Raw genomic sequence first — 273947 nt, forward strand, 5'->3', positions numbered from 1 at the left:
TCCATTTATCATTTGTCAATGTCCTCTGTAATGGTCCGGTCAATGCTTCCGAAGACTTTCAAAAGCGAAGTAAAGTCGTTGCACGTATTTTCACACGAGGACAGAACAGTCACGCAGAGGAGAAGACAATGTAGTATCGCTACTGTTTAAATGCATACTTGGGCGACAAAAAAATCAGTACTGCACTGTTTTCTGCTCTACCTCACTATTCTGTCATTGTGTAGAGTGTTTATTTAACGTTTATGCTTCGGAACTTAAAATTGATTTTGATGAGGTTTAAAGTGTACTTTTTGAGGTATTGTTTCAATCGTATCAAAAGAGCTTTAAAAAACGCTTAGCAAATCCGACAACAGAACCAAGTTGGTTAAAAAAAAATGTGTCTTTTGATATTTCGAAAATTATTCTAAAAATGTATTAAAATGCAGGACCCTAAAATGAAAAGATGCACTGTGTATAATTAGAAAGCCTTACATACTAAAAAGGTCTTTGTCATATTTTACTCGTAGTATAAGTGAAGTAAATTAATAAGCTAATACAAAAATTAGATTTGTACATTAACGGAGCAGGGGACTAATGTACTCAGAAACGTAAAATTTTTGTGAATGTCAAAATTAACGGTGGGCTTCCACTGTCGATACACTTGTATAAAACCAGGGCCGGCGTTAGGGCGCGGTTTTGCAACCACTTAGAGCGCTGCACAGAAAGGGATACCACAGGTCTGCGAATTACTTAGTCTCGCGTAACCCTGCTAACCCCCGAAAGGCATGGTAAAAATAAGAGGGCAGAGTAATCCCTCCTAGAGCGCTAAAAAATGATAACAATAATGTTTTAAACAGGTATTTTGACAGGTTTTCGAAGGTGGATATTATTTTATGTAGAAGTTAGGTATATTGATATTACAACCAGACGTTATGTAAAATACATCTATATAAAGAATTTAGTTAATATATATAAAGATTCAACATAATATAACTTCAAATATTACGTACGTTAGTTCTTGGAGTATAAATAATTTTAATGATATTACATACTTAAGGTCTTAGCTGGTTTTTTATGCTCTATGTACTCTTCCAATAGTTCTTGGAGCTTTAAAAGTTTTTATTATAATCCGGATGCACAAGAATAGTGCGTAGTTATTTTTACCCGACTGACTTGGTAGTAAGGAATTATGTTGGTAAGTATGTGCGTTTCATTATGACCTCTTGTAGTTTTAACGGCTTGAACTTAATTTGAAAATATTCCAATCTTTTTTGAAGTACCGTGCGGTTTTCCCGAACTTCCAGCCACGTACTGCCGGGTCCTTTGGTCTTTCCTAGAGTCCTTTAAGAAGCGAGTGTACCGTTGTTTAGGTTGTTTTGTTGCGTAGTTTTAATGGCAGACAATTCATCTGAGACTCTTCAGGTGTTGCGGATGGCCATTTACCCCCTTCTCTTATAAAAAATGTCTTCCACAGAGTCTCATTCTAATAGTAGGTTTCCACAAATAAAATATATTGTCATGCCTCTTAATCTCAATAATATCTCTCTTGCTCAATAGCATGTTTTTAATACAAGTGTTTTGTTTTTATGTGAATTTTACCGCATCTTATATAATTGAATTAACAAACTTTTCTTTTTAATTTTGCAACGAAAATATAAAAAATATAGTAACTGCCTATAGAACATCTATCACAGTTTTTTTAAAAAACACAATGTCGATACCTTGACATGATTAAGAACTAAGATGGATAGAATCTATAGCTTTCAGTAAATGAGAATTCGCACCATTTGTCACGGTGACCAATATTAAATTCAGTATTTAATCACACAGAAGAACGTCGTATATTATTTCATTTAACAACTAGCTAATAATAAACTTTACAAAAGTAAACCGCGAAGACTTCATAAAAGCTTTATTATTTATACAGAAAAAAAAACTTTTAAAAGTCTATCCTCGTAACTTTTTAGTCTCCCGTGTCACTTTGGCCTTTGAGATAATTAAAAACATCTTAATTAATGTTTTGTTAATCAAGGATCTTTTGATAATAGAAATTAAAAATACATATAACAAAAATATGATTAAATATTTTACGATTATATTTTGCTTCGTTGAATGATGGTAAAGTTGTAAGGATTCGAGTGTAATCACGTCTGAATAATCCATTTTTCTAATGTTGAAATACATGTTTAATCGAAATATTATTAAAACGTTAGTTCAAAAATATACTAAGTATGTAATATTGTTCTAAGTGAACAATACAACAGTAGTAGAGCTCGTTATAACACCTTTGTAGTGAATGGGCCGGCCGGCCGAATATTTATATACCTTATTATTTTTAAAATATTTTTTTTATAAATTTTTTGATACCTAAAAGAAACGGAGGGTACTTCTCTTCTATTCATGGTGGATGGCGGGAAAAACTTGAAATTGAAAACAGTAGAACTGTGGAAAACCTATATTTAGTAGGGAAATAATATGATTAACCTTGACAAAAATTATTTTGTTACCAGTATGACATTCTTCAGAAATCATTTGCAAATGGATTTAAAAAAAACTAAATAAAACCTTACCTCCCATTAATAAAAGATCCGGTTGTGCCAAAGCTTAATCGAATAAATCACTGGAATAATTTAAATTATAATTGAATATACATAAAATAAAAGTTCGTAGTAGCGTTAAAGTTTTGCAGTGCGCTGCGCACGGGGCAAGCTTTCTCTACGGCGCGCGGCAAGATACTGAAAGCTCGTGGTTGTGTGGAGCTTCAGGAGCTATGGTTGCGACACGCATCCTTGAATAACACCCCTTAACATTGCAATTATGCACAACTATTGGACGGTTTGAATTAAAAAAAGAACATTTGCTTAGTTTTCAAAACTTTACAATTAGTTTGAGTTTGTTTGTTTTTACATTTTATGATATGTTTTATTTATTATATAAAATGTGTATTTTTATTTTAAACTAGTGGTCACCCGCGACTTTGTCAAATTTCCCGCATGCATTAGCTACCTTTCCGTCAAAATCCCGCTCAAATCGGCTCAGTCGTTTTAGACAGACAAAAATTAAAAAATCAGATTTTTATATTATATACAGACACTTCAATTTTATTAATTGTTAGATATGTGCTTATAATTTACAAACTATTGAAATTAAACAAAAATTACAAAATTCTACTTTTTTTTAGTAAAACGCGCTACTCATTCTATGTCTACGAGCTACGAAGCTACGAGCTTCGTTACCACAAGCTACGCTCTTATGCTACGTAGCTAGGACTCTACGAACTCTAAAGCTACGAAATGAGAGTAACGAAGCTACGAGCTACAAAAATTTGGTATTGTAGGAATACTTTCAAAGGGGAAAATTCGCTACCGCAAGATTAACCGACTTCCTGAAATAAATCTTACACTAATTGCGTCATGATTCCCGAATCTAAGTACTGAACATAAAGCTTTGACAAAAAATAATACAGTTTTACACCATAATTCACAAACATCATTTTCATCGACTTAAAGTCTTTCCAAGTCTAGTAATAAATGTAGCCTACTACCTGTCGCCCGCGATTCCATCCACGCGGAATCAAAGAAAAACTTAATTAGTAGCCTCTGTGTTCTTCTATGCTATGTTCTACATATATGCCAAACTTCATCGAGATCCCTTGAGCCGTTCTGAAGATACCTTCTAATGAACATTCATCCAAACTTTCGCATCTATCTATATATATATAAATATATATAAAATATATATATATAAAAGAAAGTCGTGTTAGTTACACTATTTATAACTCAAGAACGGCTGAATCGATTTGACAGAAAATTGGTGGGCAGGTAGCTTAGAACCAGGAAACGGACATAGGATAATTTTTACCCCGTTTTCTATTTTTTATTCCGCGCGGACGGAGTCGCGGGTAAAAGCTAGTTTATAATATTAGTAAGATGAGAACCAGGCTAGCGTAGTTTCACAACCATGAAATAATTTTTCAAATCGGTTGAGTAGTTTCGGAGCCTATTTATATTCAATTTGCATAGAATAGGCAAACAAACAAACAATAAAATCTTTTCTCTTTATAATATAAGGATAGATGAACAGTAAGTGCTAGTAATTCAACGCTAGATGTCGTTCGTTAAAAGCATACGACAAAGTGGTAGCTGACTGATGCAAGCGCCTTTTCTTTTGATAGATCGTATAGAGTAGCAAACATTTTAAGAGAAATATGATGTGCAATACTGCAAATATAAAATGTATATAATTATATTAATTTGTTTATATTAATTTCATAGATGTGATGTGTGATTACGATGAGATAGTTAATGAAGTATTTTTTCCGACGCAATGTTTTCTTCTGAACTCCAAATTATTGGAACGAAGTTCCTTATCGCGCGTTGTGAAAGGGGGCTAGACGGAAAAAATTCTTACGAAAAGTTGTCACGACACTTTTTGCTTTTTGCAAAACTTAAGTGAACACTTAAGTTTTGATGTGAAACATATATAAGATCACTTGTAAACCGAATTGTTGGCGTGGCGACGCTTGCCGAGGCGACGAGTCGCCAAGCTATACTGAGGTATACATATATATATATATATATATATATATATATATATATATATATATATATATATATATATTATATATGTATATATTCATATTATCATTATTATTATTATTTATTTATTTAATTATAATATTCAATATTTTATGCATATTACTTGTACACACACGATGTTTCACATCTGCCAGGCGTCCCATGACGGCTCACTAGTTTTTTTTTATTCATAGAATAAACATTGGTTCCTTCACTAATTAATCGTACCTACCAGCTATTGAACAAGCTATCTTGTGTTGGAATCCAAAAAAAGGTTTGCAAAATAATTGTGGGATTAGAATCCCATAATTATTTTTCAAATGATAATATTGACACTGACATCTATAAATGGATAGACGTTTGCTTGGAAATGACGGCCTTTGCATCGTTTCGATTTAAACGTGATCATGTTACGTGACAATTTATTCTATATATATATATATTAGTCCAAATCCACACGAGCGCAACAAACCTCTACCAACAGCGCCAAAATGTCGAAAATCAATTGCGTACAGAATAATACGTCAAATAGCCATTTTGTTTATAGAAGCTCTTATTTTTAATTTTCGTTAATTTTTCAATAACAGTTTTTCAAAAAAAATCCTCACATATCTAGACTTCGATGGTATCAATAGGTTATGTTGCAAAATACCTTTAATGAAACCTTTTATCTATGTTTTGTTATCGTATATTGTTTAGAAAATTTAATACAAACCTTCTGAACGGATTCACTGAGCTTTTTTATGTTCATAATTTAGGAAAGGAAAAATGATTAAACATCAATCTCATATCTGTTATACTTTGATCCCTTCTATGAAAATTAAGATTCGGTCAGCAATTTTGTATACAATAAACTTTTACTTTTCCTTTTTGCCCGCCTGAGAGAAGGGTAATGATTTTCGTGGACTACGATGACCTGAAACCTAAATTCGCTTGTGAGTTTAAATTATTATGACGAAAGATGGCACCACTAGTTTAACAACAAAGTACTTAATATTTAAATATAGTACTAGTTGTCGTCCGCGACTCCGTCCGCGCGTAATTAAAGAAAAAACGCAATAAGTAACCTATGTGTTTTTCCAGACTATGTTCTACGTCTGTGCCAAATTTCATCAAGATCCGTAAAGCCATTCCGGAGATACCTTCAAACAAACATCCGTCCATCCATCCATCCAAAAATTCACATTTATAATATAGTATGAGTAAGATTGCATTTTTACAGATACATAGTTGGGCAGGAAAACTAACCCTCCAACTTGGTTTAAATAATTTTAAAGCAGATTATAAGATAAAGAATGTCAGACAATTCCGTCTCGTAAACGAGGTGATTACAGAAATGTGGAAATCTTTTAGTAGCGACAAAATAATAGAAAGATTAATTCAGGCAATTAATTGTCGTAGCAAAGTTATTTTCAAATAATTCTCATTTGAGAATTTATTATCATGAAATTTAATCATCTCTTAATGATTAAAATTGCTAAATGTTATTCCGTTGAGTTCTTTCATCAAGTCAATCAATGTTAGCAAAAAAAAACAGTAAGAAATCTCAATAAAAATGCCTCTGAAAGTTATTTGTCCAAATTGATTGATTGAAGAAAGATTATGTGTGACTCGTCAAAATAATTTGACAATTTGTTACGTTCAAAATACTGACATGACATTTACTTTAAGACCAATACAATAACATTTATATTACTATACTATCTGTCGCCAGCGACTCTGTCCGCACGGGGTTAAATAAAACTTACTTAGTAACCTATATGTTCTTCCAGACTATGTTCTACATCTGTGCCAAATTTCAGCGGGATCCGTTCAGCCGTTCTGGAGTTATCTTTGTGCAACATCCGTCCATCTATTCATCTAAACATTCGCATTTATAACATTAGTAAGATTTAATACTAGTGGTCGCCCAGCGGTCGAAATTCGAGTATTATTCGTAAACCAAAAGTTTTTTTCAGATTTTTGACTAAAAATAGTTTTATGCAATTCTTTCCAAATTAACTTTATCTTATTTTACGTTCATTTTACGCAAATTTCTACAAAGAATGCAAAGTTATTGCTTCACGTATTAATATTATGATTTTTATTTCCAATAATAAACATAGGTTGGAGTAAAATGAAGAAAAAGAATCTATTTCAAGTAATTGAAAATGTTAATCGCGAGAAAAGTAAATCAATCTGGATCGGATTGCACCTGCAGATCTTAAAACGTTTTTAAAAAGCGTCCTTATTAAACAGCCCGTCCATTGTCATCTTACCATCCCCTAACCGTTAGTTTACACTAACGAAACAGCTGTACAAAAATATATTATATGTCTTTTTTTATAGAAAACTAGCTTTTACCCGCGACTCCGTCCGCGCGGAATAAAAAAATGCACACAGGATAAAAAAAGTTCCTATGTCCGTGTCCTAGTTCTAAGCTATCTCCCCACCAATTTTCAGCTAAATAAGTTCGACCGATCTTGAGTTAATAAATAGTGTAACTAAAACGACTTTCTTTTATATATATGTAGATTAATGACAATACTTTTGTTGGATAAATACATCCATACTTTATTATTTCCATTTTTTAGGTTTCGACATTATGGATTGTTTTAATATGTCATCTCCTTCACCTGTACTCCCGTTCGAGCTTAGCCGTGACACGGCAACGTATGCCCGGAACTTCATCCTCCCCTGGTGAAGTGGAAGGGGGTGCGGGGAGGTTATTTGCGGCTATTTCAATTATACTCCTTATGAAATACTTGTCTTGCGGGGTGTCGATTTCGCGGATACCGCAATATCGGTGAGGATGCGATGTGCGATTGGAATTTTTGTTGTGGAGCAACCATAGACATGAGCAGAGCGATTTCTGTTACTGTACTTTTTTAAGTACCTACGTACATATATGTAAGTGTGTTGGAGTACAAAGTTTGTCAGTAGATACACTTTACTTACAGTGTATCAGTTTCAACTTCTGAATTAGTCTTCAACGTCTATCTAAAATAATTAATTAGTTTTGCAGAATTCAAAGTGGAATGAAACGATTCAATTCTTTTTAATACACAACGTTACTTAATTTTTCGTAACACGTTCAATGAAAATACCATTCTCAATTACTAATGTAAACTCGAAGAGAGTTTTAACCTCTTCTTCCGATAGTCATAACTTTTTGCATTGCACTGCATTCCGCTCCGCTTATGAGGCAGGTCGCAGCTCAAAGCTTCTCACGCGTCTCTTAGCGCCGCGAGGAATGACGGCCGAAGCGGGAGCTCAAGGCTTTTAAATTCAGTTCAGGGATCTTCATTGGAAGGACATTTCATTTATTACACTTTTATTATTAAGATAAACAATTATAAATTGTAAAATCTCAAATTCGCAAATCTTACAACTTGTTCAACTTCAACGTTTAATTAAACTTGTTCTTTTTCTATATTAATAAAAAAAAACAATGTTTGTAATGTACCTTTTAGATTTTGAAGAAATTTTGGTTTCGATATTCTTCCCACATCAGAGGACTAAATCTGAAAATAACTAAAAATTCTTTATTTCTTAAATGTGATAAACTGCTACCCTTAAAATACCAATAAACCTAACGTAACTACATGTATTGTGAATGGCATGAAACATTACGTAAACTAAGGTTATTTACTAGTAGTGGGTGGTCCGTAATTAGTGTAATCCAACCGCAATCTAACGTTAATCTAACGACCATCTCGACTTAACGACGTTACAAGACCATTAAAATTACTGTCTACACCTGTTGATTGCTGTTCACAAAATGCGGACACAAAATAAGTATTTAAGGTTTTACACAAAATTCATCCTGCTCTTTTCTCTACGGAGGGTCGGCACAATATGTACTACTCTTCCTTATATATCTATGCCATCATATCTTAATTCACTCTCTTCTTTTCTATCTTAGTGTACTAAAGATATTTAAAAATAGAGTATTATGGTATTCGAGTAAAATTGTGCGCATTTAAGGCCTCGTTTTGCCGAAAACTGTTAGTAAAATAAATATTATTTTAAAAATCTCAACTTAGGTTTCACCTGTAAAATAAATTCCGAACGTTATTTCTGTGGTCAGTAATAAACTTTTGACGCAGTCATCTACGAAGTAGTTACATACTCTTTGGCAGTCATTTTGATATTTAATTGAAAACTACACAAGTTTTTCACATTTTCAAACAATTTTCATTGAATTTAACTACTATAGGATGGAAAATATAAAATTATATTAATTTAAAGTAAACTAAGCTTATAATTTAGCTTTCTATGTATAACTTAAATCTAAGTGGAGGTAATAATTGATTTTTTATTTTCATTCTTGCCAGGTCACGCTTAATGTAGATTTATAATTTTTAGTATTAAATTAAGATGGCTTTTAGAGGAAAATGCACGTTCGGCACTCGAACTCCTATGAATAATAATTTAATAAGTGAAATCATATACAGGGAGGTCAAAAATTATCAGAATAAGACATATCAACCTAATTTTAGAGGTTAGTCAATATTTTTTAAAATTTAAACTATAATTAATATTAATAATTATATATATAAAAGAGCTACAAATATTTTTGAAGTATCTAAATGGAAAAAACCCACTATCAACTAACCCTTTCCATTGCAACTGCGAGCATTACTTTTTGCAGTTTGAGCATGGTTCCCACTGTTATTAAATATAGCTAACAAACAAGTACTAATCGGCTTGTAAGTACTTATGTAATTTCTCTCCCAAAATTTATGATCCACCAATTTCTTTACCAACCGTCAGCGACATCAAAAAAATTCTAAAACACAACGTAATAATGATAAAGTTTAAAATAATTTATTAGTCGTAAATTCTACGCAGCGCAGGATTTAGTCAAAGTAAAAGAAAGTGACATAGAAAGACGGAAGATTGAAGAGTACGCAGACAGAATAGCCGGCTTGAAGACTAGAGGACCTCGTAATAAATACCCTGCACCGGTCACCTCAAACCATGAGTATGTCATTAGTTACATGGATTTTTATAGACGTTGAAACGTAACCATTTTTCTACAATTTTTTTAACGTTTTAAATAATCGTTCGTCGGGTTAAAACCTTGACTGTTAAAGCTTTCGTTTTATAAAGGAAATAATAAAATCTGCTTTATAAATATGGTATAACTAGCTGTTGCCCACGCCTCCGTCCGCGCGGAATAAAAGAAACCTAATAAATGTATAGCCTATGCAACTATGTATTCTTCCAGACTATGTTCTACATTTGTGTCAAATTTCATCAAGATCCGTTGAGCCGTTCCGGAGATACTTTCAAACAAACATCCATCCATTCATACATTCGTATTTATAATATAATATTAGTATGATTATTTATCACAAAAATAATTATTATTAATAATCAAGTTAACACTTCCTTACAGATACGGATGGTATCTCAAAATACCTACAGATATAAACAAAACGTACCGAAAAACTAGCGATAGTATATACCGTAATATTAAGATGTACCGATAATATTGTTACCCGTGAGTTTCCACTGCCAAAACACTTATCTTGTATAAAACATGTTGTTATCTCTATTAAGTGAAGATTTAACAAAGATTTTTTTTTCTGGTTTTATTAATTTTAGGTGAAATCCTATAAATAAGCTTTAGCTTAAGCAAAATAATTAAGTGATAATTGAATTATCTATATTTGTATTATTTTTTTCTAGAATATAAAAAATAAAGGCAAACTAAGAATTACGGTTAATTTTATTTTTGATATATGTCTTTCGCTATACGAAAATTTCGAAATGTCCGCACTAAATTACTTACACCCCTTTTTAACTAAACGACTGCATCCACACGACTGGTTTCACGCGGTACTGGTAATGGTACATACATAAGTAGAGCGATGAAATAACTCTTTACGTTTCAACAAAGATAATTAAAAGATTGTAATATACTTAAAAAGTTTATTTATATAATACTAATATAAGGTCTAATATATATAATCTAAAAAAAAATAACACTGTGAACAGGTTTCCGTATTTCAGTTTTTTTCCACCGCTCCACTGCTGCTGGCTTCAAGCTTTCCTTTGTCTTGGATTTGACATAAGTATGACCACTTCTATTTTTGTGTGTGGACTTTCTCTCTTCGGTAAATAGAAACGGCGATCGTTGCGATCTATTGGATAGAGTGGCTTGGTATACCAACCGTACCTGTTAAAAATGTACACCTTAATTTTATAATAACTACGAGTATAAGGTTATAAATGCGATTTGTTGAATATTTGTCACAAAGTAACTACAAAACGGTTAATTATATCTGAATAAAATTTGGTACAGATATAAGATTACAGATTAGAATAGCACATAATTAAAAAAATATGCATTTTTTTTAATTTTATGCGAATAAAATCGTAGGTCAGCTCATTTAAAATATTTATAATCACATTGGTGGTTTTGGTTCTTATAATTTAAAATTAATTAACTTCTTACTCATGACTTGTTGTAACAGGCAAAGGGTATTTACTGATCGGCCCAAGGTTTCTAGCTAGCCCAACATTCTGACAGTATCCCTCTATTTTCAAATTCTCTTCACCACTTGATTCCAACTGGTCATGTGCCGCGTAGAACTTAGAACTTAAAGGTACACCTGAAAACCAAAACTTTACAATCGATGTTGTAATGTAACTGCTGCTAAGAAATAAATATAAAAGATGACTATCAGACCAGTCTTAAAGTTAAACTTAACGCCTATACTCTGCTCGGCAACAATACGTTGTCTGTCGCAGAGGCATGGCGCTTTGACGCGTTGACGCGCTCGTCGCAATTTAACGAATTAAAGATTATTGCTCCACCATAATCAAATAACCGCTGCTCATAATGCATCTGCATTGCTAAATGCATTATTATGACCATTACACACCTTCAGTTTCAGCTGCACTGATTTAACTTTACAGTCAAACTGTACAGGTACAACTTAAGGTGTGTAGCGGGCTTAAGATAGATGGGTGTTGAAACATACAAAAAAGGTCTAGTTTAAATATACCTTTGAAATTAGGTCTATATGTCTTGTAATTGCGAAAATGTTTCACCTCCCTGTATATAATTTCATTTAGCATGTGGATATCAACTGGCGGTCGAGTACCAAATGTACATTTTCCTGTTCCAGTTGCCATTGTAAAATAAAGCTGATAAAAAGTACGTTAATTCATATTAAATTAATCTACCAAAACGTAACATAACCTAAACTTTTTTCATAAAGGTTTTTATTGAATTTTAGATGAACGAAAGCATTAAATTAAAATTTAGTAACAGTAGAATTTGTAAATACTTGTAAGAAAAAATGTTTATCAATTACATCATATCTTATTATCTAGTTACTATCCTTATATCCTAAACCTAAATCTTTTCAACTAATTTTAATTAAGAAAATATTTATAGTTATTACAGAAATAAAGATCTCTACAAAATATTAACTTACCTAGTTGTAAATTTAATCGAAACACTTAATAAAAAAGATAGTGAAACTTAAATAAATTGTGCCAAAAATTAATATAATTAAGAAATAAAATTAAATTGGTACTAAATTATTGTTAAAACATTTAATCGTACATCGACATCAAAAAAATATATTTTTACAAAGAGTGAAAGGTTTTTGACATATGACATAACTTAGACTAAAAAATAGAGCTATATTCCCTGTGCGTCAAAAATATCAAATTCACTGACCTCTATAAATATTTATTATGGTATTTAGGTAGGCCTTTCTTCACTCTTTAAGAACGAAAAATCATTTTCTTTTTAAAGTTTCCTTCTCCTCTTTGACAATGTCATTTTATAATTTTTGAAAAAATTGTTTTTAACCAGATTTTGAATCGTTTTGTTATTTTATAAAATAATTGTTTTGATATTGATACATTTATAAACATATATTTTTTATATTGCAATATATTTTATAAGTAATTTTTATATTATATAGTAAATAGGTTACAGCCAGAACAGGTAAGCAAGCAATTTACTCGTAGTTACGTAATTTTAATCAGATTAACTTCAGAGTAAACAATGAATTGTTAATTATTTTTGTCTCTAGCTTAACTGATTAGGAATATTGTCCATTTTTCCCTTTTTAGCTTTAAAGAAATCTATAACATCCTTAAAATGGTTGGTGCATCCGATAAATGCACATTCGGTATCCGAATGCCCATCGACATTCACATGCTCAATGCAATCATATCCAGAGAGGTTAAACATTTCCGCAACTATAAAATATATAGACCTAATTTCGGAGGTAAATATATTTTAATATAAATATTTAATTACCCGGTTAAACTTAAACTTATAAGGTCCAACGTTTATATTGATTTTATAAATAAAACTAGCTGTCGCACGCGACTCCGTCCGCGCGCAGTTAAAAAAAAACTAAATGTGGGGGTTATGAAAAATAGATGTTGGCCGATTCTCAGACCTACTGAATATGCTCACAAAATTTCATGAGAATCGGTCAAGCCGTTTCGGAGGAGTTCAAGTTCGAACCCCGTGACACGAGAATTTTATATATAACATTTTACAAGATAACACAAAAACTATCAATTTGGTTACTTATTATTGAGTTTCACGAATTTCCGATCAGTATTTTTAAGTGAGACAAGTCTAAAGTACATTTCATACCATATAATGGTTAAATGTAGGCACATTATTACAATATAATCGTAGTGTAATGATTTCCAGCTTTACCAGTATCTGGAAAATTCCATGCTGCTCACGACTTGCAAATAGAAACAAAGGAGCAAAAGTTAAAAATTGACGATTATTGCAACAAGGTAAAGAAGGCCAGAGCAATGGGACCTCGCACTAAATATTCGGCTCCAGTTACTTCGAATCATGAGTTAGTTGTTATACCTCACTTTACTTTGGATAAAATTAGTCGATGGTGAAAATAGCAAGGTGTTTCCCGTTGGGCCGATCGTTTTACTGATGAATCGGTCCAATGGTAACTTTTAAAAAGTCCAATTATTATCTTTCATTTCTTTTACTATTACCATACAACTCGCTATCAAATTGGTAGATAGTAGTAATTGTTAAGTTAATGAAATAAAATTGTGCAACTTGAGGGTTACGATTGTTTACGTAGGAATCTTGTAAAATGAACAGTTAATTTCAGGTATGGTTGGTACTACAAACCCTTAGTAAATGTAGATCGCAACGACCGTCGCTTTTACCAACCAATCACTGAAAGCATTGAAACAAAGGTAGAAATAATTATCCTCACGTCCAATCCGAAGAACAAATTGAAAACGTAACAAAAAGCAATCTACCGTTGACTCATATTACAATGACACGTATTGATACATATAAAAAAAATACAGTCGAATTTATAACCTCCTTCTTTTTGAAGTCGGCTAAAAATACAATGAAAGCGATGGCAATATATTTATTTCAACATTAGAAACCTGCTTAATTATTAAGTTTTATACTACTTTTATGTTTTCTTTTAAGTTTTGTAGTACTTGTTTATTTATTACTTTTTATGTTTTATTTTAATAAAGTTATATTTGTTCGTTTTTCGATTGTTTTACTGTTCTGATGTTTGTTTTTTTAACGAATGTGGAGTGGAGGACATGTTTTACAATAATGTAGGAGTGTTACAAAGTTACTTCCAATCAATTATTGTTTGGAATCGAATACGTATAATGCAATGGCTCTTTTAAAAATATCATATTCATCACGACTAAGACCTCTTTGAATTTACATGTTTAGAAATACAATATTTTATCTAAATTTTGACGTACGTCATAATGTAATTTTATATACCATTTTATACGATTTTTTATATCCATTTTATAATTTAAGCAACCCTAAAAAAAACCGAGGTAGTAAACTTATAATAATCAAATTATATTTTTAGTTAGTTTCAGTTACCTATAGTACCCGGAATTTGAATTGGCACGTCGGGATAAAGTATAATTTTTGTACCACGTGCCAACTGAAGCACTGCATACAATACTCTGAATCGTTTGTTAATTTTCAGAAGTAAGCAATCATTACTTAGATAAAAAAATCCTCAACCTAATAAACAATAAGTATGGATCCTGGGAGATGCACTTTCGGTATCCGAATGCCAATCAACATAGACATGTTGAACCAGATCATCTATAGAGAGATAAAACATTTTCGAAATTACAAGATTTATAGACCTAACTTTAAAGGTAAATTTAAATCCAATAACTAGAATTTTCAGTATTATTACACTGTGTTTTCAATATTAAATTACTTGAATACGTTTTTTTCAATACTCTCATTTTTTTTAAATAGTATTTTTGTATAGATTTGGTGTCTTTTTCGCAAAGTTCTTAGTCTGTATCTAACGGCCTCACTCAGGAGTCTTTTGATGCTTACTGAGTGTCACCCTTAGTGTAAAATTTATATGAGAAATGTGTACTCATGGTGTTAGCTTTGTTTTAATTCTGTGCTGACGAAGTTGCAGGCGAACGCGAGTCCCTTTTAATAAATATCTATAAACATAGTATATCTCATGCAACTTTCTTATCGCACAAATCTATATCCAGCAACTCCTTTAACATCCAAGTTCTACGCCGCACACGATCAGATAGGCGAAGTGTCACAGGAGCTGGCTGAGAAGGAGAACAATTACTGCATCAACGTGGGCAAGTACAGGGCTAAAGGACCGCGCAGTAACTACCCTTCCCCAGTTACTGACAATCAAACGTAAATGCTTTTTTGTTTTTTAGTTAGAACCAGTGGAAATATTCCTTAATTGACAGATTAATTAGCAGAGGATGATTAACGAGCAAGCGGCCACCTGATTTCGCTAATATAGCGAAGTGACCGTTGCCCAAAGACATCTACATCAAGTTAAAAGGTTGCAAATTGTTCCAACCTTTGATAGACAGAGAAGAATATACAGATAAAGGATGTTTCCTTTTCCTATATATCCCCTTCTCCGCCAATTCCTCTTCCCATCCTTTGTTAAAAAAGGTTCGAGAACGCAGAGTATTAGTATTTGGTGTCCTTCATCACACTAACCAAACAAATAATTATCAGGTACGGATGGTTCAGCGAACCTCTTCTAAAGATAGATCGCAATGATCGTCGCCTTTATTTCCCACTCAGAGAGAGTTTCCACACCAAGACTGAAATACAGATACAGATGGCAAATCCTAGGAAACAGATAAAATGATCAAGCACTTTGTATCAAGTATCGAGCGCTTTAGTTGTTCACGACGTGAACTCAAGCGCTGCTGGATAAACAGATATTAGTTTTTGAAAATGTCCGTTGATTTTATTAATTGCATATATTTTTTGAACTGTTTATTTTATAGTTTTATATTATACATTTTTTGATAACTATTACTTTATTAAAAGACATATTACATATGTTGTTTTTTAATAATTTTTAATTAATTAAAGATGATCATGTCTACCAATATTCTGAATTTATAATTTTAACACAGTGTTTTTTTAATCTATATTTGCTTTATCCTTGGCTGCGTATTGGTTCCAAGAGCGGGAGAATTTGTTTTTATAATCATCTTTCTCCAAAGGGCGTAAATGTGCAGCTGCAACTCGATCACTGAAACAATATTTAACATCAAATCGAGACCAAACGATCATTTTTTAATAAGTTTTAACTGAACTTGGAATTTGAAAACAAACATCTCTACCCCTTTTCAAATAACTCTGACCGCGAGACTGCGAATACTGTGACAAGCTTATCGGAAAAACGGTAATTGAATACTTCAAGCGTTGGAATATTTTAGTTGGTGGCGCAGAATTAAATTAATTAGACCTGAATTAGACCTGCATTTTGGAGTCAACTTGGTTGAATAAGGCCAAGTCCCCCCTAAAATAGAGTAACCATAGAGTTCCTTGGCGGGTTCGTGTATAAACAAGCGACTTAACGTAACTTACGCAAATTCTTCATATGTTTTAGCTGTGTGTATAGCGTCACATTTGACGTTGTTAACACGGGTGTACCTTCTGTCCTCCTCCAAACATTCTCTCAGCTGCCCTTCCATAGCAGTAAAATCATCTGCACTTAGTGGGGTTACCATTGTTTTGAAAATAACTTAGAAAACTTGATTAACCACTATTTTAATAGACCTTTGCGTAAAATAAACTTACTACAACGTAGAATGCGGTTTAATAATTTATCAATACTTGAAAATGTCACTATCAATGTAACAGTAGCGTTACCATGGTAACACTATGTTAAAACGTTTTTTTTTTCTGGTAGTTACTTCAAAATGCAAATGTGGCATACGCGTCCATTACTCAAATAGGTAGACATGGGTTATGTTTTAACCATTAACCGCGATCTAAGTCTAAGAAATTTACTATTAGAAAAGATATTTAATATTCAAATATGTTAAAGACACTGGTTGAAGATTTTTAACTACATCATAGAGTTTTTATTTACTAGATATGTCATATGTCACTATATTTTATTAGTTATGTCAAGTGTCATTGTTTTTCTAACTTTTCTTATAATATTAATTTTGATTAAAATAAATCCTTAAATACGGACTTTAATATGGTAGCAGAGCGTTAGCGTTACCATGAACAAATTTGAAATTAATATTGGAAAGTTGGAATGTGCTGCAAACTGGCCAACCTGGAAACATAAGGTAACTCTACTGCTTCGAGGTTCGGCAAATGATTTGGAACGAGCAATAAATGGTACCTTAAAGAAGCCAGTGCTATCTGACAATGATGTTGCGTCAGAGGAAGCAAGGGCTGCTTATGAAAAAGCTCTTAAGAAGTATCATGAAATTGACTGCGCAGCACAGCTGGTACTCACAGCAAATATGTCTGATGAAAATGTACAGAAAATTATGAGATTTCGTACTGCTCAAGAAGTATGGGACGAGCTTCACCGTCTCTATGATGGAACTTCCGAAGACCGATCGTATGATTTATGTATGCAATTCTTCAGTTACAAAAAGAATCCTGAACACGACATGACTACCCATCTGTCTAAGATCAAGAACCTCTGGTTTGAATTGAAGACTGAACTAGCGAAAGATGAGAAGTCTGATCTCCCGGATATATTGTTAATATGCAAAATACTTGACACATTACCGGAAGCCTATTTCTCATTCAAGTCGAGTTGGATTTTACTGTCGAAGAAGAATCGTACTGTAGAAAGTCTTACGTCTCAACTGTGTGCTCATGAAAAAGCATTACTTTGCAAAAATGAAGACACTGCTGCTGAAGCTTTAGTGACTTCAAGCAATAGAGATGAAGTCAAACGGAAAGGGAAGAAGCTGAAATGCCCATATTGTAAGCAAATTGGACATAAAATAAAGAACTGCTCAAAATGGATTTCTGCGGGAAGACCTCCCAAGCCAACAGTCTCCCAAAATACCAACCAAACTAACCTTTTGGCAATGCAAATCACTACAAGCCAAGCTATGAATACTGTAGTTGAAGATCCAAATAACTGGTATGTCGACAATGGTGCCACTCATCACGTCACCTTTCGCAACGACATTTTTGCCACTTTTGAATACTTCAAACAAGATAACACAGTGACAACAGCAAGTGGTACGATTAAAGCTATTGGAAAAGGAGCGGTTGATATAATTTCCACTGTAAACGGCAAAAGGCTAAATATTAGACTTCATGATGTCTGGTATGTTCCTGAAATTAAAAGAAATCTCTTCTCAGTTCTTGCTGCACAAGACATGTTAGATAAAAGCAAATTCATATCAAAGAGAGAAGTTTGTTATCTGAAAGTGAACGACAAAGTTAAATTAGTTGGAAAACGAGTGAAGAACGGAGGGCTGTACAAGTTAAATATTCAATGTTTAACAAACATCACTCCTAACATAAACACTGTTGAAGCAACTGATAACGTCCTGCAACTTTATCATGAAAGGTTTGCCCACCAAAGTAAAAGGCATGTTAAGAAGGTTATTGAACACGAGCTTGGACTCAAAGTTAATCTGGACTCTGAATTATGCACTGGCTGTATTTATGGAAAAATGCACAGACGAAAATTTGGGACTAGAGAACGAGCCAAGACACCAGGAGAGGTCATTCATACTGACGTTTGTGGACCTTTTCCAGAATCCTTCAACAAAAATAAGTACTTCGTACTATTCAAAGATGATTTTACCAAATATCGTCACGTATTCTGTATCAAACATAAGTCTGAAGTACATTTAAAACTACAGCAAGTACTACAAGAATACAAAGTGGCCGGATATTTAGTTAAAGAGATCATCTCGGACAATGGAGGAGAATTTGACAATGAGAAAGTGAGAAAAATACTTCGACAGGAAGGTACATCTCAAAGACTTACAATGCCATATACGCCGCAACAAAATGGAAGCAGCGAGCGTGAAAACCGGACATTAGTCGAGGCCGCCAGAAGTATGATGCACGCTCAACAATTACCCGTTGCCGCCTGGGCTGAATTAATATCAACTGCGACGTACATCCTCAACAGGACTGGACCTACTCCAGTACCAAATAAATCTCCATATGAACTCTGGTTTAATAAGAAGCCATCAATCAAACATCTGAGAATAATTGGCTCAGAATGCTATGCACATGTTCCTAAGCAGAAGCGGAAAAAGATGTCTAAGAACGCTGAAAGATGTATATTGATTGGCTATGATGGAGATGATGGTTACCGTCTTCTAAAACGTGAACAAAATGGAAAATTCACTTTGATCAGATCTAGAGATGTTTTGTTCAATGAAAATGTCATTAAATCTATTGGTCTCGAGGAACCTGAAGTTTTTGAAGAATCTTCTGTTGAAATTGAGCTATCTTCAAACAACGACAATCATAAAATGCATGAAGCAAGGGAGGAAGAACGTGAGAAACAATGCGAGCCAGAATTTAATCTGCCAATATCTGAAGTTGAATCTCAATCCGAAGTTCACATTGAACCCACTTGTGATGTGCCTCAACCATTTAATGATTTACCTGACCAAACTGAAAATGAACATGAAGAATCAAATGACGAACAAATCTTTGAGCATGATATACATGAAGATGAGATACCTGTTGAATCGAGAATACAATTGAGAGATAGATCTCAACTACGACCACCAGTTCGATATGATGATTATGTTTTGATGTCTGCAGCAAATGTTTTATCAAATGGTGAAGATCCAAAGACATATCAAGAAGCCCTTGCAAGTCCAGAAAAGAATCAATGGATTCAAGCTATGAATAGTGAAATGAAATCACTTAAAGAGATGAAAACTTGGATTTTAGTGCCACTACCTAAAGGCAGAAAGCCAGTTTCATGCAAATGGGTATACAAAACTAAAACAAACGCTGATGGATCTCTTGATAAATTTAAAGCAAGGCTAGTAGCTCGTGGCTATACACAAAGAAAAGGCATTGATTACGAAGAGACATTTAGCCCAGTTGCCAAAATGGCTACAATACGTTCTGTATTGAGCATAGCTGCAAATGAAGGACTAACGCTAACACAATTCGACGTGTCAACAGCTTTTCTGAATGGATCGTTATCTGAGGAAATCTTCATGAAACAACCTGAGGGTTATAATGATGGTTCAAATAACGTATGCAAGCTGATGAGAAGCCTTTATGGTTTAAAACAAGCGCCACGGTGCTGGAACAAATGCATCGTTGATTATCTAACATCTATTAACTTCAAGCAATGTGATAATGATAACTGTTTATTTATAAGAAACACAAGGAACTCAAAAATCATATTGGTTTTATACGTAGATGATGGTTTGATTGCTTCAAGCAACCTACTTGAATCAAAAAGAGTTATGAAGGAGCTGACACGACGTTTCAAAATAACTGTCAAAGCAGCAACTTACTTCCTTGGTCTAGAAATAAAAAAAACAGAGTCTAGTATTAAACTCTCTCAAAAGAATTATACAGAAAAGCTCTTAATACGTTTTGGAATGAGTGATTGTAAAGCGGTTACAACGCCTATCATCAAAGAAGACTTGGAGAAAGAGTCAATAGATGAAATTACATTTCCTTATAGAGAAGCTGTAGGAGCGTTGGCCTATCTTATGGTTGGAAGTAGACCAGACCTAGCTTATGCTATAAGTGTGGTATCTAGAGCATTAGATAAGCCCACTCCTGCAGATGTTTCAAGGGTCAAGAGAATCTTAAGATACATTAAGGGAACCCTGGACTACGGTATTGTCTACAAAAAGGAATATAAGACAGGAATCCTAGAATGCTATAGTGATTCAGATCATGCGGGTGATGCCACCACAGGACGTTCAACGTCTGGAATTTTATGTTTATATTCAGGAGCAGCAATTTCATGGTGCAGTCGTAGACAGACTTGTGTTGCCATATCCAGCACGGAAGCTGAACTAGTTGCTGCTAGCGAAGCAGCTCGAGAGATAATCTGGCTGAAAAGATTATTTAACGAAATATCAACTCTCAAAGAAGTACCTAAACTCAAAGTTGATAATGATGCAGCTGTAAAGATTGCTAAAAATCCTGAAATGCATAGAAGAATTAAACATATTGCTATACGACATTTCTACATAAGAGAACTCGTAGAAAATGGTGATATTACTGTAGAGTATGTACCGACAGAATTTCAATTGGCGGACATTCTGACAAAAGCGGTCCACAGACCAAAGCTTCTTCAGGTATCCAAAGAAATTGGACTCACAATGATGTAGTCAAAAAGGGAGGATGTTAAAGACACTGGTTGAAGATTTTTAACTACATCATAGAGTTTTTATTTACTAGATATGTCATATGTCACTATATTTTATTAGTTATGTCAAGTGTCATTGTTTTTCTAACTTTTCTTATAATATTAATTTTGATTAAAATAAATCCTTAAATACGGACTTTAATAAAATAAACATTGAGAAATACATAAATGGGGTAACAACCGGTAACACTTATCAAGCCCTGCTAGATGTTGACTAAACAATTCATTTGAAACAAAGCTTGTATGACGAGACCGATATAAAACGACCGCTTGATTTCTTTTGATTTACTGAGACATCTAAATACTTTCATATATTATTAGAATTTTTATATTGTGCTTTTGCGTCTTTGCACCACACATTTAATTGTGTATTAACACAAAACTACAAACAATATTTTGGATACATTATTTCATGGGATCATTTATAATAACTAATCTACATTTAAGTATTAAAAAAACTGAATTTTCGAACATACGAACTGAATACGCCATCGTAATCGTGGATTTACGAAGACCTCTACTAAGTAAATTTGTAAAACTGCTAGTGATCTATTTAAAGTAGCCAAGTTATACAACATCACGTGCTCACGGAAACAAGCAAGGGCTTTACACAACAGTTACTGCACTTATTGTTCTTTACAAAGTAACTTTGTCGAGTGTTCCTTACTCCCGTACACGTGCATTACCTTTGCTATGTACGCATGTGAGTTTTTTGTTCCTTCTTACTTGACTACGTGTTTTGCAAAACGATCCCCTTTAAGAATATTTTTCTTAGTATTAACCGGGAAACGTTATTTTCTATGCTGTTTTGATTTACCTTGATTTATAAAAGGTTATGTATTTTTTTATTTATATGAAACCTGAACAGAAATAAACGACTGATCCGATTTGAAACAAATAATTTAATTGGGTTCAAATTATTTTCCCGCATAAGGGTAGTCAGTCAAGGTTTTTACTTTTTAGTTAACGTTTTCTAGTTAGGTAACTTTGTTTTATAGGAAAAGGGGTCCTATAAAAAAAAGTTACTTTTATTGTTTACTAATGTATCCTAAAATGATATATTGCAATCATCTTCATACAGATCTATTTATTATCTTCACGAAATTGGTGTGTTGTTACTGCTACGCTGGCTACGATCTATTCCAGGGTTTCAATGTTGAAGATATCGGCAGACGCGTATCCTCTATTATAACAACAACATCTTCAACAACCACAAATTCAACAAACGTAAGAGTTTCCTTAAAATAAATTTCGTTGTAATAGACATTGAGAAAAAGTAGTCATCATTCTTTCCCCATATTTATTCTACTCAACGTAGGGTAAGAATAAATAGGGTAATATTTTTTTTTTTATAAGAGAAGGGGGCAAACGAGCAGCGGGAACACCAAGGTGTTCATCGACGCCCATGGACATCTGCAATACCAGAGGAATCGCAAATGCGTTGCCGGCCTTTGAGAAGATGATACGCTCGCTTCTTGAAGGACCCTAAGTCGTAGCGGTTTGGAAATACCGCCGAGGACAGACCATTCCACAACGCGGCGGTACGCGGTAGAAAGCTACGCGAAAACCGCACGGTTGTGGATTGCCAGCCATCGAGGTGGTGTGGATGGAACTTGGCGGTCTGTCGGGTCGTCCGATGACGGAACTCGGCGGCAGGAATTGTTCCAAACAACTCTTCTGAGCACTCCCCGTGGTAAATACGGTAGAAAATGCAGAGGGAACTAACGTCCCTCCGCAACGCCAGAGTGTCGAGCCGATCAGTAAGAACTCGGTCGTTGACGATTCGAACCGCTCTCCGTTGTATGCGGTCAAATGGAAGAAGCTGGTACTGGGGTGCTCCCGCCCAGAGATGCGAGCAGTATTCCATGTGGGGCCGAACTTGCGCCTTATAGAGCTGAAGGCGATGGCCCGGTAGGAAATACTGCTTCGCTCTACCGAGCACACCCAGTTTTTTGGAGACCAGCTTGGCCTCGTCTTCCAAATGACCGCGAAACTGAACGTCGTTCGATATGTCAACGCCGAGAATACTGATACTGGCTGAGGCAACCAGGGGAGTGCCCTCGAAACGAAGATCCACGACAAAGGGTTGTTTTTTAGCGGTAATGGCGCATACTTGTGTCTTTTTGGGATTGAAATCAACGAGATTTCGTCGACCCCAATCCGAAACTTCACCCAGTAGGGTCTCCAGTTCAGACACAAGTTTGGTCCGGTTCTCATCGGCAGTAGCCCGAGAAACGTTAGCGCGGGCCGTGTACAATGCATCACCCGTGCTATCGTCTGCATAACAATGGATGTTGCTAATCTGCAGCATGTCATTGATATGCAGAAGAAACAGGGTGGGCGACAGTACACAGCCCTGTGGAACACCAGCATTAATTGGTTTGGGGTCCGAGCATGCACCGTCGATAACGACCTTGATGCTTCGACCCTCCAAAAAGCTGGCAATCCAGGCGCGTAGTTTCTCGGGCAGCCCGTAGGAAGGCAGCTTCGAGAGAAGTGCTCTGTGCCATACCCGATCAAAGGCCTTGGCCACGTCCAAACTAACCGCCAGGGCCTCCCCCTTGCCCTCGATCGCCTCCGACCATCGATGCGTGAGGTACGCAAGAAGATCACCAGCTGAGCGACGCTGTCGGAAACATCCTTTCGTCCTCCCGATCAAGCTATCATTAGTCGTTTCAGTCGTCACTCCCTTTTTAATTATACAAGCAATCCAATCATCTCTTCTTAGGCTTATATCTATATACATAAAAGAAAGTCGTGTCAGTTACACTATTTATGACTCAAGATCGATCGATTTAGCTGAAAATTGATGGGGAGGTAGCTTAGAACTAGGAGACGGACATAGGAACTTTTTTATCTTGTATTCATATAGAAATAAAAACATTACATTAAGTAAAAATACTATTTAGATAAAACAGTTTTTATATAATTCTTTTATAGGTAAACAGAACGTCGATACCAGATAACACAATAAATAAAATAAACCAAACCGAATGTATGGAAGAGGAACGGCCTGAGAATATAGGTACTTTCGAAGTGCCAACACATAGAGATATAGTGTCAATGATGAAAACCATGTTACTCAAATCATTTACTGCACACCATCAAAAAGTGCTTACTTTAGTTAAAAATATGAAACAGGTAACTTATTTCCTAAAATTTAAGGTATCCTCAAATATAAAAATCTAAAGTCATTAATATCTTTTTAAGGCAACAAAAGCAGCAAAACTTCTAGAAAACACATGCGAAATAAATAATGTGCCTTTATACAAAAAATGTATAGATCAAGTCAAAGCGCAAAGTGATATTGCTATAAAGAATCTTCTGGTTGAAGTCGATCATCAAAAGATGGCTGTTAATTCTATTACTGAGGTACGTTTTATATAAATACAACAAAATCTAAAATAAGTAAAATTTCACTTTAAAGACGGTTGCAGAGACAAAATAAATTAATATTTTGCTTATTTCAGGAAAAAATCTGTAGTCTATCGCTAATGAAATCGGATCCATTAGAACTTATCATTACGCTGGCACAAGAAAATGTTTCATTGGAATTTGCGTTACCGGGATTCCTACGATCACTTAGTGCTTGCTCTTATTACTGCTCACAATAAATGCAATTCAGTCATTATTGGTTTAATTTAATCTAAAATTTCTTTATAACTTTTGACTTAAAAAAAATGTATGGGATTTTTTTATTGCACCGTCAAAAAAAATGGTAAAGAATAATGTTTACGAAATTTCTGTTCGTATCAAATCTTAAAATTATTATAAAAAGTTCATTTTACAATCTCTTACATTAAAAAAGAATGCTGGCTCAACGGCGTATATGTCTTTGTCTAGCAGTTTAAAAGTATATAAATGGAGCTTTTAAAAGATTCACATACCGGCCACAAGATGTCACTACGTGGTGTGAACTTTTGACATGAACTTTATACAAAGTTTTTAGTATAACTTAACCAAAATACTTTACATTTTTGTGTAATGAGTGTATAAATACTATGTGAATATTGTTCAAAGTGAAATCAATTTGTATTATAGCCATGTGATGTTGATATATTGTTTAATTTTCAAAGCATTCATCGTGTTTCGTCAGAATAATGCTTCTATTATAAAAACGAAGAAATTCCCAGGATTATGGTAAGTAGAAACTGCAGATTTATTGGTATACTTATATATTTTTTATTTTGATCTCAAGATATTAAATGTTTCTCAAATAAAATTAATTTTCCGATTCCTAGGAGAAAGCTTATGTAGTGCCTACTTTCTACTTCTCTAGTTTTAGTTTGTAATTTTTTATCAACACAACTTGTTTTATCTGAAGATTTTCTGTGAAAATATAAGTTCATTAGTTTTAACAAAAGTAGAAGGATACTGTAAAATTTTATTTCTTAATAAAATTACTACATTTTTAAATACCAGTATAACTTTGTGAAAATTACAGAATATAGTGTTTAAACATTAATAGACAACATATAGAAAACCTTAATTATTGTTCTGCTTTAAACAAATAACAAACATGTTCTATTCATATAAATAATTTTAGTTAGCTAATAATTTGAAATGACATAATTAGTTATTTCTCAAGAAATATTCTTCAAGGCACTTGGATCAATATTCAATAATGTTACCTTTTATAGATAAAAGAATTTTAATAATTTAATGTGCAATGACAAGTTTTTTTTTTCATTATAACTTCTTAGATGTAATCACTAGTACATTTGAAATATGTGATATGTTGTGCTATGTTATAAAATAAATTTTGTTAGTAATAACAACACATAAGAAATAGAAAAAAATTCAGTAAAGCCGAATACTAGATATTTTATGGCATCTACTAAGAAGCGCAGGTGGCTAATCACTAACTTGCCTGAAACCAAACCAAGATTATGAAAGAAAAAAAAAGAGACTATGTTTCAGATAACTACAAAAAGTTGTCTTAAACACTCAGAGATCCAAAATAAACATGTAGAAACAAGAAATAAAATATGCATCAACAAAACACCTTCAAATAGCAGTTTAACATGATACTGAGAACTAGTACTAAAGCGAGGCATTCAGCATACAAAATACTTATTAATTATTCATGAATGTCTTAGTGAACAATTGGTATGCGATTATTCACTGTGCAATGACTATAAATGAGCTTCTAACTTTAAAATTTAAGATATTTAAAAACAAACTGTTCTGGTTTTCTGTGAAGTACATTCTGTCAGTCTGGTGTCTATAAAAAGAGAAGAATAGAAAAAAAACACCCGAGCACTTCACATATGTTGTGTAGTTACTAACCAGTCATTATCACTTGATAGAGACCAGTCTGAATTAAGCTAATTTTCCATATTTAGTGAGGTTGTGTGAGATTTAACTATCAGCCTTTGATCATTTACTTAATTGTACATACTTCATGAACCATTTGACTAAAGATTTTATAACTTTAGACTAATAGTTAACTAAGGTTCTTAATTTGGAGTAGGATTTTAGTGATATTTGACAAGGTATCGCAATAAAAATGTAGTAAAACATCTTGTAAAAAATTAAATATTTTAGTGTATTGTAAGCGGTTGTCGCCCGCGACTCCGTCCGCGGATTAAAGAAAATAATAAGTAGCTTATGTGTTCTTCTAGACTGTGTTCTATATCTATAACAAATTTCATCAAGATCCATTGAGCCGTTCCGGAGATATATTCAAACATCCATCCATCCATCTAAACATTCGCATTTATAATATTAGTAAGACAAGGATAGCTATACATATTAGTAAAACTGGAGTATCTGTATACAATATTGAAAAAAAAACATACTTTATACACATTATCTGCAGGACTGCTAATGAAAAGCCAATTTTTACAATTGTTTGTACACAATGCCGCATTTGTTCCGGGTTATCTCCCGAGCAGCTAGAAAAATTTTGTTGTGACTTCCATGGGAAGATAGTTGATGCATGTGGGAATATTATAGGCTTCTTTTTTAATTCTGCGCTGACAATGTCACAAGTGACTGCTTGTATATAAATGAAAAACATAATGCAGTTCATCACATACTTTATTTATTTATGATTAATGTCAGTCTTAACAAATAAAACAAATTACATCTAATCTGAGATTACTAAAAGTAATACTATTTCTTATTCTTTTTGTGCTTCTTTGACTTCTTTGATTTCTTTTTCTTTTCTTTACTTTTCTTTTTCTCTTTGCTCTTCTTCTTCTTGCTGTGTCTCTCGGAATCACTTGAGTCAGTACTGGATGTGTCAGTAGATGATGAGCTTGTTGAACTGAAATAATTAATTTAAATTTTAAACTAATAATTAATTGGTTCTACCATATCCACCATACATGAGAGCTGGCCTCCCACAAGATAAACCAATGATTTCATCAATCTTGTAGAAGTATAATGGACGAGGCTGGCCAAACACCAATCATTGAAACAATCTTTGGGGGGAAGCCTATGCTCATCATCATCCCTCACTAAATGTCCCCACTGTGGGGCTCGGAGCCTACCCTAAGTTAGGGGGTGACTGGGCCATAGTCAACCACGCTGGCCCAATGCGGGTTGGTTGACTTCACATATCATTGAATTTATTCGCAGATATGTGCAGGTTGCATCACAATGTTTTCCTACATTGTAAGGTCTGTTAAATGTACATATGTTAATCGAAAATCAAAAAACACATTGGTACATAGGATCCATCCCAGGGCCAGCAAATTACAAGTCAAGAGCTTAACCCCTAAGCCACCGACGCTCTAGTTATCCAGCCTATGCTCAGCATTGGGCAATATGTGGTTGATATGATGATTATGAAACTAAAATTAAATTGTGTGTAAGCTAAGGTTATATGGACTCTATCAATACTTTACAAGTTGGTCTACTTGCCGTGGCGAATTGAGCAAACTAAACTGTTAAGTAAGCAAGTGGTTGGTGTGTAGTTGAACTTTAACTACCATACTGTTACACTTTTTTAATCTTGATACAAATCTAGAAACATTATAGTGGTAATTTAACTTGATATGTTCCATCACGAAAAACGAGAGCATGTATTATTATCATATTAGCAACAAATTACCTTGATCTTTTTCTTTTTTTAGTCTTCTTTTTAATATTTTTAAGCTGTTCTAATTTTTTCTTTAATTCTGCTTCCCGCAATGTTTGAAGTGGAGTGGCATAATCCTCTTCACTGTCAGTGCTTGTACTACTAACGTCTAAAACTATTTCCTTGTTTGGATCAACCTATAAACGAAAAAGTTTGTAAAGAATCATAAAGGTTATCTTCTAAAAAAAAACAAATCTTACGTTACCAAAAATGTTGAATAATAAATCAATATGATATGTTATTTGGGTATTAAACTGAAGATATTCAATTAACTTAACAAATTAATGAAAAAATTTACTTTTATAAAGTTTCGACACTGGAACGTTAAATGGCCCGCGTAACCGCATTTCTTGCACGCAGCTCTTGTGCTATCCTTTCCGAACTTATTAACTAAATCATTATAATTGGACATTGCTTGCAGTCAAATATTATTTAAAGTTTGGCTTAAGAAACAAGTTTTTGAAACATTTCAAAGCAATGAACGAAACTAAGATTGTTTGACGTTTAAAACTTTTTGACGTTGTCGCTGTCACAGATTCCACAACAGGTTTTTTAACGTTCCATTTTCTGATGATAAAACTTTGAAATAAAAAGACTTTTTTAGTTTAGTAAATTTATAGTATAAAATATATAATATTATAATATGTTTATCCAGATGCTCGAAAAACACAACTTTCGAAAGACGCAGATGTAAAACATAAAGTTATATTCCCACTTGTAGGTAGCAGAAAAAGGAAGAAGGAAATTTTAAATAGGAGAAATGGTATACGATGGCGGAGTTCCTGCCCCTTTGCGACGTGCTGTTCAACGTGATCTCTCTAGCGGGTTACTTCTGCGACGTAGTTTTCGACGTAGTCATGGGATACGCTCTTCTTGAGCGCGGCTATAAATGTACTTTCGCGGCTACCATATCTATAGTCGTGACGTCATTATTAATATCACAGGTATGCAAACCTACGTTTTAAATTACATTTTTAAAGTAAAAGTCCAGAAAATTAGTGAATTAAAGGATGAGAAACGACCTTGAAGAATACAGGATTTGACTAACGATTTGTTTTTGACGACCGTAGGTGTTATCCCTCCGTTGGTACTTACATATGTGGTGGGCGAGCGAGGGGCGCAAAGGCCGTCCGCCCTGGCTGCCCATCCTGCTGCACTGCCTGCAGGTCGGTGTGCTGTGGCGATATGCTCGACTGCTAGTGCCAGTCGAACTGAGACGTGTTAAGCATCAAGTACGAGATCTTTGTAAGTAGAGATTACTAGATTATGTCATAAGTACATAATTACATTTGGTTAATTTTCTTTGTATTTTGTATTCGTGCAGGTATGCTTCGATTGGTGCACGCATTCTGCGAGGCGGCCCCCATGCTGCTGTTACAGCTGCACATCCTATTCAAGGACACCAGTTATGAGCCGCTTAGCGAAGTCGGCGTCACGCCCGAACCTAGCATAGACGAGCCTTCAGGTAAGAATAGTAGCACAGGTTTATATACACCAGATCTTTCATAGAGTTACTTGATGTTATCATGGCTCTACTACGGCTATTATTGCTTTTGAACCTGGTTCAGAAATCCTGAAGAAAAAAAATAAAGCTTGTGATGTTCAATAGTACTGTGAATGGGAACTTCTAAACTAACTCGTACTATTTTTCGAAATCACCAAAAGTAACAACTTAAAAAGTTAAGCTTAGACTTTAATGTATCTATTGCAGCAAACAGAGCGTTCGCTGAACTGAACGTGATATCGGCGTCTCTCTCGCTGTTCTCTGTGTGTTGGGCTCTCGCCAGCTTCAGTAAGAATGTGCGCCTTCAGAATGTACACAGGCTCGTCCTCACCTGGCTCGGTGTTATCTTCCAGGTATATATTATACTCTACATTTTCATCGTATCGTAGGTACTAGTTCCTTTTGCGTCTTCAATTAATATCCATATAATATTTTGAATACTATCTAAATACATAGGTGTAAAGTAATGTCTCTGTTTGCAGTTCCTATGGAGGTTGGGTACGATCTCTGCGAGAATTTGCGCTCTCACTGTGTACGCTCTAGTCTATGAATATTGGGTGTTTCTAGTTATAGGTGAGTTATATTTTATTTTAACTGATAATTCTAAATGTATTCTATTACAAGCAATCGTCCGGAATTTAAAAAACTTAATTAGTAGCCCTTAGTGTTCTTCCAGACTATGTTCTACATCTGTACTGTACCAAATTTTATCAAGTTCTGTTGAGCCGTTTCGGAGATACCTTCAAACAAACATCTATCCATGAAAACATTTGCATTTATAATATTAGTAAGATTGTGTCTTGTATTAAGATTGTTCAAAAGTCATTTTAAGATAACTTTCTATATGTATAATTAATTATTTTCGATCTTTTTTGTATGTGTTAAGGTTTACATTGGGTGTCGATGTTCCTATGGCTGATATCACCTCGCAACGTGTTCCACGGAGAGCGCATCAGTCGGCCGCGCAAGGCTTACCTCTCCGCTCTCATCGCATTTGTATACGTCTTCGCCTACGTCAACCTGCAGGAGCTCAACCATCGACAGAAGATGGTGAGTGATACCACTTCACATAATTAAGATAATCGTCCCATTAGATGACTTCGATTAAATAAGTTAATTCTGTAATTACAGTAGCCTAAGTAACCTGAGGGCGCTTCAGTTACCTTCTTTGTTACACTACTTTCTACTGTGCGAAAAATAAATTAGTGCCGTATTTTTTTGGATTCAAATTTCTTGTTATGTTGTTAACTGTCTGAAATAATATTCGATCTTGAACTATTTTTAATTTTGCCCAGGATTTTTTAATAATATTTTTAATTGAATCGGTTCGAATTTTATCGATTTAATAATGTCAATCGAAAAACATAATCGATTTAAAAGGCGGTCAAATGTTTTTTGGAGTCTGTTTTATAAAATAAAAAAAAAACGGGATTGCAATAATTTTCGATTCTTTAATTATAGACTTTAATAAAAGCGACAAAGGGTAAATCGGTTGTTAACTTCTTTTGGTAAGGTAAACGTCCCAGTAATTGCCATGTATCAACAAATGTTCCCAGGTGATATTCTACTGTGTGATGTGCGTTGAGAACTGGGTGTTGGTGTGCGCCTGGTGGTGGTCAGGGCGCGCTGCACGACCTGCAGCCACCGCCGCTGCAGCAGCTGCAGCATTCTGCGCCGGCCTCGCCTTCATGCTCATATACTACAGGTATTGTATTTATCACACGTTGCTGCTCGAAACACGATTTCAGGTGTAACAAGACATCAAGGCATTCAAGGGAAGTCACTACGCAGCAGCTAAGTAATTTTAGTGGCCAATAACTGATTTATTACCCGGCATTTGAGTTGGCACGTCGGAGACAAGAGTACTCTAATGATCGATGTGCCAACTGAAACGTGGAGCTATACATTGGCAGTTGTTCTTTTACTTGATGGAATGATTTAACAGCTGCAGTAATGTTTATTGAAAATAGGATAAAAGGGATGGAACTATTAGATATACTATATTTATTTTGTATACAAATATTTCGAAAGTACAAATCCAGGGACAGATCTACAAGTCAATCGTTAGACCTGTCGTATTTTACGGATCTGAATGTTGGGCCACCAAGGTTTCGGATGTAAGAAGATTGCATGTAGCTGAGATTCGTATGCTAAGATGGATGTGTGGTGTGACAAGAAAAAATAGAGTTAAGAATGTGTATATCAGAGGAAGTTTGAAAGTAGCGCCAGTTATCGAGGAATTGAGAAGCAGAAGGTTAGCGTGGTTTGGACATGTTATGCGGAGGGATGATAGTCATATAAACAAAAAAGTAATGAGATTGAATGTGGATGGCTATAAAGGTAGAGGAAGACCAAAGAAAGTATGGATAGATTGTGTGAAAGAGGATATACGTAAGAAGGGAGTAAATTCAGATATGACGGCTGATAAAGATGTATGGAGGAGTAGTACATACTGTGCCGAGAATGAATGTATGGATGTTTGTTAGAAGGTATCTGCATAACGGCTGCATGAGTCTCCTTAAAAATTTGGCATAGATATAGAACAATTTGGGAAAACACATAGGCTACTTATTAAGTTTTTTTTTAATTCCACGCGGAAAATATCGCGGGCAATAACTAGTTTTAAATAAACTTACTTATATAAATTGATGTAGATATTTCCACGTGCGGAGGTTGGGCTACATGCTGGGGGAGAACCGGCAAGGTACCAACAGCACCAACGCTTCCTCACAGAACAAGAACGGTATGGGGTAGACAATTTTTTTATATGTAATGTGTCAAATAAATGCTCATATGTTCACAAAATTTATTACTATCTCTATTTTTTCAAAGAGGATGAAAGAAATGGTAATATTTACGTAATAACTACGTCGGCGTAAACTTGTCAGTGATACATATAGACATTTATCCCAACAGAGAACGCGGCCATACCTGGAGTCTTCAATTGCCGCTTCTCTAATCCAGTTAATAATAGGTAAGTTCATCCATACAATTAAAACAAAACATTTTTCGCGAACATAATAAATTTGCGTTGCTTTATAATTTATTTTTTTTAATTTTTGTCTGTCTTTTCGCAAATACGCGTTTGTTTCGGGTAATCTTTGAAATGGTTAGACCAATTTTGACAGGACTGTGAACTAGAAGATAGTCAATGTATGAGGGAATATTGCAAGCTACTTTTTTCAATTCTATGCTGACAAAGTCTCGGCCGATCGCTGTTAAATAATATTTCCTTTAATTGTTATTGAAGTGATATATAAAAAAAAACTTTGAACTAGATACAAAATTATAAGAATGCGTCACGTTTGTAATAGTTAAAAAACCAAGAAAAAAGATATAACGAACAGTGTGGTGGAAAGAGATGAAGGTTTATATAAGTTTTGTGAATAAAAGTTCAAGTGTTATTTCTCTTTAACTTGTAGCGCTGCCAACGGTCGTAAGAAGAAGAAGCCGACGACGTTCGTGCCGCCCCCCGCCGCACCCCCCGCTGCACCCCCTGCCGCACCCCCCGCCGCCTTCTGGAGGCGCCCCCTGCCCGCCGCCCACAACCACCATGTAAAATATATCTTTTATTTAATACCATAAACAACAATAAAATTGTATTCCAACTAAAATCTAATTTTATTCAACAGGGCGGGTCTTCTGAAAATGAGGGCTCAAGCGTCGGCTCCAGAGTCAATATACAGCAAAAATTACAGGAAAAGAAACAGAAACAGCTCGCAGAACTTCGCGTTATAGAGGAAGAGATAAAACAGGGAAAGTTGGCCAAAACCACACCAGTCGCCGCTGAGGAGATATACAGCAGTCTGCAGCGTCAGCCCATACCCCGCGCCAAGACACACGCCGACCCTCCCGCCTGGCCCAGCATTGAGATGACCCACTCCTACCAGAACTACCCCGTCCTACCTCACACCTGCAACCTCTACCCCACCTACACGGAGATAAAACCTGAGTACTCCGGATCTAACTTCCAAAACGACGACGCCACGGTACAAAACGATATCAAGATGCGAATGCCCAACATTTACACTCAAGAAGCCAGAGGATTCTACGAAAATCCGGCCAACATTAGAGGAGAACGAGTCCCGGGACGATCTCCCAACTACCTCGCGCTCAGCGAAACTAGAAACTACGATTCAAACGTCTGCAGAAGTCCAAGGAACGTCATCAACAGCAGTCCGAGGACCGCTTACATATCAGATGTTAACAACTCCAACTACGATACCAGCGCAATAGACAAGACCAGGTTACAGAATCCTAATTCCAATAGCATTTACTCGGAGGATCATAGACAAAGTCTGGGCGAGTTCTCCGGCTACTGCGAGAACGGAGTACAAAATATATACAGTAAATATGGCGAGACCAAAGAGGAATATATATCTGCGCTCCACAACGCGCTGGCCAACGTACAGAGCATAGACAATATAAGGAGTATATACAACGAGGTGGGTTGCGGTCAATACGGACAGAACTGCGACAGGATGTTCCCGTATCCTGGGGGCGGAGTGGGGGGTGCAGTGGGGGGTGCGGCGGGGGGCGTGGTCGCGGGGAAGAAGGCGGAGCAGCGCAAGATGCTGCGCTGCCGCACACCGGAGATTCTGCTCGCGCCGCACTACCTTGAAACATGCACGAGACCCGTCTGCTGCCACTGGAGTGCGCCATACACGTGAGTATATTTCTTCTTAACAGCATAAGAGAAATTTATGAGGGTCATGAGATAAGTTGGTAGACGAGGGGTGGTATAGTATATAGCAATTAATTTTTCATTGTTTTTAATTTGTATTGATGAAATATTGGTTAGCAACAGGAAGAAGGAGGAGGTGGTAGGCGCGGGGGCGGGGCTGGCCAGCAGCGGGGAGGAGTCGGGCGCAGACGCCGCGCGCGACACGCCACGCCCCCCTAGTGATATAGACAGCCAGGTAAAGTATCAAAAAGGTTTGATCCAATTATGATAATGTTCACTATTATTTCAGATTTACCCATTTTTTGACCTATATTTGACCAAGTGCTTTCTATACTAAATTGTCAATTTCTGTAGATTTCATTACCACGGTCGTATACTCTGCCGCGCGAATTCCGTTACTGGAGGAGACGGCCACGGCTTCGAGACGCACATCTACCCAGCAACAATAGCAGTGACGGTCAGTATTTTTCAGACGAAATGAAACATGTTTTGTAGGAATGTTTCTTCAGTGTAAACTCAACGTAATGTTTCCAGGTGACGTGGACAGCGGCGACAACGACAGCTCGCGTCAGTCAGAGTGCTCGGGCGGGTCTCAGCCGGCGTCGGGAGTGCGGACAGAGCGCGCGCCCGAACGCCGGCGACGTCCACACACACGACACAAGCCAGAGACCGAACTATGAAGGATTATTATAAAAAAATCATCCATAATTGTCCCTAAATGATATGTCGTTTTTATTTTTTTGATTAAATGGTCATGATCATGTCTCCGTCCATTTATGAATGTATCATGACTTCATATTAATGGATCTATTTTTACTTAAACATTGAGAAGGTAATTTTTTGTATCCGTGTTTTATTAAAGCAACGGCATATCAAAAAACCGGAATTCACAATATTTAAATTATGTAGATATATAGTTGTTGTAAAGGTGAAAGAAAATAACATCTAGACTTTTAAATATTAACGGCTCAATTAATTACTAATTTAGATATATAAGAATCTCTATATATATTCAAAAGTTTGTACCTTTAAAATATTTCTGTAATTAATCTAAATAAATGTATTCAATATTAATAATTAACGTTTTGTACTTAAATTAATTGTAATTTTGTATTTTTGTACATTGTATATTTATACATAGATTGTATAGAAAAAAAAATGAGGGTAGAAATAAAATGAACGTTTTTTTCAAACTTTTATTTATTTTAATATCTATAGTCCAATTGTAAAAGGGGGGGAACCGGTCACTCTATCACTCCGTGCACTACACCTCTACTGATCTCGGCCATTTACACCAATGTAAAGAAACATCAACCAAAAAATAAGGTTACAATTCACAAATACACATTTTATGTTGAATTAAATCTAACTTAAACTAAAGGTCGGCGCACACTGAAAACTTGGACATGGTCGATGCGTATGCAAGTCAATACGAGATGCGTCCAGGATTGGAGATAAATATAGACACAAATAACAGAACATCTCCGCTCCAGAACGCATCAAAGATCTCAGTGAACTCCGATCTCACTTAAAAACTAAATTATTAGCTCAACCACGGACTTAGCGACATTTTCGGCCACAAGTTTACATTGTGTTTAAACGGAATAATACGATTTTAGACGCGACAAGATTCAAAAACAGTTTTATCTAAAGTTCAAATTGTCATCTTTACCGCGTCCGAATTCGCAAGCACCTAACATTACAAATAAAGCGACTAAACAACAAAAAGAAAAATATATTGCAAGTGTATATAAACTTAAATATCCCACAAAAACAAGCTATTTCATATAAAGTGAACAACAAGACTTTGAGGCTACAATATATTATGCTAATTGAAAATTAGTATAATCTATGTGACAGACTTTAAAAACAATATTTTGTCTAATAAAAAAAAACTATAAAATAGATTATATGAGTTGTGAATCTACAATATTTACTATGTGACATTTTATGTAATTTATATGAATTTAATATGAAAATTATTATATACATTTTGTATATAAAAATTTTCAAACAAAATTCGTAAATACAAGTGAATTTTGTTACAACAAATTTTCAAAACAGCCGACAGTCCTGTGTATTTATTTACACATCTTATCATTTACTTAGAATAGAAACCTTAGCTGATAGTTTTGCGATAGAACCACACCTGCGAGATACAAACCTATTTAAAAAATATAATCTTAACATTTTATTTCTTCCAAACGGTTTAAAAAACAACTAACAATAAAACAGGCGTTGACGAAACGACGCAATATAAAATGCAATTAAAACATCAGAAAAATTATTAATTTTTTTTTTAAGATGTCGTGTCGTTCAGTCGCACGCCTGTACAATTAATACAAATTACTGAACTTTGTACAAATATATTTTCGATACGAGATGTGTAAGAAACTATGTACTTAACAATCCTAAGCAAAGTTTGTGTGAGCCATTTGGTCATTACAATAACATGGGGGTGTCAAAATGGCCGATAGAAATCAATTTCACACTTTTATATACAACCATAGATAATATCTATATGAATTTAAATTGTTTTAAAAAATTCAATATTTTAAAAGTATAAAAATATACCATTATTTTTAATAACTTATATCGTCAAAGTTATACTAAATTGTAGTAATTATTTTATAATGTTTTAAAATTGCCTAAAAGAACGAAAGTAGTACAGACTATCAACTTTATTTATAATCTGCACTTAACCGCATGGCTCACACACTTCCACCAAGGAGGCCACAATTAAAATCTCCTTACAGGCGCGATAAAAAGAAAGAAAAACTCAGTAATTCTAAAGCGATTACTCTTTATACTTAAACTAGTGGGAATTATACCTATAACATAGAATTACACAGGCGTGCGCCGCGCACCGCATCTAAACACAATAAAATATCTCTTCTCTATTCTAGAAAAATAAACAGGAACGACAACTGACGTCTGTCACTTTGACGTTTATGTGACAGTTGTTTTTTTAATATCAAATAGGCAATGGTGATGTGGCTCAACAGCCAATAGATGATTTAGTAGATTAAATAACAAAGTAATGATAATGCAGTTATTAAATAGCAATATGAAAAATCTATTTTAGCATCCATTTAATGATTGCATTGATCAATATTTTTACCAGTAAAATATATGACAAAATCAAATACCTAAATTTATTTTTTTCTTTTAATTTAAGAAATAATTATTTAAACCTGGACACAAATATTTTTTTTAAATTCTCAGTCACATTATCGTCATTTCTGTGTATCTTTAGAGAATGAAAGTAAACAAAATAATGATTAAAATAAGTGTATGTTGCGGTGCGGCGGGCGATAGTTTTAATATTAAAGTGTGGCTTACTTCACTATGTTTGCGGCCGAACTGGTCGCTGCTCACGAGGATATGAGCTGCAATAAAAAAAAATATTTATGACAATCCAAATATTTCTATCGGTCAATTTTTTAACAACTAACAGATTTAATAACAAATTTTCCATATCTGACGATTAAAAAAAATAGCAAATGAAATGATTATTTTGTGTGAACGATAAAACAAAAATGAAAAATACAAGAAATAATAAAAAAACAAAAAAATGTCTACCTTGTAAAGAAAAGCGGGTGATCATCAATTCCACTTCATTTTAGATATTTTATTCTTTCATAATATATTATTATTGTAATAATATATAACTATGTCCTTTTATAAACTATAGGTATCCTATGTAGACATCTACACTCCGCCCTTAACTCCTAACATCTTAAATACACTGCAACAAACAAATACAACAACATAATAACAAATAAAAAGGCAACATGCAATCTAACAATAAACAAAACAATTCAGGAAGCAAAAATAAAAAAAAATGAGAATATTGGTGGGTGCATGCAACATTTATTTAATCTTACAATTTTTGTATGGATGGATGGTAGTTTTCAATCTAACCGGGATTTGATTCAGGTTATTGGTAACACTTATTATCTTTCTTTTTTGGATAAATGGATGTTCGTTATAACTTATCTCCAAAATGTTTTAACAGATCTCCATGAAATTTGGCACAGATGTAGAATATAGTATACACAAACGCATAAGCTACTTACTTACTATATATTTTTTAATTTTTCAAAACTGGTACGTAATGAATGTTTGTCTGCGTGTTTGCATACGTACCGACTTGACTGTTGCCTTGATGAAGTCCTTCTTGTGCGCGAGGTCAAAGTCAGGGTAGTGACTGTACACCTGCTTGCACACGGTCTTCATCGTGATCTGCTCCAGATTCGCGCCGTCCAGGATCTGCTTCACGTACTTCTTTATCTCCTCGTCCTTACACAACACAATACATTACAATAAATACAAAGAACAATAAATATAATACAACAAAATGGTCTGAAAAGCCCGGTGGGTAAAAATGGAAAGCAATTACGGTAGCTCATATGCGTGTAGAACCCAAAAAAATTATACAAGTAACCTGTCAATGATAAAAAGGGACAAGGTTCTTATGTTCAGGTCTCACCAGGTTAGAAAGTTTTTGTGACCTACTTACTACTACTATATTTTTATCAAGTATATAAACAAACAGAATATAATTTTCATAAAAACTGAATAAGAACCCGAGCTTTAAGAACCTTAAATTTGTATACATTTTAAAGCACGCATTTGTAAATAACTGATAATATATATACAGCAAAGCAGACTGATAATTTCAAGCTATGTAGTAGTGACAATGTGTTGTATACTCACCGTGGGCGGCCGCTTAGCCTTCTTGTCTGCGGGCGTGTCTGACTCCTCCCCGCTCTCCTCCTCTTCCTCCTCCACCTCGCTACCCGCCTCCTCCTCCTCTTCGCTGCCCTCGCCCGACTCCTCCTCAGAGGACGCCTTCTTGCCCTTCTTTGCCGGCCGACCTACAGGTTTACCGGCTGCCTTCTTTTTAGCTACATAAATAAACAATTATATTTTTTTCAGAATACACTAGAATCTCTAAAAGGTATTAAATACATACTTAGGTAAAAAATAGGTAATTTACCTGGCGGTGTGGGTGCTTTTCTCTTGGCGGGTGTTGATTTAGTGGTGCCGATCTTAGCTGCAGGTCCCTTGCGGCCCTTCACCACCGCCGGCCGACCACGCTTGCCCTTAGGCTCTTGCTAACGTGCAAAATAACAAACATTATTAAAAACCTTTGAGTAAAGATACTAGTTTTCACAAGAAATCATTTTAAAATTAAATAAACAAAAAAAATGAGTATTAATGACAACATAAAGAACCCAACTGACAATGTTCTAATATGTATTGTTATCGGTGAGAGCTAGCAATACATTTTTCAGGTTTAATAGTTCGGCTGTCAAATTAGTGATATTATTCTAGTTCCATTATGTCTTAACATTCACAAATGACATTTGTCACTTATTTATATAAGAGTAAGGTATAAAATGATGTAACTTACGTCAGACTCATCGACCTCGCTGCCAGACTCGGCTTCGCTCTCGCTCTCCGACTTGTCGCTCTCATCCTCGCTCTCGGACTTGGCTTTTCTACCGCGACCAGATTTATTTGCCCCCTACACATACACAATAGGGTGGGTCAAAAAAATCAACTATTTTTTTTTTTACAATTAATACGGAAAAATGGGTTACTAGGCACCTTAAAAAAATTCTCACCAAATATGAACTCTTAATTTTAATAGGAAGATCCTCCGCGTCGCAGTTTTTCATTTTTTTCTCAGTCCAATAGAAAAAAATTCATTCCTCATCATTAATTGGTCGTACAGAAAAAATTTTTTCAAGAATTTTGTAGGAAATTTAATGCTCTACAAAAAAGGTATCTTATGTTTTTTCCGTAAACCTCACCATTTCACTAATATTGAAGATTTAAGATTGATTATTTTAAGTCAAATGTCACTTTTGTTTATGAATTTTATAACTCGACAAGAAATGGCTATTATTGAATGCGCAATAGAAATTTTTGTAGCAAATTAACTGCTCTATAAAAATGGTATCATATGTTTTGGCGATTAAATTAAGCGTTCAAAAGATATTCATCATCAAACTTTCATATATACCGATTTTAAGAGTTTTTGATCAAATAATCGAAAAATTTCAATTTAATCTATCAGTTTTGAGAAAATTTCATTTTTTGTCTTTAATGTAAGTATTATTTGAATTTTGTTTTCAAAATTTTTATTCAATAATTCCAAACTTTTTATTTTTCATCATTAGAAATCACGATCATGTTGTTTTTTTATAACGTCTTCAAAACGTCTTAAAAATTTTTCCACTACAGCTGTATATTGTCCTTGGGAAAATTTCTTCTGTAGAGAATTTTTGTTTTGTATTCTATTTACTCTGTTTCCCTTGTGAACTAGCGCCACCTACATTTTTCTTTATAGTTATATTGTTTTTATTTGTTTACATTTTCTACAGCATTTCTAGTTATGATCTCTTAAACTCTTAAAATCGGTATACATGAAAGTTTGATGATGAATATCTTTTGAACGCTTAATTTAATCGCCAAAACATATGATACCATTTTTATAGAGCAGTTAATTTGCTACAAAAATTTCTATTGCGCATTCAATAATAGCCATTTCTTGTCGAGTTATAAAATTCATAAACAAAAGTGACATTTGACTTAAAATAATCAATCTTAAATCTTCAATATTAGTGAAATGGTGAGGTTTACGGAAAAAACATAAGATACCTTTTTTGTAGAGCATTAAATTTCCTACAAAATTCTTAAAAAAAATTTTCTGTACGACCAATTAATGATGAGGAATGAATTTTTTTCTATTGGACTGAGAAAAAAATGAAAAACTGCGATGCGGAGGATCTTCCTATTAAAATTAAGAGTTCATATTTGGTGAGAATTTTTTTAAGGTGTCTAGTAACCCATTTTTCCGTATTAATTGTAAAAAAAAATAGTTGATTTTTTTGACCCACCCTAATACACAACGTACATATTTTAATAATAATTTAAAAAATATTACAGGGCGTCTTAATCAACGGCATAGAGCTTACATTGTATGTAGTTCAAGTCCATTAACATTTAATGTTTTATCTCAATGAGTGCGTAAATAAGTCCTCATTTTGTTTGATAAAATAGAGGCTAGCTCACCCGCAGCCTGGATCAATATAACCACGCAAAGTTAAAGATAAATTCAGCGGTATTTGTTGCACATTTTACTTAATATTGATTGTAACAGATAATTACAACTTACCCGTCCCCTCTTAGCTTTAGGCTTACGACCACGTTTGCCAGGTCTGCCTGCGGAGGAGCGGCGGCCGCCCGACTTACGCTTGCGGCCAGCTCCACCGCCAACGTCGCCCGCCTCCGGGTCGAAGTCAGAGTCCGCCTCAGAGCCACTCGGGTTAAACGAACCCTATCATATAATAATTTCTTAATAAAATAAATAATCCACACTCTAAGAGTTAATACGTCTACTACGAGTGCTGCAGTAAAGCTTGAGTCAGTCAAATAACTTACATCTGAATCTTCAGAACCGTCTGTTTTAGGTTTAGGGCCTTTGATTTTCGTCTCTGGATCAGTCTCGTATTCCTCATCTGAATAACCTGTTGAACAACATAATTACATGACATCAAACTCATTAAAAAAAATCCTTTAAACCTTCCCGCAAATATCACGCGATGCAATGAGATGACTTGCATTAAGTTCACATATTGTTGTCTTTATTTTATTTTTTCAAATAAAAGAGATGACAATCTCTTTATATACAAGTATTACGACTATGGAAAGCCACTGTTCTTTTTTTTTGCCTCTATCTCTAATATGGTGGTCAGAGCAATTTTTCTTCTCGAACTTTCATTCTGAATACTTTTTCTTTCCAACATTCGTCTTCTTTTATTCTTATTCGGGTGGGATTCCCAATCTATCTTATCTTGTAACTACTCTTTATTTATATTTTTCTATTTAAGTCACTGTTATGTTGGTCCATATACCTCTGTTATGCAGTTTGACGGCTGCAGAGCGCCGAGGTCGTCCACCGGGTGCGGTCTGCGCGGGCGCAGGTCGGGCCACACCGCGCGCATGCGGACTGTTCGCACCTGGCTGCTGCAAGAACCCCACCAACCGCGCCGCAAGCTCCGATGATGAACCTAATTTTAATAAATTACAGTGAAACTTGGTTAAGTGGGACCTGGATAAGTGAGAAACCTCCATAATTGGAACTCATGCTGAGGTCCCAACACTTTGGCACTGAATTACCTCTGTTAGTGGGACGAGGTAAACCTCTATATCTGGGGTTTGTTCTTTCGATTTTTCATCATAGTTACCTCTATAACTGAGACAGCGAGTAAATTTTATATGCATAAACCTCTGTAACTGAGATAACATTGTTTGTTTACTCATTCTTATTCTACCCACAAATTCCACACGTAATTTCAAGTACGTAAGTACAAATTTTGAACGTTATTTTATTTAATGATCGCACCTGTATAACTGAAATAACCTGTATTCTCACCTCTATTAATGGAACCCTCTGTAAATGAGACATATATTTATTTATACCTGTATATCTGAGACACTGGGTAAGTGGAATACCTCTATAAGTGAAACAACATTGCAGGTCCCTTGATGTCTCACTTAACCAGGTTTCACTGTATATTAAAACCACTGTCTACTTAATTTGGCTTAAATTTTATCACAATATTGTATGTGACAAACCTTTCTTATCCAAGTCCAGCATCTCGCACATGGTACGTAACTGTTTTGGCTCCATCTTAGATGTCTCTTCCAACTTGGCCTTGTAGTCTGCGGAACCTATTGCCCACTCGTATCCTTTGAACTTCTTTATGTTGCGCTTCACGTTACGGTCGAGGCACAGTTGCTGTAAACATTATTTTTATATATCTAATTCTAAAAAAAAAAAGCCTAAACAAGCTTGACATTTAACCACAGAATTTCACTACCATGACACTTACTTTAGTACTGAGACTACAAAATGTATTTATGTGTCACGGAAGTGGAATTCTACGGTTACCTTTATACTCGTGAATTCTTAACTATTTCAGATTTTTTTTTTCGAACATAATTATAAAATTGCAGTCCATTTATACAATTTTGCTTCACTTAGATCTACAAAACAACAATATTTTCGATAAAACATGAAATAGTGTCATGATCGCTATGCACAATGACCATCTTGTACAAATTCAAGAATTAATTTGGAAAGACATATAGTTCCCAGGTCATTTTATAGGTTGCTGGCTATTTGCTTTATAAAAACTTACTCCATATAGATATTGATGCAGCAGCTTTTGGTCCTGGGTCTTGAAGCGCGAGAGAGAGACCTCGACGTTGCTGATATGCCCCAACGGAGTGCCCTTGCCAGCTGGCAGTGGAACTGGCGGTTCCGTAGGCTGGTACACAAAAAACAAACATTAAGTAAAGATTTTTAATGTATTTCCGTTATTACCAACTAATTATTATTAAGAGTGTACTCAATATGTATATAAAATTGTGTCAAATTTTACCTCCTTTTTGGGTTTAGGTTTAGGCGCCTCTACCTCCTCTTCTTCTTCCTCCTCCTCCTCCTCTTCGCCCTCTTCCTCGTCACCTTCCTCTTCCTCTCCATCGTCTTCTGCGTCTTTAGCTTTCTTAACCGGTTTCTTTACTCTATCGACACAAATTATGTATCAAAATTTGCAGCTAATGCATAAAATAATGAAAATACGCTGTAAATTTTATTAAATCTTTTTTAATAAACCCGTGACTCTAAAATTAATGCAACATTACATGTATCAACAAAAGAACTACAAAACTATTTTTTTTTACAAAAGGCGACAAACAAGCAAGCGGCCACCTGAATTCTATCTGTTATCCTACTATAGACATCCGCAATCGCAGATACGTTGACTAATTTTAACTAACGGACGCACAGAAAGAGAATATTTCTCCTTCCTAAAAGAACCCTCCTCCGTTAAATCCACATCCCCATTCCTTCCTTATAAGAAAAGGGTGAGGGAACTAAAATTAGGCATCCGGCGCTAATGTTTTTCCAACAAGATATCTTAGTAAACATAAAATTAGTGGTCGTAATACAAGTTTTAGAAATAACGAACTGCCTTTCCTGGGTCTTTGCAAACCTCTAGCATACATCTGCAACTTACATATTACTCATAATACTAAAACACCTTACTTGTCTTTAGCTTGTTTCTTATCATCATCTACTTCATCTTGTTCATCACCCTCTTCCTCTTCTTCTTCCTCCTCTTCCTCATCTTCTTCGTCTTCTTCTTCAGTATCCTTTTTCATAGAAATAAGAAATTTAGAAACCAGAAAGTATTCAATAAAGCTGAATATATAAGCCTTATTGAAACAAAAAATATATAAATCGAATGATGCCTTAGTCCCTTTGCGCAAAAGGCGATTTAATTTGTCGAAACAAATATTGTAAGGTTACGTTTCGTAAATCACGTTGCGGCCGCTTCGTACACACAACGTTGAATTGTCGACGGGAGTTGTTTATTCGGTTGGTACAGGTATAGCGACTATACGTAAACTCTATAGATTTGCTCCGCCATCTTCAAAATGGCAGTGACTGTCACGACGATCTTGACAAACAGGTTGCGAGCGACATTTCGCGATGACAGATAGAAATGTCGGCAACGCGCGCTGTTACGAACCTTTATGACTGTGCACTGCGTAAGTCTTAGCTACTAAAATCGCCAAGTTTCAAAGACTTACGTTGCCTTGTGTACGAAAGACCTTACACTTGGAAGTCAATCAAAACTTATAAATTAATGAAATATTAAGGTTATTATTTTACAATTTTTCATAATAATATAAAAACAAAACTGACCTCTTTCTTGGGTTTCTTTTTGGGTGCTAATTTCTTAGACGACTTATCATTTTCCTTGACATCTTCTTTGTCATTCTCGTCATGGGTTTCACCGTTCTCCTCCTAAATGTCAAACATTTTAGCATTATTTTTTGAATAATGAAAAAAATATTTATTTCTACGGCGTCAGTAGTCTTCGTTAACCCTTTGACCGCCGCTGACTGATATTATTGACTCCAACGTGGTGATATGTTTCACCATACTGCTTTCGGTACAAGTACTGCATCGTTTATTGGTAAAGATCGCATTTCGCAAGCCTACGCATAATCATTTCAATAGCCATGATTTGTCCAAAAACCGCGCCAGGCTCAAGAGTCACAGTATAAAAGGTTTGACGTATGTTTAAGCTAAAATGTATTTGAAACACTGTTGTAAGTTTTTTTATTGTAAGAAAGTACTTGCTTAAGTAAAATGTGTATCTTTAAATAACTAATGTTGTGTACAAATAATTAAAACACATCAAGATAAAATCATCGAAAGTAATCGAATTGTAATCACATCCAATCGTATACATAGGTGTCACCCTCCTATTAAAAGGAGTAAGCCCCTCGTCTTTAATAACAATTATTAAGTATTAAATGCCCTTTATGTTTCGTAGAGATTAGATACAGCTCGTTTAACGAATGGAATCCCGTCGCCATGGCAACGCCTACATACAACATATCCAGAACGCTTTAGTGTCTTTTGTGAATTATTTTTTACTAATGTCGAGAACATATACAGATTTCTGTAGATTGATGACAGTACCTTGAATGCTACACTAACTTAGCAAAATTTAAACAGGAATGCAAGAAAAACCTAACGCCTTTCTTAAAAGTTGGACCTAGTAAAGAAATATTTTTGTAATCGTAGACTTAATCGTGGGTTTCCGCTGCCTAAAACATATTATTCTCTCATTTCTTCAAAGTTCACTTCAGACTGTACGTTTTTGTACGTTTTGTCAATAAAAACCTACCGGATTTTTTTTTATTAACTTCTATGAAATATAAATTATTTTTCCGCCAAGGATAAAATTCAATTCAGCCAGATCAATCAAAGGTTTTCTTTTATTTGTTTTATCTTTTAATTAGTCACTTACCTTTAAGTCATCGCTCTTCACATCCCTCTTGTCGTCTTTTGAGTCTTCGCCGCCTACATCGTCGTCATCCTTCCCGTTGGCCGTCGTCGACTTTGCGTCTCCTGAACAAAATCGAACATTTAATATGACATAATTAGCCGAAACTAGATCAAGATCACATGAATTTAGCCGTTATTTAATTAGTATACAAATATTTATTTTTAATACAAGTTGTCGCCGGGATTCCGTTCATGTGGAATTAAATAAAAACATTAGTAGCCTATGCATTCTTCCAGACAACAATCTATGTGCGGAATTTCATCAGGAACAGTTTTGCCGTATTGGAGTAACCTGCTAACGATCCATCCATCTAAACTTTCGCATTTACTTGCTGTCACCCGCGACTTCGTCAGTGTGGTATTAAAAAAAGTAGCCTTCTCGAAAGTCCCGTCAAAATCGGTCCAGGCATTCCGTAAATTACCCGGAACAAACGAGGCCTTACAGACGGAAAATTGTTTTTGTTTGTAACCCAAACATCATGTTCGCAATTTTTTTTTCGATAACAAACAGACTCTCCAATCTTATTAATATATATGACATTACACAAAAGAGATACAATATGCCCTGTACGTGTACTTCGACATTTTTAACTCACAGTTTATCACAGAAGTAGTTTACATTTAATGTCAATAATAAGTAGTACATCAACGCGTAATCTAGTAAAAACCTTTCTCCTCTGTATTTTTCCGTGTACAAACGTAAATAAATTAAAAAGATTATGTATTTTTTAAAACAATTATCATGTTTATTTTTTGATGAAATCTTACTCCTTCTTCTTTGATTTTATTAATACAAAAGTTTGGATGGATGGATATTTGTTAGTATTTACTCTCTGGATGAACACATGGGCTACTTAATAAGTTTATTTTTAATTCCGATCTAATGAAGTCTCAGTCAAAAGCTCTTTTAATATTTAAATGTTAAAGTAAAAATATATTACGTATATACTCTTTTATCAGCCTCATAAATCAAAACATTTTTTTTCTTTCACTTTACTTATGCCAACAGACGATCTTAATAATCGGCACTGACACAATTTTTATAAATAGAACTTAAATATTTACATAACCTTTTTGTGTTAAGATCATAAATCGATTTACCTTAAAACTCTTATAAAAAAATGTCATCTCAATTTTATCAGAGAATTACAGAGACGACAATATATATCGGTGTTAAAATAAATAAAATAATTTTGTAATATGTAAAAAAAACGTAAAAAATATGTACAGAGCTGGAATGATTACTAGAAAAACGGACACCTAACCTTGTAATTATTGAAGTCTCGTTCATTCGCAGTCAAAAAAATGAGATAGCAATGTATTGTTGACAGTAAATTCTCGATATAATTTATCGCACATATTTTTGCGAAATAATGATTGTTTACAAACTTTAGTCCTTCATCTTACTAATATTATAAATGCGAATGCTTGGATATATGGATGGATGGATGTTTGTTACAAAATATCTCCAGAACAACTAAACGGATCTCGCTGAAATTTTGTATAAATATAAATCATATAGTCTGGATGTAAAACGCTTACAAATTAAATTTAATGTTTTTTTTAAATCGGAGTCGCGGACAACAGCTTGTACTAAATAAACTTTAGAAGACATTCACTTTTATGTTTGTGTGAATGAAAGAAAAATACTTACCTTGTATAATGACATGCGAGACACAAGTAAAAAGTTAGTAACGTAAAGCGCGATAAACTTTAAAACCATCAGGGGAAAGCGGTGTAGGCAAACACAGACATTTGTTATTCACTTTATACCAAGAAATTCATCAACACAACTCCAAAAGATGTTAAATACATTTTTTAAAGCAGTCTATAATTTTGTCAGTAATTTTTTTTTCAGAATCAAATAAAAAAAAATATTTTTGTATTGAGAAGTTCCTAATTTTTTTAGGTATTGGAAAAGTAAACAGTATTTAAAAAATTGTGAAAAAAACATTTAAAAGAAGAGTTAAACATTACGTTAGAAAATAATTTTTTATTTAAACATGAATGAGCTTCCTATGGCCTTGAAAATTAAATACGTATAAATTAACTTTGTTGATCTAAAGCAATAACTAAGTTACGAATTATCAGTGACTTTTTTGAGTCATTATTTTTGTAGCATTATTAGTTTTTTTATTATGTTTTTTACTGTCATGGATATTTTTTTTTAAATTCCTGTTCTATAACTGCAAAACCAATTATAGTTTAAAGTAAGAATAAAATTAAGTCAAGAATTAGACTATCGTTACTTTTTCGACTATCATGTTTTTTTTTACATTTTTTTTGTCTATCATGACTGGAATTTTTTAAATTTTATTTACACACCCGATTATGAATTTAATGGACAGACAAAACAAGCCTTGGTTAGTTGTGATGTAGATGAACACAAATCAGCAGACTATATTAAAAAAAAATCCTGACCTTCTTCGGTTTGTTTCTCATCCGTGTGATTTTGTTCTACATCCGCTTTACCTTGTGCGTCGCCTTGAGCCACAGACTCACCCTTAGAGTCCTGCGAGGATTCATCTTCTGTTGTTTGACCGTCACCACCAACTGATTTCTTGTCTTCATCCTGTATTGAAATTTAATATATATAAGACTTCATTCTTTATTGCATAGATAATTTTAGTGTTTTACAAATTATTTAATATGAAATGTCACATTTCATTATACATTGAATTAACACATTCAACGCCACCAACTTGTTTGCGGACTTAATTTTCTTATTAAAAATATTAGTGGTACTGAATGTGTTACATATCTTTTTATTGTTTATTACATTATAATGTAAACTAACACAGTGGTTAAAAACATTTTTTTTATCTGGTTTTATGTCTTGAAAATTCTAGTTTACATAAGCCAGTAGGGTTGTCAAAATTGACATTTCAAAATGTTCATGTATTTCATAGCTAACTTTTGTAATCCCTACACAAGCACATACTTGTTAGATTAATTTTTATAGATGGGTTTTACTCATACAAAAATGTAATTATCAACCTTTAATTTTCTCAATTTTATTAAAGTTTTCTTAACACTGTCCATGACATTTTACATATACCAAAGTGGGGGGTAAGTGTGAAAATACATTTAACATTACATTCTATGAAACAATTAAACTTATTTTTAATTAACTTTTTTTTAATTTTTTATAAGTGTAATAACATTTTTTTTAACATTTATGTTCACATAATCTTATTTTACAAGAGATTAATATATTATTTATGCCAAGTCATTCTGATGTAATTGAAGATTACATTCGTTTATCATTAAATGGGATTTAATTTAATGATTTTAGTTTCATTGAAGGGAATATAAACAGTCATTATATATATTTTTTTAATTATTGTAATAATAACTAATTACATTACCATCAGGTTAATGGCTGATATAATACAAGTGATAAACTATAGATAGGTATAATCTACGCTTACAATTTTTGTCATAATATCATTTTCATAATTTCTTTTTAATTTCTAAAATACATAAATAAATTCCATCATATAAAAATTATAGTTTTATACCAGAATTCACATCAAACACTACGTCTTGATACCTTTGGCGTCGAAGTTTTACGTCCTTTAATCGAAAATAGACCTTATTCCTTCAGCATAAAACATATATTTCAATGTTTCTACATCTATCGCTATACACTACCGTATTGTCTATGTGCAGTATTTATACATACGTATATACTTAACATCTATGTAAGAACATAATCGAAAATGGAGATTTTCTCAAATGCTAATTTTACATTTCAGCAACTTGATTGTCAAAAAACATTGCGTTGATAATTAAAGTAACGAAAATACGTGAATACGCAAAAAAAATCCAAGTAGATACCAAAAGAGGTCATGAATAAAGGCCCCTAAACCGGAGACTTGAGTTTTATTTACATCGCTTGCCGCGTTTCGAGCGTGTATAAGAAGGCGCGAGGTCGACGTTCAGTGGAATAACAACATATCTCGGGCCTCTGAATAGAAAATTCGCAAGAAATAAAATATCAAGGTCATGCGGATTTCCTATCAATGTCATATAATATCGTGCACATTAACAAAGGCCCTGCAACGAAATGCAAAGGGGCGGGGGTGTCCAAAATATGCGAATTCTTGAAAAATATCCCATCAGAATCAGTTTCTTTGACTGATCAGAACAGCATTCACCGTTTTTAATGCATTTTATTGACTTATATTACAACCCTCCGTGGCGCAGTTCCCGCGTTTAGCGGGAAGCGAATGTTCTGTCAGCCATGTTGAGACGCAGGCAAACATTTGTGATATAACACGGAAATAACATCACTTCACAACTAGAAATGTTCTTAAAAGACGCGCACCAATACTAAGAAATGAAATTAAAATATATATTTCACAACTATACCTGATTATCACTGATTTTTGCTTTATCGGTATCACCCGACATTTTTCCTACGAAGAAATTGAAAGCGAATTCCAAGCGTCTTCAAACACCGGACAACACAAATGCACGCACCCACAACATAGAAAAAAAAAGTTTGCGTTTCGTTACACGGTTTTAATAACTTTGAAATTTTGTATAATTTTTTGTAAAATAATTTAATATATTCCACGTAAAAATGTTCTTCGATTTTCAAGTAAAGAATATCTTAATAAAATTATTATGTTACTGTAAATTTTTTCTTTGATATTATTTTTTTCAGATCCCGATAGCCATTTTGAATCTTAAAAATGGAGTATTTTTTATAATATTATATTTAATATACTAGCTGTTGCTCGTAAATTCATCTCTGTAATGTATGCAATGAGTCTCTTATTTTTCCTTGGTTTCTTTTCTGTTCTTTCACAGATATTTTCCGTTAAAATATTCAAAAGCACTGATACCCGAAGAATAAGTAAGGGTAGATGCATATAAAAATAACTATGCATACATTTAGTCATGAGTAACTCAACTAAAATTGATGACCTATAGGTCAGCCATTGGTTCACATGTGTGAAGAAGATCAGTAAACTGGCTTAGACTTCAGCTCAAGTTGTACCTGTACTTGCATAGAGTTATAATTTGCAGCTTGCGCCTTGTCGGTTCTCATACATGTAGTACATCACGATAAGCTGTGAGCTCCCAATTTAGTTGAGTTTGGTCACAGCAGATTTACACACGTCTATATACATCTTCCAAATGTTTGGATGAAGAAGTAAGAAACGTATGCCCATTTCGCATCATTTTTTTTAACTCCGTAATCCGAATTTCTACTCATTCCTTTCGGTTATTGGTTGTGAAAGTTTTTTTACTAAAACTTTAGTGGTTGAAATACTATAATCTATGGTTAAAACGTGTTGCGTGGCTGAATGACTGTTGACTGTTGCCTTTATATGAGTAAAACATTATACAAACTTTCTTTCTGATTATGGTTCGCGTCGTTCTCGCAAGTTGCGAGGCAAGTGTCTAGCGATTTTGGATAGATATCCTTTATTAATGGCTGCCGTATTCCGCAATTGAATGTGCACTTTAATCAAACATGAGTGATTATTCTTCTATGGCTACGCTTCCGAATAATAGCCAAACGGCGGGATTTGCGGCTGCTGTACAACGTGCTAGCTTGGTGAGTAGACCGACATCTGCATAATTTTTGACACCGTCGCATTTGTATTTTCAACAGATAAAAATTTGTTTCATTCGTTTTCAGTTCGTAGTATATTGAATTATCAATCACAATCGACCCTCTTTTTGATTTCAAATAATTGTCTACTGACATTTCTTTAACTAATACGTTGTATAACCTATTTTTTAATTTGGCATTCCATTGTTAACAATTATGATGCATTAGAACGAGTTAAAGTTTTGTGAGCGTCGCAAATTATTTACTTTATCAATTATCGTAGATTGCGGCTAAAATTAGCGGAGGAAGTAGCAAGAGGCCTCTTGAAGACGGACCGGAACCTATTGCAAAAAAATTGGCGCCAGTGGATACAGTATTTCCTCAACCACCACAACAACAACAACCACCAATGAGGTTTGTATTGGTCTTTTCAAATATCTTGGGGGCACAAGGTCATCGTCGTGCTGCGTAAAGCCCTCCCCTCGTATCACGCTACGTTGCGCTACATCTAAGTGCGCAGCGACTCGCCAGAAGTTACGAGCCACAAAGATATTTTAGAAGACTTTACCTGAAGTAGAATTCTATTTACAAACAATTACAATTATTTACCCTACAGTTTAAAATTAAAGAAAAGTTCAATTATGATTATAGTTCTAACATAACAAAAATTGTCTGAAATAATTTCTTAATTAACAACCCCATAAAGAAGAAGATAAAACATTTTACTATTATATGTTTTGTCAGCTTTAGTCAATGTTAATGCACATCTTGGTATGAGATTTGATAATGTGCAAAGCTTTACTGTTATGTTTGCAATAGCAGTGCAACAGCAGCAGTAGCGGCAGTGGCAGCGGCGCGCATGGCGGCCAACCCCGCGCCCCCCGCACCGCCCTCCGGGCCCCCTAACATGATGCCTGACCAGCAGATCAATGAGTACATTAGAGTGCCCGACAAGATGGTTGGATTAAGTAAGCCATTATTATTCTCTATCTACCTAATATAATACTAAAATGTGAGAGATTTTAGAGCATGAAGTGCTGTTATTGATATCAACGGATAATAATGTAACTGGAGATGTTGTTGCTTTACATATTGCCTCTTCTCCTTTTTCATAAAAAAATTAAACACCTGAGTGACAATTGGTATCATAAGACACCCTCTTGTTCATACATACTCCAAAATTTGTATCTACCTACGTACATTGAGTTAATTTCAAACTATCCTGCTATTTTGCTTGGTCAAATGTTTTGTGAAACAAAAAGTTTTGACACTCCATGATAACTCAAACTACTAATAAACATGTAGAAGTATGGGCCCAAGTAGTTTAGAAGAAATTCAATGTGATAAAAAAATATAGTTTTTTCTAGTTATTGTATGCAACACATTTTGTGACATGTTTATGGGCACCTTTCACTAAAAAAAAAGGTTGTCGTTATGTTATAGGTACTGGTAAGATATCTTAAAAACATTGACATAAAACATACAATGTTTCTCATACATTATTTATTTTATTGTGACTATGGTTACTAATAAAAACTGCTTTGATATTCTGCTTATTGAAATTCAAATGATATACTCAAGTAGACTGCATAACTTTAGGAGGGATCTTTATGTTAGATGACTGACCCAAGATATATAAGCATAAAAAACATAGGTTTCTTTGCTGAAAACATATTGTTTTCTCTTCTATTCACCCTGAAAATACATATAAATAACAATATTTTTTTTTCATGAATGTTTCCGCAATGGAAACACATACAATGTTAATAAATACAGGAAGAACACCTCAAAAGAAATGACGTCATATTTTTTGTTGGGACAAAACTGCAATGAAATATAATTCTGTCTTTATCTTGACAGGGATAGGGCTGGCAATGCTTTATCTTAAAATAATAGGGTTGTCAACAATTTGTTTATATGCCATAGGTATATTCTAAATGCATTGAATACATTAGTCATAGGTCGTGGTGGTGAGCAGATCACACGTCTGCAAGCAGAGTCAGGCTGCAAGATACAGATGGCACCAGACTCAGGCGGACAACCTGATAGGCTTTGTACCCTTACCGGATCTAGGGAAGCTATTGCTAGGGCCAAGTAAGTATTTTTTTTATATTACAAGTGAAAAAATAAAAAATACAATTTACCGTAACAAAATAAATAGACTATTTAATTCAACGACTTTGTTAAAGTGTAAAGTTACATTCTATAACATTGTAACTTCTTGACAAAAACTACTATAGATGAACTATCTGACTTATCATAGGTTACTGAAACCAAAATGTCTATATAGAACATATTACCTTAAACAAAAAAAATATAAAAATATGTTTTGTACAGGAATTTTGATCTCAGAAACGAACAATTATTTAAGTAGATTAAGTAATTGTTTTAGTTACATGTAAGGTATCTTTGCACGAACTTATTGTACTTACTCTTGAATTAAATATATCAGAAGTTGGTGTCAGCTAGGATATGTGTGATTGTGGATTACAACTATTTCTTCAAACAGGGAGCTGGTGAATCAGATAGTGAATCACAGGGGGCGGGAGAATGCCCCTCAGCACCAGGATATCCAGGGTGGAGGCCCGCCCATGCCGCGATCCGTCGGCGGCGGCGGTGGCGGACTCGCTATAACTGTATGTCATTCGTAACTTTTATACATCTTACTAATGAAACGCGAAAGTTTAGATCAGGTGGGCCAAAGGGGTTAAAGCATTGCTAATTCTCACTCTGTCTTCTATTGACCTAAGTCAGAATGAATAATAATAATAATTGATCTTAAAAGTAGGTAATTTGGCCATGGCGGTGTGAGGTAACAGTTCATTTTGGAAAAGGGGTTACTTGTCCAAAATAGTTTGGGGATCCCTGGTTTAAATGGATGGATGTTTGTTTGAAGTTATCTCCGGAAGGGCTTAACAGATATTGATGAAATTTGGCACAAATGTAGAACATAGTCTAAAGGAACATATATTCTACTTATTACGTTTTTATTTGATTCCGCGCGGACGAAGTCGCGGGCGACAGCGAGTCTTTTTATAATTGTGTTTTTAAACTTAAATTTTTGTACTTTTCATTCAGTAATGCCACAAATAGAAACTCTAACAATTTTATAAGATATTACTTAAGGTTAAAGTTTGAAATTAACTGAAATCACATGACATTAAACTATTTTACATTTATTTTATGTTGTTTCCAACATATAAATTTTTGGTTGGTATCTTTTCTTATAATATCTTGTTTGTGAATTTAGGAAGAAATAACGCTTCCGGGGCCCAAAGTGGGTCTTATTATTGGCAAAAATGGCAAGACCATAAAACAACTTCAAGAGCAGTCCGGGGCTAAAATGGTTGTTATACAGGATGGACCTAATACTGAATATGTAAGTAACAGTGTTAAAGAAACAATTAAGATAGAAAAAAAGAAAAACATGTAAAAAAATATTTGAAAGTGGCACATGGCAACTTTATTACTATAACTTAATATTATGATCAAAAGAAATAACAATTTGTGGCCTGCATAAATCATAAATGTAAGAACTCAGAGGTCTAATTATATTTCTCTTTCCCTTCCCACCCATCTCTTACAAGGAAACGATGGGAAGCGGAAGTATGTTTGACTGAGAAGGGGAAACCAGTAAGGAAATATCTTTCTGTGCGTCCCCTCCTGACTCTGTCCTTAGGCAGCATTCGTTTAGCTTTTTCGACGAATTAAGGTGGCCGCTTATTCGCATGCCACTTTTTAATAAAAAAAATTTATAGTTGTAAAAAAAGTATGTTTGGAATATTTTGAGTCTATTCCTAAGATTTTTCACTCTACAAAAATATATTAGTATATTTTTAATATATTTTCAATGTTATAGGAGAAACCACTTCGTATATCTGGTGATCCGACCAAAGTGGAGATTGCAAAGCAACTGGTGTACGAACTGTTAGCTGACAAAGACATGCAGCAAGGAGGCCAGCGGCCACCGTACGATGATGGGTACTCACAGGATCAAGGCAATGGACTTGGCACTAACGCTACTGAGGTATTTTTTTTATTATTACTTATAAGAAATTACAGATTGTAGTGTTTTGTCAATTTTTGACTAATTCATTTTAATTAGATATTAATCAAATATTTGAAATATAGGACAAAAGCATCAAGCAAATCCTTATGTCATCAAATTGTATAAAAAAATTAACACATAAAATTTGACAAAAAAGTTAACAAGTACTTTAGTAACACTTCTTATCTATATATATATATAAAAGAAAGTCGTGTTAGTTACACTATTTATAACTCAAGAACGGCTGAATCGATTTGAATGAAAATTGGTGGGCAGGTAGCTTAGAACCAGGAAACAGACATAGGATAATTTTTACCCCGTTTTCTATTTTTTATTCCGCGCGGACGGAGTCGCGGGTAAAAGCTAGTATTCTATATTCTCTCGTTGGCTGTAACATGTATATAATAATGTTACCATATTACCTTTAGGTGTTAGTACCAAAGATAGCAGTGGGTGTAGTAATAGGACGCGGTGGTGACATGATTAAGAAGATACAAGCGGAGACAGGCTGCAGGGTGCAATTCCATCAGGAGAGGGACGACGGACCTGGAGACAAAAGGTATAGATTTGTATTTAAATAATTAAATTTAAATTGAAATGGACAGGAAATAAACTTTCTCAGCTATTTTGAAATCAAGATTGATTTTTACTTGTTTCCTAAATGCTGAAAAAGCCAATAGTTTGCATTTTATTGATATTTCAGATGTTACCTACAAGGCAAACCTCACCAAGTGGATCAGGCCAGGCAAATGATTGAAGACCTCATCGCCAGCGTCACTGTGAGTTTACGTACATTGGAAATGTTTCGAAGACATTTCAAATCTTACTAATATTATAAATGCAAAAGTTTAGATGGATGGATGTTTGTTTGAAGGTATCTCCGGAAAGCAGAACGTAGTCTGGACTAATACATAGACAACTTATTACGTTTATGACGGAGTCCAGGGCGACAGACTTGTTTTGATATAATTATCTGATGTTTGCAAAGTTTTGGTCTTCATTTGAGATACATAACAGATTAATTATACCACATTGAAATTTGTTTTGCCTAGTCATTTTGATTACTGGCATTATTTTTTCTTTTTTTATTGAATTTAAAACCGTCACAAGTGGAAGTTGATTTCTAAACAGCGTCGCGAGCAGGATGTGCGTGCGATGCGGGGTGCTGGCGGCGGCGGCGGCGGTAGCGGCGGCGGAGCGGGGGGCGGCGGCGGTGGGCGGGGCGCGCGGAATGGTGACCGCGACTATCAGTGGCAGGACACACCCGAGATGCGCGTCACATTCACCATATCCAATGTCAAGTGCGGACTCATCATTGGCAGGGGTAAGTCAACTTAGTTGTTACAGAAATTTTAACTTTGGGTTAACTGACTAGGCTTAGAATGAATTGCAAGACGATTGCAAATTTATAGTATCCCTCGACAGTTTATAAATTGGCGATTTTAAAGTGTTAGATTGATTTTTACAAGACTAAATTAAATATTAATTAATTATTATTATCTTTATTTGTAACAGAATATGTTGTTGATGTAACATATTATACAATCAGGTGGTGAGGTGATAAAGCAAATAAACGCGCAGTCGGGCGCGCACTGCGAGCTGGACCGGCGCGCGCAAGGCGGCGACCGCAACAACCGCACCTTCTACATCCGCGGACACCCCGATGCCGTTGAGCACTGCAAGCGCATCATCATGGAGAAAGTCGGCATGGTGAGATAATTATAATTCTTAAAGTTAATACAGTTCAACCAGGTTAAGCGAATATTGGATATGCGAGAAACTTCTTTAAGCAAGGGTCATTGTCCGGAGTAACCTCTATATGCAGGAAAATGTCGCGGTTCTTTGGACTCTCTTTTATCGAGGTTTGACTGTACATCTAAATAGGATATGTCAAGTATAGTTGACTTCATTAATGGTGGATAGCAAAATGATGATATATAATGAGTGTACTTGTGATGCGAGTACATTTGTAAAAAAAAAATATATTTAGTAATGGCCAGGTTCTATTTCCTTGCGGCAGTATGTGTAATGTTATGTTCTTTGCAGCCAGTAACTTTCATCCCTGAGGGTAATGGCAACGGAGGCAATGGCGGCGGGTCGGGTGGCGGTGGTCCCGGTGGCAACGGTGATATGTACGGTGGGCCCGCATCAGGCCCGCCCGCCTGGGGGTACAACCCGCATTGGCACCAGCCCGCGCAGCAGCAACAAACTCAGGTACACTCTTACACAGAGTATGGTCAAAACATTGTCAAAAAATTTATTAAATCATTTTAGTGCACGACTGTACTTTTAGTAACAGAAGTAGCAGCAACACTGATATCCATGTTGATGCATGAAGTCACTTTTGTGCACGACTGTACCATATTAACATCAGCAGCTTCAGGTATATAAGCCCCAGAGAATGTAATAGTTTAGTGTGCGACAGTACCTAAAATATAATAGCACCCACAGGTACAATGCCATACATACACATATAAAGTGACTTTAGTATGCGACAGTACCTCAAATAGCAATTACAACAGGTACATTCCCACACAAAACATTATAAATTAAGTGAGTAAAATAGTTATATCCATGTAGAAAAAATTATCCTTTAGTAATTATCAAATAATTCCTTGGTACCCAGCAACAAGTAAACATCAATCCGGTGACTGGTCAGCCAGACTACTCGCAGCAGTGGATCGACTACTACCGGTCGCTAGGACTGATGCGCGAGGCAGAGGCCATAGAGCAGCAGGCAAAGCAGCAGCAACAGCAGCAGCACCAGCCGCAGCAGCCAGGTAATAACTCACTGGCAAATTTTTTATTTACCAATTTACAACTAGACTCTGGCTAGAGTTATTATAAATTGAACCGAATCATAACAGTTCTTATCGATGAGCAGATAAATTCATTTATTATTTGTGACTAAATATGTTTCTTTCTTAACGACAACCACTTAAAATAAGCGCCACATCAATGTGGCAGTTAGTGATCTTAGATAATTATTATATAAAACATTATCAGGGCCATCATCGAGTCCTCCTAGCGGCGTGTCAAGCGGCGGCGGCGGGAGTACACCGGGTGGTGCGGGCGGCGCAGGGGGTGCGGGGGGCGGGGGCGCGGACTACAGCGCTCAGTGGGCGGAGTACTACCGCGGTATAGGCAAGCTCAAGGAGGCTGAGGCTATCGAGGCGCAGATGAAACTTAAGGTAAGCAGATCTGTTATAAAGGGTGGCTGAAATTATATTTTACATTGTATTGTCGACCTTGAATCAAGGTCATTTAACTCATTTCGTGTAAAGGATATACAAATAGGAAATGTCATTACGTCAAATACAACAAATTTTGTTTTAAAGACTAACTTCAGAAACTAACAATGAATTGTATGTGTATTCGTATTTAAATTTAAGTTACACTTTCTTCTATTGTTATCCAGGAACAATATCAGCAGCAGCCGACTCCTACTTCGACGGCGGCTCCGACGCCCTCCCCTGCGGCGCACTCGCCCGCCCCCGCGCCCTCCGTGCAGTACAACGCGCACTACCCCATGTACCCGCCCGGCGCGCCCGTCTACCCCGGCTACGCGCCCTACCCCTACCCCGGTGCGCCCGAACATCAGCAGTAGTGAGTTGCAACTACCTCATATACATAGCCACAAATAATTAAGATACACATGCATATAAGATACAGGATGTGTTTTATACCCAAACTAATTTTGCCTTTTTTGTATTATCTCTGACGAATAAAGTAACATCTTTGATGGATATCCCATATAAAATGTAACTTTATTCGCAAGAAGGATCGAAATATGTAACTGGTACGTTTAGAGTCGTTAAGTGGTCACTAAGGGTTCCCCTTAGTGTTGATTTAGTATGAGAAATCTTCAGTAAGCATTTCTTACTTGACACTTAAACGTCTCTAAATATAGTATTAATTCTAAAATGAATTTCTTGTGGTTTCTGAAGTCGCAATATAATAAGACCTTTTTTGCTGCAACTGCAATAATTTTATTTCTAAACTTATCAAGCTGTAAATAAAAGGAATTAATTGAAATGTAACTTTTACTTTTAGAACTGACTGTAAAAAAATGCCTTGTCTGAGTTTTTTAACACATTTTATGCCACAACGATTTTCTTCGTTTCGTCGAGATCCGTGTCACTGAATGTGTTAAACGGTTACTTTTGTTGATTATTTTGTTCATTAAGCAAAATAGCTCCATTATATTGTGGCTTGTTCAATCGTGTTCGTGACGTGTGGTTATAAGCTTTTAAAATAATTTTTACATCAGAGTAATAAAGAATTAATTTTCTACGTTAATTGGATAGTAGAGAAGCAAGAAGTGAGTTGACGAAAGAATGGAGATCTGTGAAACATGTTTGATGAATAAATTATACATAACTATATTACATAGGTGTCAAATTAAAAAAAATATATCGAATATTCTTAAGTAGAAAAATATTAAAATAATTAATTAGTTATTTACATACATATAGATATAGTCGAGACAACCCTAGAATGTTTTTTTGCGTTATAAATTCAAAATTCGAATTTCTTTTTCTTTTTTGTATTTGTGTTAACGTTGCCACACTTAATATTTGTGATTACTGGCTATTAACATTTGATTTTTTTTTACAAAATGATCATCATAAAAATGTGATTTATTTTCTTTTGTTCGCAACTAACTTTGGACGGCAGTTATCACCTGTCATCACCAGGTGAACTGTGTTGTGATGTTGCATAATAAATGTTGTCAGCTTTTGTCAACCCTGTGTTCATGTAAAACCATTTTAAAATGGCCTTTGAACTTGTCATAATCTTTCAATGTTAGATCTATTAATATTTGTCTTAAGTTTCATTGTCATTAACGATTACATCTGATGAATAGAGTTACATCTCTTTTAAGATCAATTAAAAGATGTAACTCTTTTCATCCAGGTCCAGGATTTTATAGTAACTTTATTAAATTAATAGTAACTTCGAATTCAAGTAATACTTGACATTTCACTAAAAAAAAGTTTCTCCATCCAGTATTATCTATGTTTTAGACTGTTGCGTTTTAAAATGTTTTATAGAGTACGTGTGTTTGTCAATGCATGGATGTGTTTTGATGTTTTTATTATTATAATTTAAAATCTACAATTTAAAAAAAAAAATTGCCATTTTATTTACAACAAAAACTATTTTATTTGTTATTGGGCATGTCTTTTAAAATCGATTTTTTTTTTCAGTATTGCATGTGTAAAAAAGTTATAAAATATAAGGTGTATAAAAATGACAATTCAAGTATTACGTAGTATTTGGCATAGTATATGTGAACTTTGTGTCAGTGTGTAGTGTTGCAGATGTAGGCCAGTGCCCGGGGTTGCCTGAACGAGAAACGCTATTTATTACCGTAATAAATATTACCGAGTTGTGTTGCCATGTTGTTCTGTTTGATTTCAGAGCGCAGAAGGAGCGAGCCCGTAAGCGCACCCGAAGAGAACTCTCCGTACTAGATTGTAACTTTATGTCGCATACTATCGCGGAAGCGAAGCGGAATACATGCGAAATTTGATGTAATTTTTCTAGATTTGGGACTTTTCTGTGTTCCGTTTTAGTGTCTCGGTGTTTTACAGGCAGTAAGCTTAATATTGGTTTCGTTTCGCTTTCGTGTATGTGTGCACATGTCTTAATATAAGCGAATCCGTTTCCACTGTCGACCGTCAACCCGCAATAAATAGTTTTTTTTAACACATAAAATTTTGGACATATTTTATTTCTTGTGGGGTTTAGACAGTTGTGTACTACGACTTGTTATTTTTGAGATTATAACCGATTTTTTTTTAAATAACATACTTGTGTTTATGAATTTGTCATCGGCTGTGTGGTGTATTTGTATTATTAATTACGGAATATATTTATTGTCACCTGATTGGTACTGTGTTGTGTGGATACTGATGTGTGTCATGCCAGTCTGTACAGGTTTAAAGTAATGCCACACTGCCTTTAAAGATGTAATACGACGGAGCTATAAAGTGAGAGAGAGACGGAAACGGAAAAAATAGTGATACTTCGCCGCTGAGGAATGGAGGTAAATGCACTATTGAGTGAATTAGATACACACACTATTACATTATAATTGTGGACTTTCACGGATATTTTCATATGTAATCTTCGCTTCCCAATTGTGAAGGACGACGATTCTAGATTTGGTAGGATTTTTTTATAAAATTAAGGGTTCGTTCCACTAAAACGGAACAGGTACTTAGCATATTAAATTCTTACCTTTAAAAACTTTAGTAATAAGATTTAAAATAAAATATTAAATAATAAAAATTATAAATTAAAAGGTAATTTATGTCACATATATGTAAAAAAACAATAACATTTTATATTAAAAATCACTAGCTGAAATAAAATCATGTAACTTTTTAATTGAGTTTTAACAACACACGCGTTTGAGTATAAACAATTAACTTTATATAGCTCGGTTCGTTACCGTTTTGTGGAAATGCACCTTAAATGAACGAATCAAATCTAGATTCCGAATTCTCCGCATAAAGATGACTTAATTTCAATAATGTCTAGTTGTAAGTATAGGGTTTAGAGTTGATGTCGGTATTTGAACTATCTTCCCAGCTCATTAGGTTAACGAAGTCGAACACAACATTTAGAATTACATAAACTTAGTATATATGTATTTAATTGATACAATTTAGCTTTGGATAATAACTTCATTTAGTTATCGGTATAAAGAAGGCAATGTAAGTCCAAATACATTCCTTCTCGAAATTATTTCAAAGTCGTGAGAATTTTTTTTTTGGTAAACGCGTAAGTTACGGGTTATCCCCGAGTCATATTGTATTAATTTTAAGATATAAAGTGTATGTTGATTGAAATTGTGTCCATTTTATTTATAATCATGACTTCTCTTCACAGAATATTGAGGTAAGTGGGACCCTATTATAATGGTATACGAAAAATTATTAATTTCTGAATTTAATATTTGAATTATGCTTTTACATACACATGTTAGGAATTCTTTCGAGGGTATAAATGTTCTGTTTTCGTATTACAATGCCAATACATTTTTCACTTTAGGGTTTTTTTTCTCTTGGCACTTGTGTGAACATTTGACGTTTTTCATATAATTTTGATTTCATCCATTTACTATATTATGTATATCATTTCTATATCCTATGTCTTTTTTGAACATGTTTTTTTTTTAATTTGTGCATTTTTTGTACAAAATTTAACATCCTGTATATGTGAACTTGTATGAAATTATAAAATGTGCAATGTTTCAGATAAATTTGCATCAATAATTTTAAGTGCATATTATTCTTTTGATGTGTGCATATTTAGAATAATTTATCGATTTAAATATTCTTAATCTATGGTTAGGTTTTTTTTTTACTCTGTGACATCTTTTTCACATTTTACATGTTGATATAATTTTTAATGTCATGTGTGAATTGCATTTTCCTATTTATTTATCATTGACATAAACGCCTTTTTTGTTGTCGATCTATGTTAAAGGCCGAGGGGTGTACTCCTAACCAAAACAAAAGTAGTAAAACGTAAAAAAATACAATGGATATTGGAATATGGCGACGACGGAGGGAATGAGACGGAGTTAGACAGACTTGGTTTGTATAAACAGAAATCGGTAAGTCTATGGTCTATGAAATATAAAAATGAAATTACTTATAAACTCTTTGGTCTTTAAAACTACTTCGTTTAAGAATTACGGACTATGCTAAATGGGGAGAAAAACTGAAAGCTCTATGTAGATGACGTCAGCACCAATAGTCCGTTGTCATCTGTTAAATTTTTTAAATGTAATTCTCGTGATTTTTAATAAAAAATCTATGTTGGATTTAAAAAAGAACTCCGAAACCGGAATGCATCCACAGCTGTGCAGTCATATTTTGCTGGAAATAATTTGTTATGAACTATATTTAAAAAATTACGTGTTTTTGTTTTTTTTTAATGAAATTTGACGGATATCGTTGCTATGCTACAAGTCCACGAACTACTTTGTATAACAGGCTAAAGGACACCGATATCCAATGCCTTATAAATTTAAAAAAAACTATAAAAATTAAAGTATATTTTGTATATCTGTGGTATATTTAGTGCTAGAGTCACTCTTGATCATGCTGACATCTATTGTGAGCGAAGGGTAATTTTTCTCCCCATTGCCGAATGTTTCTTCAACAATTTTTACCCTTGAACTGATTCTCAAATTTTTGAAAAAAAAACCTGTTTAACCATATAAGCGTGAAAATTACGTAACGATAAAATATTTTTTAATCGTGATAATTCGCATTTTTTGCAATATTTTAGTTGATATTTTAACATAGTTTAGAAAATATTTTTTATAAATAACTAACACAAATTATCGGGAATTTTATATTATTTTTTTTTTAAATCATGTGACAACTTAGTGGAGGGAATGTATATTTTTGGTTTACAAGTCTGCTGCTTTTGAGAACTCGATAGGTTGATTAGTTTCTACAAATAACATACTTTGAAAATACAAAATTATAATAAAGCATCATAATATAAAAAAATAAATGTTAATAATAGCTGAAAAAAAAAACCTTAGTTATTTGGCTTGTTTGTTTTGTATTGTTACCGCGGATGTTCACTGAGGAAAGTTCATACAAAAACATTTTGCTTTGACTGTAGTCCTCTATAGAAAGACTGAGAAACAATATGTTTTTATATGAATAATAACGTAGTGGAAACCCACGATACTCTTATAAAGTTTATAAACTTTTCACTAAATCCATGAATAGCAAAATTTAAAAAATCTGTGCTGTTTAGACCTTAGGAAAGAAGTATAAATTTGAAATAAATTCTACACTTTTTTTTATGAAATTTTACTATTATTATTATTCCGAAGAAAATATCGTTTGACGGTAAAATGCATTTATCCTTTAAATAGCTGTCATATTTGCCTGTTTACACAAAAGTGTTAACTTTTTCTAAAATAAAATGGTAACTTATATAATTGCTAAATTGTTTGTCTCCAGATATTTAGGGATTGACATGTTCTATGTTAAAATTAAAAAAAAAAACAAATAACATAGAAATAGATTTATTTAAATAAAAAATGAACAATATTCCATTACACTAACCATGAAATTCCATTGCCGTAACAATTGTATTGAAACATATAGTTAATTGATATGTTTTAAATACAAGTGCTTCGGTCTTTTGCTAACTTATATTTTATTCTATTTATCGCGATTATTCTTTGTTGACATCTTGCATATCTTTTCCTCCACAGATGCCATACAGAGTAGTGGGCATTTACAATAAAACGTATGAATCAATTCTTTGTTTTATTTGTACATGAATAAATGTCCTACCAATGTTTATTTGATACATTTACATGGAAATAACTAACTAACTAATCTAATAACTCTAGTAATTACGCGTTTATAAACTTTTATATATACTTAATACTTCTAGTTTTCTATTAGGATAATTATGTTTATATGTATTAGATCAAAATAGTACATAAGTTATATCTAGTATTTTACGAAAATAAAATTATAAACTATAGCTATTGCTCGTGCAGATTGAAAACCAAACGTCCTAGTTTATCTTAACTTTTCACTGCAGAAAACTGAGATTTTTTGGTCCTTTGTTTCGGCACCGGATACCTACTGTATAGAATCAGGACTAACTTCATGTTCGCGAACGACCGCAGTTGTGGTAATTAATATTGTTGACCTCTTCTTATAAGATGAAATCAATTTCTTTGTACGTTTTTATTGAATTATAAGGCACTGTTTTAGTTTTTTTTAATCACCACTAACACATCTAGGACAGTACAGTAAAACATGTAATTTTAGACATGGCAATACTAAAGTTGGCATTGTTATAAATATTCTGCTACGTCATCACTCATCTCGAAAGTCATACTGACCTCTTATCTTCTTCCATCGTGTATTCATGTTAGCTTATAACATGAGACAATGACGTCAATATTTGGTAGAGCTATCATTGGAGGTGTGCGATGTAAGAGAGGTGAAGGAGCCGCCGGAATGAATGAAGCGAGAGAGTTTGTTGAGCGGCGCCGTTGCCCAGTGCTGCAGTGGACTGCTCGCTTCGGGCACCGGCGAAACTCTGTACACAATGCAATAACAAGTAACAAAAATAAAAATATATTCATATAAATAGTTATAGAGCGAAAAATTTACTATGAATTCTTTCATAATCGATAGAAGCGAATACGTTTCCTGCAGACTAATGCCACAAAATATGTTGAATTTACGACTTGTTATCAAGTGTTTTCAAATATCTTGATTGGTCTTAGCTTCTCACGAGTTGCTGCGCAAAACACAATTTTTGGTGTAGGGGGAGCGCTCTGCGCAGCGCGTCGATGATCTTGTGACGTCAAGATATTTAAAAAGACTAATACCACTAAGTGATATGTTGACTAACTGCTCCAAAGGCGAGCAACAAAATACGGTGTTCTAATCTCTCATTTTAGTTTCTTGAATAGAATATGTTAGTCCTTTATACCTATTACGTCGTGGACGAGCTGTCTTAGGACGCGTCCTTTTCTCGTTCTTTTGAGCTGTGGATGGTGGAGCAGCACTTTCCACCTCAGCACCACTACCAGCACCTATTTAGAAATTACCATGAAATAAAAAGACGACAGTCATTTGCTAGACGTTTAAATTAAAAATAAATTATACCTGTAACAAATAAGGAATGTTCTACTTGCGCTTGACCTGTGGCGTGCTGTATACAGAGTGGACGAGCGGCTCTCATACGAGCAGATTCTTCGCGACTAGCGCCCATCGCCCTGTTTTTAATAAATTGATATAAGTCGTACAAGATACTTTGTGAAATCATGTATTTGGAAAACTCACGAAGTATTTCCTGAACTCGGCTGATCTTCCCATGGTGCTTCGTCTTCCACAGCACTGCTCTCAGACGCCACCAAGTACATAGATCTGGTTGAAAAATTTTAAAGTAGAAAAATAAAGGTAGCTATGCTGAAATACTCGTATACTTGTATATCTACGCAAAACTACCTGGCCGGTACGTAGAGGTGTGGTGGGGGCGGAGCAGCGCGACGTGACGCTGAGCGAGCGCGTCTAGCGCGAGACGCACGACCCAACAGGACGGACTCTATAATTGGTAAACAGTCCTCATTCAAAACAATGACAAAGAAACACACTAGTTTTCCAGAATTCTAGTGTAATTCAAAGATCATATACATTTTACCTTTATAACATCGGTAATAAGCTGTCGGAACTTTTTAGTCAAAGTGTTTACCTGATATGGGGTCACTATCGCTCTGTTCCTGTCGTTCCCTTCGCCAACCGGCGTCGGGCGCAGGCGCGTCTGCCGCCACTCCGAACAGTCCTGACACCGCGCCCGCCACCATCTTGCGTGTTGATTTTGCTGCCGTCTGGGAGCATAATTTTGATCAAACCAGTTTAAAAGGTGACATATATATAACATGGGGAAAGCAAAATAGGGACAGCACGAAACAACAGATTGGACGGTGGCTGTCTTAAGAGTTATTTTGTATTTTCTCTTTTTAATACTTTACTCACACTGGTATTGATGTCTATAACAGGTACATTCTCCAAGTCTGCAGCCTGTTCTGCCAAACTCTTTAGTTGACGATCGCTTGGATCAGTTTTTTCCGCCAACAAAACCAGCTCCAATAGGTAATCTCTGAATACTTCCTCCGTGACGGCTTTTCAATATGAAAAATAGCGACATCTTATTACTACTCAATATGTAATAACGATGGTGGATATGAAATAAATTTCATAACTAAAACGTACTTTAAACTTGTCTTCTATTATCTATAGTGAAGTTTGATAGAACTAAGGTTATTGGAAGAAAAATTCTGTTTATAGAAATTTAAATATCTTCGAAACGAACCCCAAATTGTTTTTCCAAGTAGATTGAAGAGATAGATTCCAAGAATATCATTTATTATTTAGGATACTTACGTTGTATTACTGGTATAGATTGTATTTGAGAACTAAGGCCTTGTGCAGATAGACCAGGTAGCATATCAGTAGGTACATGTACATTTACTCCCATAGCGCCTGTAGTATTTGTCTTCATTTCCAAGTCACTTTTAGTAGCGGGTAACGTCAAGCTGACATTTGGGTCAATATTAGAAGGGACCGTTAACTGATTTGGCGTTGACTGTACTTGTGATGGAATCACATTTGATGTTTTACCATTCACTAATAGATCTGGTGTTGCTTGCGTCTGACTTTGATCTTGACCTGAAAGAAGTTGCAAGGAATTCACCAAGGACATATATTTGGACCGCTTTTATTCCATTGTGTAATTTATTACAGTTGTGTATTATAATTTATTTAGTACTGCTACCATTAGTGTACATTTAATGAGAAACCTTCACTAAGGGATTCTCTTAGCGCTGAATTAACGATTCTGAACAGTTACTCACCATTTGCATTAAGGTCAAGTTCGTGAGTGAATGCCATAACATTCAAAGCAGACGACAGAGCAGATCCGACTCCATTGCCAACTTCTCCGTTCAGCACCTCTTCTGCTGCCGCCACGCAGTCAGGTGGCGGTGGTACCCTTCTACTAAACAAATAAATACGACAATTTGTTTTAAACCGAAACAAATATAACTTACATTAATATATTGGATTACGTCCGGAGAAACAATTTGGAAGGAATTACAAAGGGGTATGCGGAGCTGAATATTGGCCAGACCGCGCCCTTTTCTGTGATTCGCCCCTGACCCGGGAGGCGAAACATGATAGGTGGTGTCGGGGCAAAGTAACCTATTTTTTTACTAAAAAAAAAAAAGTGTTTTAATTGAATAGCTTACGCTAACGGTGCTTTGGTCGGTGTAGAGATAGAGGCACGACCCCACATCAATCTCCGCAACTCTTCGCCGCTGATGCCTCGTTTTCTCAACTCTGCGATCGTAACTTTGCCAACGCGCTAAAAAAAAGAATACATTGTAACCAAAATTCAATTCAGTTACATCAAAACAAACAAAAAACACCGGTACAAAAAGGATGACACTATGTTTTAGATATGGTACCCACCTTCCAATTAGCAAGAGCTCCCTTTCTCTGCTTAGCACGGGTCTTGGCTTTACTCTTGATGACCATTACTGCGCGCTGCTCGTATCGCGGGTCGTCTGACGGGCCCAGACCTATAGAGTACTCTTGCAAGTAACGGTGAGCATCTTCTTGCGCCACGGATTGTTCCAGCGCCACAACTATCTTTGCCCACTTGGAATATATAAATGGTAATTAGTGAAATAGCACTCTTGACTTTAAAGAAAGGGGTGTTGCTAGATAAAAATAATCGATCTATGATCTACATTAAGCGTAATCTTAATACACCTTTTAAATCTATTTAGTTGGGCACAAGATCAAGAGCAATCTTTTGCTCGTAGCAGTTTGCCTATAATTAAGGGCTTGGATTAGAATCCGGTAATTGCCACTCACTCTCACTTTCGTAGATGTGTTTTGTCTTTTTCTCTTTATTTATACTTCCAACATATCCTTTGTTATCTAAAAACCGTTTTCACCTGCTTAACCCACTCCTTCTCGGACTGTTCGATGACGTGTGCGTAAGTGTTACCCATCATGGCGATGAGCATATTCAGCAACAGGATAGGTACGAACACCATGAACAGCGCGAAAACCGCCTTTGCCAAATTCGGGTATATTGTCATGCCCAGGTCTGTGTACTGTAAATTAATGTTATTAATATTGAGTTTTATATTTACAACGAGTATGTATATCAACACTAAGAGATTGATTAATTCACTACAAAACTCATTTAACTCACACTATAATCGCCAAGAGTTATTTGGAACAGCGCCATCCATGTGCTTGGGAAACTGGAGAATAAAGTTGACTGGACATTCGGGAAACCTGCATAATTAAAGTAATTTGCTAACAATAGGTAATTAATCGGACCAAAAGGCAATTTTACATTAGCTAGTCTGTAGGGCAAAATTAAAGTATAATGTATACCTTTGTAGAGAAAGTAGAAGGACTGCGAGAAGCCGAAGAGCACGATGCTGTAGATGATGCCAAATGTAAACATGTCGCCTGTTATCATGCTGTAGATCATCGTCACGAACGGACCTGTCAGCTTCACCGCACTACGAGAGACAGATTGAAAAATTTCTTCAATGTAGGAAGTAAAGTGCAAATGTCAAACTTTTCTAGATCAATTCAACTGATTCACCACTGTATAAGTGGAGTGGAAACAGTAGTTGTAATTTCTAACCCGGCAAAGAACATAAGTAGAAACCAGGATCCGGGCAGGACGAAGATGAGTATAGCCTCTTCCACCATCATCTGACGAGATAGTCGCGCAGGTATGCACGCTAGGAGCAGCAAATTGGACGCCAGAAATATAAACTTGGCAGGCTCGTGGATCTAGTATTTAAAATATGTGTAAAATTGTATTAGTATGCGTCATAAGATATTTACTTTGAAACGTTTAGTTAAAGAAACATAAAGAAGTCTAGGGTTGCCAGGTCGCCAAACCTACTAGCCGGACAGACCAGCCAGTTTGGCCGAATATTTGGATAGAAAGGTCGGACACTCTATAATATTTAGAATTATGTCTCAGTATTAATAGGTTAACACTCTCGTTTGAAATATAAAAAGCCTAACAAAAGCCGGAAAACCGTTTATTTTGGCCGGACACGTAATCAAAAAGCCTATCTATGTCCGGCTTTATCCGGACGCCTGGCAAAGCTAAAGAAGTCTGTAATTAGTTTCCAAGGACACATAACTGCGACGAGACAAAAATTAAACCATTTTATGATGCACAATAGCTACAGAAAGCTAGCTTTAATTTTTTGATAGGTTGTATATCTTATATACAACATAGTCTTATTGGAAAGTGGATTTCTTTCTACTTTTAAAACATAAACTTACCAATTGTTTGAAATATGCAACCAAACCTTGGTTCTTGATTTCATCGCCTTGCTGCAGTATTATATAGCACAATGTACTGAGTATGGTGCCCAGTTCGCTGGCCAGTCGTATACCGCCTCTAGCGTCCGTCACCTCCAACCCCCAATTTGGGTTAGCATCTGCCTCAATACTGCTGTGTCTCAAGTATACAGATACAGAAAGAAGTAGAAGATGCAACATGAAGATCATCAGACGCTTCAGAAACTTTTGCTGAAAATAATTTTAAATAATTAAGCATCTTGAAATGTTTATAATTTACTACAACTTTTTAATTTTGAATAATTACTCTAGCAAACGTCTTCCATTTCTCTTCGAGTAGCCTTTGAATTATGCCACCATCCAACATGTTCAAATGCTCTTGTTTGGTGCCGTTTAAAATTATAAATAATGCCGAGTTCCAATCTAGAAATAAAGTACGACTTTGATTTATAGGTATTTAAATCGGCCTAAATAGAGAACTGAAAACATATAAGTTCATATATACTTGTCTTTCCATCAGGCAGTAAAGTGTCTAATGCGTTAAGGGGGTAAGCAGAGCAAGTAATGTTGGAATATCTCCAGAACTCTCTGGCTGATAGCTCCAACATCTCTCGGAAGACAGAGGCGCGGCCCAACTGACATGCCAAGGTTAACGGTGTGAAACCCGCGTGGTTGACGCGGCCGTTACTAGCCGGGACTTTTGGATGACGTAGCGCGTACCCGAACATGTCCTGTAAGAGGAAAACATTTTTTTATACACCGATACTGTATGATTTATTTCTCTTACTGTTTAAAATTAATTTTATGACATGCCATATTCGTACATCTCACGTCCTACGTGTATTTCTTTCACCACATACCAGTTTATCACAAACGACCACCATATGTAATATCATATTTCCAAAAGAGTCCTGTGAGTCGGGATCAGCTCCGGAGTCCAGGAGTAGATTGTACACGGCCTCGTTGGCGCAGCAAGCGGCCCACGCGAGCGGATACTCGCCGAGGTAAGCCAAGCCTTCGTAATTCGAGTGGCGAGACGGGGGGACGCGCTGTTGGTCACGTGGCAAAAAGAAGCTACCTATGAAGCAAAAGTTTTTATAGTGTTAACTTTTTACTATAGTGAACTTGCCGAGTGAAAGATGTCAAGTGACCAACGCTTCTCACTTGCATATGTAATATCTCCCTTTCCCCCATAGCGTCTTCTTCTTGATCCTTTAATTGTTAAAATGAATATTCTATATGTATGAAAAAACTAAACTCACCAATAGCTCGTTGGCTGACATCAGCGCCTGCCTCCACTAAGTCTTGTACGAGTTCGTTGTTGCTGTACGCTATTGCTAAATGCAGAGCGCTGGCGCCTGCAGAATACACTCAAAAACATATTTAGATTACATTTTGAGTAAACAGAATAATAAGATTAATTTTAATTTTAAAGTCATATTAAGATGTTAATTTACCCAAATACTCTTCGCCCTCTACGACATCTAATGACAGTTTCGGAAAACATTTGACTAGAGTCCTCGCTAGTCGCGTGTGGATCTGAAATCATAGTTTACTACAATAACTGCAACACTTTGTTAAGGAGACCTATAGTGTTGATTAATTAAGTAAATTATACACTAAACGAACAGAATTACGACTGACCTTTGTATCACAGATAATTAATAAATGCAGCAGTGATTCGCCGAGGGCGCCGCGGTAGCTCATCTGCCAGCAAGCCATGTGGTCCTCCCACTTGGCGAGTGGGTCATACGGAGACAAAGACGCTTCTATCGGTAATACTACCTACAAAAAATATAAATAGTTACAAATGAATCAGCTATTGGAATAAAACAGAAACCACACAAAGATGTCTCCTGCTGCTTAGATCTGATCTCAACTAAGTAGTTCAATTACCAATTAAGGAATAGTTTAGTGTACTGTGAGACTGAATATACGTAACTCACCTGTTCTTGATCCCTGAACTTCCAGCGTAAGTATTCAGCTCTATTTATTACCCGGCCTCGACCGCCTGCGTACATGTAGGCTGAGAATTCTTCACGTATCAGTCTCTCTGCAGCTATCATACCACCTTTCGTGTACGTTTCTAGCAGTAGACCACCTAAAAACATGAATGATGAAAATGAAGAAAAACTTTTCTGTTTTTACATAATTGTCTGAACATTCTTACTAATTACGCTCAACACGAATTATTGTATATTAATTGCAAGTATAAATTGATCGGACTATACTGGACAAATAACTGAGTGATGTTACACCTATCACTGACGAATATATTATCCATAAAATAAATTATATTTACCTTTCTTATAATCAGCAAGTTTATAAAGTACAGTGTGTTCTTCTGTGCTAGGTTGAGATATAACTCGATCGAGCACCGAGCTCATTGCTTGGACATCTCCCGGTGAAAATAGCTTGATTAATGCAGTACCCATTTTGCTATTTTGTAAGTAACACCGCTATGGATATATGTGCTAATTAAAGTATTGGTTTAAGCTGAAATCTTTTGCGTAATAGATTGCCATACAATAATCTAGGAATCTTTCAACAAAAATGTTTGCAAAAACACATAAAAATTTATTTGTCCTAATAACATTATTACTTACATGTTGTTTATGCCTTAATTGTTCATTTTAACAAGATCTTGAATCAAAATTGTGACAATTTGAATACCTTTTATACAGAAGTCCTTGATAAAGGGCATTAGGCAGAAAAATATAAGTGAAATCTTTCTCATTTCTAATACGTTAACTTTTACTTGATTTAAATAAAACAAAAGATGTATGCAATAGATTTTAATTGTAAATCACCAGGTTGCTTAAGTAATAAACAAGTGGGTAACCATGGTAACGATTTAAGTTGTTATTTAGGGGGAGATTTTAAAAATGCTAATATATTAAAATATTTATTGGCGCCTAAGCCTTCGTAGCAAATATTCATAATAGATTCTGTACATCACGAGCCAAACAACGTTATAATTATAAGCCTGAAAGTACCTGAGTCACTTCTATTGGAACCAAAATAGACTGCTTTATTTTACATTAATAATATTAAATATCAAGTTCAAGTTACCTAAAGAAGTGAAATATGCTTTTACAATATAAAACGATGGAGGTGTCAGTCGTCTTATCTCGAGGTAAGGTGTGAAAAGGAAACGTGTAATTAATAACTATTTTTATAAATGAACACTAATTAAAAAAATAGTGTATATCCTAGAAACGCTTGCGTTTTAGTTGCACCTATGGTAATGTTTTCCTCGCGAGTGTTAAAAATGGACATAAATTCTATGATCGTATTTCTTTCATCATTGAATTGAATCTTAAAGCAATTTCTTTAAAGTACACAAAATGTACTGTTTAGCTTTTTCAACAATTTAACAGGTATAACAGGCGCTAACCGCTAACCTCTAACTGATTGTTTGAATGAAATAGCTATACAAAATGAAGGAGATAGGCTATAAACTGTCAATCGGCTTCGATTGTGCGTTTATCCCTCTCCTTCTCTTTACAGCTGACACTAACAACGTCAAAATGAAAGACACCATTTTGTGTAGTCGTTTGTTATTGTTGCGTTGATTGTGAGACGCTGTTGTTTCGATTAGGATTTGAATCAATTTTCGTCGCTTAATGCTAGTTTGTGTATGATTTCGCTTCAAGAAAGATGGCAATTCGGTGATTATAAAAGGTAAATCCATGTGAATAATAACATTTATTACAAATTCCATCCTATATGATGCGCTGTGTCGCGCATTCGTGCTTGTCAATGTCAATAGCTAATGACATTATAAAGGTGCGTTCGAAAGACAAAAATGACATCCCGGCCGTTTTAAACGAAAAACGATTGTACTATTATTTTGTGTTTTAAGGAAAGTGTTAAGATTTCAATTAAGGATTTATAAAAAAGTTATTTTTAAATGTTAACTTGTAAATATATTTTTGTTATGGGAGAAAATATCGTTGTATTGTTTCATTTCATTTTTATTTCAATTATTTTTAGCTGCTCAAACTATGTTGTTCCTCTAAAATTTACTTGAAATGGAGCTTAAAAAATCAAATGTAAAGAGTGATATAAAATTTTTGCTCTATTATGGATTGGCATAATATTATATGTACAGGATAGAAAATTAGATCAAAGATGGCGGTTCTGGAGGAATTTAAAATGCAGCTGGTGAAGGATCTTGCTAGATACATGATTGAGAAAAATGAACCTAGAGATCAGATGTGGAAACGATTAAAAATTGAGTATGGCTGGGATTGTAAATTGATGTGGTAAGTTTGTGCAGAGATTGATGTGGTTAATGGTAACTTACGGCTTGTACGAGATTAGTTCATCGTGTATTTTATGCCTACCTTCATTTTCGGATTAATATTGAAGTATAATACGAGTAATGTATACAGATACGTGTGTTAGGTTAGATATATATTGAAATATATCGCTAATGTCGTTGAGCTAATCTAAATAAGTTCGAATCTGAGAGCTGTCTTGTAACAATATTAAAATGTATTTGTAAATCATGATTGTAACCGCTTGTATAAATATAAAAGTGATTTTAGGGAACGTATCAGGTCGTTGACTATGAAGAAACTGTCCAAGATGTTGGCCGCCGAGGATCGAACAGATTCCATTCCGAGTATAGCTCGAATGACGCCCAACGATTGGCTTGTTTTTGACAAAATACTCGTTCACGAAAATATCGACGTTATCGGAGAGGTATTATTGAAAATATTTACCTTACTAGCTTGATACGCTTAAAAATTGTGACAAAGTTACAACTATTGCAAATAACTGTATGGTATGCCTTACTGCAGGACTTAATACTAAGTGGACAGCCTGAATCAAAGGTTCTTTGGGAATTATTTATTCTTGTAAGTAGTTATCACATAGAAACGCTGCCACCAGGAGACGTCGCGAAAGGGTGGTATAATTTAACAAAGATATACAATACCAGGTTAGTGCATGTCTTATGAAAATTGAAGTTTAAGGCGATGCTGAATTTGATTTAAAATGATGCTTTATAGCGATGATGAGAGGTCCCTAGCTTACATCGGTCAATTTTCATCCTTTATTGCAACTTTATTTCTCTGTCATGTGTATCGTAAATATTTTTGAGAATTACGGCCTTAAATTATTGTGCAAAATAATTAATTTGCTAAAACTAATTACAACTGTTGTTTTCTTTCCGGTATACAGATATACCGTATAATATTCTGTTTAAACCCTTTGTTAATTAAGCCCCCCTTCATATTATTTACGACAAATTAGTTTAGATTACTTCGCTAATAAATAAATACGTTTCAGTGGTCGCTATTGCTCCGCCATGTTACTACAACTTCGTTGGTACCAATTAAAAGTGCTGGTTAGAACAAATTTTCACAGTTTTTGGTCAATATATCAAGGACACGGCAATTATATGAAACAAGTACCCAGAGCATCGAAATTACAAAAACTGATAGCCAGCAGGTATGTGAGCTTTACATCAGGGATCCCCAAACTATTTTGGACAAGTGACCCCTTTTCGAAAATGAACCTCAAACCCCCGTGGCCAAATTACCTACTTTTAAGATTAGTTATTATTATTTTTTTTCATTTTGAGTTAGGTCAATAGAAGAATATATAGTGAAAATTAGCAATGCTTTAAGTTAGATATCGACCCCTGTGTAAAGCAGGGACTACTAACTTTAGCACCATATCTACCTGCACCTCCAATAATACTATTTCTGTAAACTTAACTGTGTGTTTTGAAATTAGGGTCTCATAGCTCATGCCTCTTACTAGTATTTAAAAATTACCTGATACCGTGTATTTTGTTCATATTTTAAATAAACTATGTTGTTTTAGATACGGTAAAATCCTAACCGAACCATTTCTACCTTGGAAAGTTTTAATAATAAAAAAAGTGGTTGTTCAAGTCAGTGATTTTGTAAGTTTTTGACATAGAATATGTTCATGTTTTATACGTAGTAAATATACGTTTTAATGGAATGATTAAATAAGTTTACTAACATTTACAGGAAAACTTCAGCTTATTGGATCAATCCAAAACTTCTAGTAAGTACAAATAAGTTTGTCGCTAAAATAGTTTTCTTTCAGCTGTATGTATTTAATTTTATATTGCAGATGATGATGAAGATATAATTGAAATAAAACCGTCAATTGAAACCATAGATCTGAATACAGATTCTGAAAGTGATGATGAATCAAATATAAAAAAATCCCAAGTAACAAACACTCAAGAAAAACAATATATAAGTGGAATTAATGATATCAGCCAGCTAGCAGTAGAAAAATCTTCTGTCAATGATCTGAATTATCAAGAAGATAAAGATACGCTTAAGTCGACATCAAGTACAGTTCTTCCTAAAATTATAAACGTAGAAGGAAACTTTAACGCTAAAAAATCTCAATTCTCAGTCGATTTAACTGAACAGCATCATGATGTAATCCGAAAAGATGTTATAAAATACGTTGATGAACGAAAAACAGTAGAAAAAATTAAATTCACTGATGACAAATTGCTACAATGTAAAAATATAGAATCTGGTAATCAAGTAACAGAGAATGGTAAGCCGTAGTTTTTTCTCTCGTGTGATATAGTTTCATTTCCTGTATTCGTATGATTTTGGTTTTAATATTTCTTGTCTATTGGGTTACAAAAGAGGCTAAATAGTATTTTTTTTTCAGGTGTACAAATCACTATTGTGGAACACGTTAACAATTGCGTAGAAGAAAATGATTCCGCACAATCTATAGATCCTAAACTTTTAATGATTCCCTTATCTTATACAAAGAAGTTAGATCATATGAGTGTTTTTAAAAATATTAATTATTTAAAAATTAAAGGCAAGCACATTATAAAATGTGTTGAGAATGAAAGTAAACCAATAATAATGATAAAATCTATAAAAAAAGGAAGGATAAAAGAAGCAGTCACTTCTAACTATCCAAAAAAATGTCCTATTCCTCAAATTAATAACACTAGAAATATGCGTCAAAATTTAAAAAAGCGTACGTATAGTTTGAAACAGTTACAAAAAAATCCTGACTTCAATGCACAATTAAAAAATTTACATATAAACTTTTTTTTAAATGAACGGAATAGGCGATTACTTTTTAATTGTAAACCTGTCACTATAGATCTAGATAGATTAAATGAACCTAAACTCCATATCAATAATTCTAATTTTGAAAATACAAGCTCCATAATTAAACAAGAGAACGAAAGATACGAGTGTGAAAATACAATATCGCATGTATCATCTACAGACAATGTTCTTTACAAAAGTCTTGAGGACGTTAAAGAATTTCTACCCATTCAAAATAAAATAGACAAATCTGAAACTTCCTTGAATAGTACTGGAATTGATGGAAGCGGTAAAAACTTTCTAGCGATAGAAGTAAGCCCTCTTTTTTCCAATAATTCCACTACTACTCCTCCGGTAAAATTAGTCAGATTTGATACAGATAGTCCCAATCAAGTAAACACTAAGACATCGCCTACGAAGCAAATCGACGTTGTACAAACACGTCATCAGATAATACATTTAGTAAAGACTGTCACGTCGAAGAGAATATTGTAAACGTTAAAGAATTAGTACCGCAATAAAATGAACCTGAAACATTGAGACTAATATTATTAACAATAGTTACAAAGATCTTTATCAAAATACTCTTTCAATACAAACTAGCCAGCTTAATTTTAACTTCGGCTTTTTAAATCCAATCCACTGGTAAAGATAATGCAATGTCCTATTCAATATAGTCCTAACATTTGAATATAATATTTAAACAAAGCAAATTAGGGAGTGACGTAAAAATAAAAAATTTACTGGACTCAAAGAAATTCAATAGATTGCCAAAAAGAAATTCATGACTTGCTCAAAAGACAGGAGACTTCTTTATTAAGTAAAAAAAATCAAATAGTGCAATTACTGAAAGATTGACAAGAAAACTCAAACAAGAAGACCCGACTATTTTTAATTATCTAAAAACACCCTGAAGGAAGTTATAAATTTAATAAAGCTAGTAAAAGAATCTGAAAGACGAATACAACTCAAATACCTAAATCTAACATAGTGCTGCAAAACAAATTGGCTCTATTTTTGGCAGATGATGAGAAAAAGGAAGTTGGAAAAATGAAACTCGGGTCATTTTGATAAATTGAAACACACCGAACACAAAATATCAGGATAAATCAATTTCGGGCGAAAGTAAAAATTACTTACCAATAATACAACACAATGATGTCGAAAAAAATGAAATAAAAGAAAAAACCTTGTACATATTAGATGAAAAGCGATTATTTTTGTATAATAAAAAAATGTCAGTCGTTTGAAAGCTTCTGACTACTTCTGACTGAATACCAAAGAAATGTAAGCTACTAAGCGGCAAAAAATAGCAACAAACATGGCAAATGTTATTGTGGTTTTAGGTTCCTGTAAGACTTGTACATTTTGTCTATTTTGTCTAAGAATGTAGAAGATGACAATATGTATTAGTATCGCAGGTGTCTGTGCCTTCCATCGTATATACAACTTCGTTTAAATTATAAATAAAAAAATGTTCCAAATAGTTAAATTATCTTTTTAGCTGACGTTGTTTTTATACATTGTGTTTTATTAAGTATGTAATAATAGTCTTATGGTTTCTCATAGTTCAGTTTCTTGTATTATGAAGGAAATTTAGTTTTATCGGTCAACTGTGATATTTTTAAGTAAGACCTGTTATGTAGCAGGTACTATAATTCACCTAGCAACTAAGTTAATAATTCTACTTTATAAATACATGTTAAGATTCGTGGCAAATTTCCTTAATTTTTCTTCTCTTCTTATTCATAACATTTAATTTAAGAGCTTCATATTGTGAATTGTTAACAATAAATCCGACACTATCCTGGCCGGTGTTGGCGAATCTGAGCCACCCTCTTTTGCCATCACTGAACATAGAAAATATCTGTATTTTAATATTTTTTTTAATGTCTATGGCAATAAAACATTTATTATTGTTGTTATTAAATTACCCAGTGGCAAAAATGGTTTTTAAACAATTTTTACAATACTAGACTGCTTGTGGGAATTTAAACCGGTAGTTTTTTATAATTTATGGTAGGCTTTTACGAAATATGCTATGACGTAATAAGTATCCATAACTCTAGCTCGCCGAATCAGCGATTGCGCACTATATTCAGCACTAATCGCAATATGCTTAACATCATTTAAATATTATTTAAACCTTTATGAAAATCATAAATACAACAATTTAAGGCCCAGCATTAATTTGATTTTTTTTATCATGCATCCCTAGTTGCTCCTACATTTTGACAGTCGCTGTCAAACTTACCAACTGTCAACGACGTCCAACGTGAACACATTTTAATATTTCATCAGTCTTTTATTCTATTAATAATAAAGACTTGTTAAAAGAAACAACTCAAGGTGCCATTCGTCTCTATAAAGAAAAAATTGCAGTTGGAATATTAATTGAACTTTCACTTGATCATAGGTTATAATTGTTTCACAGATGCCGTTGTCGTGTCGGTTTTATCAGGAGAAATATCCTGAGGTTGAAGATGTGGTTATGGTAACTGTAAGGTCTATAGCGGAGATGGGCGCGTACGTCCATTTGCTCGAATACAACAATATTGAGGGCATGATTCTGTTGTCTGAATTATCGAGAAGACGTATTCGGTCCATCAACAAACTCATTAGGGTCGGAAAGACTGAACCAGTTGTAGTTATTAGAGTAGATAAAGAAAAAGGTGAATAAAACAATATAAATAATAATATAGATAAGTGAAGTGTGTTAAATTCATTGTGTGTCTACAATTTGTTTAAATATTGTTTTTTGAATTTCTCCAATAAGAGACGTAATGCATTTCCTAGTTTAACAAAGCACTAATACATCTATTAAAAGAAAAAATTAACTAAATTAAAATAAGAATATTTTTAGATCTTTTGGAACTTTCTAATAAACATTGTATATGTCATGTGATAATATTAAACTCATTTTAATTCTGCTTCCAGGTTATATAGATTTGTCAAAACGTCGTGTTTCTGCAGAAGATATAGAGAAGTGTACAGAGAGATTTGCCAAGGCAAAAGCAGTCAACTCAATACTCCGGCATGTTGCGGAACTCTTGCACTATGAAAGCTCAGATCAGTTGGAGGAGTTGTATCAAAGAACTGCTTGGCATTTTGAAGAAAAGTATAAGAAAAAGGCGTCAGCTTTTGATTTCTTCAAACAGGCCGCTGTGTAAGTTATAATGCACTAACATCTTTTTCTTCATGTAATTCAACTGTTATTTTATATTTGTAATTGTTTTTACAACTGTATCAAACACCATTGCCTTTTTTTATGGAAATAAGAGGAATATGTAGTTATTTTGTCCTAATTTAGAGGTAAAGAATGTAGATATTCACTGTCAAAAACTCATATTGTTTGTGTTTTAACTTTCACAACACAATGCATGAAAGATTTTTCAAATCTTACTTTTATATTACAAATGAGAAAGTTTGGATGGATGTTTGTTTAAATCTCCGGAGCGGCTCAATGGATCTTGATTAAATTTGACATAGATGTAGGTCATAGTCTGGAATAACACATAGGCTACTTATGTTTTTTTTTTTATCCCGTGCGACTTGAGTCGCTGGTGACAGCTATTTTGCCATAATCTGGGTTGTGTTGTGTTCATACCATTGACAAATATTAGTTTATTATTATTAGCAAGCAGAAAGTTGAAGTGGAAATAAAAAATAATTCTTCTTATCTAAGTAGCTATTGTCCTGTGATGAAATCTGACAATCATTCAAATTTTGTTACAATAATGTATATCTATATATATAAAAGAAAGTTGTGTTAGTTACACTATTTATAACTCAAGATTGGTCGAACTGATTTAGCTGAAAATTGATGGGGAGCTTAGAAGTAGGAGACGGACATAAGAACTTTTCGGACGGAGTCACGGGTTAAAGTTAGTTCATTAATAATATGAAAATATATGTTATAGAGATCCATCAGTGCTCAATGAATGTGGACTTGATGAGAATACAAAACAAGTATTATTGGAGAACATCAAACGTAAACTTACATCACAAGCAGTGAAGATCCGCGCAGATATTGAATGTGCTTGCTACGGCTATGAAGGCATTGATGCAGTGAAGGCAGCACTTAAAGCAGGCCTCTCACTCTCCACACAGGAAATGCCCATCAAGATCAATTTGATTGCACCTCCTTTATATGGTAAGTTAATTTTTACAATCAGTATATTACAATTTAACAGTGATAAGAGTCCTCTGCAGAATTAGTTGCTGCATGAATGGCCTCCTCAACTTGTGCAATATGACACACACTGAAATATGTTTTTTTATGTCATAAATGGCATGGCATGGCAAAAGAGTAAGCGAAGAGAAGCCACCTGATAAGCTGAAATAGTGAAGCGACCACTGCCTATAGACATAGATAGTAATTCTTTGTTTCTTCTGATGAGTTATTCTAAGAGATTATTTCTTGTCCTTTAAAGGATGTCTAACTTACTGCAGATGTCTATGGTCATCAGTCTATTTTAGCAATTTTCAGGGGCTGCTTACTTCTTTACCACCTCATACTAAATAAAAAACATTGGTTTATGAATTGATGAATACATTAAGGAGCTAAATATTTAACATTATTTACCAGTGATGACGACATCAACACCGGAAAAGACGGACGGCCTTAAAGCGCTGCAGGATGCGATAGACAAGATCAAGGAAACTATCACACAGTCTGGTGGAGTTTTCAACATTCAGATGGCGGTGAGTGACATATAACATAGGCTCATGACAAGGTTGCAAGGTTATATGAAGTGCATTCATGAACTCAAAGTGAAAAGAAAGTGTGACTGTTTGCTTATGACCTGTTGTTCAAATTCTGGATCAGTTGAGTTGTTTTTATTTCAGCCTAAAGTGGTGACGGCGACGGACGAAGCGGAGTTGGCGCGGCAGATGGAGCGCGCGGAGGCTGAGAACGCAGAAGTCGCTGGAGATTCCGCAGACGAGGATGAGGACCAAGGTAAGTTACATTCGACTGTACTCATAGGTTAATGCATGTAGCTTGTGGCACATATGCCGTTGAGTTAGTTTCTTATCTCACATGTTTTGTTGTCTTAACATCATTTATTTTATGTGTCGAATTTCATTTGTGTATGTGTAGGGATAGAAGTCAATATGTGATATGTGAACCGAATATCATCTTCTTCTATATATATAAAAGAAAGTCGTGTTAGTTACACTATTTATAACTCAAGATCGATCGAACTGATTTAGCTGAAATTTGATGGGGAGGTAGCTTAGAACTAGGAGATGGACATAGGAACTTTTTTTATCTCGTGTGCATTTTTTTTATTCCGCGCGGACGGAGTCGCGGTTAAAACTAGTATAATGTTAAGTTTGTATTTTCAGATTCAGTTATATGTCTATGGAATCAAGATCTAAAGAGTGTGTGTCATATGTAACCTTAGCATTATAGAGCTTTAATAGTACTGCTTCTATCAATCTTAATCTGAACGGATGCAGAGTGGTGTGGGGAGAAATTGAATGACACCGATTTTTTTTTTTATTCCATTTTTCCAAGCATTTCGTGTGGTTAATAAATAATAAGTTTTAATTTGTTATTAATCTTAAGGTATGGGAGATGCCGGGGATGAGGAGCCTCAGCAGAATGGTGCTTCCGATGAGGAAGAGGAGAACTGACCATAGATATACAGATTATATCAGTGTACATCCGCTATACATATTGTATCGCCATCAAACAACTAAATAAAATATACTTCCCTTTTATACATAATATATTGAAGTTGTTTTATTTCTACTCTTCTTATAAGAAAATGTAATATTATTCATCAGCAGCTCACTATACTTCCCCACCGAGGGGCTCGGAGCCTACCTCAAGTTAAGGGTGACTAGGCCATAGTCAACGCTGGCCAAGTGCGGGTTGACTTCACACATATCATTTCTTATCAGATATGTGCAGGTCTCATCACAATGTTTTCCTTCACAGTAAGAACTTCAGATAAATGTACATATGTAAATCATCAATCAAAAACACATTGGTACATGGCGGGATTCGAACCCAGGACCTGCAGATTGCAAGTTAAGTGTTTAACACCTGAGCCACCGACGCTCCGCCGTAATATTGAAACAGTTATTTTATTGTTTTGTTAACACAATGAAACAGTCAAAAAAAAATTCAACATGTCAACTTTTTATTAAAATTGCTATTTACAAATTTCGTTTTAAATTTTATTTACAATCAATTTAACTAGGATTTATATAAATAACATCATTACATAAATTGTACTAAATGATTACGCTTTACGACCATTGATTCTACTTAGTTTACTTCTGTGGATTTTGTCAAAGAATAACAGTCCGGCAGCTTTCTCTATAGTTTCTGGCGGCACCTATAGACAATAAAAAAAATAAAAAAACCAATTGGGGTTAGAAATATTCATGATAATTCCTTATCTTGATACTTTCACAAAATTTAATTGATCACAAAATTGTGTTGAAAGCTCAGTACATAGTAATTAAAAATGCCTTACCATAAAAGAAGATACAGGTGTTTCATCTGGTATCTTCTGGTTGGGCATGACATAAGCCTCCATGTCAAGGCTACCGTCTGGCGCTTCACCAACCACCACCTTGTAGAAGTGTGTCGGCACCGCAACTGTATTTGCTCCTATCACTTGATATTTAATGTACCATTTACCATCTACTTCTTTTCTGAAACATGATTTTTGTTTAAAAAAAAAATGACAAAAATCCAACACACTATACCATGGCACTCACGGAAACAAGTCTTCTGTTTTAGTCTGTGTTAGTAGGGTAAAAAAGAAGCAAGATATTATGTTGTTTCATTATCCTGTTGGTTTGTCAGAGAATGAGACAGATCAATAAAATAATCCTCCAAATATCAATTCATTTTTTAAAATACTTTTTAACAGTTTAAAAAAGTAGCACAAATGTTTAATAATAATTTAAAAAAAAACCACAAAGCTCAAGTGCAGCAGCTAGTTAGAGAAGAATGTACCTGGGCAGATACAGAGGTCCGGTGCAGCAATAAACATTATCATAGACTTTTGTCAACTTCCTCACATGTTTCTCCAGTCTATTCCATGAATGTCTGTTAAATCCTTCACCTACCTACAATACATATAATAAAAATAATAGATCGTTAATTAATATACATATCCTAATATATATATAAATAAAAATGAATCCCTATATTCCTTGGTCAAGCCATTGCTGAACGGCTGGACCGATTTCACTTTTTTTTTTGGGTTTGTTATTGTCAGGAGAAGTTTCTTATGACAGAAAAAATTTAAAAAATTTAGATGGCTGGATGGATAATGATGTTTGTTTGAAGGTATCTCCAGAGAGGCTTAATGGATCTTAATGAAATTTGGTTTAGACATAAAACATAGTCTGGAAGAACATAAAGGTTAGTTTTTTTTAATTCCGCGCAGACGAAGTCGCGGGCGACAGCTAGTAGTAAAAAAATTAAAGATTTGTAATTTTGTATTTTGTGAATAAAGTCAAAAACTAACGGACTGATCTAAACATAAATTCATTTCCCATTAAAATGCTACATTATCACTGAGTTACATAAGCTATTTTTTTTATCTAGTTACAACCAAAGTTGCGAAAAAATTCAAACAATTGATGTAATTAAGTTACTAAAGTAGCACTTAACATAATCATGATTTCTTTTTAAAGGGAATAAAACTATGTCATAGTTAAGTAACAGCAATGAATACAGAGCTGCAAAACTACTTTTCTTTAAGACGAGATGTGTATTTTGTGCTTTTGAGTGTGGAAAAGATCTGGAAACAGTGATGACTTGTTTCACAGATAAAATTGTTTCAGAGTTAAAATTATGGTATTTAAAGTTCACCTGAGGGGCCATGTTGGTAAGATAGAAGGTTTGTTCAACATGTTTCTGTGCTAAACGGTGGTTACCTGCTGCTGCCATGTGCCCCCGATCGAAGCCTGAACCTTTGTAGTCACTATTCTGTGACCTACAAACAATCAAGAGAATTGCTACTGTTATTCAGTGTTTAATAGAAAAAATACAAAAGAAATCCAAGAGTTCATACTCTCTATGGTGATGGAACACTATGTTTTTGCCTTCCAGGTAAATCTCTTTAGTAATTAAAGTTAACAATCTCCTCTAAATCAAGTCACCTTTCACACAATCCATCAAACTCCTTCACCTGAATGTACTTCTTGGCATTCATATTTAACTTTTTTTTCAACCCCTTAGTTTAAATTGATTACCGGTGTTAAGGTAGGTTGTGGTTGGAACACCGCCTAAGGCACTCAATAGAGAAGAGGGCAACATATCTGTGAATTACAGTCTCACACAACCTTGTTAACCCTTAATGACATGGAAAAAATGGAAGCCATAGAAATCTTATCTAGTGTGCTGTAGTATTGAGATCGGCACTGCCTAAATTATAAATTTCTTTTTCAAATATCATACCTGAAGAATGGATGTATGCTCTCATCTGGTGTAAAGTCACATTTACTCCTGTCAACTTGATCATTTTTTTCTATATGTTTTTTGGTCAAATGTTCGAATACCCAATGTGGTACTCTATTCCTTCTGTCATATGATAAAACGAAATCATCATAAGATCTTATGTTATCCATGCCGGGGAAACCATACTTCATTATTTGTGAAACCTGAAGGAATATGTTAAGTTATTAGAAAGATGATACCTGACTGGTGTAGTCAATATCAGTGAAGATATAAACTAACATATGAAAAGTATATGGTTAATAAAGTTAGATCTCTAAGCGATTACTTTGATTTAAAATTCAAATAATTTATATATTTTATACCCTTGTAGATCCACTCTCTGTATAAGGTGTTGCTGCAGATACAGTACCAAATATAGGAAGACCAGGCATATGTCGAATTATTTTACCGTCAATGACTACTGAATTATCTACTAAATTGTTTTTATTCTTAATAAGCCCGACGTAATAGCCGGTAAGTCCAACTGCTCCAAATTGAGCTACTTGAATTAATCTTCTTGGTATCATATTGCTTATTAATAACTAGCACATGAATTAACTTAACGATGTGGACTCTATAATATTATTTTTATTCACAGTTTTATTTATTTTATTAAAATATTCTACAATTTCTTTGAGGTTATGTCACCATCTGTCAATTTATTAAAAAGTTCAGAAATTATGATTTCATTGTCACATTTAAACTTCGCAAATATTTTAAGAGATTTTATTCACTGACCTCTACAAATGGCTATTAGACGTAGTATTTTGTGCATATTTGATTTTCGCCAATTTGTAGCTGATGTAAGCGGTTTGTAACGGGTGTGTAATCTCTATAAATGGTTAAACGATTTAAATTAACCATTTGTAGAGATCAGTTGATCTACCTGAAATATTTCTATTCAAAACTTTCAGATTAGCATAAAGTTAGGTATATCCATTTAATAAAATTTTATTTCTTGTGTAAAACACCGGATATTTTAATAATAGACAGAAATTGTCAATCAAGCCGATACACACTGATGATTTTACCTTCGGAGAGTAAATGTGTTTTTTGATTACCCTTAACTGACAGCTATCAATGTCAAAATGTCTAATATGTCAGTGGTGTAGTGTTTTTGGAAATTTCATATAAAATAAAAGATTTATAAACAAATTTATAGAATATAATTATAGAATTCTAATTATTCAGCAAATAATTTATAGCAATACATACAAATACATGACTACGCGCAAACATGACAAAATTATTTATTAGAAATATCCGTGTGTCGTCTATTAATTTATATAAAAATTACACAACTATAACCAAACCGGCAACATCACTAAAAATAAATGATAAAGAATTTGTTACCGACGATTACACGAACATTACACCAAAGATTTTGTCATATTTAAATAGAGATTTGCACTTGAAAAAGGACAATCCAATATCTATAGTCCGGCAACGGATTGTGAATTATTTTTATTCATCTTTTACGCATGGAGGGAACCCAATATTTAGCGTTTACGACAATCTATCTCCTGTGGTGACTACAAAGCAAAACTTTGATGATTTGTTAATACCTGAGGACCATCCAAGCAGGACCAAATCTGACTGTTACTATGTGAATAGGAAGACACTACTAAGGGCACATATGACCGCACACCAGAGTGAACTACTCCGCTCAGGTCTGGACAACTTCCTTATGATTGGTGATGTATACAGGAGAGATGAAATTGATTCAACACACTTTCCAGTCTTTCATCAAGTAATTTTATTTTATTTTTATATTTCTCACACATAATTTTCATGTGCCTAAAATATAGTTTAATAATGGGGTCATTTACTCAAATTGAATAAGGATATAATATATTTTAATATAAGCCCACGGAGATAGGCTTATAGAATACAGGATTATGATATTAGTTCTTTAACTTTGTATAATTAGTTTTTATTTTCATCAGGTTGATGCAGTAAGATCACAAAGAAAGGAACAATTATTTCAAGAACATTCTGGATTGGAGCTTTTCGAGCCCATGTTTGACTCAAAAAACCCACACATGTTTGAGAATTCAATAAATGATCCTAATAAACAAAGTTGTCACAGTTTAGAGGCAACAAAATTAATGGAAACACAGCTTAAGACCCATTTAATTGGTTTAGTTCATGCACTATTTGGTGATAATGTTAAACATAGATGGGTTGATGCATACTTCCCATTTACGCATCCATCATGGGAATTGGAAATATTTTATGAGAACAATTGGTTAGAAGTTCTCGGTTGTGGTATTGTACGGAATGAGATATTAGCAAATGCAGGACCTAACAACACAATAGCTTATGCATTCGGACTTGGTTTAGAAAGAATTGCTATGGCATTATATAAGATACCTGATATTCGATTGATGTGGAGCGAGGATTCAGGATTTGTATCACAATTTCAGAATAAGAAATTGAATGAAAAGATTACTTATAAAGCCGTATCATCCTATCCTCAGTGTACAAATGATATTTCATTTTGGCTGCCATCCGATGTTACGATTGACACATTTACGAATAATGACTTTTATGATCTAGTGAGAGATGTTGGGGGAGATATAATTGAACAGGTAATCTGTTTTGACTTAGATCTAGGCTAGACAATAACATACCTAGTTACAATGGAGTTTTATGTATAGATCTATGAATAATGTAGAGGCTACAGGTGTGCCAGGACCATACAAATTAGAAGTCTGTAATCTATACCTACTTCTTTGGGTTAGGGATATTTAAGTATAAATCATGATATACTTTTAGTACCAGGATTTATTTTGTACATATTCTATAGCTGTGAAATATAAGTTATAAGATTTCATACTGCACAATGTGTAAAATTTATTTCAATATTTTTTACAGGTAAAATTAAAAGATAAATTTGTTCATCCAAAGACAAAGAAGCATAGTCTATGTTATAGTATAATATATAGACATTTGGAACGGACTCTAACGCAGGCTGAAGTTAACAAAGTACATAAGGAAATTGAAAAAGCAATTGTTAAAGCATTTAATGTTGTTATAAGATAAAGTGTTAACTAGTTGTAATTTTTTCTGATTAAATAATAGTAATTTGATATATTTTTTTTACTAAATAATTTCCACATTACATATGGTGTGAAATGTAAGATTTTAGTGCCGTGATACAAATTGCCACCCTTAGACAAAACAGGAACAAGAATATTTATAAATATTAGTGTCACAGTAATGTAATTATAAGTACTATAGTAAAGTATATTAAAATTTTTAAAGAAGACAGATTTCAAGTAAAAAAAAACTTGAGAGGTGTCAAGGGACACCCGGATGGGACGAAGTTCCTTTCGATTAATTAGTGAAGGAACCAATGTTTATTCTATGAATAAAAAACATACATTTTATTTCTATGAATTTTCGTTATATATTGTCACGTCGTTGCCATGGTGAAGTAGCGCTCATTCGTCGTTAACATACTATAGCAAAAAGTGTGACAACTTTTCGTAAGAATTTTTTCCGTCTAGCCCCCTTTCACAACGCGCGATAAGGAACTTCGTTCCAATAAATATTTACTCACCAATATAAGTGCTACATAATGAACGAATTTGTATGAGGGTATCTTTTGGGCACAAACATTCAAATCTTTTATTCATATATTATTTAAGATAATATTATAAATGGTAATTTTATATTTATTAGAAAAAAAAACACATTTTTTCTGACTTCTATATTTTACACAATATACAAAAATAAAATAAGCAATTTCGCAGACAACACAGTTCATGCGTTTTTTTCTCGAGTTCAAGTCTCTAGCATCTTAACATTTTATTAGGTTTTAACACAAAAACAAATATTTTCTATCCTAAAATTGTAAATTTAAGCTAGATTTAATATCACAGTTTTTATTTAATTATATCTTATAATTCAACATGTCTAGGTGACCATGATTACGTTTAATTCAATTTTTTTTAGTTTCACACTTTTATTTTACATATACAGCTAACTTTTAAGTTTTGCAACATGTTTAACATGATGAGTTTTCACTGTTGTAACATCTGTTTAATAACAATAAAAATAACAATATGCTTTTATACAAACAATACGGCTAAATTCATGGTCATATATCAGAAAAAGAAATATATATAGCAAGAATTTTAATATTCTTGTCACTGGTAAAGAATGCAGTGCAAAGACCCTTTGTTATTTTTTTATTCTATCTAGGAATAAATTAAATATCTAAAAATCACATAATCTAGTAACATCTTACACGACTTCAAAAGAGATCGAATTAAAATCATTAGATAGGAATAAAACACAAAACAAGCCAGCCGACGATCAAGGCGGGATGGGTTTGAGTTAATTTTTTTTATATTCCAAAGAAAACGCCTTCAGAAATAGTTTTAAGAATACAAACTCAAATACCTAAAATAGAGTCTTCAACGTTCGTATCGGAGTCTTGGTTATCCGCGTTTGTATTGGAGTTATGGCCATCGGCTGCGGGGAAAAACGCGACTGGTTCATTTGTATTGAATTCAACGGGCAAATTATATTGCTCAATAGGTACCAAGCTCGAGTTGCTATCGGTATTTTCTGTTCTCATTCGCCTAGATTTCTTCGCTAATGGCTCATCATCAGAAGAGTCCGATTCGGTGCATGTGTTTGGTGTTGCTGGCATAGCTTTAGAATTTTTAATATTCTTTAATATATCTAAAATTGTTGGTTTTCTATTCAATTGCCTGTAATGTCTCGCGAGATGTATTTTCATTTGTTTTTCAATGTCGCTGGGCGAAAAAGTTGTGTTGTTTTGAACGGGAACTGAATTGTCCTTTCTCAATAAAGACTGCGCCGCTCGGTAGATCTTCGGCGGGACGGCGGCTGCGGGCACTCGAATCAATTTCGCCCTCTTGAGATTCAATATTTTCTGACAATTGTTTCCTTCTTTTTGCATATTAACCATTTGAGGATCATTTTGTTTGCTAGGGTCGTCTGGTTTATCATTATCTTCGGTAAGATCGATAACGGAACTATCTAATGTAGGCTTTTTTTTTAATCTCTTTTTAATAAATACCATTACTTTTTTAACCTTTTTCGGAGGTGGGACTATTTGAATGTTTCCTCCTATATTGTGGGTGTTAGTAAGGAAGTACGGATTGTCTGGTAAGTTGTAATTTATTACATTGGTGGGAATTACATTGTTAATTATATTATGAGTATTTTGTCCTGTAGTTACATTATTAATTACCGGACATTCAGTAGACATGTTGGTATCTTCGGTCGATATCCCAGACATTGTCATCAAATCGGATAATATAGATTTTCTGCTGGTCTCCGGAGCGACTTTGACAATATAATCTGTGTATGTTAATATATCTTCATCACCTTTTCTAACATTTTCTTCAGTATTTGCAACTTTAGATTCCAAATCCGTTCTTGCGACATGGAGGATGGGGTTTGTTTCTGCAGTATTGAGGTCGACGTTGGTATTGGAGTACTGTAAGTTAAGACCTGTATTTTCTTGAGTGGCTTTAAGTTCAGCATCCACGACGTTAACTTCAACGTTTGCTTGAGTTGCCATTAGTTCGCCATTCATAATATTAAGCTGAGCGTCCCCTGCGTTTTGTTCAGTACTAATGACATTCAAATCAGCACTTTTTTCGCTAATATTTACTTCGACAGCGTCAAGATGTTCAGAATTTTCTTCGGTGAAGTGGACTTCAGGGCTTATAAGATTAAGTTCGACAGTTTCTTCGGAATCGTCGACTTCAGGGCTCACAAGTTTAGGTTCAGTATTTTCTTGGGCAACAGGTTCCTTAGGGTTCATGACAATAAGTTCAGCGTTTTCTTCGATTGAGAGGACTTCAGAGCACGCAAGATTAAGTTCAACATTTTTTTTCTCAACATCTGTTTCAGGGGACAAAATATGAAGTTGAGCCCTTTCATCGGTAACCTGTTCTTCTGGGCCCATAGCAATAAGTTCAGCATTTTCGTCGGTAATATTTACTTCAGGCGTCAATATATGAAGTTGAGCATTTTCTTCAGTAACTTCAACTTCTGGACCCATAACAATAAGTTCGGCATTATCGTCATTAACATTTACTTCTGTGTTGAGTATATTAAGCTCAGCATTTTCTTGGACAACATTTACTCCAGGGTTTACGGCATTCATTTCTACATATTCATTGTCTTCAGTTATTTGAGGATCCAATTGTTTGATTGTTGGGTCATTTACCACCGTATTTCTACTAGTGAAATTTGTTCCCATCTCTTTTCTAATTGCATGTTTCCATTTTCTGGTTGGAAGTTTTCGTTTTTTATTAAGTATGCCGGATTCCAAAAGTTTCTTTTGAACCACGGAAAGAATTTCTGGCAATTTGGATAAACTAGCTGGATCTATTTGTACCCCGGGTTCTATAGAAACACTTAACGTGTTGTCAGGCAAAAGCAATATATTGACGCCTTGTGGTAAAAGTCCTTTCTGGGGAGAATTAGACGTTTGATTTGGAGGTGAATCTACTTCCTCCTCAATCAAAGATATTGTTTCAATTACTGCATTCTGAACAATGTTTTTATTAATTACAATATTAGATGTTGCAGACTGCCAGCCCGCCGAAGACGTCACTGAGAACACCTCGGCCTTATTACCCCGATGTGGCCTTGCAGGAATAATGTTTGTTTTTATGGGCGGCCCTGTTTTCGCGTGCGACGTTTGACTATCTGTGTCACATGTGTTAGAAGAAGCGTGCGTAGATTGTGTTGCGATGACGTAATTATATTCAAATTGTGTAGATACCGATGAATGCGTTACAGCGTATGTTATAAGAGGATTAGATGTATAATCATTGGAGTCACTTGTTACTACATCGAGGGTAATCGTACCTTGGGCATTTTTAGGAACATTTTTATTTTGCGGATGATACAATTCTATGGCACTTTTTATTTCCATCTGGCCATTTTCATTTTGTATAGATATCGCTTGAATTGCTATATCACGAGTTACTTTCACCGTTGTTTCAGGTTCCTTGTGCTCCGGAATTTCACCGTCGCGGCTATAAGTGTGATCGTCCACTAGTTTGTGTGATTTCATCATATCCAATAGATCTTGTTGACAGCAACAATTACAATCAACCAATGGACATAAATGTCTATATTTCTTACTTCTAATAGAAGTTATGTTTTGATTTTCCGGTCTCAGAATTTCTATCCGATGTCGACACCAACAACAAAAACCACTGTTTACTGCAATAGTTTGAGGTTTCTTATTTCTTTTCCTTTTCGGGACATGTACTTTCGAGTTTTCTAAAATCATATTTTGCTTGCTATTTAATTCGTTCTCGTTCGTTAAATTTATTGTTTTATTGCTCGTTGCTTTTATGGGAGGTGGAGGTGGGTTAGGTTCCTTTGTTGTAAGCTTTTTTGTTGCTTCGACAGACACGCTCTTTTTGGGTAGTTGGAACGTGCCAGTGTCGAGGAAGCAGATCACTTTAGCGAGAGTATCCTTTGTAATTAAACTTTCTTCGTATTGTCCAAGACTCGAACCGTAATTAGACCACTTCGGTACAGGTGGAAGCGGTTTTGTCTTTGCTTTCTTGTTCTTTTTGTCATATATAGGATTGTGCCACGTGTTTAATGTAGCTGATTGAGCAGGTTTATTCTCTGAAACTGGATTACTCAACTGGGCAACAGAACTCATGTCAGCTTTTAACAGATTCTCATCAGCACGGACTGTCGGTGACATTAACGGCTCATTTATAACATGGCCTCTTTCGATTATCTGGACAACTTTATGTTCATGGCTTGGTGATGGTTTTGGTTCATCCATTTGTAGCTTTTCAGGCATGAAATCTTTTTGTTCTACTCTAGTTATATCGAGTAGGCTTTGAACCGCCACAGCGGAAGGGATCACCGACGCAGTATTTTCACACACTTCTGTGACTTTTTCTTGCTTAAAGTTCGGTATTGTCGTATTTTCTAGATATAAAACGTTGTTGACTAGTTTAGTTTCAAACGCTTTATGCATATCGATAGTGAGAGGTTTACAAGCATTAAAAAGTCGCCTGTTACGTTCACTTAAAAAGAAACCCGCGCTTAGCCTTTTGAGTCTCGTATTAAAATCTGGATTTTTACACAACAGTATAGGGTTGTAGTTTCTATGTTTTGGTTTTTGGAGTAACCAGCTTGTATATTTAACTCGAGGTACTTCACGCTTTCCTGCGTCGTCTTCGCTTCTCATTTTGTCTATATCTTGTTTTTCTGATTTTATTATAATTCCTTCTTGCTTGCTATCTGATTTTACTATCGTTGTTTCGTCATTCACTTGATTATAATCTTGGCTTCTTGCTTCGTCAATTTCTCCATTATTTTTTGTCACTTCTCTATCACCTTCGATGGCCGTTTCGTCTATCTGTTCATATTCTGTTTCCACTTCAGTCTTAATATTTTCAGAGTTAAGTTTTATAGTTCTACTCTCAGCTTCTACAAGCTCAATTAAGTCTTTGCCTTTCAACATAGAGTAACCAATGTTTTTTAATATATCCATATCATCTAATTTTTTTGTGTAAGTAATGGGAATCATAATGAGTTTTCTATCTATACCGTATGAAGGGTCGACGTCATCCAGATTTACCATTTCATCATCTAAAAAACAAAGTAAAATATTTAATCGCCTTTGAATTTGTTGGATAATATTATTAAATTTTGTTTTTATTATGTATTTTTGTACCTACATTACGCATTTACCCGCAAAATGACGTATTTATATTTACTATGACTGTAAACGAAACATATTTAAACCCAATATTGGTCAGACAAGATTTAAATCGAACGCCTATTTATCTCAACGGTTAGGTCGAAGATGATTTGCGTTGTTTTGAATATATAAAGAAATTTTATTCTTACCATCATTAGCATCTGGTTTTTCTTCTAGATTATCTTCGTCGTCATCTACAAACTCGATGCCATCGTCAACAAATTGCAAAGTTGACGGTAATTTGTGTAAGTCAATAACATCGTCTGAACTAAAAGGAAGTTTTTTGTCTACATTTTCTTCAAAACTTTTATTAGAATCCTCAGAGTTTATACTTGGTGCAATATCAGATTCGATTGGTGGATCTTCAGAATCAGATAGAATTTCATTGGTTACTGAGTCGTGATTTATAGGATAACATTTCTCATTAGATTCAATCATATCCACATTTCCCATTATATTTGTAATTTTGGGAAGTACTGTGTTATATTCTGGATATGTAGGATCATTTTTTACGTGCTCTGGTACAGACGCCTCTTCTGTATCTTCCATATTATCAGTTTCCACTGGTTCATTATCACTTAGAGTATCATTTATTTCCAACACTTCCGTTGGTTCATTCTTTACTGACACTTTTAAGTTACTTATACTATCAGACGCATCAAAATGTTCAGTGGGTTTTGGACTATTTTCAGCAGTTTTAGATGTATATTCATTATCTTCCATTGGTGTAATGCTGTCTTCTGTGTTTTCATCTATTTCTATATCTTTGTTTCCGTTTTCTTGTTCGACCTCATCTTCAGAATCCGCAGCGACCTCTATAGTCTCTATATGTGGTTCAATTACAACAAGATCGGGATCATCTACGGATAAGGAAAGATTACTTGAAATTAATTTCCAACGGACGCTAAGTTGAAATAAATAAGACATTTATTACAAAGTACATCAATAAACATTAAATTATTGAAGAACATAAAATTTAGTTTAGTTGAATTTAATGCGGAAGAGGGCGTTAGGGTACGATACGGGTGGGCGACCGCTCAGAGCACTGGGAAGAAAGGAGAGCCACAGGTCTGCGAATAACACAGTCTCACGTAACCCTATTATCTCCCCCAAGGTATGAGAAAAAGGCGTCCCATAGATATCTCGCCCAGGGCGCTTGTATAGGAGACCAATAGTATCTTCAGAGAAAGAAAAAAACTATATCAACTTATTTTTATATGTTGCTAGATAGTTAGTAGTAGTAACGAGACAAAGTTGAAACATTTACAATATACGTATCTCTCTTCATTATTATTTAACACTAGCTGTCGCCCGCGACTCCGTCCGCGCGCAGTTAAAAAAAATGGGGGGGGGGGGTTTATGAAAAATAGATGTTGGCCGATTCTCAGACCTACAGAATATGCTCACAAAATTTCATGAGAATCGGTCAAGCCGTTTCGGAGGAGTACGGTGACGAAAACTGTGACACGAGAATTTTATATATTAGATGTCCGTTGAACCGTTCCGGAGATACCTTCAAACATCTAAACATCCGTATTTATAATATTAGTAAGATTTATAATTGTAACGCTCACCAGTTTTAGCATTTGATTCCATTTTACGTCGCCTGCTTTCCTGAAAATAAACAATACTTCATTTCAATCCAGCCACGTAATTACAGAGTAAGGTAACAGAGGCGCGGGAAAAAATCTTTTTTTCCAATTATTTGATGATATTGTAAAATACGGTTACCTAATGTGTGTGTGTTACCTGTCACACAACCATTGTGTTTTAATTTATTTTTTCGGATTTTTTTTAATTTACGTGTTTTTATATTAATCTTTTGAGGCTTTTCATCATGTTCGGAACATGTTATTGAAATTAATTCATAGTGTTTTTTTTGTACATAAAAATATACAATAGTATATAAGATTTTACATAGTGGTATGAATCTATTATGTGTGATTTAAATAAATATATTAAAATCAGTTCACGTTCAGTTTTATCTGTACAGTGACAACTGAACAGTCGTAATGTTCGCTTAAAGCAACTTACAAATTGAACGGCCTGAACAATTTTCCCCGATTCTAGTAAATCCTTCCATTGGACAAACTTTTTGGTGATTAGATTTGGAAGCCTGAAAAGAAAGAATACATATCTTTATCAATTTAAATTATCTTAGTATTTATGATTTTATCTGTTTCATGTAATTCAGTTTTAATCAGATTTTGTTTTTTTTGCCTATAAAAAAATGTGGCCGATGTCCATAGACATTCGCAAGACCAAAGAAACCGTTAATTTCTAGGTTTTTAGGAAGATGTTAAACGACTTTTCAAATATCTTGAACCGCAGACATTTGACAACCTTAATAACAGAAGTATGAAAATTTCTTTCAATAATGCCAACCTTTCAGAGATTCGAATCTGGAGTTTTGTCGGTCTGATGGCTTTCGCTAGATTTCTTGGGTTACCACGATAAAGCATCCAGAATTCGTAGAGTCTTCGTCTCGACAGATCTTTCAATTGATACCATCGCCGCTGCAGTAACATGGCAGAGCATTCCCGCCCTCTGGAAGTGGAAAATTAGTGGAAAAGGAGTTTAAAAGTCCTGTTAATATAAGCATAGTTCACACACGATTGACTCACTTACCTGGTATTGTACTTTTTTGTCAAAGCGGCCCACTTCGCAACTAAACGGTCACCCGACGAATTCTCTATGTTGTGCGACATCACCAGATCAAACAATATCTCAAGGACTGGTGATTCCGGTTTACCGTTCTGTATCAGCTCCTGGAAATGTTTTACTTCAATAAACTAGTAAAAAAAAAACAAATTAACAAGTCGAACTACACCTCGCGCAAACTTGATTCGAAACGGACGACTAGTGGTAAACATTCTTTTTTTAATCCCAACATGTGGTTCAATTTTTGAAAACCGTCAGCTGGTTTTTGAGTTATCTATGTAGATCAATGAAAATTATAGGCATCTTAATTTTATGAAATCATTTATATAGGGGAGGGGATATCGGCACCCTTGGCGACACTAAAATTATTGTTTTTTTTTCAGGCATTAAAAGACTGCCATCACAGTAGTTATTTATTTATTCAATTAACCACGCTTTTTACAGCTGAAGCGTCAATTTTATAATACCTCTCCAATAACATCGACATCTTGGTGCACTAGCACCAGGTCGAAGGTGAGCCAGTCGGTTGAAGTCATCCGAGCCACTCGCGTGATGCACTCCATTCGATCTTCGGCAGCGAGCATCCTCTTTAGTTTCTTAGAAGTTAACACCTTCATGTGTTGCCTGGAAAACGAAATATAAAATTGCAACGTATTACAAGTATTTAACTTAGTAAATGCATTCTTCGTTTCGATCCAAAGTCAAAAAATTCCATCCATGGCGGCCATTACGATATTTATTTCTTTTTATCTTAATTCAAAAAGAAGGAGGTTTGTCTGTATTTTTATGTATGTTATTAATATTGTTAAATAAAGATAGCTAATATAACATACTAGCTTTTACCCGCGACTCCGTCCGCGCGGAAAAAAAATAGAAAACGGGGTAAAAATTATCCTATGTCCATTTCCTTGTTCTAAGCTACCTGCCCATCAATTTTCAATCAAATCGATTCAGCCGTTCTTGAGTTATAAATAGTGTAACTAACACGACTTTCTTTTATATATATAGATGACAAAGTGTTTCGCCAGAAATAATTTGGAATTTCTGTGTTTTAAAGTAACAAGCGGTTTGTCTATGGTCTACGCATTTCAGATTACAAACCACGCCTATTCACTTGTTTCACTGAATACGAACACCATTAAACTGAGAAACTTACCATAACAAAAAGCAATCACAACCGTACTCTATCTTCAGCTGATCCCACATCTCGTCTTCAGGCTGACCTTCGACATATTGACGACGTGCGATGTCGCGCACTAATCGCCTCTTGAACTTCTCCAGGGCCGACATCTTGATTGCTGTTTACCCTATAAACGTAAAATTACGAAACCTCAAAAATGGCCAAGTTTAATCCATTTATCTCGCAGTAGACAATGTAGGTAAAAATTATTATAACTCATTCTGTTGAGAAGAGAAGTAACTACTAGCAAAGCCCAAAGAAATTCAAAGATTTGGGTCAATTGGTTCAAACATCTAAGGGCCAGAATGGTTGAGTAAAGTCTAATGACACCTATATTAGGGTAGCCTCAAGCCCTTTGATGTGGACTTAAACGAGTTGACGAGAAAGTTATATAGCTAATAGCTGTCTAAAACTACATAGTAGCCGATTCTCAGACCTACTGAATACGCATATAAAATTTGGTAAAAATCGGTAAAGCCGTTTCGGAGGAGTACGGTAACTAATATTGTGACATGGACATTTTATATATTAGATAACAATACATTTTTTTTTAAATATTGAAATCAAAAATTATTTGTGTTATTTACAAAATTTCTTTTGCAAAAACTTCATGGTTACTTTATGGTCTTCTCTTTGGTTTTATCGATAAACTTCACACTTCAATTGATTGTTAATGCTCAACGGGGAAAAAAACTGAAAGCTAAGTAGGTGGTGCTAGCATCAAGAGTGGGCTGTCATCTGCCAAAATTTTCATACGTCATTCTAGACTAGACTTAAACATTGTACTCCTTTTTTCATTTAGTTTATGAACTAACTGAAAAAAAAATAACATCTGTATTTTTTTTATTTTTTAACGGAAGTCATTGTTATGACTACAGTTTACAGGGTACTTAGAATATAAAACAAAGTATTTTTTGTTTATCTGTGGTATACTTAATGCTACTGTCACTCTTGATCGTGCTGACATCTATAGTGAGGAAAGGCAGTTTTTTCCCCCTATTCATCGTCGACTTTCAAACGCGTTTTCGGTGTTTTATTTTTGTTAATTATTTTTTAGGTAATTTTGTTCTTAATTACGACTTTTAATTTTTAACAAACAAATCAGACGTGTCTTAGTAAAGTAACAAAAAATACAAATTACTTTTGTTATTGATTAAATTAGTTCAAAGAAGTACAAACATGGCAATACCGATAGTCAAGGACAGTTTATTCGACATTATCAAATGGCAACTCTGTATTACAACTATAAAAGTAGTCGTATTACCTTAATTTACTTACATAATACAGCTGTGGGATTATGAAAGTAACGAGAATTAACCTATCAGATGCCCTTTATTGAAACTTTATATAAAAACGTTCTGTAAATATGACAACCATATTAAATAAAAATACCCATTTCATACATGTCGAATGGTATTAAAGAATATTAAATGTATCACTGTTAATACGTATACGAATAACTCACTTGTTGACACACATTTAAAATTATTTTTCTTCAAAACTACTTCTGCGACACTCACTCGACGGCAGTCGGACACAAAATGGCGTAATTGCTATGCTTACGTGACTAGAACGAGAAGGGCGTTCACCCGTCATTGTCATTTATGTATATAATAACGTTTAAAATAACTTCTAGTAGGGTACGGATTTGATGTTTTATTGATTAGGGATTCATATCATTTTAGACCTTGAGATGTTTACTATTTTCTTACATACAAATATCATAATAACCCGAAATATAATATATGTTTTAATTTTTAATTTTACAAAAAAAATACTAGTATATACACGGGTGAGGGGTGCCCTATTGTTGTAAGATGTGCTAATTCCTACGTACAGGTACAGGTATAAGTTTAGTCGTGCAAAATATTGCTACTCAAAACAGTCACATAAAAGATTATGAATTGAATCAATTATGTCAATAAGGATCATTGTATAATTTCTTGTACCAAAAACTAGACTAGAACATTTGTACAAAAATACTTATTGAATCATAAAACAAATATAAACAACATTTTCTTATTAATGTAATTATTTATCAAGGTTTCAGTAAAAGTGTTCCACCATTTTTTTTGATACAAAATGGTCGCGCTACCCGTGTCGACTCGACTGATAGCAGACGAAGACGCGCGCCTTGTGAAGCCGCCAAAGCCGCGTGACGTCACCCAACAACGGTTAAAAAACTAGTCCTGCGCCGCGGCGATGTTCGCGCCATTTGTTGGAAATTCTATAAAATGTTATAGTAACACTTTCAGATGTCGTTTTTACAACTTTATATTCGATTGATTTCTTTTTAACTTAGATAAAAAAATAAAAATGAAAATATTTTCATTGTGGCATATTGATGTATATGATGAATTTTTTTTTCCCGACATATCCGTAAAAGGTAGAAAACGTTAAACTTTAGATGCAGTGTTCCATGCGTTAGAGTCAGAGAATTAAATTATACGATTTATAGATCATATTATCACCATCGTTTATGATTATTATATTATATATAAATTACAAAAATGATGATTTATATCAAAAGAAACTTTTTAATCTGTGCCGCAGGATTTTAGTAAATTGGTGACTTTTATGTGGTACTTTTTTGTTCGAATTAAGTATATTTGGATATCATAATTTGAATTATCTCTCAATATCAATAGATTGTATGTTTTTATTTATTCAATTGACATATTCTATAAAAAAAAATAATTAGGTCATATTAACCGTAAATAATTTTTGTTAATATTTACGATTGTTTAAATAATATTTTTTATTAGCATAATGGCAACACTGTAGATTCTATCTTTTTAAAGTTGTTTTTATAAAACCAATTAACCACATTTTATTTCCATGTGTCGAAAAGTGATACGTATCAAAATAGCGAATAAAATTATTAAAGAAGGAAATCTAGAACAAAAAGGTATAACGACCACCGCGTTTCAATTCAATACGTCCGTCTGGCGTCGTATCCGTGAGAAGAATGGCGTCCGGACACGTTACGTTATAGCGATGTTTGGTTATAAATTACTTTACATAGGTTATCTAAACATATCTTTACCTTTAATTATTGAAGAGAGATCACATATTTATATTCCTTCGGGTGTTATAACCTGTTTGGTTATACACTTTGATTTTTTTCACTAAAATCCACGATACACGTACTCACAACGAAGTCTGAACACGAATTGGATGATAACAAGCGTTTCAATGCGAGTGAAAGGGACGGTCGTTGCACAGGGTATGCCAGAGGCCGCGCTGGGTGGGAGTACGGCCATTTTGCGTCAACTATCTGTCATTTCTACATCGCGCTTCGCTCGTTGTGGTTGTGTCCTATGCTTTGATGACGTAATATTTTATTTTACCTGAGCATTGTCGTACGTATAATTAGGAATTGGTTATGACAGATTGCTTTTAATTGAATATCTAAAAATTTTGGAATATGAAAAAGCATTGTTACGCAGGTGTGTAACATCTCATGTTGTGTTTATATTATACTGTATTATTATCTACTTAAATTTATTTAGTACAGCTTTTGGGTGGTTATCTTTTTTAATGATTTTTAATAAATCGAGAATTTAATTCGTGCAGTAACAATTTACACACAATTTTTAATACTGTTGCGCATTGTTTTTCTTTGTCTTTGGAATTGAACTAAGTCCACGGTACGTTGCTACTCTTGAGTATCACTAGACTAATTATTTTTAAAGTGGAAGAACAGGCGGAATTAAAAGTAAAACTGTTACTAATATGATAGGAAACGATTTTGAAACTTCGTATTATTAAAATTACATGTACGGAAAATATGTTAAAATTTACTGTCACCACAACCGCATCTGATATTGAATATGTATTATGTATGATGGCAGAATTGGTGCTATAAATGTTTTATGTTCTGTTTTGACTTGTTCGCATATATATATATGCGAACAAGTTATATATATATATATATATATATATATATATATATATATATATATATATATATATTTTACTCTACCTCCGACATATTTGGGTCAGAGCCTATTTTATCTAATTCACATTCATTCCAGTTCTCGCAATTTTTCTTCTCGTACTTTCATGCAGCATACTATTTCTTTCTATCATCCTTCATCTTTTATTCTGCTTCGGGTAAATTAAAAATTAATTTAAAAAAAATATCCTATTGTCCGTTTGTTCCCAATAGTTGCCAATGTGAATAAAGTATTCTGTTAGCTGTTTAGGAATTATTTTTGTACGGCAAATTTGATACATTATTTTTAAATAGTTTAGAAGTAAAGAACGAATGGGCCCTGGCATATAAGAGACAGGACTGATTGAGGTAAAATCATTTGTTATTCTGCTCCCATTGAGACCGGAATTTATTTTGGTTCCAAAACAGTTTTTTTTGGATATTCCTGCGACAAAAATAGTTTAGAATCCACCGGTTTAGAATATTATTAGAACGTTCGTCGATAGAAATAAATAAAGAAATATTAATAAATTCCTTCATTGATGATAATCAAAATGAACCAATTAGTATAGTCAAGGGTAAAACAGGCGCACTAATGGCATCGGTCTAAGCTTCTTAGAAGTGACATCTTATTCATTTCCATATGCATTGCTCTGCATGAGCGTTGTTCAATAAATTTCATAGAATCAGTTATCATAAAATACCACAATGTTTATTCATTTATCGTCATTCTTTACCATCTTATTCTAATGAGGGTAACGGATGGCGGTTACATCTTGACATTTGCATGTGTGAAATATTTACGCAGAGGGATATTTTAATTCAGGCTAATATTATAAATACGAATGTTTAGATGGATGGATGTTTGTTTGAATCTATCTCCAGAACGGCTCAACGGATCTTTATGAAATTTGGCACAGATGTAGAACATTGTCTGGAATATCACATAGGCTACACTTACTACGTTTTTTACGTGCGGACAGAGTCGCAGGTGATAGCTAGTATATAATAATTGTAAGTCGTGTTGTTGGTTTAATAATCACACTCAGAGTCAGTTTATGGTTATGTCAGTCCCTTAGAGTAGATTTATCATACTAATATTACATTAGAGATGGCCCTGAATGATCCTTTTAAATGTGACAGTCCTTAATGTGACAGTACGTCTTTTTTAATTACTTAATTGCAGTAATGTTACTGACGCATATCACTATACCGCAATATAATGACTACAGGAGTTTTACATTCGGCTATAACGAGGCTGTCATGCAACGAATTAATTGATATATATTGTCCTGGGCTGGACCAGACAAATCTCAGGTCCGTTAGTTAGCCAGTCGGGCTGCTCCTCGGTCAGTGCTGCCAGTGCGTTCGTATTGTGTTGCACGATTTAAAAATATGTACGGTATTCATTTAAATATTTCGCTAATATGACGTGGTAAGTTTTACTTTTTTTGATAGTTTCTTGTTTCTTATAAAAGAGTTATTTACTGTAAAATTTATAGTTGACGAATCTGAATTGAACGTAAAATTTGAAGTCTAAGATCTTTTTTCATGGTTATATCTTGAATAGGATTACATAAAAAATAAGTTGTTATTTGATTTAATTTACGATTTTATAAAATATCGGCAATCATTATTACAAGGAAAATAGTACAATAAATAAATGCCTTTATTATTTGATAATAATAGTATAAAATATTTTTTGCTTAGTTCTAAATTTTAAATAATCACAATTAAAAGTTTTATGAAACTAAATATTGAGGTTAAGAAAGAAAAGTTTCTTTTCGTAATGATCTGTTGCAGTAGAACCTATGTTCAGGCATAAGTCGAAATTATTGCTTGATGACGGAACGACAGGATAATTTTTTCAAAACAACAAACACTTTTACGAGCGCTATAGTTATTGAACCAAATTAATATTTGTAAAGGCGAACCAATTAGACCACGAAATGACGACTATTGGTGTCTTTGACAATTAACTTTACTATTGCTAACGTGAATGACATGTTAAATTGTTTATACAAATATTCTATTTAATGTAGTTTGTATTTGCATACCATCTTTGCTAATCTGAAGTCATATTTCAAGATATTTAATATATTTTACATTAAATGGGCAAGATAAATTACAACGTCTTCGAATGAATTTATACTTCGTTTGTTGTATTCGCTAGGAATATTTTACTACATCTATATATATAAAAGAAAGTCGTGTTAGTTACACTATTTATAACTCAAGAACGGCTGAATCGATTTGACTGAAAATTGGTGGGCAGGTAGCTTAGAACCAGGAAACGGACATAGGATAATTTTTACCCCGTTTTCTATTTTTTATTCCGCGCGGACGGAGTCGCGGGTAAAAGCTATTATTATGATAAATGCGTAAGTTTAGATGGATGGAAGGATGTCTGTTTGAAGGTATCTCAGGAGCGCCTCAACGGATCTCGCTGAAATTTGGCACAGATGTAGAACATTGTTTAGAAGAACACATAGGCTACTTATTAATTCTTTTTTATTCCGCGTGAACGGTGTCGCGGGCAAAAGTTAGTTATAAATATCAGCGAAAATGTTCATTCATTCGCTATAAATCGATAGTATATAATGTAACGGATCTAAACCATTTACAGAAAAACGAATTTAATAATTTGCCTGGTAAAATATTTGTGAAAATACTTCCCAATTCGATGCATTATTATCTGAATACGTTACTTCAATACATTGTGGTAATAATAAACACATTGTAACATTTAAAATAAATTGATTCCTTAACGCGGCTGATTGAGGTTTGAAGGCCTTTTAGTGGTACGCATGTAACACTGTCCGAGGTCAATTATTTGTTGACCCATTATTATGTATCGAGATTTGATCGAACACAAAATTGGGACAATGTTGGACGATATATCTCGGCCAATGTTAATTATCTATGACATATTTTACTTATATTTTCAGGTTCCAGTTAACATTTCTTTTATTACTATATCCATACATTAATAGTAAAGCTACAGGTAATACTTATATACTTTTCATTCTATTTTTATATGCCAAATAATGTTAGAATAATTTATGCTCAGCGCCTTTTAAAGTTAAATAGCAAATAGTTTAATTTAAATTTTATCTTCTGTTTTACTTCCCTCATATATATTTGATCTATGTTTTATAATACACAGATATATTTCAATTAATTATCCCTTACAGATAATATAACAACAATATCCACACTGGATGTGTCACCATACGCGCCGTGCTCCCCTCTTCGACCTGGTGACGTTGACTTCCAGACAGTAGACTTGATAGCGGTGTACAGATTAGACCAGCCTGATACAACTGGAGTCACATTGGTACAAGGCTCACAGGATCTGCAGCGAGCGTACAGAATTGGCGATGGAGCTAATCTTACGTTACCTTTGAAGTAAGTTATTGATGTGATTAAAATAATTGCTAGTTATGGAATTAAATAAGCTTGAAAATAACCGTTAAAAAAATTTCAACCTTTCAGATGATACAGTACTAATTCTTATATAGTGGAATAAAATTGCCTACAAACAAACAACAATGTTATATAGAACCACTGTACTAACGAATTTGTTGTATATTAGCGCGAAATACTTTCGAGAACATTCTCTGAAGCCATATTTAATTACGTAAGTACTTTCTTAATGTGTTCCAGAGAAGTTTTCCCGAACGGATGGCCGGAACATTTCAGTGTGGTGGCGACGTTCAACGCGCAAGGTCTTCAAAGACCATGGAGCCTCATTAGAGCACGAGCACGCAACCTCCTGTTCTCATTAACTTTGTTACCGAATTTAAAGAAGTTAAGCGTTTACGTACAAACTTCTAGAGTCGTATTTGATTGTCCTGAGGTAAGAAACAAGGGTTTAACGAATGATGGGTAGAGTTAACAGTGGAGTCCGCGTTAGCTACAGGAGTGGCTCGCTCTACCAGTGCAACACCACGCCCATACAGAAGACATGCGTGAAGTAAACACATTTTGTTTGACGAATAAGTGAAGGAGTCCACTTAATAATAATTTTCCTTGTAAGTAAATGGTGAGACGGAGAAATTGATTTGGGGGTGGAGATGTCGAGGAAGGGAAAATATCGTTTTCAGTACATTCCCTCATGCGTTCGGTATGCAACGCATATGCGGCCGCTTAGTATATTGCAGAAGTTAATCATGCGGTCACTTCGCTAATTTAACAACATCAAGAGTCCTCATTTTTCTAATAAAAAACTAACGAGAGAATAAAAGAAACAAAAAAAATATCTGATTTATTTCTATTTGCAGCTCTTCACATCTGGATGGCATAAAATACATGCAGCGGTTACAGATGATGCCGTTCATGTTGCCATTGATTGTAATGAAGTAAGGTTCTTTATATCAAAATCGTTCAAGATTAAGTTTCCTTAATAATACCACAGATAATACAATACTAACCGTCGGTTTCTGAGACCAAAATCCCTGTTTAAAACATATTGTTATCTCTGTCTCTGTCAATGATAATGAGAGGGACGATATGTTTTATAATCATTTATTTTAAATTCGTGTTTCTCATTGCTTACGGATTTTCAGTAATAAAAAAAATTATTTAGCAACAAATTTACTAAGCTCGAGTTTTAGGTCAGATGAAAGAATCGATAATTTTGTGCTTTATTTTTATCTTTTGTTTTGTTCTTTTACCAGTTGTTACCTGAAAAGATAAAGAAACACGACTTCCGAAATGCTACATCGGTTTCCATTGTAACCAATGATGATGGTACTCCAGCACCGGTATGTATAAATGTACTTAGGTCTATAATCTAGGGCAAAATACATTTTATACACTAACTAGCTTTTGTACAAGACTCCGTCAGCGCGGAATTTTAAAAAAAGCTTAATAAGTCTATGTGTTCTTCCACACTATATTCTACATCTATGCCAAATTCCATGGTGATAACTTTTTACAAACATCCATCGATCCATCTAAACATTCGCATTTATAATATTAGTAAGATTAATCTGGAGTCTAGATTCAATCAATAAAAGTCTTTATTTCTTAGGTGATAATGGTTATTTTTGAGCCGACTTCAAGAAGAAGGAGGTTATCAATTCGACTGTATTTTTGTTATGTGTGTTACCGCGATGTTCCGCCCCTGGTGCTTCGAATTTGATAAAAAATATTTTAATCTAAAGGAAGTGCTTGCAGATTGGTCCCATTTTTTTTAAATAACTAGAAGACTAGTAAATATTGAATTTAGCTTCAAAATTCGTTGTGAAAAATAGGGATATTTTTGTTTTCAGCGCTTACGTAGGCTAAACTAGGACCTACATAAGAATGATGTATGGCGAATAGTAGCTCTTTGAATGTGCTAAATAAAAGTCCGCGATAGCATATATCTATATTTTATAGTTTTCTCACAATAACCATTTTTTATTTTATATTTCACAGATAGATCTTCAATGGTTGTCATTGAGTTGCAACCGGTATAATTTAACAGAGGATAGTTGTGAGGAAATTGTAAGTAGTATTCTAACTGTTTTCTAATATTTGTAACTAGCTTTTAGCCGCGACTCCGTCCGCGCGGAATAAAAAATAGTAAACGGGGTAAAAATTAGGTATCCTATGTCCTATTCCTGGTTCTAAGCTACCTGCCCACCAATTTTCAGTCAAATCGATTCAGCCGTTCTTGAGTTATAAATAGTGTAACTAACACGACTTTCTTTTATATATATAGATATATACATAGATTAAGAAGTTTACTTTTTAAGCGTACTAAATTTTTACAGGAATTATCTGAACCTTTGACAGTCACTGTTCCTTCGCCGGTAAGTATTTAAGCATTTCAAAATTCAATAGTATACTAGGGTTATACTAATAAGAAGAAATCTACCTAACAAATGAGTATGTTGTATATTTGTAACATTAATACCTACACAATGGTTATTTTGATTCACAATTTTAATTCATTCACAATTGTTATTTTGATACACATTTTCATTTCAGCTTATATCACCCGAGTCGTCTCCCAACTTGCAATCTTTATTGCCGGTCACTTGTAACGAAACATGTCCTCCAGTAAGTTTGCATTGATTAAATATACAGAGATGTCAACAACGCCTGCAACTTCGTCGGAGTAGAATTAAAAAAGTAGTATAATATGCTCGCATATATCAGATTCTTTTCCGTCGTCAAACGGACAAACAGCCAGACGAGAAATTTAAATGTTGGTTTTTTGTTATGATGTATACGAAATATTTTTTTTTCGATATTACATACAGACACACGTATTTTTTGTATGTGTAGTTGCTGTAAACATTGTTTATGTTGATTTTCAATTGACAATGTTAAAACTTATTGTTTCCACTGAAATTTCGTGATTTGAACACTGACTACGGTTATCCTTGATATTTCTATTGTGATTGTATGTTACGATTTCAGGGTCCCGAAGGTCAGAAAGGCGATAAAGGGGAACAGGGTCCTAGAGGTTACACAGGGCTACCGGTAACTTACAAATATTTTACATTAAAAACAAATAAAATAGTTTTTTTAGTCTGAACTATTCATTTAAATATATATTTACATAAAAATAATAATAATGTCCTTCTAAAAATGTTATTTTTATTAAGGGTGTACGAGGAATAGAAGGGCCACCGGGGCGTGATGGATTAACTGGTCCTAAGGGTGACAGAGGTGAACCAGGTCCACCCGGCAGCATTATCAATGTAAGTATAGTGTCGGAAATGGAACGTTTAAATGATTGAGAAGCAGTAATAAATATGAAAGGGATAGATAGATAATTTGATGAGAGAAAATAGCTAAGCTTACTTTTATTTTCCTGCTATAAAAAAACTAAGAAATAACATGTCATTATATATATCGGCGTGACCATCTTATAAAAATATCTCGCTGTTGAAATTAATTAAATAACTCTTGTAAATACGTTCTTACAATCGATTAATTGATTAAAACTTCATTTATTGTAATTTTTAGATTAATTTACAAACGATTACTAAATTCAAACACTTTATTGTAAGTCTCATGAGGGTATAAATAAGAATGTTCCGGCGGCACTGGAGCCCCCAATCCGGTTACAATAACGAAGTAACAGCCCGAGCCGAGGCTCCTGAGGGAGCCCTCGAGCCTAGTTACTCTTAAACGAGGTTTAGGCTAAGCGCCTCTGCGCCCGGCCACCTCAAGCCCGGTGAAACTGTAAATGCCTCCTCAAGGCAAACAGTGACTACTCAGTCACAAAAAAAAAAAAAAAAAAAAAGGCACTGGAGCAGTCTCAGTACGACCGCCGGAGTGTTCAGAGCTCTTTAAGGAGGCAAAAACTCTGCTGAGAAATATAAGGTTATTCATCAAAGGCTGCGTTTCATTTAAGGATGAGCAATGCTAAAAATGATGTTAGTGGTGCTACCACCACTGACGTTGTGTGTTTCTCAAACACTTGGGGCGGTGCTCATCCGACATATATATCCGTCGATTTTTTTAGCTGTATTTATTTTTCTATATATTTCATATTTTGATGTTTATCTACAGGGAACAATTGGTCCTGGACCTCCGGGCGAAAGGGGGAAACCAGGACCTAAAGGTGACAAAGGCGATACAGGACAAAAAGGTAAAGTATTCCGTCATCGAAAACGAAGAATATTGCGCGCTTGCTAGTTTTATTATTGAGTTTCATTATACCTAAGATAATTCATTAATCCGAAACATAAAGTAATTTTTTAAATAGTTATGATTATCAGGGTATGAAATATTATTTTCAGGTGACCCAGGAGAGGCTGGTCTTGTTGGATTAGCGGGGTTGCCCGGTGATGATGGTAAAGATGTAAGTTATGCAACTTGAAACAAGAACTTTATTACTATTAACATCTTTATTTTAATTCTAACTAGCTTTTACTCGCGACTCCATCCGCGCGGAATAAAAAAATAGAAAACGGAAAAATTATCCTATGTCCGTTTCCTGGTTCTAAGCTACCTGCCCATCAATTTTCAGTTAAATCGATTCAGCCGTTCTTGAGTTATAAATAGTGTAACTAACACGACTTTCTTTTACATATATAAAGACTAGCTGTCGCCCGCGACTCCGTCCGCGCGCAGTTAATAAGCTTATATGACACGTTCGTAGATTTATCATAGCAGCGCCATCTATTGATTACTCAACCCAGTCGAAATCGACATCTGTTAGAATCATTTGGAGTTAACAGATAATTGTGACTGTCAAATAATAACAGACAAATAATTAGCAATAAATTAAAATTGCGACTATAATTTGAGATTTAAACTATCCTATCTCTCAAGTTGGATCGAACTGCACATGGTGTGCGAATTTTATTATAATCGGTTAAGTGGTTTAGGAGTCCATTGAGGACAAACATTGTGACATGAGATTTATATATATTGAGATAGATAGAACAATTAAAAAATCTTTAAAAGCGTTACATTGCATTTACTATATTCTCATAACCAGTATCCGTATGCACTGGCACGACTTGCGTTGATATATTTTTTTCAATGTATTTTTCGTAGGGTTATCCTGGTCCACCGGGCCCCGTGGGACCCCCTGGTGTACCGGGGATACAAGGCCCACCTGGACCTCCTGCTAATATTAATGCTTCATTAATACACGGTAAGTCCATACAAGATAATAATTCTTTTTAGAGTTCCGTACCTAGAAAGAAAAAAACGGAACCCTTAAAGAATTACTTTGTTGTCCGTCCGTCTGCCTGTAATGCATGTATCAAGCTGGAATTTATAAAAAATACTCAGGTCTACTGTCCCTTGGATCTGTGAATAAATCAAACTTCTAAGCCAACGCAATCAGCTATTTAATAAAGATAAAGCTATTTATGTAGCAAATTTTCGACACTCGCAAGGGAATCAAAACCTACAGGGTACTTCTCGTGAACTTAAAATTTTGAAATTTGGTACGAAGCAACGTCTTACAGCTTACTGTACAATTAAAGGAAAAATCGTGAAAACCGTAAATTTTACTTATATACCTACAGGTTTATACGGAACTCTTGTTGCGCAAGTCGCGCTCGCACTTGGCTTGTTTTTTTCGTTTTATCGTTTGATTGCAATTATTTAACGTTGTATTGTGACCGCTTGTAGTTTGAAAATGCTTTAAGGATCATTAAGTGATAAGTATTGTTCGATTCGTATTATTCCCCGGAATGTTATATAGGTGCAGTATTTCTGATTTTTATTTTATTTTCTTGTGTTGATGTGTAAAATAATTGTTAGTGAATTTCAGGTGCAAAAGGTGAAAGGGGTTATCCCGGTCGACCAGGTCGTGATGGCGACCCAGGTGCTAGGGGTCCTCCAGGAGTGGATGGAGTCCCGGTAAATATTTATGATCTTTTAAAACTACCTTATATAAACAAGAATGTTACAAAGAAAAGGTATTTAAATTTTTAAAAGTATCCAAAATCATAACGAAAGTTCATCCAAAAGTGTGCATTATTATTGACTTTTTTAATTTTAGGGTCTACCAGGTCCTCAAGGCCCACCGGGGGTACCAGGTCAAACTGGTGAACGAGGTCTACCGGGACTGAGAGGTGATACTGGAGAAAAGGGATCCGAAGGACCACCAGTGAGTCCTCAATTTTCTTCTTACGATGTTCCAAAATGTGATTAAATTGTTAAAAGATGGCCCTGTTTTTGACAAAAAAGTGACTCCATTATGTATCAATACACGTTTCGGGGCATTTGGAATCCAAAGTCATATACAGAAACGGTTTTAGGTCAACTAGCCCTGGGCGAGATTTCTACGGCACCCATTTTTATACCATGCGTTTGTGGGGAATTAAGAGGGTTATGTGAGACTGTGTAATTGGTAGACCTGTGGCGGTCCTTTTAGTTCTGCGCTTTGGGCAATCGTCTAACCGTGTCCTATACTAACCGTGTCCTATACTAACACCGACTCTGGTCATGTATGTGTAAGTGATTGCAGGGTCCCGAAGGTCCGCGGGGTCCACCAGGTCTTCCTGGAGCTGCTGCCGCGATAGCAGAGCAGGTCGCCATACCGGGACCCCCCGGACCACAAGGCGAAAGAGGACTTGTAAGATTTATTTTACTAAAGGATGTTCAAAAATTATAAGATAATTTCTGATATTTTAAAAACAATGGCTTACTTTATATTTTTTTAATATGTTCAGATTCTATTATTTTTCTTTAAATAATAACTAATATTTAATTTCAGTTGTGTTAAACAATCCTCGGTAGTATAGTGGTAAGTATCCCCGCCTGTCACGCGGGAGACCGGGGTTCGATTCCCCGCCGGGGAGATTCTTTTGTGTTTATTTTTGACATAGTAAACGAAAGATTAGATTAATGTTCCATTTTAAAATTGTAGTAACAAATAGACAAGGTATAAAGGACATAATTGTTTGATTTACTTGTTTCAATTTAAAAATTACAAACAGAAAGGTGATCAAGGATTTCCCGGTGTACCTGGCAGAGATGGCGTAGACGGAATTCCGGGAACTCCAGGACAGAGAGGTCCGCCCGGATTACCTGCATCTAGTAATATTGTTGCTCAGGTAATTTGAATTATTTCAAAACTATGCAAGTAAAGTTAATCACTTATTTTAATTGTAAAATCGGTTGCTGGGGATTAAAATGTTATTTATACTAATATTATCGTGGGTTTCCACTGCGGGAAAAACATTAATTGTTGTGTTAAGTAGTATTGAACAAGTTGTTTTTTGTTCTTATGTTTCGTCAGTGATTCGTTTTTAATTGTTTAGGAATATTTTAATTTCAGCCAGACTCGCTTACTGAAATGGCAGTTAGAAATATATGTGAAGATTTAATTAGAGGTACGTTTTACAAACTGCATTATATTTAGTCCTCATGATTTTAATGGGTTTTTGCTTTTTAATTAACTTTATACAGCCAGAATGTTATTAAATTAAAAATAGTGAAAACTTTTTGTGCGTGCTAATAATGAGTTTTTTTTTATTTTCATAGTGCGTATAGCAGAGTTGATGGAAAGGTTGACAACTCAAACTACACCGACAATAATTTCTAAAAGAGGCCCGCCTGGTAGAGCGGGCGCACCTGGCTTACCAGGTAAAATGTTTTGTTGTGATTAGTACCTTTTTTATTCATATATTTCAGTTTTTATTTTTTCAATTTAATTTAAATAAAAAATTGTATCGCCAATGTGTGACTCGCAAAATACAATACAAAGTCCTCAGTATCATAAAGTCTCGAATCATTATCTAGTTCAGTGATTGTCAAACTTATTTCTTTCACCGCCCCCTTTGAAAATCAATTATATTTCAGAGCCCCCTAATTTTTATTCAGACCTAAAACTTAAAAACCACAATTTCATTACTTTAATTAATTTCAATGCCCCCCATAGGTTACAAAAGGAGGCGTTATCGCCCCCAAGGGGGCGTTATCGTCCACTTTGGGAAACACTGATCTAGTTTAACCCAATAAATGAAAACAGCTTTTGCTGTTTCGTTAAAATTATAAATATTGACTAAATAACTTAAAAAAAATTGTAGTATATTTGCGGTGTAATTATCAGTAAAAATTATTTTTTTTTAATCAAGGATTACCTGGAGAACCCGGAATGCAAGGGCCCCGAGGTTATCCAGGAGAAACTGGTGAACCCGGTCGACCCGGCAGTTCAGGACCTAGTGGCGAGAAAGGAGTTAAAGGGGAGAGGGGTCAGGAGGGGATTGGAATTCCAGGACCTGAGGGACCTAGAGGTGTTCAAGGTATAATAAATATACCATCACTCAATCTTATAACCAATGATTATTTATGTTACCATCCGATTGTGAAGCTTATAATCGGTTTTTAAACTATATGGCGCTAAATTGTTTATTTTATAACTGTACACCAGATGGCACTGCTTACTCGTAGTTTTTTATGAATGTTGTGTTTAAGGGCGTTGCCACTCAAGGTGGCGGGGTGCGGGGATAATAGTAAAAATTCTTTTTTTTATTCCAAAGAGAATGTTATTGTGTTAAACAAGTAGTTTTTGAATTATCTATGTGGTTCAATAGTATTGTAGGCATCTTGGTAATAAGTAGTTTGTTCGACGAGACTCTTATGGCAGTATTTACATATGAACAGCGGCGCCTGCAAATTTTAAAGGTTATCAGTGAACAAAACTGTTCCAACTTCCTTTTTGTCGACCTATATTTTATATATTTTCGATTCTCTATAGAAAGGGGAGCAGTTCCCATTGCCCTTTCTTGACGAAACACCCATGGTTGTGTTTAAAACAATTTATAATGATGACGTTTTATTTTAATCAAATTTAAGTAGCTAAAATTATTTCGGTTAAAAGGATTACTGCATTAATTAAAATATTTAATTTCTTCTCCTTCCTTAGGTCCTATAGGACCCCCTGGACCTGACGGGAGGATCGGACAACGCGGTGATCCTGGACACCCGGGTAAAAAATTTCTTTTTATTTTTCTTTTTTTTTATAAATTCACAACCAAATTAATTTTTCAAATCTAACGCCCAGTTGATATTCTCTGCCAAAATTCTGAACTGCACTGTGGCATGTTCCGCTTCCTAGATGGCGCAATATACGATAGTTAACAAAAAATCGTAGTAATTGGTCTATTTCAACATTTATAACTACACCTGGGTCATAAATTTTATTTTAAGTCCAAACATTTTTTTTTCGTCTTCAGGTCCAATAGGTCCTCGCGGTGTGCCAGGACCTCGAGGGAATTATGATTGTCCAGTAGCGGCATACTACGCGTACTCACCCATTGGAAACTTTAAAGGCCCATAGATGACAATTCTAGTCTTCTAGTAATTTGTTATGATTCTTAATTGATGGCGGTATTAATGAATTAGTCAAAAACTGTTTGAATTATTTGTTTTAGTTTTGGTAATTTCCTAAAATACATAAAGAATTTGATTAAAAACTTAAAAATGAAATAAATATTCGTACATGTTGTGTTATACGAGTAGTTGAAAAAATATGAGTACTTAAATAAACAAAAAAAAAATGCAACAATTTATTAGTTTTATTTTTTCATTTGACAATTTCAATTTTTAAACTCTAATAAATAAGTCTTAGATTTAAAATCCACAAAAGGATCTGGCTGAATGAACTGGTGTTATGGACTTTTATAAAAAAAAAACTTTGCAAAAGCGGTAGAATCAAGAATTAGTCCCTCTCACACATTGATAAAGTGCTGCGTGCAAACAAGAGTACTTCACTTGGGATAATCCATAAAAAGCTGCTTTACAACTTGTAGAGGCGACATCGTGGAAGCGGGAAATTTTTATCGTTTATAAAGCTTCCAGGTTTTATTTCAAGTTTTATTTTATTATTTTGTATTTAGATTTTAAATTATAATCTACGTTCTTTTGTCGTTCATTGTACGGACGTAAAAGGATTGTAATAAGCCAGTGGAAATCCCCAGTCAGTGTCTCAGTTTACAACACGACTTACTGTGCATTTCCACTAGCATTACAAGTATTTCAGTTCGGAAAACACGGTTCGATGCATATGAAACATGTTGCAACAACAGTGTTGATGCAAATCGTGCAATTGCATTGAGTTTACAAAACCGTTACTGTCGTAAAGGAAACAATATTTGTACTAAACTCGTAGTCTTGTTTGTAATGCTAATGCTTAGTGTTGGTAAACACCATTAGGTCGCTTGCAGTTGTTTTGATATTATTGGTTATTTTTAAAACGGTTACGTTATATCTATATTTAGTTGAGTTATCATTGTATTTTTACTACAAAATCTACCTTAATGTTTTTAAAATAGTGTAATACAGCGAATAATTCTTTGTCAATAGATAATTTATTATTTTTTAAGATCATAGACGTAATAAAAGATATTTTTTATTTAGAATGAAGATTTTTTTTTTTTTAATTAATATTTTTACATCTACAGACGCTTGGTCCGTACTCTTTCCTGCACAGGTTTTAGTTATCTTTTTTTTTTTTTTTTTATTAATATCCCTGTGCTACATTGTTTGTTCCTGCTTACTTATAAATACATATAATTTAACTTAATTATAATTTTTTTTTTTTTTTAACCATTTACTATACTAAACTTACTTGCTAAATTACTTATACTTATTACTATTACTTGTTTTTTTTTATATTTAAACTAGAATGAAGATTAGAAATTATAAAAAAATAATAACATTTAATTGTCATTTTGACAACGCGTTATTTTGCTTTTGGATACCTGATTTCTTGTGATAATTTTAAATGTAATATATGGTTGTTGTAGATTAACCATTACATTTTAACCATTTAAATTATTTTTTTAAAACCCTTGCATAAGAATGTCGAATACTTATATTTTGATTTAGTTTCAATTGTTATCGTGTAAATTATGTAAGCATAATTTTACTGCTTGTTTTTATGTTTTAGTGAAAATGCAAAACACTTTAAAGAAAATGATTGATATATTTGTCCTAAAGAAATTAAGATAAATTAGTTCATTCGGAACCTTTTTTTATTTATAAATATTTCCAGCAATCAAATGCTACTTGCAAGCTTTTCAAATTAGACTTGTTATATAGTGAATCACGGGTTGGTTGGTTATCGTCTCGTCTGTTTGATAATATCCAAGATTTGTCCTTATAGAAACGTACAAAGATGAACGTCTTACGTACCATGTTCGGCGTGTGCAGCGGTTCCGCGGAGAAAGGAGAGGTTCACGACATCGTCAGACGGATATTTGGCAACGAGCTCGTCATGAAAGATAATTCCGACCGACAAAATCAGTAATATTTGCATTACCATGGGTTTCCACTGCTGAAACATTTGTACACACATTGTGACTGTCACTGTTACAAAAAACTGACTATGTTTTTGTACAGATTTTTCGGTTATTAGTGAAACGGAAAACGGTTATATACTTATAAGAGAATAAAACACAATTAAATTTAACTAATTACAAGCACAAAACTCAGTTTGTTAGTGAAGTTTATAAGTCGGTAATCCATGTCGAAGTACCATTAATTATTTTATAAAACTACCTACAAGATTTCTATTTATCTTTTAAATATCTTGCTTTATGTTAAACATAAATACTTATTTTAGGAAAAGCAAATATTTGTGCCATATACGAGAGAATCTGATCAAGGTATTAGATGCGAAGATAATGACTCACAAGTCTAAATTTGCGAAGAAACATGCACAAGCTTACGCTGACGTAAGTTTTACAAATAATCTTACTAATATTATAAATGCGAAAGTTTAGATGGATGATTGGATTGATGTTTGTTAGCTCAACGGATCTTGATGAAATTTAGCACAGATGTAGAACATAGTGTGGAAGAAAACATAGGCTACCTTTTATTTTTTTTATTCCGCGCGTACGTAGTCGCGGGCGACAGCTACTTTACGCCGTAAATACGGTACAAGAACAGTTGTAGATGCGTTACCTTATAAATAAAATTTTAGCTGCATCGTAATTTTTACGTTGTGTTCTATGTTCAAAATGCAGAAACACGACGCCGTTGACGATAGAGCGGGTCGCATCGGTCCTAAGATAGTTGTCTTCGATGCATCCACCGGTAAATATATTCAATAATTATTTGAGTTTAGAACACACTAAATCAAATTGATTTAACGTCAGGTGGGGTAAAGGCCATTTATTCATTACAAAAAATATTATAAAGGTACTGGCCGTTTAGTGCTGGTTGGCGATGAAAGAGTTAGCGTGCAAGGTCTGTCCAGTTTCGCCACTATCAGAGCTACCGCCTGCGTTTATTCTGGTAAATGGATGTATGAAGCTCAGCTTGGCACTAAGGGAATTATGCAGGTAATTTTTTTTTATATGTCAATGCTTTCATGATACAAGGTAGTGGTACCAGACATGTTAAATGGAGGAATATACCAGTAATATTAAATAAACTTACTAATATTATAAATGCGAATGTTTAGGTGGATGGATGGATGGTTGCTTGTATGAAGGTATCTCTGAAACGGCTCAACGGATCTTGATGAAATTTTACACAGATGTAGAAGATAGCCTGGAAGAACATATAGGCTACTTAACATTTTTTAATTCTTCGCGGACGGAGTCGCGGGCAACAACTAATAGTTAATATTGGAGAAATGTAACTGTCACAATGTTAATTACAATAACGCCTAATGTGTTATTTCAGTACTTATCTTTTTCATAGATTGGTTGGTGTACTGCTGGTTGTACGTTTTCAATGGATACCGGTGTGGGTGATACGGTCAATTCGTATGCGTACGACGGTGGTAGAGTGCGTCGTTGGAATGTGGCTACTTCGCCATATGGACAGGCATGGCTGCCTGGTGACGTCATCGGCTCCTGTCTCGACCTAGACAAAGGAACTCTTGAGTTTTATAGGTATTTGTGTATTTACAGATATTTCGCATATGTTCAAATAATAATTTATAGAGCGGACAAAAGAAACACGACAAGAACCTTAAACACAAACAAATACTCCACATGCGAAAGTGTCAAAGTAGACTCGTTACCTAGTAGTAACAGGTTGTAAATTACGGTTTGGTAAATCAATCGTTATTTCATATCTGAATTCGGCAGTTGGTCTTTTGCAAGCTTGAAGTCTGTTGAAGCTTTTGTTTCAGGAATGGCGTGTCTATGGGCGTTGCATTTGACAATGTGGCTCACGGCACCGGGGTAGCTTACTTCCCGGCTGTGTCGCTGGCAATGCAGGAACACCTTTATGCCAACTTTGGTCATGTGCCCTTTGTGTAAGTAAATATTATCAAAACACATCAGAACACAAGTTTATCGAGCCAACAAATTATAGTCAAACATATGAACTAGATACTGTAAACTTAAACAATGCACCCAAAATGCTTCAGCAGTCACCTAAGAACTGCACAGTTTTAACTAAACTTGCTACTTACATTGTGTCACTGTACAGTCTATTTGCGTACCAATATTTTATCCGTTGTGAAAAGAGCGTGGATACTACAGTAGATTTTCATCAGTCTACGTATTTAGGCTTTTCATTTTAATGTAAAATAAATTATTTAACTATTAACTATTTCCCTAATGTTTCGTACAGTTTTCCAGTAGAAGGCTTCTCTCCATTACAAGCTCCGCCGACTAAAGAATGTGCGCGCGCAACTCTTCTTTTCAAATCACTCGATGCTATCATAGATGAACTGATTCACCTCTCATCTTTCAAGACTGTTGATAAAAAGTCTAGTAAGGTATGTGTATTCATAAATATTATAGCTATATCATATCTCTATCATTTTTAGGTTAGAGCTTACTACATCACGTTGCAAAGATCGTGCTGCTTCCACGCGTTGACGAATCGTTAATGGCAACTGTCGGCTTGTATCTAATTCTCAATAGACTCAATAGAGAAGAGATTCATCTTTTCTTAATTTTTTTATTCCTAAGTATTTATTAAAAAAGCCCTTACAATACACTAGCTGCGCTCTTGAGTTACTCTGCGATTCCTCTGGTGTTCCTCTGGTGTTCCCGCTGCTCGTTTGCCTCCTTCTCTTATAAAAAAATCATTTTCTTTGGAATATTTATTGTATTCTATAAAAATCTTGTGGAATATTTCTCTTAGGCGAAGTCGGAAACATCGAAGGCTGCAGAAGAAGAGATAGCGGTGCGCATAGACAGCTCTAACTCGGTGTACTCGCCGCTCGGCTCGCCAACGAACGTTCTGGAAGCTCAGGGCAACGAAGTTAAGAGGATGTCCAGAAAGGTCTAACCACGATTAATTTTTCCAATCATAGTTTTCTTCCCATGAACATGGATATTTCTAAGAAAGAAGTCTGACATTTTAGTCGTGATACATATCTTCAAATATCCTGCTGAATTTTGCAATAGTCATTACAGTAGTTTAGTTTAATTTAGTAACGTTAACTTTTTTAGGTTATACTAGTGGTCGCTCTTTGGTTAAAATTCGATCATAAATTGTAATCAAAGATTTCTTCATAAAAAATAACTTCACTAAAATTTTACGTTTATATTTTCGCACACTTTCCTTAAAAAAACCCTTTTTCAAATAAAGTTTTCGCTTCATGTTATATCCATGGTTCATTTGTTTCTTACAGGCTTTCCTAATGTCGTTAGCTCGATTGGTGGTGATAGAACTGGGAGTTTGTTTGAAAATGTCCTACGTAGTGATCGGAGAGCTGCTTACCCGCTTTCGTGGCTATCTTGGCTTGAGGTCGAGGAGTCTTAATTTAGATCCACAAACGTCGGAATTTTATAGCAATATTAAGGCTAAGGATTACGTAAGTATAACAAACAGTATTAAACGCTTATTTTAGTATAAGACTTTAAAAATTGAATAAATTGTTAATAATCTGTAATACTTTAAATAAAAGGGTGGTGTTTGATACAAGTTAAAAGCCGTTAGCAGAGAATGACTAAGGCTAATCTCAAATGGTTGGAGAAATATACGAGGAATGAAGCTAACTTTATTTTTTATTTCAGCTTTTTTTTATAAGTGAAGGGTGCACTCGAGCGGCGGAGACACTAACCTTTATTATGTTATTGACAATGTGCGGTAAATTTGACCTTCTACAATCGTGAATGTAATCCTTTGCCAAGTTACCACGTGCCAACAAGGTAGCAGGCTGTGCCGTGGCAATTCAGCCAGTTAATGGCACCTTTTGTGCCAAACGGTTTTGGCACTAGATTATCGTGAGGTAGTTCAAAATGTTGTTAAACTGCTTGATTTTGTGGAGTTTAACAATTAAGATAACAATCTTTGAAATTTAACTTTATTTGTCTTTTAATAGACATTTCGTATGTTTTCGACCATCTTAAAGTTGAATTTTGAACATTTGTTTTGTAACACGTTATATTGGCCGTAGGAAGGTCTGTCAGAGAAAATTCTGACACAACCCCATCCGAAGTTGTGCACGCTGTTGGACTTGCTGTGGACCTTTCTAGATGAATCCGCACTTTGTGATATATTCGAACACTGTATTGTGAGAGAGTGCTTACTCTTCGATTCTGTATCGCCGGTAAAGTAAAAACTCATCTAATAATTACTTTAAATCTTACTTCTTACTCATATTATAAATGCGAATGTTTGGATGGATGGATGAATGAATGGATGTTTGTTTGAAGGTTTCTCCGGAACGGATCTTGATGAAAATTTTGACAGATGTAGAACATACTCTGGAAGAACACATAGGCTACTTATTAAGTTTTTTTTATGTCGCGCAGACGGAGTTGCGGGCGACAGCTAGTAACCAATAAAAATGATAGATATTTATTTGTACGAATATTCTGGAACAGAATGAAACCTCACTTTTTAAAAAACGGTCAAATTGTGTGGGTTACAAACAAACGGACACAACTCTATCATGGCAATAGAGCAATAATAACATTATGGTAATGTTTTCAGGATATGCAGTTCAAACAACAAATCGAAGGTGTTTATGTGCTCTGTGGTTTGATGCAACATAGAGAGACGAGGCACCATCTTGTCAAATATGTGTTCTTCAATAAAATTACGTCAGTATGATTGTGAATTTTAAAAGTATACGATACAAAAGCATTCGCTGATGTACGAATATCCAGCTAACCATAGTGCAATACCATGAACACATAGAAGACAGACATCAAGTGGAAGTAATTCCGCATTTCATCTGATGAGTTTACATGCAGAGAGATTCTGTTAGTCCTTTTAAATAAAAAAAATGTCTTGTAATTTTCACTGTTATTACTTTTAGTTAAAGTAGGTTTTTATAGTCTGTTTTTATAACCAAAAATATCTGATTACTTTCTTATAGATTCGACAATTTCCTCAACGTAAAATGTCCTGACGAGAGTGTCTTACGAACAGTCATACAAAAACCCTGGTGGCAGAGACCTATGTCTGTTAAAGGGGAAACTGACCCTATTATAGCCGGTAAATAAATTCAAATATACCATAGAGATTGCATATTGTTAGAAAAGTGGCTGATAGTTTGTAAAGTTTAAAAAATATAACATTTTTCTAGATAATGAACTGAATCCAACAACTGAAGATGACATAGCTGTAGAAGCACGCTATAAAGATGACTGTGCTAAAATAACTGAAGCCATACGACCGCTGGAAAATATTCAGGTATTATCTAAAGTTGATTTGGCACTTAGAGAAGAAGAGTACTGTAGCGATAGACATGCCAACTCAAACGTTGGGTGGTATAAGATTGTTACTCGGACTATATTCGGCACATTTCGTGTAGTAATAAATTCTTTTTTTTTATATTATAAGGTGTCAAACGAGCAAACGGCCACCTGGATTCGCCGCAATAGTGAGGCGACCGTCGCCCACAGACATCCGCAAATGCAGATGCGTTGCTTACCTTTAAGTAACGGTGAAGGAGACGCACAGAAAGAGAATATTTCTCCGTCCTATGCGTCCCCTCTTCCGCCAAATCCACTTCCCCTTCCCATCCTTTCCTATAAAGAAAAGGATGGGAAGGGAAAGAGGACAAAAATTAGGCCTCCGGTACCACACTCATCAGACGAAACGCGGAATTGCTTCCACTTGACGCCTGTCTTCTGTGTGGTCGTGGTATTTCACCTGACGGCCAATTCGTGCACCCAACAAATATTATTGATGCCGGATCTACCACTGTTATTCAATACTAATCTATTATCATGTGATTTAATTTGCAGTTGGAGTTTGTTCTGATACTGTTCGATAACTCCGACGGTTCCAACGTTGTGCCGTCAACAAGAAAAATATTCTTGGAAAAGTTTCGACGATACATTATGGATAATTGTATTTTGGATATGGTAACATTAATAACTTTTATCATTAAAAAAAAAACACTTCATTATTTGTTTATTTTTAAATACTGCTAAGGAGGAAGAAAACATTGGGCACAAACACAAAGGGAGACGATTATTTTTTAGTTGTAAAAGTTTTTTTTTATTTTGATTCAGCGGCTCTTCAATGTGTCTCGCAACTCTCCTGCCATTTCATGGTGTTGCCACGCTAGACTCCTCACGGCAGTTCTCAAGTTATGGAACACAGAGAATCCACTTGGAAATTTGTATGTTCATTTATTCTTTATTTTCAATATTTATTATTATAATGAATAAATACAGTTTAAGTATTTTTGTGATAATTTGTAGGACAGGACCTCCTCATTTGCCGCCAAAATCTTTCATTGATGGAGAACTAGATTTTTACAATGTCGATCGACTTGGTGGCGTTTTACCTTTCTTAGTGAGGACGTTGAGGTAATAAATTGCATATGGATTTCGACAGGAAAAATATTACGAAAGAAATAACCTGAAAAAATTGTCGTGATTAAAAAATGTTTGCAGACAAGACCTCGTCGATGTTTTGGGTGAAGATAATCCTTTTATACAAAGCTTTGAGCCGAATTACAATCGGGCTGGAGGGATAGATGCTGGTATATCCATGTTTTATTATCCTTATTTGTTTATCCTTTATTAACCTTTTATAACATAGGATCATAATCCATTATTTTTTGTGTAATCCTTAAAATTTTGAATTTTACACAAGGGAGCAAGAAAATCTTTGAACAACCTTTTAGGTAGAGTTTCAATCAAAAGTAAAGTATCTTAATAGGTGTGAGTGAGATGGCTGCAGGATCTCCCGCTCTAGCAACGTTACCGCAAGTCATATCGTCTATGGCCAGGTTCATGCACGCAGCGATGCCACCTATGCCTAACAGGTGATGTTTTATTGGTCTTTGTTATGCTCGACAATAATTGAAAGCAAATGTGTTCTTTTGTGGTTCTTCGAAGGTCGAATTTCGAGTAACATGCTAGAATACAGTTTCTAAATAACTAAAATTTCTATTGAAAGAGAGATATAACGTTTTTAGGACGACGGGTGAGACTGCTTTGGCTTTGAAAGGAACAAGATCAATGATGCCTGGAGCTGGTGCTATTGATGTACGATCAGCGTATCTAAGATTGCTAGATGGTCTACTGGCATTGTACCACGGTGCTGGTATTAAGCATGCTGAAAAGGTAATCATTACATTGTGGGAATGAACCTATGAAATAAGGACTAGTCACCTCTAACTTAGCTTAAGCCCTTCGGTGATATGTATGAGCTGATAATGATGACATTAGAAACATGCCACACGGTTATTGGATAGAATGCCAAATAATAATAAATTAAATGCTAGCAAAAGTTTATTGTTTACTAGCGACCCGCCCCGGCTTCGCACGGGTGCAATGCAAAATATACCTACTACAGAATAAATGCACAATTTATTTAAGGTACTTAAATGCTGTATTGTTTAAAATCACTTCGTAAAAGAATAAAAATGGTTATGCTGGGTTATCCCTAAGAGATAGACATATACCATTACGGACTTTTTTGTTGAACTTTTTAAGGTGAACAATACTGTAGTACATTATTTTGGTCTATCTCGTAGGGTTCAGCCAGCGTTTGCAATATAAGCGCAAAAAAACGTGCTTATTTACGACATCACATTAGAAAACTTTAAATTTATCAGTGTTTCTCTACTATATTATGCATTTATTATACATACAAACCTTCCTTAAGAATCACTCTATCTATTAAAAAAAACCGCGTCAAAATCCGTTGCGTAGTTTTAAAGATTTAAGCATACATACGGACATACAGCGAAAGCGACTTTGTTTTATACTATGTATTGATGTTGAATTAATATTTTCAAGTTATGCGAACTCCGAGATAGTCAACTTGACTTAGCTGACTGCCTGCATGACATTGAACAGCGCATATCCACAGTGTCTACGGAATTACAAGACGGTGTTGGTATGTTATATAAAAATCTACCTCTACATTGTAAGTAAATGTAGGTCTCCACTGCTGGTATTTAACAAAAGTGTTTATAGGTTCAAAAATGGAGCTGTCAGAGAGTGATAAAATACAAAAGCAACTGATGGAAAGGATGCTGAAAGAACTTGAGCGATCTAAATCAGTTTACGAAGTATGTTTATTTATTTGTTGTGACATTTTATGAGTATTAAAGAAACTGTAGTAATATGATGTCTACATTTTTAAATTCAATATGTCTAAGAAGGTATAGTGCATAAGAAGATGACAGACTCTGGGGTGAATTTGTTTTTTTAAAAGCTAAATACAGCTAAGTAGATAGAAAAATTGAATGTGCATTATGTTGATTTAAATTGTAGAAGTAGTTTAAAGTCATTATAACAATACTTTAGGAGAAGTTAATGTCGGGCGCATTGCAAATGGCCTGGGTGATAGGAGCTATATGGACGAAGCAACGCCAGCAAGAATTGGCTATACACTTCGCTGGTACACTGCACTCTCTTCGTCTCTCCTCGGATCCTGATTATGCACACCATATTGAGGTAACTATAACGACGGAAATTAATATTCAGACTTGCGATCGATCCGAAATACATTGTAAGAAATGGAATTCTAAAAATCATTCTTTCACCCTCATAATATCAGGCCACGTTTCGTATCTATTTTATTCTTTAGTCAATTTAAGTTTGAAAAAATTTAAGAAATAATTAGCAAAAATAGGGCTAGATCGAATGTTGATTTTGGCCCAATATTTTCTTGTACCTTATGTATTACGTCTTGGTATTAGAAAGTAATTTCTACGTAAGCACTTAAGTATAGTAATTTTTACTTGTTTAGGTAGCAAGTAAGGAAATTCTACCGGGAAAGAGTTCTCTACTTGGTAACTCCAGTTACGCGTCACTGCAACTTGAATATACGTCCAGTTCCGATCAGAGGTTGGCTGAATTGAACATTTTTGCAATACTTTATACTATCCGTGGAAGGCTGATATGGTCAATTACAAAGTTTTTTTTAACAGGGAATAAACAGAAGGTTTTTTGCAACTAAAGTCTGAATATTATTTTTACTTTTACAGTCCTCAAAGTCAGACCTCAAGAGTTCCGACTCCACGACAAGGATCTCAAGTGCAAATTAATAGTGTTACTACACGTCAGTACTTTATCAACTTTAAAAAATAAATATTAGCTGATTTAACGCTATTTATATGTTAATAACAGACTTTTATATATTTTTATAGACGAAGGTCCGCGTGGTTTTGCGGAGTCTTTGTTCGCGTTCGTACCGGAGTACCATGTGGACGCCATGTTGGAATTGTGCAATACTTTGAGACTGTACATGCACCCCACTATATCTATCAATGAGATTGTCGGTAGGTTATTAACACTTACACTAATTACACACACTTACACTAACACATTAACATGAAAGAAACTTAATAAGGAGACAAAAAATATATAAATTTTTTCCGACATGAATTACTATTACAAATGTTACTGCTATATAACTTTACTACGTATTTGTACAAATAAAGTGTGTTTCCATTGCCTGTACCAATCATCACCTTCATCATTATTATAACAGAAAAGCTGGCCAAGAACAATCCATAGTTGAATTATTTTACCTTTCAAACCATCACCAACAGTATAATTTTGTAAAAAAGTTTCGGCAATAAGAACTTGTATTAAGAAAGAAAATAGTAAACCATCAAAGGAATCCATATTATTATACAGAATGGGAAGACATGATGGTGTCATGCGCTGCATTCCTTTGCGCGGAGTTTGCAGACCAGCGCATCGTGCTGGCCAGCACAAGAGAGTCGCTCGTACAAACGCTGGCGTCTTTTGCCACTCAGCCATGCACTATGAGGGCGATTGAAAAGGTTCCAGTCAAGCAGTAAGTACTTACACTTTAGTATCAAAGAAAATAATTAAATACGCTTGAAATGAATTAATTAACTGGAATTATCTGTCACGCATTGCCACGTTGTGGAATGGTCTGTCCTCTGCGGTGTTTCCAAACCAATACGACTTTTTCCTGCAAGAAGTGAGCGCATCTCTATCCTCATCTGCAGTTCCTATATAACGGTTGTCTAAGTGCGCCGGTGTACTCGCCGCTCGTTTGTCCCTCATCTCTTATAAAAAACATTGTTAGACCACGAGAGTTATAGTTAAGCATGTTTGACATTTCGTTGAAATGGGTAGGAAATTAATGTCCTCGCCTGTACCCAATGATTGTTAAACGATGATTCCAACGAAGGAATAATTGATATATCTTATCGTGTTTATTGTTTAATTTTACTGTCTTATTACTTATTAATTAATATCTCTCTAACGATATCGAGTTACGTCACAGACAGATGTGCATGGTGGAAGAGTTGGTACGCCCGTACCAAAACCGCGCGTGGGCGCAGTCCAACTGGGTGCTGGTCCGCTTCTGGCACGGCTCCGGATTCGGCTTTCGACACCGACAATGGCCGCATTTGGCTGCCAAGTACGATTGCTTTAGATTACATAAAATGATAAAAGTTTCTAGATTTTTAAAATTAAATTTACTGTTACTTTAACTAATTCAAATACTTAACCTTAATTTTATAAGACGTTTTATGAAATATAAAATAGTGCTTATTGATCGACTGGATTCTAAACAATAGCAAGAATAAAATAACAATAGTAAATTTAATGCCACATTCTATCTTAACGGCTCTATGCTATGCAAAATAAAATTATTGGAGCTTCATCTTTAGTACCAAATAAATTTTATTATTATAACATTAACAAATTAAATGATATTAACAGATTTGGCGATAGAGAACCAACTGTTAACAATATGGGTGCTAAAGTAGATGCTGGTTTAATGAGTCAATGTTTTGGTAAGTTTTTTTTTTTAAATTAATATTATGTTATAATGTTACGTGACTGGGAAGAAGAAGAAGAAGAATTTTATAACATACAAATAATAAAAATAATAAGTATAAGTCGCATGGTTTAATAAGTTTTGACAAGTTTCTCGAGAGTTGGCACTGCTGAAACTAATACTTACTACTGCTAAGAACTAATAGTTCTAAACTGGTTGATATATAAATGAATTTCTAGGTCCGTGTCCATCGGAAGTAATTCAAGGGCGCATCAGAGACTACCTCGCGGCCAATCCTAAAGATGCGGCTTCTTTTCTCAATTCCTTGCTCAGTCAATTGAATTGGGCTTTTTCTGAATTTATCACTATGATGCAAGAGGTACTAGTTATTAGTTTTTAAATTATATTCTTATAAAGTGGTAGAAGAAGTAGGTGAAGAGTACCTCTACTTCAAATCTTCTCGAAGATCATGTACAGAGAGTATATCTTGGTGGCTCACAACGTCACATGAGTGGCTTGGAACCCACCTTTTTCTTAAAAGGTAAGCATAGAATAGGGAATTGTATTAGACAGAGGAGGGGACACATAGAAACAGGAAATATTCTCTTTCTGTGCGTCCCCAACTCCGTTGACTAAAGGTAGGCAACAGATCTGCAATAGCGGAAGTTTAATGTCAGCGGTGGCTTCGCTATTACGGCGAATTCAGGTGGCCGTTTGCCACCACCTAATAATATAAAAAAGCCTATAGGTACTACCATTGTTATTTGTGTTCCAGATGGATAGGATATACATAGACGCGCACCTGGAGCCGCGTCAGATCAAGCTGTGTGCGACTTGCTTCGACCTGTACCATGGGCTGGCGCGCGCGCTCGAGATGACGCTACACCTCGCGCCTTCGCTGCTCACCAAGCCCGACGCCAGCGACAACCAGAATGAGCTTTTGCTGGGGAGGACTTGCCAGGTTATAGATACATACGTAGGTGTAAGAATTTAGGCTACTACGACCAAAGGCATGGGACTTATGTCATGCTACGTTTACCTTCGTGTGGATCGTTTTTATAACTCGCAAATTCCAAATATAACTTTCTAATTATTTATACTTCTCTCACGTAACTATAAAACATTCTTTAATATCTGGTACATTTAATATACAACTAGTTGGCGACCGCGAATCCGTCCAAGCGGAATTAAAAAAAATCCTTAATTAGTAGCCTGTATGTTCTTCCAGATTTTGCTCTACATCTTTGCCAAATTTCATCAAGATCTGTTGTGCCGTTTTGGAGATACCTTCAAATAAACATCCATCCATCCAAACAATCGCATTTATATTAGTAAGAATTAGTAAGATTAGTAAGATATTACTTCACATTACGTCAAAATTTTCACAAAACAACTCAATCGCCATGTACAGGATTTGATATTTCTCTGTTTGCTAGACTTAATGACTGTGAATACTGTATGTATTGTGTAACCTCTTATTAGGTCCATAATTCCATACTAAAGACTAACTATAGATTCTGATGGCGGTGATATCCCGTGTGTGTGTGCGAGGTGGGGGCGGCGCGGGATTTGCCCGACTGGTAGCTCGTGGCTTGCCCGATACTGATCGCGTGCACTACTACGTCGCACTGGCGCCAGTAGCTGGCTGCCTTATTCGATTACTTGAACCGGAATTGTCTGCTGATGTGAGTATTATAACATTCAAACTTAATGGGAGCTCGTGGTTAGCGCATGTATAGCGAGCCGCTATAAAGTTTGGACAATAATGTAGTCAGTCAGTACTCTGTGACTGAATAACCATAGCTAAAAGACATCTTTTCATTTTCCAGCATTTGATAAAGGTATCGAAAGCGATCGTAAGCGAGCCTCTGTTCAGAATTGATGGTCTAGAGTTTATGCTTGGAAAATCAGAAGAAAATCAATTCTCTTTTTACAATTGTAAGTCTTGTTTATTGTATTGTGATAAAAATTTAATTATCTTTATAGCTTTTTAAATTTTTGACCGATTACAGATACAGAGCGTCAGAACTTTAATATCATTCACATTGACAGCTGACTATAGTAGGTAGGTGTGACAATGTTCCCTTATATCAACTATTGACCCTTTTAGACCCAGACGATGTAACAACAGAGGAGTTGACCGCACTAGAAGATGTAGTCAGTCGTCTCCGTGTGGCTCGCGATGCAGTCATCAAGGTGAGCTCGCCTGGCTCCAGCGGCACACAGTCGGAGCTACTCTGTACGATCTGCTATGCCAGGCCTGCGGACACCGCGTTTGTTCCATGCGGACATCATTCCTGTAGGTAAGTTATTGAAGAGTCATACTTGAATTTATTAAATACTACTATTCAGAATTCCTTTCGGGTATACTTTTAATAAATGATTTTGCCTTTGTGCATTATGCATGAAGACAAACTTTTGCGTTTTCAGGATAAAATTGTACAGTCGTGTGTTCGGTTTTGTTTGTCATTTTACTTCAAGGTTGAAACTGTCGTGCTAAAATTAACGTGTGGCACTGCGTTAGTAAATACTTCACCGTAAAATTTTACTACCGTGTAACTTGTCTTAAATCAAATTACAATATCTATTTTGAATAATAAAAAGGGAATGATATATGCTAGAAAAAAATGTAGACATACTCGTATATAGTAACACAAAAGTCACGGCAGTGAAGTTCTACGCCAAAGATTTTGAGCGCTGCTGTCAGACAGGACAACACTAAAATATGTCTAGTTTATCTAACTTTAAATTATGAAAAAATACTTAATTATAATATTGCAGGCCGTGTATAATGCAGCATTTACTAAATAGCAAGCAATGTTTCTTCTGCAAAGCGGACATCGAGTCCGTACGAGAAATAGAAGCCACGAACAATTGACGATCAAATGATATTATTTTTGGTTGATGTTAAATCGCTTTATGTTTTATATTATTATTATTTTATGAAAGATTTTGTATTTAAAGTTTATGACTTTGTTTTATCGATGTAAATTGAAATGTTTCTCCTTATTATTCGGAACTTTTAAGATTATATTTTTGAACTATACCTCAGTAATACGAGTATTACGATTTGTTAGTTATTAAATTTTGATATTCTATTGTTGTTTTTTAACAAAATGTATTTACAATAAATGTTATTTATTTTCAATTTTATATTAAATGCTATTTCAATTTTATTGGGTTAATTTTTACATTTAAATAATTTTTAATTTTAAAGTACTTTAATTTATCCTTTTGACTGTGAGCTGTCAAAATCAAAATTAGTGCCCAACCATGGATCCCATTACAGGACTCTCCACAGATAGGGTTTTGCGCACTAATTTTGGAAACATAGGTTCAGAAAAAACATTTTATTTCTAAATCTAGTTAACATTTAGTAAAACTACAGTTGATTTTACAATTTAAGATATATTTCTTTAATTTACAAAATTTCTATTATCTTACAAAATAACAAATTACCAACTTCCAAAGAATGTGCTTTTCCGCCATGTTAATACGAAACGCCAATCAGAATGACTTACGTCAGCGACGCCATTTGAACCTGTCAATTAATTTCTTGTTGGCAATGTATTTATACGTTAGTCAATATAACATAATCATATTGTAATTTTGCAGATATCTTTTATCGATAGGTAAGTAGAAATATTTATTATAATTAAAAAAATACCAAGTAGTCTATACAATATTAAGACTGTGGTTTACATGTGTTAAATTATACCGAGATCTGTAATACCGTTCTCGGAGATATGTACGTATTAACAAACATCTATGTATCCATCTAAACATTCGCATTTATAATATTAGTATGAAGTAAGATTAAAGTTAAAAGTCAGTGAAAAATATAAAAAATTGTCTCAGTGAAGTGTTAGGTGGCAAGAGAAGGTCGACACTACAATTTCACGCGCTATAAAATTTATGAACGGACGCTATTTCAAAAGAAAAATGGGCTCAGTTTTTCGTTACATGCAAATTATTTAAATGATATATGAATACGTGAAAATCTAAACAAAAACGGCTAATAAAAGTAACACCTAAGTTAAACGTCTTTCGCGGTTCAATTGAAAGTTAAAAAAAAGTGACTGAAAGATAGTAAGACAATTTTGATGCCAGATTTATATTCTAGTGTTTTTTGTTAGTAGAAACCTTTCTTGATGTTTATTTCTTCCTTTGTAAAAAATAACTGGCCGATAGATATATTTCCTTTTAGGACGTCCTGCGGACGAATGCGGCAAATAGTGAGTAAACAACATTACAGATAATGGTCTGCAATAAAATACAGAAATTTACGATTAAATGCGCGTCGCCACAGTAAACTTGTTTACGAGATATCGGTAGTTTTATTAACTTTTTTTGTTAGTTTAGTTTGTTTACAATGATTTTCTGCCAATAATATTTAACATTTCATATCTACTATTATAATACTTATGTTTTTTTCACTTGCTATCTACCTATGTCCGGCTTTATCCGGACATAGGTAGGCTTTTTGATTGCGTGTCCGGCCAAAATAAACGGTGTCCGAGTTGTCCATCTTTTGTTAGGCTTTTTACATTTCCCAAACGAGAGTGTACCGATTAATACTGAGATAAAATCCTAAAGAATATAGGGTGACGGATCCGACCTTTCTACTCAAATGTCTGGCCAAACTGGCTGGTCTGTTCGGCTAATAGGTTTGGCGACCTGGCAACCCTACCCGAGCACAATAATATGCGATGTACTTATTATGATTTCAAATTGTTTTTAACCAGCCTAGAGAAAAGTTTGAATAATTTTAGAGAAAAATAATTATTTTCCTTACTATAAATTAAATAATTTTTACCAATGCACAGTTGCGGGTTCTTTCGTTTAACATTCCTCTCCGTATTCGAATTAAAACTTGCGGTTTGATTTTTAAATTTATCACTTACGCAAATTAAAAAAGTTTATATTAAACTTTTTAATACAGTTTTATGTAAATGACCTGTTCTGCGGTGGTTAGATCAGAGTAACCACATAAAAGTGAGATTTATGATAATTTAGTAAAAGCGGATTCATTGCAAATATTTGTTGAACCTTCGACGGCGGTTTTCATAAACATAATTAACATTAACCTATACCAATAATGCTGTGGATTGCTCCGACACTAGAATTATAGCTGATTTATGACGAACTGTTTATCTTTAGAGAAAATTAAAGTGGTACAGTAATTAATACAGAAGTGCAGAGTAACTAAATAGATAGATAAATTTACTTTATTTTTAATGTATATGTTTGTCGATAGCCTATGTCCCCGCTGAGAGGGTGTAGTTTACCCTAGAGTCTAATTAGATCTAAGTCAACCACAGAACCATTGCGAATTGGCTGATTTATATATATCTTTGAATTTTTTTGCATATATATTATATAAATTGCAGCACGATGGTTTTCTTTACCTTTTTAGTGGGCGTAAAAAGGAGTGTTACGTAAGTATTACTTAAAAGTATTTGTAGTTTACAATCTATATTTGTTGGAATCATATCGACATGAAGCAATAGCCATAAAACTCGGCCGCTCCAACGCGCCATGTAATTGTCGCCGTAAATTTGTATCCGTTAACATCAATAGCATAAATCGTGATCGCCGTAAATATATGAGCAGAGCTTAACAATTTTATTACGTTTTTCAGTTTTGGGTACAACCAAATTTGTAACAAAATTGAACACTTATTTGAACCCGACATTCCGAAATGTATACGAATCGACACCATACTCTTCAAAATAGATGGACTTTTATGCCCCGTTTACATTATACCAATCCAGCGATCAAAATCAGCGCTGGATTACAACTGGAAAAATGTGTACCCACATTAAAACCCAAAAAAATTAATTCTAGTGTGTGTTTACATATTTCCTGTTGCAATCCAGCATTTAACTGGATCGCTAGACTGGGATAATGAAAACCGAGCATTAGCCTACAGACTACAATGATGTGTATACGGATACCCGTACACAAAAGTCTGGTGTTTCAATTATTATATGGCCTATTCAGATTTACAAAATGTCGGGTTAAATATAATCGAATAGGCAGAATTAGTAAACAAAGAAAGATTTTAATCTGCCAAGTTGTATCGAACTTCATTCATTGCGAAATAATGACGCCATAGACTAAATATTGACGTCGAATGAATGCCAATCTGTTTCGTTTATAAAAAAAAATCGATTCCTCTCTCGTTCCTGATTGATGTAGACGGACATCGGATCAAAGAGGTTTTATTTTTAGTGTCCCATCTGTTAAAGAGGATGTAAATAAGTTTTAGGAATTATGACTGTACTCTTTTTTTAATAACTAACTGTATTGAGTATTTTATGAAAGCAAGGCATAGTTTATTAACAAGATTTAAAATAAAAAATTATAGTTTTAGGCTTGATTATTACCAAGAATTCTTAAGTAGCAATTAATCTACACTTGTTGCCACTAAGAGTTACAGTTTTTTTTTTTAGCAAAAACCTCGTGATTTTTGTATTAGCTTTGGAGACAGTGTGTATTTTTTACTTCCGTTTATATGCGTCTGCATTCCGTTAAAACAAACTAGAACCGAAGTGAATTCAGTTTAATTAATGAAACCATTTAGTAGACTTAAAATCCAATCTCCGTTCCAGGTTTCGGTTAATTATCATGTTTTTCGCTTCGGTTCCGGTTCGCTTTCGTGTCTGTCAAAAGCGAGCGTTGTTTGTTTAAACAATGTACTATATAGGTATTGTACGTATATTTGTTACATTCATTTAACTAAATAGCTCTTGATTTTGAGTAGTTTATTTGTTTAAACGTTTAAATGGCGTTGTTGGTTGTTTATCTCTGGTACATATCTGTTGTATGGCTGAGTTTGATCCTTTTGTTACGTGCTTCCTGTAATCAAGTTGTATATTTGTACAACGCAAACGTAATACGACCTTTTGATGTCAGATGAATGGAATTCACTGAGGTAGGTACAAGATAGTAACTAAGATATGATTTCTACTGCTAAATACTCGTACACAATTATTTTGTCGTCCCGTTCATTCTCATTTAAAAAATAGAAACAACAATATGTTTTAGAAAGGTATTTCTGAAATATAAATTTCTTATTTTAGTGATATAATATTCATCATCATCTCCTTGACCTTGTCCCATCTACGTAGGGTCGGTACACCAGGTTTCCGTCTTCCAAATTAATCTGTCTGCCGTCATCTCCATTGTCACCCCCTTCTTGATCATGTCATCTTTCACGCAATCCATTCATCTCTTCCTAGGCCTACCTCTACCTGTGTACCTCCACACTCATACTTAAAGTTTGACACATGCGATTCTTCCCTCCTCATAACATGCCCATACCACGCTAACCTTTTAATTCTCAATTTTTTTACAACCGGTGCTACTTTCAATCTTCCTCTAATATACTAGCTTCGTATCCTTAGTGATATAATATTATCAAATTTTATATGATGTATGAGAAACGCTTTAGCCATTAACATGGCGGATTACGCGCCATTAGAGCATTCCATTCAAAGCAATGTTAATATTCTCACTATCAGTCTATAAGAATTCTTTTCATGTCTGAAGCTTATTAAAATGCACAGCTCTTGTAAGTCATTTCTTTTTCTTCGCTAAGATCTTTTAGTGAAAAGATTTCTCTTATTCAAAACTGACCTGAATCGTACAGAATGGCAGTGGACATTGTCACCGTCGTGCGATATTCATTTTACGCTGTTTTGACTTTGTGAAAACTTTTCTAGAAAAATAATTTTACATATTTTTGTCGTGTTAATAATGTTAATCAATAATTCTATTCAGATTTTGTTTTAATTTATTATATTTTCAACAAAATATGTGTCAAATGTAGTAATTAAAATTGCAAAATGCTTTTATGTTCTTTAATGGCATTTGTATAGACAACCTTTTCATAGTAGTTATTAAATATTTTGCATATTATAAGAATGCCTGAATAAAAATTAAGTCATGAAAATTGTTGACCCTACTCTATCAAATTGAAAGGCCCCATAGAACCAAGTATAGCTTTCCATTACCCGTCAAAAAGAAAACGTCACGATAACATGCATCAAAGTATAAACGCGACGACTTTTTAATTTAGTCGTATAATACCGCCCAGAAGAGCTCCGCCCTCCAATGTCAACCCCTGGTTTCCATTCATTCGTGCTCCAGCCGTTTGGGTGAGTGCACGTGTCAATAAATCTACAATCGCGCGTTTTCGTATCGGAATTTATAAACAATTCTATATTAGTGATATTAACTATCCTTCGCAACTGTGAAACAAGGTGTTAAGGTAAGTGATCATTATTACTCGACAATTTTAAAGATATCACGTGGCCTGTCAAATTGTACCAATTTTTTAGCTATGTTTGGTGACTTTATTGTTGAAGCATTTCATACTGTAGAGTGGAGTTTTCTCTCGTTTTACCTGAAATCTATTTATAACGTTAACCAAGATAGAAATGTACCAATATTTTGATACAATAATATTGTTTATAATTATTAACATAAACTAACGTGATATTTGTAAAATACAAAACGTATTTTGTATACAAATCTATGAATTCAGTAAAAGTTTGTTTTATAATCTATAGCTTTTGCCCGAGACTCCGTCCGTGTGGAATTAAAAAAAAATATAAACAGCCTATGTGTTATTCCAGAATAGATCCATTGAGCCGTTTTGGAGATACCTTCAAACAAACACCCATCCATCTAAAAGATTCGCATTTATAATATTAGTAAGATTAGTGGGTATATCTTTACTTTAGAATGAAGCATAATTTTATATTAACTTCACTTTTTTTCTTAAACTTTTCTTTTTGCGATTTCTTAAAAAGTTTCTTACATATAAGTGACAAATAATTTTCAACACTTTTTATCACACTACAAAGTTTCTCACAATTTGCATCGAAATTCTTATGACTAACCCCGGGTTTATGAGAACGAAATCTCCGTTTAAATCAGTGATACATATACAGTAATATATAAACTTATTTTCTTTCACCACCCTCTTTGAAAATCAATTATATTTCAGAGCCCCCTAATTTTTATTCAGCCCTAAAATTTAAAAACCACAATTTCATTACTTTAAATAATTTTTTGGGTCCCTTATCGCCCCCTCCTAGGTTTCAAACGCTCCCAAGGGGGCGATATCGCCCATTTTGGGAAACACTGGTTTAAAACATATTGTTACCTCGGTTGTGTTATTGATAATAATGACAGTGATGACGATGTGTTTTGTACAGAGATTTTGGGCTCAGGAACCCGCGGTAATTCTTTTTAGATGACTTTATGTTTATCTGTGCAAATAATCATCCTGGATTCTTCAGTTCAGTTTCGTCTTTCGGTTCTTCCATGACTTTAAAACATCCATTCAATAAACCGATCCGTCGCCAGTGTCAGCTGCCGAATCATCTTGACAAAAAAACGGTGTCATCATTTTCGTTCACTTGAAAAAGAGATAATATCTTATTTTTCAGGTGTTCCAGGAGTGATAAATCCTCGATTACTATCAAAATATTGATATAAATTAGGCATAAGTCAATAATTCAAATAATCTCTTATTAATCAACGACTGATTCCGCGGGTACCAAATGAACTAGGTACTATTTTACGGATCCTTACAATATTATATGCTGGTATATAATATTTGCATCTTCAAAAGATTTTGAATATGTATCTTCTAATGTTATATGTAAATATTATTTTCTTGTCGGTCAGCCGAGGGGCGGTGTATCAAAGGCGATACGAAGTAGGTCAAGTCATTCCACATGTCATGTCACCTTGATACCACACGTAGTGAGACAAGACAGTCATGTTCAAAACGTCCTGCCTTTGTCAAGTATCTTGTAATTAAACAAACAATCGATAAAGTGGAAACCAACGGTTGAAGACTAATAAAATATCTGCGGTTTCTCTGTTTTGTGTGTTTATGAACGGCTGGAGTGGCTTTAGTTAGGTGCGATTATGCGACCGTGCAAAGCGCTGGACAGAAACATACGCTATATGCCTAAGATATACACAGTCCCGCATAACCCTGTTTCCTCAGACCCTCTGTAAAAAAGAGGACGCCATAGAAATTACGCCCAGGATGCTAGATGAGAGCTTACATATACATTGACATTATTTTTCAATTATGGTACTTCTACAATCAAAAACATCTTGATTTTTTATGTGTTTCTATTGTGGAACAGCCATGACCGAAAGTGACGACTGTAATTTGAACACAATTTTAAGTATTCAGTATTTTTTTAGGTCGCCCTGAGCACTCTTGAAATATTTAATTCAGACTGGCCGACTGCACTCTCTGTTGCAAACATAATCTACTTTTATGCTAAGTACGCGCATTTTCATAGAAGATTCGAATCAGGCGTAAAACCAGAACTGTTATTTATCTAAAATAAAAAAATAAATATAAAAATACTTATCGGCCAAGAGAAACTTAAGAATCAATATTAAAACTTTCATTGCTTTAAATTTCTCATGTCAAAAAAGTTGGTTCAAAGAGTAAATAGTCTACCATTCAGGGGACTATCGGACGTGAACTTAAATCCAAAATTGGAGGACTATTGCATAAATTGTCAAACAGGAAATATCAAATAATTTGTAATTTAGTGCATAATGCTGTCCACACAAGCACTCTATTAGCTTAGTTTAAATATTTACAATAAAGTGCCAAAAGTGTTTGGCGCATTGGCCATTAGCTGGCTGATATAACCGCAAAGTTCAGCATTCACCTTGTTGGTCCGTTGGTGAAAATTTGGCAAATACTACAGTTTTCACGACCATTCAAGGTTAGTTTTCGCGAATAACCCACACATTTTAGAGCGCAGATGTTGTGAATCGCTTAGGTTTCGCAGTAAATATGAAACAAATAATATTCACTTTAAAATTCCGATTTTGAAAACAAAAACTACTAACAACTTGTCCGAACCGAATCAAAAAAAAACTTAGTAGTCTATAGACTTCAGACAGAAATTCCTGGGCAAATTTCATCCAGATCCGTTTAGCCGTTTTGGAGTTACCTTAGTTACCCTAACAAACATCCATCCATTTAAACTTTCGTTTTAACAAAATAATTATAATTATGTTAATTTAATTTACTAAAGATAATAGAAAATTAGCGAAAGAGATGTTTATAATTAAAATAATAAATATTATAAAACAAAGTGGTTTAGAAGCCTTGTAATAAATCTGCAAACAATGCCTACTAACAGTCTCTATAAATAAATAGTCTGTACTCTATAATCATATAACTTGATTAGTTTCTGCTTTAGTTTGCATTCTTCACCAGATTTACCTAGTTTATTAATTAACAGCTGGTTACTGATATAGGCATAATATATTACCAAAAATAATTGATCATTGAAATCGAACCTAAATTATTTTTATGGAAATGAGTATTAAAATTATTTCGTCGCACTTTAAATTGTCTCTGTTTTGTTAAAGAGAATAAAAGGGATGGCATTATGTAAAATGCAAGTCTCACAGCAGCGGAATGCAAGTGACAAGACTTGTTTCCAAATGGTACCAATTCGTGGATTAAGGCTTTGCGAATGGTTGTTTTATACCATTGGAAATTTTCCAACTAATTCAAAACATTTATCTAACAGTTAAAATGTATAATTTACATTGTTACTTGTAACATGTTACGTTACTAATGACGAATGAACTAAATAAATAATAGAAAGTATTGATCATAGCTTACGTGAGCGGTAAAGTTCATGAACAGAGTTCGTAGACGTCGCTGTATCAGTTGTATTTATTTAAATACAACTAATGTAATTCTATATATAATATTGATTTTATATTCGCCATTAAGCGTTAAAAAAATCTTAATTAGTAGCCTGTGTGTAATTCCAGATTATGTTACACAAAGTCGATTAGCGAGATTTGTTGAGTCGTTTTTAACAGTGGTAAAGACGCCAGCAACAACAACATCCGTTGCAGGAATTGGTCAGCTCGCCCGGTGAAATACCACGACCACACAGAAGACAGGCGTGAAGTGGAAGCAATTCCGTGTTTCGTCTGATGAGTGTGGTGCCGGAGGCCTAATTTTATTCCTCTTCCCTTCCCACCCTTTTCTTATAAGGAGAGGATGGGATGAATGGAGATGCATAGGAAGGTTAAACATTCTCTTTTTGTGCGTCTCCTCCTTCGCTTGCTCGTTTGCCACCTTGTAATATATAAAAAAAGAAGTCGTTTTCGAACTACCTTGTAACGAATATCCACACTTTTGCATTTATAATATTAGTAAGATATTACTGTTTTTTTTTACTAAATGTATCAGTACGAGAATGGTCATATTTACTTAAAAATCATTAGAAAACTGTAGCTGAACGGCTTACGTTGCAGTGCCACTATAATACAAGCATAAGCGTTTTATTTTGGTTAACAAAATCATTATTATAATATTTTTAGTTTTTTTTATTATTGTTGATGACAAACCCTAACTAGCGTTCACAGATCAGCTTACTAAAGTTTCAGCACAATCTATCAAGTGGTTTCGAAACGAACAGAGGCAAAGATAATGTTGGGATGACCCCTGGCCCTAATCCCTTTTAATCGATTCGCATCAAGGAGAGAGCAAACAAAGAGAAAGCTTTAGACCTTTGTAAAAGTTTTCATAAAAGGTCTCATTTGCATTGCAAACTTTCTAACTTTGACAAATACAGTCTCCCTTGTGTGAACCCTCTACAGTTTGAAGCCTTCTGTCGACAGCTTTTGAAAGCTTAGCAGATGTAGAGATAATAAGGAAAAAAAATCTCGTAATAAAACATTCAAAATCAAAAGAAAAAAATTACTGTATCTGCACTGTTTTATATTGTTCAAATCGAATGCAATATTAAACATTGATATCGATATAAGTACGTTAAAAATCAACTAATAAAAATAATATTTAACTTCAAATCAACTTTATTACAAAACAAATTTATGCTTGTAGTAATATAACCTAAATTTGGATTTAAGTTTAAGGGTTTTATTAAACAATTTATTTTGAATAAAAACTCTTTTCGTATTCGAATCAGTAATAACTATTCTTTGTTAGCCAGACCTTAAAACTATTTATTTTTCAAAGTATCTAAAATTGTGACAACCTATTGTATTTTTTCTGACGAACGTTAAACGTCGTTCCCGCCTTTTCTAGGTCAGTGATACAAGTCTATAATTATTATAAAACAGGAAAAAATCCAAAAAGGTTTTTATACAAAAGAAATTTTATTTATAATATTTATTTTTGTTAAAGATAAAAGGTTAACAAAAAAACTATTCTTGTAAATGTTTCTATATTAATGAAGATACTAGTAGAATGATTTTGTTCTTGATTTTAAGTGATAAGCACTTTCTGGAATAAGATTAGGATTAAGGTTAAGATTCCATAAAGTGCTTACCATGTCGCTTTAATAATCATTTAACCACGAAAACGCAGATGTAGCTTGGAATTTAGGAACAAAAGGTTGTCCATGATATGAGCTTTTTATAAGAAGGAAAGAATATTAACTGACTAGAAGAAATTTAAATATGAATGTGATGGTATAAGTAGGCGTAGGAATATGTTTATAAATTGAGTGAAAACAGACAGAGTGATAAATGATAGATCCAATTGAATTTAAAATCTGGTACGACAAGTAAAATAAAGTGATATAAGGTCAGTGATATAGTTATGTTTGAAATAACGCTGTCTTTTGAACTTGACAAAATATAAAACTGTTATAGTTCATAGACAAAAAACCCTTGAACCAAATTAATCGATAGTTATTTTGGTTGAACAGTAAATAGATTAGACGATAATATTGACTAATTTGGTAATAGCCATAAATGTAATATTATCCGTGCTGTTGTTATATTTTGTAACCATGTTATATCATAACAAATATGTAAGTTTTGTTCAATACATCTACCACTGCGGGACTAAAGTCCCTTAATTAGAACTGACTAGGCGATAGTCATCCCACGCTAGTCCAGTGCGGATCTTTGAACGTCTAATCGTTGGTTTCTGAGACTGAAATTCTCTGTATGAAACATATTGTTATCTAAGTTTTGTCAAAGACAACGTAAGGGATTACGATATGTTTTATACATATATTTTGGTCTTTGAAATCCACGATAATAATGTGAGAGGGTTCGAAGTAATTATATTTGACAATTTGTTTTTCACAATTTCGACGAACTCACTACTAATTTATCACGTTTTTCTTTTCGCTTCATCTGCTTATTAATTATTCCATTCGTAGACGGCTACAAATATAGCGCTGTATTCTACGAACATAATAATAAATTATTGTAGAAAGCTTCACGAGATGAAGTGGAAGTAAGAGAAAAGGCGAAATCACATTCGTTTAGTATGAAAATTCAAAAGCCTTAAGATGAGTTTCCACCAACTTGTATAAAAACATATTCTTGCCTTTGTTTTATAACATGACATTATGACAATAAGAGGGTTGAAAGTTAATTTAATTTCTTGAAACATAGCTGTAAAATTGTTTATCTTTTAGTGAAACATTTTGGACACAAACAAAGACGTTTAAATATTGTAAAGACCGTACATCGTGAATTAATTATTTCCGCTAGTTCTATCTCAGTTGTGAAGTTTGAGTCAATACGTGACAAGTTATAAAAAAATCCAAAAAATTATAATATGCTTCCTCTTTACACCTTGTGTCCTCTCTGTAAAAACATATTTTATTTGAATCTCTTTGGTCACCAATTGTAAAATGTTCTGTTTCATAGAGAAGATGGAATTGTTAAAAAGCCAACAGCACAATTCACGCTCTTAACCCGGAGAGGCAGGCAGAGATTACGGTCTTCTATTTTAACCCAAAATCAGAGTCAGTTTGACATTTTTATTCAATTAAAAATTGTCAATGCCCTTGTTTTAGGTCAAGGATGACATTCGTAGCTTGGAGATGTAAAACTTTGATATTCGATAACTTTATTCATTAAAACATAACTGACGTGGAAACAGCACCCCCTGTATAACTTTATTGAACTTCTTTTAAATTCGATACAATTTTGTCTGTGACTGCCGACATAATATTTATGCCATCCTTGTTAATTTATTAAATAAACATATCACAAAGTTCATGTATGTTTCAACAATGAACGATAAAGTTAGTTAGGCTAGTAACTAAAACAAAATTAGGCTTTAAGTACGTATAAAAAAAATATTTGATTGTTTCTCATAACCTAAAATTATTGGTTAAAAAATCAAACGGACTAGATCAATAAGAAAAACATTAACCATTGAAAAGTTCTTAAACCTAATTACAAGACATTGAAATGGATTTCTAGGTAAATAACTTAATTCATAAGCTAAGGTAAATAAACTCATTGATAAATTCAAAAAAGAATCTTTTTAAATATGCATAAAAGAAGATGACAAAGTTAAAAAAATGGTTTCATTAGATGATATTACAATTGCCAACTTTCCGCGTGCTCGGCAAATTCAAATTCTCTCGGGTATTCGTTGAGCGGAGATCAGCTTCTGCAAAAATATAATGTGTAAACTTCAGTAAAATTTCACAAGAATAACCTTTTAAGGTAATTTCAAATAGAATGAATGTTGTCAAATTTTTTTAATTCATCATAAATCTTTTTTCTATTAAACTTTACGTCAACAATAATTTCAATGTTATGAATCATTGCTTGTTGTTAATCTAATTCTATCTTTTTGTTTTTTTCTTTATTTTTTATTATTAATATTATTTTTTATAAAGATGCCAGCTGAAAACCAGTGCTGGGGCAGTTTAGTCTGTCCCTGCTTCGCTGAGCTGGCTCCCTTTTGCCGCACTTTGTGCCTTGTATGTTTTTTTTTCTTTTTTGATTGTATTTTTTGAGTGGCAATAAATCTTTTTTCTTTCTTTCTTTCTTTCAATAAATAGTACTTTTTATAATCCTAAAGTATTAAAGCGATAAATAAAATGTTTTAATAGAAAATTTCAACAGCTTTATTTGAAAACTAAAACTTGTATATTAGTAATGTACTTACATATTACTTTGCTCGGAAGAAAGCTAATGAGCTAATCTAAGAAATTGGAAATTTAAAAATGTTCTACATAAACTGGACGTTGAGTATATACTCAACTAAATATATATATATATATACTAAATATATATGAAAATATAAAATAATTTTTCCGGCAAAATGGTAGTATACCCGGATGTAATCGTATTCAAACAAGATCCGAGTGGCCGCGGGCAACCATCCGGTTATCCGACTTAGTACGGTCGATACTACGACTGCACTGTTACAATGCAATGCAAGAATTACAGGGTAACTTTATACAAAGCCTTTATATGGTGAAAGGTATGTTATCGTGGAATTGTCGACATAGTCAGTTAATCATCTAGTAATTTTATAAAATGACTTAAATCAAGTTAAACTCCACGGGTCTAACTATAAACAAACTTTGCCTGTATTTCAAGTAGATTTCACATTGATATTTATAGTACATAAAATGTATATTTACTAAGTAACATGTTGGGGGATTCCTAGGCTACACGGTAAGCCGGTGCTGGTGCTCACACCACCTAGGACTCCGGCCCTCTGGCCGGTCTAATCCTCCGCCTCTGAATATGTCATCGTTATCAATGTCGTCATGTATGTATGGTACGGTATGGTATGGTGGTATTTAAAAACCACTACTCCTATTTTGTTCAATTACTATTACGTAACGACATTAGCAGTTCATATAAATAATGGTTACACTTATCCTGTTTAGTTACGTAGTTTGAAAGAGATCCAAAAAACATTGTCACTTGGCGTCTTTCCAGGGTGTGTTTAATACAAGCTTGCATTACGAGGCTACACCGCAGTTGTATAAGTGATTTTCATTACAAGCAACGCAAACACATCATGATGATGTTACGGATTTTTTTAAAGATTTATGAATAAAAACAGTTATAGGCTTTCAGTCCGGCTAAAATGTAAATTCATAATCCCTGTTTACCCTAGGACGTAAGTTTATCTCATCTCTAACAGATAAAATCTCTCTGGTGACCCGTCCCTTTATTCTACACGTGTTAACAACTCCAGAGGTCCCTAAAGTTTGGCAATTATCGCAACTTAAACACAGCTTAAAGTTAGAGTTGAATTCCACAATGTTGGATAATTAAATATTCGCCAAGGGTTTTAAAAATTGTAACGTGTGTCTTGTTTTATTTGTTAGTTTAAAGTTTAGTTACAATAAAAAATTAAGGTGACTGAGCTTACGTAAACTTATAATATATAGCATAAAAGAATAAAGTTATATTCCACTGGTGACATACTATTATCTCTGTTTTTTTAAGAGAATGAAAGGGACAACAGTATTTTAGCCGACTTCAAAAAGAAGGTTATCTATTGGTCTTTATGTTACATGTGCAATAGCTGAAAATTATGATAAAATATATAAGAAATCCATGAACAGTATCTATCATTTTATAATTTTAAGCCATGAAATAACTTATAATATTGTATTAAATATTATTTATGTAAACATAACGTGACACATTACTCTGACCTTTTATTCCGTTGAAGTGTGAAGTGTGAAAGCTCTCGATATAACGATATCCCCGAGTCTAACAAAATACCAAATCGTTTTCGTGACTCACTCTAGTAGCAAAATTTATTTTTCTCTGTAACACGGATAAAGGCAAAAGAATTTTATTCCACTTGCCTCATAATTTCTATGTCCTTGTGGAAGGGGTAAATTTACGCGAAACGTTCCGAAAAAGTTTAGCGCTTAAGCCGAGCAAAATGTTACTTAAAGGTGGGGTTTTATTGCAGCGATTTAAAAGTTGTCTAACATTATTTTGAGAAGGATTCGTGTTACAGAAGTATTTTATAAAAAGTATAAACGAATTTTTCTCGAAAGCGGCGTTCTACGACCGGTATTAACTTTGTGAAAAATAATTTTCAGAACATAACGTGCTGTTCAAGTAATTAAGTTATACAAAAATGTAGAAACACGTAAATAAATAAAAGTAAGTATAATAAATTTGCTGATACTCAAGAAAACTACTTTTGACAGTAATATTAAGGAAAGGGATTTCTAAAATCTCCATGTAACTATATGTCATTAGCAAAGTAGCACGAGATATTTATGTTATTTTTCTGCAGGCGCCTTTCCGAAATTTAAAATTCTTGAGTCCATGCTCATTAAGGTTTTGGCATTGTTTATATGTTTGGCCTTGGCCTGGCCAAATTAAAATAAAACAATTATGTCGTGGAAACTCGGGGTAACTAAGTAGAAAATGATATTTAAAAGTGATTTATATTTTGCGTGCTCGAAATAGATTGAAATTATCTAAAAATTAAATTAACATGAAACAATTTTATGTTTTAATTTTGATTGTCATTATACTTGTAAAATATGATCAAACTTTTATTCTTCCTTTAAGAAACGTCTCGATTATCAATACAAAAGACTTATTTGCAAGAGGCTCAGCTTTTCAAAGTTTTAATTAAGGTTTGAACTTCGCAAGAGTGACGTTGTAAAGAGGCCTTTACAAACTTTATTATACAAAGAACAACAAATATCACTGTTTTCCAACATTTTGTAACTTTATTAAAAAAAAGCACAACAGTGTGTCTATGGTTAAAATAATTCAGTTTTGAATTTAAGCAAAATCTTGTTAGGCTAATGAAATTGGTCTGTTTTTATCTGAGAATGAACAAAACTTTTACATTCTATATTACATATTTATATTTCTATATACGTATTTACTATTTCGTTGACCGTAATTCTTTGCCCACGCTTTAGTATTACTTCAATTTATTCACGTCTTCTCATTGAGTGTAATGGCCAGTTTGGTAACGAAACACTGGTTACTTAAGAGAGGTCTGCTCTCTCTCAACAAATAGCTACTTAATGTCCGTTCATTTCGTGACATTGCGCGACATAATTTGCTTTTGAAGAACATTCTAAAGTCAGAATGTAGTTTATTTAAATTAATTCGGAACGAAATAAAGAAAAATGGTAATAAAACAAAATAACTTTTACATTTAGTTAAGATGTTTCTTCTTTTTTTAAATCGTATTGAGACAGGACATTTTTAACTATGTAAATAATTTCTCTGAAGCTCAACTTTTGGACGATCGTTACCTTCCTCTCCTTTTCATTGCAGAAGAGGGTCGTCAAAGTATTAACTACTCTTTCCTATCAGCTGTCATATCTGAATAAACTCCCTTCTTACTAATATCCTCTATCAAACAATCCATCCGTACTTTCTTTAGTCTTCGTCGTTATTTTCTGCCTACCCATTTTATATTACTGAGTGATGTGGTGAGTTAATTCCTGTTTATAAAACAAAAAAAACGAAATTCTTAAAATCACTTGACTGAGGCTTTTAAAAATTCTTTAAGAGAATTCCTTTTTCAATATATTTTGTAGGGAAAGCTTTTATGATTAACTTGAATCTACACTTCGGAGTTAAGTAAGGTTAACGAAAGTGCCTTTCCAAACTTATTATGCTGAAAGGCTATGCATAAATTTAAACGTGTACCCGTTATAATTCAAAATGGCGATATTCCGCTGAAATGATGATCAGCTTTATTTAAATTTTAGGATTATAATTATAAGATAAAGTAACAATTAAATAATAGATTGTACCTCTAAATAACTACTATTAATCTTTCTAATTTTATAAATGCGAATGTTTAGATGGATGGATGGATGACTGTTTGTTTGAAGGTATCTCTAGAACGGCTCAACGGATCTTGATGAAATTTGGCATAAATATAGAACATAGTCTGAAAGAACACATAGCCTTCTTAATATAATTTGTATATATTTGTATGCTAGTATTTCTTATAAAATCATATAAGTAGAGTAAGGAATTTATTACTTAGGTTCGTTTTGAGTCTCAGTGCTCGTTCAATTTGAGTACAGAGCATAATTAAACAGGGATCAACGTCTCGCAAGCAATCCTCTCGTCTAGGGCTGCCACCGGTATTTTAGTAAAAGGATGACAAATCGTTTCACTAAAATAGTGAATTTGAAACGTAGCAGATGCATTGCCTACCTTTAAGACAGAAGAAAGGACGTACAGTAGATATTGACCTTTTCCATACGTCTCTTTCCTAAACCAAATTCGCTTCAACCTTATAAAAATGGTGGGAAGGGTTACAGGACTAGAATTTGCTGTCCAAGCTTTTTTCGTTGTACGCTAAGAATTCAAGGATTTTTTTCTCAAGTGTCTCTAATTTTATTGAAAGATGGCAGCCCTATCGTCACCCCGTCTTCTCTCTGCTCTCTGAATAGTCGCTCTATTAAGACTCACGGCTGCTGAGGCGAACCGACTCGGGTTACATTACTCCAATTAAGATTCCCAGACAAATTCAAAGAGCAATTTGAGCGAAAGCTTTATTACAATTCATATTATTTTGAAATTTACTGTCACTACACCCCATTAGTCGTCATGATTTATTAAATACAATTTGTAGATTGAATTATTAGTCGCCTCTGACTTAGGGTAGGCTCCGAGCCTCTTTGTGGCGATGTATAGTGAGGTGATGATGATTACGGTGATAGAATGAATTTATTATTTAACGACGACATTCTAAAATTTTAAGGAATTATATAGACTAAAATCTCATGACCACGAGTTACGGTTTTTTAGCGAATTTGTCAGTTTTGTATGTATCTGTAATCTGTAAAAAATACTTATTGTCTTCCGTCTCTTTAAATTAGTCGCAGATATAATAATGTTTTTCTGTATATGCTTCGGTAATGGAAACTGACCAGTACTGTACAATCCCAATAAAAACATCTTTAACTCCTTGTGAACTAGAATAAAATTGTTCTTGTATAAAACCGACCACCAGTTGCATAACGCTCAAGCTTAATAGAAAATTAAGGACTTCTATGGCCTCGTTTCTTTTACTGTAAATAGAAGGGCGTTTTTACTGCTCACCAAAAAGCCGTTTGTTATATTAAAGCCCTTTTATGAGCTTTACTGCGAGAAGGCGATAAAAGGCATTGAGAGTCATCGTTCATAATTTTAACACTGTTAAAAACTTAATTTTTCCCTTTTACGTAATACTTTTTTTATTTAACGTTATTTAATAATGAAAGGTTTTTCCCTATTCGAATATTTGATATGTTATTACTTTAAGACTAGTCAAGCAGTTAATAAAATGCAAGTTAAAATATATATGTATAGTTAAGTTAAATCTTTGATTATATACTTGTTTAATATATAATTGTTATTCAAATTAAACTTCAATTTTCAATATGGATAAAAATATTTGAATTGTGCGACTTTAAAGGATTTAATACCGGAAGTATTTCAACCGTTGTTTTAATCAAGGCTACAATTAAAAAGTTCGTACGCGTTTATTCTAATGATATAAATCTAAGAAAAATTTACACTATATACCAAGGCCATTGTAGTTAAAACACGCATTAGCCCAACATGCTAACTTGTAATACTTTTAATATATCAATAAACAAACGCCATTTTTTTCAACATTACACTTCAAGGTCGCAAAACTAGATCAATTTTATAGATACTAAAAAGTATATGGGGGAAGCAACATATCTATATATATAAAAGAAAGTCGTGTTAGTTACACTATAACTCAAGAACGGCTGAATCGATTTGACTGAAAATTGGTGGGCAGGTAGCTTAGAACCAGGAAACGGACATAGGATAATTTTTACCCCGTTTTCTATTTTTTATTCCGCGCGGACGGAGTCGCGGGTAAAAGCTAGTATATAATACTACTAGCTATTGCTCGCGACTTATTCAGCGTGAAATTTTAGAAAAAACTTAATTACTCCTGGCACATATCAGCTATCTTCCAGTCTTCCAGTAAGAGTCCCGTCAAAATCGGTCCAGTCGTTTCAGAGATTACCCGGAACAAAATGAAGTCTTGCAGACAAATAACAAATAAATTTTTTATCATGTTCGCGAAATGTGATTTTTTTAATATTGCATTGATTTAATTATAAATTAAGAATATATAATGGGCCCATAAACAAGAAAAATCTTAATAAAAGAGGTTATGCGTTAGAAGTGAGTGAATAAAGATATGGCGGCAGATAAAGATGTATTGAGGAGAAGTACATATTGCGCGAACCATACATAAAGTCCTGAAAGATGACGATGAAAACACAAATAATAGAAATCGATTTTAAAAAAATATTGTAGTCTATGGATTAAATATCGAGAAGTTCGATATAGAGTCGAGCGGTTATCCAAGCACGCACGTGTGATATATGGCTTAGTTTTAGAGCTTAGCTCTCGTAACAGAAGTCTCCAGCGAATATTGTGTATACAACATTTTCTCAAGTGGAAGGAAATCTTTTAAAAATTTCTGCATCAAAATACTTTCGTGTAATTTAGGATGACCTAATCAGGGACGTGATATTTTAGTACAAGATAAATATATATTCTTCATAAACTATTGATTGGGTACAATAAAATATCTTCAATAAAAACAACAGAACAATGGAACAGACATTGGTACTTATAGTAAGTTGCAAATAAGTATGTGCATAAATCTACGACATATTGAAATAAAAAAATACTTAGCTTTTTGATATAATATTAAGTCATTTAATTAATTTAAAGAAATAAACATTAAAAAAAACCATCGTCAAGACGATTCAAACAAGGCCAAACTCGATGAAGTTTACGAATTTCCTGTTGAATTGTTCCTATGAAAGTTCCTATCGACATTTTCCCAACTCCATCATCAGATTAGTACTATGTCATCATAATATTGTTATTGTCCCGCGATTCCACACATGCTGAAAATATCAGATCAATCAGTAATCTAAAAATGGTTGAAATTTAATGACAAACATCAATACAAATTGAACTAAATACCTATAATAATAATTTTGTTGACAGATTAAAGTTTTATTTGAGAACTACATATACATCTACAAATATATATGAGTCAATCGTGTAAACAGTCCACCATTATTTGTTTACATTTCCATCGAATAATTTGCTCCAATCTATTTGGCAAGGTACAATTTCGCACGTGCTAAGAATACAAATCGGTACGAAATTCAAGAAAATGTCCTCGGTGAGATTTGCATAAAGCAATTTCCTTTATTCGTTTTTGTGCTGAAACCTGCATTTAATAAAAAAGAGAATAGATTTAGTTTCGTTCTAACTGACCGCTTAATGTCAAATATAAATTCTTAACCTAACTTTATTTAAGTTAGGAATGTTAGAGAATATGAAATAGAACGTTACATAAAAACTTTAGAAATTTGGCAAGGAAAGACAAAAGTTGTACATATATTGCGAGACAGTCATAAAGTTGTAACTTTTAGGTGGAGTTTCCAATATCACTTTCAAGGTCGAACGTGTTTTTTTTCGTAATCTAGATTTGTGGGGTGAACCAAGAAAGAAAAAGATTATAAATGATAAAATATTTATTTACTGGTTTGCTGCCTTTTTGTCTTTTCTTTTTATTACAAGCAGAAAATATTCAGTATTTTCTGCTTGTAATAATAAATCCACTAGATTATAAAATTTTGAGGTTATCTATACTAATATAATAAAGCGTAAACACACTTCTTTTCAACACAGGATCTTATCAATCACAGTATATTTTAAAGTAATTATTTTTGTAATTAAAAACCATATAATTACACGCTTTAGGCTATATATTTTCGAACTATTAAACTTAGGGGTGAGTAAATTGAAAAAACATTGTTATCCGAGAAAGGGACAAAAGCAACAAAGATGGTTGCCATGGTAACAGTAATTCTCAGCCAATGGCGAAGACCTTCATTGTCATCTGAGTATTTGAATTTTGACATTAGCATTTGAAAGTTATATGAAATAAAACAAAGTTTTTCTGTGTTACAAAAATGAATGGAATTTCATACGGATGTTGTCGTACGGCAACAGTTAGTAATCGTAATAAATAAGTCGACAAATAGAAATTGAAAAGCGAAGCTTTATCAAGAAGATACAATTCTTCTTCAAATTCTTTTAAGCTCTTATTGAGACAGAATAAAATCAAGAATTAGTTATGAACTATTTTTGCCTAATAAAATAATTGAATAAATGTTTTTTTTTGTTCCAGATTACCCGAAAGGAAGGCGTGTTACAAAAATATGAATAAGTGAAAACTTTTCAACAACAATTTCATAAATCCATTGACAATAATTAAAGCCAAAATATACCTGAATGTAGCTCTGTTTTACAAATAAAATACACATATAATATATTAGTAAATCATATTTTCATACATTGATACATTACGTAAAGAATAATTTTTAAAAGTTTACGATAGAATTATTAATAATTGCTGAAAAAATGAGTTTTGATTCGACATCATCAAAGAAGCTTAACTTCGATAGAGCTAATAACTTTATGCGTCAATTCAGAGACCCTGACTCTAGAGAGTTGAAGAAACTATCAGCAAATCAGTTCATGGAGGTCTGGAGTCATTATGACAGAGATGGTGAGTGTTTTACAAATATATTTTTTACTTGAGTCACTCGCGAAGTAAAGAACGCGCTAAAAACATTACTCATGTGTTTCGGAAGTATGTCCGTTGCTTTAATGCGTTGTCAATTGTTTTAAACAAAAGGGCTTAAGGAGACGAACAAAATATATAAAAATTTCTAACAAAAGAGTTTGTAACTGTATGTTTTCACCGCTGGCTGTATACATATAATTGTCATCTCGATTAGTCATAGAGAATGTTAAGTATGGCAACAGTTACTTTAACAGGGAAAACCAACCATAAATGACACACATGTTTGCGTAGAAGTAAGATTCCAACGTTTCTCGAGCGTCACTTGTTCTAATTTATGAAGTATAGTTCCACAAGGATCTTGTGGCAGTTTTTTTGGCCATTAACTGGGCACTTGCAAGTTTTAAGGGTTACCAGTGAGCAAAAATTTCCTAACTTCTTCCTAAAGTCGTCCATATTGCAAAATGTAAGTAATTGATTTTCAACTTATGACCTCAATTCACGTAGTAATTTCTTACTATTTTAACTGATACATCCAAAGTCATGAGCAAATTAATCTAAATACATATCATAAAATGCGTGATATTTTTTTAGAATTTTGAAAATATGAGAATGGCAACATTAAACCGTGCGGCGGCCATTACCTTATTGGTTAACTAGCTTTTACCCGCGACTCCGTCCGCGCGGAATAAAAAAAAAAAAAAAAACGGGGTAAAAATTATCCTATGTCCTATTCCTGGTTCTAAGCTACATGCCCACCAATTTTCAGTCAAATCGATTCAGCCGTTATTGAGTTATAAATAGTGTAACTAACACGACTTTCTTTTATATAGGGTGTCTCAGTAAGAGTGCACTTTTTAAAATTGGAATATTTTTTTTTCAGTGCAAGTGGCGAGTCTGAAATTTTACAGTTGTCACCTCTGTTTATTCCGATTATTAAAAAAGGTGCGCTTTTCGTATGAACAACTCGTTATAATTGAGAAAACTTATTACAATAATGGGAAAAATTACAGCCGAGAAAGTGCACCTAATGTGTCAACCATTTGAAGAGTGATCAAAAAATTGATATGATAATAAGAATCCTTTGCGCAACGTACCGGTCGGTCTCTGAAAACATTGCTGCTGTAAACGAGAGTGTCGCAGAAAATCCGAAAACATCAATACAACATCGTTCTTAAAATTTCACAATTTTTCGAAAAAAGTCATTTTCTCCGATGATCCATATGGATCCATGAATGGCTTCGTGAATACACAAAATTGTCGAATTTGGGACTCATAAAATTCTCATGCAATCCATGAGAAACAAATGCACCCCACAATAAGTAACTGTCTGGTGCGGATTTTGGTCAGGCGGCGTGATTGGACCTTACTTTTTTGAAAATGAGGCCGAAATTGCAGTGACTGTGAACGGCATTCGTTACAGGAATATGATTACGGACTCCTTGTGGCCTCAACTGAACGGTATGAATCTGGACAACATGTGGTTTCAGCAGGACGGCGCAACCAAATCCAACGCGTCATCGGTGAGATACAGCCACATATCTGTGCAAAAGTCATGGAAAAATTCATGAAAAGAGTAATGGCCTGTCATCGGAGCCGTGGGGGTCATTTGCCAGATTTTTAATTCCTTACTTAATCGGAACATGTCTTCTTTACAATACAACAAAAATATCACAACTCTGTCATAAAATACTTGTTTTTATTTTAAAATGAAAAAGTGCACTCTTACTGAGACACCCTTTATATATAGATAGATATATGACGCTGTCAAAATAGCATTGTTAATTCCAACTGCTACAAGATCCTTGTGAAACTAGTTGTGTAAATTTAAATTAGATATTATTCCATTTAACTTAGAAACAACATTAGAGCATACGGATCGTTGAGTCAACTAAAACTTCGCCATGTTAATTGAATGTTTTCTCTGAATCACAAATACAAAGACGACCTTGTGTTGGTTGTGAAGAGAACGTCTCTGCTGTTGTAGAACTGACAACTCATTTGTTTCTTTGAATATTTCGCTCAAAGTTAAATTAAAATTCTTTTTTTAAATTATATTTTTATTTTGTTGCAAATTATGTTGGCAAAATTATATATTTTGTAAAAACTAATTTGATGGACTGTAATTCGCAAAATTAGTGTGTAAATGTTTTGCGATTTTTGAACAAATTCTGAATTCAAATAGTAAAAAATGTTTTCTTCCAAATTAAATATTTTTATTGGATAAAATTTTTAAACAAAAAAAACTTTAGAAAGTACTTTTTATGTTTTTCGGCAAGCTCAATATTGTACTTTATAAAAAACACGAAATAAAATAATACATTACTCTGTTTACCCTGAATTACAAGTACCCCCAATTTACCCTTTTACCTTTCACCGTCACTTATCTTTCACAGAACGTAAAGATATCAAAATACTCGTAATGAAAAGCTTTTAGGACAGAAAACCGCAAGGTGCTTTTGTGTGAAGCGAATTTAATTAAGCTTCAAACTAAAAGCGGGCTTATAAATATTAAAAATAAGAAATAAACCGTATACATCTATATATATAAAAGAAAGTCGTGTTAGTTACACCATTTATAACTCAAGAACGGCCGAATCGATTTGACTGAAAATTGGTGGGCAGGTAGCTTAGAACCAGGAAAAGGACATAGGATAATTTTTACCCCGTTATATATTTTTTATTCCGCGCGGACGGAGTCGCGGGTAAAAGCTAGTCTATATATATAAAAGAAAGTCGTGTTAGTTACACTATTTATAACTCAAGAACGGCTGAATCGATTTGACTGAAAATTGGTGGGCAGGTAGCTTAGAACTAGGAGACGGACATAGGAACTTTTTTATCTTGTGTGCATTTTTTATAATACCGCGCGGACGGAGTCGCGGGTAAAAGCTAGTAAATAAATGAATATTTTTAATTATTTTGGAATGGAATTATCCAGCGACTGATCTTTTCCTAATCTCGAAAACTTTTTCTTTTTTCTCTTGTATGTTTCAGTCATATTATTTTATCCTACGATTACATTTTAAAATAAATAACCATTAAGTATTAATTTTTAAATCGGAATTTATAGTTAGAAATAGATTTTTAAGATTATATTTTTCAAAACACTGTTATAAAACTGTAAATATATGCTAAGTGATTTAATCAGACTTCTAGACAGTACATGTTACGTGTCTCGTGAAATCAGTTTCATTTAAAATGCCGACAGTGACTCTTATTTAGTTAGCTCTTTGTTCAAAAGTTCTACGACAAATAGCTCCTTGTGTTTAGGTATTTTGCCATCGATTTAAAACATTTGTAATAAAATTAAACAAAAAAAAATATATTATTATTTTTATTAGTTATCCCTTTCTTTATATACTTTATACTAGCTGTCGCCCGCGACTTCGTCTGCGCGCAGTTAAAAAAAAGGTTTGCAGTTAATAGGGGTATGAAAAATAGATAGTAGCCGATTGCGTCTACTTGCGATTGCAGAACATTGCGTCTGAATATCTTATGTTCATATTTCTTGACTTACCATAATCGAGTCCGAACGTCACGTCACGCCAGTCGATCGTCGGAAATAGTTGCGATCGACCAGTTTGCGACCCCTGGTCTTATAAAATCTCGTCTTGTTTTAGGAGATGTAACTCTTTGCTTCAGATCGATCAAATTAACCAACCAATTCGATCTAAAAATAGTGGACAACTAAGTACAAAAGCTTGTGAACAATTAAGACCATAAATAATACATAATTAATACATTGTACAAAAATGGTTTGTCAATGTATTTATACTTTAAAGTTTATAATTTCAAATAACATGTAGACGAAGCAAATTGTCTACTGAAGTAACTTTAAGTAACAGCTTTTAATGTAATGACGCGAAGCACGAATGCTTTCAGTCGAGATGTCAGCTTGGAAAGCGAAAGTGTCTTGCAAATGTAATTAGAGATTCAAAATAGAAAACCATATATTGTGACTGCATTCTAAGCTACATGCATTTTTTTTGTATTGTAAGGTGAGTTGAGAGAAGAGATTTTATTGTTATTTCAAAAAAAATATCCAACCAAATATGTATGTGCAAAATAAATAAAATGTATAAACTTCTTATTTACCTAACATGCGCTAACACTTATCGTATACTTTCTGCTCGAAGAGAGACAGCGACTGTAATAAAGATTAATACGAAATAAAACAAATAATAAAATGCCACTGTCGCAGAGAACAACGGAATAAAATAAAAGTGGAGTATCCAGGCAATGTTTCTATTTTATTATGAAAATAGACTGAACTCCTTGAATAAATAAAACAGTACATAAAATGCTTAAAACTGTACGTTTTGTTTTTAATATGATGGATTAATATTCATTACTAAGTTTTCATTTTGTATAGTTTCAGCATTCATTTTTACATTTGTTAAATTATAATCTTACTAATATTATAAATACGAATGTTTAGATGGATGGATAGATATTTGTTTCAAGATATCTCCAGAACGGCTCAACGGATCTTGATCAAATTTGGCACGGTTGTAGTACAGTCTGGAAGAACACATAGGCTACTAATTACGTTTTTTTAATGGCGCGCGGACACAGTCACGGGGGACAGCTAGTTATTATATAATTACTATTAAATACTTTAAAATCTTTATAACTAAAATATCTCGTTAACTTTATTAAAAAATACGAATCGAAACTTTCATCTCAAAATTGGTGAAGTGTGTTAGACTACATTCGGTCACAATGGAATACTCATATATGCAAACCGATGTAAAACATACATATGTACGTATCTACGAACAATATTACCCTTCTCACAGTCGGGCATAAGTTACATTAATATCTAGACAATGTAACAGACAAGGGACTTACGTAAGTTACGACCAAAGGTATTTATTAGTTTATTCAGTTGTCTGACTGGGCACTCCCTACGGAGATTAATCGCTCATTCGTACTAGCGTTTTTTTAACGCCACGTTAAAACTCGGCGTTGGCGGCTCTCGAGCGACGAACTCTTTAAAATCCATCTAGTTCCGTTCGCCCAGCGTTCAAAATGCAACACTACTAGATAAAAGGCATCGCGTTTTAAAAGCGCTGCCATATAAAGAAACACCTGGAAATGCATTTGAATTAAATGAACGTTTTTTTAACTCGCGATAAAAACGCGACCGTGCGAATAAACGAAACGGGGCTAAGTGCTGGAATTCTCAATCATACTACCCTCGCCAAAATTATACTGGAAGCTTCTTATTACAATTAAATATAAATTGAACATTTACATAATCTTCTTAAAGACTAGCTGTTGCCCGCGACTTCGTCCGCGCTAATTAAAAAATACGAGTATAGCCTATGAAAAATCAGTTCAGTAGTTTCAAAGCCTATTTAACGCAATCAAATCATTCCTATTTATAATGTAAGTACTTAAAGATCTTAACACCTTCATGATTAATTTTTCGGAAGTTGACTGGCCACTGTGATGCTTTGTTTTCTTTATTTTTCCAAAAAAAAAATCAACTAATATACGTATTACTCCTTTATCTTTATGAGTGTTATTTGGTATATCGCTATTTTCATTTATTTTCAAGTATGAGCAAGTACCTGAAATATGAGATATTAAATCTGGACAATGGTTTGAATGACCACTTGTGACCGTTTCGCTTCTTGAATTTGACAAAAGGATGATCATTAGCATAAGACCCTGCAACTCTGTAATATTTTCATGAAAATATATAAAATAACTAGATAATACCTATTTATACTTACTTGTAAATTACGTTATTCTGGGTTTGTTAAATTATTTATCTCTGTGTTTTTTAAATAAAAATTAGCTAGATGACGATATGTTTATCAGATGTAATGGCAGTAGAAACTCGCAGTGCGCTAGTGTATGTCATTAAATATTGCAAGAATGGAATAATAAAGAAAAAAACCCACGTTGACAAACGATATGAAGTAAAAATAGTCCGACAAAAATGTGAAAGCTTTTTCGTTAAGGTTTATTTATTTAGCTACGGCCCATACTGGCAACATTTGCCGGATATATGTCCCCATTTCTATTCAAATGAGGCAATACGTAGCCTCTTTGTTCCTTTATTTATTTAATAGCAATTTACAAGTCTCGCACAACATAGGGCGTAGATAAAAATAAAGGAGATTATCTAAATTATATAAAACTTGTTTGAAGGAGAACACGTTCAGTTATTTTTCTAACAAAAAAAGGCTAGACTAAAAGTTTTTATATTTACAGTGGTAGGACGCAACAACAATATTTGTTGGGTGCACGAATTACCCGGCGTTTCGTCTAATGAGTGTGGTGCCGGAGTCCTAATTTTAGTCCTCTTTCCATTCCCACTCTTTTCTTATTAGGAAAGGATGGGAAGGGGAATTGGAAGAGGGGATGCATAGGAAGGGCAAATATCCTCTTTCTTTGTGTTTCCTTCCGGCGAATTCAGGTGGCCGTTTGCTCGTTTGCCACCTTTTGATATATAAAAAAAAAGTTAAAAAATTTACGAAAAATTAGACATAAGCAAAAGTAAAATAATACAGAATTATTTCACGATTTTTTTGATGATTGAATCTAATATAATCTATGATTAAGCTTATGTTCTTAACCGAGGCAAATTAACGGTAGTTAGTTAAATTCAGTATTCAGTTTACTATCGCTTAATCTCAATTGATAGTTGCTGAAGCAGTCATTAATTCAGTCTCAAGCTCAATTGACCTTTATTAAGCATCGAAGCTAAACGGAAAAGAATTTGCGTAACTAATATTAATACTAACTTATTAAATAATTGACTTACACGTGTTTTTATTTACGTGTTTTGAAAACGTAAATATACGATCAATTTCAAGCGTTATACGAAAAAGGCAAAATTATGATTTTTCTCATTTTTATTTAATTTTATAAGGAATTATTTGATAAATTTAAAAGGTAACGTATTCATTTCTATGAACTAATGGCTAAATAAATGATTAACAAGCTCAATTTACCTTACCCTTGTATTACAGAAAATACTAATTAAATCGATAATTACCTTCAAAATTATTGATGTCCTAAATAAAATGCATAATTTAATGAAAAAGAGATTTGTATTGATCGGAGTAGTCTCGGTTATGTTTTACTACAGAAAATCCCTAACAGAAGCCGCCTTGAGCCGACGTTAATTACTTAATTCATAGGATTCGGGAAACTAGTTCGTTCTCAATGTTATAAAGCTGGCCTGAAGGAATAAGGATAACAGAAATCGGTTTGGATTTATGCCAGATATAAACTCAAGTGTTATATTTATTTATAACTTATAGTGTTTTTTGTTGTAATTATTATTATTTCTTAATATAAAATAACTTATAAATAAATATAGCAATTATTTTCTAAGTAAACATTTGCTCTAAATGTTCCACCAGGTTGCTAACATTTGTAAGTAGACAGAAAAAAGTATGTACATCAAATCGTAAAACAATTAATCAAAGATGATTCACAAGCTTGCAAAAAATTTTGTGATAAATCGCAACAAAGACTAAAGAATTTTAATTCATCTCAATCTCTATTTGATGCCAAAACTACATTTAATTAGTTAAAAATATTTTATCTTGTGTATGAAAACTTTGTACATATATAATTATATTGCAGGTAACGGCTACATCGAGGGAACTGAGCTGGATGGCTTCTTAAAGGAGTTTGTATCCAGTGCCAACTTCATTGATGTTAGCCCAGATGTGAGTACTAATATTTTTATTTATTACCTTTTAAGTACGAACCCTGAACTGGTGGAAACTTACATAGGACGGCGCGTTTATTTTTTTTCCCTCGAAAATTTTAACATTAGGGAAACTATTTTCATAACCACATCACTCTTAAAAAATTTGCTTAAATTTTTTACTCCTTATAACTTTTACAATTTCCACATGAAGAAATAATAAATAAAATAAACCACAAATGCACTATAAAATGTTTTTTAATACAATATACAATTTTTCATGCCTGTATTTGCGGTGAGCATAATCCGATGTCGATTGGTGACAATAAATCAGAATTTACAATGTTCACATTATCTGTGGCACTTAAATTATAGATGAAATAAATTAAATCGTTTATATTTACTAAATTAGTGTCCTTCGGTATGTATCTTTCGAATGGCAGCGAATTCACTTTAGTTAAAAACATAATGAATATGATTTGAAGAACACGACGTGTTAAAGAACCCATTTTAATTTTTATCATACAAATGACAGATTACATTGAAAACAACCTTTTATAACCTTCAAATATATAGCAAGTGTAATACTTATCAAACATGGGAGTTCCGTAGAATAAACAAGAAGGCAAAGTAACATTTTTGATTTTTAAAACTTTTCTTAGGGAACCATAATACTGCTAATCAATTTAAGAAAAATAATTACTAATTTAAAAGTGCGACAAATTGAGGGAGTTAAATACAATAATTAAATTAAGTGTGCAGTTTCATGGTTATTAGAAAAATAATAAAAACGAAACGCATTCTTTACGAAAAAAATTTTAATTCTAAATTGATTTGAACAGATCATTATTTATCGTATCTTAATAGTGTAACCAATTATTTAATTTCTTATTTAACACTAGCGGTCGCTTGCAACTTTGACAACGTAGAAAAAAGTACCCAATAACATGTCCGCATGGATCAGCTACTTTCCAGTAAAAGTCTCGTCAAAATCGACCCAGCCGGTATTTTGTAACACAAACACTATGTTCGAGAAATATATATTTTTTTCGATACAACATACACACGTTCCAATTTTATTATTGGATATATATCTTAATATATATAAATCTCTTGTCACAATGTTTGTCCTCAATGGACTCCTAAACCACTTAACCGACTATAATAAAATTCGCACACCATGTGCAGTTCGATCCAACTTGAGAGATAGGATAGTTTAAATCTCAAATTATAGTCGCAATTTTAATTTATTGCTAATTATTTGTCTGTTATTATTTGACAGTCACAATTATCTGTTAACTCCAAATGATTCTAACAGATGTCGATACCTTTCGACTGGGTTGAGTAAGTAATCAATAGATGGCGCTGCTATGGTAAATCTACGAACGTGGCATACAAGCTTATTAACTGCGCGCGGACGGAGTCGCGGGCGACAGCTAGTATAGTTATAGGTATATTACAATTATCATTTTGAGATTTCCTATCGCTTTGACTGTAATGATGTTCTATTCGGTTTTCAAATTCCATTGATTCACATTTGTTTACCACATCAGACCTGGCGAGATATAATGAAATAATCGTGGACATTCACAGCATAAACCTTTGTACAGAAACTATTGTCATCTCTCATTTTGTTTGGCAAAACAGAGAAAGAAGTATTAATAAGTATTTTGTATAAATATGTTGGCGGTGGAAGAAAACTTTTACTATGAACTTCTTTTTCTTTAACTTTAGCTGTAAATTCTATTTCCAGATTTCAATTATGTATATCTATTATATCATAATTTTTGACACTTGACATTGACAATGTTTAGATCTTGCGCACTTTTCACTTTATGTTGTTTATGGTTTGACATTTGCATATCACTCGTAAATATGTACGCATTTGCCATTGACTTTGATCATTCGACTTGGGCAAACAAGAACATGGAAAACCGGTAACAACATAACCTCATTTCTTATATCATTCTCTGTATTTCCATCAACACTTTCTCCGTCTGTACTTTCAGATAAAACTGTTTCATTTGCTATTGCACTTACTTGATTTACAACTAATAATAAAGTACAGAAAACTAACACACAACTGCACATTATGACAATTTTCTTAACACTATAAGAGACTATAATTAATAAAAACATTAACAAACATAAGTGATAATGTAATTTGATTCCGGAAACACCTAATGATCAAACAAATAAACCACTTATAACGACATTCTACTTAGTTCAAACAAAACACTAATAAATTCGGAATTACTTTATGTATCAAATATAAAGGTATATGACCGATGTATGGATGGATTGTGTATAATTGATGTTTCTAAAGAAAAAAATGGTTATTGTGAGAAAACTATAAAAGATATATGCTATCGCGGACTTTTATTTAGCACATTTAAAGAGCTACAATTCGTCCATACATCATTTTTATGTAGGTCTTATAGTTTAGCCTACGTAAACGCTGAAAGCAAAAATGTCCCTAATTTTCGCAACAAATTTTGAAGCTATATTCAAAATCTACTAGTCTTCTTGTTATTTAAAAAAAAAAAAAAAAATGGGACCCATCTGCAAGCACTTCCTTTCGATTAAAATATTTTTTATCAAAATCGGACCACCAGGGGCGGAGATTCGCAGTACATAAAAAAAAAATACAGTCGAATTGATAACCTCCTTCTTTTTGAAGTCAGCTACAAAAAAGAGGATATTATGCATAAGAACGGATTGAATTCAGATATAGATGTATGGAAAATTAGCACATACTATACCGATCCTCCACTAACATGAATGATATGGATAACAATAACTGATCGATCGATCTAATAGATCTAATAGAAAGTGATTAAAATTGTGTTTATGCCGATGGTATCGGCGGTAAATTTTTATCAATGTAATATGTTTATATTTTATTATCATAAGTTTAATTGTTATTATCTTGGGGCTTCCAAGTAACATATTTAATTATTTTTAAATTGGTGAATCACTGATAATAATTATCATTACTATCATAACGTGATCACTATATAACTTAAACGTATCGTCGACTAAATATCATTTTGTGTTGAAATTTAATTGTTTATTGCTGATAAATATAATATTTAAAGTAAGTATTTAGTTATTTTAATTAATTCTATGGTATTTTTTGTTTTTGTTTACGTTTTAATTGGTTTCCATTGCCTTAGTACTCGTAAAATATTTTGTTATACATAGATATATAAGGTATAGATGGAGTGTTTTAAACAACTTTAACGTCAGTCAAAAATTTAAATGTTTTTTTCTATTGAAAATGACTGAGTGAATTTATCCCAACAAAAATCCTCCGGAGGTCTTTTTTTCGCTTCTGTGCTTCGGATTGGATATTTATTATACTAATATTATAGATGCGAAAGTTTGAATGGATGGATTTATTATTATGTATCTACGACTTCAACGACGATCAAACGACTTGAAGGATCTCACTGAAATTTGGCACAGATGTAGAACATAGTCTGGAACACATACATATATGCTACTTACTAAACTTTTTTTTTATTTCGCGCGGATTAAATCACGGATAGAAGTTATAAGTTATATATCTATGTATAATTGTTGTCGGTAATGCAAACTCATGTTTAAAAATATGATGTTTTTTTTTTTGGATAATGTAATTTTTTAATACAAAAATACTTATTAATATTTATACTATAATTTTATTGTACGTTTATACAGATGAAGTTGGTATTCTTATTGACCTTGCTGGCTGTTATCGCATCAGGTTTTACCAATAGTGCGTCTCTTGACTACAATTCTTCAAGAGCTAATTTATATCTTGGTTATATAGGTGCTGGAGATCGTTTATTGGCAAGGTATGGTATTATTATTGCCACATATTGATATAAAATAATATATGTTATCGATCAATTGTGAATATTGTCTATTTATAAATCGACTAATCTTTAAAAACTTCCTCAAAAAGACACAAAAATAATCGACAGTAACATTTATCTAAATTTTAATTAATTATTAACGATGTGATTGATACATTTTAGATCTACAGTCCAAAAGAGGGCAGTAGCGAACACGATTCAGTCACAAGATGTAGCATATTACGGGAATACAACTACCAGGATCACAGCAATCCAAGCGGTTGAGATCGGTGTCTCCCAGCGCGCTAGTCCACGCCTGATCTCAGGTGGCATAGGTAGGAGAAATGCTACTGTCAGATTAGAAACCATCAGAGGCGGTGGTTTCAACTATAGAGTTGAATTTTGGGGACGATAAACGATATGTGTACGCTATGCTTTTGTTTTGAATTTTTGTATCTGTAAGATAAATAAATTTATACATATGTTACCTTTTTATTGTAAGCTAATAAAACAATATATATATTATACAATACCACTTTTATTTGTGCTTACGGTGAGAAAATAGTTAAAATGTTTGCAATTGTGTATTCAACAAAAACAATAACACCTTATAACTTTAGTACTAACTAGCTATTGCCGGTGATTTCAACCGCGCGGAATTAAAAAAAAATCTTAATTGGTAGCCTACATGTTTTCCCGACTATGTTCTACACCTCATAAAACACAGGTAAAAAAGGTAATAAAACCCAAATAAAAGCAGTCATTCTTTAATTCAATAATTCTCGGTCATTTTAAAAAATACACCGTATATTAAATCTATCGTCCCCAAATATCAATTACGTAGTAATACCCATAGCCTCTAGCAGATTGTATCCTTACAGTCACATTGTTACCACCAAGTCCCCCAGCTATTAACCAAGGAGTCGCCCATTGGGTGTATCCAATCTCCACCACTTGTATTGCACTGATCCTAGTGGTGATATTACCACGGTAAGTTACGTCCTGTGTCTGGACTGTATGAGGGACAGCTACTTTCTGAACGTACGACCTGAAAACAAAAAAATACAGTCTTTTAGGTTATTTGGATCAATTAGCCACGATTTAAAAGCACTGCGTCTATATAGCGTCAAGCTTTAACGGTTCCAACAGGCATACATATGTAAAAATGCGCAGCTATCTTGTAATACTAATTAATACTGTTTTAATACTATCTTTCAACAGTAGTAGATGCTAGTAAGAACAATATCTGTTACACTTATTGGCCGGCTTATCCGGTGAAATACCACGACCACACAGAAGACAGGCTAGAAGCGGATGAAATTCCGCATTTCGACTGGTGAGTGTGTTGCCGTAGGTCCTCTTTCCCTTTCCACCCTTTTCTTTTATAGAAGGCCAACATTCTTAGTGAAATAAAGATCTTAAACGACATCCTTTCCATATAAGAGGTGGATTTGTTGGAGTAGAGAAGAATGAACTTGAAAAATAAAATGTGAAATTATCAAATTTTCCCTCCGTTGTTGTAAGGTAGGCAACGCATCTGCAATTGCGGATGTCTATGGGCGGCAATCGCTTCCCTATTTCGGCTAATTCAAGTGGCCGCTCGTTCGTTTGCCAACTTATGATATAAAAATAATTATAATACCTGCTTAGCAATCTGTCACCAGGTGTGACATATCCGTAGTACAGGCTGGCTCTGGATGAAAGAGATTTGACGATAGATGATGTTGAACCTTTTGCTAGGACAACGAGCACGGCACATAGTAGTACAATCCTCATCTATATAAAGAAATTAACTTAAATCTAGTATTCAAACACATGCAATGTTTCTTTCCACGAGGGGGAAAGGAAACCAACCAACAATTTGTTGAAAATCGAGTTATATATCTTACTTAATATTGTAAATGTTTGGATGGATGAATGGATGAATGTTTGTTTGAAGGTACCTTAAGAACGGCGGAACGGATCTCGATGAAATTTGGCACAAATATAGAACATAGTCTGGAAGAACACATAGGCTACTTATTAATATGTTTTTTTATTCCGCGTGCACGGAGTCGCGGGCGATAGCTAGTCATTTAAATATTCTTAAATCAAACTATGTTTAATTTTATTTATTAAATTCTTGATTAAAGAATAAACTGCGTTATATCATGGAAATCAAACCAAATAAACACGTCTATATATTCTTAAATTGTTCCGTTAATGAAGTATACATAGGAAAAACAAAATAAATCATGTAAAAAAAGTATAAAAATAAGTGAGAATACTATTGGAATCATGTTCTAACTATAAAAATGAAGAAAGAACAATGTTAAACATTTTAAAAATCAAATACTTACTATTGCTTTTTACATCAGTCACAAGGGAACAGTAGTTCAGTGAATAATCTGGTACGATATATGTCATCTTAATACTCACATATATAAGAACCACGAACTGATAACAATGATAAGAAGATTGTGTATCAATGACTAACGCGCGAAACAATAAAATATATATTCAAGGAAATTCTACTTTCATAACTATGTCAGCGACCGATTGTTGATTTCGACACTTTACAAACAAGCTATAATATAACATCATCTCATATATTTTCCAACTGAGAGGCTCGGGCATGTTAGGGACTAGGCCTTCAACGTCAACATCTACAATGCTGGCCCAGTACGGTTCTATTGGTCCCTATTCACACGTTTTGGCGTTTTTTTTTTACGTGCGTTAAAAAAACGCACTTGCGAATACAGCTTTAAAAAAATCTCATTGTATATAACCTATAGATGGAATGTTTCACACAAGTTTTACGTCTAATCTACAGTCGATGTACCCCAAACTGAGGAAATATACAGCAACTAAAATCCTCCGGAGGGATTTTTCCACTCATTTTTGTGCTCTGGATTAGTTATCTGTGGATATGTACTTATAATTTTAATAAGAAAACGCAGTGAAAATTGAACAAACAACTTCTTATTTTGAAACGATAAAGTTTTAATTGTAGTACCATGAAACTGAATAACGTAGTACTTATATGAGGCCGCCATTTTAGATTTGGTTTTGGCAAACTTTTGCACATCTCACTTGCAATTAAGTAAATTTTATGACTTCATAATTTATAAGAGGTTTTGTTTTCACGATGTTACTTATATCGCGGTGTTTTATTTATTTGAAGAGATATTTGTTTTAATATTTCGAAAAAACTTTTCTCACTTCTCCCACATTCAGACTTACGAGACGGCAAAAGTAATTCAGGTGGAGTGTGACCGTTATAAATTATAATCAAATTATTAGCTAACAATTTAACAAATGCTGTTTACAAAAATTCGAATTAGAAGTAGAAAAAAAAGAACACGAATATTCTCCTGACAGTATTATCACGAAATTCTACTGTCGTACCACTTGTATTAAAACATTCATATTTTAAAGAGTAAAGAGGTGATATATCTTACTTCTTCTTACTAATACTACAAATACGAAACTTATGAATAGATGGTTGGATGGATATTTGTATCCCTTAACCGGTTTAACGTATCTCGATATGAAATTTGCCACAAATGTACGACATATTCTAGAAGAACTCAGAGAGTACTTAGATTTTTTTAACTTATCAAAGGCCGGCAACGCATCTGCGATTCCTCTGGTATTGCAGATGTCCATGGGTTTCGATGAACACCTTGGTGTTCCCGCTGCTCGTTTGCCCCCATCTCTTATAAAAAAATAAAAAACTTCGCGCGGCCAAAGTCGCAGGAAAAGCTACAGTATATGCCTATTTGATGGAAGAGTGGAAAGCCACAGGAAAGGCATCTTGTATTCCCAAGTAAAGTAAAAGATATTTTGTCTACATTTACATTACGAAGTCTAAGAAGACAAAAAGAACAAGTGAAAATTTAAATGAAAAACGGAATTCTTGCATTGATGTGAAAATTAAAAATGTTTGTATGGATATATGTTTATTACCAGGAAAATCCAAAACGACTTAACGATCCAGATGACATTTGGCACAAAGATAAATTATAATCTGGAATAACGCATAGCATTGGGAGAGGCAAAGCGGGGATTTTGGAATATACTAAATATGGAATATCCTATGCTGAAGTCAGTGGTGATTTTAATTTAAAAAATTATGTGTTGACAAAGTATTACATTACTATGAGTTGGTATGTTTATGTTGGCAGGAAGCCAAACAGTTCTAGGCGGTGCTAACACATGGTAGTGGCATGACAAATTACACGCAAACATACGTTTGCAAATTCCGTTGTTTATATATCTAATATATAAAATTCTCGTGTCACAGTTTTCGTTGCCATACTCCTCCGAAACGGCTTGACCGATTCTCATGAAATTTTGTGAGCATATTCAGTAGGTCTGAGAATCGGCCAACATCTATTTTTCATTTTTTTTTTAACTGCGCGCGGACGGAGTCGCGGGCGACAGCTAGTAGTATAGAAAATTTACAAAGATCATACTTAGTTACTTATATAAATACCTATTTCGCATCGCAGACTTTATATTTTTATAATTCAGTATATTCTTGTTGAAAAATAAGTATAATATCTTTCAGACCGTCCATTTGAAGAGAGAAATAACATTTTGAATTCATTTGTAACTCAGCAAACAATTACCTAATGTATGGAGCCGGCGGGGTACGACTGAATCATACACAAATTCACAAACAGAATAAACACGCCCACGTTAAATAATCAGTAAGGGTTGTGCAAATAGAATATTACTAACTTTTACCCGCGACTTCGTCCGCGCGGAATAAAAAATAGAAAACGGGATAAAAATTATCCTATGTCCGTTTCCTGGTTCTAAGGTACCTGCCCACCAATTTTCAGTCAAATCGATTCAGCCGTTATTGAGTTATAAATAGTGTAACTAACACGACTTTCTTTTATATATATAGATATATATTTTATTCAAGAATCCTATAAAACATACAAAATTATTTTAGTAACACATTGCGAATCGGTCGTGTTTTATTTTTTCAAAAACTCAGTTTTTTTTAATAATAAAAGATGGCGAGCGATCAAGCGGCCATCTGTATTCGCCGAAATAAGGAAGCCGATGTCCATATACATCCGGGATCGCAGTTGCGCTATTGCGTTGCCTACCTTTAAGTGAAGCGGGAAAGTATGCACAGAAAGAGAGTATTTCCCCTTCCCATTCTTTATAATAAAAGGGTGGGACAACTTACCATTAAATCACTGAATACAGATTGATTATATCTTTAATAATTCGTATAGCACAATATTTTCCTTCAACATGGCTAGTGAGATTTAAAACTCACTAACTTTACAATCTATCGGTAACATATTATAAGCCTCTTTCAAGCAATACGTGCGCAGTATACGAGTGGAGAAAACACAATAAATAACTTTAAGTGTCTCTTACTTTGAGTTTCCATCTCAAAACACGTGTACAGAATTATATTGTTATCTCTATTTATTTAAAGATAATGAAAAGGATGTCAATATGTTTTGTACAAGAGTATCTGCCGTGGAAACGACAGCTTACTAATAAAATCTGTCGTTCTTCATTCGTGCGTTAACATCTTTCTACAGGATGTCCATATAATAGAATTGGATATTACTCAACAAAAAATAGGTATTAAAAAAATATTTCAGAAAATCTAATATATACAAAGGAACAAGTCCCAATCACTGTTCCAAATTATGTGTTCTCTTTGTATACGTATTATTTTTGATTCCAGAAACTATTTAATGATATTATTTTTTAAAACAAGCAGGTACCCAATTAATTCTTAACTAGCTGTGGCCCACGAGTCTCTCCACGCGGTATTATAAAAAAACCTTAGTAAGTAGCCTATGTGTTCTAGATTCTAGACTATATTACACATGTGCCAAATTTCATCAAGATCCGTTGAACCGTTGTGGATATACTTTCTTACAAACACTTGAAATTGAATTATTTAAGAAAATATAAAAAATTATTTAATAGTAAAAGATTTACACACGACAACACTTCAATATTACAGTTTTCTAAAATGCTTAAAGTTAAATCTATAAATTCTACGTTATTCGTTACTTCAGATTTTAGATATGTAAAAATTTGTTTTACATTTTTCAAAACATTTCTGCAAGAAATTCAAAATTTTTGAAGTAACTTTAACGTTTCATACAAATTTGACAAATAATCGAGAGTCTATTTTACAAATGTCATTTAATATTATACGACTAAATTACAACACTGAGGGGATTTACTAGAAAAAAAAGGCTTCGCTTTTGTGCAATGGATTAAAATAGTTTTATATATCATTTTTATAAAAGCATTTTTCTCACACAATTTTTTTGTTATTTTAAAAGGAAATTAAAAAGACAACAATATGATCATTGGTAATTCTAAGTAACATTTAACTTTACAACATATTAAATAATCTGGCGTTGTTTATTGCGTTTCAAACCATAGACGCAAAATTCGTATTATTTCATAAATGAAATAATACTACTAATAATAATACTAATAGTAATTATTGCCTTAACGAATGTATTAAAATACATTCGTTAAGGCAATAATTACTTTATTCTTTTTCGTTGTTTATTTGTGTCCATGATTTTATGTGACAAAAGTACGTAAATCTTAACTTATTTTTCTATTTTCTACTTCAGTCGGTGCAAAAATAATATCGACCTAAATTCAGTTATAAGCTTAAGTCTGGACAAATTTATCGCAAAAGTCCGCCTCGACCGGCGACCAGCCAATTTCACGCAACATATACCAATATCACTTTCGGTTATTGTGAGCACCCTTCAATTTAACGAAAAATCTCTTAGTATTTCTGCGAAGGTACTTGCTTTTATCCACTTAACGCCTATACATTTAAAGTAGATTAAAAAAGCTATTTCCACTGATACGACTGCTATAAAAATTGACAATCGCGCTGTCAGAGACGCACAATTAGTCGCTTACTGGAAAATGTATAACTATATATTTTATAAAAGTAATTTATATATTTTGTAGTTAACTTTATCGATAAGCTACTGGATTATTTTATAAATATTAACGTAAAATATATCTGACATCTATTGATTGAGTATTGAAAGCAATCGAAGGTAGGAACAATGATGCGATGGATCGTTACTATAACAATAGGCTCGTTCAATCAAGTCAAATTGCGATTGCAACTGATCGCAGTGGCGATCGATGCTTGGCGCATTGCCACATGACATTGTTAAAATTTATTTATGCCTTGGAAAGCAACGTTAAGCTTTATAAAGTTGTCACTAACTTGTAACGTTTGGCGTTGAAAATAATCCAAATAAGTTACGAGATATAATACAATAGTATGTAAATTATACAAAGGTAACTTTGCTAGCTACGGTTTCTGAAAAATCAACCACTGGTTTTGGTTAAACCTTTATAGTGTTTTGTTTAACATTTTCATTGCTATGAAGTCGGTTTTTTTTTTATAGGGCTATCAAAATAACATAATTACTTGATTTTAAATATAAATAATTATAATACTTATACTTATTAATGGACTGATAGCGAAGAGCTTCGATCAAGTAGCTCTCGATAAACAGTTAGATTAAGGGCCTGATACAACAGGCAGTTATTATAGAAACCGCACGCATAGTGAGGAGGTTCCTCTCTCTGTAGCCCTCACCGCTGGCTGCTTGAGTTATAGGATTCCGCAGCCGGTGGTATACTATTTTTTATATAATATATTTTGGGTTTTTTTTTCATATACTATATTGTAGTAAGTGATAATTTTTTTTAGAAACTTTTTTTAAAAACCTCAACTAGTCCGTTAAGTGTAAGATAATGTTGAAAAGGTTTTTGTGATAGTTTAACATATTGATGGTGGGCGAATTATTAAAAACATTTAGTACCATTGAAATTTCAAAACATTTCAAGCTACATAATGTAATAACAAACTTTTCACTAAACAAAATTGCATATACAGTTCTAAAGTTCCCCTCTGACATCCTCGTTGTTGAAATCTAAACTAGCTAGTAAAGTTTCTTACTTCGGACTGAGAATTCAGAACACTAAAGTTGGATGTTCTATACGAAATTTACATATTAATGTTTGATTAAAACTTTCCACTGTAATTCTTATAAATGATTTATTAACTAACTTGTTATATTTTTCTCTTTTTACTAATATTCGTGAAAAGGTAACGGAGTATAACTGCTTTGTAACAACAAACCTGTAGTGCACGTGACGTTGATATTAAAAACAAAAGAAAACACAGACAAACATTCTTTATTTAAAAAAGGACTAGGTTTTCATTTTATCTGCATATTATGTACCTCAAAACTTCGCTCATGTTGAATCTATTTTCAAGATTCCTTTTTTATACGAAAGCTGGTATTTTTAACTTTGTAGTTTGAAACCAACAACAAAAAATTTTAGTTTTCTGTACTCATAGATTTCAGTTCTGTTTCAGGCTGTATCAGACTCGATGCTGGTGGAGCTGAAAGCGTGTTTCATGGAGGCATACGATGACAATCAGGACGGCAAGATTGATATACGAGAGGTAAAAGAAAAGTTTTATTTAAAACACAAAGAATAGACTTATCGTACAATTATTTTTATGCGTAATTACATCGGAAGAATTAAACTAAAGCAAAAAACATGTCTTGGATGTTTTGTTACTAAATGGTTCTCTGGAATAAATACAATTTTGGGTTAATTTCGATTCGCTTTCGCAGTAATATACGATATTATTGCGATTAAATTAATTTACACCTATGAATAACAACAGTAAGATGTAAAAATAAAAATAATGTACACTATACTGTTTACAGTTGGCTCAGCTACTGCCCATGGAGGAGAATTTTCTGCTATTATTCAGGTTTGATAATCCTCTAGAATCCAGCGTGGAGTTTATGAAGGTACGAATTCACTTTTATTTTATTCATCACTTATTTATTATAATTTAACCATTTACAAGTTTTTTGCCCCTTAGTTATGAACTGTGGGAACTATGGGATTCTCATGAACGATCAACAATTTTTTCATCATAGAAATATCTTATGTAATATTAGCTTTTGAGTTATTTCCTCGCGGAATTAAAGAATATGTGTTCTTCCAGACATGTTCTATATCTATTCCAAATTTTAGCAATATCCGTTTCAGCCTTTCTGGAAGAACCTTCTTACAAACATCTATCAATCCATCTATCCAGTGAAATATTCGCATTTATAATATTTGAAGTAGTGGGATATTATCGATAATCAAGTAAAACACTTTTAGAATTGTAATTAAACTTTATTTTCGTCGTACGCGTCGTTTTCTCTTACGTCCTTCGCCGGTTACCCTTCAACCCTGTCTCCTATTCGTCTCACACGCTCACACTTTCGTTTCGATCCATTACACACAAATAATCTAACATTTTAATTTCCATTCCCACATATTAATAAGATCAGTAAGACCTTTATATGACATGTACAGATTTGGCGTGAGTATGATACGGACGGCAGCGGGTACATCGAGGCTGATGAACTTAAGGTGCGTTATTTGATTTAATTTAATTTGAGAAACAATTTCTAGCTTTTATATTGAGGGTTGAAACACCGTAAGATTGATACTGGCATATCTTTATACCTTTCCACTTACGGAGGGTTGGCAGTATTTACTACTCCCGCTAGATATAATCTTAATTAAACGCTTTAATGCTGTAAGCAATGGTTTGTTTCCAGAACTTTCTTAGGGACTTATTAAAAGAAGCGAAGAAAATCAACGACGTATCGGAAGACAAGCTTATCGAATATACTGACACGATGGTGAGTCACGTTAATTGTCTAAATATATGTTTAATTAAACAATTAATGTTCCAGCTTAAATTAAAAAAAGTAATGTTTTATTTTTATTATTATATGATGTCAAATGGCTTTGAAATATATTTGAGTGTTGCTAATTCGAACATTTATAGTTATGTTGATTTAAACTTGTTTACATTTATTAGCTTCAAGTGTTCGACTCCAACAAGGATGGTAGACTACAGCTCTCAGAAATGGCAAAGTAAGTAAAACCCAAAATTCAAAAGTCACAAGTTCAATCGAGAGTCGATTTTGCGAAATTTCATTTTGTTCTGTATCTGTGGTCCTAGTATGAATATTTGAAATAATCGTCATTCCACAAAATTTGTATTTAAATTTCTGCAACCATACATAATAATTGACGATGACGATACGAAGGAAATTGTCATAAATTTTCGTGCTAGACCCACAGTTGTGAATTTATGATAACACTAAGGAAAATTACCGTAACAAATGAAAAACTAAATAAAAATCCTTTATTAAACTAAAAAGATGTTTAGCTCTGTCGTCTGTGCTAGGCGTAACCTGTGCTACAGGAGATAGCCTTCTCTTATTTATAATGACCAGCGGAAAACTTTTTTGGGCCTCACTTTTGTGCTACGGGTTAGATATTTATTGTGTATATATCTATGCCCTAATCATAAATTTATTGAGATCTCACTTGTTACTATTGTCAAAGAGGTAGGAAAATTAACCACCATCAGATGCTAAGTAATTCTTCCGATAAAAAAATATTAATTGAATTTATATTTAAACTTGAGTCACAAAGATATCAACTAAAGAGAACCAATAAAGGCCTAGCTTTGTTAAAAGTCACTAAGATAAACCAGTTAGTTCTTGATAATTTAAAAGCTTTTATCGAGGCAATTCGCTGGCTTAAAAATTATATTAGTTTAAATATGCATCTCGTATTGATGTTTGATCCAATTTTAATCTCTTCAAAGCCGAGCGGGCAAATTTAATTAATGCTCTATATTGAGCTATGAACAATACGCTATAATTTTATATTAATCGGGAAATAGAACAGCACAGGCATATTGACCACTAATAAGTAAAATCTAGATTGAATTAACAATAATGATCGAGTTCGAAATGACAAGCAAATTTAAAAAGTGGACCAAAAAATTTATGTTGTGTATTTTTTTTTTAATTAAATTATACTAATAATACTTTCATGATTATTCCAGGTTATTGCCCGTCAAGGAAAATTTCCTGTGTAGACAAGTTTTCAAGGTAAATAATCCAAAAATAAAAATTTTCATCGGAGAACATTAAACATTTCCATGTCACGAATATTTTTTATTCGATAATATCTTATTTGCATGCATTTAAATATCATTCAGTTAAAAATAAATAATGGAAGAATATGTTTCAAATTACTTAACAATTTTTTTTTCTTTCTTTAAACAAAATTCAACTTAACAAAAAAAATGTTTAAACTCTCATTTTATCCTCATATAACCTCTCATTTTATCTGCATGGCTGCTTTAAAATTTTCTCATTTACACGATATATTAAGTTTGCGTTTCCATTTTCCACTTTATTAAGCTTCGAGACGCTAACGTAATTTTATAATAAATTTCATATATTCGTTTTATTGCATATCTCAAAAAAGAATCATTTAAATCATTAGATATACTGTATTGATTACTCTTTGATCAATAGCTGCCAGAAAAAAATAACCGTTAGCAAAAAACAGTTACTTCCTTTTTTATTTAGCTAAAAGCTATTATAAACAACTATCACACATTTATTAGTATCACTCAACATCATTTTAATTGCTATATTTTAGAACGACTGTTTATAAATATCTTTCTTAAATTAGCGTGCCAAAAGAAACCACAGAGTATACACTTCCTTTTATTAATTAGTAAAAGCACAGATGATGTAATATTATACTAATAAAAATAACGTAACCTGTTAAATTAAATCAGCACAGATTAGAATGCAGCAAACTAATATTTGAATTAAAGCATGGCACTTACTCTTTGTTTGCCTATCTCTATCGTCTATCCTAACACTTAGCTTGTGTTCCGCACTGCGCACTCCTAGGAGGGCATAGAGGTGAGTCCTCGTAGCTTAGTAACTGTGCAGTATTACTTATTGGTTATATATAAAAAGATTCCGGTGAGGGAGAACAGGAGAGACGGCATGAACCGCCATAAAAATTACTTATTGGTATAAATTTTTTTATTAATTGTAGTGTTTCGATAAGATACGGAAAATTGTGGTAGGAAAATTATCACCAGATATACGAAGAATTAAATTTGGGTCGAATATCGTACATCAAGCTATCACCATAAAAACTATGAGCATATACACGTGATGCTATGTGAAGTTAGCTGCTTAGTTGAGTTCATCATCACCTTCGGCCAGCAAGGCATCTGCAGTTCCTCTGGTGTTGCGGATGTCCATGAGTGTCGTTGATCACCTCTGTATTCCTGCCGCTCGTTTGCCCAATCCTTTTATATAAAAAAACTCAGTATATGACGTCATAGTTGCTCGAAGCTACTAGCTAGCCTAAGTTAGGGATGACTTGACCACGGTCAACCACGCTGCAGGTTGGTTGTACATTTTGTTGACACTTTTTGGTTGACAATTGCGTTGTAAGCGTCAAGATGATGATAGAAAACGGCCTCGACTTAACGTACTGTACTGTACTTAAACAATAACACATTAAGTGCCACGTAATCTTCCGAAATAACTTTACTTGAAAATGTTACGAGCATTAAAGTGTTAAAAAAAGTATTCCCAATATGAGGTAATAACTAAAAACGGAAAACGTCAGTTTCGTACAGTAATGGGATAACAGATTGGCAGCCGGGTTGCGACTCAGACAATTCCTATGAATAAAAGAATACGTCGCTCGGTTCATATGTCACGATGTATACTTGATTATAAATAAATAAACACTACCTACAATTTCACCGCAATTCTTAAATGGTTTATTGCGTTGAAATAATTCTATTTGTAAAATCGTTGACTTTTAAACTGAATTCACTTTCGTATTCGTTACGTTGCTCACTGTTGCATAAGACTACTGCATAGTTATTGAGCTATTTTCTTACTCTACTATTAAAATTACTAGCAAATTAGTAACAATTAGTGACTTTAGAACTTTAATAAAACATGTTGCACTTGTTGCGATCTTGTTTAAACTTCTTCTTTACGTTTCTATCTTTTTTATCTTAGTTGCCAATTATGTGATAGAATTGCAGAAAAATTTATAACTATCGTAATTGAACAACAATTAATTAAATGAATACATGTTTAATTAAATTAATTAGTTCTTTATTTTACGTGCTATACTAAATATTGGGTGCATTTTTTTATAAATGTTATGACAATTTTCTTCTTCTTACAGGGAGCTGCTAAATTAACTAAAGACGACATCGAAAGAGTTTTCTCATTATACGATAGGGTAAGTATTTTGAATAACAATCATATTAAAGTCAAAATGAACGACTTCCATAAACGTGAAACACAGGTAAGAAAGAGACCATCCTGAGCAAGCAAATATTAGGTCCTTACATATGAAATTGGCGTTTTGTATGGGAGGACCAAAAAGTCGAATATTTTTTAATATAATATATTTAAATAATCAAAGTATGAACCATTATTTTCTATGCACTTTTGCCATCTCATAGGTAGTTCATTGATCCCTTTACTAAAAAAACCAGTCGGACGGGAATCAATAAAATCTTTGAAGGCGATTTGGACTGCCCCATCGGAGTTGAATTTTTTCCCTTGCAAGAAGTTATCCAAATTTCGAAAAAAATGGTAATCTGTTGGAGCAAGGTCCGGGGAGTAAGGAGGATGTCTTAGACTTTCCAATTGAAGCTCTTCTAATTTAGTAGCCGTCTGTTGCGCAGTGTGTGGTCTAGCGTTGTCGTGAAGCAGCAGTGGCGTGGAGCGATTGACCAGCCTAGGTTGTTTAGCCGCTAGCTTTTCCATCATGGTTTGCAATTACTGACAATAGACATCAGCCGTAATAGTCTGGCCAGATTTGAGAAAACTGTAATGAACAATACCGGCACTAGACCACCAAACGCTTACAAGTAACTTTTTTGGGGTTGATTTTCGCTTGGGGCAGGATTTGGTTGGCTGGCCAGGATCCAACCATTGCGCTGAGCGCTTCCGATTATCGTAAAGAACCCATTTTTCATCACAGGTAATGATTCAGTTTAAAATACCTTCATTATTGTGCCGGTTTAGTAATGTAACGCAACAGTCGACGCGCGTTTGCCGGTTTGCTTCAGTCAATTCGTGAGGTACCCACCTTTCAAGCTTTTTAATCTTCCCAATTTGCTTCAAGTGAATTAAAACAGTTTTATCACTAACATCGCAGCCTGCAGCTAACTCGGACGTGGTTTGCGATGGATCCGCTTCCACAATAGCCTTCAACTCTTCATTATCAACTTGAGTCTCAGGCCGTCCACGGGGCTTGTTCTGCAGATCGAAATTTCCAGAACGAAAACCTTGGAACCAAAAACGAACTGTGTTTTCTTTTGCAACACGACCGCCATACACATCATTCACCCTTCGAGTCGTTTCCGCAGCACTAGTGCCACGGCGGAACTCGTACTCGTAAATAATGCGATATTTTAAGTTTTCAATTTTGTAAAATGAGTGACGCAAACAGAAAAAAACAGAAGAAAAAAAACAAATTAATGACGGTCATCGAACCATAAATACATGAGTCTATAGCTGTACAAATTTGAATTTGGAATTCCTTACCAAAGAGGAGAAATTCGTGATTAAAGTGGCCAGTACGAAAAACGCCAATTTCATATGTAAGGACCTAATATATAGCATTCCCTTGGACTCTCACTTATTCAGGTTTAATTGATGTTTCGTACTGATTTTACAATTTTTATCATAGGGTCTTCGATAAGTTATAAAAGGTAGGATAAAAGAGCATTGTATCGCCTCATATTAAGTTTCCTTTGAAAAGAAATAATTTTACTTATTATTAAATTTAAAAAAATAGTGGACTGAACTGTCAAAGTGAAATATTAACGCTTTACTTTTCAACAATAACAACTTGTAAATGAATTACGACTAATAACGTGTTTAAAATATCTTTCAACAATTTCCAGGATAACAACGGCTCAATAGAAAACGAAGAGTTGCGAGGATTTCTAAAGGATCTACTTGAACTAGTGAAAAAGGTATTTTTCGTAATTATTGTAAAATTGGTTATTTTTTTATATAGTTTTTATTAATTGTGTGACGTATATTTCCAGGATTACGATGCACAAGATCTCCTCGAATTCGAGGAGACGATACTTCAAGGTGTGGAGTACAGTAGCGACGGCAAGATCAGCAGGAAGCAACTCACTATGATACTCCTTGCGCTAGCCAAGCACAACCAAGAGGAGGAACCCTCCACTCCGTAAAAACTCTGCACCTCACACAACACTCCGTCCTCCACTCGCGAATTAATTAGACATGACGGTTGAATGATCTCTGACACAAAACGATCTAACGATTTAAAGAAAAAGATAACAAATAGAATTCATTCATCACATTTTAACAAAAGTAAAGCCTTTTAGACTATACACGGAATACCTGTCATAGTTAAAAGCTTACTTGGGTAAAATAGTTACGTTTTTTTATATATAAGAGAAGGGGGCAAACGAGCAGCGGGAACATCAAGGTGTTGATCGAAACCCATGAACATCTGCAATACCAGAAGAATCGCAGATGCGTTGCCGGCCTTTGAGATGGTGATACGCTCGCTTCTTGAAGGACCATATGTCGTAGCGGTTTGGAAATACCGACGAGGACAGAACATTCCACAACGCGGCAGAAAGCTACGCGAAAACCGCGCGGTTGTGGATTGCCACCATGTAGATAGTGTGGATGGAACTTGGCGGTCTGTCGTGTCGTCCGATGACGGAACTCGGCGGCAGGAATTGTTCCAAACATGTGTCAAGAATTAATATTGGTAAATTCTGACTTTATGACCCGGCTCGATGTATATTAAAAATTGAAACTTCTTAAGAAAACTTCGATAAGACTACGACTGTACCCTCAGTGAGTCGAAGTGTCTCACACGAGTGTCTTTGATTCCAAAACTTATTGCGATATGATAAGTGTCATGTCAGCCGCTATATAAAAATCCATACAAGTATAAACAGTACAGACATAAATATCTGACAATTATGTCGAAATTTATGTCGTAGTCTAATCGTACGTAAGTTCACAAAAGATATAAAAGATACTCGTGCATATTTCTTTCATTAAATATATTTTGTTTTTGGGTTATACAATAAATCGTTTTGTGTAAGAATCATTTTGAAATTATCATTTTCGGATTATAATTATTTTTACTAACGGCAGATTATTTAACCTTAGCTTTATTTGTTAATGTAAAACTAATTTTGAACCACTAAAAATCAATCAATATCCTGTGCAGAAAAACTTATAAAAAACAATAGTGTTCTCTCTCTTTTTTTAAGAAGAAGAGGGATAACTGTGGTTTTGTATATCTCCTCAAAAGCAGTTTACGGTAAGGATGGTAAGACAGAAAAATAGGTTGTTTTTATTTATCATAAAGTCATCTCAGGTGTATACATGAAAATAGTGAGATACAAGTAAAAATGTATGTTTTATAAATGTGTAGAATAAGATTTTTTACAATGCAAGTGTTAGTAGTAGAAAATCTTTAACTGGTAACACCAATTTTATTCCGATTTTAAGAAATCGACACCATCTTAATGCCAAATCATATGCCAAATATTTTATAATATAGCTATTATTTTTAAACCATACCTGTTGTACAAAATTGAGATATCATAGAAAAATCCTACATATCACAGATAATTATTTTTGACTCAGATATTTTTTTAAACATCAATTTCTCGTGCATCATTTTTACATAACTAGTTTATGTAGTGAATAAATTTAAAATCGGATGTTTCTTTATTTTTTTGTTCAATATTTATATAATTATTTTAATTTATTTATGACAGAAAAATAATAACGTTGCCATAAACTGAAAATTTTAATTCACATTTAAATTACTGAAAATAATTGGAAATTTCACATAGGATTTATTTAAATAGAACCTAAAAAATACATATTTTCTGTTGATGATAAAAGTAATAAATCCTAAACAACAGAATAATTTATTTTTGTAAAAAAAAAACAAGACAATATAGAAGAACAAAAATAAATGTTGCTTATAAATGTAATTAAATGTACAAGCTTTGATGTGTGTAGTGTTACTTAGGCTACGCCTATGACAAAGTATACGTTGTTTCAAATCAAGATCTCAACTTTGTAAATTATACGTAACATTGATAACAAAAACACATAACATCAGACTAAAAAAACGTAGGTTAAACCTAAAAATCTGTTGTTAAATTAGATTATTGGCGTCTCTCACGTAAAATTTAATAATTATAAATCTCAAAATTATTTCGAAAACGAACTTTTTGTTACATGACAACACTTTGCAACGATTTCCACACGTTATCTAAAAATGCAAAATGGCCGCTTCTCCAGTAAATGAAGTTTGTTTACAAAGAATAGATCTTGATTTTAAGTAAACTGTAATTGTTGTTATTGTTGTCTATAATAATTGCTCCATGTATTGAATGTTACATTTTCTGTTATTTATTTGATATTATGTGATCCCTTAGTGACCACTTAACGACTTATTGTACGTACAGCAGTAACTAAGTGTTAGTTGGTAATATGACGCAATCAATGTCTTATAAATTAATTGTTAATATTATTGATGTAAACCAGCCACTGATCTCTATAGATGGATAGGTCGTTGCTTGTAAATGACATTTTTTGCTTCGTTTCAACTTAACGCATCTTTTTATATTACCGAATGAATTCTATTATCTCTATTGGAACGAAGGTCCTTATCGCGCGTTGTGAAAGGGGGCTAGACGGAAAAAATTCTTACGAAAAGTTGTCACGACACTTTTTGCTATAGTAAGTATGTTAACGACGAATGAGCGCTACTTCACCATGGAAACGACGTGACAATATATAACGAAAATTCATAGAAATAAAATGTACTTCTTGTGAAGACTTAAGTTTTTTATTCATAGAATAAACATTGGTTCCTTCACTAATTAATCGAAAGGAACTTCGTTCCATCCGGGTGTCCCTTGACACCTCTCAAGTTTTTTTTTTATTTGTAATCCTCACAACCGCTACTGTCAGCGCAAAAATAGCGAAAAACAAATAGGCACGAAATAACACGGTATATAGCCTGTCCATTTCAGAGAGAGTCCATTTATAGAGATCAGTGTCATACATGTTGCATCAATGGGGGGGAAAACTGAAAAATTAATAAATTACTTTCTTTAGAAATTTTTCAAGTGAAATTTGACGGAAGTCGTTGCTATGACTACAGTTCACATTGTACTTTGTATTATATACAAAGTAAAGTATTTTTGGATACCTGTGGTGTAAGTAGTGCTACAGTAACTCTCGATCATGCTGACATTTATAGTGAACAGAAGGCAGTTTTTCTCCCCATTCATAATTTGTCAATAGCAATGTTGCCTCATAAAATATTTATTAACTTTTATTTCTCACTTAAATTAAAAATTAAAGGTTAATCCTAAATCGGTGTTGTGATAAATAATAAATATATAAGAACAATAAACATTAAGATACGTAGAGACTAAATTTAAATGCACAAAACGCCAAAATTATATTTATATATTAAATGTACTATGACGGAATTTACACAATAATATTATTTATAGGAACAATAATTCAAAATACATTACACATTTATTTAAATGTGCATATTCTAGTCACAGTTCTTATGGAAAGATTATAAATCAAATCCGAAAACAAAAGTTTGTAGATAATAAACGTAACTCTTAATCGTACCTTTATTATATTGTATTCGATATTACGTATTCTATTAAAATATCAACAAGTCATTTTGAATTTCATAAATTAACCATCAATTTAATGTACCAGTGTTTCTAATCAAAATAGGATTTTTGATCGCCTTTATACCTCTCATAAACAGAATGCTGAATGAACTCAAGGTACTTGGAATTGCTGATCATTATTCCGAAATACCTGAGCTAAGCACAGATAATACAATTTTACAATCAATCGTAAGACGAATTTCGAAACGTCATTTTTGTTTACCAGTATAATAAAAACTTTCTGCAAACCCGCAAAAAAGTTTTTGGAAGCTTTCTAACACGCCTCATTTTTGTGCTACGAAAGCTCCATCTAGAGATATATGTAAATCTACGAAGATAAGCTTGTTAGTGTGATTTGCAAACGGATCATTGTGATTATGTCGTTATTATTTTTAAAAGTTACTAATATTATGAAATGCTTGTAATTTTTAGTAATTAATGCCTGGCACTGTGTGTAAAGTGAACAATGGAGCTATTTGTTATAAAGTGTTTATATTTGTCATTGTAGTTTTATTTTCAAAACCTGTCATCGTCTGTCTTTGAATTAGAAAACTTTTCACTAAGCGACTAACCGTGCTTTTCTTGAACCAAATTCTCATTTTAAAATATATCGTATCTTTATTTTGTCGAAGAAAATGACAGGGGTGATGATATGTTATATACCGATATTTTGGTCTCAAAAACTCACGGTAACCGCGCACGACAGCTTTTTTTAATAAGCAATGTTTGTGCCATTTCCTCTGGTCATGAATCATAATTGAGCATCCCGGAATATTTAAGCATTGCTCAGAAACCACTAGATTTTAGAAATTATAGTAACTGAATAACTTTAGTAATAATTATAGTAACTAACTGAATACACTTCAAAAATAATATTTGCTTACATAAATTTTTCTAAGAATTATACTTTTTTAACGATTAATTGAAACCACACATTGAAACAAAATATATTTTCTGACAGGGACACAAAAAGCTGCGACAGCAGCGCCACACTTAGCGAGACAAAAAAGTTTGTAAAATTCGAATATTTTAATTATTATTTTTATCAATCCAAAGTTCAATTTGTTTTATTATTCCACAAATATTTCTTTTTGCGTAAATGCAGGTTGAGATTTCAAAAACGACCAAATTATTTATACAAAGTCGATGTTTTGGGAGTGAATGATATCGATAACTTTTTATATTATCTGTACCATAGCGTCATCCGTCACCTCGGCGTCCCGAAAGCCGGAAACACCTTTTCTGCGGCATTTTAGCCTCTTTCTATATTTGATAACCGCTTTGGAAGATAAGAACATTTAGTTAATAAGAAAAAGCAATGGGAGTCAACGTGGAGACACTTTCCCCCGGTGATGGTAAATACCAAGAAATTACTTTAAATATAAATATCTCCCAAGTGCCTGGTTGTCTATCGATATTAAAACTTTTGAACCCTTTAAATATTCATAAGTACCATTTAACCTTTTGTAATGTAAAGAAAATCCTTGTGTTTTGAATTTCAAGACCATTTTTACATATACCGACATATTTCTGAACGTGCTATGTTGAATGTGTACTTAGATATAATAATTATAAATGGTAGTCTTATAAGACAATACTTTTATGATATTCAAATATATCGTATACAGAGCCCTAAGTGGGGCTGCTAGTGTATAAAGTTCAAAATCCTATCTCTAATTAGATACAGTTTCTTCTTTATATAAGTTTGTTATAGTTGTGTTTAGTATTATAAAATTATGTCATATATTTCAAGACAACGAACTAAGAATACGAATATGTCAAGGTTATTTTCTTATCTTTTAGAATTGAATTATGTCTACATTAACTCAAACAAACCCTCAAACCTGGATAAGTGAGAAACTCGGGTCAGAGATAAACCTTTAAGAGAGAAAAATCTTGTGGACCCTTGAACTCTCGCTTATCCAGGTTATGTATACATAGATAATGTATACATAATTAAACTAATAAATAAATTTACTAACTTTGTTTCTCATATACCTATTCCCAAAAATTATTGGTTCATCTTCTAATTTTGGCCTCCAATTTTATTTCCTACCTTGAAAAATATGTAGACCATAGGGACTCCTTGACCACACTTTTATTCACTGCTCTAAATATTTATATAACATGTAATTTTGTACTTAGGGTCCTCATATCCCAAGAAAGGCCAAACTGTAGTAGTGCACTACACGGGCACATTGACTAACGGTCAGAAGTTTGACTCATCCCGTGACCGTGGTAAGCCTTTCAAGTTCAAGATTGGCAAGGGCGAGGTCATCCGAGGCTGGGATGAAGGAGTCGCTCAGGTAAATAAAATGTTCTCAATTGCATATAGGATGCAATCCTTCATTTTGGACAGATAGTCTTACTCATTATAATTGTCTTTTATTTAGTGTCTTAGTTTTAGTATAAAAAATTTGATAGGTGTCAAGGGACACCCGGATGGAACGTAGTTCCTTTCAATTAATTAGTGAAGGAACCAATGTTTATTCTATGAATAAAAAACTTAAGTCTATGAATTTTCGTTATATATTGTCACGTCGTTGCCATGGTGAAGTAGAGCTCATTCGTCTATAGCAAAAAGTGTCGTGACAACTTTTCGTAAGAATTTTTTCCGTCTAGCTCCCTTTCACAACACGCGATAAGGATCTTCGTTCCAATAAAAAACATGCAGATTGTCTATAGTGAAAATATTTAGGCTTCAAATTGGAACAGGATGAAGAAATTTTATGTCTTTGTGCTCCAGTGTTCTTATATGTTTTTATTATATTTCCAGATGTCTGTAGGTGAAAGAGCCAAGCTGACATGCTCGCCTGACTATGCATATGGCCAGCAGGGCCACCCTGGTGTTATCCCACCCAACGCAACTCTCATCTTTGATGTTGAGCTCATCCGTCTTGAATAATTCTATACAATCACATACAAACATTTTGTTCTATGTTTAAAATTCTGTAAAATTAATCAGAAGTCAATTCTAATCTTTTTTTTAAATATTTGTAGGTTTTTAGTGCAATATTATCTTTCTACCTCTTCTCTGGATTGTAACAAATAGCATTTTCTAGTTGCACTTTTTAATAACATTCCGGAAGCATTTTTCATGTTTATTACTGAACTATAGGCAGATAGTCTTCAGTTACTTAAGCATACATCTCTCATTATTAAATCTACACTAAAGGTGTGTCTTAGCGACATACATTTCTGAGAGTGGTAAACTAATAAACCAGATTAGATTTTTTGTGTGTGTACAAATTGTGTTTTTCAGTGCTTATTTTTTTGGGCTCAAATTTTTTCACAAAACAAAATGTACTTTTTTTCTTATACATGAACAATAGTCATGAAAATGTACTATCAAGCTTTACTATGTTTATAAGATTTAATAAATGTACTAATATGAGAATATTGTTTTATTTCACAATGACGTTTTATTCTCTCGACATTAAAACCTTTTTCAAGTTCAACCTAGTTTTATTCCAAGTTAGGATAACGTAGTTTTTAAATTTTTGCAGATTGAATAATAAGATTGGTGTACAAATTAAAAACATTCGATTTTGGTTATATTTTTATTCATAAATTTTTGAACGTCTTTTAGTTCTTCTTTTACTTCTTATTTACATTTTTTACATAAGTAATCAAATAAAAATGTTTGTATACACAAATGTATTAGTAGCCTTCAGCCATCCCTACCCTTCCCCTCCCCCTTCTAAATGTGCCAATGTCACTAAGATTGGTTGTACACTAAGTTTGCTACATGCTTGGGGGGATTTAAGTTAAAATAGGGATAACAGAAAAAATAAACAGATGTAAAGAGATGTGTGTTAACAACATATTGAATCAATATTGATTTGTTATTTAAATTAAATAATCTCTTGTGTGCTATTATTTAATCAAACATTATATTTATTAATTTTAATTGAAAGATATATACTATAATAGAATATCTACTATAAAAATAACACTTGTCTATTATTGTTGTGCTTGTGACTAAATAAAACTAATTAAACTCCTTATTGAAGAACTTACCATGTCATACAAAATATAACTTTTTTAATCTTACATTTAAATGTTATAAATAGACATTTGGCGACGATTTACAAAGCTATTTTAAGTATTTAATCTTATTAGATAGACTTAGCAATATTTCTAGTTTTAAATTTTTTCTATTGTGACAGGCACACGTAAACAAATAGCGCCAAATTATACAATAAATTGCGAAATAAAGAAACTAACCGTTGCATATGGTCAGACCAAGTTTTTTTGAAAATGGCGGAAATAATAACCATCGCGGTAATACTAAAATGTTATATATAAACGATGAAATTTATGCCCTGTTTACATTATTTTAATCCAGCGATCATAAAATGCGCTGAAATACAAATGGAAAAATGTTATCTACGACTGGAATGCTCTGTATGGGGTCCACTATGAATTTTAAATTTTCCAGTTTTAATGGAGCGTTAATCACCGATCGCTTGACTAGAACTATGTATACCGGGCACCATCTTTAGCCAATCAGCTAACTCAGCGACAGTAAAGCCGCCACTCACATAAATCTTGTTCACTTGCTTTAACCTCCTTTCGCGTACTTAGTCTCAAGATCAAAAGATAAGGAACAATAAACATTAGCCGACAACAATGCAAAAATAATCAAAGTTACGATATAGATATTAACAATGTACACTAAACATTTGTTTCAATTCAATCACATACTTTTGAGACAACTCAATTTCTTGAATCTTATTTCATCATTATGAAAATACAGTTAACAGTCAAACTGAATACATTATTACAAAAAATTCTCCTAACGTATGTCAGTATTTTAATAAATCTCTCTCTAACTTATAATAACTCGTACCTGGTTTACATTATGTCAGTACAGTACGAGCCAAAACAGTCCATGTCAATCCAGCGTCCTACTGTCCTACTATACTCGCATAATGTAAACCAATCATTACTTCATTATTTATACTTACTCTTCGAAAAGCTGCGGGAAACGGAGCGAACGTTGAATTTTAGGTAGAGGCAGATTGTCATTCCGGAGAAGAGTTGACTTTAGTATTACCCAGGTTAGGTTAAAAAAATAAATTCATATATACTTTAAAAAGCATCTATACAACTTTGTGGCTGAACAGTTTAAATTGAAAAACATTCTTTTTGATAGACCTTGCACTGTTTGGTCAAAGATGATTTGCTGTCACAAATCAAAATATTATGAATATTGTCGCTGTTATAAGCTAAAATAAATTTAACTGAGATAATACTTATTCTACTATCGACAAAGAGATTATTTTACGTAGTTGCACAATCGTTACATTAAATCTAAAATCACGAAATAGTTATATTTAAGAATTAGGCAATGGCTTGAGTGGGCCGAGACTTAAAAGTCCATCGGCGCCGAGCTCCTGTAGGCCACTGGTCAAACCATTCTGGACATTATGAACTGATATCACCGGTATACCGAAACAACCGTTACCTTGTTCCCGATTCGCTAACGGAATGAAACTGTATATACCTAAATTGCTCAACCTTTGTAGATTGTCTATTTGCGATAGATCTACAACGGGCAGACCTAATTCCCTGTCGGGACCGGTGACATTATGGAACACTCGTTTATGATGCTGCAACTGCAGTGACTTTGGGTATGAGGCGGGGCACTCGTCGCATTTGAACACGGGTAACTTGCTCTGTGGATGAGCGTTCGACATGTGCACCGACAACGAAGTCGAGCTCATGAACATCTTCTTGCAGATCTTACAGGAAAGCATTCCACCGCCGATCTTAGCTTCTGGTATTGAGAAATTACTGGATTTAGATGAATGTTTTATGCTGACACCTGGTATGTTAGGTAAGTTAGGCAGAGCGCGCGGGGGCGACGGCGACCGACTCTTCTGTTTCTGCTTCACACTGATACCGCGCGAGGCTAACACGTTGGCCATCGCATTCGCTTCCTTGTTCACAGTTTTCTTAGTTATAGAGATTTGGCTGCCGAGGTTCAATTTGTCTTTGGCACCTTGTACGCTGTGGATCAACGGCAATCCTTCTCTTTGCTTTTGCATCGACATAACTTGACAATCTTCATTGTCGTGTTTACCCGGAAGCAGCATGTCGGTCCGTCTCTTCTGAGGGGTGCCTCCGATTACTTGTCCTGGCCTTTTCAATGGCATTCTCGGTCCTTTGGCAGCTCCGCCTCTGATCTGTCCGTGGTGCACGGCAGGTCGTACCGCTTGCCGAGGACCACGAACAACTGGCATTCGGGTTCGAGGAAGCGCTGGATTGTTGGCCCCGACCGCCATCCGGATCTGCGTGGGATTCGTTATTTGTCCTGGCATCGGCTGTCCCATAGATATATTGTGACCATGCATAGGTTGCTGGTTGGATCCGACCTGCTGACCTGACGTAGCCGTTTGGCCCGAATTAATAGTCTGGCCTAAGTGACCCGGAGGAAAGGTTTGGACGTTCTGAATTCTTATGTTACTCGATTGTTTCATGGCATTAGGACTCGATGCCGATGAGTAAACTTGACTAGGCGAGGATCCCGGGGGGGCCATCATCGTAGCCGGCTGTTGGTTCATCATGCCGGTTGCGCTTTGTCCATAGACGGCTTGCTGCATACTTTGTAGTGGTGATGCAGTTGAATATGGCGAAGATGCACTTGAATAAACATTTGTTGGCATCGTACCCGGGTATCCAGGAGTCGACATAGGTGTCGGATACTGACCATAACCAGGACTCTGGGGATATGTGGATCCCGGATATTGTCCCGGCATGGACTGCCCTGGGGACGAAGTATACATGTTGTTTGGGGTCTGGGCATATCCTCCTTGTTGATTGTGCCCCTGAGGGCCGTAGGAGTTGTACGGTTGTGGAGGTGGTTGCATGACTCCTCCCGCTCCGGGATAAGCTTGGATGTTTATCATCACATTTTGTTGGTGGGTAAAACCGGGCCCTGAATTACCAATAGTGGAGAGCTTTCCCACCTGCTCGGCTAATTTAACTGGCAGTAAACTAGACAATAAATTCGATGCGGGGTTATAGGGTAGTAGCGTAGATGATGAAGGTGCCACAAGACTGTTTGAATGGCCTGTCATTCTTTTGTGCTCTTCGAATAGTGATATGTCTGTAAATCTAGTATTGCATACTTCACATGTATGCTTAGGACCTAAAGTATCGAGAGATATGTACTCACTGACATCAGATAACGATGACATGTTTTCTTTCTTTGTGGAAGAGGATAGAAGACTTTCAAAAATATCGTCTGCACTTTTTTCGAGCATGTCTATAGGTGGTTTTGAGTCTGGGGCATTCCAGTTAAAGTTGTGTTGCTTTTCTAACGACGGCGTAGAGGAAAGTCGTGAAGATAGGACCGGTGCAGTCGTATAGCTGCTGGGTTGGGAAGAAGCCGGATAAGGCAATGCCGTCGAATAAGAAGGAGGCGGCAATGGCGTCGCAACCTCCGTTTTGGGAATAATCGGTTTAACGTCAGGTGCAGGCGTAGATGACACTACACAACAATCGTCGTCTTCGTCGTTAGAGTCTCCATTTATTTCTATTATAGTTACATTTGAGTCTTCGGTCTTTGTAACTGGCAGAAAAGAATTTGCTGTAGTTGTTGCATTTGAAACGCTCGGCTCAGTTTTAATCTTAGCTATTATAGGTGTAGGAGCTCTATCCAATGGAGGTGAAGATCTTTCGGATTTGATTTCTTGTGATACAAATGGTACGTTTTTCGATTCCGTTTCTGTAGAATCGTGAACTTCCTGTTTCACTGCCACATTTTCCGTATTGACTTCTTGCGACTCACGTCTTTCCGGTGTTTTGTGAACCTCTTTTGTTGGTGATGGACTATCGCTTGTCTGTTGCGACTCTTGATTCTTAATAGGTAGAGGGTTGTTTGGACCTCGTTTTGGTGTTTGTTTAACTGACGGTCTTCCCAAAGGTTTTGCAATTGGTGTCTCCCTTTTGAGAATTTCTTTGTTCTGCTCTATAGATGCATCCGATTTGATAGCTATCTTAGCTGGTAATTGTTTCACAATGGTAAGCGATCCTGATTTTTGTATTCTAATAGGTTCTATTTTGATTTGTTTTCCTTGGAATTTCTTCATCTGATTTAGTAAGTCATTTTTGCCAGACTCACTGTTCTCTGAACTCCGTCGGCTATCATTTAAATGTTGTTCCTCATCAGAGTCTGCTTCAAAGTCTTCTTCGTCATCATCTTGATTTTTATTTTTAGACTTATTTTCGCCAAATTCTTCATCGTTTCCGCCTTCGTGTTCACTTTCTTCATCATCATCGTCAGATGTTCTAAATTCTTTTAAGCCGTTGATAACTTTAAATGTATTAATATTATTGCCATCTGATTTAAGCTTTAGCTTTATATTTCCCACTTTTTTATTTCTTTCACTATCACGTGTCTCATTTCGCTCTTCAATCTTTTCTTTCTTGATAGGAGTAGAGCTTTTCTTTATTGTAAATCCTAAATTGCTTAATTTATTTAATGCGGCATCAGGACTTTTACCAGTTTCACTTTTTTTAATTGTCAGGCCAGTCTTTTTTAAGATCTGGGAAAAATCCACTTTTTGCGGCGTCTTGTGCGCTTCTCGTTTGAGTGGAAGCTGAAGTTCCTCATCATCAGACCAATTTTCATCTTCAGATGCAACCGTGTCCTCATCGTCTGAAGGTAGCCTTTCCAGTACCACCGAGGGCAGCGATACGTGTTGATATAAATGATTTTCCAAGTCTTCCCAGTCAACAAAATCCTCGTCGCATGTTTTACAACGATACTCCTTTTTAGGTTTTTTCAATAGAGCTCCGGCCGACTCGAGCCTTTTTAATATATCTGCAAATCCATTTCCCGTATTTTTTGGCTTGATATCGTATTTTTCCTCTTCAAAATCATCTTGGTCCGCTTCACCATCTAAAATTGCAAAATACACATATTTAGTATTTCTTTAGTTATGCAAATATCTGAAATGTGTAAACGTTTAAAAACACAAAAATGTAATGTAGTTTTTCGCATTTTTAATACACAACTTTTCCATATAAAAAATATGAAAAAGTTCTGTATTACAAAAACACAAAAAATTTTTAAACCAATAAAATCCGAGATGTCTTTACATTTTTCTTAGAAGTTTATCTTATTTTGTAATGATTGTAGAAAAAACAAAATACAATATTTTGATCACTAAGTTTATCTTACTACATGCTCAAGACTTGTATGCTTATACCTGCTGTTGAAAGCATGGATACTATGAAGTACAATTTTACAAATAGGCTTCAAATTCCTAATTAAATTGCCAAAGTACCATAGGTTTTCCACTAAGATTGTTGTTTAAAAATACAAAATTATTGAATAATGCAGTTATTAAAGGAAACCAACCATATATTTCTTTTTCAATTAATTTCAATACTGATATAAAAAAATAAAAAAAAACAAACCTGATTCATTATTCGTTGGTGATGGAGGAGACTCAGATTCAATTCTTGTTGCCATGATACACCTGTAAACGAGTGAATAAATATAAAAAACCATAGATAATTTTAAAACTTTGATGAGCAGAAAAATATAAAGAAATGCTTATAATGTTTTATAATAAAGTACATTGTCAACTAACAAAATAACAAAACCATGAATAGCTTTGTATGCAGTAAGGGTAATATATTTTCATCAAAGTTTATTATTTGAAATTGATATCATAAGATAGTTGTTGGAATATTCATCATCTCCCCGGTCTCACTCCACTCACACGGGGTCAACACACAAGGTTTTATAAACCTTAATTTTTTGCTTTAGTTTTTGAAATATCATAAAAAATACATCTATTCAGGCAGTAGCACTGAATTTTGTTTTGAACTATTTAAGCAAATAACACTATTTAAGTAACTTTACCGATTTCAATTACAATTTGCATTTGTAAGACTATGTGTTGTTATTCATATAAAGTGAAATTATATAATAAAATAATATTAGAGAGGGGAAAGTATAGTCAAGTCTATGTATCAAAAGTTGTTGTTTTTATATATAAATAAATACGTACATGTTAAAACTAGTCACAAATTATCCAAATGACCAAATAAATAATATTTTTCTTGAAAATAAATAAAGACCGCCAAAATAATGCGCAAAAACATAAAACCTATTTTATGAAAATACGACATAATTTTCTATACTAAATTTAAGTATACAAGAAAAGAAAAATGTTTGTTGTTGCAATGGGAATATAAAAACAGTCAACTACAACTATCAGTTTCACCGGGTTTCGATTATTCTATTTCAATTAAAGATTATTCCATAAAATAAATCAACACGAAACGTAATGTACTTATTACTACTAACTTACGTTCATTGTCCAATTGAAAAATAACTTCCGATGTTTTGTTTTATCCAAACTTCTTAATTGTTATTGTTATTCGATTTAAGTTCAGCTCTAACCTGACACAACACTTTTAAACCAATGATCCACTTTAACTATTCAAAAATTATGCATATAAACCTCTTTTAGTTAGCATTGTTTAATTTATCTTATGAAAAACGAAAAACAACCAAAAATCAAACAATTTTTGTTTCAGCTATACGAATAAGCATTTTACAAAATGGCCGGCCATATATGACAAGCGAACCACAAAATTTCAGTTTGCAGGAATATTCATCAAGTTATTCACATTTTTTAAGGCGGATATGACTTCTTCGCAAAATGTAACTTTAATCGAGTTATGTTAATGAAAATTTAACTGGAATATAATATTCCGACTAAGTCACCATTAGCGACCGAACGATTGCCGTCGTTCAATTACGAACGATCACCGAGCTAGCTATATCCAGGACGACCGAATACAATTCCGCTCTGTTCACTCACAAGCGTTCAGGCACTGAAGAGACACCGACGCCTATGCCGGAATACCGAAGTGCCAGTATTGCCCAGCAGGCAAATTCCTAGGTAGTCGGCGCCGTTGCTGCATATTGTCTCTTTCACACACAGCCGATACAGTACGCAGCTATCTCTTTTCAACTTTCTATGGAAGATACCATTTACTGCGAAGCAAGCGATACTGCGAAGAATGATTGCCGGCTTGTCCCATAACGCTTCATAATGTCCTCGCTCGCTCGGCTTGTGTTCGCTCAAACCGAGCGCCGAGACCGACCAAAGTAATAATAATAGCACCGTATCGACCGACTTATTTGTTGAGTGAACGTGTAGGTATATTCTATAATATTCTTTATATGAAGTATGAACTCCGACTCTCAACAAATAATACATCGATTAGGATTAAAAATACTATAAAAATAACATTCGTGATTTAAAAAAATGTATACTTTCCATTAGTAATTCGATACATATCGGTATCCATAACCATGGATATCCACTTGAAAAAGATCCATATTCGTTAAATATGACAAAATTGGCATGGATTTTAAATCGTCTTAAAAATATGGTAATAACATTAAAAAATAGATATTTTACAGAATACAGAAGGTATTTATGTGGGTATGTCCGGTATTGGCATTCGTAACCTAAACGGCTGAACCGATTATAGCGAGTAAAGCCGCATTCACATTTGTCTGACGTGTTGTGTCGTGATGGCTACTGTTCACATCTATATGACGCGTTATGACGCATTTTTAATCGGTTCCGTTATAGTTCTCAGAGAGTTTACACATTCACAATGTTTTTTCATGAATCATACGATTCAGATTCAGATTATGAAGAAGATATGCAGTTATTGGCACTGGCAACACTTCTAATAAAACAAAGAAAGAGAAGAAGATATTGGATACATCCAGTAAAAGAGAGACTAAAGGCGAGTTTCATTTGCCTCGTTAAAGAGCTTGAGAGTGATGCTGAAAAATTTCATCAGTATTTTAGAATGTCTAACTTCTGACGCGTCACAACACAACAAAATGGACACACTAGTCCGACCCGCTGTGTCGTGTCGCTGCGCCGTCCCCCGCACCTCACCCATCCTGACGCGGACCGGGATCGCTTCTGACGCGACACAACACAAGCCGAGCACAACGACGAGCACAACACACTGCGTCAGAGAAGTGTGCACGCAACCATATTAATTGTATGATACCAATACCTTTCTGATGCATCACGACACAACACGTCAGACAAATGTGAATGCGGCTTAAGGCGTCTATCAAATTGTATTCTTCTACATTTCTACTTCTTCTTGTCATACTTAAAGCTTGATTTTTAAAGCTACAGTTTAAACAAACAATTGTTTGTTGTTATATAATAATGGGTTCAGCTGCAATTTAAAGAAATATATGCCTTAGAATCACATATTCTAAATATGATTTTAGAAGAATGATCTCTTCAAGACTAAAATTCAATGGATACGGAGGATTTTTGCTGGGACTTTTAATTAGACGTCCAAAACTTGCATAAACATAATAGACGGAAGTCTATAGATTATTTATCTATGGGCTATGGATTGTTCTTGTGGATCCATGGATATAGATATCCGGTACCAAGGTGAAGGTGTGGGCGGAGTGCGCGGTCGCCCACGGCCTCGCGCTCCGAGGGGCCTCGCGCCTTCGAGTTATACTCATAAAATATTGAGTCAAAAATGAAGAAGGTGTTTCAAAAAACTGAAATCTAATGCAATGCATCCATCATGGATTAAAATTAATATAGGAATTAAAAATTCTCAAATTGAACATTTTAATTGTTTTTATACAAAGTTTGAGATATACTGACACTTATTGTTAAGTAACGCTTTCTACAATATATCAATGAAAACTATATCTGAATCGGTTAAGCCGTTTCTGAGATTAGCGCCCACAAACACACAGGAAAATCGACAAATTTTTAACAGTCATTGGTTTAAGATCTCCAACATCAATAAAGGCACCTTTAAACAGTTTTTCACATGGTTTATGGTTTCGATGTAAATACACCAATTGCTGACGTCGCGAGTCATTATTTAGATTCGATATTAAATATTTACGCATAGAAAAATATTTTTAAGTTAATAATAGTAAAGGACAGGCGCACATGTGGCATCCCGCTAGGAGAAAGCGTTGGATGCAGCATCGGTTCGCAACATCTTGCACAACGGACGGATAGTGAAACCAAGGACGCGCATCTGCTAAAACAAAGGGAAATGGTCTGCAACTAGCGTATAGCTGGCCGACCGGCGGCCAAATCAAATGTTTCACAATAGAGACCCCAACGGTACCGTCTCTTAGGAAAGTTTCGTAGCATGTAAACCGATGACTGGTAATTTTGTTAAATATTAAGAAAATACCATGTTTGTTAAATATTAAGTAAATAAAATATTTGTCTTATTAAAATGCGTATAAAGTATAGCAAATAAGTAGCTAACGCCACGTTTTGGGACGCGAATGAAAATTAGCGAAATATAAGGTTTAATGCAAAAAAAATCCAAAACGTGGAATAGTTACGTAGATTAAAGCCATGTTTTTTATTATATAACATAGAGTTAAGTTTTCTTTTTATAAAATGAATTAGGCTTAATTTTGCCACTTTAGTTATTATTATATAACATAGATGGCCTTGCAGGTAAGGGACTACGAGCCAAGTAAAGGAAAACCAAAGGTCGTTAATCCGTTAATTAACGAAGTTAACATTTTGTTAACAAATTAACTTTTAAGTTAAATTCAAAAAATGTTAACGCTCTTGTTAACTTCCGTTAAATTCTACTTCCGTCAATGTAGTCCGTTAATTGTTAAAACAGACACTTATTGACGTGTTGTCATATTATTTAAATTATGCATCAGGCTGAATTCGTAAGTTCCGCTATGTTCGGCGATCGTCGGCGAGTCGAATAGTGAACGAGAACGAGAGAGAACTAGAACGAGCGAGTGCGATAATAATAATAGGTTCCCTCTGATGTTAAGAAGTTTTATTAATAAATCTATATGAATACACAAAAAGTAAGTAAAAAAATGATAATTTGTTTGTGGGTCCTTAGCTAATAAAAATAAAAAACCAACCACCAAATTTTCCATAAAATTAATCAATTGTTGGAGCAATTTTTATTAATATACGGGTGCAAATAGTAACAGATAACTGTAAATACTGCATAAAGTTATAATTGTTTTCTTTTGAATATTACCATATCTCACTGTTTGATAGAAAATTTGTGTTGTCTACTTTTAGTTAGCTCTCTCAAACCGGGACGTCGGATTGTCGAAAAAAAATTGACTGAAAAGGTCAATTGTCCATCATTGTCAGTGTAGAATATGTGTGTAACTAGTGCATGCTATGTTATGAGTGTCATATAGGCAGTAGTATCTAGTAGTAGTAGTAGTAGTAGTATCATAAATCTCATGTTGATTTTATAACAAAGTCTTGTTGTAGAATAAAATGTAATAAAGACTTTTCGAGACATTTGTGTAAATTTGAAATAATTAATTAACTTTGAAGGTGTCTAGCGCCTAAACTACGCAATATTTAATAGAGATACGTTTGGTTAAGAAATATACTGGTACTCTTTTGATCACGTCTGTCCCGGGTCCCGGCCGCTCTGTATATTGTATAACATGCATCACAATCGCACTTCATATAAAATTAATTATGAACTCGTTCGTTCATCATTCTACTCGCCGACGGTCGCCGAACATAGCCGAACTTACTAATGTAGCCTGATGTATAATTAAAAAAAATGACAACACGTCAAAGAGTTATATTGTAACAATTAACGTAACAAAAGCGTTAACACTTTTTGAAGTTAACTTAAAAGTTAATACGTTAAGCAAAATATTAACTTTGTTAATGAACAATTGACGGATTAACGAGTTAATGCCCAACGTTGTTAACAACTATGCTCTTTGCACCTCCTAAACCTAACCGGCCTAATAATGAAAGTATTTTAAACCGAATCATTACCTGTGATGAAAAATGGGTTCTTTACGATAATCGGAAGCGCTCAGCGCAATGGTTGGATCCTGGCCAGCCAGCCAAATCCTGCCCCAAGCGAAAATTAACCCCAAAAAAGTTACTTGTAAGCGTTTGGTGGACTAGTGCCGGTATTGTTCATTACAGTTTTCTCAAATCTGGCCAGACTATTACGGCTGATGTCTATTGTCAGCAATTGCAAACCATGATGGAAAAGCTAGCGGCTAAACAACCTAGGCTGGTCAATCGCTCCACGCCACTGCTGCTTCACGACAACGCTAGACCACACACTGCGCAACAGACGGCTACTAAATTAGAAGAGCTTCAATTGGAAAGTCTAAGACATCCTCCGTACTCCCCGGACCTTGCTCCAACAGATTACCATTTTTTTCGAAATTTGGATAACTTCTTGCAAGGGAAAAAATTCAACTCCGATGGGGCAGTTCAAATCGCCTTCAAAGATTTTATTGATTCCCGTCCGACTGGTTTTTTTAGTAAAGGGATCAATGAACTACCTATGAGATGGCAAAAGTGCATAGAAAATAATGGTTCATACTTTGATTAATTAAATATATTATATTAAAAAATATTCGACTTTTTGTTCCTCCCATACAAAACGCCAATTTCATATGTAAGGACCTAATCTATATATATAAAAGAAAGTTGTGTTAGTTACACCATTTATAACTCAAGAACGGCTGAATCGATTTGACTGAAAATTGGTGGGCAGGTAGCTTAGAACCAGGAATAGGACATAGGATAATTTTTACCCCGTTTTCTTTTCTTTTTTTTTTTAATTCTGCGCGGACGGAGTCGCGGGTAAAAGCTAGTATTATATATTATATAGTGTTTTATTACGCATTTTATAACTTGTGTACTTCTTGGGATATATTTATATGTATATTGGGTATATTCAGAGCTGGGCATTAACTCGTTAATCCGTTAATCGTTAATTAACGAAGTTAACATTTTCCTTAACGGATTAACTTTTAAGTTAAATTCAAAAAGTGTTAACGCTCTTGTTAACTTCCGTTAAAATCTACTTCCGTTAATTTAGTCCGTTAATTGTTACAATAGACACTTATTGACGTGTTGTCATTTTATTTTAAATTATGCATCAGGCTACATTCGTAAGTTCGGCTATGTTCGGCGACCGTCGGCGAGTCGAATGGTAAACGAGAACGAGAGAGAACGAGAACGAGCGAGTGTGATGCATGTTATACAATACACCGAGCGGCCGGGATAGACGTGACAAAAGAGTACCACAGAATCCTTGTTCGAAAATAGTGACGTTTTAAACAAACTTACCTCTATCAAATATTGCGAAGTTTAGGCGCTAGACACCTTCAAAGTTTATTAATTATTTCATATTTACACAAATGTCTCGAAAAGTCTTTATTACATTTTATTCACATTAAAACTGGTTTTCATTTATTTAACATCACTTTTTTTAGAACAAGACTTAGTTATAAAATCAACATAAGGTTCGAAAACACTTTACTCTTAATACAATAATTGTTATACGTGAGACGCAAAATCTATTAAAAAAGATAAACTCTGCGTTGAATTGCAATCAAAATAATCGAGAGTGAATTACTCTTCAACGTCGTACCAAAAATACAACTAAACTTTGTTGCAGACAAAATGTTTATTTTAATTTTGGAGTTTAAAGACAACAAAAAATATTTAAAAAAAATAGTTTATGGTTCATTCGAAAAAGCGTACAAATAGGATTTTTTTGTCATTGCGTAGATAAGAAACAAACAATGAAAAATAAATTTAAAAATTCGGAAGACGAAATGTGCACGCAATAAACGTTTCTCAAAAACAAAAGGGATTTAGGTGTTTATTACCGTCGTTTTTTTTGGGGCTTCTTCGTAGTCAACGAAAAATAATTTCACATTTTAAAAATATGAACAAAGGATCAAATGGTCAGCCGCACAGAGAATGCGATAACGAACTCGATGGATTTATGGCCCCAACCCTTCTAATGGTCGGGGATGCACGTGCGCTGCGCAAAGACAATAGCGAAGACAATTTGTTTGTTTACAAAAAAAAAGTATACGACAAAACGAGAAAGAATGAGGAAAAAGATAAAATAATTATGTTAGTGAAATAATGTTAAACTGTGTTATACTAAATTTAATATATGAAATGTCGCCACAAGTGACCTTTACAAAAAGACATCGATTTTTTTACGTATATCGAAAGGTTATTTTAAAATTAATCGAATGTCGTTGAAAATAATTCAAAACATATTCTTACTAATTAACTATAACGATTTTATAGGTGATAAGAAAGAGAGAAGACATCACCCGCGATCGGTTGTTTTCGTTATGTCGTGTAACTTATGCTGTATACACTGAGAGTAATTTAACTTGATTTAACATATAACAATAGATCGGACGCTAGATCATTAGATTATAGAAGTTATTGAAGGCATCTCAGTTGTATAGTTTGATGTGTTGAGATGTATCACTGGATTGGTTATATAGTTTATTTATCAATGTTATAATAAGTTTCCTCTGATGTTAGAAATGTTATTAATAAATAAGAGGTACGTAAAAAATGATAAGTCTGTTCGTGGGTCCTTAGCTAAAATAAAAAAAAAATATATTACCAAATTATACATAAAATTAAATTTTCAGTTGTTGGAGTATGAGCAAATGAATATCCGGGAGTAAATAGTAACAGATAAATGTAAATACTGCAAAAAAGTTTTTATTGTTTTTTTTTTTTAATACATATTATCACAAGTCTTAAATGTTTAATAGAAAATTTGTGTTGTCTAAATTTAGTTAGCTATCTAATTCCGTGACGTCGGATTGTCGATAAAAAAATTGACTGAATAAGTCAATTGTCCATCATTGTCAGTGTAGTATTAGGTCCTTACATATGAAATTGGCGTTTTTCGTACTGGCCAATTTAATCACGAATTTCTCCTCTTTGGTAAGGAATTCCAAATTCAAATTTGTACAGCTATAGACTCATGTATCTGTGGTTCGATGACCGTCATTCGTTTGTTTTTTTCTGTTTGCGTCACTCATTTTACAAAATGGAAAACTAAAAATATCGCATTATTTACGAGTACGAGTTCCACGGTGGCACTAGTGCTGCGGAAACGACTCGAAGGGTGAATGATGTGTATGGCGGTCGTGTTGCAAAAGAAAACACAGTTCGTTTTTGGTTCAACGTTTTCGTTCTGGAAATTTCGATCTGCAAAACAAGCCCCGTGGACGGCCTGAGACTCAAGTTGATAATGAAGAGTTGAAGGCTATTTTGGAAGCGGATCCATCGCAAACCACGTCCGAGTTAGCTGCAGGCTGCGATGTTAGTGATAAAACTGTTTTAATTCACTTGAAGCAAATTGGGAAGATTAAAAAGCTTGAAAGGTGGGTACCTCACGAATTGACTGAAGCAAACCGGCAAACGCGCGTCGACTGTTGCGTTACATTACTAAACCGGCACAATAATGAAGGTATTTTAAACCGAATCATTACCTGTGATGAAAAATGGGTTCTTTACGATAATCGGAAGCGCTCAGCGCAATGGTTGGATCCTGGCCAGCCAGCGAAATCCTGCCCCAAGCGAAAATTAACCCCAAAAAAGTTACTTGTAAGCGTTTGGTGGACTAGTGCCGGTATTGTTCATTACAGCTTTCTCAAATCTGGCCAGACTATTACGGCTGATGTCTATTGTCAGCAATTGCAAACCATGATGGAAAAGCTATCGGCTAAACAACCTAGGCTGGTCAATCGCTCCACGCCACTGCTGCTTCACGACAACGCTAGACCACACACTGCGTAACAGACGGCTACTATATTAGAAGAGCTTCAATTGGAAAGTCTAAGACATTCTCCGTACTCCCCGGACCTTGCTCCAACAGATTACCATTTTTTTCGAAATTTGGATAACTTCTTGCAAGGGAAAAAATTCAACTCCGATGGGGCAGTCCAAATCGTCTTCAAAGATTTTATTGATTCCCGTCCGACTGGTTTTTTTAGTAAAGGGATCAATGAACTACCTATGAGATGGCAAAAGTGCATAGAAAATAATGGTTCATACTTTGATTAATTAAATATATTATATTAAAAAATATTCGACTTTTTTTCCTCCCATACAAAACGCCAATTTCATATGTAAGGACCTAATATAATTAAAAGTGTGTGTAACAAGTGCATGCTATGTCATTATTATGGTACAGGCATTAGTACATCGCTCCTATTGTCGAAATTATATTTTAGTATATTATACTAGCTGTCGCCCGCGACTCCGTCCGCGCGCAGTTAATAAAAACTTAATAGGGTTATGAAAAATAGATGTTGGCCGATTTCCAGACCTACTGAATATGCTCACAAAATTTCCTGAGAATCGGTCAAGCCGTTTCGGAGGAGTACGGGAACGAAAACTGTGACACGAGAATTTTATATATTAGATAACTAAACTACAGATAGGATTAGCGATCGCCCGAGATTTCATAAGCGCAGTAAAAAAATAGCCTAAGTTCTATTGAAAGTCTCGACAAAAGCGGTCCATACGATTCGGAGATTATTCATATGGCCATTTCCCGCTTGCGCCTTATACTCGTAATATAAACAAAAATTAACTTTAACTGTTAACTTTAACTTGCGTTAAATTTTCGTAAATTAAACGCTTTAACGATTAACGAAGTTAAATTTTTATTTAACGAATTAACGATTAACGAAGTTAACTTTTTGATTAACTGTGCCCACCTATGGGTATATTGTATATTGGTAGTATGGGTATAAAAGGTAAAAGGTATTATGTATTATTTATTATTATGTGAATGTTTTGTAAGTTTAATATGTGTTGTTGTAATGTTTTATAAATTTAAGTAAACTAATTAGCCTAAATAATAAAAATGCTACCAAAAGATAGCATTTCACGCAGACGAAGTCACGGGAACAGCTAGTATGTTTCACGCTAGGGGTTTCACAATTCAACGCAATAGTTTGCAAAACGAAAAGTTTTTATTTATGTAGATTATTGCATATTAGCTACTAGTTTTCAATAATTATTATTTATAGCTTTTTTGTTACAAATATACTATAACAAAATACTTTTTTTAAGAATTATCATTTAGAACTTTTAAGTTAATATTATTTTTACCGATAGATGGCGTTCAAACTTTGTTAAATAAACGTAGATTGTGATGTAGAGATTCATGTGGATTGAGTCAGGTTAATCGTTTGATTAACTTTCGTCATCGCTTCTCGGCCTTTTGGCTAAGATCAAAGTGTAGTATCTGTTCTTTTCAGCTTAATATCTGAAAGTTCCCGCACTGCGGGACCAGTATATTAAACTGATTTTTGTAAAACGACGGGATGTTCGGGGCTCGCTCCACTCCCGTCACGGGTCGGCCCGGCATTGCAGTGCCGCCGGGATCGGCCCACATAATCTGAATAAAACAAATTCTTTGAGGATATGCTACGATAAGGGAATTTGTCGGAAATTTTTAACCATTTCCTATCATTGTAAATAATTACATTGACCGGTGATTATTAATAATTTAACCTTAGTACCGATAACTGGAAAGGTTGGGAACATGTTAAATATCAAAAACCATAGAAATAGCTTAGGTTTCGAACATTACAAATGAAATTGAAAAACTAGGTTAGGATGGAACATTTTAAATCAAATCAAAAACAAATGAACAAGTGAAAATGTCTGTATTTAAAAAATTTGAATTTGAACAAACTTGTTAATAAGTATTGAGTTTTTTTATTACTTTTACCACCGACAGTAGTGAATTAATAAAAACGACAAAAAGTGATGGATCTCAAATTTTATATTCACATTTATCAAATAACGACGTAATTATTATTAAAATTATAGAAATACGTTACAGATCACGTCAAAGAGAAAAATATAAGCGAAATACCAGATTTGCTAGTTTAACACTAAGATTTCATAATCGTACCACGATGACCTTGTATACTTGTCGCAGGCACATTGTATAAGCCGCCGCATTTCAAAACGGCCCGATAACAGCTTACTTACTCTTCTCTTTTGTCGGTTTCGTAACAATTGGTTTTTTCCGCGGGCGAGTTATCAGCCCGCCGCACAACCCCCATACTGCTGGAGGACCACACCCTACTTTGGTCAGCGAGCCCATCGGGCTCAGCTAACAGCTAGACGTAATGTAATACGGCGGATTATAGAATATGACTGCGACATACTTATTAGCTCTCTACATCTCTTATACGCTTTTACTGACACATTTCGGAAAAGGTAAAGAAAAAGCACGAGTATGGAATAGCCCACTTCCTGAACGCAATATGCCACTTTTTGAGCAACTATATTAAAAATACAATTTCTTTAGCATTGTAGGTGTTATCTATATATATAAAAGAAAGTTGTGTTAGTTACACCATTTATAACTCAAGAACGGCTGAATCGATTTGACTGAAAATTGGTGGGCAGGTAGCTTAGAACCAGGAATAGGACATAGGATAATTTTTACCCCATTTTCAATTTTTTTTTTATTCCGCGCGGACGGAGTCGCGGGTAAAAGCTAGTTTATAATAAATTGACAATGTTTGTTTTAATATACAAAAACGCTGTTACATAATTTTTAAACACTTAAGCTAAGAGTTTCTAAGTAAGTAGTTTCATATTCTTTATATGTTTTTCCATCGACTGTTCTGTTAATGGAGATATATTTTTTAAGATCGTTATCGCTCCAGAACTTTAAATTATCCAGTCCTATATCCAAAGTTTTAATGCTTTGTTGTAATGTTAATTGGTTGTGCGCCATTTGCTTTTTCATTTTATCAACTCTTTGTGCTTCTTCTTCGGTTATTGATTTTATATCTGTAAAAAGGAAAAAGGTTTTTTGATAAATAGAGTTTAATTGTATGGGAGTTCAATAAAATTAGTAACAAACTTTAATTATTATTAAATTAGTAATAAATATTAATGTTTAAGGTTAAATATAATTTAATATAAGCAAACCAGGGATATTAATATTTTATAAAATAAAATTCTCGTGTCACAGTGTTCATTCCCGTACTCCTCCGAAACGTCTTGACCGATTCTCATGAAATTTTGTGAGCATATTCAGTAGGTCTGAGAATCGGCTAACATCTATTTTTCATACCCCCCCCCCCATTTTTTAACTGCGCGCGGACGGAGTCGCGGGCGACAGCTAGTATTTTATAAAACTATGAGATCACGATAATTATTAAGCCAGAAATATTTTATACATATTTTTTATTAGGGAACCGAACTTTTAAATACATCTTTTTAATATATTTTAGTGGTTAAGTTAACTAGACTTAAGTTAACCAACTAGACTGGTACAATTAAAAAAAAAATAACTCACCTATAGAAACATTCTTTACTCTAACACCATTATTTTGTCTAACAAGAGCTTCAAGTGTACACTTCATGTCAATTTCTTCAAGCAACTGACGCAAAGTGTTAAGACCAGTGGATGGAGGTAGAAGGGAACAGGACATGTCTTCTATTAACCATTGTGATTGCAGCTGACTGATCAATGCTTGTATAGTTTCAAATATCCAGATTTTCTCACCACTGAAAAATATATAATCTTATGTCTTAACTAGCTGTCGTCCGCGACTCCGTCCGTGGGGAATTGAAAAAAACTTAGCAGCCTATATGTTCTACGTACATACCAAATTTCAGGGGGATCCGTTTAAGTGTTCTGGAGATACGTAATAACATTTATCCATCCATCCATGAATTTAAACATTCGCATTTATAATTAGTACGATATATCTTACATAATCTTACTAATATTATAAATGCGAAAGTTTAGTCCAGAACAGCTAAATAGGTTTCAATGAAATTCGGCATGGATATAGAACATAGTTTGGGAAAACAAATAGACTACATATTGTTTTCTTTTTAATTCAGCGCGGACGAAGTCGCTGTCAAAAGCTAGTTATCTATGTAGGTTTGAATCCAACATGGTGGCCATTGTAATATATCGTAATTCAATTACTTTGTCAAAAATTATTTAACAAAGTGAAGTGATATGTATACATATTAATAAAATTGCAGTGTCTGGATATAATGAAAAAAAAAAACATATACATGTGATGTATTTACTGTTTCTGATAAAGAAAAACCAAATTTTTAAAATTGTGGTCTGTAATTTTGTCTGAACGGCTGGACCGGACTTGGACTGGAAGGTAGCTGATGTATCGAGCATATTATTTATTAATTTTTTTTAATTCTGCACTTACAAAGTAATGGACGACTGCTAGTTGTAAAATAATAAAAATAACGATAATAATAATATCTAATGTTTAGTTATAACTTACCTTTCTAAAACAAGTTTCCTGTTCATTTCCAATTTAAATTTGTTCAAATAAATTTTTAATTCATCAACAAATCTTGGATCATTACCTATATAGAAAAAAAAATTAAAAAATGTAGAATGGTTTTTAGGTGATTAATAACAAGAATTATATTTTTTTTTTTACAAAAATGAGGCACAGACGTAGAACATAGTCTGGAAGAACAATAGGCTACTCACTAAGTTTTATTAATTTTATTACGGAATCGCGGGCGAAATCTAGTTATATATATAAAATGATTTTAGAATTTTTTTAAGGACAGTTCTGTTACAGTTTTCGTAATTAGATAGATATACTTACCAACGTCACTGAATGAGGTTTCTGACATATCCATATCTAGGCTTAGATCTTGTTTTGATCTGCGCCTCTCCCGTCTTTCTTCATAATATTGACGAAGTGTAGATAGTTGCTCTTTAGGGAAATCTAGTTGTATTCCTGTATAAAAAAAATCAAAATTAAAAAAATATATATAAGCATTTTATCTTAGTATATTTACATAGGCCTGACTGAAAAAAGAATTGAAATTCTTGTTTTGAGTTGAAGAGTTTGGGTCATTTTTCAAGTACAGTCAAAACCGTTTATGGCGACATCGTTTAGAACAACATACCGGTTAAATTGACCAAAATCAAAGGTCCTGGCTGAATGTTATTACATATCTTTCCTATTAATACCTGTCACCGGTTGTTACAACCATCGGTTTTTACGACTCAATATGAGTAGTCCCTTCGATGTCGTTATAACAGATTTTGACTGTAATTATATCACGAAAAAAGAAACTTTAAAACTTTAGAAGATTAATTTAGAAAACTTCTTTGTAAGTATTCGCCTACAAGTTCGTATTTCTATGTATTATTTACCTTTATTAACATAATTTTCATGTGCGGGCAAATCTTTTCTCAGATTATTGAAAACATTGAGCAGACATTCTCTAGTGTTGTGTATCTTCCGTTCCATCATAGACAGGGAACCAATCAAACACATCAATTCATCTCGTTTTGTCTCCTAGAAGTATAAAAAGGTTTTTTGTGTAAGTTAGACGTATGTTTCATTACTTACAATAGGCACCCAGCGATGGTAAGTTAAAAAAAAAATTTGGGGGAAGTATATCCCATTCTTTCGTAATATTATGTAAGGAGAAAAAGTAAATTTTGTTGATCTGTTTCTATATGTATGAAGTAAATTTATTTTTACTATTCATCCTCTATTTTATTAGAATACTAGCTTTTACCCGCGACTCCGTCCGCGCGGAATAAAAAAAAATATAAAACGGGGTAAAAATTATCCTATGTCCGTTTCCTGGTTTTAAGCTACCTGCCCACCAATTTTCAGTCAAATAAATTCAGCCGTTCTTGAGTTATAAATAGTGTAACTAACACGACTTTCTTTTATATATATAGATTATGGAAAAAACTAGAATTAAGCCATCACCTCACTCATCAGATGAAATTCAGTATTGGAGCCATATCATCTATGAGGTCAAGGTTTCATCTGTTAAAACAAGCTACATTATTATGCTTAAGAGGTTCAGTGGCTCAGGGGTTAAGCACTTGACTTGCAATCTGCAGGTCCTGGGTTCAATTCCGGCCATGTACCAATATGTTTTTCGATTTACATATGTACAATTATCCGACGTTCTTACGGTGAAGGAAAACATCGTGATGCTGCACATATCTGAGAAGAAATTCAAAGATATGTATGAAGTCAACCCGCACTTGGCCAGAGTGGTTGACTTAAACCTAAGTTACCCATAACTTAGGGTAGGCTCCGAGCCCTACAATGAGGTCATATAGTGAGCTGATGATGACAATATTATGCCAAAAATGTAGAGCGAAGTTCAGTATACAGTTAACTTATTATATAACTTACAATAGATTTATCAATAACTGCTATCTGTTGTATTGGTTTTTGTGAGTCAATTACTTCATCATTAGTTTGGAATATTCCACTCTTCGTATTCAACTCTTGCAATAACACTTTTAACGCATTCACTTTGGCTTCCGATTGTTCTTTCTCACATTTCAATACCAGAAGCTCACAATTCTCTCCGGTGAGGCAGTCCTGGAATTTTTTTAAACATCTATTAATATATTTATACTTATATTAGCTGCAGCCCGCGACTCCGTACGCGAGGAATTTAAAAAAACCATTACCATTTAAAACAGGGATCTTCAAACTATTTTGGACAAAGACCCCCTTTTCCAAAATTAACCGTTTCCACATACCAAAACATGGCCAAATTATCTACTTTTAAGATCTATTATACATTCTGACTTAGGTCAATAGAAGAAGACAGAGTTAGAATTAGCAATGTTTTAAGTTCAATATCGACCCCTTTGGGAATCCCTTTTAAAATATTAGTAAGATAAAGAGTAAAATATTATTCTTAGTATATTGAAATTAATTAATGACAAGTGATTTTAATTACAAAAAAAAGAAAGTAACTGAAGACAAGAAAAAAAGAATATTTCGTATCTCTAAATCTCTTGATAGTATTTTTTTTCTTTGTTAATTAAAAGGAATATTATCTTTAAATGTAACTACATTATTAAATAAATAAATACATACGTTTAATTGTGAGACGGCATTAGTTAATCTAGATTGTATATTATCAAAGTGCAATCTGTTCTTCATAACTTCTAATGCAAGTGTGCAATGCAGGCTGGCCGTGTGTGTTATCACTGACTGGGGGGTGACACTGGAATATATTAAGTGTACAGTAGGTGAAAATTATTTTATCACTGACGAAACATTAATACATACAGTAAATAAAATTTAAGTTTTTGTATTGTATTGTAATAACAAAAAAAAATCAATTAAAATCGCAAACATTATTTATTTACGTTGATGAAAACGTAAATCTAATTTTTGAATTTCATTGGTAGGTAACTGATGTGTTCATATTATATTATAGGCTACAGCCAGACCAGAAATATAAAAACCCTCGCCATATTTGAAAAAAAATATGCGACTAATTTCTTTGTGCACATTTAAAAAAACAAAGAAAGTGACTGAAGCGTCCAAAGGCTGGATAATTTTATATCCATGTTAAGATTATACTTTTTTTCTATTCCGCTCTGGCAAAGTTGCGGATCGTCGCTAGTACATAAATATTTTGTTATGTTAGTTTTTTTTGCAGCGATTGAAGAATAGGTAATATTATTTAACATTTGTTTAGGAGTATTTATATCAAAGAATTATTAATGTACTAGCTGTTGCTCGCGACTCCGTCCGCACGGAATTAAAAAAATAAAATAATTTAGAACATATGTGCCTCAAAAACTATGTTCTACATCTATGCCAAATTTCACCGAGATCCATGAAGCCATTCTAAAGATACCTTATAACAAACATACATCCATACATATAAACATTCACATCTTACTAATATTATAAATGTGAATGTTTAGATGGATGGATGGGTGTTTGTTTGAAGGTATATCCGGAACCATTCAACAGATCTTAATGAAATTTGGCACAGATGTAGAACATAGTCTGGAAGAACACATAAGGCTACTTATTAAGTTTTTTTTTTTATAATTCCGCGCAGACGACAGATAGTTTATAATATTAGTAAGACGTTAATAAACATAGTTACAGAACATGTTACCGTATATCGCGATCACTAGATCTAGTTTCAATTTTGGCTGCGGCTATGGCATTAGCTAACGCAGCGCGTCGCTCGCGCAGCTGCGCCCACACCGCCGCGCCACAGTACATCAGAGATGACACCTCGTCTTCTGAAAATATTATACTCTAGTTGGAACAGATCTCATTTAAAAATCTAATTTTTGCTACTAAATGCTGAGAAGAATGTCCTTATTTTATTCTTGTTAATTGGCAAAAAATTAATGGTTTAAAAATTAATGATGAATAGAAAATTTAAGGTTTAATGGTAATAGTGAATGCTGAAGGAAAACATCGTGATGTAATGCACATATCTGCAAAGAAATTCAAGGATATGTGTGATGTCAACCCGCACTGGGCCATGTTTGACTATGGCCTAGTCACCCCTAACTTAGGGTAGGCTCTGGTGCCCTCAGTGGGGATGTATAGTGAGCTGATGATGATGAAGATGAATAATAATGGTCATGTTTTAAGTTGGAACCATTACCAAAGGGCGAGAGTTCAATAGCGCCCTCTTTTTTACCATGACTTTGCGGAGGGGGGAGGTTTACTAGGGTTACTTGAGACTACGTAATTCGCAGACCTATAGCGCCACTTACTGTCCAGTGCTCTACCTTTACGTCAGATAACTTAGTTTATTGATACTGTGGCAAAATTTAGGAATAGATGGATGAGATGGGACATTTCTTTAGTTATATTTGGGATTATATAGGTACTGTACAATTTCCAGAACTCCTGGAACAGCGCATATTTTGTACCAAGTTGGGATATCTATTTAGTTCATCCAAACCAGCTCACCAAATAACACAATCCTTTTATATTGCCGGGGATCTCAGAGAGCTGTGATACTTAATTATTTGACAGTCCTAATTTTAGTCTCCTTTCCCTTCCCACCATTTTCTTCTATGGGAAAAGAAGGGAAATATTCGCTTTCTGTGAATCCCCTTCTCAGTCGATTAAGGTTATTTGCAATTATGGATGTCTACAGGCAGTATATCGCTATTTCGGCGAATCCAGGTGACCACTTGCTCGCTTGGTACCTTTTGATATAAAAACTCACCTATATCAGTACATTCACTCTGAGTAGACACAACTGAAGAGCAGGCAGCAGGGTTCGCGATGGAGGCCAGGGAGAGAGAGGCCACATTCGACACCTGAGACCCCCGACGGTGCAGTACTGCTAGACATTTGTCTACCTTAGTCTGAAAATACAACAGTTGATTTGAAATCTCAAAAATTAAACACCAATACCCTTAAGGTTAAAGTTTTAGACATTCAATCATGTGATTCTGAGTTAAATTTCTTCATATTCTACCATAGGCTGAGTTTAGTTGGAATTATTACAAAACATTAGTAAATCTAAAATACGATACTAATATTTTAGATTAAAAAAAAAATCTATTTTACTCTTTCGTAATGATGCTGAGCATAATAATCAAATGCCACCTCAATCTTGTATGGTATTGTACTAGCAAGGGCATAGTAAAATAGTATATAAAAATAAATAAACAGTTATATAACCAACCTGAACATCACCATCATCTTTGACATGGCACAAAGAATTTGCAATTGTTGCTGTCTCCTCGAAGTTATCTTTCTTAGATTTCAAATCTTCTATAACATGCTGGAGAAGACACACTCTACGCTGGAGATCTTGTATCTTTTGAAATGATATATTACGTTGTGACACTAAAAGTAAAAAACCCTAAATATTAATTAAAGTGAAACAACATTCAATATTGTTTTCATTCTAACAGTTTATAATATATATTATATTAGCTGTCGCCCATGACTCTGTCTGCGTGGAATTATAAAAAAAACGCAATAAGTAGCCTATGTGTTCTTCCAGACTATGTTCTACATCTCTGTCAAATGTCATCGAGATTTGTTAAGCCGTTCCGGAGATACCTTCAAACATCCATCCATATAAACATTCGCATTTATAATATTAATAAAATTTTCAGAGTATGCAAAGGATGCCAATTTGTTTCATCAGTGGAAACCTGCACTATCATATACAGTAAATATATTTCAGGTGAAATATCAGTATGAAAAATTTCAATGCGTCTGGTTTTAAAAATACAGGATCTATGGAAATAAAGTCATACTTCTTGTTTCAATTTTATCCATAAGTTGTTGCAACGTATCCTGTGATTGTTTCAATCTGTTCTCTGCATCGCACACATTGTTCTGTAAGGCTTTGTGTTCCCGCCAAACTGATAGTTGCTCCGGTACCACTACTTTTGTATTTTGCTGGAAATCATAAGGTTTTATAATTTTATTATACTATTCTTATAATATAAACTGAGTAATTTTTGTAGTAGAATTGCTGTGATGCTACAAAAAAAATATTTTTAAATAATCTAACAGCAGATGCAGATTACAATGAAATCGCCTCACACTAATTAATACAAAATAACATTTATATATGACAGAATTGAATACGAACCTGATTAAATGCGTTGCTATTTTTACATATATTTATATCATTGTAGAACACCTGTAATCTCTTTTCTTTTATTGTTTTCTTAGGAAAAACATGTTCCATTAAACTCCGCCATACCATATAATATTGGCCTCTGCATATTCTGAAATCCATTTTTTATATTTATGACCATTTACCTTTCTTAATTTTTTTTTTCTGAAAATATAGTTCGAAATATACTTACAAAGAAATTTTTTCTGTACTAAGAAACTCTGTTGGACATCCCATACCCAACATCCATTCTGTAAATTTTTGAGGCACTTCATCGCTACACAATTTTTCTTCAGTCATTTTATGTTAATCAGTATACAAAAGAGTTTTAGTACACAAAATATTGTATGTAACGAATAAAATAATCATAACAAATTCACTTTCAAATACTATAGACAATTCAACTGACAAACAAATTCCAAAGACAACAAAAATGTTGCTTCAATTCACTTTTTGTTTAGATTCATCAAGACGCGTTTTAGGGTGTGTTCCGATATGCACTGCGACCACTGTAAAGTGTGACGTCAATTCAGTATACTGTGAAGCCGTTCCTTTATAGCCAGTTGTACTGGTTACGAGTTAAAACGGAACGCAATCTCGTATACTGTCAGCCGCATTTTTTGACGCGACATTCAAATGAGTGTATTCAAGTTTTCTAGTACATTAAAAAAAACTGTTTTGGAGTACTGTCAAATTAAAAATATTTTAATTAGTATTAATTATAAATTGAATTTATAATGTAATAAAAATAAGTACTTTTTCATAAAAAAGAATATGTTTTTCATTATCAACACAGTCTAATAAGGTTAATTTTTGCAATTCTTCCATTGTTTTATTTATTAATCCAAACTAATTACAGAACTTTAACATTTCTGATTAAACTGTAGTTTTGTTTATAAGATGTGAGGCACTCGGGTGGTTTTGACTGATCACGTGATCAAAGTACTGCGAGTACCTTACCTCGAAAACGCCAGTGCTCACAGTAGAATATGGCGGCGATTTATGACGTCATATATTTCCCTAGGGTACTGCGGCAGTGTACTGGCAGTCCATAACGGAACGAATTTTTCTACAGTGATACCACTGTGCAGTGCTCGCAGTGTATATCGGAACATACCCTTAGAATCACAACATGACGTCAACAAAAACATCGTCACATCACATGACAGTGACAATGACATATGATATTTCTCCAATCGATGTCGATGTAGGTTAATTTACAAACAGGAATTATTTTATTTCTGCGAAAATGTTCGATTGAAAGAGTTATTTTTCAAGATTAACAATGTTAGGAAATCTTAAAGAGTTTATCTCAGTTGTACAAGATGGCTTAAGTTCGCATAACAATTTACGTCAAACATTACAAGAAGTTCACAAAGTGACCAATATTTTTAAAGATAAACAAAAAGTTGCAAATGAAAGCAAAGTTAATTACGGTGCTGGAGGGGAAATACTGGAAAAGTATCAAAACGATTGGGTTGACATCCATGCAAACGCGGAGCAAAATGCTAAAGCAGCAGATGAAGTCGATAAACTTATTAAAGAACTACATATCATAACAAACACACGAGTAAAAAGTTATAAAGATTTTTCTCAAGCTTTATCTCAATTACCAGCAGTAACAGCTTCTGTAGCACAATGTGCAGATGGGTTGCGAAACCTAAAAATACTATTACATGATGTTGAAGAACAAATGGTAAAATTCGAGGATATAATGGAAAGAAGAAAAATGGAGAAATGGAAATTAGACCATCACTACCAACTTACTCTTTACAAAGAGAAAAAAATGGGTATAAAGCTTGATTTTTGTGAAGTTGACACTATATAATTTATTACCAAACCTAATTCCTGTATCATTTTTAGTTTATTTTATCTTATTTGGAGATTTCTTATTAGTCAATATGATTCAGCTTCAACAAAACGTGTTGCACTAATGAGCCAGATTGACCGGTGAAATACATAACCACATTTTGTTTGACAAATGTGTATGCAGGAGGCCCACTTTTCATCCTCTTCTTCCTACCCATTTCTTAGAAGGAAGGGATTTCTTTTTCATTTCTTATAACATTGGGAACATTCCCTCAATCAAATATAGGCAACATATCTGCAAATGCAGTTGTCTATGGGCAATGGTCAAATGGTAAAAAAAAATCATGATGTAGCATGATATATCAAATTTTCACTTTGCTCTGATGTATATAAATCTACTTTTTAAAGCTATGATCAGTTATATCATTAAATTAATGATGATAATTGAATACTTTTCAGCTGAGTTAGAAGAAATTAGGTCAAAGTTAGCTAAAGAGAACTCTGAACAAAATATGGAAAGGGAAAGAAAGCAGCTAGCTGAACTACAAGCTAAAAGGGAAAATAGTGCAATTGCATTCCAGAAAGATATGGCCAAATATCTCTCCAGTGGCAGTGTGCCTTCGAGTAAGTTTGAAAAATCTATATCCTAGAATACATATATTTTAGATGCCCATAATATATTCAGATCAATGTTTGTTATCACGCCACTCCAGAATTCCTGAACAGATCTTAATGGAATACATTCTAGACTATAATTGACAGCTAGTGTTGTTCTATAAGTTTCTTGAGGTGCCGAGAGTATGAATACCTCTGAAGACATTTTATAAGATGGTGCACAAGATAGAATAGTCATGAATTATATGTAATGTTGTCATGCTACAAAATATAACTTGTTATTTTTTTCGATATTCCAGAGTTGCCATCTTCTCCAAAGATTACCCTTGAACAAATCCAGCTTGAAGATGACAAAACAGATTTAGAAAAGTTTTTGGACAGTTGACTTAATTTTGTAATTTTTAATGTATGGTGATATGGCAGAGCTTTTGTAATATATAAGAATTAATATATATAATACTATATTCCAAAGTTGCATTAAAGTTATTGTTTTAGAGGTTGTTTTTTTATTGTTTATAAAACTAAACTTGAAATAATAACCTGCATGTAATATTGCATATAAAAATTTATTTTGGTTAACACCTAAGGAATTTATCTTCATACATCTCTTTGTATGAATTGCAATCCTTTATCTTACTCATATGTTAATAAATGCAAAAATACAAAACTGTATATACAAATCAATTATGACTAGTAAAACAACCACATTGCTCAAACAACCTCACCGGGTTTAATTACAGCCTTGGGCTGGCCTCGACATAGTTCGATACACATTTGCTTTCGTTTGGATCTCACAAAACTCGACGCAACAAAATCATATAAAAAATTACAAAGGCGGAAGACGCTTACGAAATCTAAAGCACAGTTTCCTCACATAATTCTATTATAAATAGTAGACTATGATTTCATATTGTCATCAAACATTCAAGGTGTGTTTTGTTTAAACTAGGCTTTCCTCATAATAGGATTCAAATCTCCTCCACCATGGGCGGACATTTTCACTTTACCGGTAACACGGTTCTTAATACACGGGCCAGCATCTTTGATAGAACCACTTGCTTCTTCCATGTCCTCATCGGAAGAAAAATCTGACGCGCAGACAGTTAAATGTCTTTTCTTCGGTGGCATTACGTGTAAGGTCCATCTTAGTGGACCCTTGTGGCTCCCCTTATGGTTAGGCTTAGCTTCGTAATCTGTATCGGACGCGGCCCGCTGCCAATCTCCTTTAAAACTCCGCGAATTCTTATTGGATCTGTAGCTTTCCTTTTTTTCCCCCCTCGGGGGGTTGTGGAAGTTTTTTAAATTGATAGAAGTGTTGGTATGACTTTTGGTGTTAAGATCGGGAAAATTTTGTGAGTATATGACAACACTATCAACGGAAGCGTCTTTATGAAATTTTGACATCTGCTTTCTAGATTTCTGAGTTGTCTCTGGTATTGTGGGATTGCTAGGGGTGCGTTTTTCTGTTGAATTACCACTACTACAACTTGTATTACTATTGCTCGTGCTGTATTGTTCGACCGCTTGCTTTTCCAATTCTCGAAATTTCGTGTCTATGCTCTCATCAGACGCTTTGTACTGTTCCAACGCTTCCTTTTCAAGTTCCTCAAATTTTACTTCGACGTTAGGTGGTCGTATCCTCGTTGGTAGAACAACTTTAGGATTCAGTTTGATAAGACCCGGCGTAACCAGTTTTTGTGATAATCTGACGCAACCTGTCGGAGTTATAGTGATGGGTGACGGTGCACTCATGCTCAACACAGTGCTGTATAGTCGTTTTTTCCTCAACCCACTGTCTAAAGCGGCCGCACTTGTAGACGGAGCTTGACCATCGTTAACAATTTTTTCTTTAGGTTTAACATTTTCCAATTTTTCTACAGCATTGTCTGTAGTCGATAGCGATTCTTTAACTTGTTGTCTTGGGGATGTTTTTTCATTTACATCTTTAGTTTCTTCTTTTTCCGCGTTATCAGAATTAACTTTAACTGTTTTGGAATTGATATTGGTTGTATCTGGAACGTTAAGACTTTGAGGTAGTTGTAAGCGATTGTCTTCTCTCGAGGGATGATCCCTGGGCCACCAGATTCCGTACCGTCGGTCAGGACAACGTAATGGTCTTTGTCCAGTTGGAACGTACCGGCTTACATTTGTACCTCGATACATCGGGCACCGAGCTGCATTTGCTCGCATGATAGCTTGAACACTGGCTGATAGTCTTCCCAAAGCCCGTTGACATTCTGTCATGTGAGGAGGTCTTGGCGTGTCAAACTGAAACTAATGGATTAATAGCTAAATACACATATTAACCGTACACGCAAATCTTGTAGATTTGCCCTCAAAAATCTCTAACGTCCCAGCGATATTTAAAAAGCAATACAGAAACTTTTTGGTCATGGTAATCTAGTTTGCAAAGATTGAAAAAAAAAAACTCGAAATCAGAAATAGCGAGTGCACTCTTACTTTGCAAGCAGGATCACAGCAGAGCTGAGCCGGTGCGTCAAGGCAGTATGAAGGGGGCGCGGAGAAGCCGGCCAGGCGACGCGGCTGCCTGCGTCGCGCGCGCATCTTGCGCGATGGCGGTGGCGGGCTGGGGGCGCGGGGCGGCTGCCGACCGAGTCCCGCCGTATCCCAGAGGGCGCGCACACTACGAATACGAGCCTCTAATGTTGCCTCTTCACCCGCGGCTGCTGCCGCCCCACTGGAGCCCCAGCGCTCGCTAGCTGCCGATCGGTGCCCGTTAATTTTTACGTATCTTTTCAAAAAAACTATTACATTTAAAAAGATTATAGCGTCATCTAGGATTAAGACCTATTAAACAGAAAATTATTATCACAAATCTTAACCCTAAGCTCATAATATTGCTTTTTGTCACTTTTGTGTTTGATTCCAAAATCACATTGACTGAGATATTCGTTTCTAATGTGATCATTAATTGAAAAATAACGAGGCTACTGATCAGAATATATATATTATACACTAGGGGTCGGCAAAGGCTAGATGAAAAGTCGAAACTCAAACCACGATTAAAAATATCTTTCTCATTTATAATTTTATCTCGGTAAAAAGTCCTTGCCGACACCCGGCTGTATTATGCAGTTTTTCCAGAAACGTAGAAATTGTTGAATTTATAATATTTGTTTGTGTATATACTTGTGTCACTAATATGAAATGGAAACGGTATGTATGATGGAACGGTATGTATCAGAACGCACAAATCGTCCTCAATGGGCATCCTGTACTGTCTTCGGCGTCGGGGCAGCATAATACGATCAGCAGGATCGTCCATTAGTTTCCGGAACCAATAATCCACCTGATTATATAAATAAAATTGTGTTATTAATGGTAGTAGATAAAGGTATAGTAAGAAGAATGTGAAATAAAGTGAACCTATTTAAAGAACCAGAATCTTCCCCGTCTTTTTGCGCGCGGAAATTAATTAGCATAGACAAAACAAAACATAGACCCTGAATACAGAGCTTCTTTATTAAAGTACCAGAGTAAATACAGTAGGTATCTAAGTTTACGAAACGTTGTCTTTATATTTCAAACATGAAAGTATAAGAAATATAAATATGAGTTAAATTGGAATAATCAAAAAGCCGTATGATAATTATGATAAAAAGGGTAGAAATAAGAATTTTTCACCTCTGGTAACATCCAGCATTCTGTTAAATCCGAATTTTCACATCCTTGACCGCTATAGCCGCGTCCAGATATTTTGTCATTTGTGAACTTGTAACAATTTTCTCTAGAAATAAAAAACTATTGTCACGGTCAAACATAAAACTAAAGCACGTTGGTTTTCGTTGACGAAGCACCTGTACAAAAATATGTTGTCTCTTCAAACAGAATGAGCCTTCTCATGATAATAAATGTTATTGTTTTTCTTGTTTTTTGTACATGTGTTTCGGTAGTCAAAACTTATGGTAAATCGTAGATTTATAAATGTATTAACCTGACTTCGTCATAATAGAAGTTCCCATAATGTTGGGCCAACCTTGACTCTGGTATTACATCTTTGACGCTTCTTCGGGAACAGTTTCCCTTTTCAGGACTTGGAGTAGTATGTGAGTCTAAAATAAGTTTAATAGTAAATTAATATCGTTCGGAGTCATAAAAAAAAACTTTTTTTAATTTCTAGTCTGACCTGTAAGTTCGCATTGATTATGTGGTAAAACGTGTGAAGACTCTACCGCTGTTTCTTGAAGAACTTGCGAAACACGACAATGTTGTGCCCAAAGGCGCTGTAATAATTTATCATTATTTTCAATTAGATCGATACACTTATATTGAATTTATCACACGACGCATAAAAATGTTCCTGTTGTCACGGTCATCATGTACTGTCTTTTAGTATACCCAAATTGTCCAGGACAAGCCTTGCGACAGTGCAAATAATAAATTACTCTTGTTCGAGTTAAATTTCTTTGTTTCCGCTCTAGCCAAATAAAGCGGTGGAAAAAACCTTCCTTAAATACGAAACGTTATCTTTACTTAAATATAGCAGTTATATTTTAAAAAGCCTTTGGTTGAAATAAGGCTGACCTGGTTTGCTATGATAAAGTCATCAGGGGGCTCCGTGGCCCATGTGAGATCCGCACAAAGGGCGATATGTGCCCAAGCAGATGAGTAGCGATCCACCTCGAAGTTCATTCAATGTGACATCTCACTCATACAATTAATTATCTTTAGAATAAGAAACGAACTAATATAATAGTCACTAAATTTTAAGAGAAAAACTAACGGTAAAATTGTAAATATAAATAACGACAATTTGAAAGACATTAGTGGTTAAATCTACAATAACAAAATTTTCCTCTTTTTTGATAGGTACATGATGTACATTTTTTTCTTAAAATTTAAATCTCTTTTCGAATTTCATGCCAACTGAACAAATTAAACGTCATCACGATGGTCCGGATTTCGACTACAGAACTACTTCATAAGTTAGAAATTAAAAGAAGAGATTTACCAGTATATTTCAAATTCAAATTTTTAAGAAATTTGAATGACATCTTTTAAAATACGAAACCTTCACCACAGCATATCTTGCCAATCACATTAGTTTTAATTAGCGTATAGTAACTGACTGTATAACATTACATGCTCCCTAAAGATATGGGAATCTCAGTAGAGATATTTTGGTATGTGAAGTGTATTTTTGTTTCCAAAGTTTTAAAGTAATTTAACACTTGAAAAATCATATTTCGGAAGGCTTCGAGTACGTTTTTTTCTTCATAACAACATGGACACAAGTAAAGTTTATTTTAATTTTATTACTTCCCAATTTCTGTTCCTCAAACCTACTAAATTCTACCGATATTTTGTATTTAATGTAGATGGTTTTTATCTTTTAAAGTCTCTCTTTTAGGCATTTCCAAAGTAACTATTCTAACTGATTAGAACTGTATATTTCACCCAGCAAATAAGTTTTTAAGAGCGGTAAAATAGTTAGTTTAATATTAAGAATTTAATTTATAAACTGGTCACACTGTCACAAATAAACTCCGATTGCGATTGGGCGGCAATCTACAAATGTCAAAAGTTACGATTAATTCTTACTTCACAATGGCTTAAACTTCAAATTCAGACAGCGTTTCGCTCATCGCAGCGCACGCACCATTTTAATAGGAATTAAAACGGCAGTCTCGTTTAGCAGTTATTTGCGCAGGTGGTGCTCTTCTGCACTTCTCTCTTGTTATGATACGCATGCGCGATGATGGAATTTTAGTGAAATATACATTGAAAGTTGTAATGATTTCATTCATAATTTAAAAAAAAAAATTAAAAATTATTGCGAACTTATAAAACAACTTAAGCTTTTTTAAAGAAAAAAGTGTTTTAAGTGTAGACGCTATGAACGTTTGTCTAATATGTGGGAATAAATGAATAAAAAATCGATCTAAAACGACATAATATCCTTCGCTTTCTTTTAACGATATCTTTTTGTTGTTAATTTTGCAACAAGTGTAAGCAGCGTAACTGTTGGTGCGTTGGGAACTGGTTTTGTGGGGACCGTTTGGTTTTTTGTGCTGTATTTATATATTTGTTTATGTGGTGTAGTTGATTCTCAAGTGACTGTGCACGATGAGTCTGTGATGCTCTGGTGGTGTGCTGGAGTCTTCAAGTGACAACATTTCAACTCATGGTAAGATATTTACAGCATTGTTTTAGAAATAGGCAAAACAAGTTTGTGTAAATAAGATCTGTCTACTGTACTATGAAAACCTATTCATCTACTATGTTCTATTTGTTATATTCTTATTACCAAAATAATTATAAAATGTATCCAAGAGATATGGATCTAGGCTAAAATTTCACAGAAAAACATTGTGTACAAAATTAAAATGCATTAGTTACTTTGTAAATTATTATAAAGCTAATTTTATAACAGAGGATATATTAATGAGTTCTTTAACAATAAATAATTAACTAATTACCTTGCCTTTAAATTCTAAAGAAAAACACATTAAGGTGCTATTTTTTGCTAATTGTTATGAAATATGTACTTTAAAATGATTTCTGTAATATTCCTTTTCTATGAATTAAGATATATTTATTAAGTACTAGCTTATACCCGCGACTTCGTCCGCGCGGAATAAAAAAAATGCACACAAGATAAAAAAAGTTCCTATGTCCGTCTCCTAGTTCTAAGCTACCTCCCCATAAGTTTTCAGCTAAAACAATTCGACCGATCTTGAGTTATAAATAGTGTAACTAACATGACTTTCTTTTATATATATAGATTTAACTGTTGATTAAATTATTTTATGTTATAAAAAAGTAGATTTCCATGGCCTGCTTGGATCATTCTGATACTAGACAAGTTTATTATAAACTTCTATCAGAAAAGGGTTTTTTTTTATAAGAGAAGGGGGCAAACGAGCAGCGGGAACACCAAGTTAGTGTTAATGTTAAAGTGAAAAAAACAATAGAAAGCTCATCCATTGAGATTTAGCTTATAGTGTACTGTAGGAACTTAACTCTTTTCACTTTGCCTAATAAGAAAAAGCACACCTTTTATTTCATTTACTATCTTCTCTATCACATTTAGTGCGGCTAAAATTTTCAGGTTTTAACCTGTGAATCATGTGACATGACATTCCGGTGACAAATCTCATATCAATATATTTTTTAAGGCTTTACAGATTAATGTGAACTATATCATGTCTTTGACACTGAATGTTTAACAATTTTTACAAGCTGTTTTATAGAAAAAGCTGGCAATCTAAAGAAATCTATATTTTTTATTATTTAAAACATCATGCAAAGGACAATACCTTTGGAACACACTTGTAGATTATGCGGAGTGGTTGTTCTAGTATCTATTTATTTACCCACAAATATATGTAATTCACTTCCATAACACTATTTTGAAAATCTTACCAACGTGGAAAAAGGTTTGTGTTAACATATTGTAATGAACACCAATCATAGTCTTCATCTCCCTACTCTTCCTATCCAACACACTAATCCAGTGATTATCAAACTTATTTCTTTCACCGCCCCCTTTGAAAATCAATTATATTTCAGAGCTCCCTAATTTTTATTCAGCCCTAAAACTTAATAACCACAATTTCATTACTTTAATTATTTTCAATGGCCCCCATTTTTGGGCCCCTTATCGCCCCCTCCTAGGTTTCAAACGCCCCCAAGGGTGCGTTATCACCCACTTTGGGAAACACTGCACTTATCTGACTAATGTTATAAATTCGTTTGAAGGTATCTTCAGAATGGATCTCGTTGAAATTTGGCATAGATATAGAACAATGTCTGGAAGAATACATAGGCTACCATTTAAGTATATTTTTATTCTGCTCTGATGAAGTTGCTGGCGACACCTAGTGTGTGATAAATAGTGTGCCTATTGGGAGCTAAAAAGTCCAATCTTGGTTAGAATACTTTTTCTTTCGAGCTTTATATCCTGGTATGTAATGTCCACATTTAGACCCAATATACTGTAAAAATAAATCAAAATTTAAATATCGACTACCATTAGAAAGTTCTAGGCCTTAAGCATCGGGATTCTCTAGCATTGCTCTACCAAAAGTCCCGAAACAATATTAATAAACCGCCCAAGTGCAGGCCTTGACCTGAATTTCATACAGCGCCTTCGTGCCGTAGGTATACGGCGAAGAATTCGCGTAGATACTAACAGTTTTTCTTTTGTTTTATAAAGTTGTGTACTAGAAACAGCTGTGGGCTGTGGTGATTTAACACGGTAACCGTCGGTTTTCACTGTTGAATCATAAAAAAAAACCTATTTCATCTCTATTAAAAAAAACTGACGTTAAAGTCGGGGCGGATATTAAACGACTGTCTCTTGTGGTAATGTTTTCGCCCTTGTATGTAAATTCCATAGTGATCGCCGGTAGTCTAAAATGAACCTATTTACTAGATCATACAATGTCTTTTATTCTCCGGTGTATAGGAGAAGTCAGTCGGGTTTTATGGATTTTCAAATGATTTTCCAAATTATTACGTTCTATACATAGCTGAAATAGATAGTTGAAAATGTAACTTGCGTAAAATATATCTGCACAATACTATGACGTAATTTGCACCCGTAATTTCAACCCGGCCGACCTTGGCCCACTTGGATGCCCCAGTCAGCATCCTTCGCTGCTGGGAACGGGAACGTATGAAATATATTTATAATATTTCTGCAGGGAAATCCTGCGAGTTTCATTCATGAGAAAATGTTAGAGAGAATGTTGTCTTTGGTTATTTGTTATATCACTTACTGACGAACTATTTACATTAAAGAGAATGTATGTATCCGAATGAATGTGTAGTGCAAACTCTCGGTTATGTCGAATAATGTAGTGATTCACGAGGAGGTTGCGCTTCCTTTAATTTTCAGATTAGGAAAAATATTTAGTGTGTGTTTAATTTCATTGTTACAAGTTTTTGTAGTCAATTTATACTTATAAAAATACATATTTGTCATCTACATATTACGTCTCGAACTCGAACTCCTTTTGATGATGGTTGAAAGGGTGAATGAGCTAAGCTCTTTGGTATGGGTAGAATTACGGAATATTTGCTGGGTAGGTAAGTTAGTTACCGGCGTTAGGGTGGTGTGTAGGGTAGTGCGAAGTGCTAAGAGCGCTGAGCAGAAAGGCGCCATGGAATTACATAGTTTCACGTTACTCTGTTAATGCCCCTATCCCCAAAGGTATGGTAAAAGGTGGCGTCGTAGAAATCTCGCACAGGACGCTGGTGGCGTTAAACTGCCTTTGGATAATGTAAAAGGGTCGAGGTATGTTCTGTGTGTTATATGGGGTTTTGCAACCTACAAATAAAGAAAAATATTTTTTTCTAGGCCTTAGTAAATACCTATTAATTAAATAACTGAAATGTTCAACAGTATATGAATTAATTTCGAGGTAATTAAAAAAATTACTGGCCGCTTGCCGCCGACCGTTTTACCTGCTCTACCATAAAAAACAATTTGCAACTTCCGTTATCTTTATAAATATAATTGGTAGTTATTGTTGTGTAAGCACGCGTTCCGTCTATGACCTAGTTCTGAGTCGTAATATTACATTACGATGCAGACCTGCCAGTTTTAGCTGCACTCATTAGCAACGAACGCTGTAAAAATGCAAACGTTGACGAGAATTACTATTTCATCACGTTGTGTGTATGAGTGTTATAATTATCTATAACTAGCTGTTGCCCGCAACTCCGTCCGCGCGTAATTAAAAAAAAACTTCATAAGTAGCCTACGTGTTCTCCAGACTATGTTCGACATCTGTGCCAAATTTCATCAAGATCCGTTGAGCCGTTCCGGAGACACCTTCAAACAAACATACATCCATATAAACTTTCGCATTTATAATATTAGTAAGACTAGCTTAAAAAGCGACCGAGCTTTTTTGAATTAGGTATCAGCAATCGAATTTGTGTAATTACTGTTATAAATATATATAGATTGGAATTGGATGAAATTTTGAAACATACATACATTACATCTGGAAAAGCGTCTAAGCTACTCTTTTTTATATGTACACTAGCTGTTGCCTGCGGAGTCGCACGCTAAATAAAAGAAAAAAAGTTAATTAAGTAGCCTAAGTGCTATTTCAGGTTAATCTATGCCTATTCCAAATTCCATCTTGATTGGTTAAGCCGTTCTGGAGATACTTTTGTTATCAAACCTCCATCCATCCATGCATTCATCCAATCTTACGCGTTTACTATAATAAGATTACGCGTTTATAATAATTGGTAAGATGGACGAATTCATGAAAATATCTAGTAAGCATTATAAATTGTTGATGTCTCGACTCACAAACTCACAAGCAGGAATTCAAACGAACACCGCGATTCTTTACAGCTTTATTTATTTACGGAACCCTCGTAAATCACATTGAATGTTTTGAAATGATCTCTTCGTGGTATTTTTTTAATCTTATTTACATTTCCGATGGCCGCCACTCGAGGCGACAGACTGAGTCCTCGAGGGATGAGTTGTACAAATAATGTCACCGAAACCCGTTGTAAATATACTGGTTGTTTTTACAGTGGTTTGTAACAAACTGAAGAGGAGTTTGTTACGCAGAAATAGATAAACTTCGATAAAGAAATGTTAATGTTTAGAACATTATTTTTGTTAGTTGGCCAGTTCGGATTGAATGACTTCGCACATCTGTTTGAATTTCTGATATGTGCTCTATATGCTCTAGTATCTATAATGCTGATGAGTATCAGCTCACTAGAGCATTTAGAAGCTACTGTTACTCTTTATTCGAAAAATACTAAATAAATAAGAACTATACCTCGAATAACAAACTTTACGTAGAAGAGAATAAAAATAGCCTACCTTTTCATACAGAATTTCTATGAGATGTCTGAATGTAAAAAAAAATTACGTGCGTACACCGAGCATTGAAAACTGGCAGTAGGTAGTGCTGGCAAGACGGCAAAGAAAATGTATGAATGAATACGGACGGGGCACAATAGCGATCAGTCCCTTGTCCTGAATACTGCTCATACGCCAATCCAGAAAGTGCATTCAAATAAACTGCTATGTCGTATAACCCGACTAAAGTACACGAATAATATAATTTAAACTTGATTGACAACTTCAACCAAATTATTGATCCTAGAAACGAGTACGCAAAGATTTTTAAATATCAACACTAAGATGAGAATGCGTGAGAACCTGTTCACGCAGAAATTGTTTACTTCAAAATTTATATCCTTTTAAAATGTTTGGATACACAAAGATTTCAAAAAGATTAATATAAAGAGGGTGCGTGAATTCTGTACATGAAGTAGAAGTTAGACAAAAATAGACTTTAATCCTCAAAAAGGGTTAAATGTGTGAAATGTTATTTTTTCGAATGTGTTATTACTACTCAAATAGAGAAATGAAGTAGCAATTAACAACTAGTCTTCACAAATAATATAAAGAGAAAAGATTTGCAGGTTTTTTATTCTTTATGTTTGTTACGAATAAACACAAAAACTACTTGGCAGATTACAAACATTCTATTACCATTGACGTGGCTATCTTACTAATATTATAAATGCGAATCTTTATATGGATGGATGTTTGTTTGAAGGTATCTCCGGAACGGTTCAACGGATCTTGATGAAATTTTGCACAGATGTAGAACATAGTCTGTAAGAACACATAGGCTACTTAGTAAGTTTTTTTTTAATTCCGCGCGGATAGAGTCGCGGGCGACAGCTAGTGTTAAATATTGTTAAAAAAAGGAAATATTCACCGATACGAAGCCGAGACAGTCGTGAAGAAAATCGAAAGATGTTACGTATTAATTAGTATGAGTCAATTCAAAAAATGGTTGCATTATGGCTACAAAGTGTTTTTGTTTAATGTACGGGAAATGAGCTTGTACACAAATCCGGAGAAATGTACAGTTCTGGAAGTTTTTTATGATGACAGCTTTCCGGTAATAAGCAATACATGCCCGTAGATCATAATGCACAATGCCGAGAGAGTTTCTTTCCCATAACCTACTAAATTCTGCAACATTAGATCGGTACAGTCGCAATATAAACCTGTTTTGTAACAATTACTGATGATTTTTTTTCTTTTGTTTTAAATACATACAATGTAGAATTTATAGTTTAACAAATACGATAAGGCTTATGAAAATTATTTGAAAATATATCGTATGTAAAATCGATGTTTTTACGTGTCTGTGTCAGTTACAAGTGTCATTTTCTGATGTTTTAAGTAAGTTTAGCATACATTAATAGATTTTAATTTAATAACTCTTTTGTCTGTCGCCTGCGACTCAATCCGTGCGGATTAAAAAAAAAACTTAAGTAGCCTATGCGTTCTTCCAGATTATGTTTTACATTATGTATTATTAAAGTCATGCTACAGTGAATCCAACACCGTTTTCTTAAAACCTTCATTGTAAGTAATGAAAAACTAGTAGCGACTATTTATGTTCATATTAATTTAAAAATAATAGAATTATTATTCTAAAATATTTTTTTGAATAATAAAATAGTAAAGCTTATTCAGTTTATGTTTGTGATTGTACAAAACTTTGTATGAATGGCAGTTTAATCGAGCGCCTTTCACATACATTAGACATAGTCAATAGCCATTTTCTAAAGCAGTTATCGATTCCTTTAAACTGTAATAAATTCAATCGTAAAGTTCCACGACTTTTGACCGACGAAACACCTCTATTGTTATCTCTGGTTTTTCAAACAGCAGGTGACATTTGTTGCTCAAGTGTTTCGGGAGTGGAAACTCACCGTACGGGTTTATTCACACAGACCAAGCAGAGCAGATTTTATCGTATATAAAATTAAGCTTTATCTTTTATATAAAATTCGCGTGTCACAATGTTAGTTACCGTACTCCTCCGAAACGGCTTGAACGATTTCTATGAAATTTTGTGAGCATATTGAGTAGGTCTGAGAATCGGCCAACATCTATTTTTCATACCCCTATTAAGTTTTTTTTAATTGCGCGCGGATGGAGTCGCGGGCGACAGCTAGTGATATTATAAATTTATAAAAAGAGTTTCAAAGTTAAATTAAATCTTGTTTCAAATAAAGTTCAATTTTATTTGCGGTAAAAAATCTGCTCCGCACTGGTCAGTCTGACCGGACCCTAAGATTTTGAGAATAAGGCTAAAGCGTAGTTTAATATGTCTTGTAAAATCTTTACACACGACCTTGATTTTAAAGAGTGTCATGTCAAACTGATTCGTGTTCTTCGTCTGGTAAACGATTGTTTAGTATAAATCCTAGGAAAATATGAATAATCGTTGGTTACAGAGATCAGCCCTGTATAAAGCATATTGCTATCTCTGTTTTGTCAAATATATTAAGAGGGATGACGATATTTTTAAACAGGGATTTCCGTCTCAGAAACCAACGATTAGTTGGTAACATATAAACGAAATGTTCTCGTAATTTTCTTGTCTTGTATGTCGACATTATAATGCAAGTGAATAATTTAATTTTAAGCGATTTAAGGAAGCGATCAACTTTTTCTATTTTTTTTGAGTTTGTCCTTGTTTAGAAAAAAAATAATTGTGTTTCTTTTTCATTGTCAATTGGTTTAACGAAAAAACCCTTCATTAAAAACATTTTAATGTAAAAAAACCTTTTTAACAAGAAAAATTTAGTAAGTCTTAAAGTGTGTTACTAATAATTTTAAAAATACCATCATCTGACGAAAAGGTCACATTTCTAAATCGTTTTACTCTCTTAGGTTGTCGGAAGTCTCAATGGAATGCGTGCACAAAATTAAAAATTGGTGGTTGGGTGAAAAAATTTAATAATTTTCATTTATAATCGTGTTTAATTAATTCATTAATGTACACAATAAAGTACATTAATTGTTCAATAAAGACATATATGTAAACTGATCTGACTGTATTTAATAACCATCAACGTGAAGGTTCCCGGAGTGAGTTACATGTACTCCTAGTACTACGTATCTATTGTAATATGTATGATTTCATTTTTATATAACCTCATACAGAAACAAATAGCTGTCTCAGTTTTGTTAGAAAGATTGAGAGAGATTATAATAATATGAATTTAGTAGCTGTCGCCCGCGACTCCGTCTACGCGCATTAAAAAAACTTAAATAGTAGCTTGTGTTCTACCAGGCTATGCTGGACTATGAGATGTCGACCTCTAAGCCAAATATCATAGAGATCTGTTATGTCGTTTTGGAGAAACCTTCTAATAAACATCCATCCATCCATAGTAAGATTGTGACTTGAACTATATTAAATCTATGTTTTAAAGGTCTTTTAAAGATTCCAATTAACAGAAATTGTTTTGCATTGTATTGTAACTAGTTGTTTTTATTGGAACGAAGTTCCTTATCTCGCGTTGTGAAAGGGGGCTAGACGGAAAAAATTCTTACGAAAAGTTGTCACGACACTTTTTGCTATAGTAAGCTATTGTAAGCTGTGCGGCGTCGCATGTTTCTCTGTCTGTCTCTCTCTCTCTTATAGAAAGCAAGTCAGATATTTTCATTTCTATTTCGCAATGAACAGTGTGGTGTCGCGACTAAAAAAAAAAATTTTTTTTATTACAATTCCTTCACTAATTAATCGAAAGGAACTTCGTTCCATCCGGGTGTCCCTTGACACCTCTCAAGATTTTTTTATTTCGAGATTAAATCTCCTACGTAATATATGACTATACATAAAACGCTGTACACACCGCGCACAAAGAACTATTTTTAAAATCATGTTGATACTTTACATCCTTATTTTTAATATTACATTTTGTGTTCGCTAAAACATTGAGACAATGGCGTATTCTTTGTCGGTTTAGGCGTTATGAATTCTAAATTTTCTTTGTCTCTCCATATAAAAATATTTCAATGCCTGCCAAGGATGTAATAATTTAGAGCTCCGTGCTTATCGGGTCTTAATGTTTATGTCACGTGAACAACTGTATTATTATATCTCATGTTTGTTTCGGGTTCATTTAATTTTACATTTATCAACGGAATTATAACCTGTTTAAATGTTATAAATGCGAAAGTTGGTATGGTTAGTACTTTTTTTGTCGAATGGATGTATTAAATTGGTAATAATTTGTCTGATCGTTAATGTCTAATGAACTGAGTTAGTCATAATAGCTTACTATATCGTTACGGTTTCGTATATGTTGAAGATTTTACGGTGTGGTGACCACGACGATTAATGCGGGCCCCTTATGGATACAATGGTATTGCATGTATGTGCCATAAAGTTGCAGTACATTGTTTATGTTCTGTTGCATAGAAGACTAACGACCCAATCGTTGGAGCGTGAACGAGAAAGTGAAGATAGACAGCTATCGCTGAAGCGCTTTACGAGTCTTATTTTTTAAGCACTGTTTGTTTGTGTGTTGCTATTACGTGTTGGTTTATTTATCTGCAAAGAACATACATCCGCACTCAGTCTTTAATCTCCTTTTTCAACGTAGACACTTAGTGTTATATTGTCGTATACTAAGTGGTCCACACTTATAGTCTGTTCTAGTGATCTGTGCGTCTACCATAAATATTTGCGACAATTGCCTTCGTATTGTCATAGTCAATAAAGTAAAAATTCGTCAAAAACGATGCGATGGCGTTTGTCACAAATATTTTTGATAGGCCCACAATTAATAATTCTGAGTGAAGCAGTTACATATTTATTTTACGAAAAGACACAGTGATAAAATTAAGCTTGAAGCACTAAAGTCGCCGTCCAAATCGCTTCCGTTGAAATAATAAAAACATCGTACGAAGACGCGCCTCTGATTCACGAGCTAATCTCGTCAGCGGTGCATCGACCACGTCCCAACCGAGACTAGATATATGTATTACGTTTAATGTCTGTAGTACACAGCGACGACGATTGGAAAGCGAAGCTAAGTTTGCGTATCAAACTCGTATTGATTTAGTACTTTCCGTAGATTACCTTTAGTAGACCGCTCTAGGCCCTAGACCAAGACAATGTTACATTCGATTAGCGATATCGCTGTCAAATTCAAATATTTATAGAAGTGTCAATAACTTTCAAAATGTCACGTGCTGGTCACGTTCTATACATTTCTATACATTTTGACGATTCTACTAACGACATTGTCAATCGAATTTAACTGTATAAGGAGGCAGATTCACAACGCGAAACGGAATTTAAGTATAACAAAATCTAAGTTCTATTTTCGCTTAGTTTTCGTATCTTGGTGTGTTACAGGGGTTACGTTTCGCTTCGACTCGCTTTCACGATTGTGTGATACCGGCGTTATATTACGAATACAATGTCGGCGCGGTCACAGACGCCGTTCGCTAGATTGTGTATCCAATTTTGCGGTCAGGCTGCGATCTCTTTACGTTAATATAATGAGAGGTGATAGTTATGGAAGATAACTGAAATGATACTTTCAAAGTTAAAACTTATGTACATTGTCTTTTTTGGAAAATAATTTTTCTATGTTTTGCCAATAGTTTAATCTATTCGCTTGTGAAAATTCGAAATAACTTCGAACATTATTTGTTACAGTAATTTGCCCTGAGACCGCTTTCTAATTTACGAGTCTGGCTTTAGTATAGAAAATTTGCAAAAATCATGGATTCTATACCAAATATGCAACATCAGTTATTTTAAAAATGAGACTTAGTTCCTCCAATGCCGTCATAATGCCAGGTGAGAATGCAATCTAAGCAATTTTGCAAAGAATGCTTGGTTAGAATCAACATCATACGATGGTTGTAGAATTGCTGATTATAAAAGACGTGCTGGATACATTTATAATTATAAATTATTATGTCATCGTTAATTATCCATCTGTGCACAGACGTTCCTATGTTGAAGGAAAACATCCAACCTGCTAATATCTGCGATGATGTTCGAAGATATGTGTGAAGTCAACACGTACTGGGCCAACATGTAAACTCTTCTTTTTGTAGTAACAATCACTTTAACAATATGATATGACGCACGATATTCATGATATATGATCATCAAATTGTAACTATCTGATAAGCCTCTAAATAGAAATTTAATTAAAACTTAGTTCCAATTATCGTATAGATGGTCTGAATGCTATCAACTGTAGGTAACAACCGACATATTTCAAAAGCTAAGCGAATCGTAATCAGAATGATTTAATCGGAGGCGGTTGCTTGTACGATATTTCCGCAATTAGTAGCATTGAATCGATAAATCGTTATGTACCTGCCTAGGGTTGCCTCTTCAGGTCTGACCCGAATTCAGTTATGTATGCACCATGTATGCATATGCATTCGGTCTACTGGGTTAGTATTCAGGTTTTTTTTTTCGTTTTACGCTAAAGATGAACTTTAACTGTCTCTTATTTTGTCCACCAAGATGTCAAGAATCACCACTGATTCGGTCAATGTTTTTTTAAAGTTGGTAGCCCTATTGCTACCCTGTATTTTGTTATATAACCTGTCGCTTTTACATGACTTTCTCATTCCGACGAGACGAGCGAGTCTTTACGATAAGTAAATCGCAGAATATGCAGTCGCTTCGACGAACTTTTTAAAAATCTAGCGCTTAAAAGCTTCCTTTGAATCGTGTCTGCGAGTTCGTTGACCTTTGCTTGCTTAGTGATGCGCTGCAACCTACATACAGTATTTGGTTGTCGATACTTTTTGTTTTATCGAATCAATCTAGCCGTCGGTTTAAATTTTTTGGTTGTTTCGTTATCTTTTTTGTTACGGATGGTAATTTTTATGAGCTAATATATTTTTCCTGTAACGATTACAGATAAATTCTATTTTCCTTCATTAATAAAATCAAAACAATCGAATTAATATCTTTATTAACATACGTAATATATCAATATCGATACTTTTCAAACGTAACTATTTTCTGCTACCACTGACTTCAATTCGTTAGATAATAAGTGAATTTCAATGGACGCAAGATCGAATGTCAAATCGTGACTCGGTTCATATTATTTCTTATTTTTAGAGAAGTGATTGTTTGTGAGAGTGAACGATGTTATTAATCGATAATAATTACTAAATTATGTTTGTGGCATTAGTTTAAGTTTTACTTATATTTTAAATGAGAATGTTAAGATGGATGGATGTTAGAAGGTATTTACAGCTGATAGGATCACTCTGAAATTTGGCATAGTTGTAGAACATAGTCTGGAAGAACACATAGGTTACTAATTAAGTTTTTAATTCTGGAAGGAGTCGCGGGCGAGGACTAGTATAGTAATATTCTAATTTGCAGTTTTTAGCGTTTTCATAGAGTCCTTAGAGAGAGGATTAGTATAAATTAGTTTAAAATTTACAAGGGATTAATGTTTGTGTAAAAATGATGTCCGTCCTTGAGCGTCCGATGAACGTCCTTTGCAATTATTGTAGAAAATACTTTTTTTACTTAAATGACGAAGCCCTGCGTTTGTTACCGGCATTTGTGATTAAAATTCAATTATCATGCAAAACAATATTTTGCGAATATTTCTTATCAAATCTTTGTCTTTAACTTGCATAGATATTACTGTAAGTGTGTCAGTGATAAGAATCATAGCTATTGAAGGTCGCAGTTTGAACTGATTGACGGGCGACAGAACAATTGGCTAGTTATTGACAAATACTGTATGGTAAATATATGCGCTGAGCGTCCATGCCCCACTTGCAAGCTTACGTAACTTTTAACACAAAACAGTTAACAAGATGTCTTGCTTGTCATCGTGGATTTTCACTGAAATACTGTACTAAAACTTATCGTGTCTTTATTTTTCTAATGAGAAAAAAGCCGGATAGCAATTTGTTTGCGAACTGGTGTGTCGTAAGTGGATATCCATGGTTATTTGTATGTGATTATCAATTATTAAAAAATAATAATATTAACTGACTCTGATGAGGCAGAATATGAATCGAATGACAAAAATAGTACTGAAATACATAATTTTGATACGTATTAAAATAATAACAAACATATTGAAACATAAAGTCACGTCACGTAATTTTCGGTATAATTTTTTTTAAACCGCAAGTGACTTCCTAAGTACATAATTATTAAGGTTTCACTTATATTAAAGTAAAGCCGTATCATGTCTCGTATTTTATAACTTGCCCTTTACTAAAAATACGCAATCAGTTCACTTGAACGAAGCCAAAAATGGTTGCGTTATTAAATAAACGTCTAAATATGTTAGGGGAATTCGTCCCGTTTTCTCTGCAAGTAAGTGTAGTGCACTAACTGAATCTTTGAGGATACTAAACGTGCGTTATAGTCAACTGTCGCCTCTTGGAGTACACTCGACACCCTTTGAAGCACTCTAAACATTCTTGGAACAATTTGTACTGATTTTTTATTCTTTTGCCAAGAATAAAAATAACAATCTTCTACTCTTCTTATTTCAACGTCTGTCATCAAGAAGATAAAGTTTATCGAATGCGCTCCCATTGAATCTAATGTTTCTTTATTTCGTAGCAGACTATTAACTGCTGCATAGTCTTTAAATAGCCACTGAAGGCGACGTTTAGTGTTGATTTACAATCAAATACTTACGCTAAGGAACTCCTAGTGATCACTTAGCTTCTCTTAGTGCGGTAATAAATCAAGTGCCAGTAACAGCTTGTGCCGTCCGCATTAAATATAAACTCGAAATGCCAACAGAGCGGTCACCTTTGAGAGTCGAGAGGGGAACGCAAGATGGCGTGACTGTAATTACAAATTCAGGCACCGTGCGAAACTGAATATATGCTGCTTTAAATCTTACGGTAATAGCATAAAATGTAAATTGATTTAATTTGCGCCATTTAGTCAGAAGCAATCATCAAATCTTTAAGTACCGCTCGATGTTGTAGAAATATGTTCGTAAATCAATTTATGTGATCACTTAACTGTCACCCGCGGCTCCGTCCGCGCGGTATTAAAAAAAATAAGTAGCCTATTTTTTCTTCCAAACTATGTTCTACATCTTTGCCAAATTACATCAAGATTGAGCCATTACGGAGATACCTTCAAACAAACATCCATCCATCCATTCATTTAAACTTACGCATTTATTATTATTGTACAATAATTACTATAAACCCGAATGGCTGAACTTGACACTCCGGGAAATGGACCCTGACTTTTCAAAATCTATCAAACTGACTAACATTACCCTCCCGTCAGTAGGGCAAAAACGTTCAAACTACAGTTTATAATCCACGTATTCTTTATAATTAAGGTTATTGGAACATCACTTTAGTTCTTTAGAACAAGTTAAATATCACTAAATAACAACCATTTAGAAGTTTTACAAACATTGACCTCTATTATGATATCGTAAAATTTCAGATAATTTCGTTTATGTATCCTTACCAACTTTCTTTTTGGTGTTTATACTTGTTTTTATATTAAAATGTAATAAATGCTTCAAGTAACGGTATGGTACAAGTGAGATGTTTTTACTGCAAATTTATATACTTCAGATAGTGGAATAAAGTAGCCAAGTCTAAATACTTTACACGGAGTAAGAACTTCATTTCAAAAACTATCATTGATCATCAGTACCTGAAAATAAAAAAAACTTGAGAGGTGTGTTGGGACACCCGGATGGAACGAAGTTCCTTTCGATTAATTAGTGAAGGAACCAATGTTTATTCTATGAATAAAAAACTTAAGTCTTCACAAGAAGTACATTTTATTTATATGAATTTTCGTTATATATTGTCACGTCGTTGCCATGGTGAAGTAGCGCTCATTCGTCTATAGCAAAAAGTGTCGTGACAACTTTTCGTAAGAACTTTTTCCGTCTAGCCCCCTTTCACAACGCGCGATAAGGAACTTCGTTCCAAAACTGTAAAGCCCGCTACAGACTTTCAGTTTTAACTGACAGTGTTAACTGAACAGACGAACTGTTCAGTTAAAACTTTTCTTTCTTTTTTCTATTTTCATTTTAACATTATGAAACCTAAAATGATGAATGCATCTTCCTTGCTTTTTATTTGGCATCAGATTTAAAGTTACTATGAAAAAATAGGACATTTATGACAGCTAAGAGCATTCGAGAGTGTTTCGCGTTGTTTAAATCGTGCAAATAACAGCTTTATGTTGTACAATATGTCGTTGAAATGTAGAACACAGATAATCGCCCGCCACTTCGTTCGAGCGGTATTGAAAAAAACTTAATAGGTTGTCTATGTGTTTTTCAAGACTATGTTTTACAACTGTGCCTAATTTCATCAAGATCCGTTGAGCCGTTCCGGTGATACCATCAAACATCCATCCATCTAAACATTCGTATTATTTCATGTATAATAGTTTTCACTGGTCACTAAATGAATCCTTATTCAATGTCGAAAAAGAAATGTGTATACATATTCGGACAACTTACATCTATGGTGGTCGAATTGACAATATTTTACAACCAGCCAGTGACTTTAAATAAAAAAAACAATAAAAACAAAAATACAAAAAATTCATCGTTCGCTCATTCATTCAGCCATCGCTGGCCATCTGGACATCGGTCACTGACCTAACACAACAAACACGTTGCCTCTCAACTGCTAATAGTGTCTGCTATTAGCTATCGCAGTAAATAACTCAATAACAAAACGTCTGTTGAAGTATCTCTATTTATTGATACAGTTCTCCGGTTTTTATAAACCAGCCGGGTGTTTTTCTTATAGTTAATATATAAAAGAAAGTTGTGTTAGTTACACCATTTATAACTCAAGAACGGCTGAATCGATTTGACTGAAAATTGGTGGGCAGGTAGCTTAGAACCAGGAATAGGACATAGGACAATTTTTACTCCGTTTTCTATTTTTTATTCCGCGCGGACGGAGTCGCGGGTAAAAGCTAGTAGTTAATAAAAACCAGTTTGTTATGGTAGAGAAAATGGGCACAATGGGCCCAGAAAACAATTGTAAAAGTAAAGATTTAAAAACAAGGTTTAAGTTTGCTTTAATGACCATTGTTGAATCAGACCATTTTTAAATCATCACCTCCCTATCCTTATCACTGTGATGTGGGGACGGCGCAACAGTTTTTCATCCTCCAGATCGATCTATCCGTCATTTCAGTCGTCACCTTTCACATAATCCATCCGTCCTTCCTAGGCCTAATCCTACCGACGTACCCCTCTAAATTCAAATTTAAAATTCTTCTATTTCCGTGCAATTTTCTCCTCATAACATGTATATATCACGCTAATCTTTTGCTTCTTAATAATTGTATTTAGTTGACTAAATGAACTAAAGATTTTAAACAATACATGTCAGGCTTCACTCTACAACAACATCTAATCACACAATACCGTTCAAAGCGCTATCGGTGTTTCTATTTGTGTTAGCGAAGTATTGTTTGTTTACACAAACATCTGCAGTGGGCGGTGATAACAGCCATTTCTTGTTTCTATTGATAACAGTTAGCTATGTAGGTTAGGAGGTGTGCTTTGCAGATCGTTTGCAACAGATTGTTGTATTAGTGTGTAATGATGTTCTATATTATTTATTTGTGTTAGTCAATGATAAGCACCTACTCTCAACTTTAGTAGCGTTATGCATGGCACAGTTCAATCTTACGAGTACATCTGTACGAGCTATTAGAATATTTCTTATGAGCAATGTAGTAGACATCGATTCTAGTGCTGTTAGTTGCCATTGGCAACCGTTTCATTTAAATGTCTGTAAGTTTAAGTATTTTTCTTGTAGTTTTGTTAGAAATTTATGATCGCAGAGTGTCAAAGTTAAGTTTCCATTATATGAATGCAGTTAGCGGGGTATGTCAAGCGTGGCTATTTCGTCCGAGGGCGTGAAATAATTGCCTCTTACATTGTCGAGTCATGAAGCGTTTCGACACAGTCGACACTAGTGATGTCCATTGTCCAGGCTATGAAATAATATCGATAATTATTGAAATGGAAAATCATTCTTCTAAGATACGTACTTTAATATTATACCATCAGAAAATTGCTCTACATTGGCTTACCTACTTTGATTTTTTGTTTCCATTTCTTTCATTATCACAATCGATTCTTTCTTATAAATCACTTTATTTATTTGAAACTATTTGTAAATTGCTTCAGTAGTTTACTAGCGTACAGCATACAAATTGACAGCATTTTTTGTGGAGATATTTTATCGATACTTTGAACATTACTATCAGACATTCGGCGCCATGTTAGATGTATGTGGGTGTATGGCGAATTTAGTAATTCATACACTGACTAACTAATGATTATATTTTGAAATTAGCTAGTTTAGACTATGTAGGCGTGAATAGTCCGAACGTGAACAAAACATAACTAGAAGCAAAGAATAGCTAAAATGCGTAATCAGGCGCAACTTAACAAGGACTTTCATGGGCTAAATATCTTTTAAAATATTACCATCTCAGTTTTTTTGAAGAGAACGCGATTTTTAGCTTTTATTAGTGTTTCGGCAATGGAAACCAACAGTATACTAGATAGGAATTCATAAATTCAAATCTGCCTCATCTCTTGTTCTGTTCCTAATAGATGTGGGATCAAGTGTACCCGACTGTTATTACGTGATAAGTACTCGAAATCTCATCCCTTGTATATTTTAAAAACAACAGCAAAGATTATATAATTACCTCTCTCCGATGTGTCGTATTATGTTTGCAATACATTAAGCTATTAAATGTTTTTATTTCTTATTTATAACGATAAATTTAATTTAATCTTGCGTAATGTTAGTTCCACACGAGGACAGATCCGTGAGGCAGTGCAGTAGTCAGTTCAGTACTGCTATTGTTTAATGAGTCGTTAAGACAGAACAGCACTGATTTGTGAGGTCGTTTTACTGCTCTGTTGTTGTTATGTTACAAATGACTCAGTACTTGTTTAGGCAGATTTTTAAGTCCTTGTATACCAAATGTATTACGTAATTGGTAAACAGATTTTATGCAAGTAAAGTGTACGTGCTTTTTTTCATATTCTTTTGACTTCTTAGCAGTTGTGTGTTTGTTCGTAATATATCAATTTATAAAATCAAAATATTTTTTTTCTTATTTGTAATAGAACAAATTTTAATTTCGTAATATCGTATATTGAAAACTCCAAAAACTCATTTAGAGTCCATTTATTATTTACGTCCTTCGTATAAATCACAAGAACATAATTGTACATACGATTTTGAAAGCCGTAAAAGGTCACTTTCGCGTGAACTGACGTAGAGCCATATTTATTCATGACATGTGAGTTTCATTATTTAGCATAATTTTAGGTTATGGTGGTCCGTTGTAACATCTGATTTCAATATATGATGCTAAAATATATCAGCAAATAAACATTTTCGAAAAAAAATAGGTAGCATCACAAACTTTAAAACATTATTCTTGTCACATTTTTTGCAAAGAGAATAACAGGGACGTAATTAACTTTACTATAAAAAAAATCCATTGTTTAAACAAATTAATAATGAATTAAAAGCTAACAACTTTAACCTTTGTTTCTGATGAATCATTTTTATTTACGTTTAAACACCAACTAAGATATCAAGATGTTTTAAAAACACTTTTTGTTTATACTACGACAACTCATATAAATTGAATGCAAACTCACATGAACAATAAAATATGTTTGATAGCTATTTTCTCATGGTATAAACATTGCAAACTGTACACGTGGGTGATGTGTCAGACACAGATGGTACCCGCATGCCGACAGATATGAGTTTTGTATGTACATATGTAGTCCTTTTTCTATCTACCTCGAATGTTCATACTTATCAAGGTAGTAACGGTTTAACTCTACTTGTACATTGGGCGAGAATTCTACGGCGCCCTCTTTAGTTACTATGCCTTTAGGGAGGATATTTGAGACTGTAATAGGCGCCTCTTTCTTTCCGGCGCCCTGGGCGGTCGCCTTACCGCGGCCTACCCTACGCCGGCTCTGTACCGATGGTTTATACTGCTGAGACACTGGTATAACTATATATTAATCCCTTGCTAAATAAAGACATAGGAACTAAAACCTTATGACAGTGAAATATTTGTAAAACTTCCTTATATTTTTGATGAATAATTTTTAAAACCAGTTTTTAGAATCCATTTTAATTAATAAATGTAAAATATATAGATATAAAAAAAGTTAAGTTAGGTAACAGTCATTAGGGCGCCTAGCGGTTGATGTTTGAGCCCCGGTTGCAATTTTAAAGCCTTTAAAAACGAACAGAGCACTCCAATTAAAAAAGGATTAATGAATGACTACGAGATGATACCGCTGGATGTATACTTTTATCTTTTTTTTTACCAGACCACTCTAAATACTTGTTAGATCTACATTCAAGTGCATTTCTATACTTTCCATTTAATCAGCATTCGTTGAATGAATATTATTCTTGTTTAGTTTAGTTATAAAATGATTTGATGTTTCTATGAAAGAACTTTTACTGAAATTATTTCTAAGTATGTTTCTTTTTTTATTTAACATACTAATCAATTCAAAAAAGGTTGCTTTGTCTTTTTTTATAAAAAAAAAAACGCGCTTATGATCAGTTGTTACTTGTCAATATTGGTTTGCTAATTCTATCTATTAAAATTATATGCAGCGGATGTCTGGTCCGATTATATCTATGATGGAACACTGTTTATAATAACGCGTTTACAGCCTTGAATATAAAGATTAAATTTGCTTGCAGCACTCCAGCGTAATAAACGATAAGTACGTTAATATGGAGAATACGAAATACGTATTGAATAATAAGTTACTCACGTGCATTTATACCTTGTTGGATTATACTTGATTACAATCTCTATGTGAAATAAAACACTAACATATGGTTTAATGGATAAGCAATTTTTTACAAGCCTAGGTCTTTACTTTACTTGTCAATTTAACAAAAAAAAAAATTCGACATCAACTGCCTATGTCAGTTTAGTGTTGGACGTAGTTCCTTCGTCTACGCCAATATAACTCAACAAATAAAAAAAAACAACACATTGTACAGATGGCAAAATTTTGAGATACGATTGTTTACTTTGAAATTGTCGTTTTGTATACAACAATATTTATTTAGGAGTGACAGATTATTCCGGAATAGATATGACCTCTGTTCGTTCAAAATATGCATCATGTCTCTTTTAAACGGATGTTCTGCCAATGAAGATAAAGATAAATAAATGGTATAAATAGCTAGCTGAATACATTGCAATGTGCGAGTTAAATATTTTTATTAAATTTGTTATATATTTAGGGTACCAACTTAATATACTGATTTTAGGAAAATCAATATTTCTAAATCCCGATTCTGTTATTTTTTAGAAAATAGGAAGTACTGCTTCTTTATATGAAAAATGGTCTTTGTCCGCGTTGAAAACATACTTAACCCCACACGTTTAGTGCAAGTACTACACACCTTTGTGCCCGTATGTTAGGACAATATTGTTACAAAACGGTGCATCACCCGTGTCACTTTGGTATGCAATCATAGAGCTACGAAACAGTATCTGCACTCTTGGAGGAAGTATCTATTCGAATTACGGTTTTAATTTTCTTCCGTTATATTTTTCGATTCTCCAATAATCTTCTCTCCAATAACAAATATTTTTAAATGTCATTTTGGATAGGGTACAAGAGGATTTTGTGATTTACTATTTTTGTTTTCATTTTATACTTAAGTAACAATATTCACTTAAAATAAACCAAGTCTACAATTCGTCGTAATTACGTAACAGTCGTACTTTTTCGACTTAGCAAGGTTTGACGATTTGTTGATTTTTCGACTTCTCCATTTTTCGTTACTCCGATGTACGAGGCTGCTTAAATGTGAAACGCATCCTATGCGTCGTGTAAATAGTTACAAAGTACACATGTTCCCTGTCGCGATGTGAACGAACCTCCAGACACAGTCGTGCTTTGAATAAACAATCTCGGTACAGTTAGCACCGCACATTTGAATGCATATTTACAGTTATCCTGATATTTCCAACAAGTTGTAACCAACCCTCTGATTGGAGTCTGGATATAGTTTTGTAAGAAACGCGACTAAGATATTGTGTGTTCTAGAAAGATGTATAGGAATACAATACAGTAATTCTAATAGTTTATTTGAAAGGTGTTTGTTAATTTTTAAAAATAATTAGTAAAATTATTATTTATATTAAAAGCCGAACAATTACTAGCTAGAAACCTATTTAAAAAAATATACTAAACCTGTTATTCAAGATTATTACTTGAGGTTAATAATTTTTACATTTTTTTTTGTTTTTGGTTAATTTCTTTGTGCAGTGACGTCTTTAATATTACCATTTTTTTATTTATTTAAATAACTCCTACGTATAACATAGTTGACTGTACATATGTGTCTCGCCACACTTATCACCGCTCTTGACTAACGCGGTCCCCCGACACTCTTTTGTTCTCTGCCTTCTATTATTTTTCGCCTTTTCATGTCCCCCAGCCACTGAATTAATGAGACATTCAACATTTACCTTTTAGTAAATCACCTCTATGATTCTCAGGTCATTTGTGGTACATACATGGAGTTTTGACTGACGAACCCTTTTGTATGTGTGTAATTTTCATATTTGAATATTTTAACACAGTGGTTTAGAATTCTTACAATGTCTTGGTTCAAAATACAAATTCCTTGTATTGATTGCTTTGTGTCATCTTCCTGCGGTTTTCGTCAACATAAATAAGCCATAATATCTAAATTAATTCCCTTCGGACGCATACAATTTTTCATTTATTACTTTAATATTTATCTGCTCTATAATTAAATTCTATTATCATGTCCTTAAGTTCTTTAAGGTTAGCAAACTCTTTACTTTTGTTCAGTATTTATCATTTATTTTTGCGATGATTCAAAATTGTAGCGTTTATAAATACGCTTTAGGTTACGTAACGAATAATAAACATTTCTGTATACTTCTACATTGAGTAAATGTAAAGAAAAAAATAGCAACGCAAGAATAAAAACTCGAACCCACGTGAAAATGTCTAGACATTTTTCTACCTACTGTTTTGTAACAATAGCTTCGCATCTTTTGGTGTAATTGCAGTCGAAACTAGTTTTTATATATTAAGAGCTAGTATTAAAAATGTTCTTTACCGGGTTAGAGTGTTCTCGCATTGAAAACCAACTGTTAAATCGTAAATATTTATCCAAAAGTTATAAAGTATAGATGAAGTACAAACAAACAGATTAATTGTTTACGTTAACTTGCAGTAGTCGATATGATTTTATAGAGCAGTATGTAGCAGTGTTGTAAACACTTCCTTATGGCCGTATGTGATTTAACTATCGACTTATGGTGCAAAACGAAATATAACTCACGATCTTCAGTTTAGAAGAGGAATAAATGCCTCGGAAATATAAAGTACATATGTGTTATTTTGCTACTGTACTATTGTATGGGACGACGAAGCAAATCTTGGTATGAGTTTTAAAAATAATATTTTTGAATATTGAGATACATATTATGATAAAATTATTGTTTACATCCGTTGGTTTTTGCACGATTCAATGAACAAATTGTAATTAGTAAGGTAAAGTGGGTCAGTTTATTAAAAACCGTTAATTCAATTGATGTTAAGTACGATAACGTATCCAATATATTAATATGTTATTAAGTGCACTGTAATAAAGATTTGAACTCAACTTACATCAAGATTTGAGGTTAGTTGTTTGTAAAAACTTTAAAAATATATTCAAATTAAACTCTTACAAACATACGCAAACACACTCACTTAAGGGTTGTTTAAACTGATCCGTAGTGTTCTTTTTTGGACTATGGATTATTATCAATTTTATCGTTAACTAGAGTTACTTGCCGTCGGTTTCTGAGATTAATGTATAAAACATATCGTCATCCCTGTCATTATCTTTAACAAAACAGAGATATCAATATGTTTTAAACGGAAATTTTGATCTTAGAAACACACGGTTAGAATGTTTGTAATCTTCGTACAACTATAAAAACCTACGTTCCCAAACCAATGGAACTCTGTTAACCCTGATATGTATAATAGATCTGAAGAAATAATTGTTTTTATATAGACAATTCGATTTCACACCGTGAACACTTGTACCAATTTCTATTCATCTAATGTCTTGAGAATATCGGTCATCTTGTGTTTTTGATAACATTGTTTCGATAAAGGCGGAACGTGACTAGAGGTGAAATGATTGTGCTAACAAAATTAGGACAACACGTTGCGTCTATTCAATTTTGCAGAATAGATTTACGTTAATGATGCATCTTGCGTCCACAACTATGGTTCCAACGTTATTAATTGTATCCAACAATTTGGTGATTTACACAACGTTTATTTTTTTTTATTAAATCGATGAATGCTGTTATCTTTATTACTTTGTTAATTATAATTGTTAATTTCAGATTTCGGTTATCTAATGTAATCATGTTATTGTTCAATCTCCTACCCTGTAATATTTGAGTTTTACACAAACTATTATTTACGTAGGAAATATCGAAAAAATGTTATACACGAATCTTGTACCTGTTAAACGATTATCTTGCTAATATTATAAACTAGCTTTAACCCGCGACTCCGTTCGCGCGGAATAAAAAATAGAAAACGGGGTAAAAATTATCCTATGTCCGTTTCCTGGTTGTAAGCTACCTGCCCACCAATTTTCAGTCAAATCGATTCAGCCGTTCTTGAGTTATAAGTAGTGTAACTAACACGACTTTCTTTTATATATATAGATTATAGATGCGAAAGTTTAAATGGACGGCTCAACGATACTTGATGAAATTTGGCACAGATGTAGAACATAGTCTGAAAGAACACATAGGCTACTAATTATTTTTTTTTTCAATTTCGAGCGGACGGAGTCCTGTGTAACAGGTAGTAATATAAGTCATCATGCACGAGTTTTCTAAGAATTCCTCATGGTCGAAGATTTTACAAGTAAATAATAAACATTTTACAAGAAATCAACTAATTAGTACCCAATATTAATATTGTTTTAACGATTACTTGAACGTATTTCGATGATAATTCGTGAGAAAGTTAAACAATTTATACGTTTCATATTTAATTACTCGGGTTGTGCGTTTGTTTATCTTTTTATTATCTAATTAATTTCATGGAATATCTTGTTGCATTTAAATATGTTTCAAATGGAATAATTGAAATATAATACTGGATCTGTATAGTGGTTTTAATTAACTTGTTAGAGTGGTAAATAAAACTGAAAAATTAACCAAAAGATTCTTCACTCTTCCATCTGGGAAAGAGTTATTAATTAAAATATAAATTAGCTTTAGTAATATTCAAGTTAAAACGATCTGAATAAACTACATAGAAACTATTGAATCAGTTTAATTCAATCTTACTAATATTATAAATACGAATGTTTAGATGGATGGATGTTTGTTTCAAGGATATCTCCAGAACAGCTCAACGGATCTCGATGAAATTTGGCACAGATATGTCATAGTCTGGAAGAACACACCGGCTACTTGTTATGTTTTTTTTTAATTAAACTCGGATGGAGTCACGGGCAGCAACTAGTTTAATACTATATTTTTATCTAGTAATGCCAGAACCATTTTATTACGATACGTAACGAATCGAATTTTATTACCCAACGCAGATAATTAACCTAAAAAGTTATTATAATCTGTAATTACGGACGGCCATTGACTGAAGTCAGCGTGACATCGCCATAGATAACTAAGCTATAGACAACCATAGAGCATGCTTATAGCTCGTTAAAATAACATCCGTAGCGAATAACTGTGGTACAATTTAACTGTAACGTAACTTTGTCAGTTTTCGTGTCAATGTCATTAATATTTTATTTGACATACAGGATGTCCGAAGCGTGAAAAAATAATAGTCACTACCATAGTGCCAAGTGATAACAATAATTTCATGAATATGCATAAAAAAAGATTGGGATGAGCAATTGATTCTTTCATCAACCTGATTCGATTCAGTTTAATGAGTTGCAAATCATTGGATAACTGAGTTTACTTTTCACTTTAGAATATTTGTCACACAATACATATACGCAATCAAAGGAAGGTGGGAAGAGAACTAATCATTAACTTGCAGCATTGACCAACTAGAGAATTAACGACCAACTCTATAAACCGAATTCGCGCTGCACGATTTCCACTTTGCATACATTCACCTTTCGCATAGTACTATGACATGCAACATTTGGATTCCAATAAACTGTTATGCCATAACTGTTTCTAAATTGACTGGAATATTTTAACGAGCAGTTACAATCAAACTAATCGCAGCGTAAGTGGCTGTCACAGTAACGAATGGCGAATGTCATTTAGACCATTTCACTTTAATATAATTGAGATCAATCGTTGGATTTATTTTTAGCAGCGTCTTGGCGCCCCGAGTTTGATTGTAAATTGATTGTCTATATAAAAAAAAGCACGTACGACTTTACTTAAAGGAAAATATATAAATAGACTAGCTATAATAACTTTTAAGTTTCTTCCAGTATTGCTTATACTACGATTCTTAGTGGATTCCAAATCAGGCAAATACATTATGCGTTACTGCATAGACAATAATATAGATTGCTGTAAAGGTAGAGGAAGATCATACAAAGTCATCATCTCTCTGGCCTTATCCCACTCACGTGGGGTCGGCGCATAAGGTTATAAACCTTAAAGATTTGGCTTTTTTACGGCCAGCCGCCTGCCTGTCGCCAACCCTACTTGGGAAGAACCTAGAAAGTATGGGTAGATATTGTGAAAGAGGATATTCGTAAGGGAATCATCAGATATGACTGATCGAAATGCAGAGTATTACGTACTATGCCGACCTTCTGTGTGGAAAGGGGTAGGTAGGTAATGACTTGTAAATTCCTTTATAAGAAATTAACATCTGCATAATAGCAAACTTAATGACTACTAACATGTTCTGTATATTTAAAAAAAGTATTAGTTTGCAGACAAGCATTGATTTGTTAACATTAAACGACGGTCGTACGATGGGCGTCGTATTACGCAACGTTAACAGACAGTGCCGCCTTTGTCTTGTTACTCAAATTAATTAATCGCTAAGCAGACATCAAAATCGATTAGGTTAAAAGACCTTTTTACGATAAATGCTTAATGTTTGAACATAAATTACATCTTGAATGCATACTGTCTTTTGAGGTTGTGTTCACGCATCTTTGAATGTATTCGTAGATATATGCACGGTGCATCACGACGATTTCCTTTACCGTAAGAACGTAATGACATTTACTGTACATGTTTGCAATATATCATGTTACAGATTGTATATTAATCCCTCCCTGTCTAGACTGTCACCCTTGTGTCGGTTCACTCGTTTGCGTAACCGCGGTGTTGAATATCGGTGACCTGTCAGCTAATTTGTTTGTCGGTGACCGGAAATTCAATCGGTCGGAAATAAACGACTAGATTATGATAACTTTCAGAGTTACCGTCGAGGACTATAGTGTTGTATTTAAAGGCGTATTTCCACTGCAATGAAATGTATATGTAATGAAATGCTTATAGCAAAGTGAGAACCAATAGTAACTTCTTATCCTTTGTTGTTTTTTATAATGAAGGTTAGGAAACTCGATCAAGCGTTAGATGGCTGATGACTTCTGTCTCGTGTTACCTTCATGCTTCAAAGCATTCAGCTTCAGCAGTAGCAGTTTATATATATGAAAATTATTTAGTTCCATTATAAATTTCCCTTTTTATATAACTTCCAAAGAATAAAATAACTATAGCATTATTAAAAAAATCTATTTCTATTGATATTACGTTTTATAGTTTAGTCATCGTGTGGGTTATGTAGACATTCATTGAATGACAATTACAGTCATCTGATGGTATCATGTGATTTACGACTCATATTCCCTTTGAATAAGATTCATAATGGCATAGCATTAAGTCCATTCACACGAGTGACGGCTAGAAAGTCTTGTAAGAAAATGAAAGTGCTCCTATAAACTCCGTTAGTTATTCCCACAACAAGTGAACAAAAACACACCGACTACCTCTAGTTATGAGACAGTTGTCTATGGTAAATGGTACGCTGTTTGATGTAAATCGGACGTTCCTCCAGACGAAAAACATTGTAAGTACAAAAATATACACAATCTCAATCTCGTAAAAAAAGAGATAACAAACTGTTTTTGCACAGGTATTTGAATATTTATAGACAGATACACTACCAAATATTAATTATATATGTATAAAATAATAAAAAAAACATGTCTATACTTATCTAATTTTAACCATGTAGTTAGAACAAACAAAGTAATCTTGCCCTCAACCCTATCTAATTTAGTCCGACCTATTTTAGTCCGGTAGATTTTTTATCCGAGCCATATTTAGTCGAGATCTTTACGTAACTTCTGCTCATTTACTGCTGTTAAAATAAATATTTAAAGTACAAGTTTTATTATAAATTGAAAGCACAGTTTTTTATTGCAATAAAAATGAGTAATAATAGTGAAAGCCGTCTAGAAAATACACTTAGGTACTATATCGTAATTAAGTTAAACGGATATAGAAATTTTGGCAGTTTTTTTCATAAATATTGTAAGACTAGCTGTGGGCCGAGACACCATCTGTGTGGAATTAAAAAAAAAAAGTAATAATTAACCTATGTGTTCTTCCAGACTATATTCTACATCTGTACCAAATTCCATCAACATTCGTTGAGCCGTTCCAGAGATACCTTCAAACAAACATCCATCCATCCATCTTAACTTTCGCATTTATAATATTAAAGTAAAATTTGTAAGATATGAATCCGAGACTGTACTTATACATCTAAATATCAAGCTTTTAATAGATCAAGTATTTCCCAATAATTCGATTAGTTAAGACAACATCGAACCAACTATGCAATAACTTGATCTGGCTTTATCTCTGTGATTTATTAAGCAGTTTGTGTTGGAATTTGAGGCATAATTTCTTAGAATCATAAACACGAAAATAAATGATAGATTATGTTTGTTTTATTTTATTCTATTTCTTAAATAGTTTTTCCCGATTTACAGGAGAGTTATGTTTTTCAGTCACAAGTGTGATTGGTACCTATACATGGCTCCGATGTAAATAATCGTATCTCCATTTTTAATTTTCACAACGTTAAATATACTATAATATGTAATATATAATATAATATGTAATATTAAATATACTTGGTACGTTTAGAAAGAAAGAAAGAAATTATTCATTTTTGACTTGTTTGACTTTACATGCTGCGTTATTTAACGCAGTAACTTTTTTTTACTAAAATACGATTATATACGTTGTGATTGTTAAAAATAATAGTGGTCCGTGGCCTCTGCCTACCCCTTTGGGTTACAGACGTGAGTTATGTTATTGTTGTAATGCACTTATGTTTGTTATATTTATAGCTAGTTTTTGACTTTAACAAATTGTGGTCGTGGCTTTAAATAATAAATTGCTAATTTGCGATTCAATTTAGCCATAATTGGTAACGCCGAGTATAACCTCTTTATTGTGCTGCGGTCACATCGCATTCAATTGTTGGTTTAATTTATTCGAGGAAATACGTAGGCATGAAATTTATGGACACAGCCGAATTAGGATGTGGTACCGCGGTTTGGTCATCTAGGACACCTGTTAGCTATTGAATGTTGGCACAGATGGGTTGTGTGCTTCAAATCAAATTCTACGATGTTAATTTATTTAAAAAAAAAGTATTTTGTATGTATGTTTTATATATGTCAGATTTGTTATTATCAAATGAGCTTATTCCTGATGAGATATCTATTATGAAGGGTTTTTTAAGTCATGTAAAATTAAGCGCAAAAGTTGCCATTGATTCTTGATATTTTTTTTTAATTTTATTATATCGTTTTGGTTTAACTGTTATTAAATTTGTTCTCTGGGATCTGCGAACATTATCGTCGTATAGTTTACTGGATAGACCGCAAGAAATTTTTCCCGTGGAACTCAAAGGAAGATCGGTTAGTGTGGTGTGAATATTAAGTTTCAAGGCTTATATGGATTGTGTATTATATGTCCGAAATTGCACTGATGCATAAACACAGTTAGCTTAGCACTTCCCGAGTAGGAAATGAAGTTAAATCTTTTAAATTTTATCAATATTATTAGGATAGTAAAATTTAAATCATGAATCTAAAAGCGTTCGCATTTCTTATGATTGTAGGAATGGGGTCCAATAATCTTACTTATATTATAAATGCGAAAGTTTAGATATAGGTAAGGATGGATGTTTGTTAGAAGATATCTCCTGAACGGCTTAACGAATCTTGATGACATTTAGCACAGATGTAGAACATAGTCAGAGGGAACACAAAGGCTACTAATTTTTTTTTAATACCGCGCAAACGAAGTCGCGGCCATATGCTATAGTTGAAGGTCCATATATCATGGGGTTTCTGTCAGAATTTATGGTTTTTGTTACTAAGATCTACTCTACTTATACTGTAAACGCCATTTAAAAAGTCTTTATCACCAATAGAGTTTTTGCCCTTTATTATGAAGAAATCATCATTGTTGCTACTTTCTTTTTTATTCCTTGTTTTTATAGCGTTATTTTATGCCTGTTCTTTCTCTTTTCTCCTATTTTACTTCGATTATTGCGTTTAAAACTGGTTGTAATGCTGTATTCCAACATATGTACCGACTATGGACTCCTATTATTTATATTAAAGTTATATCTACAGTAGATACTTATGTTTGTGGTTCCTAGAATATTTAACATGCAATTATTTGAACGTGGGTGTTGTAAAATTTAACCATTGTCAGATAATACTTCAACTAATAATATCCCTGCTATGGCTAGAATTAAATAATTGTATAGTTTAATGGCCTGTATTCAGTGGGCGTCCCTGTACCGAACAGATGCTTGACTGTCACGTACAAATATACCTAAGTCGTAAATCCGATCCAACTAAGTTTATAGCGTACTTGGTGCAATACTTTTATTTGGGACTGGCAACACAGCTTCGCTTACTTAAATATTAAAAAAATTAAATAGGAATTGGAAACTAATCATATTAAAAAAATAAAATATATTTACATTGCTCACTAATAGACGACATCTGGGTTCGTCGAGTCGATTTCGGTTTGAAAGAATTTTAAAATGCCTACTATTTTTGAGGTTATTCCTAAAATATAAGTCCATCTTTTGAAGGAAAACTTGTTAAACAGTTCCTTGTCGCGCCCCTTTTTGTTGGGATATTAAATCTCCACTAAGCAACGCTCTTATTGGTTATTCAACAACGCTGAGTTCAGCAGTTTGTGTCTCGACTTTTCAGTTGTATGTATGTACGTGTAATGAATAAGCAATATGTTGTGAGTTAACTAAATAGCTGTTAGTTTCTGACGTAACATTAAAGAGTAGTAACTAAAGTCATTTTGTATTATCGAATAGTGCATGTCATGATATGTAATTTTTGTGAAAGTTACATTTCTATAAGCTTACTTGACGATATATTGCCAAAAGAGAAAATTCTTGTCACCTTTTTACTTCTATCAATACCTTAGTTAACATCATTCTATGGAAAATAGTGGGAAGGGGATTTGGAATAGTATGGGAAAAGGAATAATTCTTTTGTTCTGTACATATTATTAGGAATAATTCTCTGTCCATTAAAATAAGATTATTTGTATCTATTCAGCTTGTGGCAAATATCTATATAGATATGAAGAGACCGCCTCCTTTTTTGTCACTGTCTTCTTAAAAAGATGTTACAAGTAGCAACAATAACTAACTTATACCCGTAACCTAGATAGGTAGGCAGAGACCACGGACCTACATTTTGTGCGGTCACATTTCTCGCTTCTTCTACATTCATACATCGCTGTATCTATAACTCTTCTGGTGCTGTCTAGTGGGTGCTCTTAACACCGCCTCTTTCTTGAGTATTTCATCAATATGTACGGTATAAGTCCGGTATAATTCTAGTACCGTCAAAACTAACACTGTCGCTCACTTTCGCGCCATAATATCCTTTAATAATTTTCTTTCATTCATCATTTCACCATTATATTTGTTTCAGATTGTGTGAGTGAGTGAGGATCATCCGGGGAGAGCGAATGATGAGCAGGTGGCACGGCTGCAGCCCCCGGCGACATGGCCGCGCTCTCCTGCTACCAGCCTTGCCGCTCGCATCTCGCGCAGCCCGCTAGGTAAAGCACCGATCATTATTATTGTCATAATCACAATCGTCTTTTGTTCACGTTGATAATAATGCTTATGGTATCGGTAAACTATCTGTATTGTACGTACCTGTTAAATGAGGTAGTATCAATCATATGTCACTGACTGAATGCTATATTAGCGTATAATATTGTATGTATAGACTAATTTCAAATTGGTCAACTTGTATTACGTACATCAACATTCAATTGGAGTAGTCTTAGTATGTTTCTTTTTTTTTGTAATTACCCTTAATTCTTAGTGCCATGAGTTATTTTAGTAAAGATAGTCTATTGGTCGTAAAGCTGTCAACTTTATGAACCCCACGCCTAGAATTTTCGAGAACAAGGCGAGTCTTATGCATTTTATATGTGTCTATTACGTTGTTACGAGCTTTTCGTCCTGATTCTATTTTATACGGCTATTTCAGAACTAACTCATTTGACTCGCGCCTTTATGTATCGGGTCACAAGGGAGCTCTTTACTTATTTTTTATAGTTTTATTTAACTTACTAGGAGACGATTTTTATTTGTGAGGAATTCTATCGTAGCACTTTGCTGGTTCTACGAGCGCATCGTAACTTTTAAACTATTTTGTACAAGTTTATATCTGAATAAAAAAATATAAAGCTATATATCTGAATAAAAAAAATATAAAGGACATGTTCACACTGCCCGCCAAATGTGATGGTGTGAACATGGTCTTGGGATAGATAGTGTCACGTGTCATATTCTCAGTCCTCACCATGGGGATGACATTACGATTGATTTGAACCTTATAAAGTACAATGTCCTTTGACTTTAAAGCTCATTATCATCATCCTGTCCGCTTCCTTATAAAGAGTCGGCACAGTACCTATATATTATTCTACAATACACCACTGTCAGTCGTCATATCCTCTTCCACATAACCCATCCATCAGTTTTCCGTGTTAAAGCTTATCTTACTTTCTAGGTGTCTCGACGAGGACGATCATAACTCGGCGTCTCTCTCGCTCCGTCGTCGTCAATTCATCGAGCGATGCCAGGAGAGCCGGGGAGGTCGGCACCGCGACCACATACCTGAGGTGTCGGTGAAAAGGACGCGGGATGAGCTCACCAAGCATGCAGCCGCCGCGCCTCTGACCAGGCGGCTCAACGTCGACTCCTCATGGTCCAAGGTCGAAGAGGTCAGGAAGAAGTTTGAAGGAGCGACTGATACATCGTACTCTAGGTCGTTTGAATCGCCGCCAAGGTATGCATAAGAGAGATATTCCACAAAGTTCAATTAAGCGGTTATTTTTATGACGCCAATAATAGTCCCTTCCCTACTATTTTTTTTAATAAGGAATAGATGGAAAGGTAGTAGAGTTTGTCGAACTACGGGATATATAGAAAATGTACATCCATTCCTACTACAAAAATATTCTTTTAAAAATTTCAGTATATTAGCTACCCAACAATAATAATAATCATAACACGCTTATTCATCGAATGATATCACTAAAGCAACTAGCATTTTTCTTAGTTTAGTTTAGTAGAAGGGGACTACGGTTACTGCGAGTCCACGTCTAGCACGTATTTTGCGTGGAGACGTGAATCACTCCAGCCACTATGTAGTTAAAATAGATGAATCGAATACAGTTAATCGTAGACAGAGTAAACAATGCAGTTATCTATCGATCTCTTAAAAAAAACTCTCACCTATTTTATAACCGTTGCTCCGTGAGAAAGCGAACGGTCGTCGTAACTATTCAATATCACAGTAACCTGCAAATATCTCTTTTATAGTTGAATGAGGTATTGATTGACTTTACTACAAGTTTTTTGATTCAGTACGGTAAATCTGCACTTATATTATCTTACTAATATTAAAAAAGCGAATGTTTGGATGGATGGATGGATGTTTGTTTGAAGATATCTCAAGAACGGCTCAACGGATCTCGATGAAATTTGGCATAGATGTAGATCACACACACATAGGCCACTTTTTATGTATTTTTTTGTTGCGCGCGGACGGATTCACGGGCGACAGCTAGTTTCTCATAATTTTCTAAAAGAATACAGACACTAAAAGTTTCCTATTTAATAATTCAGTTGGCAGTTTTTTTAATACAGATTAATGTTTTAGAACAATTCGTACCTTATTGGGTTGATGTTTCCCCAGACGTCGTCTAGCGGACTCCCTATTCGCGAGTTTCAAGTTACCACGTAAGAAGGAAAGCATGGCTGCGCCACGGTCGCTGGCGCCTCAGCCGCAGCAGAAGCGCAAATCGGCGGTGGAACTACTCGCCGAGACGAAGGCGTTCTACGTCAAGTCGGAGACCGTGCTCGATAGGAAACAGGAGTTGCCTTTGAGGGTAAGTTACATAGGATTTTCTATCTTTCTTACATCTCTTTGAAAAAGCAGAGAAAAGAAGACAACAATGGGATAATTCAAGTAAATATATCGATGGTATGAGCCTCTTATAATCAACTACCCTACGTCTATCTATTTTATTTTTAAGATAGCGTTGGATAGTATTTGTCAAATGTATGTACATTTGTATTTGTGATGCATTTGTCAAACATTTGTATATGTTTGTTGCAGGTGAGCAGCGGTCTCAGTCAGGCGATAGCGGCGGGCGGATGTCATCTAGTCAGCTCTGGTACTCCCAACACTGACGCCTGCTGCAACCCATGTTAGTAACGAAGTAGTTTTACTGCAATGTAATTTGTATTCATATGACAAATTAATATTTAAAAAAAATGTATAACTTTTATTTCGGACAAGGTTCATCCATGGTTAAACCATAATGCCATTCTTTAGGCGCTTAATGTCTTCGCTTTTAAATTGCATTTTTTAATTTATTATATATTTAACGATAAATTTAAATAAAATGTGTTAAAATTGGAATATTATTTATTAATGTCTATTTGTCGCCTGCGAGTCAGTCCGCGCGGGTTGAAAAAAAACTTAATTGTCTATGTTTTCTTCGAGAATATTCTACATTTATGCCAAATTTCACCAAGATCCGTACAACCGTACTGGAGATTTTCTAACAAATATCCATCCATACATCCAAACTTTCGTAGTAAGATATATAAATTGTTTCCAGACGGCACCACAAGAAGTGTGGGGGGCGCTAGACGCGCGGTGAGCGCAGGCGAGGGTTTGCAGAACACTCTGAGAAGACTTCTGGAACATTCCGACAGCAGAGAGAATGTGTATACACCTGGATATGCTATTTGTATGTATATTTGTTATTTGTATGGATATAGTAAGTTTATGTTTATGACTAATTACTAACGATATAAATTTTCAATAATATTTTATTTATGTTTCTTTCTATCTTGATAATTATATACTAGTTGTCGCCTGCGACTCCGTCTAAATTAAAAAACTTAATTAGTAGCCTATGTGTTTTTCCAGACTATACTCTACATCCATACCAAATTTCATAGATATCTGTTGAACCGTTCTGGAGATACATTCGAACAAACATCCATCCAAACATTCGCATTTATAATATTAGTAAGATCAGAAAATTTATAATCATGATTACAGCGCACAAAATATACCCGGACAGTCGTCGTAAGGAATCGTATCAAGAACGCGAGGGCCGGTCGCAGCACACGTCCGGAACGTTCTCCGGTACTTCGTCGTCCGGCACGTCCGGATCTAAACCGCACCGACTGGAACCGGACAGAGAGAGGCTGAGCTTTGGTGATGCTAGAGTTTTCTTTCCGGAATCATTCGTAATACCAAGACAAAGGCCAAGTGAAGTTATCATAAAGAATACTTATTCTATACGTGAGTTTTTTTTTAGTTTGTTTAAATGTTTACAAATACTTTTTGTTTTTCTATGATTTATTTATATATACCTATTTATGTTATTATAGAAATCTTTTTTACGATAATACTAGCTGTTGCGAAAGACTCCGCCCGCTTGGAGTTAAAAAAAACTTCATAACTAGCCTATGTGTTCTTCCAGACTATGTTCTACATCTGTGCCAAATTTCATCAAGATCCGTTGAGACGTTCCAGAGATAACTTCTAACAAACATCCATCCATCCATCCATTTAAACTTTCTCATTTATAATATTAGTGAAATATTTAGAGTCGAATTTCCAAAACCAGTAAAAAATAGGATCAATATACAAAACGTGTTCATTCAAAAACATGTTTAACTAGAAATAAACATGAAACATGTTGTCCAACATGTAGCGAGCCCTCAGTCTAGCGGCGGGCAGCTGGGGCAGCTGGGGCAGCTGGGTCAGATGGAGCTGCCGGAGCCGGTGGCGAGCGGGCAGGGCTCACCCGCGGACCCTGGCGCCATCAGCCCCCCTGCACAGTACGCACACTCCGCACCAAGATACCTCAGGTGATGCACACACAAACACACGAGCACACACATATATATATACAAAGTATACTGCAGCAGTCAATTTATCTATAATTAATAAAGACCCTTAGTGTAGATTTAACAAATCTATACTAAGTGACTGTACATTATTTTGAGTGTCTTACTTCCAAATATTGAAACAAATCTTAAGATAATCGTATAAGTACGCAAATTAAATTGACAGATAGTCCTTTATACGTCACTAAACGTTGGTTTCTGAGATCAAATTCCCCGTTTATAACATGTTATCTCTGTTTTGTCAAAGATAATGACAGGGACGAAGATATGTTTTATATAGGGATTTATGTCTCAGAAACCAACGATAACAGAGTTATTTAACGGAGACTTAGTATGAGAAATTTATATAAATGTTTAAACTATTAAACGTCTATGAGTATGGAAGATAGAACTATGAACTTCTCTCATTTAGACTTTGAGATTAGGAACATTAGTTCAACAATTATTTATATTATTACTAGCTTTTACCCGCGACTCCGTCCGCGCGGAATAAAGAATAGAAAACGGGGTAAAAATTATCCTATGTCCTTTTCCTGGTTCTAAGCTACCTGCCCATCAATTTTCAGTCAAATCGTTTCAGCCGTTCTTGAGTTATAAATAGTGTAACTAACACGACTTTCTTTTATATATATAAGATTATTTCTAACAAGTAGCTATTGTATTTGCAGATCAAATTCTCACTCTCAGCCGAGTATGCGAGAAGAGGAGAGCTGTACCAATATCAACAGCCATAAGTCACTGCCAGATCTACATGCGCAGGCGCACACATACCCCGAGCCGTGAGTACACATCTCTATACGTCAGGTATTTCCCCAATCCAAGAGAATCCTTTGGTCTCCAGAGAAGATTTGGTAAATACGATGCAGATGACGAAGTGCTAGGAAATAAAATTGAAGTTTTAAAAGTTTAAGAAGATATAGGTATATAGATATAGGAAGGTATACCAGCGGGATTTTCACCCAAATTAGTGAATTCGTTTTCCATAATGTTAATTGCCACTAACTCACATAGACAACTCAAATTCTTTTAAAAAAACTTAGTGCCAAAAAAACCCAAGATAGGATGTAAGATTTTGTGCCTATTTTCTCAATTTTGGCGCTGATGGTTGCGGTTAATAGCCGTGGTGAGATTTGGAACTAATAATAAAGATTTAATTTATCTGTCAGTCACATCAACAGACGTATTTAAGTTGGAAAGGATCAAAATTTGTTATTTACTAGCTATGATCTATCCATTTATATAACACTAACCGTTGGTTTCTGAATCCAAAATCTCTATATAAAACATTGTCATACCTGTCATTATCTTTGACAACACAGAAATAGCAATATGTTTCAAACGGAGATTTGGGACTCAGAAATTAACAGTAAATCTGTCAATATTTGCCATTCCGGTATTACAAAATGGGTTTATATTTAACATTTTGATGGAAGGCGATGCAAATTGTCTCTAGTTTGTTTCTTATGTGTAATTTTTTAATTGTTTATTGTTTTTTTTTGTACACAATTATATTGTAAACTATTTTGTAATGTACTTATAGTGTCAGTTTGGATTTATTATGTAAGGATGATTGTTGTTATTAAAAAAATAAATAAAATTTTAGTACGACTGTGGGTGGTACGGACACGTTGGGCCGCTCGCCGCGCAGACGTCGCCACTCGGCACATCACCGCACCGCCTCCTGCTCATCTAAAGGCACCAGGTAACTGTTGCCATGATAAAAAAACTATTTTTTTTTTGTATTACAAGGTGGCAAACGAGGAAGCGGACACATAAATTCGCCGAAATGGCGAAGCGACCGCTGCCTATAGACATTCGCAATTGCAGATGCGTTGCCTACCCTTAATCGACAAAAGAGGAGACGCACAAAAAGAGAATATTTAACCTTCCTATGCATCTCCTTCTTCATCAAATCCACCTCCCCTTCCCATCCTTTCCTTATAAGAAATGGGTAGGAAGGGAAAGAGGATATTTATATTATTTGGTTGTTTGTTTGTATTGAATAAGCTCTAAAACTACTGAATCGATTTGAAAAATTATTTCACTGTTTGAAAGCTACACTATCCGTGGGTGATATAGGCTATTTTAATTATTAGATTTTTTTTTATTTTCGCGCGGATGAAGTTGAACTTGCGAATGTAAACAAAAAAGTAATGAGATTGAATTTGGATGGCTATAAAGATAGAGAAAGACCAATGAAAGTATGTATGGATTGTGGGAAAGAGGGGATGCGTAAAAAGGGGATAAATTCACATATGACGGTTGATAGAGATGTATGGAGAAGTAGTATATACTGTGTCTACCCTCCGTAGGGATAAGGGCAGGTTAATGATGATGATGATGGATGAAGTTGCGTGCAACTGCTATTATTTAATGAAATGTATTGATAGTTGTTATAGATCTAACCATTCATCGATGATATCATCGTGTGAAGCGTTTTCTGAGCATCCCTCGCCCGGTGAAGAGAACTACCAGTCTTATAATAGGTTAGAACATTGATAAAAAAATATATTACACATTGTATATTATTTCTTTTCACACAAGTATTAACACAGTAGTTTGTGACAGAGATAACGCTAAAGCTAAGATGCTTAAAATTGCCTAAACTTTTAGCATCATAAATTTTTCAAACAAAAATAACAGTACAAACATTTTTGTACTTGTAATTCTTGTATGTTATTAATTCAATCTGTGTGACAGTCGTTGTGGGTCATCATTCGCGCGTGACTCTGGTGGCTCGAGCGGGCACTACACACAGCGCAGTGCACCGCCGCATGCGCGTGCGCCACGCGCTGACTCCGGATCATCAACACAACATGAACATGCCAGGTGATATATCATCATCAGCTCACTATACGTCTCCACTACATAGATTACACTAAGTCAGGGACTAGGCCATAGTCAACCACGCTAGCTCCTGATTGACTTCATGTCTTTGAATTTATTTGCAGATATGTGCAGTGCAGGTTGCATCACGATGTTTTCCTTCACCGTAAGAACGTCGGATAAATGTATATATGTAAATCAAAAAACATAGTAGTACATGGTTAAATTCGAACCCAGGATCTACCAGATTTCGAGGGAATATCCCCTGAGCCACCGACGGTGTATAACGATTACAATTCTTCCGGATTGAATTGATCGAATTGTTAATATAATGATATATTTGCAGTCGGTACGGTGCGCGCGTTCGCGAGCCGGCGGAGTGCTACGTGTCGGCGCCGCCTCAGTTCCAGGACGGCGCGCCTTCGCCCCCGCCCCCGCCCCCGCAGCACGCCGCCCCGCCCCATGCCCCGCCCCATGCCCCGCCCCACGCCCCGGCACACTACGCCCCACATCCCCGTGTCGGTATACATTTCCAGGTATGTTGTACAACATGTTAGTCATTCATTAATATAATATAGAAGTTTAGAGAGATCTCTTAAGTGAGAAAAATATGTCGGTCCTTTGTACTCTCGCTTATTCAGGTTCGATTGTATAAGCTTTTCAAAAAGAAAACCACAACTTATTTGGAAATAGACGGTTAATACTTGAATATCTATTAACTTTTTTTTTGTTAAAAAAAGTTAAACTGCAAGCGAAGAACACTTCGCTTGCAGTTTTAACACGATGAGACACACACAAAAATGTACTTTCTTGTACACTAACTTTTTTGTCTTACTAATAATATAAATGCGAATGTATAGATAGATGGATGGATGGATGTTTGTTTGAAAGTATCTCCAAAATTGCTCAACGGATCTCGTTGAAATTTCGCACAGTCTGGAAGAATACATAGGCTACTTATTACTTTTCTTTTAATTCCGCGCGGATGGAGTCGTGTGCGACAGCTAGTATAGATATAATATAAATAATTCCCCCACCCAGGCGAGTGCCCCGCCCCCCCAGTTCCAGGACGAGCCTCCTGTGTATGACTACGGCGACTACGAGTGTACATACAAGGCGCCTCTCAAGTGCCTCAATGTTGGCCGCCATGAATACACCGCCCGGGACTACAACAGGTAACTTACCACTAGTGTTTGCTCAGTTTACATTATTCCAGTCCAGCACACCAATCCAGCACTGGATTGCAACTGGAAATGTGTAAAACAAAGTGATTTGAGTTCCATTAAGAATAATATATTTCTTTCTCAAACTGCGCAGTTATAATTCAGTCCAGCGCTGGACTGGAATAATGTAAATTGAATATTAGTGATCCAGTAGCGTTAGTGTTTCAACCGCGTGTACCTGAGTGTTAAAGCGATATGATAATGATTGTTCCTTTTGCATACCGCAATGGTTTCCAGGATCAATGTTTTCATCCAGTAATAATGTAGGTATCTTCAAAAGAAGGATTTCTATATACTTGACAAGTTTATAAATCTACTTCGGTTATAACCGCATTAGCCAGGACTAGGGCCGGCGTTAGGGTAGGGCGCGTTTGGGAGACTGCCCTGGGCGCTGGACAGAATGAAGCACCCAGAACTGTGAATTACACTATCTTACTTACCCCTATTTACCCTCCCATCAAAGGCATGGTAAAAAAAACTAAGTTCTAGAGATCTCAGGGCCCTTGTACAGTTAAAATCGTTACAAATTTTAGATCTCTTTAAGAGGAAAACTCCTAATAGGAGTTATCTACACAATTACTTAAATTCGCTACCTTCATCTAGTGATCTCTGACACTTGTAGGTACCACGAACCGAGCACGGAGCTGGTCAGCAAGCAGCCGCAGTACCAAGATCCTCGTCGGACGAGACACGACGATACTCAGGATTACGTCAACGCACCTCAGGTACCAATCACCATATTACCAGTGACAGGTGTGAGAAAGAGATTGATAGCGAAATTATACATCTGTCTTGTTCTATCTTGTCAGTTAGTGAGCGATGACCTTAAGAATATACACTAGAGCATTTTCTCAAGTATTTTTATGTAATTCTTACATATCTATATATATAAAAGAAAGTCGTGTTAGTTACACTATTTATAACTCAAGAACGGCTGAATCGATTTGACTGAAAATTGGTGGGCAGGTAGCTTAGAACCAGGAAACGGACATAGGATAATTTTTACCCCGTTTTCTATTTTTTATTCCGTGCGGACGGAGTCGCGGGTAAAAGCTAGTGATATAATATAGGTAAAAAAATAGGTTCCAAAGGATGTCAGGTTCGTTATAGAGTGATACAGTATAAAATATTGAGTGGCTCGTTGTTCTATTACAAGTAAATGATCTAGTCTAGACTCATTTTTAAGTCGTACTTTATTCCCTACTGCATATAGGATCCCTATTTATAAGGGCCAAAGTAACAAATTGATGTTTTTACTTTTTTATGTTAAAAGCTAACTCATAGTCTTGTTAACATTTCCGCATGTAAATGTTATTTTTTTACTGAAGTAAATGGACGTATGTGACCTATTTTCCTACATGATTGAAAATTTGAGAGCTTCTCCAGAAAAGTTGTCAAGCACTAGCATTAGCACTAGTTTTTATTCGTAGGAGCCATCGATGTTAGGATGTAGGAAGTTACTTGACAAAGTTACTGTAATCTTTTTTTTTTCTTAATGTAATTTGATATCCAGATATGTGGTGGTGAGGAGGTGACTTCTCCGCTGGGGACTTTCAAGCGGCAGCGCTGTCTGCGCTACAAGCAGCGTCGTCCGCGTCCCATACTGCGCTCCAAGTCTGATATATCTGACAGGTATATTATATTATGCGTAACCCACTTACAGTGTTTAACGTTTAATTTCTAAGATCTACAGATGTATACTTTTTAATTTTAATAGTGGTAAAGTCCGCAATAACATAGAAGTCATTCCGTATTTCGTCTGTTCATTATGCGTGTTAGACGTTGATTTTTAGTCCCCCTTCCCCTTACCACACTTTTCTTATCAGAAAGGGATACGAAGGGGGGAGGTAAATTTTAGTAAGGGGAGGGGCATAGGAAGTTGAAATATCCTCTTAATATTTTTAGAAAGGGGGAATCCTGTTTTTAAATATTGAATTCCAGCCTATTTTGTATATATGCGGCAGTCATTTACATCTTTTAGAATAGAATGGAGAAAGATAATTATTTATGCTTTTAACATATATTTAATAACTACCTGTCAACCGCGACTCCGTCCAAGCGGAATTTAAAAAAATATCTTATTAAGTAGCCTATGTGTTCTTCCAGTTTATGTTCTATATCCATGCCTAATTCTATCGAGATCCATGCAGCCTTTCCAGATATATCTGCTAACAAACATCCATCCATTGATCCATCCATCCGTCTAAACTTTTACATTTATAATATTAGTAAAATGTAATTATAACTAGATATCGTCGCGCGGACGGTCGCAGCGCTTCCTCTGCGCCGTGCGAGGGCGAGCGGGAGACGCGGGGCGGGGCGGGAAGTGGGGCGGGGGCAGGAGGTGGGGCGGGGGCCGGGGCCGATGAGGGCGGAGACTCCGACAGCCGGTCCGAAGGTAGCGCGAGATTGAGGCATTTCTTCGAGCGGCTAGGTCTGGAAGCGAGACAATACGATGCGTTGTTGAGAGGCGCACCTCCAGACAGTCCCGTCTTCTTCTCCTCCGCTTCAACGGTGGACTCCAACCAGCTCGCCAACGCTGCTGATTATACGGTAAGTTGACACTAAATTTGATCTAATTTCACTAGATTTCTGACATATTCTGATAAATCGGACGACTTAGGGTCCTTCAAGAAGCGAGCGTATCACCATCTCAAAGGCCGGCAACACATTTGCGATTCCTCTGGTATTGTAGATGGGCTTCGATGAACACCTTAGTGTTCCAGCTGCTCGTTTGCCCCCTTCTCTTATAAAAAAAAATAGTTCGTATAGAATAACCATAACATTATCATTAAACAAGTTGTTAAACAAAATTTCTACACAAAGCAGGAACAGCTTTTGTTACACGTTTTAATAATAAAATATACAATTTGTTCAACTAAAAATTGAAACAAATTACGTAATATTTCATCTATTATTAGGAAAAAAAGAAAATTACAATTCTTATTTGTATTTATTTGGCGTTTTTTTTTAAGGTCCAAGGTCCAGGAGTTCAGAAACAGATCTATCGAAACACGGAACCTCCCAGCGTTGTGGAACGGAACGCTCGCATTATAAAATGGCTGTGTCAATGTCGCAAGACTCAAATGCAACCTCCGCAGTGAAGAACGGATTATATTTAATAATAACTTGAAATATGGCAACCCTGACGTGTTCGTACTAACGAAATTTGATATAAAACATGCTGTGGTGGCAATGTTCTGATATTAAATTTTAAAAAAGTGTTTGAAAATAAATGATTCTGGTGTCACAACATGTTTTGTGTGAATGTTTCGTCAGTGTGATTAGAAATAATATTGAATGTTTCCGACACCAAATTTAGTGATGCTGTAATTTATTGTTTTACTCTTATTGTCTTAAAAAATCGCATATTATTTATAACGATGCTATTTTTTCTCGAATCTCTTATCTTTTCTCTTGTTCTTTAGAAAATTAAGTGTAGGCTGTGTTCATAAAAAATAATAACGTAGGTTGAATAAGAGTAAATGTCAAGATTTTAATAATGGCAACACTGAACACGTTTAATACTCTAATTAATATCAATTAGTGAAATTTGTATTTATACAGTCAAACCTGGATAAGAGAAAACCTTTTAAGGTGAGAGTCATTGTTCGTCGGAAATGACTTCTTAAGCGACAAAAATATGTCAGTCCTTTGGATTTTCGCTTATCCAGATTCGACTGTACATATTGTTGTCTCGGTTTCGTCAAAGAGGATGAAAAGGATAGCAATATATATGAGTACAAATATCACTATCGTCTATTTATAGTAAGTGACTAAACTAGTTCACTAGTTAAGACCTAGATAGTATATAGACTAGTCTAAGCTAAGCTAAAATCGTTGGTTCAAATGAAGAATTAAAATATGCCTATGTAATACAAGTAAAAATAAATTAAAGTTATAGGTGACAGTGACAGGTAACCTAAAAAATGTTATTGATTGGCTGTTGTTTAGAAAACCTTTGCCTAATTTAAAAAAAAAGAACAGTTTTTTTTCTATGTTTAATGACTTTATGTGTGAGTAATTAAATTACATTATTGTTATTACGAATTTTAACTAAAAAAAAAAAATTGACTTTGAACGGATTTTAACCTTAGGCCTATACAAAGTTTCATAATTTTTTTTTTATATGAAAGGATTGTTTTTTTTTATAATTATTTCAAGATATATTGTATCCAACGTGATATTAACTTGTTAAGTCATAGAAGTGCTGATGGTCAGTTAAATAAATCTTTATTCAATTTGACTAGAGTTTTCGATTGACACATATTTTTGACTCTGGTTTTTTCTATGTTTGAAGAATGAGATGTCTCAATACAAGTATAATTGCAATCGAAACCCAAATTTATACATAATCTATTTGTCTCCAACGTACAATTTGCGAGCTTAGACATAAAATGAACATTATTAAATGAAAATTATTATTATTATTATATTAAATAAGGTTATCTCCGTGGTTTCTACTGTAACATATATATTTAAAGTTCATTTAAAAGTAATTTATTAGTTTTTATTTATATGATAAACCAAAAATTATATGAATTCCGAATTTTAGTTTATGATATTACACTTTCGATTTAAATTTGTCTCTATCTGGTATTAAATGTAGTCGGTAGTGAGTAAATTTAAATTTGTCGAGTTATATTTGAAAATTTAATGTTGCATTTATTTTTTGTCAAGTTAATATGTATATGATTTATGTGTGGTTATAATTTCTTATTAAGTCGTGTTTCCACTAAACGTATTTTTAGTAGCCGACTATGAGTATACTCATTGTGAGCCTTAGACTACGCCTTGCGTAATGAATAATGATGTACCGTTAACTCAAATTAACTGGCATATGTTATTTGAAATATAAGTTACAGTTTTATTTCACTTTCCCTTCCCACCATTTTCTTATAAGGAATGGATGGGAAGGGAAAGTGGTTTTGACGGAGTAGGGGACGATTAAGAAGAGGATATATCCTCTTTCTATGCGTCCTTCCTCCGTCAATTAAAGGTAGATAAAGCATCTATAATTGCAGATGTCTATGGACAACGGTTGCTTTGCCATTTCTGCAAATTCAAATGACTGCTTGCTCGTTTGCCACCTTTTAATATAAAAAAAGTTACATTGAGTCTGCTCATAGTCAATGGTTAAAAATATGTTGAATTTAAAAAGGTCTATTATAAATTGTGATGTTCTATAATTTCTTATGCAGTAGAAACCATTTAAAGTCTTATAGCATTTAAGATACTTTTACAGCATCCGATAAAAGTTAATTTTTTGTTGTTTTTTATTTATCGGTTTTTTTTAAATAATTTAAAATGATTGTAAATTATGTTTCAAATACTATTGTTGAATTTAATGGGAATAAGAAACTACAGTCAAAATCTGTTATAACGACATCGAAGGGACTACTCATATTGAGTCGTAAAAACCGATAGTTGTAACAACCGGTGACATGTATTAATAGGAAAGATATGTAATAACATTCAGCCAGGACCTTTGATTTTGGTCAATTTAACCGGTATGTTGTTCTAAACGATGTCGCTATAAACGGTTTTGACTGTATATAGATATGTGACTGACGATATATATTGTCTGGATTTATTTTGAAATTTTTAAATATTTAATTTGATGTTACAAACTTGTCTGTTTTAATTAGTTTATGGTTAAAAGGTAAACTCGTTTAGAAAGGTTGGTTATAATTTCGTATTGCTATTGAATTCCATTATACAGTTTACAGTTTGTTACAGACTTTAAAAAGTATCGTTCATGCTAAGACCATGAGTTATAAAGTATGTGACATAGAGTAAGTAAACACAAAAGAGATGTGTTGTATACTCTATGACCATTGCCTCTGAGAAGATATTTATTTATAAAAATGTTCCTGTTACGGATTTGTCATTATTCATAGATTTTAAAATTTAATAAAACTGTATTTATCTATCGTTTTAGATTAAGTTATTATTATAAGTGATAAGAAATTAGATATAGAAAACCGAAATAATGCAACTGTTTTCTCAGTAATCAGTAACTCATTGATGTGCATAATCATACCTCAAGATTATAAATGCACAAAATAACGGAAAAAAAATATTCGAACTGCATTTATGTGCCAAAAATATTATGACAAATAAATAAATGAAAGCCTAATTATTTCTGACATATGTCAAATTTAAAAACTGTTTTTCGAAAGCTTAGTACATTCAAATTGTGAACTTTAGTCGCTTTCTTAACAATGAAATACGATTTTTGACATTTAATATTTTAACTACACGTACAAGTAATGAATAAAATGGACAGACAATATTACGAAAGGAATTTTAATAATAATGCATAATAACTAAATATAGTTTATTAAAAAATAGCTCAGAATATAGCGCAACAATTATTGTTAATTAGAATGTAAATATTTCAATAGACCGAACTTTGTATAGTAGTTTTCAGATATCTTAATGGCTCTAAATTTGGTGCGAGTCGCTACGCGGAACACAATGTTAAGTAGCATGATGCGGGGGAGCCGTTAAGATATTTGAAAATAACTATAATAGTACAATATTTGCGTAAAAATTTCAATAACTAAAGTTGAAATCAAAAGTATCGAGGAATACGCGAGACGAAACCGAATTTTAAAGCGAGATAAACGATAAATGTCATCTCTCCTGTCATTTTAAACTTAGATTTAAAATGAATGGTAAATACTAACAATAGTGATGGGTAGCTACTGCAGTAGTTCGACAATAATAGTTACAGTTTTTTTACGTATTTGGTTCGTAAGCACACAGCCGCACATATAGCAAAAATATGGAACAATTGTCTATGGTTAGAACATCTTTAAATATGTGTGATTATTGCTTATCTATTCAGTTATTTATATTTTTCCAATCCCCACTCTGCATTATCTAAATATTGTGTTTTTTTTTTAAATCCATGAAAAAAAATCCAATGACTGGTACAAACTCAAAGTGTAAATTTTCAATGCTTATTTCCGTAATTTGTTTATCTTACTAAAGTGTTATTAATAGAAAGTAATTCCAATCGTGTGTTCTAATATATCGCATATTCTGTGATATATTAAGTATATGAAATAATTATGTGTTTTACTGTGTGTGTGTGTGTTGTGCTCTCCGACTTAATCTGTTACTATACTTTTAATTATCTTGTAAAATATTCGATAATCCGTATGACTTTTTCGATAGTTTGTTAGATTTTAGTATTCTACTATAGTTTTAATGTTAAATTTGATAGAAAGTGTGATAACTTAGTGTGCAAATTGAGAGGATAACCTAACCTAAGCGTGTTAGCGCACCTAAGGCCTAAACATTTACTGGATTATTGACCAAATTAATCAATCAATGTTAATTTTTGCATTTTGTAAGTGGTAGTTTTTTGACATTATATTGCCTTTGTGTTTTTGGTAATTTTAGACATTGATTTCGTTGTCTACGGTCAGTAAAACTTAATTTGCACATTAAGCATCGCATATTCAAAGTCTGGTCACTAATAAAGCGTAAATTAAGCATAAAATTCTTGAATTTCTGTTCTCCTTACGATTATGTAATGTAGCGTTACAGTATTAGATTGTTCAGCATACGATGCTTCCATTATTTGTGTAAATAAGATTTACTTACATTGTTAGAGATTTATTGCAATGAATGAATTATATTATGATCTGATATGACTTGTTTTTTTATTTATTTTCTCACTTCACTTCAAGTTAAGGCGGAATTTTGTGCAATGATAAAGATAACCGAAATCCGGTAGTATAAATGGTGCTTAAAGAAGGAGTGGTAAAGAATATCTTAGTGCCACAAGCCCACATGGAGCGGTCAGATAAGTTTCAAGATAGACAAGCAAAAATCGCATATCACCTTTGCATTATTCTATTGGGACAAGACCACAAGAGACACATCCTTGTAACCGTTCTTGAAGGTCTATGTTCAGCAATAGATGGATTGGCGATGAACTAGATTTAACAATCTTTTTTGCTAGACAACGACCATTTCTTATCTGTTCTTGTCACAATAACGTTGACAATAGACGTCAGCTGCACTTGTTTTTTTCTATAATCTTTGGTTAATCGAATGACGCACGAAACGTCATATCACGTCATATCGTCTCCAAAGTCTTTTAATTTTGTTTATATTTTTACTTTTCTAATTTAATGTGAACTAAATAATTCACTAGAATTAAGGAAAAGTGGAGAGGTTCTTAATAAATTTTTTAACAAGTTTATACCAAATTTGATTGACGGAAGTGAAAATCAAGTTCATTAGAAATATTGCGTCATATTTTTGTTTGTGTTAAAAACAGAACTTACGAAACAACGTTAAGAAGCGAATTTAATAAAACTGAAAATAAGAAGTGAACGCATATTGCTACAAAGCAGTTAATTCTTTTGATGTTATTGGATGATTTTACTTCGATGCCGCCGGAAAAGCGACCCAAACGAGGTCTCAGCGATGCTGACGATGAAGATGACGATTACAGGAGACGAAGAGACAGGAACAATGAGGTGTGTTGATTATAAATCATGTAAATTAAAAGCGGACAAAATATCTCATAAAGATATTTTAAATACTATGCAAATCTTTGTTGGGTTTATTTCATTAATTTTTCAGTTAGTCTTACCTCATAATTAAAGATACTATTCCATAATGTTGCAATAGTTTTGAGTTAAATTGTGAAATGTTAACTTACAGGCAGTTAAGAAGAGCAGATTTAAATCAAAGCAAAGAACACAAGAAACATTCACCAGAGTGAATAAATTAAAAGCAGAAAATCAAATGCTGGAAGAAAAAGTGAAAACATTAACAAAAGATCTCCAATTTTTGAAGGATTTGTTTCTTGAGTATGCATCAAATTCACAGAACTCCAAATTTGCGGGATTAGATTTAGAAAAGCTTTTAGATGATGTGCAAGATGATAAGAAAGTTGGAAAAAGTGGTAAATGATTCATACTGAAACTTTTATATGGACGGATTTATTCTCATTTGGTTCTTGGAAAACTTTCATTTATAGTTTTACTTTTTTGTTTATAGAATAAACATGATCTAATGGGTGTAATAATTTTATAAAAGGTTAGTTTTAGTTTTCTTAGATGGCAGCACTGCTCGACCCCGCCACTCTTTTGTGACAACTTCCGGCGAATGGATTGAGAGTGGTGGGGTTGAAACAGCGTTTTGATTATTGAGTCAGGAGCTCGGCAGTCGTTGGAGATCCGTCGATGTGATAAGTCGTCTAGTGGAAAGACAGTCGTCTAGTAGAATTGACCGTTAGAAATGTTGAAAATGGAATAAAAGTATTCACTGTGCAATGAATTGGAGTTTTTCTTGACATTTCAGAAGCGGGATATAAAAATCCAGGTATGAACGCCCTCAGAATTTTAAATACTAATTTACATTAAAAAAAAAAAATTACTTTAAAGTACAAAGTAGCCATAACGCTTGTTAATTTTTTTTTTTATTTTTATTTTTTATTTTTTTTTTATTTTACTTTCGATACTGCACAAATATGACACTGTCATACTGCATTTGATCACGGCTATTTTCCAAAAATACAAATTATGCATATCTTCTATCTATATATATAAAAGAAAGTCGTGTTAGTTACACTATTTATAACTCAAGAACGGCTGAATCGATTTGACTGAAAATTGGTGGGCAGGTAGCTTGGAACCAGGAAAAGGACATAGGATAATTTTTACCCCGTTTTCTATTACTTTTTTTTTATTTCGCGCGGACGGAGTCGCGGGTAAAAGCTAGTGTTACAAAGACTTTTTATTGAGATCATTATTTACGTCATTATTAAAAATATTTATTTAATGACTTATTGATTTATAAGTATCGAATGTGAATTTAACTCGTATTTTCACTTTTCTTTATTTATATTTATGCTACCTATTTTGAATTCTTTAGAATTTTAAACGTTTTACGGGATATTTGGAAATTGAATATGGGTAATGATTTCATAGTTATACAAGCGAGACCCCCCAACAGGGAAATAAATAATAGAGGTTTCTATTTTATTATGTATGAAACTTTATTTGTGTGTGAATCATTTACTTACTTTTTATTTTTTTTGTATTTATGTCTATTGAAATTACTCGCTTCGAACGATTAAACAGTGGAGAAATATCATGTTTTTGGGATACCGATTGAGCGAACAATGAATGTTCGCTGGATAATGATTGAGCGAACAATGATGTACGCTGGATAATGATTGAGCGAACAATGAATGTTCGCTGGATAATGATTGAGCGAACAATGATGTACGCTGGATATTGATTGAGCGAGCAATGATGCTCGCTGGACTGTAAGAATCGACTGAACTTAATGACTGAGTGAACAATGATGCTCGCTGGACTATAAGAAACGACTGAACTTAATGATTGAGTGAGCAATGATGCTCGCTGGACTGTAAGAAACGACTGAACTTAATGATTGAGTGAGCAGTGATGCTCGCTGGACCGTAGGAAACGAATGACTTTAAATTTGACTGAGACTGAACTTTGATGTAAATAAGAGAGATTGAGACATGATTCCAGGGATTTAATACATTTAGATATGACGTCAGACGATGACTAAGTTGGAGGAACGCTACCTACAACTCCACCAAGGAAGCGTAAGCACGCAAAACGGAGGAAAGTAAAGAGGAAAAGAGCTCCTTCGACGTCATCTACTTCGACGTCGTCAAGTGAGAATAAAAGTAAATGTGTGTATGTAAGGACGCTTGTTGGGATGAATGTGTATTGATGTATGATTGCGTGTGTGTGTATGTTTATGTACGTTTATAAAAGTAAAGTTCTATGTTTGTATCAAGGATGAAAAGGTTCTATACAATTAAATCAATGAGTATAATATGAAATAATATCTTTTGCATTTGAAAGAGGTAAGATTGAGTATTTTGTTTTCTTTGTGTATTTTGTTATGTAGACATGGGCTTAAGAAGTATGAAAATTTTCCGGAAAACGTAGTATGAACTCTTGGCACTTTACATATATTATGTGCGGAGCGTTGAATGAAGATTAGCTCGTGATTGTATGTAATTGATGAGTGATGATGAAGGATAAGAGCCGGTATATATAGTTGCCTTACTGTAAGAACTTTACATTCCCTGTACAGGTTAGCTGTTGGATATCTGTATGGGCGGTTTGTGCTGCATTTTAGTATACCGCGTTGGGCTCTCTCGAGTGGAAAAAGATTTATTTTATTTGAACCTCCCCAAGACGAAATACAATAACTTAGCACAGACTGACATAGGGAGTAATATAACATTTTAATGATGTCTTTTATATGCACAAACCCTGATGGTTTGAAAACTGCAGTTAATTTTCTGATTCGCTGAGTTAATTGATTACGCTAAGATATCTAATTGAGGTAACTTTTTGTATGGTCTGGCATTTACACATGATATTCGGGAACCTGTTTTGGCAGGTAGATGAGGTGTGTGCAAGTAGAAAGAGGGACTCGAAATTCTGCGGGTTCTTAATGGAAAATGTTACATGCTTTGTTTTTTTCTATATTTAATGTTAATCTATTATTTCTGAGCCACATTGAGATGTTGTTAAACGCTCCCTGGGCTGATGCAAAAGTCTCAGGCCAGGTGTCTCCTTGGACAACTAAAACTGTATCATCAGCATAAGTGATAATGATACCGCGATCGACTGGGAGGTTGCAAAGCTCGTTTATATAAACTAGAAAGAGGGTAGGCCCTAGTATACTGTCCTACGGAACACCACAGCTAACAGTTAAGGGGTCACTTATATGAGGTCCTATCTTTATGCTCTGTGTCCTAGCCGAGAGGTAGTCTTTGAAAAGGTTAAGTTGAACATTTTTGATTCTTTGTTTTTAAGACCTTCTAACTTGTTTAAAAGTAGCGGTATTGGCACAGTGTCAAAGGCCTTTGCAAGATTTAGAAATAGAGCAATACTCTTCTTTCTGATAGTTTTTGGCGACATATTCTGTTAATGTTAGTAGTTAGCACAACATTAATGTTAAAAAAGTTTCATAAGATTCTTGTTGGACTGTAAGGTTTTTAATCATTTTCTAAACTTGAACACAGAACTAACTAAAAAATGTACACCTCTCAAATTGGACTAGATAATTTTGTCACTCTATATTTGATTTAGCCAATTAATAATTATGTCATAGTGGAATTTAATTTAGATTTAGCAACAATATTTGTTTGGTTTATGAATGGGCCGAGTCAACCAGTGCAATACCATGACCACACAGAAGACAGATGAGAAGTGGAAGCAATTCCGTGTTTCATCTAATGATGTATGTGAATTTGATGGAGGAGGGGACACATAGCAAGAGGATCCTCTTTCTGTGTGTCTCCTTCTGTTGATTAAAGGAAGGCGACATATCTGCAATGCTGATGTTTATGGGCAGTGATTGTTTGCTATTTAGGCATATTCAGGTGGCCGTTTGATTGTTTGCCACCTTATAACATAATTTTTTTATTGCATTATGTTGTCTTGATATTGTATTTTCAACTTAAATATGTGTTTTTAATAACCAAAATTAATGTGTAGATAACCATTATCTCAATTCAGAGAAAATGAGATAGCTGTAAGTTTTTTTTTACAAGTGTTTTTGCTTTGAAAGTCCATAGTTAAGAATAAAATGTTGAATCTAAATTCATACAGGGTACATATGACAATCAATGCATTTTTTGTACATTGCTTTAATTTTATTTGAATTTCCTTATTGCCACTTGCTTAATTAATTTGTGATATTTCTTCTTAATCATGTCATTTATTAGAGTTAGGGCCTGTTTGTCCGATGTCCAAGTGAAGTGCTGGATAAAATAATTTCCGTTTCACTAAACATTTGGAGAATGTGAACAGTGAACAACTTTATTTATCAAATAAGTTTCAAGAAGCCAATACAGGACTGACTTGGATATTGGGGAATAGGTCTTTAGCTGTAGATTTCCAAGTCCAAAATCTCTATATAAAGCATATTGTCATCCCTGTCATTATCTTTGACAACACAGAGATAACAATATGTTAAATGGGGGTTCTACTCTCAGAAACCCACCGTATGTCTATTAAAAGTTTAAGTAGTTAAGACTTTACAGTTGGTATATTTGTGATATTCTTTAAAAACAAAATATATATTCAAAATCTCATATGTTTAAGGGCCAAAGTAATAAAGTGATGATTTTTACTTTTTTATGTTAAAAGCTACCTCTAAGTAAAATTAACAACATGCATTAAACACAAATACACATTTACAGGTGTAAACTTGTGTTTCTGCTAAAGTAAAAGGGCATATGCGGCATCTTTTCCTATATGATTGAAACTTTGAGAGGCTCTCCCGTTAAGTTGTTAATTTCACATTGGCCCTTATTCATAGGAGCCATTATATAAAGATTATAAAATATGTATATAGTTTATTAGATTACATACCTTATATGCTTTTACTTGGTCAATGCAATGTTCTTGTAAATTAGAATGTAATAGTTTTATTGTATAGTAAAATGTTCTTTATTAATTAAGTTTATTGTAATTTAAGGG

At 34.0% G+C, this 273947-nt stretch overlaps 25 protein-coding genes and 2 non-coding genes across 33 annotated transcripts; 17 read left to right on the top strand and 10 right to left on the bottom strand.

The window, feature by feature from the left end:
- Nucleotides 1-10552: 10552 nt before the first annotated feature.
- LOC123722492 lies at nt 10553-11684 on the bottom strand. The gene is made up of 3 exons (XM_045684361.1): nt 11555-11684; nt 11002-11158; nt 10553-10722 (listed from the first exon to the last, which is right to left on the bottom strand). The coding sequence occupies exons 1-3, from the start codon at nt 11682-11684 to the stop codon at nt 10587-10589; spliced, it is 423 nt and encodes a 140-aa protein (XP_045540317.1). The 3' UTR covers nt 10553-10586.
- A 982-nt stretch (nt 11685-12666) lies between these two features.
- LOC123722493 (protein FAM183A-like) lies at nt 12667-13808 on the top strand. Its single transcript, XM_045684362.1, has 3 exons — nt 12667-12796; nt 13237-13393; nt 13670-13808. The coding sequence occupies exons 1-3, from the start codon at nt 12667-12669 to the stop codon at nt 13806-13808; spliced, it is 426 nt and encodes a 141-aa protein (XP_045540318.1).
- A 750-nt stretch (nt 13809-14558) lies between these two features.
- LOC106718760 (protein FAM183A-like) lies at nt 14559-15737 on the top strand. The gene is made up of 3 exons (XM_014512927.2): nt 14559-14714; nt 15075-15234; nt 15571-15737. Exons 1-3 carry the CDS (start codon nt 14591-14593, stop codon nt 15704-15706), a joined length of 420 nt encoding a protein of 139 aa, XP_014368413.2. The 5' UTR covers nt 14559-14590; the 3' UTR covers nt 15707-15737.
- Nucleotides 15738-22261: 6524 nt separating this feature from the next.
- LOC106718647 lies at nt 22262-24827 on the top strand. Its single transcript, XM_014512798.2, has 4 exons — nt 22262-22435; nt 24149-24349; nt 24419-24580; nt 24679-24827. The coding sequence occupies exons 1-4, from the start codon at nt 22262-22264 to the stop codon at nt 24820-24822; spliced, it is 681 nt and encodes a 226-aa protein (XP_014368284.2). The 3' UTR covers nt 24823-24827.
- A 314-nt stretch (nt 24828-25141) lies between these two features.
- On the top strand, nt 25142-35445 carry LOC106718646. Its single transcript, XM_045684435.1, has 15 exons — nt 25142-25348; nt 29017-29239; nt 29366-29540; nt 29620-29760; nt 30007-30152; nt 30282-30372; nt 30686-30849; nt 31356-31504; nt 32454-32542; nt 32716-32773; nt 33222-33354; nt 33432-34465; nt 34601-34718; nt 34838-34940; nt 35018-35445. Exons 2-15 carry the CDS (start codon nt 29066-29068, stop codon nt 35161-35163), a joined length of 2721 nt encoding a protein of 906 aa, XP_045540391.1. The 5' UTR covers nt 25142-25348; nt 29017-29065; the 3' UTR covers nt 35164-35445.
- On the bottom strand, nt 27275-28782 carry LOC106718795 (protein SREK1IP1). Its single transcript, XM_014512982.2, has 3 exons — nt 28594-28782; nt 28269-28432; nt 27275-27479 (listed from the first exon to the last, which is right to left on the bottom strand). Exons 1-3 carry the CDS (start codon nt 28705-28707, stop codon nt 27326-27328), a joined length of 432 nt encoding a protein of 143 aa, XP_014368468.1. The 5' UTR covers nt 28708-28782; the 3' UTR covers nt 27275-27325.
- A 2210-nt stretch (nt 35446-37655) lies between the features above and the next one.
- LOC106718645 (protein DEK) lies at nt 37656-50910 on the bottom strand. 2 transcript variants are annotated; one of them, XM_045684448.1, is made up of 17 exons: nt 50802-50910; nt 48930-48999; nt 46390-46490; nt 45273-45374; nt 44610-44716; nt 43945-44086; nt 43702-43830; nt 43136-43298; nt 42412-42567; nt 41939-42024; nt 41673-41834; nt 39903-40016; nt 39486-39603; nt 39203-39393; nt 38633-38785; nt 38066-38231; nt 37656-37872 (listed from the first exon to the last, which is right to left on the bottom strand). In XM_045684448.1, the coding sequence occupies exons 1-16, from the start codon at nt 50841-50843 to the stop codon at nt 38223-38225; spliced, it is 1845 nt and encodes a 614-aa protein (XP_045540404.1). In that variant the 5' UTR covers nt 50844-50910; the 3' UTR covers nt 37656-37872; nt 38066-38222. The 2 variants fall into 2 exon arrangements, with proteins under 2 accessions (XP_045540404.1, XP_045540403.1); XM_045684447.1 differs by having other exon boundaries at nt 37657-37872; nt 48849-48999.
- Nucleotides 50911-51777: 867 nt separating this feature from the next.
- LOC106718781 (far upstream element-binding protein 3) lies at nt 51778-62273 on the top strand. Of its 4 annotated transcripts, none has more exons than XM_045684613.1 (16): nt 51778-51999; nt 52280-52410; nt 52816-52964; nt 53958-54090; nt 54506-54632; nt 55247-55375; nt 55856-56023; nt 56473-56603; nt 56748-56823; nt 57176-57368; nt 57594-57754; nt 58091-58258; nt 58671-58824; nt 59051-59235; nt 59463-59650; nt 61469-62273. In XM_045684613.1, coding segments are annotated over exons 1-16 (2178 nt in total). In that variant the 5' UTR covers nt 51778-51915; the 3' UTR covers nt 61470-62273. The 4 variants fall into 4 exon arrangements, with proteins under 4 accessions (XP_045540569.1, XP_045540568.1, XP_045540567.1 ...); XM_045684612.1 differs by having other exon boundaries at nt 52819-52964; nt 53952-54090; XM_045684611.1 differs by having other exon boundaries at nt 51779-51999; nt 53952-54090.
- A 3364-nt stretch (nt 62274-65637) lies between these two features.
- Nucleotides 65638-73437, bottom strand: LOC106718706. Its single transcript, XM_045684363.1, has 24 exons — nt 73268-73437; nt 72912-73066; nt 72610-72750; nt 72423-72504; nt 72228-72323; nt 71826-72043; nt 71471-71696; nt 71273-71388; nt 70948-71196; nt 70289-70440; nt 70030-70160; nt 69842-69927; nt 69579-69740; nt 69088-69276; nt 68865-68980; nt 68472-68614; nt 68002-68286; nt 67594-67739; nt 67310-67445; nt 67066-67162; nt 66901-66984; nt 66724-66833; nt 66548-66650; nt 65638-66148 (listed from the first exon to the last, which is right to left on the bottom strand). Exons 1-24 carry the CDS (start codon nt 73398-73400, stop codon nt 66004-66006), a joined length of 3501 nt encoding a protein of 1166 aa, XP_045540319.1. The 5' UTR covers nt 73401-73437; the 3' UTR covers nt 65638-66003.
- A 1012-nt stretch (nt 73438-74449) lies between these two features.
- On the top strand, nt 74450-78542 carry LOC106718644. The gene is made up of 9 exons (XM_045684364.1): nt 74450-74649; nt 75080-75233; nt 75519-75675; nt 75774-75913; nt 76264-76425; nt 76804-76873; nt 76977-77013; nt 77083-77526; nt 77647-78542. Exons 2-9 carry the CDS (start codon nt 75100-75102, stop codon nt 78540-78542), a joined length of 2040 nt encoding a protein of 679 aa, XP_045540320.1. The 5' UTR covers nt 74450-74649; nt 75080-75099.
- A 1721-nt stretch (nt 78543-80263) lies between these two features.
- Nucleotides 80264-83763, top strand: LOC106718643 (eukaryotic translation initiation factor 2 subunit 1). Its single transcript, XM_045684529.1, has 7 exons — nt 80264-80396; nt 80482-80719; nt 80985-81213; nt 81968-82200; nt 82636-82751; nt 82896-83007; nt 83620-83763. Exons 2-7 carry the CDS (start codon nt 80482-80484, stop codon nt 83685-83687), a joined length of 996 nt encoding a protein of 331 aa, XP_045540485.1. The 5' UTR covers nt 80264-80396; the 3' UTR covers nt 83688-83763.
- A 526-nt stretch (nt 83764-84289) lies between these two features.
- Nucleotides 84290-87140, bottom strand: LOC106718728 (endonuclease G, mitochondrial). The gene is made up of 6 exons (XM_014512891.2): nt 86841-87140; nt 86479-86681; nt 85891-86014; nt 85027-85139; nt 84539-84719; nt 84290-84397 (listed from the first exon to the last, which is right to left on the bottom strand). Exons 1-6 carry the CDS (start codon nt 87042-87044, stop codon nt 84302-84304), a joined length of 921 nt encoding a protein of 306 aa, XP_014368377.1. The 5' UTR covers nt 87045-87140; the 3' UTR covers nt 84290-84301.
- A 552-nt stretch (nt 87141-87692) lies between these two features.
- LOC106718722 (probable phenylalanine--tRNA ligase, mitochondrial) lies at nt 87693-89562 on the top strand. The gene is made up of 3 exons (XM_014512883.2): nt 87693-88267; nt 88464-89108; nt 89395-89562. The coding sequence occupies exons 1-3, from the start codon at nt 87755-87757 to the stop codon at nt 89560-89562; spliced, it is 1326 nt and encodes a 441-aa protein (XP_014368369.2). The 5' UTR covers nt 87693-87754.
- A 973-nt stretch (nt 89563-90535) lies between these two features.
- Nucleotides 90536-102248, bottom strand: LOC106718779. Of its 2 annotated transcripts, none has more exons than XM_014512952.2 (9): nt 102139-102248; nt 99069-99219; nt 98380-98536; nt 97880-98019; nt 97637-97798; nt 97286-97367; nt 96826-96865; nt 95401-96111; nt 90536-95139 (listed from the first exon to the last, which is right to left on the bottom strand). In XM_014512952.2, the coding sequence occupies exons 2-9, from the start codon at nt 99200-99202 to the stop codon at nt 90920-90922; spliced, it is 5646 nt and encodes a 1881-aa protein (XP_014368438.2). In that variant the 5' UTR covers nt 99203-99219; nt 102139-102248; the 3' UTR covers nt 90536-90919. The 2 variants fall into 2 exon arrangements, with proteins under 2 accessions (XP_014368438.2, XP_014368439.2); XM_014512953.2 differs by lacking the exon at nt 102139-102248 and adding an exon at nt 100558-100622.
- Nucleotides 102249-104357: 2109 nt separating this feature from the next.
- LOC106718642 (collagen alpha-1(IX) chain) lies at nt 104358-115828 on the top strand. Its single transcript, XM_045684521.1, has 23 exons — nt 104358-104464; nt 105978-106033; nt 106224-106437; nt 106696-106888; nt 107313-107390; nt 107709-107795; nt 108454-108522; nt 108792-108830; nt 109009-109080; nt 109444-109506; nt 109632-109727; nt 110545-110623; nt 110775-110836; nt 111538-111637; nt 112265-112353; nt 112496-112603; nt 112964-113071; nt 113436-113552; nt 113777-113831; nt 113983-114084; nt 114576-114743; nt 115367-115429; nt 115677-115828. The coding sequence occupies exons 1-23, from the start codon at nt 104457-104459 to the stop codon at nt 115778-115780; spliced, it is 2130 nt and encodes a 709-aa protein (XP_045540477.1). The 5' UTR covers nt 104358-104456; the 3' UTR covers nt 115781-115828.
- On the top strand, nt 113226-113297 carry Trnad-guc. The gene has a single exon. It is a non-coding gene; the product is annotated as a tRNA-Asp (tRNA).
- A 1473-nt stretch (nt 115829-117301) lies between the features above and the next one.
- On the top strand, nt 117302-131479 carry LOC106718639 (E3 ubiquitin-protein ligase RNF123-like). The gene is made up of 35 exons (XM_045684549.1): nt 117302-117355; nt 117608-117747; nt 118067-118178; nt 118473-118542; nt 118648-118790; nt 119155-119348; nt 119591-119716; nt 120037-120184; nt 120556-120696; nt 121049-121231; nt 121817-121969; nt 122356-122465; nt 122744-122862; nt 122954-123060; nt 123618-123737; nt 123888-123997; nt 124080-124187; nt 124275-124363; nt 124543-124648; nt 124802-124949; nt 125628-125727; nt 125808-125902; nt 126141-126290; nt 126586-126683; nt 126824-126897; nt 126986-127117; nt 127479-127641; nt 128101-128238; nt 128544-128617; nt 128841-128980; nt 129377-129562; nt 130116-130286; nt 130431-130539; nt 130712-130904; nt 131383-131479. The coding sequence occupies exons 2-35, from the start codon at nt 117620-117622 to the stop codon at nt 131477-131479; spliced, it is 4335 nt and encodes a 1444-aa protein (XP_045540505.1). The 5' UTR covers nt 117302-117355; nt 117608-117619.
- A 21338-nt stretch (nt 131480-152817) lies between these two features.
- Nucleotides 152818-180001, top strand: LOC106718637 (calbindin-32). Its single transcript, XM_045684432.1, has 11 exons — nt 152818-152998; nt 160625-160710; nt 172935-173024; nt 173296-173382; nt 173942-173998; nt 174190-174273; nt 174456-174511; nt 175497-175542; nt 177674-177730; nt 179409-179480; nt 179556-180001. The coding sequence occupies exons 1-11, from the start codon at nt 152851-152853 to the stop codon at nt 179706-179708; spliced, it is 936 nt and encodes a 311-aa protein (XP_045540388.1). The 5' UTR covers nt 152818-152850; the 3' UTR covers nt 179709-180001.
- On the bottom strand, nt 165295-166965 carry LOC106707413. The gene is made up of 3 exons (XM_045684433.1): nt 166870-166965; nt 166173-166306; nt 165295-165578 (listed from the first exon to the last, which is right to left on the bottom strand). Exons 2-3 carry the CDS (start codon nt 166304-166306, stop codon nt 165347-165349), a joined length of 366 nt encoding a protein of 121 aa, XP_045540389.1. The 5' UTR covers nt 166870-166965; the 3' UTR covers nt 165295-165346.
- A 4425-nt stretch (nt 180002-184426) lies between the features above and the next one.
- LOC106718725 (peptidyl-prolyl cis-trans isomerase FKBP1A) lies at nt 184427-186613 on the top strand. The gene is made up of 3 exons (XM_014512886.2): nt 184427-184579; nt 185370-185530; nt 186001-186613. Exons 1-3 carry the CDS (start codon nt 184543-184545, stop codon nt 186127-186129), a joined length of 327 nt encoding a protein of 108 aa, XP_014368372.1. The 5' UTR covers nt 184427-184542; the 3' UTR covers nt 186130-186613.
- A 696-nt stretch (nt 186614-187309) lies between these two features.
- On the bottom strand, nt 187310-194181 carry LOC106718636. 2 transcript variants are annotated; one of them, XM_045684470.1, is made up of 3 exons: nt 194075-194181; nt 192657-192718; nt 187310-192135 (listed from the first exon to the last, which is right to left on the bottom strand). In XM_045684470.1, the coding sequence occupies exons 2-3, from the start codon at nt 192709-192711 to the stop codon at nt 188564-188566; spliced, it is 3627 nt and encodes a 1208-aa protein (XP_045540426.1). In that variant the 5' UTR covers nt 192712-192718; nt 194075-194181; the 3' UTR covers nt 187310-188563. The 2 variants fall into 2 exon arrangements, with proteins under 2 accessions (XP_045540426.1, XP_014368272.2); XM_014512786.2 differs by lacking the exon at nt 194075-194181 and adding an exon at nt 193559-194064.
- A 9130-nt stretch (nt 194182-203311) lies between these two features.
- LOC123722525 lies at nt 203312-203504 on the top strand. Its single transcript, XR_006756506.1, has one exon. It is a non-coding gene; the product is annotated as a U2 spliceosomal RNA (small nuclear RNA).
- A 1141-nt stretch (nt 203505-204645) lies between these two features.
- On the bottom strand, nt 204646-212914 carry LOC106714641. The gene is made up of 13 exons (XM_045684365.1): nt 212724-212914; nt 212504-212642; nt 212163-212307; nt 211580-211743; nt 211115-211256; nt 210038-210167; nt 208996-209125; nt 208297-208488; nt 207288-207432; nt 206731-206865; nt 206395-206479; nt 205431-205642; nt 204646-204919 (listed from the first exon to the last, which is right to left on the bottom strand). The coding sequence occupies exons 1-13, from the start codon at nt 212828-212830 to the stop codon at nt 204681-204683; spliced, it is 1965 nt and encodes a 654-aa protein (XP_045540321.1). The 5' UTR covers nt 212831-212914; the 3' UTR covers nt 204646-204680.
- A 788-nt stretch (nt 212915-213702) lies between these two features.
- On the top strand, nt 213703-215374 carry LOC106715054 (dysbindin). The gene is made up of 3 exons (XM_014508258.2): nt 213703-214320; nt 214799-214963; nt 215254-215374. Exons 1-3 carry the CDS (start codon nt 213816-213818, stop codon nt 215337-215339), a joined length of 756 nt encoding a protein of 251 aa, XP_014363744.2. The 5' UTR covers nt 213703-213815; the 3' UTR covers nt 215340-215374.
- Nucleotides 215375-215684: 310 nt separating this feature from the next.
- On the bottom strand, nt 215685-219736 carry LOC106715074. The gene is made up of 7 exons (XM_014508289.2): nt 219500-219736; nt 219102-219198; nt 218910-219027; nt 218600-218702; nt 218167-218264; nt 217415-217670; nt 215685-217228 (listed from the first exon to the last, which is right to left on the bottom strand). Exons 1-7 carry the CDS (start codon nt 219605-219607, stop codon nt 215900-215902), a joined length of 2109 nt encoding a protein of 702 aa, XP_014363775.2. The 5' UTR covers nt 219608-219736; the 3' UTR covers nt 215685-215899.
- Nucleotides 219737-220560: 824 nt separating this feature from the next.
- Nucleotides 220561-263658, top strand: LOC106714652. Its single transcript, XM_045684469.1, has 18 exons — nt 220561-221102; nt 251865-251994; nt 252960-253238; nt 254151-254343; nt 254574-254664; nt 255082-255213; nt 255531-255776; nt 256192-256348; nt 257056-257166; nt 257991-258089; nt 258778-258873; nt 259088-259216; nt 259560-259749; nt 260255-260388; nt 261059-261161; nt 261950-262068; nt 262686-262989; nt 263412-263658. Exons 2-18 carry the CDS (start codon nt 251939-251941, stop codon nt 263538-263540), a joined length of 2568 nt encoding a protein of 855 aa, XP_045540425.1. The 5' UTR covers nt 220561-221102; nt 251865-251938; the 3' UTR covers nt 263541-263658.
- Nucleotides 263659-268531: 4873 nt separating this feature from the next.
- Nucleotides 268532-269477, top strand: LOC106714663 (CCAAT/enhancer-binding protein gamma). Its single transcript, XM_014507766.2, has 2 exons — nt 268532-268937; nt 269125-269477. The coding sequence occupies exons 1-2, from the start codon at nt 268824-268826 to the stop codon at nt 269374-269376; spliced, it is 366 nt and encodes a 121-aa protein (XP_014363252.2). The 5' UTR covers nt 268532-268823; the 3' UTR covers nt 269377-269477.
- The last annotated feature ends 4470 nt before the right edge of the window (nt 269478-273947 follow it).

Source organism: Papilio machaon, chromosome 26, assembly GCF_912999745.1.
Source record: "Papilio machaon chromosome 26, ilPapMach1.1, whole genome shotgun sequence".
NCBI classification, from domain to species: domain Eukaryota; kingdom Metazoa; phylum Arthropoda; class Insecta; order Lepidoptera; family Papilionidae; genus Papilio; species Papilio machaon.

Coding starts and splice junctions, on each gene's coding strand:
- LOC106718760 (XM_014512927.2), top strand. CDS start 14,591: ATGGATCCTGGGAGATGCACTTTCGGTATCCGAATGCCAATCAACATA. Junction 14,715..15,074: donor TTATAGACCTAACTTTAAAG/GTAAATTTAAAT, acceptor ATCTATATCCAG/CAACTCCTTTAACATCCAAG. Junction 15,235..15,570: donor CCAGTTACTGACAATCAAAC/GTAAATGCTTTT, acceptor AATAATTATCAG/GTACGGATGGTTCAGCGAAC.
- LOC106718644 (XM_045684364.1), top strand. CDS start 75,100: ATGGCGGTTCTGGAGGAATTTAAAATGCAGCTGGTGAAGGATCTTGCT. Junction 75,676..75,773: donor ATATCGACGTTATCGGAGAG/GTATTATTGAAA, acceptor GCCTTACTGCAG/GACTTAATACTAAGTGGACA. Junction 77,527..77,646: donor TAATCAAGTAACAGAGAATG/GTAAGCCGTAGT, acceptor TTTTTTTTTCAG/GTGTACAAATCACTATTGTG.
- LOC106718642 (XM_045684521.1), top strand. Junction 108,523..108,791: donor AGGATAGTTGTGAGGAAATT/GTAAGTAGTATT, acceptor AAATTTTTACAG/GAATTATCTGAACCTTTGAC. Junction 115,430..115,676: donor CGGTGATCCTGGACACCCGG/GTAAAAAATTTC, acceptor TTTCGTCTTCAG/GTCCAATAGGTCCTCGCGGT.
- LOC106718728 (XM_014512891.2), bottom strand. CDS start 87,044: ATGATACCAAGAAGATTAATTCAAGTAGCTCAATTTGGAGCAGTTGGA. Junction 86,015..86,478: donor AGCATACATCCATTCTTCAG/GTATGATATTTG, acceptor GATTGTTTGTAG/GTCACAGAATAGTGACTACA. Junction 85,140..85,890: donor TTACCAACATGGCCCCTCAG/GTGAACTTTAAA, acceptor TATGTATTGTAG/GTAGGTGAAGGATTTAACAG.
- LOC106714652 (XM_045684469.1), top strand. CDS start 251,939: ATGGCCGCGCTCTCCTGCTACCAGCCTTGCCGCTCGCATCTCGCGCAG. Junction 255,777..256,191: donor AAAGAATACTTATTCTATAC/GTGAGTTTTTTT, acceptor TCCAACATGTAG/CGAGCCCTCAGTCTAGCGGC. Junction 258,090..258,777: donor TGCTCATCTAAAGGCACCAG/GTAACTGTTGCC, acceptor ATGTATTGATAG/TTGTTATAGATCTAACCATT.
- LOC106714663 (XM_014507766.2), top strand. CDS start 268,824: ATGTTATTGGATGATTTTACTTCGATGCCGCCGGAAAAGCGACCCAAA. Junction 268,938..269,124: donor GAAGAGACAGGAACAATGAG/GTGTGTTGATTA, acceptor GTTAACTTACAG/GCAGTTAAGAAGAGCAGATT.
- LOC106718643 (XM_045684529.1), top strand. CDS start 80,482: ATGCCGTTGTCGTGTCGGTTTTATCAGGAGAAATATCCTGAGGTTGAA. Junction 82,201..82,635: donor GATTGCACCTCCTTTATATG/GTAAGTTAATTT, acceptor ATTATTTACCAG/TGATGACGACATCAACACCG. Junction 82,752..82,895: donor TTTTCAACATTCAGATGGCG/GTGAGTGACATA, acceptor TTTTTATTTCAG/CCTAAAGTGGTGACGGCGAC.
- LOC106707413 (XM_045684433.1), bottom strand. CDS start 166,306: ATGAGGATTGTACTACTATGTGCCGTGCTCGTTGTCCTAGCAAAAGGT. Junction 165,579..166,172: donor GGTGACAGATTGCTAAGCAG/GTATTATAATTA, acceptor TTTTGTTTTCAG/GTCGTACGTTCAGAAAGTAG.
- LOC123722492 (XM_045684361.1), bottom strand. CDS start 11,684: ATGGCAACTGGAACAGGAAAATGTACATTTGGTACTCGACCGCCAGTT. Junction 11,159..11,554: donor ATATAGACCTAATTTCAAAG/GTATATTTAAAC, acceptor TTTGGTTTTCAG/GTGTACCTTTAAGTTCTAAG. Junction 10,723..11,001: donor CCTGTTACAACAAGTCATGA/GTAAGAAGTTAA, acceptor CATTTTTAACAG/GTACGGTTGGTATACCAAGC.
- LOC106718779 (XM_014512952.2), bottom strand. CDS start 99,202: ATGTCGGCCCTGGAGAAGTTCAAGAGGCGATTAGTGCGCGACATCGCA. Junction 98,020..98,379: donor ATGTCGATGTTATTGGAGAG/GTATTATAAAAT, acceptor AAACATTTCCAG/GAGCTGATACAGAACGGTAA. Junction 97,799..97,879: donor ACAAAAAAGTACAATACCAG/GTAAGTGAGTCA, acceptor TTCCACTTCCAG/AGGGCGGGAATGCTCTGCCA.
- LOC106718639 (XM_045684549.1), top strand. CDS start 117,620: ATGAACGTCTTACGTACCATGTTCGGCGTGTGCAGCGGTTCCGCGGAG. Junction 120,697..121,048: donor TTAAGAGGATGTCCAGAAAG/GTCTAACCACGA, acceptor TGTTTCTTACAG/GCTTTCCTAATGTCGTTAGC. Junction 129,563..130,115: donor TGCTGGGGAGGACTTGCCAG/GTTATAGATACA, acceptor GACTAACTATAG/ATTCTGATGGCGGTGATATC.
- LOC106718725 (XM_014512886.2), top strand. CDS start 184,543: ATGGGAGTCAACGTGGAGACACTTTCCCCCGGTGATG. Junction 184,580..185,369: donor GACACTTTCCCCCGGTGATG/GTAAATACCAAG, acceptor TTTTGTACTTAG/GGTCCTCATATCCCAAGAAA. Junction 185,531..186,000: donor GGGATGAAGGAGTCGCTCAG/GTAAATAAAATG, acceptor TTATATTTCCAG/ATGTCTGTAGGTGAAAGAGC.
- LOC106718636 (XM_045684470.1), bottom strand. CDS start 192,711: ATGGCAACAAGAATTGAATCTGAGTCTCCTCCATCACCAACGAATAAT. Junction 192,136..192,656: donor ACCAACGAATAATGAATCAG/GTTTGTTTTTTT, acceptor TTGCAATTTTAG/ATGGTGAAGCGGACCAAGAT.
- LOC106718781 (XM_045684611.1), top strand. CDS start 51,916: ATGAGTGATTATTCTTCTATGGCTACGCTTCCGAATAATAGCCAAACG. Junction 58,259..58,670: donor CGCAGCAGCAACAAACTCAG/GTACACTCTTAC, acceptor CTTGGTACCCAG/CAACAAGTAAACATCAATCC. Junction 59,236..59,462: donor AGGCGCAGATGAAACTTAAG/GTAAGCAGATCT, acceptor ATTGTTATCCAG/GAACAATATCAGCAGCAGCC.
- LOC106718637 (XM_045684432.1), top strand. CDS start 152,851: ATGAGTTTTGATTCGACATCATCAAAGAAGCTTAACTTCGATAGAGCT. Junction 175,543..177,673: donor TGTGTAGACAAGTTTTCAAG/GTAAATAATCCA, acceptor TTCTTCTTACAG/GGAGCTGCTAAATTAACTAA. Junction 179,481..179,555: donor TACTTGAACTAGTGAAAAAG/GTATTTTTCGTA, acceptor GTATATTTCCAG/GATTACGATGCACAAGATCT.
- LOC106715054 (XM_014508258.2), top strand. CDS start 213,816: ATGTTAGGAAATCTTAAAGAGTTTATCTCAGTTGTACAAGATGGCTTA. Junction 214,321..214,798: donor TTACAAAGAGAAAAAAATGG/GTATAAAGCTTG, acceptor AATACTTTTCAG/CTGAGTTAGAAGAAATTAGG. Junction 214,964..215,253: donor CAGTGGCAGTGTGCCTTCGA/GTAAGTTTGAAA, acceptor TCGATATTCCAG/AGTTGCCATCTTCTCCAAAG.
- LOC106718645 (XM_045684447.1), bottom strand. CDS start 50,843: ATGTCGGGTGATACCGATAAAGCAAAAATCAGTGATAATCAG. Junction 42,025..42,411: donor CGTCAAACTGCATAACAGAG/GTATATGGACCA, acceptor GTTGTTCAACAG/GTTATTCAGATGAGGAATAC. Junction 41,835..41,938: donor ACGGTTCTGAAGATTCAGAT/GTAAGTTATTTG, acceptor ATTATATGATAG/GGTTCGTTTAACCCGAGTGG.
- LOC106718646 (XM_045684435.1), top strand. CDS start 29,066: ATGGCGGAGTTCCTGCCCCTTTGCGACGTGCTGTTCAACGTGATCTCT. Junction 32,774..33,221: donor TCTAATCCAGTTAATAATAG/GTAAGTTCATCC, acceptor TTTAACTTGTAG/CGCTGCCAACGGTCGTAAGA. Junction 34,719..34,837: donor CTAGTGATATAGACAGCCAG/GTAAAGTATCAA, acceptor CAATTTCTGTAG/ATTTCATTACCACGGTCGTA.
- LOC106718795 (XM_014512982.2), bottom strand. CDS start 28,707: ATGTCCAATTATAATGATTTAGTTAATAAGTTCGGAAAGGATAGCACA. Junction 28,433..28,593: donor AGTGTCGAAACTTTATAAAA/GTAAATTTTTTC, acceptor TTTCGTTTATAG/GTTGATCCAAACAAGGAAAT. Junction 27,480..28,268: donor AAAAAAAGAAAAAGATCAAG/GTAATTTGTTGC, acceptor TAATTATTTCAG/TTCAACAAGCTCATCATCTA.
- LOC106718706 (XM_045684363.1), bottom strand. CDS start 73,400: ATGGGTACTGCATTAATCAAGCTATTTTCACCGGGAGATGTCCAAGCA. Junction 69,928..70,029: donor CTTCTACTTTCTCTACAAAG/GTATACATTATA, acceptor TTAATTATGCAG/GTTTCCCGAATGTCCAGTCA. Junction 67,740..68,001: donor ATCTATACCAGTAATACAAC/GTAAGTATCCTA, acceptor CATATTGAAAAG/CCGTCACGGAGGAAGTATTC.
- LOC106715074 (XM_014508289.2), bottom strand. CDS start 219,607: ATGAACTTCGAGGTGGATCGCTACTCATCTGCTTGGGCACATATCGCC. Junction 218,265..218,599: donor AATGCTGGATGTTACCAGAG/GTGAAAAATTCT, acceptor TTATATAATCAG/GTGGATTATTGGTTCCGGAA. Junction 217,671..218,166: donor ATGCCCATTGAGGACGATTT/GTGCGTTCTGAT, acceptor ATCGGCAGCTAG/CGAGCGCTGGGGCTCCAGTG.
- LOC106718647 (XM_014512798.2), top strand. CDS start 22,262: ATGATATATTGCAATCATCTTCATACAGATCTATTTATTATCTTCACG. Junction 24,350..24,418: donor TAGTTAAAAATATGAAACAG/GTAACTTATTTC, acceptor TATCTTTTTAAG/GCAACAAAAGCAGCAAAACT. Junction 24,581..24,678: donor CTGTTAATTCTATTACTGAG/GTACGTTTTATA, acceptor TGCTTATTTCAG/GAAAAAATCTGTAGTCTATC.
- LOC123722493 (XM_045684362.1), top strand. CDS start 12,667: ATGGTTGGTGCATCCGATAAATGCACATTCGGTATCCGAATGCCCATC. Junction 12,797..13,236: donor ATATAGACCTAATTTCGGAG/GTAAATATATTT, acceptor AATGATTTCCAG/CTTTACCAGTATCTGGAAAA. Junction 13,394..13,669: donor CCAGTTACTTCGAATCATGA/GTTAGTTGTTAT, acceptor AGTTAATTTCAG/GTATGGTTGGTACTACAAAC.
- LOC106718722 (XM_014512883.2), top strand. CDS start 87,755: ATGACAAAATTATTTATTAGAAATATCCGTGTGTCGTCTATTAATTTA. Junction 88,268..88,463: donor ACTTTCCAGTCTTTCATCAA/GTAATTTTATTT, acceptor TATTTTCATCAG/GTTGATGCAGTAAGATCACA. Junction 89,109..89,394: donor GGGGAGATATAATTGAACAG/GTAATCTGTTTT, acceptor TATTTTTTACAG/GTAAAATTAAAAGATAAATT.
- LOC106714641 (XM_045684365.1), bottom strand. CDS start 212,830: ATGACTGAAGAAAAATTGTGTAGCGATGAAGTGCCTCAAAAATTTACA. Junction 211,257..211,579: donor AAGATGATGGTGATGTTCAG/GTTGGTTATATA, acceptor TTGTATTTTCAG/ACTAAGGTAGACAAATGTCT. Junction 204,920..205,430: donor AGTAAAGAATGTTTCTATAG/GTGAGTTATTTT, acceptor TCCTTTTTACAG/ATATAAAATCAATAACCGAA.